This window comes from Nesoenas mayeri (assembly GCF_963082525.1).
Source record: "Nesoenas mayeri genome assembly, chromosome: Z".
NCBI classification, from domain to species: Eukaryota; Metazoa; Chordata; class Aves; order Columbiformes; family Columbidae; genus Nesoenas; species Nesoenas mayeri.
The window spans coordinates 42,539,206-42,794,150 of record NC_137542.1 but is presented as its reverse complement, the minus strand read 5'-3'; the positions used below and the strand labels follow the sequence as shown (position 1 = coordinate 42,794,150).

At 39.4% G+C, this 254,945-nt stretch overlaps 1 protein-coding gene and 1 long non-coding RNA gene across 2 annotated transcripts; one reads left to right on the top strand and one right to left on the bottom strand.

Moving 5' to 3' along the window:
• Nucleotides 1-16,026: 16,026 nt before the first annotated feature.
• EPB41L4A (erythrocyte membrane protein band 4.1 like 4A) lies at nucleotides 16,027-146,376 on the top strand (the record flags this gene model as incomplete). Its single annotated transcript, XM_080362823.1, has 23 exons — nucleotides 16,027-16,125; nucleotides 64,104-64,208; nucleotides 73,804-73,855; nucleotides 74,235-74,313; nucleotides 77,832-77,929; nucleotides 80,883-81,003; nucleotides 86,928-87,015; nucleotides 90,445-90,533; nucleotides 90,908-90,971; nucleotides 101,516-101,607; nucleotides 102,556-102,633; nucleotides 106,436-106,548; nucleotides 112,937-113,018; nucleotides 119,449-119,532; nucleotides 120,131-120,244; nucleotides 122,070-122,117; nucleotides 127,470-127,547; nucleotides 135,597-135,716; nucleotides 141,987-142,034; nucleotides 142,677-142,745; nucleotides 143,624-143,734; nucleotides 144,583-144,664; nucleotides 146,248-146,376. The coding sequence occupies 23 exons, from the start codon at nucleotides 16,027-16,029 to the stop codon at nucleotides 146,374-146,376; spliced, it is 2,043 nt and encodes a 680-aa protein (XP_080218949.1).
• A 5,936-nt stretch (nucleotides 146,377-152,312) lies between these two features.
• On the bottom strand, nucleotides 152,313-156,854 carry LOC308051665. Its single transcript, XR_013923517.1, has 4 exons — nucleotides 156,704-156,854; nucleotides 155,889-155,955; nucleotides 154,903-155,042; nucleotides 152,313-152,410 (listed from the first exon to the last, which is right to left on the bottom strand). It is a non-coding gene; the product is annotated as an uncharacterized lncRNA (long non-coding RNA).
• Nucleotides 156,855-254,945: the final 98,091 nt, after the last annotated feature.

Sequence of the window (254,945 nt, the reverse complement as noted above, 5' to 3'; positions counted from 1 at the left end):
GGTTGTTTAGGGGTAGGGTTAAGGTTAGGTTTAGGGTTTGCGTTAGTGTTAGGGTTAGGGTAAGTTACGGTTAGGGTTGGAATTATGTAGGGTTAGGTTTAGGGCTGGGGATAGGGTTAGGGTTTAGGATTAGTGTTAGTGTTTGGTTTAGGGTTAGGGTTAGCTTTAATTAGGGTTAGGGTTAGCTTTAGTTAGGGTTAGGGTTAGTGTTATGGTTAGTTAGGGTTAAGGTTAGGGTTGGGGTTAGGGTTAATTTTAGGGTTAGGGTTAGAGTTAGGTTTAGGCTTAGGGTTAGGGTTAAGGGTTAGCATTAGGGTTAGTGTTAGGGTTAGGGTCAGGGTTAGTGTTAAGGTTTAGGGTTAGTCTAAGGGTTAGGGTTAGGGTTATGGTTAGAGTTAGGGTAAGGGTTAGGGGTAGAATTATGGTTAGGGGTATTTAGGGTTAGTGTTAGGGTTAGGGTTAGGGTTAGGATTAGAGTTAGGGTTTAGGGTTAGCGTTAGTGTTAAGGTTAGGGTTAACGTTAGTTAAGGTTAGGGTTTGGGTTAGGTTTATGGTTACGTTTAGAGTTAGGGTTAGGGTTAGGGTTAGGGTTAGGGTTAGGGTTAGGGTTAGGGTTCAGATTAAACATTTGACAAATGTTACTAGAAAGCTATTTTAATGAAATCTTTTTCCAGAATTACTAACATAGTTTACTGGAATTTACCATTCAGTTATCTTATTCTAGACCTCTGACTTTGGTGTTGTTTTGAGGTATTTAAAAGCTTTTCACAGTAAAATTTATTATAATGAAACTTCATGAATATTTTTATGACAGGTTTTTCATTGCACAATATACCTGATAACCCAGTAGTGTTCACTTTTCTCCTGGTTTTGATAATTTTCTGCACCCGTATTTTGTTGCATCCAGAAACAAAAGCACAGGAAAACACATTGGCAGTATCATACCCAGACATGAGACTTGAGTTTTCATTGTGGATGTATAGCTTAACCACTACGGAGTGAAAAATGGCCTGTTCTTCAACAAAGAGGAGTAGCAGTATAATAATTTCAAACAATATGATTGATTGTATGAAGCCGTAATTCTCTGGTTGTTTTTCTGGTATCAGGGAGCATGCAAGACTTTGCCGTGCACTTCAATCTTCTCATGGTTTTATCAAACTAATGTCATTGCCAGGAGCAAATGGAAAAACACTGCCCAGTTCTTAAACAAGAAGTTATAATTAAGAATGTGGGTCCTGTGGCACAGCAAAACAGGTAGGTATGAGTTGTATTTGAAGAAGGCCGAGACCCATAAGAAGAAGCCATCTTCTTACTCCCAAGTGGTTTCTCATGACAACATCAGCAAAACTCTTAAATATGCTGCTTTGTTGCTGGCTATGCTGACTCAGTTCACATACCCTACCCTCACTCTGTAGCCTAATTAGTGTCATAGAAGATAATTTCCAGACACTTAGAGCATAAGTTATATAGTGTATATAAATTAGATACACTTTGTGCCCTGCTGATTGTCTTTATTCCAGTTGGCTTCTCTGAAGGAGAAAAACTGTGTTAATCCCAAGACTGTAGGTTAACACAACAAAGCAGGAACATTTTATTCTGTCTTTGAGTAAGATGACAAAAGAAAATGTTTGATTTCTTTACAGACACAGATTGACTCACACACAATTTCTGTACCATTTCTTTCACATTGAAGGAAACAAAATTCAAGACTGAATTCCAGATCTATAAGGATTCTTTCCTCAGGGAAAAACCATACTCATGTTATCCCTGTAAGCCTATAGGAAACTAAGTATTATCACAGGGCACACATAAGATTTTTTTTAATACAAAAAATAAAGTTAAAATAAAAATAATGGAACAAAAATATCAATAATGAACTTCAGCATACTGAGTTTTAACTGTTTCTGGTTTTGATGATCAGAGATTTGAAATCTGCCTTTCTTTTTTAAATATGGTTTATTACATATATATCCTTCTAATATTCTGGGCCTGTTAACACAACACTTATACTCTCTTCAGAATTAATGAATTACCGTGTTCACTAGTGGTTTAATCATTGGTATTTTTTATGGAGGAGAAGAGGAAAAATGGCATGTCAAAAGGCAAACCAAACTTCTTTACATGTAAGAGTCTGGCATTTGAGATGCAATTCTTACTCTTCCACTGACTCAGCATAACTCCCTGGTGAAATCACTGTCTATACCTCAGTTTTCTCAGCTATAGAAAAAGCATAGTAATGTTTGTCTTTCTTACTTGCTCCTCTTTTTGAGGATCTCTTTCTATGACAGGGTGACTCACTTAGTGGATGAGGGAAAGGCTGTGGATGTTGTCTCCCTGGACTTCAGTAAAGCCATTGACATTGTGTCCCACAACATTCTCCTGGAGAAGCTGGCAGCTCATGATCTGGATGGGTGTACTCTGTGATGGATAAAGAACTGGCTGGATGGTTGGGCCCAAAGATTTACACAAAAGGAGTCATATCCAGTTGGCAGCTGGTCACGAGTGGTGTTCCCCAGGGCTCAGTACTGGGGCCAGCTCTGTTTAATCTCCTTATCAGTGGTCTGGATGAGGTGATCAAGTGCACTCTCTGTAAGTTTGCAGATGACACCAAGTTGGGTGTTAGTGTTGATCTGCTGGAGGGTTGGGAGGCTCTACAGAGGGATTTGGACAGGCTGGGTGATTGGGTAGAGACCAAATATATGAGGTTCAACAAGGCCAAGTGCCAGGATCTGGGGATGTTGATCAACAGCCAGCTGAACATGAACCAGCAGTGTCCTCAGGTGGCCAAAAATGCCAACAGCATCCTGGCATGCATCAAGAATAGTGTGGCCAGTAGTACTAGGGAAGTGATCGTCCCCTTGCTTTCAATACTGGGTTCTGTTTGGAGCCCCTCACTACAAGAAAGACATTGCAGTGCTGGAGAGAGTTCAGAGAAGGGCAACAAAGCTGGTGAAGCATCTGGAGAACAAGTCTTATGAGGAGCAGCTGATGGAATTGAGGTTCTTTAGACTGGAGAAAAGGAGGCTGAGGGGAGACCTGAAAGGAGTTTGTAGATCTCTTCTCCCAAGTATTGATAGCAGGTGATAGGACAAGAGGAAATGGCCCAAAGTTGCACCAAGGGGCATTTTTTTTTGGATATCAGGAAAAAAAATCTTCCCCAAAAGGGCTCTCAGGCTTTGGAACAGGCTGCCCAGGGAAGTGATTGAGTCACCAGACCTGGAGGTGTTTAAAAGATGTATAGATGAGGGTCTTAGGATCACGGTTTGGAGGTGGACTTGACAGTGCTAGGTTAAAAAATAATTCCATGTTTTCACAGTGCTTTGAAATACTAAATTTTATAGTCTTTATTCCCTTAATGTTTTTTTAACCATGTTTGTTTTTGTTATAAGTAGATGTTAGAGTTTCCTACTACAGAGAATCAGAAATTGATGTCCTTTGATTTAATATTATAAGGAGAAATAATGGATAGTGAAGGCAAATTAGTGTACAGAAAATGCTGGTTCTTGAGGCAATGATAACCGAGGCTGGATGTCAGAAGAAAATGGCCCGGTGGGAAACTCATCCTGTGAAGAAGACAACTGTTTTGATGGGTCATGGCTTACAGACTTCGCTGTGTAAATCAGTCAGTTAATCACTTTTCTAACCATTCACACAAGTTGCTGGAGAGGGAAGAAGAGCAATAGGCACCTTGCTGCTCCTAGGGTCTTTTCTGACAGATGATTAACAACAATGCAGAAAAAGGGAAGTCTCTTTTCCAAATGCCAAATGAAAAACAAAAACTTTTGGTTCTCCTTCTAGGCTACTGATCAGTTAATACACCCAGAACACTGTTAATAAAGAATGTCCTTCATTCAGAATAGTTTTTGTTTGCAAGTAATTTTTATGTGTCCAGTTCAGATAAAGCAATGTGTGAGAGTGATCTGGAACAATATGTCATGCTCCAAGGTGGCATAGTTAGCAAAATACACTTTCACTGAACCTGCCTTTCTAAGAGGGAAAAGCATACGAATAGAAATTACCATTGTTCCTAATCAACCATGCTGCCACTGACGCTGTGTCGTAACGTACCCTCTGCAAAATGAACAATTAATGTCCTAACTGTAGTTAGGTATGGAGCACATGCTGCCCTACAGAAGACAGAGCAATGACATATAAGGAGGTATAACAGACGTTCATGCAAGATGAGCTGCAGGCATTAGAAATGACTATAGATGTTAAAAACCAGTTCCACAGATAAAGAAGTATTGCCTTCTCTGGCCGTGAGTTTAAACCCTGAAGTCATTATGGTTGGACCTGATGAGTGGCTATTGGTGTATTTAAAACCAAACATGCATGGCAGCGTTAGGCCGGCTTCAAGAATCGTGTCTTCTGGCTAGCTCTCATCTCAATCATAGTGGTCCTGCCAATGCATTCAGCCCCTGATGAAGAGCAAAACCAAAATGCTTCTTCATTAAAGCAAGCTGTTCTGAGTGAGCTGATACCATGAAGCAACATCCTAGGGAAAAAAACAACCAACCAAACAAATAAAAAACACAACCAAAACTTACATGGAGGAACATTTCTAAGTGTTGCTCCCAATGATCTGGAGATCCTGACTAACCAGCAGTCAAGCTCTTGACAAGGTTAATAATTTAATTATAACTGAATAGCTTCCCAGTATTCTTTTACTTACTGTGTCTCTCTGGCTATGAAGAAATATACAGCATAATCCCACACTGTGCAGAGTGTAGCTAACTCTGTAGGTGTTTGAAGAATCTCTAAACCCAGCAGCTCTTCAGTTGCTCAGATTTCCTCCATGAACTTAAAAGTCACTCTCTCATAGAAGGTAAAATGGAAGTTCACACTGTTAATGCATTTTCTTTGTGATTATGACCCAGTTATTAATCTTGTATGAGACTTGCCTGAAGGGCATCAGGCATATCTGTGTTGAAGAAGATGAAGAAGTGAATGCTCTATGGTCAGAGAACCCTGGTATGTTCAAACACTCATGCAAACTAACATGGTGCCTGATTTGATGGCTGTCTTGTGTGTGTTTATACAGATGCAGTTGATAGTCTGCCTTGATAGCTGTCATTTACTTGTGTGGGAGTATAAAGCTGTGTGTGTCTCCATCCTTTGAGATTTTAAAAACCAGGCTGAATAATGTCCTGAGGCAACCTTGTCTGGCCTGATAGCTGATTGTGTTTTGAGCAGGAGTTTGACCCAGAAACCTCCTGAGACCCCTTCCAAGTGTATCCTTTTGATACTTGATGCTAAGGGTTCACTTTGATGTCAGCTGAATTATCATCAGTTCTGTGGTGGGCCAACCTTGACTGAATGCCAGATGCCCACCGAGCTGCAATTTTACTCACCCTCCTCAACTGGATAGGCACAGAAAATAAGATGATAAGCTCATAGATCAAGATAAGAACAGAGAGACCTCTTACCAATTACTGTCATGGGCAAAACACACTTGACTAATGGAAAACTGATTTAATTCCTTGCCAATTAAAAATACAGTAGGATGGTGAGAAACATGGATGAAACCTAAAAGACCTCCCCCCCTTCTTCCTAGGCTCACCTCCTCTCCTTCACTCCCAGCTCTTCTATCTCCTTCTCTCCCCAACCCTCAGCTGTGCAGAGGGATGAGGAATGGGAGCTGGCATCAGTCCATAACAGTTCCTCTCTGCTGCTCCTTCCTCCTGGCACTTTTCTTGTGCTCCAATGCGAGCCCTTCCCATGGATTACAGTTCATCATGAACTGCTATAGTGGGTCCTTTCCATGGGGTGAAGTCCTTCAGAAATAGATTGATGCAATGTGGGTCCCCCATATAATCACAGATCCTGCCACAAAAGCTGCTCCTGAGTGGGCTTTTCTTCATGATTCACAGCTTCTCCAGAGTGTGCTCACTGTGGACTGCAGCTTCCTTCAGGGCACATCCACCTGCTGCAGTGTGGGGTCTTCCCCAGGCTGCAGGTGGGTATCTGCTACAACCTCCATGGGCTGCAGGGGGACAGCCAGCCCCACCATGGTCTGCACCACAGGCTGCAGGGGAATCTCTGCTCTGGTACCTGGAGCATCTCCTGCCCTCCTTCTTCAATGACCTGGGTGTCTGCAGGGCTGTTTCTCAGATTTTTCTCAGTCCTCCCTCATAGCTGCTGTGCAGCATTCTTTCTCTTTCTTAAATATGTTATTATGAAGTCACCACAATCTTGTCTGAAGGGCTCAGCTGTGCCCTGAAGTGGGTCCATTGGATCTGGCTGGAACAGTCTCTGTGTGAGCCAGACCCATCCTCTCCCCACAGAGGCCACCCTTGCAGGCCCCTCTGCACAGACCTGGGTACCTGCACCCATTACAACTTCTGCTCAACAGTATTCCACACTTGATTGCTCCATGGCTAGAACAGTTACATGGGATGGAACAAGAAGTGGGTGAGCTGCTTAAATTTGTTCCTGAAATGGGATCCTGGTCCTGAAACTCCAAGCTAAGTAGTGTTGTACTTTATTGAAAAACTTCAAAGTAGTAGTTGAAACAGCCACTTAAGAAGACCCAATTATTATTCTAAAAAGCTCAAAATTGTTTCAACCACATCTCTGCTAGTCCTGACACTTTTTTGCAAAAAAAAGTGAAGCATTACTAATGATTGGTATGCAGTCAATGTTGCCTTCTTGTTTTCTTCACACCTCTATAATGACAGTAGTATAAATAAAATACTTTTCTTAGTTTTTATTTTTTTATTATCTATTAATTAATTTTTGATGCTACAGACAAAAGCAAGGAGAAATACATCATAATTAGGCTTCAATTTTAATTGGTAAACTTAGTAACATTCTATTCTGTGCAAACATGTCTATAAATATGCAAAGAATGATATAGAACTTGGCTATAAGCATTGGTTGGGTTAGCAGACTTTAAGATATAAATAAGCAATCATTCAAAATGGTATTTCAGGTATGTCGTTCTGGCAATGAAGTAAGATGCTAGGAATCCAGACCCTAACAAAACAGCATGAACGTGAAATAAAATGCATGCACAAGGAAATTAAGAATTCATTGTGATCATTCAGTACTAGCAGCAACAGAAACATCATTGGTGAACTTGGTATTATGAATATGGAAGACTATAAGGTAGTAGAGAATAAGCTTTCTGTAGAAGTATTAGTAGGGAAGGAATGGCTTAATCTCATTAATCTTCTCTTCACAGATGCTGTGTACAGAGCTCTTACATTCTTGTAGCACTGCTATATCAGTTCCTGGCAATCTGTGCTATTCTGTAATGTGGTGGGTTTGAAAATATGCATATATTAGAATAGTGTTGTGTTAACTGAGGAACACTCTTACATTTGTGTCCTAGAAAATATATGAATGACCATCCTGTAGGCTATTTGTATATATTATATATAGTCTGCTATGCTTAGAGATGTACACTTCAACACTGAGATAGTCAGGATCATCTACCAACGTCTGATGTAGGATGCATTGTTCTCCAAGACCATGAAAAAAATCCATTTTTATTTTCAAGGTATAGAAACATATTTTGCTTCCTGTGCAACTGCTTCATTTTTTACATTCACCTGCTAAAAAAAGAGCCTCACACATGTTGAAAAGACTTTATGTGAGCAACTGGTATATACCTCGCTGCTTAACCCATGTGGTTAGGTGGAGTTACAGTGAGGTACATCATTAGCTCCCTGCCTGAAACACCAGAAGCACATGTTTAAAAATCATGTTACATCATGTAGCAAATGAAGAAGCCAGGCAAGGAGGTCAGCTTTGCATGGTGAGGACCACAGAAGGGCTGTGGAAGCGGAGCATGGGGAGGAACACACATGGTGCTCAGACCACACTCCAGTTGCCTCCAAGGCAAAGTATTGGAGGACAAGACCTCTGCAAGCAGTATTTGCACTTCAATTCCATCAAAGCTGTTTATATTTTCGTGACCCAGTCTGACCCTGTCTTTCTGTCTCTGTTTGGTAGGCTGATCTCCTACTGAAGCATTTCCTGCTTAAAGCATTTTTACTATATTTTTGTCCACTTCCTGTTTTTCAGTTTATATGCTTTTTTCCCTCCAGTTTTCTTCCTTCTGTTTCTCTCTTCTTCGATGGGCCTGTCCTTGTTTCTTTTGTTTTCCTAGCTTTCACCTCTGCATTGTATACTTTGCAGTTCCTGTCACCCAACAACAAATAGATCAGTTTGTTTCTCCTCTATCCTCTTCTCTTGCCCTTTCTTTGTATTTTCTTCTCTCCTCTCATGTACTGGAAATTGAGCTTCTTTTCAGTGAGATTAATGTTAGTATGACCAAGTAATTTGAACTCAGAAATGGAGTGACAAGAAGTTAAGACTGTTAGCTATACAGAATGATGAGGAACAGTAAGTGTTGCTATACTCTTAAAGTTAGACTTACACTATGACAACATGACATGCAGCAGTACTTGGACTTTAAAAATACTGTGAATCTCATATTTACCTCATCCAGTTTCTTAAATAACTTCAGTGGCTGAGGTCTTTAATTTCTTTGGTTTATTAAGGGACTTCCTGTCGCATGTGGTTCTCATTTGCATTTTTTTAATGTTATAAGGAAAGAATCAAAGCCTATCAAATAATGCACACACAAACATGTCAGTCCAGTGTAACCACTTACAAACAAACTCCCAGAAAAGGGGCAAACTTTCCAGATCTTCCTGTTATTCAGCCTAACTTGGTAATTCCAGAAAATACGCTTTATCAGTGTGAGTTTCTGGGCTATGCAGAACAAAATGTTCCCCATATTCAAGGGAAAAACAGGAAATCAATTAGGTGTTTAGTGGTCCACTCTGACTTTGACCTGCAGCAATCCCTCTGCAGGCTCAGCATCACTTAGATTCAGTGACGGGTGTAGAAACTTGAGAGAATCCTTCCCATCCTCCAACTACAGAAAAGAAACTGGGAAGGAAGTCACAGCAGGTCACATGCGACTGGCTTCAGTCTGTATTTTCACTTACTAAGTATCTGGGTCTACAAGATATGTGACAAGCTGTTTATTTGCTTGATCAGTTGCAGGTAGCTGCTGAAATCCTTTTCCTTGTGAAATCAACATAGATAAGCATAGTCACAAAGGAAATTACTTATTTCTCCCAATTACCTACAGCATCCTGCCAACATCCCATCTCATCATAGCTCATGATAGGTGATGTTCTCCAGATAGTTACTGCATTTTTTGCATTCAAGCTACAGCTAAAGAGAACAGCTTTTCCAAGAAGGGCAACCCTTTGTACAAACTCTATTAGGAAAATCTCTAAATTTTCAGATTAACCAAAACTTGAAATATTTCTGCATACTACAGCTGATATTATTTTAGCATAGATTTCACAATATTAGGAGTCAGGTTAGCTATACGAGGATGACAGCTTTAATTTAGAAACTATATTTTAGGTTAGCATTGAAGATCTCAATCACAAATGTGACTGTATTATTCAGACATCAGAAGGCAAGCAGAATAACGATGTAACATCTGTAAAAAAATTTGGATCTAACTTTTTAAAAATTAAGGTTCACAGAGATTAGTTTAATAAACTTCATAAAAGTAGTCAGTAGTTTTCTCTATCAGAGCTTCTTACTGATGGTTTGTCTACATAAACACTGTATTTTATGAGTGGGAGACACTCCCTGTTAAAATGCTCATCTTAATTGGCATCGATGTCACTTTAACTGGTTCTTGACTGGTTGCCTCCCTGAACTGCCTTGAAATTCTGGCTGGAGGAATCCTCTCAGCCTGTGTTTGGCTTGTGTAAGTCTTTGTTTAGGTCTGCCATGTCCCTGGGCTTATATATGTGGCATGTAGAGGTCTAATAACCCTCCGGAAAACTGAACGGAGGATCTCTTGGCAATGACACCCTCCAATCTTGCTTGCAGAGAGTGGGAGAGAAGAAAAGGAGAGGTGACGGTTACGGACATCGCTTCTGTTGTGTTTGAACAGTGTGAGGCTCAAACAACAGTGGGCTGACTGATTAGCTGAGTGCCTTGTAATTTGTCAGTCAGCATGGCCAGCTTAGCTTTGGGATAAAAGAGGCTTCACTACATGTATTCAGAACAACTGACTTTTACAGGAATATCAGAGTATATCTAGTGCCTTGGAAAAGATGTAGCACCACCTTCCTGGACATGAAGGTTTTGGCACATCGTTACTCATTGTCTTACCCCAAAGATATATTTCTGGAGTTCATCCAATGTGATAGGAAAGAGTGCAGCAGTTTGGAGATAACACTCTTCTATTTTCTGTGCTTGCGCATAGGTCTACTCAGTCCTGGTTTACTAAGGTAGGAAACAGTTTACCCATTAGGTAGTATTATTTGAAAAAGATGCTTTTCTCCACAGGAAGCTCACCTCCTAGATGTCCACAGATCTTCACAGCCTCTATTTTTCTGCCAGCTGGGGCCAGAAGGTACCAATGTAAATTGTCAGAGCACTATTTAAAGTCCTGGAGAGATTTTTTTTTTTTTCTCTTGGTAGGTTAGACTGTTACATCTTGCTACCCAATTATGTTTACTATCAAAACATATTTGAGTTCTGCTGAGGAAGCTGAGCATAAGCAAAATAAAACAGGATCATCTGGTTCTTCTTTGCATAGGAGTAACTTGTCCAAATCTTGCCAGAAACTTTGTAAAACCACATCACACAAAAAATTAGGTTCAATAAACAGTAGCTAAAGAGAGAAAAATTTCATGCTTTGATAGAAGCATACAGATATCGAAGCTTCTATTTTTAGCTCTATAGTTTACAACAAATATTCTGAAAGCTTTATTTTATATTTTTGTGTGGAGAAAGAACATTTAATGTCATATTTTCTTTATTAAAAAATCAGAAAGTGAGAGATGTTTATGATTTCCTTAATTATTGTGTCTTTGCAGTTCTGCAATCTTCTAGGGCATTGTTAAACAAGCGAACAAAAGGAACAATGGATTTTTACTCAGTATCATGTTGAGTCAGAGGTTCTCAAGGTGTTTATTGCAATAGAAGTACTAGTAAATTTAATCAGCTATTCAACTATACTTTGGTGCCTTTTTATCCCCTTCTGTTGTGACTGTGTTATAAATCTGAATATTGGCCTTAATTTACCATTTCTCACATTTAAGTGGTTTTGACTGGTATATCTTACTTTAAGGGCTCTCTAAGTGTATTCTGTACAGTATAATGTAAAGTTACTAAATTTCTGGAAGAAATACAAAGCTGATAAGTACAGGAATAATTTTTCTACAATGTTTTTGACCATGGATTGTTACTGTGCAGTGGATGCATATGTGTGTGGTGTGCAGTAGTAACACAGAGTCCAGAGAAATCATTAGATAACAGCATCCATGAGTGTATTTTAAGTAAGAACTTCATTAGTGAGGTGGGAAATGTGAACTCATGCACATTTGTAACACTTCAGCTGCTGAATGCTGTAAAATGTTATGTGGAAATGACACTTGTTCCAATATCTGCTTGGGTCCTCTTTTTGGGAGGAAGAGATACAAGCAAGCATAGCTCTCAATAGCATGTTGAACATCTGGAGAACCTCTTTGGAACAATGGCAGACACCTGGGGACAGTGACATATGGGCAGGTGGGCATGTGTTGAACCAGAACAGCACAGTGCTGCTGCAGGAGTTGTACTTTCTTTTGCCCATAAACACCCCAGAACCTACTGGACAGTAACTATTGGACAGAACTCTTGGCAGGATTTTTTTCTTTAATGGAAGATGCATTCAGGGTTGTACATTCAGTTGAGTGAGTATGTGGTGTTACTCTCTCTTTTTGTTTCGAACTTCTTGCATTCGACCACAGTGTTTTTCTTTGATCACTGTGTAAGCAGGGAGCTGAGTCCAGGAGGCTTGTCTTTACATGAGAAGGAAGAGGAAGAAGTTGCTCTGTGGCTTGCTTTAACTTTTCCCTTTGTGCTGGTTTGACTGAAAATAGGTTCATTTCCTTCATGTAGTTATAAACCTTTCTTATTCATAGCTAGCACGCTCATTATTTGGACTCAGTTTGAGAACAAGAGATAACACCCCAGCTCAGATCTAATGTTTTTAATTGCTCTGGTCTGAGAGCCAAGGACATTCTGAGCGCTCTGACCACAGGTGAGAGGCACTGAGGAAGGGGGGGCATGGATGGGGCAGAGCTTGACTGACATCCAGACTGATCAGTAAGAGTATTCCATCCCATTGGTGTCATGCTTCAGATATATAAGTGAGACCTTCCAGTTGGCTCTTCTGCTATCTCTCTGGCTTCTCAGGTGCTTTCTCTTCCTTGCTCTTGCTATCAAGCTGGGGGATTTTGGTTGGGATGTTTAGTCCAACCTTTCGCCATCCTGCAGAGGACTCTGGGCTTTTCTGCCTTTTTTCTCTCTTTTCTCTTTCTGGGATTTGCTTTAGGACCAGGTGTGGCTTGCTAGGACTGGCTGCTCGGTTGTGAATGGAGTTTGTGGGGAACTGCCTTGACTATTTTTTATTTCTATTTTATATATATATTTACTAGTAGTATATTAGTATTTTTTTATTTCATTAAACTGTGTTTATCTCAGTCCAAGTTTCTACCTTCCTGTTTCTCCCCTGCTGGGGGTGGGGAGGTGGGGGAGGGTGTGAGTGAGTGAGTGGGTGAGTGGGTGAGTGAGTGAGTGGCTATCGTGGTTGTATTGCTAGCTTGGGTTAAACCCTGACACACTTGTCCTGTGGAAGCCGACATGGACAAGATATAGAAATAGCATTTCTGCAGATTTGTAAATAACAGTGATAGGTACGTGATAGTGAAAATGGCTAAAACAGGTCATCATACCTCTTACTAACATTTTGAACTACTGGGAGCAAATGTGTAAAAATTAGTGAGAAATGAGATACGCTAATTTCTTTCCTTTGGGCAGTTAGTCTCATTGCTGGTATGTTAGAATACAGATAGACAATCACTTTGTGGTGTTCAGTGTCTTGTTTATATGACCTCATTGAAAATACTTCATGACATCTAAACTGTTCATTTTAATGACAGTGTACTGGATCACAGTGTCTGCAGTACGTTGCACTGGATACCTCATCAAACAGACAATGGACAAAAATGCCTTTATGCTCTGGTCCTGTACTAACATGCCTGAGTTGAACATGTCCATAAGTGTTTGTGTGATGAGTGCTTATGTCAGCAAGTTTTCCCTTGCAGTGCGTGACCTCTGTTTTTTCTTGCAGAAAGAATAAAAAGAAACTCAGTTTCCTAATGGATTTGGAAAACAGATCACTATCCTGTGTTTCTCACAAGTTGTGAGCTGGCCTGATACTTGAAATACTGAGGCAGGGCTGGTCTTATGTGGCAAAGAACTCCAAGCAAAGATTGGCCCCTATATGTTTGCCCCTATAAGTAATAGTTGTTTTGCATTCCTGAGCTCCTCGGGGCTCATATTGGTTCCTAGCGTATATCTCATCCACACTTCCTCTGCTCTCCTGGCTAATTTTCTCACATCTTCAATCCAGGACCCTCTCTCAGGTTTTTACCTGAAAAAGCAGGTTCTGGTATTGCTGCTGAATCAGCAGCTAGCTATTGCAGTAGCTGTTTAGGAGACAAGTTCATATGTCAATGGCTCTGTGCTCCAAACTCTAGCATAAGCTGAACATGAGTGTATAATTTATATATTCTCTGTGGACCAACCAGCTTATGTGCAGTAGTGTGACACGGATCTTCAAAAACAGTAGACAATAAACAATCCACTTGAACTACTTATAACCAAGACTAGTCTTGATTTAAACTGGTCAGCTGTGGGATTGTGATGCCATTTTAAAATTACACTTAAATGTTTTAAAACAGGTTTTGAGTTCACTGAGCCCTCCCTCTCACTTGATTAATCAGTGATTTATACATATATAATGACTTTAACTGATTTAGGGGGTAATTTATGTCATGATGTGCATGACATATGGATCTAAATAGACTAAAGAGAGGGGAAAAGGAACCATCTGTTCTCTAGAAAACTGTCCAGTGTCAGAAGGATTCAAGAACTGTGTTTGAAAAATGTGTTTAGAAAACTAGGAATAAATTTATCTAAATTTCTTACGCTGATTGGATGACATTCTCATCAGGTATATATTGCCCAGCAAAAAATGTTAGCAACCTGAATTTTTAAGCTTTTGCAAGGCTTTATATTCCATAAGTTGCTCAAAAGGCTGCATTTTATGAACATTTTTTTTTTTTTTGGTCCCGATCTTCACAGTGCTCATAGAACACTGTTTTTTCCATCTACAGGATGGATGTAGAGATCCCAGTGCCCCACTGCCTGAGTTTGAACACTACCTGCACCAAACAAGAAAATGGAAGTGATATTTCCTGAGAGTAGCAGAGTGTTATTTAGAACAAAGGTTTAAAAGCAGAGCTAACATTTTCTGTGCCACTTACCTACATACCTAGTAGGGTTTGTCAAGTGAGAAATCTCCTTATGCCTTTCTCTTCTGCAATGTGAGCATGTTAACTATCTTAAGAAAAATATATATGCATATTCTTAACTTTATATGATCTTCAATAAGGCAACACATGCATGAAAACTTAAGCAAATGCACAGGCATCTGTGGGATCAGGACTCAGCTTTCTGCCTGAGGGGGAAAAATCGTAGAATATAGATGCGTACAGCAACGAATTACAAAGGTGGACTGGTGTGTGCTCCAGAAACTACAGACAGCAACTGCAAAGGTGGTTGCAAGTTCTTCTGTGTTCTATATATATTTTTTTTTAATAACACAGGGCTGTTGGTTTCTAAATTAAATATATCTGTAGCAAGTTCAGTATTTAACAGCATATTGGAGGAAACATTTCGGGTCACGGCTGCTTTTAAAATCAGCCCCTCCATCGGTGTCTCCCGAAGCCGTTGCCGGGAAGCACCGGGACAAAACTCGCTCCCTCACCGGACACCCTTCGGGCAGCACCGCCGAGCCCGGCGGGGCACCACCCAGACCACCCCGCCGCCACGGGACAGCGCGGCCCCGCAGGGGTCAGTGTGGCTGCCGGGAAGGGCAGCGGGGGCAGGGGCCGGCGGAGGAAGCCCGAGGAGGGCGGACTGCACCAGGGCCAGGACCGGGACCACCGCCCCGCCCCACTGCCGGCAACCGGCACGGCTGAGTCCCGGGAAAGGGCAGCGAGGATCCGACTCCCGACCTGGGATGCCGGTGGGGTATCGTGAGATGCGGCACGGTGCCGCGGGCCGGTCCGCGTTCTGCGTCGCGAACGGTGTAGCTGTCGGGCGGGCGCGGAGCAGTCAGCCCATAGGCGGCGGAGGCTCCTCGCCGGGCAGGTGCTGTCTGCCGGCATCCGTCTCAAAGCCGCCCCCCTCCGCCGCCGCCCGCCCGGGGGGAGCCCAGTGCGGCGGCCGGCAGGAGGCGGCCGGCGGCTGCCCGGCGGCTGGGTCGCTCCCAGCGCCCCGCGGTTCTCCCGCCATCCCTCCGCCCCCGCCGGGGGAGGAGGCGAGAGGCTGCCGGCGCCCTCTCTACATGGCCGAGGGCAGCCGGGGGACGCCAGCCCCGCGTCCGCCGGGCACTGCCGCCGCCCCACTCCGCTAGCAGGGTCCGCGGCCAGGGGTAACGCGGTCACTGGGCGGGGAATCCCTCTCCGGCAGCGGCGGCGGAGAAAGCTCCCCGGCGCCCGCTCCTCCACACAAAGGGGAGGCGCGGAAACGTGCGCGGACGGGGCGGGGGACGGGACGGGGGCGGGTGAGAGGCTCGGTACCACCCCGAGGCGGCAGCAGCGGGGAGCTCTGTGACAGACCGCCGCGGGCGAGGGCTGCGCCCTGAGCTCCTTCCTAAAAAGCCGCCGGTCTTTTTCCTCCCCCTTTCCCACAGGGAGCGGCCGGCACCTTCCGTCCAGGCTCTTCCGCGGGATGGCGGCGGAGGGCCGCACCGTGGGGCTGAGTGCTGCGCCCTAGCACACGCCGCTTTGCAACGCTGCGGCGGGGCGCGGAACCGGGTGCGGAGCCGGGCGCGGCCCAGACCCGGCTGCGCCTCAGCCCCTCTCCGCCGCCGCTCGAGGCTCTTCCCGCCTCCTCGCCCCGTCCCCGGCTATCGCAGCAGGTATGGGCTGTTTCTGCGCGGTCCCGGAGGAATTTTACTGCGAAGTTTTGCTCCTGGACGAGTCCAAGCTCACCCTGACCACCCAACAGCAGGGCATCAAGGTAAAGGTGGTGGGGCTCTGGGATGCGCTGCGGGAGAGCCCCCGGGGGCCCGGCCCCTTGCTGTGCGGTGCGGTTGCTCGGCGGCGGCTGCCTCCCTACCGCATTTCAGTAGCCGGGAAGGGAGCGGCGGTAGAGAAAAAGGGTTTTCGGGATCCCACAGGAGGTGAAAAAATGATTCCTTAACTTTAGTTGCGGTCGCGCAAGGGACAGATGAATCGCGAAGACGCTTACCGGTGGGCTAGACGTGACTTTGGAGGCTTTAAGATACTCAATAAAATGAGCAGGTGCCCACCACGCCGCAGCACGGGACGCTTGGTACAAGTGCTTTTCTGTACATTATACCAGAAAAAAAAAAAAGTAAAAGGCGACTGTGTACACGGGCTGTTGCGCGTTCGTGTTGAGTCATTGCCCTCTCCCTCTGGCCGCCGCTCCCCGCCGTGCCCTCCCTGGGGTTGCTCGCTTCTCCGGGGGAAAGGGCACCGACACCGGGACAGAGCCGGGCGTCGCCCCCGGCCCCCGAGGGTGGCGAGGCTGCCGCTCCCGAGCGGAGGGGTGAAGATCCAGCCTCCCCTCCAGCCTTGCGGCCGGCAGCCTGATCGGTGGGAAAAGCTCTTGTGCTGCTGCTGCCCGCTCGGCGCGGATGAAACGCTAATGAGCCCTGACAGAGCATGTGAAAACTGAGATTTTTCTAAAGGCCCTTAACTTGGTCCTGTTTGGTTAACCCTGATGACAGCAAGTGGCATGTCTCAGACACTTAAAGCCCTTGTCCAAAAAGCCAGGGACGTGAATTTATTTGCAACATCAGAGCATGGTTTCAGTGTTCAATCAGGGAAAAAAAAAAAAAAGAGATAAAAAGAAAGACATCAGTTCTTCTAAAATTTATTGTTGGAAAGGGCTGATATATTGTACCTAAGACATTAAAAAGAAAAAAAAAACCCACAAACCAAAAAACCGGTATGCCTGTATGTTTCAGCTTGAATGATTAAAGTTTTGTGAAGCAACTGTGGAAATAAAAACTCAAAGCAGGGGGTGAGGAAGTCTAAATTTGACAATATAATTTAAACTATAATCTGTGGCATTACCAGCTCTACATGTATTGAGAATTGTCAAGCTTTGCTGAATCAACTGCCAGCAGATAGGCTCATAAATCCATGCTTAGCACCAAAAAGTAAGGAAATCACTGTGACACTGGAATTCGGTAGCTAAGTAGAATCATGAAGTCTGAGTTTAGATACTTATGAAAAACTTAACTTTGTGTCTGCAGATGTGGGTATGTATGTTTTGCACGCATATATGCTTTAGTTTCCTCTAAATGTGCAGTCGCAGAAGTATATTAAAAGAATAATCTGCAAAGTCAGCTTTGTGAATCCAGACCTTGAAAGGTGATGTGTTTGTGCAGTGTGTAATAAAAATTAGTGTTCCATGGGAAAGAAAGGCTCTGAACATGTAACTTCTTTTTTAAGAACGCATGACTTGCCCTGTTGAGAACCACCTAGTTTAAGACAAGGGTGTGGTTTCCTGCCATTTTTAGTGTGATCTGAATGTGGTAGGATGCTAAAGATTTCACCCCTTCCACCTGCCCCTTCTCTGCCTTGAATCTAACCAAGGAGCAGTCATAGACTCAGTTGGAGCAGTGTGCGAATCTGACAGAGAAGTAGTAGTTTGTGAACATTTTGAGGTAGACACTAACACTGCATGGCAGGAAACTTGAGGGAAAGGAGAAACTCCCTTTTTGTAGCAGCCTGTTGTTGTTGTTGGTGGTGGTGGTGGTGTTTTTTTAAGATTAAATTTATATAATAAGAAATCACACCCCAGTGATGTAACTCCATGAGCCTTTGAAAACCTACAGAGAACTGCATAGTTCTCCCCTAGTCAGTGACTTCCACCATTGTATCCTCATTTGTCTTTATACTTGCACAAGTGTTTGTGCAGCTGTGTGTGAAGAGCAGCGCATGTCCAGCTGAAGGGTAACCACTGGTTTTCCTTTTACTGGGTAAATCTTAATCTGGATCAGTGCCCTGATCTTTTTCACAGCTGGAAGGGGGTAGAACTGGCTCTTTCAACTGAGTTCTGGCTTATGCCATTTTAAAGCGCTCAGGGAGCATTTGTTTTTATTCTTACCGAATAACTGAAGTTATATGATTACTTCTTATTAAAACATGACTTAAAATGTGTTGTGTTCTGTCATTTGGCACTTTAACCTTGAAATAGGAATGTTTTGTTTTAATTCTATTGCTAACATGTTCACATCTGAAAATGCAGTCTTGTATTTGCTTTTATAAAATTTCAGCTTTGACACCAAGGTATAGATTATAAATATTATGTATTTTATTTGAAAACAAAGATTTTCTTAGAACTTCAGATCCTGGAACTGACCTTTCTTTTGTCTTCACGTTTTTAACTGGATTCACATCTATACAGGAAACTTATGTTTTTGGTAGTTGCACAAATCTTGAACTGTAACAAGCACAGAGATTCTAAGTGGTTATAGAAGCAACATTGTTCCCTTGTTTTTCCCCAAGCAGATGCATGTCTGCTAGAGATAAAAACCACAACTTATAGCTATTTACTGCCTATGTAGTTACTTGATATTAGTGAATTTAGTCTTATTTGCTTTGAAGGGTGGAAGACAGATCTGTGGCTGTAGGAGTCTCAGGCAACTTCATTTCTTCAGTGAATCTGAAATGAAGGCATGAAGCAGATACTTGTTTCTGAACTGATTTAGGGTTTTGAAGATGCATTGCTTATTTTGCATTGTAGTTATTTCTGGCTTGCTGTACTTGACAGCCGCTATATGCAGCAAAACATGACATTTTGAATTACCATTTTTATTAACACATTCTTGGTACTGCAGTGGGCTTTAAGTTGTACTTCAGATGAAAAAAAATAGCAGAATTGGCACAAGACTAAGACGTTGAGTGCAATTTACAGATACTTGTCTCTTTTGTGCGGATTTCAAAGATCTTGTTAGGGAAAGGATTGGGTTTTTTTCTGGTTCCAAGTGGGGAAGCTGAGGTGCAAAGAGGTCAAGTGACTTTTCCAAAGTTGTGCAACAGGTCAACATCATAGCCAGGAATAAAGTTCCTAGTCCTCTGCACTGGTAGCAGCTGACCAGCCTGCTGTGGCCCATGCTTTCTAGAGGGGTTTGTGATTATCTCTTCCTTGTAGTTGCTCAAATGGACTTTTGTTTCTCATAGCTTGTTTCTGTTTTGTCACTGTTGCCCGTGCGGTCCTGCTGTTCTTTGTGGTTTAAGGTCAGAGCACTGCTGTGTGAAAATGTGGAAGCTGGCTCTCCAGCATTCAGGTTTACAGCAAGCTAATAATAACTAGATAATCAGGAAAGGGCATCAAATATCTCATAATTTCAATTCTTATGTTTCCACCTAGTACATTAACAGTAAGAGATATTTTGGATACTACATGTTTTGTGATAATAAAGTAATGGCAGTTGCTAGCTCAAGTAATTTGGATTAAAAGATGCTGCTCAGCAGGTTCTGGTACAGCTTGTCTAATCAAAGTATATGGTCTCAGACTGGGGCAACTTTTCCTCTAAAAATGATGTTCAAGATGCCAATTAAGATGTGGGATTTTAACAGACTTTTGCTACAAATATGGTAAAGATCAGTTGTTAACTGAAAAATAATCACTTTTCCAGGACTGTTACTTTGACTAATCTTCACATAGATTAAAGAATATTTTAGGCATTTTTGTGGTACAGTGCTACCTTCTAAGAAAATGTAGCTTATTCATTGATGTCACAAGACATGATACCTGACTGGTGGGTTGTGTATTAAGAATTGGAGTAATTGCCCTCGCAGAAGAGGATTGTTGTGCCTTGTTGCATGAACTTGTTGCTGGGGGTCAAGGAATCCTCTGTGGGCCATTAGGAAATACTGCTACAAAGCCTATTTGTGACTAGCTGTTTCAGAAAGAATGGTCAAGCTGTAATGTGTACGTAACAGGAATTTAACAGCTCTTTTACTTATTTTTCTTGAAAACATTATTTAAGGTGAATGTTTGTTTTATTCTCCCTGAAGAAGTTAAAAATATTATGAAGCCCCCCTATGTTTTTTTATCTTCATTTGGAATGAAGTTATTAAAAAAATATTAGCTACTTGTCCAGTGAAGAAGTTCTCTGGTCTTAAGCCATCTCATCACTGCACTTTTTCAGTGTTTCTTGAAATTGCTCTCCGAGCACTATTTTTTTGCTAAATCCCATTTAATTTGACATATATGATGGGCCAACAGCAAAGTTTCATCGTAAGACAAGTGATGAATACGATAGATGCACTAATTCTTACTGTAAGACTCTGTGTGCAGTATATGTTATGTAACATTATTTAATTTGGAAGTGCCATCTCACAGTGATATTCTGGCCACCATACCACTTACTTGGTACGTTAAGGTGTTAATTGGTACTTCTGTGATGTACCAGGCTGTCTGGCCCTCCATATGTGGCCCTCCATACAGAGATGCATTTCATGATGTATAAGCTACATTTACAGATTGAATCTCTGTATAAGGTACTCGGTCTTCAAATAAAGTGTGTGGTTTTTATCTGTGAAATAAGCATACAGATTTTTCTTCATGATGATTTACTGAGATTTTAACAAAATGAGGTCAATCAGTCTAAAAACCACCTTCAAAATGTCATCATGCTTTAAAAAATAACCAAAAACTGTTCACACAAAAATACCTGAAATAGTGGGCAACTGAGGTTAGGAATTGAGTTAAATTACTTGGTATGTAAAAAACGTGAGTAGGTTCATCAAAATAGGATACATGTTATTAAGCTACTTAGGGAATAATTGGCAATATGATGTAGTATGATATGCAGAAATTGGGAAACATAAAATCTTTAGAAAGTTATCTGGGGATTATTCTGGCTTTCTTCTTTTTTCACTCCCCAGCTGAGTTTTGTTTTTTTTTTTTTTCTCCTTTTTTTTAGATGAGGGTGTGGAGCGTGTGTGTTGTGGGGTTTTTTTGTGTGGTCTTTTTTTTTTTTTTTTTGCTGTGTGTTTGTTTGTTTTTAATCTGAGTCATTAAAAATATTCCAAATGTCATGCTTTAGAAAATTAGTATATAGAGAAAGTGTGGGGTGCACTTGCAGATCAAGCTGGTTTAGCACTAGGGACTCCAAATGACAATATGGCTCCTGTTTTTTTCCCTCGTGAAGATGCTTGATGAATGCATGTCAGCAGGCAATAGAGCCCTATGAACAGAAAGATCTTACATTATGCTAATTATTCTGATTTAGAGTTGGAATTAAAAGTCAAAGTGGTAGTCATTTGCTGTGTGAATATAAAATATATTCTTTGAGACAGTGATTTCTGCTGTTTCATTCATCTACTTTTTTTTAAAAAACCGCATCTTTCTGTGATAAATTTTCTTCCTTATGCAGGTACTCTGTTTCAGAAATCCTAAAAATCTTTTTAATGGTAGATTGCAATTGCTTTCCACCTATGGTAATTTGCTTGCTACCTACAGTAATTACCAAACTGTAATATCAAAGCTCAAGCATATTAAATTGTATTTTTTCATTTGCCCTGTTTGATATTGATTAATAGATATTCTCAAGTCAGATTCCTCTAGATACTAAGAATATTGTTTTGAAAATAATAGTTAGTAAAAAGTTGATTGGTTAAAAGTACACAATCTTGAAATCCAGCTTTTTTATTTTAAAACAGTGAAAATGGTATTTAGAAAAAAAATGATACTATTATAAGTCTTGTTGACAACCTTGTAATTTCTTTTCTTTATAAAGCTACAGTTTTCTATGTATGCATATTTTGTAAAGTAGCAGAGAAACTAAATAGATAATACTGTCAAGCTCCAAGTGTAAATAAATATGTTTTCTTCTTTAATGTAGTAGATACAGTACATTTAAGGATTATTTGTAACAAAAGCAACAAAAACAAATTTAACAAAAATGTAATTTAATGATACTCCCGTCCATTTCCATATTAGAAAGACACTATTCCTTCTTAAATTTCTATTAGGAGTATAAAATAGTCATCTTATTGCACACTGAGTACAAGATGGTACCCGTGGAATTATGAACTATTTCAGTCCTCTAAAAATGGAGCAAAACAGTGCACAGTTCTAGTTAAAAAAGAATGAAAGGAACAAAAGGGCTCATGAACCTTGCTATTAACTACTTCTCGAAATTACTGTCACATATTTGAAACAGATTACTAATTTCACCAATATCTTTACAGATGAGACCAGCAATTTTGAATACTCCAGATAATAACCATAAAATAAGTGAACACTTAGATACATTTTCCCTAGGTGCATTTAACTAAATTAATGAAACCAGCATGACAGCAAGGAGGAAATCCATTAACTTTTAGATGAAGTTACCTCTTAGTCAGCCTGAGGTTTGAGGAATAATATTGTCAGAGGCATCTGTTTGGATGGTTTCAATGAACAATAATTTCTTAATATAACCAGGACAAATGTAAATCCATGTGAGGTGGCCTTTTTTTAAAACGCTTTTGGATTTCTGTAACTTGGATTGAGCATTTTTAATATTAGATTATTTAATAAAGTACCATCTGTTGATATTTTATTAATTTTAGTTTATTAAGATTCTGAACTAAAATTCAACTGCAGAATTGCAACCTTTCCCTTAGTAAAGAAAACTGCTAAAAATTACCACGTGATATGAGGGGAACTATTGAAGAGACTGGATAATTTGAAAGGTGCTTCAGAAGGATAATTTCATTAACAAACTATAGTTTTATGTCACTCCACACTGTAAAATATCTGTTGCCAAGTTAGTATTGGACATGTATTAGAAAACAAGAAGTTACCTATTGGTCATGTTGCATTACTAGTATGTGTATTCCTGATAGAAACATGAGAGATTATTGAAGTATTCTCCTTTATTAATTCTTGTCAGTGCTTCTTTCACTTAAACTCTTATTTTCCTCAAGAGGATTTTGTTTTCCTGATGATAGAGCAGCTATATTAGATGCATTTTATTCAAAAGAGAGATCTTTGCAGGTAAATAATCATATTTCAATATATGGGTAGAAATTTGAAGACTGCATTTTTAGTACACATTTTAGATACTGCTTTTTTGATCAGATCTTGTATTTGCTGCATACCAATTTAATTTCATAGTTTAAAATGAAGATTGTCATTTCAGTATTGATTGTGCTTTTGTTCCCTCTTCTTCCTTTGTGTCCTGTGTTGGGGATGGTTGAACACTGTAGGCAGTAAGGTCAAAGGGACATGCTTGAGGTCAACCCATGCTATTATTTAGAAGTGGAAAATCAATAGAAACATTGGAAAATGAGAGCTCTGCTCCCTTGCTTTTGCTGCAGCATTAAGAGGGGAACCTGCCTGTTTTGCCAAGTGGGAAATGTGCTTTTCTCTGATAGAAGGATGTATCGCTTTGTTTGTGAACATAAATATTGATTTTTTTAAAGCTAAAATTTCAATAAACATACCATACCTTGTTTTGCCTGTTGTTCCACTGATTAGAAGTAGAATGTGCTTAGTGAGTCTTTGGAAGGTAGGTGCTTACCTGTAAGAAAATGTAAAAAGGGACACAGGCAGCAGTAATCACACAACCAGTGGATTTGCATTCTTTATTTGAGGAAAGGAAAAGAAAAACAGTAGTATTGGGGAGGTTAGAAATTGAGAGAGAGAAAAACGGTTTGGAATATGAGTGAGAGAGAAAAATAAATGCTGCGATGACAAGGGAAGAGACCTTTTGTGTAATGTAATTCGAATACTACCTTTCCACAGCTGGAAAAAAGACACCTAAGTAGTTTCTTTGAATTGATAGTACAAATCATCATTATGGAAAATAACAACTAAAATTTAATATACCTATGTTAGGGATTTTTTGATCCTTCTTCATGGAAAACCAGTGAGTTGAATACATCATTAACCTATAGTACCAGGGGTGTTATGTTAAAGCTTGGTTGTTAGAAGTCTCAGAGGTATGTAAGGATTCCTTTTAAACATGCCCTTCTTTTTCATTGCCCCTGGTGAATTTTTTTATTCTGTCTTGGTGTGAAAGAAGTGCATACCAGTGGCAAACCCTCCTTCCTATCAGGTATTTTTATTAGTTAAGTTTAATAAGAGGAATCCTTTACCTTCTGCGAAGTCCAGCTGCTCCTTCTGACTACATTTAAAATGTATAATGAAGTAATTATAGTCATGGATAGTTACTGATGTGGAAGAAAAAGTGGGCTATATTTTGTTTGTTTCATGTACTTAAGTATTTGTCAGTGTTTACCTTTTAAAATTTGCAGGGTTACAAACAGCTCTCTATAAGCCACACAAGCAGACAATCTGTCTTCCTGTAGTTCTTGAAGTTTTGGGTATGTTGGTAAAATCTCTTTGTGATTGAGTGAGCCAGTTTGATAGTAAGTGGCTTAGCACATTACTGTCTTTCCTGTATTCTCAGGAAAATGAGAACTGAATGCACTGAGGGATACATGCTCGGCTGTGTGAGACAAAATGCCTTTTAGTAATGGAAAAGGAGGGTCTTTTATTTCTCAATTGAATGAAAAGTATTTGGAAGGCAGAAAATGGCAGTTTCTCTATGTAATAAGTGGTAAACTTTGGCCTGGCTGTTAATGTATGTAAGCACATGCTTTAACACTTTGCAGAACTAAGGGCCATTGAGCATCTAGCAGGACTGAGCCAGAAAAAAGATCATCCAGATAAAAAACACTGGACTTCACTCTTGTTTTCCGCATATATATATTTCACTGTAAATTCTCATTTATGTCTGAGAATAGGTTACTTGTTGTGTCACCAAAAATATTTTCAGCTTCCTTAAATACCTGGCAGATAAAACTAACACTAGAGGCAATGTAGGCCCACTGATGAATGGGGTGGGTGCCCTGGTGACAGAAGATACAGAGAAGACAGAGTCACTGAATGCCTTCTTTGTCTCTGTCTACACTGCTGAAGGCTGTCCTGAGGAGCCCCGTACACCTGGGGCCTCAGAAGAAGGCAGGACAATGGAGGAGTTTGCCTTGGTTGATGAGGACAGGGTTAGGGAGCAATTAAGCAATCTGGATATCCATAAATCCATGGGTCCAGATGGGATGCATCCATGGATGCTGAGGGAGCTGGTTGAAGTCTTTGCTAGGCCACTCTCCATCATCTTTGCTAAGTCTTGGGAAACAGGAGAGGTGCCTGAGGACTGGAGGAAAGCAAATGTCTCTCCAGTCTTCAAAAAGGGCAAGAAGGAGGACCCAGGACCGGTCAGCCTCAGCTCCATCCCTGGAAAGGTGATAGAACAGCTTATCTTTGGCACCATCTCAAGGCATATCAAGGGTAAGAGGGTAGTTAGGGGCAGTCAGCATGGCTTCACCAAGTGGAAGTCATGCTTAACCAGCCTCATAACCCTTTATGAGGACATAACAAGGTAGATAGATGATGGCAAAGCAGTGGATGTGGTCTATCTTGATTTCAGTAAAGCATTTGACACAGTCTCTGCCAGCATCCTCACAGTTAAACTAAGGAAGTGTGGATTGGATGAGCAGGTAGTGAGGTGGACTGTGAACCGGCTGAAGGAAGAAAGCCAGAGAGTTGTAGTCAATGGGCAGGGTCTAGTTGGAGGCCTGTATGTAGTGGAGTGCCTCAAAGGTTGGTACTGGGACCAGTACTATTCAATATATTCATCAATAACTTGGATGAGGGAATAGAGTGCACTGTCAGCAGTTTGCTGATGACACCAAGCTGGGAGGAGCAGCTGACATGTCAGAAGGCTGTGCTGCCATCCAGCGAGACCTGGACAGGCTGGATTGTTGAGCGGGGAGAAATTTAATGAAATATAGCAAGGGCAAGTGTAGAGTCTTGCATCTGGGTAGGAACAACCCCAGGCTCCAGCATAAGTCGGGGTATGACCTGTTGAAGAGCAGTGTAGGGGAAAGGGACCTGGGAGTCCTGGTGGACAGCAGGATGGCCATGAGCCAGCACTGTGCCCTTGTGGCCAGGAAGGCCAGTGGCATCCTGGGGTGTATTAGAAAGGGGGTGGTTAGTACGTAGAGAGAGGTTCTTCTCCCCCTCTACTCTGCCGTGGTGAGACCGCATCTGGAATATTATGTCCAGTTCTGGGCCGCTCAGTTCAAGGATGGGGAACTGCTGGATAGAGTCCAGCGCGGAGCCACAAAGATGATGGAATGGAGCATCTCCCTTATGAGGAAAGGCTGAGGGAGCTGGGTCTCTTTAGCTTGGAGGAGACTGAGGGGTGACCTCATTAATGTTTATAAATATGTAAAGGGTGAGTGTCACAAGGATGAAGCCAGGCTCTTCTCGGTGACAACCAATGATAGGACAAGTGGCAGTGGGTACAAACTGGAACACAGGAGGTTCCACTTAAATATAAGAAGAGACTTCTTCACAGTGAGGGTGACAGAACGCTGGAACAAGCTGCCCAGGGAGGTTGTGGAGTCTCCTTCTCTAGAGACATTCAAAACCCACCTGGACACATTCCTGTGTAACCTCATCTAGATGTTCCTGCTCTGGCGGGAGGATTGGACGAAATGATCTTTCGAGGTCCCTTCCAATCACTAATATTCTGTGATTTTCTTTTATGTATAGTAATACCTGCTTCTTAATTATTAGCTATTGGAGATCTCATTTATTATGACTCTTTTAAATAAATTAAGTATGGAAAAATTACAGGTCTGGTTTTGGTTCATCAGTTTAACTCAGATTCTTAGTGTCACCGTGTAAAAAAATTGTGAGAAACTTATTTCCTGTTTGGTGGATGAATGATGGCTAGAAGGAATGTACTGTTTAGTTCTTTTTCCCTTCAGAATACCAGAAGAAGTGTTGTTTTTATAAGCTGCTGCATTCAGAACCATAAGGGAAAAATATATATTTTTTAATGTAATGTGTGAGTACCACCAGAAACTGGTGAAACTAGTTACTAAGCGTTAAAAAATTGAAGAACACTTAGGTGAGTAATGAGGGGTGAGTTCAGCACTGACTTAAACCTTGAAGCAAATGGTTAGATATCTTTTATGAAAAGAGATAATCTCTGAATATTAATATGACATGTAATATGAAAGCAGTCTCTTCCTACTGGGGGCATCTTAAACTGTCCTTAAAAGTAGCTGGTGTTGGCCAACACCAAAGACAGAAAAATCCTGCATTTGGCCTTGCCTCTAATTCTGTTTCAGTAGCATTGCCTGTTTACCTGTGGTATAGAAGATGGCTATTGTTTATAAAGTAGTACAATCTTCTCATCAAGCTGTTGAAGTTAAAGGACATCATGTGTCAGAAACAGAGGGAACTGGAAAGTGAAAACTTTTTCAGTTTTGTTCATGCTGAGGAGCCATCAGATTTTCGTTTCCTGTGGTTTTCTGTGGCCGTGTCTGTACTACCTGGAAAGACAGTATAAGGGAGGGAAAGGAGCCTGTTGCATCCTGGGCTAAGTGGTACAGCTGTCCACATCTGCACTGTGTAGCACACAGCCCACACCTCCCCCTTTGGAGGTCCTTTGGGGTCTGCTTGATGCTGACAGACAATCTTTTCTCTGTTTGCTTGGTGTGTTTATTCAATATGTCAGAATAAAAGAAAGCTGAGTCTTGGACTATCATAGTTCTGATTGTCATAGCATGATTGTAAGGGGGCAGTGATGTGTATTGGGGTGCTTTGAAGGTGCATGCATTGCTGGGTGATGTTGAATGACTGAAATCAAGCTGTTTATATTGAGGACCATAGAGTAAATGATCCTGACAACTGTGCCCAGATATTTCTTCAGAGGAAATTAGGACACTTTAGAAGGTGTTACGGGAGAAAGATGGTATAAGGTCAGTAATGGTGATCAGGAGAAAAAGGCCCTGGGGAAATGAAGGAGAGAGGCAAACTGACAGCATGGTTACACTTGGAAAAACTTTTCTCTCTTTTTTTTTTTTTTTTTTTTTCTCCTCTGTGAAAGAAGGGAAGAAAGCTACAAGACCTTGTAGTGGAACCTTTTGAAGAGGTGTGTGAATGTCCTGACTTGCCCTCAGCTGTTTAGTTTTAATTTGCATTGGCTGCTTTGGGTAGGGAAGGAGGCAGTTGGCTTAGAAGTGTTTTTTAATAATATTTTCAGGATGGAATAAAGCTCTTGAGTTCAAAAGATCAAATATTTTGCCTCTGTTTTGAAGTGATATCAGATTCTTTAGCCATATTCTTCCCCCTATTCTTTTTTTTTCTCTCTAAAAGTCCCTCAGTAGGACCTGGATGTTCCAAAACATGTGCCCATGTGCCTGTTCTTTTTGTGTATAACATTTAAGTTGGCTGAACACTTAAGTTTTCGGTGCATATGTTCTTCACCTGGAACATAGCAAGCTCTAAAGCCATGGTACCGCATTTATTCTGCATTATTTTGAGTACATTTTTGTACTTCTGTGTTAAGACTTGAAAAGCTATAGTGCCTTTAAAATCACCTTACAAAATGCCTTTCTCCCAAAATGGGGCATATTCTTTGCTCTCCCAATGCTCCAGATAGGTATGGATGAGATTTACTACTAAGAAAATACCCTTGGCCTTGTGATTCTGTCAGCTGTTCCTTCAGTGTCCCTGGTTTGTTCCTGCAGAAGCCAATTCTCTTCCTCAGGCAACAATTCGATAATAATATTTATTTTCCTTGTGAAAGCAGTGGCATGTTACCAAAGCCTTTCCTTGATTTGGGAATACTTGAAATTGTGGACTGGTTTCAATTCCAATAAAGACAATAGGTGTTTTGGTGTGCCTTGACAGCAGACTCAGGAGGAGCCAAATTGGACCCAGTTTTTCTGTGAGCAGACTCAATTAGTAAATGATGATGCCGAAAATAAAATGTGTTAGATCTTGTATGAAGATGTCCCATATTCTTCACATAAAAGAAACGTATAAACTTTCTACCTCTTAAATAAAAGTTAAACCTTTTCTTAGTCGTCCTTGGCCTTTCATCAGTGTTCAGATCTTGCGTCTGACTGCTTAGAGCATGAAAGCTGTGTTTGTTGCTTTCATGACTGAATCTTTATTCCATGATCTTAGATCAGTTTTTTCCCATTTCCCACTTTCCTGAAAAAAATTTGGTCTAGGAGGAGGTTTCACAAACTCTCCTGAAGTCTTTGCTTAAAGACAAACTGCAGGGCAAACTATGTTTGTTTATGATGTCTGCTGCTTTGTGAACAGTGAACAAAATTCAGCATGGACGGTCAAAAAAATAATAGGTTTCTTTTTGATATTGTTGTGTGTCTGTCTGTACAGAAATTGGAGAGCTCAGGGTAAAATTAAGATGTTTGTAAGAGCTCAAAATTTTTTCTGTGTTATGCACAAACTCCAGAAGAAGGCAGAAGTCCTGCAGGAAAGCATGCTTCTGACTTGGTGTACTTCATTCAGAGGAAGGTTTCATTGGGAGGGAATTAAACCGCCTGCATTGACTTCACTGAAAATGAATCAAACCCAGCTTTTTTGTTACTGATGTGTTTTTTTCCTTGTTGCATAGTCTGTATCTGAGCCCATGATATTCTCTGTTTTCTTGATTTTATTTAATTTTTTTTGTCCCTGAGTATTACATAGGTAATATATAGGTTGATGCTTTGCAGTAGGGGAGAATACAGAAATACTTTTGTTGCTGTGTGTGACATACATGTAGTGTACTTATAGAACTCTTCCTCCAAGAATATTAATCAAGAACTTTTCATAAGCAAGTAATGCACCCAAGGAAACTTCAAAATCAAAGGGTAAGTTAAATTTTCTTCAGTATTATTTAATCCTACTATGTATCTTCTCTTGATGATGATTCATTATTTCATGCCTGCTCTACTGAAGTTTAAGTATGCACTTGAAAAGTCACAAAAGTACAGGCTGGTGTTCATTACTGCATTTACCTGTCTCTTGAAGTTATACAAATGTGTACAAAAATGTGAGTTTATGAAAAATGAAATGAAAGAATTTATTGAAGCAGTAAATTGCAGAAGCTAGCAGTGTACAGCACCCTTAAGAAGTAGGTTCCTTCTGTGGAGTTCATACAGTGTGTTTGCATTTTGAAGTCAGTTAGAAACAGCTATGGGGGAGCAGGAAACCTGAATGGCCCGATAGAGGCTTTTTCTATTCAGTACAGGCTTGCAAAAAGGGAAAAAAATAATGTAGGGAAAAGCATGATTCTTCTTAGTTCTTTTAATCTTGAAGCAGGAGGGAGGAACAGGAAGAACAATTTAAAAGAAATTGCAGTAGTGATTGTTTTAAGTATACACAAAGGAAGCCTTGTGCTATGTCAGGAGTGCTAGCCATTTTCAGTCTGGAAGAAAGGACTGAGCCTTTAATTAAACAATGCCTCTGACTCTGTTAGTTTATGCTCCAGCACTCATGATACATGTAGATTTAGGTTATTTTCCATGTGTTTGGCTGTTTCCTCCTGCACAAAGTTGGGGATGGAGCTTTTGTAGGGTGAGACATTGTTTTAGTCGTGGTAGCACTTGAGCACTCTGCTAAAACGTCGAAGTAGATTTCTAGGCAAGCCTTAAGATTTTAAGCATCTCTAACACAAAGCTACAAAGGTAGCTTGTCTGCCAAAGGCCTAGCAGATAGTTCCACAGTAAGTACTGCCCTTACCAAAACACAATCTATCAAACCTGTTTGATCACCCCGTTAGCCCTGCCAGCCTGTCAAACCCCCAAACCTCAAGATTTTATCTTCATGCAAAAATTGTCTTTCTGACTAACTGAATATGCTTTTGTGGAGAAAAAAAAAATACAATTCTCCTGTAACCTGTTTGGCTACACATTATGCTAGTGCTCACGTTATACAGGCTACTCACTTGTGAGAAAAGGAATATATTGGAGAAGGATGAAACACCTTGAAACATATTTATATCTACCTATGCTAAGGATTAGAGCACAAAAAATATTTTGGTGAAATATTTTGATCTGATGGAACAGATAATTTTAGGGATTTTCTTTTTTCCTTAAGCTAGTTCATTTAAATTGAAGGGTGGTTCTGCTTAAAAGGTTTGTTCTGGCCTTGTGCTCTTGCGTCAGCTGGGAATTATAATCTCCAGTGGCACCTCATTAAGCCAAAGTAAGTCAAGTCAGTGTTTAGGCATTAGTCAGCTCACACAGATTCTGACACAGGAAAAAAAATAATACTGTCCTTTGTTGGGTTATTTCAGATGTCATGTAAACAACAATGTATCGAAGCAAACAAAAATCAAATCAAAATAGAAAAGAAGATGCATATGAAAAATAAGAAATTGGAAGGGTCTGATCTTGGTGAGAAAGATCCTGTTGATTTCAGTGGGGGTTATCTGTTACCACATACTCGCAGGCGGGATTGGAATTGTACACAAAGGCACAGGCATGATATTTATTTTCAAAAGTGTTCAAGTGCTTGCACAAGAACATTTCAAAAGTCTTTTCTAAAGATCATTCTCGGCACTTAGGTAATTCTGAATAACTGTCTCAAGGCCTGCACTACCAGTTACAGAGTAAATGTCAGTACAACAGTATCACTTACATTGAGTTGTCTTTATGATGCCTGGTGTATGAGAGCAAGACTCATGAGCTGAAACTGGGAACCAGCATTTCAATGAGTTGGCATTTTCTTACTCAATGCCACAAACAGAAGGTAAAGGATTTTATGCTGTTGAATCTGTATTTTTGATAAACAAACAATCCTAGATAATTCAATGTGGATTTAACAGTTTTAAGGAACAGCTGCTGCTGACACAAAGAAATGTTTGACTCTAAGCAATACTGTAATTCTTCATATAGAAACATACTAAAACTGTATTTCCAAAGGCAGGTTTGGCTGTCACAGAATCATTTATGTAGTGACATGGACCTATCTAAAATAAAGTTCTGCAGTGAGTCTACTCTATCTAAATCTTTTACTTGCATGCAGTCTTTGTGGGCTTTGCTGATTCTCAGAAGTTTCTATTGAAAGGTTTGGGCACATGATCTGACTGGTAAGTGTTCAGCTACAGTAGCTATCCACATGCATGAACAGCAAATATTTAGCAATTCAGTTTAGTTTAGATTGCAATAAGAGGACTTAGTTGCATTACCTTTCATTTGCTGTTGCTAAGATGCTACACAGGTTGTGGTAGTTCAGCTTACATAGGTATCTGATTTCTCTGTGACACTTCAAATCTGCAGTGCTACAACCTGATTCTTATAGTGGATTTTACTTTGGTGTTTTTGTCAATGCAAAGTCTTGTAATTTCTTTCTTGCTCTCATTTAAAATAATTTAATTTTTTTGTTGTCATGGTTGCAGAGAGGAACTTAAAAGCATGAACCCTACTGACTCCCGAACCTGTAAACCTGTGTATTTCTATGAGGAAACTCAAAATTTAAACAAGTGTTATGATTTTTTTTTTTTTAGCTTGAAGGTAGAGTCATCATTTTTCCATGGCTAGGATTGCTTCCATGGAGCAGTAGTGGTAGAAGGGAATTCAATGAATGGGATATATAGTCAGTTTACAGTGAATAACATTACATGGGCATGGTCAAAAATGACAGTTACAGGTTCTTTTGGTCTGATCTGTTTTTGAAAACTTCAACTAAAGGAGCCTCCCAGGAGCTCAGCTGCAGTCCTTTGTTACTGTTCTAGTTAGAAAGCTTTCCTTGACATCTAGCCAGAGTCACTTTTGTTTTCAGTTAAGCTACTTTCATTTTTTTCTAACTTCAGTGGGTCTGTGCATAAAGTACCTTTGATTCTTATCCTTTTTAACATGTTTTTTTATAGAATGTTAGGAGATTTCATGCTAGGAAATGCTGGAAGGCTTGACTTCGGGCAGGAACGGGCACTCAGGCAGTTGTCTGGCATCCAAGATGAAGGATGTTGTGCATATATGGAGCATTAGGTTGTATCCATGTAACTTGTACTACCATCTCATATTCATGTAGCAAGGGAAAGTATCAGGACTGCTTTGCTTTACTTTGGCTGTTTCTCTTGCCCAGTGTTTTTGTGTACCCCGCAAAACTTAGTCTTTGTTTCTGCCGTGTGTCCTCACTGAAATCCTGCTTTGCAGTTCCCTTTTGTCTTTCTTGAATAGTTCTTGTTCTATTTTCTCTTTCCTGGATGATAAGGAGAGAAGACCAAATTAATCTAAATAATCTTCTTAAACTCTCCTCACCTCCTTTTTTTTTTTTTTTTTTTTTCCCCTAACCTAGTAAGGGAGAAGGAAACAGAAGCCTCCTAGTGAGTAGAAGACAGCATGTACCTTGCACTGCCAGTGGTGCAAAAGGAAAAAACTTTGAGCAGCAATTTTATGCAAGGGTAGATGGTTGTGGATAGATTCCCTTGCTTGCTGTGTGCAGGTAATCAACTGAGGTTGGTAGCACATTTTAAACAGCATATACGTTTATGCTTCTGTATGGATAATCTCATTTGAGAGGCTGGTCCTTAGGCTGCTGCCTCTAAGGATTATTGTTCTGCTGTATTTGTCTCAATTCAAAGAAGACTTAACCTTGTGACTCTGCAAAGGCTTTGGCAGCTTCTCCTTCCCTACTCCAAACCACAACACACTTTCCAAATGTGTGTAATTCTCTCTGTGCTTCATGTTGGCTGTCTCCGGAGCTGTTTGCTTGGCAGAATGCTGCCCATTCCAAGGCAGCTTTGAACTGAGCCAGGCTGGGATCCTACAGATATCCAGAAAATGTGATAACAAACAGTCTTCTGAAGAAGGTGATGAGGAGAATGAAAACCGTCTGCTGGCCAAAGCCTTGAGATGGTGTGTAAATGGGCAGAATACAGTTCTTGCTTCTGCCCATCTAACACCCTTGGGAGGGCCTGGACTTCAAGTCTTTGCACTAAAGAAAGGGGGAAATTATATATATAAATATATTTTTTATTTTTTTTTCCCTATTATTTTTACTTTAAACTTTGGGAGCTAGGGACTAGTAGATATATTTTTTACAACCTCTACCACAGGAAACGGCAGTATTTTGGCAGTCTCTTTGTGTTTCATCTCTGTAAATGATGGTGGAGTTAATAGAGCAGAAGCAGCAAGTGATGTGAGGGGAAATAAGCACTGTGGTGTGAAACAGCTACTTTATATTTTAATTAAGATTGGTCTTATCAGATATAAGTCCTCCTACCAGATAAAAGTTCTTATACAGTTCTTTGTTAGGAGATCTGAAGGGACCTTGAAGACTGGAAATGTGTTCAGGCAAAAACCTCAAAGAAGAGTAGTTGACTTAAAACAAACTCACAGAACAGAAGCAGAGCAAAAAAAATGCAAACAAACCTCAGCCATAGGCAGTTTTATTTCTCTCTGCAGACTTAATTTTTAAGTTTGTTGGGTTGGTTTTATGCATCTGATTTTTGACATCTCTATGACACTGTTGCATCCAGTGTCCATTCCTATTTGTAAAAGTTTGTATGAATTCAGTTCCAAACAGCAAACCTCATGATTTTATAAGACTCATCATGATTTCTAAAAGAGCCCTCTGCTTTCAGGAAATTCCTTGAAATGAATTCCTGTCATTCAAAGGCAAAGCTACTTGCAATTTGGTCTTAGGCTTTGAAGAACCTGAGCGTGGAATGGCTTTTTATTAAGCAGTTCTCATCTTTCATATTTGAAGAGCTCTCCAGTGTCTTTGTGGTCATGTTGTTCTTCTGACAGTGTAACTTTAACCATCTTTCTTGCCAACGGCTACGCATGAAGCAACGTTACAGAAGCAGGAAAACGGTGGTGGACCCATGTATTCGAGCATTGTTTCAGTTTGGGTTCAGTTTTACTGAAGTTCTTAAGAACAGTAATTTGTGTTTGTCTCCAGTTTGTCCTCAGGGACAGCCTATTTTGAGTTACCTACCTGGTGCATCTCCTGGGGAGGAGGCATATATTAATTCTCAGCACTGGCATTGCAGTAGATTTTTTGTCATCTGGCTGCTTCTTTTAGGATCCAAAAATAGTGAGTACAGTAGAAATAGAAATGATATGGCAGAGGTAATGTACCCTTCCATTCATGCTTCTTCCCACCTAGACTTGCTAGTAGTTTTGTCTGTGGCTGCAAAGATGGGAAGGACAGGAGGTATGCTACAAAAACCTTTGTAAAACTATTAATGCTCCACCAAATTGAGAGGAATAATGTTTTTGATTAAGAGAGTATGTGTTCCTTGAACTCTGTCCGAATTACGGCTTCATGTTTCTTCTCTCCTGACTTGGCCCAGCCCTATCTAAGGTAGCCTGAGGTCCGCTCTAATTTACTGCAAGTTGGCTGTGATTCCCCAGGAGTTGCATGCCACCTGGCTATGGCTGGAGTGGGGCTTATCCCAGCTGCTACCTGTCCCCACCTTGAGAAGGTGCTGTGACAGGAGTCTGTGGGGGCTGCATCTCCTGGATCACAGCCCACCATGTCACCCTGAAGTAGGGAGCCCCTGCTGGGAAACATGCCAAGAATTTCCACTGCAAGCTGTTTGGGGTGCAGAGAATGGAAGGGCTGCTGGCTTCCTTCAAATACTCCCATATCCCCACAATGAAAAGTGTGAATGCTGCTATCCAAAGCCTCGTAATTTTAAAGATAGGCGTTACACACTCTGCACTGAAGTCAATATGTTTTGGCAGGGACCTTCTTGACTTAAAATCCTTCTTTAAACAGCACTGTGGTTTGTAAGTCAAAGGTGCTAATATTTTGTCCCTGAAGCCTTTGCAAAACTGCTACTTGCACAATCAAAATAGGAATAACCCAATGAGAAGTTAGTTGCCACAGTTAAACGGTACTGACTTCCATCTTTGTTGATGATAGAATTAAGGCAACCACACCCGTAACGTAGTAGGAATTTGGATGTCATTACAGAGTTTACAAAAATAACCTGTTGCTTCAATGCATTGTAGCAGTTCTAAAATAACCTCGTTTTTTAATACATGGGAAATTATTCTCTGCAACCTTCTCAATAGGCTCATGATTCTAGAAGGTATGTCTTAAAATGTGTAATATTGTTTTGCCGTAATGTTACCACAAAAGCAGAGCAAAGTATGGTTTCTTCTTTTTCCCATCTTAACCTTTACCTTTTACTTCAACTTCATTTTGCAGTAGCCTGTTGTCAGTAAGAAGTTTCACTTTACAGTTCAGCAGATTAATTAGTGGTGAAAAAAATAAATTATCTGTGTGGTTTATAGAACCTGGGCTGGTTTAAGATTATATAGGATTTTAAGATGTGTAACTGGAAACCTGAAACTTTGAGTAAATATTATGAAAATGAATTTTCTGAATTTTCAAACACCTGGATGCTTTCTCTGCAAAATAGCTGCAGAGTTTTGTAATTGATTTAGTTTTATTGAGCAGTGAAAATATTACCCTGAAATTGAATAAAAAAATGTGAAGTGTAAAAATGCCCTTCAAAACTTTTCCCTGCCCTTTGTGTGATAGGAGATGTGGTGAAGACATGGGGGAAAAAAAATTCATAATCTCAAAAAGTCTACTAATAATAGTCATCAAACAAACCCATAATGTAACAGTTCTGACTGTTTATACTGTAGTGCCAGCTTGTTCACAATATTATCTTTCATTCTTTCCCCAGAACTTTACTTTTCATCAGTAAATTTGCTATGGATTAATAGTATAAAGTAAAAATGGACAAATTATGCTGATGAAGTTTTGTAAAGTGAAATAATTGTTTTAGTTGGTATTGTAGTGAAGCTCTGTGCTTGACTGTGCAGTATTTGGTGGAAAAAAAGTATAAAATATACATTTTCTGAGTTTGTGAAAGGACTGAGCTTTCACACAAAACAGAATCAAGCATTTTACTGTTATGCATAAAGTTGTTGAATTCTGTGTCCCTGTTTCTTTAATATTTCTTCCTTTGATCTGCAATTCAGTGGTTTGCTTGGTGGGCAGTTTAGAGTGGAGTTACAATAAAGTGTTGGCAGTTTGTAATTAAGGTTAGGCTTAATGGTCGCAGTTCACTCATGTTACATCATTTTTTCCTCATTTTACATTTTAAGAAATTAGTATCTGTGAAGTCTAGCAGTAGCTGTCGATAGTGTTATTTCCAAGTCATGTGTTAACAGTAGCAATTCTTGGTAGATAAACACATGGAACATGGGGGGGCTACTGGAGAGGAGGGAGAGTAGATTATACATACATGTGTTTGTACATATATATATATAAAATATCTGGAAGAGTTTATAATATATATCGAAGTATAAACCTATCTATCTGTCTGTCTGTCTGTCTGTCTGTCTGTCTATCTATCTATCTATCTATCTATCTATCTATCATCTATCTATCTATCAGAGTAATTGAAAGGCCAGAGCTCTTTTCCGGGAGACCAGTGGCTGAAGAGTGTGTGCTGAGGAAGTGGTGAGCTGCTGTAGCACATATGCCATTCCTAAAAGTCTGAGGAAGTTTTTTGAAAGGGACAGAGGGTGCTCAGTATTTTTGTGTGAGTTAGTTGATGATGTGTAAGTTACAGATGTTACCCATGTAACATGTGATATTAGTCATCTTCGCTGGCTAGAATGTTGTAAATGTAGATAATTGGAGCTGTATCTTTATATACGTAGCTTAGTTAAATGTTAGCATTGTGACAACAAAGTGAGTTACCAAAAAACTCCTAACTTCCAAAGCTTCTGGCTTTATTCCCCACTTCTCTGTTGTGTGCATGAGAGCGTGTTTGTGAATAGCCCTTTGTGTTGTTTTTTTTTTTTCCTCATACATTTAGTGATTAGATGCACAATTGTTTTGTCAATGGAAGTTTTTCCACTGATTTTTCAAAAGGATGAGCGTTGCACTGTTGTCAGTTTATCGTTTGTTGAAAAAGACTTTTGATAACATTGACAAGGGCCTGGAAAAAATGCGTGTGTGTGTTTCTCAAAATAAATTTAAAGAAATCTGTATTACAGAAATGTTATTCTATCAGAACTAGAATTGGTGGAAAAAGCTTCAAAACATCAGTATTCCCTGGGATCTTTTAGATGCAATTGTGCACACATGCATACCATAAAGATTGCTTCATGTGTTAATCACCTTTTTCAAGAGACTAATTTAATATGTAAAACCAGAATTTACATAAAAAACATTGTTTAATGTAATACTATGTGAGTGAATTTTTAGGCACTTTAATCCTAAAAGCAGTGTATTGTTTCACATTTGCCAGTATCTTTTTCAGAAAACGTAAGGCCAGGATTTTCAGGTATAGTTTTCAAGTATAGTGACATATTTGGAATCTCACATAACTTCATAGATTTCCACTGACTCTGCATTAACCTTCTAGGCTATGGAGTTTGTAAATGTTCCAGAACAGATCTTTCGTATGGTTTATGTTATTCGTATATGTTTTATCTGGGATTTTTCTATCAGTTTCTTATCCAGTGTTTTTTTCCTTGCAACCTTTTGTTTCTACCTACTGACCGTTTCAAAATATCGTGAATCAATCTCTTCTCATTGCTTGCATTGAACACGAGAGATGAATCTAGCTGTATACTGTTAACACTGATATGTATTTCCAGGTATTTCTGCCTATGACATGGTTAAACAAGGTATCAGAGAAATCAGTTCAGTGGAGACAGAATTGCTTGCCCCAGTGGCAATCCCTTCACAATAGCAGGGAGCATGAAAACTCCCTGGAAGCAAAGAGCTTATTTGGTTTTGGTTTTCTGAATGACATTTACAATGCATTGCCTGAGTAGGCCAGGTGTGGTTTTGTGCTTTGTTTGTGTGCGGCGGTGTGTTTCAAGTAGAAGAGGAGTCAGACTCGGTCGTCTTTGGGTATGATCTGAATAATTCTGAAGTTTCTGTTAGTATAATGTTTAGAAGTGGGTTTATAGCTGTTGTCTCTATTTTTGAATAGTTTGGGGGCTTGTGAAGAAAATAGCAGTATTACAGTTCCTGGTTCATGACAGGTTTTGTGGAGCATCATTGTGGAAGTAATCTGTCTTGACATGACTGCAGGGTGCCAGTCTTGGCTTGATAAAGTCAGGTATGCTTCTGATGGTGTCATGAACAAACACGGTCTTGGCCAGTTTTAAAGTAAATAAACAACAAATCTCAACAGATCTGGGTCTGTTTAAGAGAATTTTGTAGGTTATGTGTGGGGCTACCAACACTTCAGGAACGTTCTGGCAGAGCAATTAAAATGTTTCCTTCTTCCCTACTTGGACAAACAGAAACTGCCAAAAGGCCTGTTTCTAAAACACTTCTCACAAATTACTGCGTCCTGTATGTTGTTTGTGAAATAATATACCGGCTTATCCTTTCATCTGTGTAAGAGCAACAAACCATGGAGAAGGTAGGGATTGGAGAAGGCATGGGATTTTTGCCTTGTAGATGATCAATAGTATGATGGGAATATAAAGCACATCCAGGCTGTGTGCTGTATACTTCACCTGTATGGGAGTGCTCTGTGATTAGACTTACATGCAATACCCAAGGCGAAGTAAAAATTATGCTTTTAAAACCAGTTGCGAATAAACTGCACAATAAATTTATGCCTGACAGGCTCTTCTCTGTGCTTTTCATTGTGCAGTCCACTTTGGTTGCTGCTTGGTTCCTATTTTATCCCTGCTCTCTTCTTATCTTTTTTCTTCTAAGCTGTTTTTATTCAGTATTGTGAGTGTATGGGCTTTTTCTTTCTGTCTCCTTGGTTGCTTGCATGCGCTTGTTATGGTCTTTCTCACCTTTTCTGTGATCAGATGATGGTTCTGCAGAGCCAACAATTTCACAGCTGGGATCTGACAACAGTGTGAGAGTAGAAGCGTGGGGCACAGAGGACATGTAAAGCATGAGTCCTGCTCCCTGAAGGCAGCCATTTGTGCTGTCTCTCTGTTAGGCAGGAGAAGCAGAGCTGAACAAGGTGCTTGTTCTTTCACGTGTGGCGCAGTGTTACAGTGGGAAGAAAGAAGGAGCTGATCTCTCTCTGCCTCTCTGCTCTTTTGCTCAGCCTTCATTTAATGCATCTGTGACTTTTTCCTTCCTGATGGCAGCTCCAGGGACACCCACACTTCCAGTTGCTACCTATGTTCTTTCATGTCTCTAGCAGGAATAAAAAAAGACTTACTGTAAGAAAACAGACTGTGGGGTTGCCATCTTTATTTGTTGCCTAGCTGTGTTGAATGTAGACCTCAGCTGCTGTGTGTTATATTGCTTATCAGTACGTGAAGCCTAATGTGTGACTGCTTTCAGTACTGCTCAAGATCTTCTGGTCTCAGGCACATGGCTTTCAAGCAAGAGGCAAATTGTGTAAGGCCATGTTCTCATTTGCTCAGCCAAAGAGATCCCACAAGAGGGAACTCTTCATTTTAGTATTTTCAAAATACATCTGTGCCTGTTATTAAACTTCACATAAAAGAGTCATCGGTATAACCTGTTTGGTTGAAAACAGCTAATACAGGGTGCTTTGCTGGCATTGCTGGGGCTTTGCAGCTGAGCGTGGCTTTACCTGCCAGGCGTGTGTGAGCTGTTTGGTCAGGCCTGTGTCTGCAGTGTGAAAGGTAGGATTGGTTTGTTTCATACCAGTGGCCAGAATTGCTTGGAAGAGCTTAGAGCTGATGGCAATTAACAAAGCCACCCCTTTTAATAAATCAAATCAGCTTTTGTACAATTAGTTTCCATCAGTTTTTAAAACAAAATCCAGCCTCCTGGTTGTTTGCTTGTTTTTGAGGAGAGGCACTGACGGGTGGTTTTCAAGAATCCGTTATCTGTTTTTGGTGTATATCAAATCAGTCACAACAAGTTAAGTTGTGTGCGTCTTGCATATATGTGTGACACTAAAAGCTCGGAGTACTTTATGTCTGGTTTATGAAGATAACTGGGAACATGGAGTTTGTGCTGTATGGTATTACGTAGCTTGATAAATGTGAGTGAAATACAGATACAGAAACCTGACAGAGAGAGTGAAGCCTGAACAGATCTGCTCAGAAATTGCTTCTGTTTATTTCATTTAAAAATTTCGTAATTCTTTACATTCTTAATAAGGCAGGATCCATAAAAAAGAAATACAGTATGTTTTTTTTAATGGCAGATTGTGTCAAATTGAAGCAAAAAAACCCCATCACTATGAAAGAAAAGGATTGTGTTTCTGCTTTAAGTGCTAATTTCAATGCAGCCTCAAATTTGGAGCAATCAACTGTCCATCCTTTAGCTCATTTTTGCTGGCTTATGTATAAGCCTACAGAGCCAGAGCTGACAGAACAGGCTGTCTGATAAAAGAACCTCAAGAAAACTAAGTTCTTAAAAATTAGCATTCATCTTCTTTCAGACAAAATGGGTTATGATATTCCTTTATACCTGAAATGAAATTATTGTTTTCTTGAGCTACTGTCATGTTTGTTCGATTATTTTACCTTTCATAGAAGGAAACCCAGAGCCTCAGGATGTCTACCGACGCAGTAATTGCAAGAGAATATAGAAGTAATTTTTTCAGCCCTTTCACGTTATTCCTTTTTGTTTGAAGCACCTTTTATCCACCAGCATTTCACTGCAGTGCTGCTTTCTTGCTGAAAACGAAATGACTTTTCTGTGAATAGATCCTGAAGATTAGTGAAGGGATGTAGTCTGTTGGAAATATGGAATGATATCTGGTACTGAAGTGGGAGAGGGGTATGAAATGACCTAGTGTATTTACCGAGTAAGTATTCGTATTCTTTTTATGATATTATGTAACATAGCTGTGACATAAAGCACAATGGGTGGTATATGGGAGTGGTAAGAAACAGGTGAATTGAAATAATACTTCGTGCATGGTGAAAGCCATTTATCTTGGTATGTGTGGAGCATGATACCGGCTGATAGAAAATGTACCTTGGGAAATGCCCTCAAACAAAGAATGTTTTTTAGCTTGGTGTAGTTGATGTCCATTAGTAGAACAGGAATTCAGGAGGTTTATTGTTACTGGTGCTGGCAGCTGGTTAGGTAGATGAATGCAGCTGGCAATGCTCTGAGGAAACTGGAAAGATGAACTCATGAATCAAGTGTCCAGGCTTTGGAATATACATGCTTCTGATGTATTTGTTAAGAGCTACGCATCCTTCACTGGAGCCGCAATCAGTAACTACAGCAAAGTACATCCTTCGTTTCAGGGTGACGCCCTGTTAGCAATCCTGCCCCAGAAACCATTCGGTCTTCATTAGCTGGTGATAATTTAAATATATGCAATACTGCCTCTTCAGTAATTTGTGCTCAATTTTAAAAAGGCAGTGATGAGAATGTAAGGTTTCAAATTAAGAATTACCATATCACCTGCTAGGTTGTTTGACATATTTATTATGGTCACTATTGTTTTTTTAATGTTTAATGTAAATGTGTGTAGATATCTTTCAACCATTTGAAAGATCTGTCTTTTGTTGTTAAAAAGACATCTGTCAGGTATTGTCCTTATGTTGATACTAGGAGGCACTGGCCAGGTCACCCATTTAATCTCTTTCTGGTAGACTGAATATTTCAGGTCTCTTTCCCCTCTTCCCAAATGACAAGCTTTCCAGAGTTTCTCTCTATTTTTAAGCCCCAGTCTGAACCATTTTTAATTGCTTGAAGTATAGATGCAAAAACTCGCTATGTTTCCTCGATTACATGAAAGTATTGCCACCTTCCTCTTCATAGGGTTGTTTGTATTCTCCCTCTGTCCCCACGCAACAACTGCATCCCTGTGATCTCACGTTGACTCACTTATTCATGGTGATGCCCAAGACTCATTCAGAGCTGCACCTTCTCAGGATGCAAAGCTTACTTCATAAAATTGGCATTTTCTTGTTATAAATGATCTTGCCCTTTGCAGTTGTCAGAATACATGCTTTGAGAAGAGCTTGTCTTACCAAGTGACTCAGGTTATTTTTGCAAATAACTGGCTTGCCTTATTATTTGCCACTGTAGTTTCTGGGAGGTCTACAAATTTTACTAGGGTGGTTTTATATTATCTTACAGGTCACAGATAAACTGTTGCAAAACCCTGCCTGAAACTGGAAGGCAGTTCTCTATTAAAATCTATATTTTAGGGTTTATAATTCATCCCATTTTTAGTTAATTACTATTTTTTTTTTTGTGTTACTTTTTAACATTGTCTAGGGTAAATTTAATTCTTATAACTGCTAGAGCTCTCCAGTACAGTGTTGCAGTTGTAATAGGCTCCAATTTTGAGTGCTTCTGGGGGAAAACAGATGCTTCTCATAGTGCCCATTTCTTTTATATAAAAGAAATTGCTGATTTTTTTTTTTTCCTCTGACTGTGTTTAATTATAAGGCGATGTTACATATGAAATATTTCATCCTAGAGCTGAAATGTTGTGAAACCTCTATAAACAAAGCCTTCCCCTCTCCCGTCCTCCAGAATCAGATCATTAATGAACTATATCATTAGCCTCTCAGAGGCTAATCCTATTATGTATTTACACAATTGCACCGGGTTTACATGACAACGTTTTTGTAGCATGGGTCTGCAGGGGTGGCCTCTGTAAGGGGTGGAGGAGGACGGTGGAAAGGAATGAGCAGCAGAGAGAATCTGTTGTGGACTGGTCACATTCATGAATAACAGAATTGGACAAATGGAAATACAAAAATAAAATGCAAGTCATACATGCGCGTGACAGTAGTCTTGGTTCTCCCTCCCCTGATGCAGCATTGAGTTGATACCTTATTTTATTCTACAACTGTATGTAGTTCAAAAATACTTCACTGTACTTAAAAAATACTTTAAAAAATAAATGAATTAAAAGAGTTATTTATGCTTATTTTAATAATCTTTAATTTTATTTGGTGCATTTAATGCATTTTCAAATACAAATCACCTTAGTCTGACTGCAGAAGGAATAGCTTTTTGACACTTTCGCTAATTTCATTTTTTAGGGTTTTATATGGCATTATAGCCATGGTGTAAAATAACTACTCTCTTATGATTTTTAGTGCTGATTCATTCTATTACTATTCTTCCCTTAATGAAAATGTTAAAAAAAAAAATGAAGAAAGGAGGAAAAAATGCCAACATTTATTGTTTATGGAAGATCTTTGTAATTTTTTCTTACTACAAGCACCAGTCAGTGGAGTCTTCTCTAATTTCATGCCCCATATAGGCTTACCTCTTCACAGTAACTTTTATTTACTGTATTTGAATTAACAGACACAGATGTGTCATGGTGGGCTGTAAAGAGTATGCCTTCTGTCTGCTTCATTAGTCTGTCCATGGAAGCATGGGGGCTTTTTTCCAGTTATTTAATGTCATAGGAGTTGTGGGAACACAGAAGTCACCCATTCAGCTCTGTACCCTTTGCTGTCTTATGTTGAAGCTTTTTCCTATTACAATCAAATTTTTCATTGAGCTTAAAAGTAAAGTGCGCATGTTCGGATCTGTTCTGCTACCAAAGTGTTATTAATAATTTATGATGAAAAAGACTACTTTTATTATGACTGTATGGTTATATCTAGAGTAGTTGGCATGAAGACATCTTCAGGTCTTTCCACAAGGTTTGTGATACATGTACTTGTGAAACTTAAGTACTTGTTTCGTGCTCCACAGAGCATGTTTTCTTTATGTATCTTCTTTAGTACCGTGTATGTAATATCTCAGAGTGGAGGTTGTATTTTCAAATGCACTCCTAAAGACTGCGTTAGCAGAATGAGACCTGGTATTGTGACTTTGGTTTCATACACAGTCAAGATTTTGTTTCTGTTTGAGGTATTTTTGCACTGGTTGAAGGCCAGCAAATTAGGAATGAAGTTGGATTGGAGTTTAGGTTTTTTTCGTAAAAGCTGGAAGTTTCTAATTGGAATGATAAGAGGGTCCTGGAACCTCCTGTTGTATCTTTATTTCAAAGAGATAAAATGGCCTAGGATTGATTCACCTGTCCTTCTGGATGGATGATGCCAGCACGGGCTGAACTCAAACTTGACAAATTTTACATGTTAATCACGAGAATCAGTCTTTCCCTGCTTGTAAGACACTCCTCTGCTGGGATGCTCGCATCCCACACATTAACAGCTCTGCAGCTTCCCATGCCAGAGGCAGCTGTCAAGTGCTGGTGCCTGGCCACAGCCTTCTCAAGCCTGCAGTAAGTTTGCTGCATATTCCTCAGCCTCAGAGTAGCTCGGTGACCTGCTGGAATCGTATGGTCTGGATGGAGGACATGGAGGACTTGTGCATCCAAAGATGCCACCAAGATGTGTCTGTATCACAGATGTTGTGGGCTGGATTTCAAAGAACTTAAGAGGTCTGAATGGGACAATAGCATCTGAATAGTTAGGTGTGTTATCATATGGATGAATGAGCTAAAAATGTTAATAGTCCTTGTTAGTGCCAGTTTACTGTATGCTTAAACTAGGTCATTTGAAAGATTTGGAAATGTGTTTTCGTGTTTAAAATGTGTTCCTTTTGTGAAACCTGCCCATGGAAAATGGTGTGCTTCCAACCAACGGACCACGTCATCCATGGCATAATTTGTGAATTGTGAGACCCCATTCAATTCTCCTGTTTTATAGAGGAATTGGACCAATGCCTAATGCAACAACTTCAAATCAAGATTTGCTGGCATATCTGTGTGAGGTCCAATTATTCCAGTATTCCTTTCCAAAACACTGCCTGGGGCTGCGTACCACAGATTTGGGCTGAAATTTTTACTTAATTTATTTTCCTTCTAACAGCTTTATAAAGATAAGAAAATGAAGGACTGGTAAGATAAATATCTTTCCTTGTGCTTTATTAACATAAATGTCTTACATGCTAATTGATTTCAACTATTTAAACCAGTGTACAGGTGTAACCTGATGAAGGCATCAGTTAGCTGCCTGTATAGCAGAGGTTATGAAAGAGGTTATGAAATAGTATTTCACCCTGGGAGATCAGCTTGATGTTTTGGGTCATGAAATTACCTAAGTTCAGGATGTCTCCTTAGATTTTTCTACATAAAATTGTAAATGAAGAAGTATGATAAATGTTCCCTGAAAGGCATGTAAGTCTAAAGTTTTAAGGAGCACACTGGTTTGAAAGAAACTTTTCCTTTTAAATGTTAAACTTAGACAATTTTGATGATACCCGGCACATTATTAGCTGAGATGGGACTTAAAAATTATCTAGCCTGTTACAACCAAGAACAGCTAAGCCTATACAACAATCAGCTTTTAACAAATTCAGACTTAAAAAAATACTAATTACTCTCAAACATTGTTATGGAGATGACTTTTGAAGTGTGACGATTCTATATGGTCTGCCTGAGTTTTGCAGGCAGATGGCACTTGTTTCTCCCTTAGGAAAGAAAGAAAGAAAGAAAGAAAGAAACAAACAAACAAACAAACAAACAAACAAAACCATCAAAAAAAACCACACGGAAAAAAGGAAGAGAAAAGATCCAGATGAAGATACCTGGAATTTGATATTCAACTTAGTGTTTTTCAGTTACTGTCTTTCTCATTTCTCTGTATAAAGGAGGGATGAAGAATAATCTTAGCTTTAAGAAGAAAAATTGATGTATCCACAGATTGGGTTGTGAAATGTTTGAGCTATAAAGCTATAGTAAGACAGCTGTCTGTTAAACATGTAACATAAGTTACATGTAAGAGAGATGTTTTTATTTATCAACAGAATGTTTCCAAAACATAGCAGATTTGGCTTTGTGACACAGATGGCACAAATCACGCCATTAACAGCTGCAGTTCAGTGCTAAGTTCTGACATATCTGCTGTATATAATGGCATGGCTCTTTTTAATTTTTGCCAGTTCATGAGCAGTAATTACTGAAGAGTGAAAGATTGATCTCCAGTTTCTGTTGGGACTGGTTTGCTTTTCTCATCAAGTTAGCAAGTGTAAGCAAATTCAGTGTTGCACTGCCTTTCCCCGAGGAAAGTCAAAGCATTGTTCTGTTACAATAGAGGTGATTATAGCGAGCCCTGCTTAAGCTGTCCAGTTTTCTCTTTTCAACAGTAATAGCTCATAGTATTATGTATAGCTAAATTGGTTGAACAAAAACATGAAATAACAAAAGTAAATGTAAGAATTTCAAAATCAGTCATCTATGTTATAATTAATGCTAAGCTATCAGATCGTACCCTGCTTGAAATTGCTTCTGTGTGGGTCACTGAGATGCTTGTGCCATTGTTTGAAAGCGGACCTGTTAGCAGCAGGGTAATTTATTGAAAGCAGGCTGCTTGAACTAAGAGACCTCTGTTAACAAATATTTAAAGGAACTCATGACAAGTATTTCTGGCCTAGAGTTTTCTAACTATTCTCTTTAGAAACTCCTCAGAGGTAACATTTCTAGAAGTTGTGCTAAAGGTAAACAGAGATTAATGGTGTAATTGACTTTATGTATAACCTATTTTTTCATGTGTTTACTTTTAAAGTTAAGCAGACTTGATGGTTAACAGTGGATTATTACACAGTAAGTAAGAGTTGTAGTTAATATCTAAGAGCTTTGCATAACTTTTTGAACACCTACTCTCCTTTTATAAAAACACGAACAAAATAAAAATTAATGAAAAGTATTTTTGAAGAGGTAGTCTTTAAGTGTGTGAGTGCTGTGAATTAATTATATACTATCACACTTTAATAAAAATATTTTTCAGTTTGTATATTTATTCCTTCAAGATATTTTTTCAAACTTAAAATTTATAGAATTTGGCTAAACAGTATTTTATTGTCTTGGATAAAAAGTGTACTGTTTTTAAACTTTTCAGTAAAAAAGTACTGATGGTGCCTGTTGACTACATGTCTCTATAGGCTCTTTTAAGAGTTGGGAGTTTTGCAGACCACTTTCGGATTATTTTTTTCGCCCAGTGTTTATAGTGATATCTGTTAAATATACTTATTGTAATATTTTGTGTATGAGGAAGAGGTTTCTTACAACATCCCTTAGAGCCAAGGATAGGCCTTATCCCAAACTACTATTTCCATGAATTCATGTTCAAGTCTAATTTCAGCCAGATGCAAATAAAGTGATGCAGCATTACTCTCTTCGGCAAATTGTGTAATATATGGCTGTTATGTAATAGTGTCACTGAACCTGGAAGGAACTTTTGGAGGTCAGGTAGGCTAGCTGCCCACCAAGTTAGAGCAGATTGCTCAGGACCTTTCCCAGATCAGCTTTGACTATCTCTAATGGCAAAGGCTCCATAACCTGTGGGCAGTTTGTTCCTGCACTTACTCTCCAGTAAGGAATATCCGTTACTGCATCTTGTGATGATTTCCTCATCTCACTGTGCATCTTTGATGAGAGTCTGTCTCTATTGTTTCTTACTGCGACTACGTCCTCCATTGGCTTCTTCTCTGCAATGCAGACAAACAAGTTTTCCTAGACACTTCCATGTTTGTGTGCTGTAGCCCCCTAGCCACCTTTGTGGCCCTCTGCAGAACTTCATCCCAGTTTGTCTTTGTACAGAACTTGGGCAAACTTACTATTGTTTCCTTTTGTCTCTACCATACCAGGAGTCTTTGTTTAATTTATGCCTGTTAGACTGCAAACATTCCTTACTTTTACATTAACACTAGTGTAGTATAAAAGAAGCTGCAGGTTGAGTGGAAAACACAGAAAGTGTGCTGATCTCCTGTTGGTGTAGGGGTCTCTATGGCTGGGGTACCAGCACACTTTACAGCATCCTGCCCTTCAGCTAAATATCAAAAGGGTGGTGAACTGCACCTATGCTGAAGCTGCATTGGACCATTTTGTAAACTACTACCTTAGGGGGGTTCATGACAAGTGCTAGTGGTACTGTGTTTGATTAATACACCTTTGTCTTCTGTACCCCATTTATTTCTGCTTAGTGACGTTCCAGCTGTAACAGGAATGTACAATTTTGATCTGCAAGAGCATATCCTTGAAATGTTGGTCAAATTTAATCTCATTTCTATTGATCCTGTCTTCCAGGTAGTTTTCTTTCTGTAAGGTGTGTCTATCCTCTTCCTTTTTACTTCTTAATTTTAGACTGATATTTGTATTAATTGCAGAAATGCAAAAAAATGCTATGTGATGTATGTTCCACCTCCAACCTTAGAGTAACTTGTTTTGGTGATGTACCTTAAAAAAAAAAACAAAAAAACCTGATGTAATTTTTCTTTGGCCAGCCTGTTTTACAGTTCCTCTACTAAACTACACTTTGACCAATTTAATTAGTAACATCTCATGTGATACCACACCAGATATTTTACTGAAACTCAGACTGGTGAGACACTTTGTGTTTTCTAATATTGAAAAATAATTTCTCAGCAGTGAAACGTGGTTCCTTACTATACCAGAACAGCCTAAACCCAGCAGAAAAGTACCTTGTTGCATCCTGTTTGCCTCTGTGGCTTTAATAATTATTTTCTGCAAAATTATTCCAAATTTTGTATGGTAGAGAGGCCAGACTTAAAACTTGTTGTTACAAAGAGGACGCTTAATCAGTGTAATGTAACTCAGGCAGCCAGTACAGAGCAAGGAATAGATGTGAACTTTTTCATGACTGCCCATATGTAATATTCAAAAAGCTATTTAAATTATTATGAGAATAAATTCTCAAGACTTCTGGTATGTAACTTCTGATCCTAATGAGCCTAGAACTCTTTCACAATGGTAGAGGTGTGAATATGCCAGATTGACTGCAACCGATTTTAGCTATTTGAGGTCTGTCTTATGAAGGAAGGCAAAGATAGCTATATAATATCTATAAAATGACTTGGAGGAAAATATTTATCCTCTTCATACTTCTAGTGACAGTCTACTCTGCTTGTTATTTTTAATGAGACATCTGTTTCTCAAGTAAATTACTGCAAAAATTTGACAGCAAAACAGTGTTTTCCATAAAACAGAGATCTTTGACTTTCCAGTCTAAGGTCATTAGGTCCTAAATTAATGCTTAATTTGGTAAATGTTATCTGTTTAAATGCTTCTGTGAAATACAGGTTTTTTTAGCAGTATCTTGTTTGTGCAGTGAATGCAGCATTAGAACACAATGAGTTGAGTGTCTGCTGTCAGAGTGGCTGTGCTGCCAGCTGGCTTGTCAAACAGTGAAATATTTTGAAGCTTAGTTATGGCACTTGGTTTTGACAGCGCAGTTATGTACCTCTTCTCTTTCATGACAGATCTGAGAGCAAACATTGTATAGAAGAACACAGTAAGGCTTACAATATTCCTCTGTTTGGTATACAAACAATGTTTTTGACTTTTAAACAGCTGTGCATTTAAACTGTTCAAACATTTCCTTTAGATATGTCACCTGAACAGTGCAGCCAACTGCTTTGTAACAGTTGTTTGAACACTGGGTGTTTTCAGGTGTTGTGAATTGCTCTGTGGACCTAACTGGAGCTATTCTAATCTGTATCAGCTGAAAACACTGCAAAGTCTTGACTCTCTGAGGATTTGTTTCACTAAAAAAATTAAACTTTGTTCAGTTAACCTCTGGCAATGCATTTACAATGCTTAAGGAAAGAACTTGTAATTTGGTTTCATGATCAGGAGTATATTTTTTTTCTTCTAACCTAAAAGAAGCAATTGCAAAATAAATGTGAGGTTCACTTGTGTATATTTGAAGTGTAGACTTCCTTAGTATAATTTGGGTAATTAAACTATTTTAGCTACTTGGATTTTGGTATTGTGTGATTATATTATGTCTGGGAAGAAATGGCTGAATTCTCCTCTGACATAGCTCAGCTCTATTGACTTCAGTGGATTTATGCCAAAAAATAAGAAAGGGCCAGTGAAAACCCAAATAAGCATTTTGGTGAGAAGCATTTTGTTTCTTGTTACAGAAAGGATGAATGATCGTGCTTGTAAATGTGGAGGTGAAAGATGGAAAAAAAAAAATCTTACTGAGGGAAGAACTCCAGAGAAGGCTTTCCTGTCAGATCAGGAGGAGCTTTAATAATGATACTAAAAATACATGCGGACAAAATGAAGTCAATACAAACATGCAAACATCTCAGTCTTTGAATACTAACATACTCTTTCCTTCTTACCTGTTAGGTGTACTCCAGTTTCAGTAAGAACACAAAATGTTTTTGTTCTTCCTAGTTCTTTTTATTTTTTTTTCTTTTAAACCAAGATTTAGTCCTGTAATGACAGACTAAACCAGAGTGATATAAAGGGCATATGTTAAATCGTCACCTCAGGTACGTAGTGATGAGAAACGGTCCCTTTCACCTCCAGACAGTATTGTTAATCACATAATTTGGTCTAAGTGATAACTGTTGCCATGCCTAAGCTGAAAGGCCTAGTGTTTTTCCAGTTATTGCACCTCTGAACAGGAGAACAGATTTCATTTAGCAAGATGGTAGAATCAAATGTTATTTCTGCTTCAAAAATGTGAAGTCAAAACTAGCAACTCTGAATTCAGCAAAAGGTGAATCTTGGTCTCTGAGTACAGCAGCCTAGAAGGACCATTCCTATGTAGCTGTGCAAGTGGAGGTGAGGCTTCCTCTTATTTTACTTGTTTTCCATTGTTTGCACTTGATTATCATACTGTGCTGCTTCTGTGCCAAAATGTGACATCCCCAAATCCATCAATTCCCTTTCTTGAGGAAATGTCAGCAGCTTATTTGAGGCTTTGATGATGTCTTCAAAGCATGGTGTCAGTGCTGCCTTTACTCACAGTGTTCCCAAGAGAAGTTTTTGCTCTCAGGGCAGGGAATGACAGCCAGGTAATAGCTGAATTCATAAAAGCCTTCAGACAACACTGAAGTGCATAGATGTGAACAGTATGAATGTAAAAACGTGAGAATTTCTTCATTCTGGGAGAATGTCTGAGTGTACCTCGGACAAGGCAAGCCTTCAGTGCCCAACCTGTGTATTTTCCATATTTTGTTAGTTAACGTGTGTGATCTTTGATCATCCTTCTGTCAATGAGGGTTTTTATTTATTTGTTTATTAAAAAAAATTTACAGTACAGAGTAGACACTGGGACAGTGTTGTCCCCTCATTCCGGAAAGAGAGCAATCACTGCCTATTGTGTGGTGTTGCATGGCAGTAGATCCAGGATTGGCCTTAGAAGTGTCAAAGCCATTGATAGTAGTTAATTAATTCCTCATTAATAACTGAATGAATGACAAGTACATCACTGGCATAGTGTTGTACTCCTCCCAGGCCTAAGCTAGATATAAGTCTTGTTTTTAACAGCGTATCTATGTTTAGGGGTTGTCCAACTTTCTGTTAAAATCTCATGTGTTTTGCATAACTTGATATCCCTTGTGCCTTAGAGTCCTGTGCTGATAACTGATCACTGATAACTGATAGCTGATCACTACCCCCGTGTCATTCATACCATTTGGGGGACTTGTTCATTTTAGTACTGATTAGATACCTGTAGCCTAAAACTCCCAGCAGGTTTCTGACAGAGACATCATCCAGGCTATGGTAAGTCAAAATCCATTGGATTTGTGCAGTTTAACAGAGAGATCTGTGCTAGCCTGGTTTATTTTCAGTGAAATCAGATGAGATATGCTCCCAAGAGCAGCTCAGCGGAGTAAGAACAGCTGGGTAGGCTAGCATCCATCATCTTAGGAAGAGAAACTGAGAGAGCTGGGTCTATTCAGCCCAGAGAACAGCAGGCTGAGAGGGGATCTCATCAATGTTTATAAATATCTCAAGGGTGGGTGTCATAGGATGTGACCAGACTCTTTTCAGTGGTGCCCAACAATAGCATGAGGGGCAATGGGCACAGACTGAAGCACAGGATGTTCCATCTGAATATGAGGAGAAACTTCTTTACTTGGAGGGTTCCAGAGCACTGGAACAGGCTGCCCAGAGAGGTTGTGGAGTCTCCTTCTCTGGAAACATTCAAAGCCCACCTGGACACATTCCTGTGCAATCTGCTCTGGGTGAACCTGCTTTAGCAGGTGGGTTGGACTAGATGATCTGCAGAGGTCCCTTCCAACCTCAACCATTCTGTGATTTTGAGATCTCTTAAGCACAGAGAAGGGGATGTGCATCTGGGTGAGCAGCGACTGGATTTGTTACAACTGGCAAGTTGAGTGAGCCTCTCCTTAAGTATATTTGTTTTGTGGCATTTGCATTGCTGAAAATTGTTACAGGGCAAATAAATGAGTGCTTTGGTCCTTTTTTGTAGCTGAGGCATTGTGGCTCCACAGTGGCTTGGGAGCAGAGCCTGAGAGAGAGAGTGCTGGGATGAATGTTTCATGTGGTGTAGGTAGATAGTGGGCTAGCACCTGTTAGGAAGTAAAATGTTTGATTTAGGCTTCTATAGTGGAAAAATTTTACTGAAACTACCTACGAGGTTTTCACTCATGTAAAACTACACTTTTTAGTGGGAGGACAGTCTGCTTGCAGTCTTACTGTCTTTCCTCCTTTTATTAGCTACATGGAATGAAGTTTCATATTTCACTCTGGCTGGAAAGCATCAGTATTTTGGGCACTGCTGTAAATAATAAAACAGCTGCCTCAACTTTTAAACAAGAAGTTGTTTAAAACCAGTTTTAGGTATACATGGTAACTGTGTACAATGAGTGATACAGATATCCTAAAGTTCTGATTTTGCATGTTGTCTTACGTAACAGTCCTGATGTGGTTGTTGTCAGCAGTGAAGTTTTGTGAGTAAGAGTTTATATCAGCAGAATATATTTACAGAAGAATGAAAAATCTTTATTTAACAAGGAAGGGTGCTTAGTAATACTTCATTCTGGAATATCACTGTAACTGACTTCATAATAGCAGTTTAAGAAGCACAACCTGGGCATATCTCATTGGCCCATTGCCAAAATGATGGATCAAGATCTACATGAAGTGGCATGCCTTAAAAACTTGCAGCAAACGTGCCTCTTAACTACAATGCGAGGAGGAAACTAGAGGTTATTACCTTATTCGCTTGTTAGGAATATGCTGCTAGTTTTACTCTAAGTAAACCATATTATTTTATCATCAACCAATCAGATGAAAACTGAAGGGTGTGAGCCTCATTTGTCTTCAAACAAAAGGATTTTTTTTGCCTTTGGATTTTAGTGTGAATAGGATCATGCCCAAATCACACAGTAAGCTATATTTAATGTAAAAAAAAAAAAAAACAAAAAACAATGCTGCTAAAAGTCTTGTGTTCAGCACAGACCAGAGATGAATAATTTTAGCTTCGAAAACCAGATATAACCAAGTACATTTTAAGCAAGCTAGAAATGCAAGTAATGATTTTCTATTTGAAATTAATGGTCTAGTCTGCAGAACATGCTATGATTTGCCTGTAGTGAAAGAAATGCACTGGGTACATCCAGTACTTCAATTAACTTTAAAGCATGATTGTCTGAGTTTTATCTAGTGACCTGTGGCCAGGTACGGCTGCAACAGAACTGGAGATACTTTTATGGAGACTCCTGACAATGCACTAGTGGCTTACCTGCAAGCTTATGATTTGAACAGAAAAGTTGTTCCAATCAGTCTTCAGTTTCATAGTTTATTTTGCTTTAGTTACAATCATCAGTTATTACTCGTCAGTTTATTGGGAGGGAACTGAGCGCTGTTTATTGCTTGGGTCCAAACAAAGGTGTGTCCCCATTTAATGCAGGGCCACAATAAACCATGGCAGATGCTTTGTTCGCCCCCTCAGTGTCCCCCCCTCCACCTCCAGGGAAAGGCAATAGGAGGGCAAAAGATGCAAAGAGAGAGAGGACTTGCAAACTGGGAAAAGTTAAAAATGTTTTACTAATGCTACTAATAAAATAGAGAAAATAAAACAAAATATACAAAACCAAACTTGAAATTCCTCGCAGCTCAGCAGTGGCTGCTCTGGCAGCTGCAGGGCAGGCACCTGGAAGTCCTGGGTTGGACTCTGCAGCAAACCGGAACTGGATTTAGGGATGCAGTGTCTGTCACTACGCCTCAGATTTCAGGGATGGTAGACAGGGTCGTCTCCAGATGCCAGCCATAGTCAAAGAGAGTGAGACCCTTGTGATCTCCCACCTTTATATGATGTATGACGTGGATGGGATGGAATACTTTGTTGGTCAATTTTAGTCACCTGTTCAGTTCACTCCTTCTTGCAAAATACACGGTGTGCATTCTTATCAGTGACCTTGCAGTCCATTGCTATGTCTACCAAAACATGCAGCCAACTTCAGAAAAGTGCAGTTACTTAGAAGAATTTAGCTGAAAGGAAAATTCGGTAGAAGAGAAACTGGTATTGTTTTTAACAAAACCAGGAAAGGTGATAAAGCTCATGACTCCAGTAGTTCCGTTGTAAGCAACTGTTGGCCTTACACAGAGTTTAGGTTAAAGGCTTGAAATCTAGTATTAATCCAAAATCCTCTGCCTTGAAAGTCAGTAATAAAATTCGTATTGATTTATTGATTTCACCCTAACTATTGAAAATCCCTCTGCACGCAAAAGCTGAGTAAGTTATTTTCACATCATGAGTAGATTCTAAACAGACTCTTTTTTCTTCTGGTATTCATCAATATTTTTTGTAATGTGAAATATGTTTTCAATTTCATGTCTGTACTCAGAAAGCTGTTTTAAAAAATGTTTTCCTTCTTGCATGAGATGTGTGAGCAGACTCATGGAGTACAGCAGATAGCCACCGCCATTAGCAAAGGATATCATGCCTGAGGCATTTTATTAATTAACCTCTTGAGTCTGATACTGAAGATGCTGCAAAGATGCTTTTTTCATTAGAGTCACATAATTTAGACTACAAGCAATGAGGGGTTATCTACTCATATCTTTGTGAATGCTTTTGCTAATAAACAGACATATTCATTGGTTTTGCACTAAATGTAGAGAAATAAGGGTCTAGTTCTGCAAAATTCTGTGTGCTCAACTATATACAGATTTTTATGCTAAGCTTATCACTAATCTATCTGTCAGCTGTGAGTGAAGAAATTAATCCAATGTTGCACATGTATATAATATCTTTATTCACCTTCATGGAGTTGTATTATAGATGGGCTGATTAAGCAAGAGTTTTATTTTATTTTGTTTCTTCAGTATGTGGAAGATTTTCATTAGCACAAGTAGGCAGTCACCACATATATCTATATATATATATATATTATGTATCATACATATGATATTATGCCATGTATAAGATTATAAGTTTCTTGTAGGTTCCACATTAACCTTCTGTAGGAATAGATTTCAAAGCCAAGCTAGAACAGTTCTTTGGTTTGTATGCTCATGTTAAAAACAGCTTTCCTCAACAACCTTGATATATTAAACATTAATTAAACATAAGGAGATTATGGTAATTTTATTTTTGTTGATGAGTGTACAAGTTAATCATCACAGGTTGTACATACAGTTCTAGAAAAATAATTTTGAATAACATTAAAAGATACACAGTGCATATGAAATCTGATTTCCTGTGCATAATCAAAACTGTGATATATCTGAAATTTTTACAGGTCAATAAAAATATTTTTCAGAAGTCTGTCTATAATGTTATATGCTATAAACTTTCAAGACAAATTTGGTATTGATGGCCAAGTAGCTACTGTTGACTGGCTGAACTGGGAGTGACCTATTGTTCCTTTTATGTGAACGTACAGAATTATGTTATTATCTATATGCAGTTTTCACATAGCACATAAAGGCACTTCAAAATATACTACCCATTTAGGGAACAGTTGAAGACTAAGCATTGAGAAAGTACTGTCCTTGTCTGAATCACTGAGAGTGACATCAAGTTGCCACTTGAAAGGTTTGATTACTGAAAGGGGAAAGGAAAACAGGAAAAAAAAATACTGGCTAAAATATGCCATCGTTTCCCTTAAAATTACACAGAATATTTTGTGCATTACTTTTTCAGAGGAGGAAAGCTGGGTTATCACTACAGCTCCATGCCCAAGAACTAGTTCAGAATAATACTGGCTTTTAAATAAAATCTTTGACAAAATAGCTATAAATTCAGTCTGAAAAGCTGGTGGGATCTTCCTGAATAGAAGGTGCTAGGGAGGGAGAGGGTTGCTGCCACTACTGAGGTTGCTCGGTCTGTTTGTAGGTTTGCCAGTCATCAAGTTTTGAACTCTATTTCACAAAGTTTCGTTCAAAACAGTTTAGTTATTTGCAAGAGTGAAGCAAGGAAAAAAATAGGCTGTCAAACAAAAAGAAACTCAAGACAACTTCTGTCTGAGAAACTTTTGAAGCAAAGACTTGACAATTTCTATCAGCAGGTTCACCATGCCAGATGTGTTTTTCTTTGTTATTTTAAAGATATGCCCACAATAAGCCCATTTGTGATGCTGATGTATCTCACAGGAGAGATTTCCTCAAACTTTATCACTTCTGTCTTGTAAAGATGCTATATCAGGTCCTGCTGGCAGCTGCATCATCTGTGTGACTGGTGTTTCTGGTGCTTGAGTTCAGGCATCAGAACTGAAAAGAATTTTCTTGCATCTGTAGCTGTCGGATGTGTTTCTGTGTTATCTGTCCCACAATACAACATCATGGAGGTGTTTCCTGGCTTAATTCGTGGGGGAACAAGGGCCAAACTGTTGGGAGGCAGTGAAAAAGTAGATAGGAGAAGGGTTAGAGCAGAGGAGGGAGGAAGGGTCTGTGATTTAGTGCACAGGGAGTTCAAGGAATATGTGGAAACCAGTGGGAATGACAGGCTGAGGGAAGTGGCAATGTATGTGACAAGGGAGGATGAGGATTGAGGGTTCTGTCTGGAAAGAGGTGGTAGGAAAGGACAAGGAACTAGGAAGTGGTTGGGGAAAACAGGAAAAAAAAAACCCCAAACAACCAAAAAACCTGACATGGTAGGTAGATCTAATTAAGGAGCTCAGGATGGCAGCCAGAGATGAGTAATGATGCCAAGAAGACGACATTAGTCCTGTGTGAGTTCCATGCAGGGGGAACAATTAATGGTAATACTGACACTGTACATAAATGCAAGAGGACGAATTAGCAATTTGCAGATTGCTTTAATGCTTTTAATTTTTACTTTCTGTGTTGTTATCTGAACTTAACACTTGCCTTGTGTGTTTGCTTATGTGCAGGGGTGTCATTCTTCAAAAAACCCTGGCTCAGATCTGTTTTATCTGAATATACAGTGCTAAAATCTGCAGTGATCCAGGAATTGATTGACAGCTGAACGATTCAGCAATTGACTGACAGATGAATGAGGCACCCTTGCTGTGAGCATGGGGGTGAGAGAGCAGTCAGCATTACTTAGGGGGTGAAAGGCAGCTGGGAGCTGTGACAGTTAAGTCCTTTTCATCCCCTTCTGCTGCTCCCATGGCGGGGCACGTTTTTTTCTTTTTTTCCAGTCAAGGTTGTTAAAGTTGAATGCAGCCCAGTACCAGTAAAATGGTAATGTGACCCCATGCAGTGTGTGGCACTGGATAGCAGCTCTTGAGGGCAGCCAGAAACTCTAGAAGGGGCAGGAGACAGTACAGGTGTATAGAATTCCCCATTAACAGCCATTACAGGCAACTAATGGATAACTTATTCCTGTCCTGGTGCAAACATGTTGACTGGGTTTTTTGTGTGTAGGGTTTGCTAATGAGAATATGTAGAAAACTACTTTTAGAACAAAAATGCTCACAGTGTATCTTCCATTGCTCTCATGAGGAATGTCTATTAAGAAAAAGGCATTTAAAATAATTGAAATATTTAATTTTTTCAAATGAAATTCCATTTGGTTATGATGAGAAATTTTAATGGGAATTACATTTCCAGTAGAATTGTATCAGTTTTATGGGAAGCACTGGGGCAAGTGAGTTATCAAAACTGTACAGAAAAAGTGTGTACATTTTTTAGGATAACAAATGTGTCCCCTTGACTTCTGTCAATATTGCAGGAGCAAGTAATTTTCTAGCATCATTCAAAATGAGAAGTTAAACTGCATCAAACTGGAAATAAAACTAATATGATATAGCATTTCGGAAAAGTTTTTTGGGGATGCAGCAAATCATCATTACATAGACTGTAAAAGGACAGCATATGTTTCAGCAAGCATGTTTAAATGCAGTGAGTCTTAAACAGAAGATAAGCAGTCTCATATACAAAATACAAATTTATATATAAAATGTTATTGACTGATTGCAGTGTAGACTCCATTGAATTCAGTACCAAAATATCCAGTTTGCAGTTGACAGGTGGAAAGAAATAGCTTGACTAGCCTGTAGGAGAGCAGCAGCAAATGAAAATATAATGGTGCATCTTCTTGGCAGGAAGGGGCTCCAGAAACAGACCACAAGCTCCTGCTGAGGCAGAATACAAGTCCATGTGGATTTATAATGCATGCCCTTCTATTGCACTCTCACAGATTTATTTTAAATAGTTCCCCATGAACATGAAAGATGCATCCCTTTGGATGCACCAAAGGCCACGTAGCTACCAGACAGGAGGGGGCCCTTTTCTCTCAGAAGCTGTGAGCAGCTCCATGATCGAGCAGGGCTCTCACAGTTGCTTGGAGGAAGAGCAGAGCTTGGGTCCAGCACTGGGCTGCCGGGCAGCAGGCAGCGGGTGCCCGGCAGGGTGGGAGTGCACAGCTTGAGGCACCAGCTGCTCCACAGGAAGCCCCTGTGCGGGCAGCTGGCTGCAGAAGCCCTGCCCTGGGGCCAGGCCCGGCAAGGCTCACACTGCGCACCTGGCAGCAGCTCTGCAGTGGGAGCCCACTGAGCCTGCTGCACCCTGTCCTCATCCTCCCACCCCGCACAGGCACATCCCATCAGCAGGAACGGCAGTGGGGCTCTGCGGTTCTTCGCCGAGGACAGTGCACAAAAGCCTAGGGACACATGAAACCCTGCAAGTGTAGAGGTGGTGGGCTTTGGGTTGTTTCTGCAGAGCAAAGCTCAGTGAACCGCAAGCTCTTTTTTCTGACTTGCACCATCTCCAGAGCATATCTCTAGTTCACACTCTGCCTCAGCTGCCTTCAGATGTACTTGCTTGTGGCACATTCATTCCAAATAAAGGAAGCATTCCAAGTTTTAGAGTTAATTTTCTTGACATGGTTTCTGGAAACCCTTTTTCCATTCATCGAAGCCTTCTTCTGGCTGTGTGCTGCTTTTGTACATGATTTTAATCTCTCCTTTGTAACACTTAATGCTGTGTAAAGCTTATGTCAACTCAGTATACTAGTGCTATCTGGCCAGTCGGTGCAGATGCAGCGGTGCTGACATATGTGTCATGAGCTGTGCTTGGTCTCTGCCTTTCCCAGCACACCAGTGGGGTGGTACCAGTGCCCATGCTCCATCACATCAGGCACCACATGGGCACCAGCTGCTGTCAGGCACATGGGCAGCAGATCAAACGCGCTTCCCACTTGGACAACTTGTTAGCAGCATCACCCACGCAGCCCTGTGCTTGGCAGGGAAATGTGGGTATGTTGCACAGGTCTTTCTGAATGTCTCAACATGATTCTTTGTCATCCTCTGTAGCATCCTGCTGCTTGTTCTGTACTCGGATATATAAACTCCCTTGTTCAGCATTAGAAATCTGCTCTTGTTCTGTGTTGTTAGCTTTTGTCAGTATGTAAGCAGAATAAATGATTCAGCATCAGGTGTGACTTTCTGATGGACTTTCACAATGGTCATGATGGGAGGAGGCCTCTCAAAAAGCAACAGTTATGTTCAAACAAAGTTTCAAGCCTGTTTTTGTGTGAAGGCTCATGAATTCATCTGCATCTTCCTTAGCACTTACGAGGTTGTAAGAGGTAGTCTGTGGATTGAGTTGCTTCCAGGAGAAGGGTTTCATGATGAGTGCTTAAACTAGAAGAGGCAATGTGTTTTTTATTTTGTTTTAATAAAAAGGGGCTTCAGTACCTATACCACTCTCTTTTTTCAAGAGAGGAACTAGCATTCTACTGAGGCAGACATTGCTGCATGTCTTGTTTTGTGTTTAAATTCAGTTAACATCAGTCATGGATCTGATTTGGCTTGCACTGTTGTGTACAATACAAAAGAGAAAATTAAAAAATACCCAGCTAGAAAAACCATGCTGGAGCTAAAAGCAATAAGCAGTGCAGAAGATAAGAATCCTTGGTGACTAATTATTCAGTACTGTGAATATGTTAAAATATAGTACTGCATGTATGATTTTTAGGAGAAGTATTTATTTTCGATTTTAAAAGTACAATTAAATCAGATCTCTCTTGAATGTTCTGGCTTTAGCCAGTAGAAACCTGCCTTTCTGGTTTATGAAACCATGGTGCTAACATGTAAAGCAAGATGTTATGACTCATTCAAATGATTCTTTGTTCTCTCTTGAAAGCATTGTTGATGCTATTTTCAAATATACTTGTGTTTACCCCTAAGAATGCAAGCCTCTAGCACAGGGGTGTCAATCTCATTTTCAACGGCGGCCACATCAGCCTGATGGTTGCCTTCAAAGGGCCGAATGTAATTGTAGGACTGTACAAATGTGCTCTAGCAAGTCTGAGCTTAAAGCAAAGAAGATTATATAATTTTTACAGTGCTATAAGATGTGAGTGTAATCCTGCTAACACCTTTGGTAGTTTTAGTTTGCAGTTTTGCTCAATTTTGGTGTCATTTTATCAGGGGAAGTAAGGTTGCTTTTCTTAGTTTGCAAAACTTTCTTCAAATGCAGCGAAAATGTATTGCAGGACTGAGAAGTAGCCACTTAGACGTTAATCAACAAAAATGCTTCCTTAACTCCATTTGAGGAGCCAATTTACTTGCATGAAACCCTGAAATCATCTGCCTTAAAATGGGAACTTTAATTGAAAATGAGGTGGCAGTGGTTTCAGCAAGGGTCAGTGTTTTACCTGAAGAGTGCTCCTCAGTGCTGGGAAAACACGATGTTAAGGAAAGTGAGGTCAGAGGGGTGTGGGGATTCCTGCTGGTTCTCACCCCAACAGTTGCCTTGTGAAACACCAACTGGTGTACATAGAGGCATTGCTGGAGGGTGTGAAAGGTGTTGGTGAGGGTGGCTACAGAAACGGCTGCACACAATCTGTCTTGGCTGAGGATGACCCAAGTGTTGAGCATCTTGCTGCTGTAGAGGTGGAGAACCCCCTGCCATTGGAAACTGGATGGTTTTGCTCAGCATTTCCCCACAACTGGATCACTTGTTCCTGCAGTACCAGCAGCAATTAAAGTGTTAACTGAACTGCATGAAGAGAATAAATTAAGAGGCATTTATGTTTTCTCTGAGCACAGCAATATAGGTAAAAAGCAGTTTAAAAGCTTTTTATACATTGTTACCATTTATCTCTGAAAGGAAAGAAGGGAGTCTTTAATTTCAGCCACACCATGCGTGAAACGTGTGTGTTCCTGGGAATAACATGCTAGCTTTATTCTACAAGTGTCTCCATCATTTAACCAGGTGGTTCAATTGGAGTCAGGTCTGCCTGTTTATTTTGAGCTTTTCCTGTCCATTTCTAGGTTCCCAAGACAATATTGTGCTGTTTATATGGTAATGGAAATGGTTCCAATGGTGAAGGTAATTTGACATACACGATGGATGAAGATAATTATGTGCTTTTTAGTGGGACATCTCTCCTGCTTCCTTCAATAACAACTGATTTAAAGATAAAATGGGGCAGGACAATTACTGCTTCAGTCTTGAATGCCTTCTGTCTAAAAGTCTAACCTTTTTTAAAAAAATAAAGGAAGGGTTATTTGTTTTTGGTTTTGTTTTCCCTGTCTTTTTGCTGCAGTGCTCCTCATAGACACTCTACATCTAAGAGGGGCTGATTCTTGTCTTGAATTGTTCTTACAACCCAAGTTCAGTTTCTTGTTGAGGAATCTGATGATAAAATCACTGCATTGCTCTTTTTTATTCGAAATTCTAAAATGAGATCGAATGCATTTCTACTTACCTTAATAGTATTTTCCCCCAAAGTGTTTTCTGCCTTGTGACTGATCATTAAGTCTCACTCTACGTGCTGAGAGAATATGTAATTACAGTTGCTTTGTGTAAACAGCCTATATGATGGCATTAGACTGTTTAGCGCTGAGAACTTTTCAAGAACATCTCCTGGTTTAAGCAAATACATAGTAAATCTGAGGAACAGCATGGATACACCATCCCCAGCCGACCAAAGAAGTTTACCTTGTCGTGGCTTGCTTGGAGTGTGAGTGGCCACCTGAAGTTGTTGCACTGGCCCTGCCCATGTGACTATGTACAAATCCTGACCAAATGCATCCGCTAAAAAGACTGGATGCATCTTCAGTATTGTTATGTGATATATACTTCACCAGATAAATTAAATGATTTTTTAAGTCAACTTTATTTGCCGTTTTAATTTTGAAATTACTTGTTTGTAGACTAAAAAGTGAAATAGCACAAACAATATCTCACACCTTTCTCTTTCTGTTTTGCTTTCTCCCCAGTGATTTTAGTGCAATCTAGCAGTTTATACAATATGAAGTGTTAACCAAACCTAATTATGACTTCTGTTCATGTTTTCTTGTGGAATTCGAGACTGCCATAGTAAAATGCTATAACTGATTTTGAGGGGGGGATCATTCTGTGTAATGATTCTTGGTCTTCCTGGTCTGTACATTGTTGACTGCCAGGGGAACCAACAAATAAGAGGCATTCAGTTGGAAATGAGCTTTTTATAATTAATTCTCAACAGTACAATGTTGTTTGAAGTATTGTCCCCAGCATTGTTTGCAAATACTGGCATAGACTCTTAATTAAGTACTGTTCAAGAAAACAATGGGATTATTTCAATTCAAGGTGTTGGATTGCTCCTATTTCTACTACAAAAAATATTTTAAAAGAAAACAAATAAAACATAACCTTTATGAAGAATAGTACCAGAGCAGCTAATGATTTAGATCTGAAGGGCGAAGTTTTGTCTCCTGATCTTTGTTGTCAAAGTTTAAGTGACAGGCCCATCCTGGACAAGAGTATGATTTTAGAATTAAAATACGTCGTAGAGATTCAAATTTTGATGAGAGAACAAAAATTTTCTAGAAAAATCTAGGTTCACCACCATCATGCTTATGCAAGTACCCTTCAGTGTTTTGTTTTGTTTTGTTTTGTATTTTGTAGCTACTAACCTGCCACCTACCTAATAGTATTTACAGAATGATTAAATAAACTTGTAGTAGGACAACATATTTTCTTTTGTACAACGGAAATTTTTGTTAAAGGCACTGGGAACTGCTTCCCCTTTTTATTTTTTTTTTGACAAAGCTAACTGAATGCATGAATGCCACTGCACATAGCTGACAAAGGCAGAGCATTTTTGTGAAAAGGCTCTGTAAATTCTTTCCCACAGAAGTCAACGAAAGGGTCAGTTGTCCTGGGCTACGTATTTCGTCACTTAAACCTAGTGGAGATAGATTACTTTGGACTGCGCTACTGTGACCGAAGTCATCAAACGGTGAGTAAAAGATACAGCAGATTGGATTTTCCATATGTAAAATGTACCCTGTTTGTACCGTTTGCCTGTGGAGCATTGGATTGTCACACTTTCACTCGTTTTCACTAGTTCATGACTCAGGTTTACAGTAATAATTCCTTTGTGACTGTTTGCATTAAAATCTTGGAATAGCCCTTAGTATGTTTGGAATAGAATCAAATGCAAAATGTTCTTGAAAACTAAATAGAGGATAAATAGTACAAAATTATTATATGAAAGCAGGATTAATATTTTTTCCTTTTAAATACTGTTCCCCAAAGCCAGTGCTTGGTGTACTATGCTGTCTGGCTCTCCTTGGCCGTGTGGTGGCTGGGAAGCAATGTCCCTGAATGTGCCACAGGCTGCGTCACTTGGTCCATTTGCTGGACACCTGATTCAGACTGTATCTTGTGGTTGATGTGGTGGCTGCCAGTTCACTGGTGGAGCCTCAGGAGTCAGGGTGTGGCCGGTGACATTTTCATTCCACCTGAGCTATCTCTGTGTCCTGGAGCCCATGTTCTCTTGAGTCTTCTTAACAGGGACTCACCAAATGTCCAAGAGCTTTTTCCACCAGGAGATTACAGTCCTAAATAGGCATGAAAATGGAAACCAGGCTGAGATGTTTAAGCCAAAACAGGCAGTAGCTTGGGGCAGTGCTGTCTGGAGTCACCTCCAAAATGGTCTGTGCAGGGTTACTGCAGTCAGAGGTGAAGAGCAGGGGTTGCTCAGCAGGTGGGACCAGGAGGGTCGTCATTCGTAGGATGGTCTTCACTGAAAGAAATGAAGGCCTGAATGGTGGCCTGGGGTTAAATTAAGTCAAGCAGTTATGCTTTCCGTCACTGTTCTGTGCTGAGAGTACTGTACAAGACCCTGACCTCAAGAGATGTCATGTTTCGTCTAAAAATAAGTTGTTGGGTTGGCCATGCATTTGCCAATTTCTTCTGTTTAGTGAAGCTGACCATGTAGAGACTGAAGTCAGAACAGCATTAGCAGAAGATCATTGATTGCTGGTGAGGGCTACAGACTGCCTTGCTTAGTATGTAATTATTTTTGTGTCATAGTCTAGGGGTTTATGAATTCCATTTTTTGAAAAGCTTCTAACCAAGTTTTGTACCATGGGGTTGAAAGTAAAATTCAGCTGTGAACTAAGGTAGACTGTTAAAAATAGTATTTTTTATTTCCCGAGGAAACTGAAGTGTGAAGGAAGAGCAAGTAGGTATTTTTTCCTCTCTGAAGTGTTTCCTCTTTTTTCTGTAGAGTCAAATAAAATAGAAATGGCTATTACTGGGAACATTTCCAGAGGCGTACACACTTTGTATTTAATGGTGTATATGGCATTAGGAAAATAAGAGAAGATTACATCTCTTCTGTGAAGGCCTTAACACATAAAGGCACATTTTAGGACATGTCATGAGCTGCAGGCCATAACCCCATTTACTTAGCCTCTCTGAATACCAATACAGCCTTTCTGTCTTTTTGTCTCACATGATCCTCCAGTGGTGCAAATTTAATGTTGGCCTTTGTCTTAATTCTCTGGCCAGCCCAAGGTCAGGAAGCTGCTGTGCTCTTCGATTTTCCCATGGATTAGGAAAGCATTACTCCCACTCCCCTCATTTGCCTGCTCTTGCACCGGCACTGGTCACGTTGTGGGGATGCAGTCTGCACAAGCACAGACATGGAGCTCCATCCTCTCTGCGTGGAGGTCCACCGACCAGTGTTTTCCTTAGCTTCTGCGCCGGTGGCCAGGCATCTCTGCCATGTGCTTGTGTTTTGGTCCTTTGATGGGAGCACTGCATATGTGTGTGTGTTCCCTTGGCCTGCAGGTTTTCTTTGCAGGGAAGTCCCAGGTGTGTGGGGAGTGATGCACACACCAGCTCTGTCCTTACACTCAGATGAGAAGCAGCCAGGTGATGCAACCAGAGACCTCAACAGGGGCCACATTATGGAGCGCACCTGCCTGGCCATGTGGGTAGTGCCACAGTCACCAACTGAGACTGTGCTGCAGGCTTTGCACCTGGGCTGTGTGGTAGCAAAATATTGTGAAAATGCCTCTTCCTGTTGTTTGTCTGTGGATAGGTAATTAAAAGTTGATGCTGTTTTGTCTGGAAAATTCATAAATGAGCAAACCTGTGCTACTGTGCTTAGTTTTATGTGTTTTGTGACAATTGTTACTCTTGCTATTTTAGTGAAATCTTGTAAGCTCTTAAGAATGGGCAGTATGAAGGGAAAGCTTCCATGCTTCCATAGGACAAACAATACCTTATGCTTTAGCTGTAACTTAGGTGCAATTGCACACTGAATATGGCAAAAGCTCTCTAGGCTGTTGTGGGAATTAGTCCTGTGATGGCTAGCAAGAAGCCTAGATTTGAATGTTGGATTGGATATGTTTTGGATTGGCCACAGTAGATTTCCTAAGGGAAGGAGAAAAAGGTTACCTTGCTAATTAGTTTTAAAACTAGGCTTCTGAGTTAGTCTAAGACAAAGAAACATGTTCTGAGGTTTGGCTACTTATTAGGACATTGGTCATGGTGGGAAATATTTTATTATTTACTCTGTCAGATTTTTTGTCCCACTGTCCATTTAACTGAATGATGAATAAAGCAACCTAGTCAGGAAAGAAGTTTTTTTTTTTTTTTTATTAAGGGTTTGAAAGAACTTGTTTAGTTATTTTACCCATTACTTTTGCATGTCTCAGCACTTCAAAGTGGTCTTTCAAATGCTGTGTTGGTGTGCTACCTCTTATGTGGGTGGTTTCATAATTATTTTAGTAGTACCAGTAGGGCTCTAATCAGTGAACAGGGTTTCACTATGCTGTGTAGTGTGTGAACACATAATATTAAAATGGTCTCTTCCTGAACAGCTGACAAACTAATTAGCACGTGAGAGAGAATAGCTGGATGTGACAAACAGATTGACAGAACTGGATGGCGCTGGGAAGACCATGAACAGTAGAATGAAGCACAAATTGGATAAAACCAGGACACACTGTCTCTAGTGTAGTAATTTGGTCATATTACACAAATTTAGTGTTATTTGACATGCCATGTTCCCCCAAAGTCTCCGTGGTAAAAGGACAGTATTGGCAAAATTAAGCTCTCTAGTATTACGGGTTGCCAGAACAGCATAAACTGTATCTATTTTAGAACAGCATAAGCTATATCTGTTTTGTGCTTTGAACAAGACAGGACTCCTAAGGAAAAAAATAAAAAAGTGTGTTAGTACGTTGAAATATAACAATAGTTAATTAAAAATCTTCTAACATAAAACTACACCCAAATGAACAGATGGGTTGTAGGAGTTGTTGCATTTATACAGTCTTAAAATTACATTCAGCCCTTTGAAAGCAAGCACCAGGCTGATGTGGCCCCTGTTGAAAATGAGTTTGGCACCCCTGCTTTAAAAGGAAGATGAGTTTTCTTTGAGTGCCACTGGATATCTCAGTGTGCTCCATCATCAGCCCTTCACCTGAGTCTTTTGCATTGCTGCAGAGACCGCTGACAATCAAGTTAGGCTAAGCTGAGGCCAAATATAGTCTTCATGCTTCTTAATGTGAATGGTCAACTGGGTCCTGATTGACAGGGTATTTTTGTCTTCTGCCTCATCTATCTGAAGTGCAGGACATTGTGGCTCATGTGGTATTTTGAGGTGAAACATGACCACCAGAATCTGTGTTGCAGTAGCTGAAGATGGCTTAGGAAACTGTCCTGCCTTTGAGTCTCTCATTGCTTTAGGACATGGGGAAAACAGCAGTGCAGTGATGTATACCTTCATTAGTGCAGGAGAGGCCAAATGCTGGGTAAGCTGGTGCTGGAATGGCCACGCATGTCCCTTGCCCCTCTCACCTCTTGTTCCCACTGTGCTGCAGCTCCCAGGTGCTCCACACATCTTCCCTTTGCTTCTGCCTTTGTGGCATCTCCAGTATCCCTTAGGATAGTCATGCTAATTACTCTTCTGGCAGGAGGCAAATATTTTCTTGAGGCACACAAAAGAGAGAATGGAAATGGTAATTTTAATGCATAATACCTCAAGAAAAGCTGAGCAGAATTTGATGAGGGAAAGGGTACTTTTGAAGCCCAAAGGCATTCTCTTGTCAAATCACAAAAGCATGCTGAAAAGAGTCATGCTATTAGAGGTTTTCTTACAAGAAAGACTTTGAGACTCCCTTATTGCAGAAAACTAGACAACCAAAATAATTTTAAAGTCTGTTCATAATAAATACTTTTTTTTTTCTTTTTTTACTTCCAGAAACCTGGCTGCACTTCACAATTTCACATTGGTCAGGTCGCCCCCTCACCATCCCTAACTGAACTCTCATGCTAAAACTGCTTAACCTAAAGCTTCAGGACACGTGTCTGCATTGTACAGCAGGATGTGATGCAAATATCCTTCTTCTCTCATATAATGCTAATCTGAGGTATTATATTCACCCTGTACACAATACTGATGCTGTCTTAGGGCTTATTTCTCTTAGGGAAAATACAAAACCAGAAAGCTGTATCACCATGTTAATTCAGTATCACAGCTGAGCTCATTCCTCCAGCCCCGGCTACTTCAGGTGCAGTGCTGTGCAAACATGAGTGTCCTGCTCCAGGATCCAGAGATAACATGAGATGGGCAGCACCTTGTCTCTGTACCATGCCGCCATTCGGTAGCACAGATATGTTTTTTCTCTCCTGCTATGGGCAAGCTGTGTTTTGATCATACAGAGCTGGGAGAACAGCAGGTAGGAGGGAGCCCGTGGCAATATCTTTCACAGCTGTGTATCCCAGAGGTCTTATAGGGACAGAGGGGAGATGTAGGTCTCAGTTTCTGGTGAAGCTGAACTTTCTACTGCAAGTCGCTATGCTGCAGTGGTAGATCAGGTCAGCTGTGGCAAAGCTGAGCACAGAAGCCTGTGCCATGAATTGCACATCCCTGCCATACAAACTCATATATCAGAAAGTTGCTCCTTGATCCATCCAGTGTGATTAATAAAGTAAATGCAGTGTGCTCAGATTGCCAGGTTACTATATGAAATTGCTTAGGGTAACAGATTGAACAGGCTGTGTGTAGCTAAACTAGGGCATGATTTTAACAAAAGGTTTGTTTAAAAAAAAAAATGTCAGTTCTGTAGGGAATTACTGTCATATAATGTAGTGTGTATTTTGATCTTAAGATCTTAGAAAAACAGATGAACTGTACTTAGCTTATATTTTGTTTTTGGATGGAATTGACATTTGCCTACGGGCATGGTATACTAAATTATCCAGAAAGAAAAAGACTTGTTCTGCTTGTTAAAATAGTGGAAAGAAAATGGAGACTGATAATACTGATTAGAAGCTTGAAATTTTAGAAAAATGTTAATGGATTAAAACAACCTAGACATAGGTTATGGTCAGGTGAGTTAAAGGCTGTAAGAGTGAGCTCTTAGAGTGTAGTGGGATCAACAGGATACACACACTGGAGATCTAATACTAAATATAATCAATACAACTTTGGAGTCTACTAAAGAAAAGACAGAAGTATCAAATACATATTTGAATTTAGGAATTGCCTGATGATTTCTACATTTCTTATGTAATGAGGGAGTCTTGAGGGTGTGAATCAGTTTTAGACTCTTTGCACTGAACATTTGATGAAAAAAACTGACAAATTAATTCTAATCATTAATGTTGTCTTAAATTGTGGTTTATAATTGAAAAAAAATACTGGCTTTTCTCTTGAAAGTTGTTTTTTTTTTCCTGTTGTAAATTTGAACAAAAACTAGCATGTGTGTCATGATGGGTACAGCTTTGTAAGAATCTAGTTAAGACGGCCCAGGATTTAGTTTGAAGTTGATAGATTTTTCTCTACCAGACACTTCATTGATTGATACCATAGCAAACATTTCAACCTAGTTAATATTTTGTTTCAAACAGGTTCATGGAATTTGACCCAGGTTTAACCCTATGCAGATACAAGGAACGAAGAATCCAGATTTGTGGAAAAATGCTTGCAGTCATTTAAAAGGGCTAAATATGAAATACTGCATGGTGCTTTGGTGCATACTGCTCATACATCTGGCTTGTATGGGAGCCAGATTTGTAAAAGTGCAAAGGACAATATAGCCCATTTATTCTTAGAGAGGCTGTGCTTTAAAACTTTTTTTTTTCCTACCTAAAAATTAAAAGGGAATTATTTTCTTACGTAACATTGTACATTTATAATCAGTCTTAGTAAATTAAATGAACACTATATGTTCTTTGTAAATAACAATTGGTAAACTAGTAACCATCACTTTAGTAATTGTATAGTTGCATTGATTAGGACTATTTAGAAATTATTATTTTTTTTCCCATTTCTTCTGTAAATGTTAAATTCCCCCTTTAGATTCACAAAATTTATCTCAGGCAGTTGAGTGGGTATATGCAGGGCCCTCCACCTCTTTGCAGTAATGGTGAGCTGTTTACAAGTCAGATAACCCTTGTTGTCTGTGCAGGGAGATACAGGTGGGAAATCACTGAGAAGTGGTGTTCTGGCTGCCAAACAGATAAGAACAGTGGTGCTGTGTGTTGGAGCGACTTTGGCATTCACAAATGCAGGGTTTGATGTCAGCACCTGCTGTGCAAGTGTATTGGATTAATAAGACACTCTGCTTTTTTGTTCCATTTCTCTCGGTGCTTTAACATGTGAGCTGAAAACTGTAACTATACTCAACACTATTTATATGTATATGCAAACATTTAACAGCTATCTAATACACGTTATATATGCATGCGTATGTATGCTTAGAGAACTCTGTTCTAGGGGTTCTTGGTTTTGTAAATGTTCTCATCTTTATTGTCTAACGTTGGTTTGAAAAATGTCTTTTCATTATCCATGAAATTCCATTCATCTTTGGCTTACAAATAAAATGTTAGAATTCTCCCTCTCCTGCCCTCACCCTTTGCATTCTTCAGGAAAATTTTGGCATCCTTTGAAGTAATAAATAGCTATGCAATTATTTATAAGTGTGTGTTTACAGCATTGCCATGATGTTAAGTACTTACTGCAGAAACAAGAAGGCAGAGGAGATTCTTGCCCCTTCCCCACCACTCTCTGTCCCAGCAGTAAACTGATCTGAGCTAAAGCAATCTGTCTTACAGGGTTGAGGGCTGAGAGTGCAGTTCCTCCTGCTGGCTCAGCTTGGAGTAAGGAAAGGAAATATTTAGTGATATGAATAACCAGATTTGTTCCCTCTCCTCTCTTCAGATTCCCTCTGAATCTGAACTTGCAGTTTTCCCTCTGAATTTTGCCCCAAGCTTAGGAATTGCCTTCAGAAGACCATGCAAGGAGGATATTTGACTTTCCAGACAATTATAGCCTAATGAGAACTAAAGAGTTGCAATGCAACTTGGTTTTGATTGTATTGTCTACATGTGTCCTCACAGTCTTGTCCAGATCTTGATTTGTCTCATGGCAACCAGTGAACCACAAGATACAGAACGATACAACAGGTTGTGGTGTTCAGGTTGCAGAGACAACCACAAACCTAATTGTTCTGTGCTCGACTTGCAAACTTGAATGACAATCCATCATTATCCATTATTTTTTTTAAAAATAATCTACCTATGCATGCAAAGCTGAACTGTGAATAGGATTATAAGGCAACATATCTTGAAGCCAATTTCAGTTCAGCAGAACTTAATTCCGTGATAGATTTTGATCTGATTTTGAAACACAATCGTTTTGATCTCTTGCAGTGTAACAAAAAGCTGTCAATGATAAGGAAGTTAGCTTGACGACTTGTTGTTCATACTGTGATTTCAGTTTTGAGCAGAGTTCAGACCACATTCTGATCACATTGCATAGCCAGAATGTACACTGCAGAGTCATTTTGCCTTTTTTCTGCCTGTTAACTGTAAGATCTTCATATTGGCCTATTGTGCTAGCTCAGATTATTGCTCATTTGGAGTTCTAACATTGTTTGAACAAGAGTAACAGGTTTCATTCTTTCATTCTCACTTTCTGTTGAGGGTAAGAGGGTGTATATTTGAATTGCTACTGGATGTATTTGATACAAGCAAGTACTAAATATTTTTTTGTCCTTTGAAATTTCAGAATTTTTTTTAACAAACATTCCAGGATTTGAAATAGCAATGGCCAAGAACAAGTCATACAGCTGTTTCTATTGATCAGCAGCTAATGGAAGTAATTTGTTTTTTGTTTTAATAATAATAGTTGTTTACAAACACAAAATTATTTGCTTGAGATTTTTGACTGAAGTGTTTTGTAGTGTTTTTCCTTCTAATAGTGATTTTTTTTAGTTCAGGGAAGTTTCCTGCATAGAAAGGGGAAACGTGTTGGTTAGTCATTTTATCCTTATTCTCTGTAGGGTTAGTTCAGGATTGCAGGTGAGGAGTTTCCTTGTTCATTGGTCTCTGTAGTTTCTCAGTTAAAGAAGGTGTGGGTATTAAGGGAGCAGATTTGGTCTGCCTTAATTTGTTCTTTCTAGCAGCTGTGTTCAACAGCCTTTTTGTTTCCAGTATTTTAAGAAGGGGTGCCAACCTCAGCCGGTCCAAAAACTTTGTGTATGAGGGAAGAGAACTGAGGGAAGACAAGAATGGTTTTGGCAGCTCCCTCTGCACTTAATTCCAAAACTGAATCATAGAAAAGTCAAGCTAAGGAAGAAATAAGTAGCTGGAGGGATTACAAGAGCAGGATCCTGTTGACCTGTGTAGACATAATGTGAAGTGTGTAGCTAGTCTGTCTTCACCAGTAACATCAGGATAACTTTTGCTAGAAGTTTGATAAAGGCAGGTCAGAGTAATCAGTGAGAAATTATGCTGCAGATTGTCCTTTGGTCTAATAATATGGGAAACCATCTAACAGTTCATCCCTCTGCAGTGTACTAAGCACACCTTGATCATCTCTGACACTTTTTGCCAACTAGCCCTGTAAACTGAAGAGTCCGTGCCCTCATTACATTGGTGCCAGTTTACAGTCATCCTCTCCCCCTGCTTCTAGAAACTGTTTCTGAAAATCTATGGATTTTTTGCTTCTAGGTAAGCAAATTTATTCATGCTCAGTGAACATGAATTAAAATTGATCACTGTGTTCTCACAGCAATTTCTCAGGTGTTGGGAGAATGCTGTTATGCCTATTCCTCCCTACAATCTTTTGTTTTTCAGGAAGCGAGTGAAGGCCCTTCATTCTTTCCTTGTAGACCCTGTCTCACACGCTTTCATGTTGCTGTTAAATAGAATTATCCTGCTTAGATTAATCTCACAGGAAGAAAATAGCAAGGTTGCACATCCAGATACTAGCTGCAGCAGATGAGGTAGACACCAGCAGGTACTTAGTGTGATAATTCTGTAGAGCCAGCTTGTCATGAATCTGAGATGTGGTGGCTCTTACCAAGCAGATTTCCTTTTAGGAAGACGCTTACCCCCAGAGAAGATATGCAGCACTAGATTTGTACAGACAGTGTTTCTCTGATCAGAAGCTGACACGAGTTCGTCGTTAGCAGACTGGAGTGTGTCAGTCTGCTAATAAATATAGGAATAAATATAGAATTGCAATTGTTCTGTATTAATTTTCCATGTTAAGTGACTAATTTCCACAATTATCTGTCTCACAGTACTGGCTGGATCCTGCAAAGACCCTTGGTGAACATAAAGAATTGATAAACAGTATGTATTTAATTTGAACTTAAAGTACATATCTAAAGATGAATAGCAAGAAATAGCAAGTTAGCAATCAAATCTGAAGTTAAATCTTCAAAATAAAGAAAAACTCCAAGTGGGCAAACAGGCTGTGAATAAATAAACACAAGATTAGAAAAGTAATAATAAAAATACTTCTTTTTTTTTTTTTTTTCACCTCATGTAATAAGTGTAGATGTATATATAGGTCTGCTGTGTGGGTGTAAGATTTTTTCTGAAACTTTCAAGTTTCGTTAAGTGTTACGATAGCCATCTTAGTCGCTTTTTTGTACTCAGCTAGTAACAATTTGTAACAATTAACAGTTCATAACAACTAACTTTTACACCAAATATTTTTTTCCTTCAGCTGGACCACCATACACTCTGTATTTTGGCATTAAGTTTTATGCAGAGGATCCGTGTAAACTTAAAGAAGAAATAACAAGGTACAGTATTCAGTAAGAGTGTAGTTTGTTGATTTCAGGGTGGTAATCTGTTCCAGCCAGGTGCATATTGTTGTGATGTAACTGGGTTGTGGGATTTTTTTTCTCGAACAGCTGAATATTTTTTGCTTAAACATGTATGGGCAGGAAGAGAATTGTGACTAGCTTCATGGTGGTCAGTATAGACAACGAACTGGAAGCCCAAGATGAAAAGATGATCTCTGGTGCATCAAAAACCAAAGGGACTTTATTTGCATTTGTGGTGGTTTTTTTGTTTTTTGTTTTTTGTTTTTTTTTTTTTTAATTTTAAGGAATGCATTGTCACATTTGCATTTATATTGTGCTATAATCAAGTTTAGAGTTTACTTGGATATCAAATATAAATATAGGGGATTTTCTTCTTTATTTGCCATAGCTTAAATTCCAGAACTGTTTTTCAAGAGGATTTCTTTTGGTCTTTCTGAAAATATGTGAAGGAGATTGAAGAGTTGCATACTTTTGATTCTTTTAACTGAGCTTGGCCTCTACAAAAATGAAGGTGCACACACTGACACATGCACACACATGTGCACAGACACATACACACATGCTTGCTTGAACTCTCACGCTCAGGGTTTTCTTTTTGCTTTATTCATGAAAGGTCTCAGACAATTAGTTTTAGGTTCAAAAGGAAATTTGAGAATTTGCATAGGTAGGTGGACAAAACTGTTGTGCTGGCTTGCATTAATAAATGCTAAAATATTTCTTTTGATGTCCTAGGAACATGACACAAGAGAATTCATCAGAATGCACACAGGGTTTTTAATTTTCTTTAATCAAAGCTCACAGTTGTTGCGGCACAGGCAGAATGTTCTTGTAGCAGACTGAGAAAATTCTTTTGTTTCCATGCTGGCACAGCAGGAACGGAGGTGTCCAATACCACAAGATTTAGGCTGGCCTGGTAAAAATAATAAATACTTTGTAGGTAAAGGAGTGTAAGCTGGCCTCAATGGGATGGCCTTGTACCATGAATGTTTGAGGAAGTTTTCCTGTATTTTTCCAGAAGCACTTTCAACCCTGCTCACAGGGGAAGACAGGTGGCCTTGGGAATTGAGCTTTGGCCACCAAATGTGTTATGACCCGGGAGGCAGGGTGTATTACTGTCTGGGAAATTACTGGACAGGGGTGAAATTTTCAGGAACTGTTTCTCTTTGCCGTGTCATAAGGTCAGTCAGTCATTTGCACTGCTGATTAGGTGTGTGAACCTAGTCAAGAAGCATTTTAGTATAATTAGTAAGCCTCTGTTCATCTCTGTGCCGTGTTTGGTCAGGCAGAATTTGCACCTTAGAAGGTACAGAGGGAGGGCATAAGAATGTGATGTGCTTGTATTGACAGTCTTCAACTAAACAAATTGAATAATCAAATGCCATCAACATTTATGGGCATTTATTAATGTAGCCTCTTAAACCTTGAAAGGAAGGTATAGCTTTTCAGAAAAAAATACAGTAATAATAAAACCTTCTTCAGCTTAGGAGGGATTAGAGGCCTGATTTTTTTAAAGAATAATATTTTTTTGACCAAATGTAACAGTGACATGTAAACCAGTTTGTGCTAACCAATGTGTTTATTTGGAGCATGTGTTTGTTATTTTAATGGCTATGAAAGTGGAGTCTCTGCTTATTAGATGCTGATGATCTGTGGCATTACATAATTGCTATTTGCAAATTATGAAAACCTGTCAAATTTGTAATTGCTTCACAGCAAAATCTATCTGGCTTGTAGGCAGAAGCTAACACTGAGGTGATTCTCATTTACATTTTCTGAATGTATTGTGAGATTGTTCATGTTAAAGGAGTCACTTAAACACTTAACAGTTGGCTGTGACTGTTCTTTGCAGGAAGGTAGTGTTTTTCAGTTTCCTATCCTGTTTTATTTTGAGACTACAGTATAAGAATGCAGGAATATAGATACCTGCCACATGGAAAATACATTTGTAGCATCATCTGGTATGAAGCTCTGCACTGTAGAGATGGAGGAGTGCTCCCAGAAAGATGAGTACATATCAGAAATGCATTTCATGTTAAAAAGAAGATGCTATGTACTCCACAGTAGATGTGAAATCATCTTTGTCATTATCACCATTCATATAGAGAAGATTTATCTAGGTAGGACTGGCAAGCATAAGCTAGAAGCACTACTGAGATATTGCTTTGAGTGAAGAAACATTCAGTGTATGTGCTTTGTATTGCCTAATGACATTCCCAGAAAAATTACTCTGCAGTGCCATGGTTATCTAAGGCAGAGAATATTAGCCATTTCTTTAAAGTGTGGACATTCTTCCTAGAATGTCTGGCACAGCGTAAAATCTTTGAGATCATTAAGCAGGAACTCACTGGTATACTTATTCAGAGGCTCATCTGGGCTAATAAAGTCTCGTAAATTTGATTTGATCTTAAATAATTCGTGGATCGGCTATCATGTAACCTGCAGTTTGCAAACTTCCTTGAAATCAGTGTAGATGCACTTTGAACATGCAGATCATTCCAAGGTGCTTTCATAAGTAACTTGTACTAACACAAAATAAATTATTTGCAGTGTAGCTGAATGACTTTACATAAAGTTGAATTAATGGATAATGAAAAAACTGTGTGCTTGTATGGATGACTGTTTATTTTTTTTTAAAAGTTACCTTCTCCTTATTGTCATCTTCTTATGAACTTGGTGCAATAAACTTGTTTAGGATGATGTGAAACACTGCGTAGATCTGTTGTAATAAAACAGACAAAATCTAAACAGTGTTTAAAAGATTTCCTATAAATTAGTATGGGGAGTTGCAAAACCAAGCACATCCTGTGTATGATGGCTTGTTTTCTTTCTTTACTTTTCCATGTGTTTTGTCCATATTGTTTCACTGTAAGTGGCCTCAGTATGTGCTTCATCGAGAGTAGAAGCAGGTTATGACTTTGAAAATTACGTTTTTATCCCTGCTATCTCTATTCCAATAAGGAAAGTATCCTCCGCTATGACAGATACAGTTAGCTGCTAGTGGTATACCCATCCATCTTTTTCATGGGGGTATGGACTCCATCAAATCTGGTTGCTGCTCTCTGGTGTGTGGAAGGGAAGCCTTTGAGTAAAGAAGTATCCAATACTGAGTTATCCCTTATGTTGATCCACTTTGGCCCTTTGACAGGTTTCTTATTAAATTTTGAGATTCCTCACCTTTTCTCTGCTTCCTGACTGCCCTATGACAGTCAAGGGAGAGAAATCACATTTTTAGGAGAAAAATGAATTGCATCTGCACAACGTAAGCGGAAGGGAAAACTAGAGTGCTCCTCTACCTAGATTCTTTCACTAGATTAATCTTAGTTGTTACTTCAGTGTCAGCAGTGGAAAAGTCATTTAGAGAGAAATACAGTTTGTTACTGTCTCATAGTTACGGTACGTGTTATGTCTTCAGTAAAGTGGAAGATGATGGAACATTACTTGGTGCATCAGCCTCAATACTGAATTAATAAATTTGTTTTCTCTCTGTATTTTAGGTATCAGTTTTTCTTGCAGGTCAAGCAAGATGTTTTACAGGGCCGATTACCTTGTCCAATTGATACTGCAGCACAGTTGGGAGCATATATAATTCAGTGTAAGTTCTTCTGGCCAACTGAAAACTAATTTCTTTTAATATCCTGCATTATGATTAATTTTAAGTGATGACTGAAGAATTCACTAACACTTTACACATTCATTTCAAAACAGAACAAAACTAGTATGACTGATTAATCTAAAGAACTGTAAGTAGATGACAATTTCAAACAGATAATATAGAAGCAATATAGAAGTCAATGTAAAGGAGAAACTGAAAAGTCAATCTGAAGACTCTTTGCCTTGCTGAGAAATATCATATACTTAGGACTTCATGACTTTGGATTGCATGGAGAGTATGACAAAAACTTTATCAGGAGGTTTACAGATTTGATGAACTATTGGCAGCCTCCAGCCAACGAAGTCTGTCAAATAGAAGACTCTTTGAAAAATTACATTATGTCAATATGAATGTGCCTGTGCTTGAAGGGAGGATGTGTTTTGACTTGAAGTGAAGAATTTTAATTCTGTCTGTCATTTATCTGCATTTACCCACCAGTAGTTAGCTTTTCAGAAGGGGATGTTACATCCTGCATACTTGATAGAACTAGCAATCAATTAGAAAGGAGCTGTCTATAAGGTAGTTATTCCTTTCACCTGACAGCTCAAACTCTGTATTCAAACACACTTGGCAGTCAAAAATCATATGCTAAGCCATGCTGGGACCTGTATCCGTAATGTGTTCTATGTTAAATTTGGATTTCTCATAAGTGATATGTATTAAGCAAAGATTATTTGTATTAGTGGAGTTCCAAGTGTGACTCAACAACACAATACAACATTAAAAATAATCCGTTCATTTCCATTTTACACAAGGCAGCATGACTTGTCTATGAAATGGGAGTGGACATTATACAGAATTTCATGGCATGTTATATGTGTTTCTGGAAAGATAAAATTTCAGGCAGTTTTTATTTTTGTACAATTTTTTTTTAACTTCATTTTGGTGTCTAAGAAATACGACATCATACTCTGAAAAACTGTTTGCAATGTGCACTTCACTTCACTGACATACGTGCCTTCCCTGAAAAAATATGGCAAGTATGAATCAGGAAAATATGTAATGGTGGTGACATCTTCATTGTATTATGAGACATGAGTAAAAAGAATGAATTCTTGGCCTTCAGTCATTTTGTAACGTGGCTAGAGTATGGGGAGCTGATGTTTTGGTATAAAGCCCTGTTCCTGTGATTCTAATCTCAGATGTTCTGTTGAAAAACAATGAGGAGGCCCATGTGAGAGAGGAGACTTAAAGCACTGCAGAAATTTTATTCAGTGGGTTAAAGTTAGTCCTAGCACCAGCAAGCATACATTCCCCTTGACTCTATAAAATAAGCACAGTCCTTTTATTTAGGGCCTGCAGTTGTTCAACGTATATAAAGACACCTCAGCAATCTCTGTGCGGTTACTGAAAATATGAACCCAAAGCGTCAACACCGCCATCAACAGCCTTTCCAAGGGCGCTGTGCAGACTGTGCTTTTTTTCTTTTCCAAACTGAAATGAAATGTGCTTGTGGGAAATCAGTAATAGCCAAGAAGCTCTGCTTCTGTAGTAGTGTCAGTGGTATATTGTGGTGGAACTGGCAGCTGCCGAGATCTGGAGTAGCAGGCAAGGCCACCTGTTCTCCCGGAGCTTCTGCCCATGTCCTTCTCCAGCCACAGTCCCTGCTTTCGCCATTCAGATTGTGCCTGGGTGTCACCCGTCGTCTCCAGGCAGATCCTGTTGTGAATTATTTCCTCCTTTTTTGGTCAGTTCTGCAGACTATTATAGTGGTGATGGTGGAAAAATCAGTACCCACGGCACAGTTTACAGAATATACCAGTTTTCCTATTGGGAATGCTGGAATTGTTGCTGTTGTAGTTATTCATACTCTTATTTCTGCTGTGGGCATGAACCACATTGTTTTTATGGAGGTTTTCTACAAAAACTTCTGAACATCTCTACTGAGCAGATTGTTGTCTTGTTCTAGAAATGTAATTAAATTTTGGAAAGAAACATGAGTTACTTTATGAGTCTTTTTCTTCCTGGCTCTTGAAGCCTCCTTTAGCTATGTGTTTTGGCTTGTGCATTGGATAGAAACCATCCATGGAACTTTTCTCAGAGAAGCCTATGTAGGTTTTGTGTAGTGTTACTAAAAAATTGAAGTATTTTTGCAGAGTTTCTCAGATAGATGCAGTTATAGTTAAGATCAGTAGAAGTGAGCTCTGACCAAGGTGTGTATTTATTTTATAATTGGATTGTGACATGTAAACTGACATGACTAATGTATGCAAATTCATGGTTGTTTCAAATAAAATTATTTCAGCTATTCATTACATTATTTTATTTAAGAAATGATTTTTAAAAATTGTTTTGATTTTGATAGTGAATTTAATATTCAGGAAATATAACGATATTTTATTGAAAATGAAGTTTTGTGTTTCCTCAGAAGACACTTAGGAGGGCATACATCTAGATGTCTCAAGATATTTGTATCCATTTGCATTCCCACACTGACATTTATGTTAGGATTCTCAGCAAGAATGTGGATCAGCTCTATCTATAATATTACAACTTATTGTGAGGGCATAGATAATCTAAAAACTAGACTTTTCTTCTATACTTGTTATACATATGCTGCCAAAAAATATAGGTCATCAAATTTCAACTTTACTGTCTTGGAAAAAATTATATCTACCCCTTATAGAAGTGGTAGATTTTCTATCAAAACCTCTAGCTCTTTACACCTTCCATTTCTCTTTTAAAGTGACTGAAGACATTTTTTCTTGGTTTTATGTGTGCTAACATGAACAGTTCTGTACTGCCTTTGTGTTTTTTAACTGACTACATGGTAAATTGACAGTCAGTTGCAAAGAGGTGGCTTGGGACCAATAGGTGGATTACTTAAAATATTTTTTGTTTGAAATAAAGCATTGAAAATGGGTAACCTATCTTTTCTTCTTGTGTCCTGTAGCTGAGCTGGGGGACTATGACCCATATAAGCACACTGCAGGTTATGTCTCGGAGTACCGCTTTGTTCCAGACCAGAAGGAAGAGCTGGAGGATGCCATAGAGCGGATACACAAAACTCTGATGTAAGAATTCAGTACTATTGGGAACTTGGCAGGTAAAATCAAATTTGTAGGTGCTTGGTAGTAAGGGAGCAGCTCGTGGTGCAGAGTGGAGGTCTCTAGATCCAAGAGAAGAACACAGGGCATCCCGCATGTCCCACATAAACAGAAAACATTTTACATAATTGGAGTTGTTGGCTTAGGAACTGAGCAGGACAATAACTGGAAATACAATGTCTGTCATACCTAGGTATGGGTGTCTCAGAACCAGCAGTTTTAATTGTACTCCAGTTTCCTTTTGTTTTTTTAGTTAAAAAGAATGAAATAAAAATCTGTGATTTCAGTTCCCTGTTCCAGGACAGATGTTTTGCAAGTTGCTTTTTATGTTCATGCCTCAGTTTACTGTCTGTAAGACAAGATTAGTAACATTTCATTTCTTCATAATGCCCTGTGTATTCAAATGAACTGTTAGGACAAAACCACTTTTAATCTAATAATGTACAGCAGCACTTGGTACAGTGAAGCCTCTATTTTCTTGCAAGATCATTAGCTGTGGTAATGAGGAGTGCTTGTATCAACCTGCATGAATCTTTGTGGGAGCAGCTCACATCTCAGGAGGTACCAGGAAAGTAGTTTGTATGTCCATGGATTAAGTGATAACCTTAGTTGCGACATCTGCATGAATTAAAGAGAGAGTTTGGTTCTACAGGCATCAAGTTCTTTCATTTTATGAACAAACATATCTTACATAAGACGTATTGGCAGTGGTCAATACAAAGGATTCCACTGTAAGGAAGAACATGTGATTTGTAAGAAAAAAAGTGGCAGCTAGAAACAGGCAGCACTGACTAAAAGTGCTGGTCTCTGGACAAAAACCAAACAAATTCAAAAACTTTGCATTTAACCATAAAGCAGTGGAAACACAGGGTATCTTGTGGCCCTCAAAATAGTTTTGGTTTAAACTGAGCATGGCACTACAGAAGTTCACAGACACTGAAACTGTACCTGATAACATTTCTCATGTGTGAGAAGGCACTGAGAAGGTGCAAATAAGCAAGAGTTATGGTACTTGGCAAGGGCAACTGTTGAAGAGGTTGTGGGAGGAGAATATTGCACTGCAGAGAGGACAAAGGAGAACTGCAGAGATCCGAAACATGTCTGTTAGTAGACCTGGGAGATTCATGTACTACCAACTTAACCTTCATCAAAGTTGGAAAGGACAGATACACTTTATAATAGAGATTGCAAAACTGCAATTCTCCATCTTCCAGTTATTGGAATACTAATCACCTTGGACACAAAACATGTGACTTGTATATGTATCATTGACATTCTGGGTAATCTCTGCCTGATGGTGGATCTCAAGATGCTGCTTTTGGAGCCTGTTGGTTTTCTGTCATACTGCAATTTGTACATACATTGCCTTCCCTTGATTACTTGTCAAGAGAGTGAGAAGCAAAACTGCAACAAGGGTAGCCAGGAGACAAGAACTAGTAACCGCTGGCACAATTGATTCTGTCAGTATTTGAGAGAGGAACAACAGCAGGAACATAGAGAGGAAAAGCATATTAGTCTCATAGGGAAGTTGGAGCAAAGAACGTAATTTCCAGTAAAGAAGGCAGAGTCAGAAAGTGATCCTGTGTAAATATAGCTTAAATACTGGATGCATTTGCAGCAGCTGTTTATGTAGCCTTCTCAAAGGCTACATTTCTTCTTCTTAAAGGTGTTTTAACTCTAACGTGGCCATACAAAAAATATAAAAATCTCCCCAGCAATTCAGAGCCACTGTTTGTACCTCCTACTCATCTTTAGAAATGACCTTCTATGTATGAAATACTTGCAGTGAGATTAGTTTTAGACTGATGTACTCTTCATGTATGAATAACAGAGGCCAAAGTACCACTCACGATGTGAAAGCCCTGCAAATCAGAGATATTTGCTTCCCGATGTGCTGTTCCAAATATTAGACCGTAGTGCCTTCAAAAATGCAAAACATGAAATTGGTTTTGAAAATAAAATACATGCCAGAACTTCAACTGTATATAAAGCCAAAGTAAACATTTACTTGCTTATCTCCAAGTTCATGTTCCTGGTAAGTATAAAGAAGCTTGTTCTAACAAATCTAAGTTAGGTGCAATTGTGATATAACCATTTATTAAGATGAGAACAGTAAAGAACATTTTATGAGTAAGTTCATCATACACTTTGTCAAATTAATATAGAGATAATCAGAGCTAGCAATCTTGTATGTAGATCTAGATTTCTTGATTCTCTTGCTATAATGAAGCCACAGTCTGGATAGTTTTGCATGTTAGTGCTATTTGTGCCTTGTTTAATGAGAATAGGTAATAATCTGAGACACAGCTCTTCAATCTGTAATTGAACTCTGTGCCAGCGGCCACATTGACCTGAGCTTTCTCTTTCAGGGAAGAGAGTCTGTTGTTCAATAATTATTTCTGTGTGGTTGCCTGATGGCCTTATACTAATTGATGCGTTACAGAGAACCTTACTACAGGTCCTTTTATGAAGTAAAAAAGTGTTGGTTTCTTTTCTGTTCCAGAGATCGGAAACTTAGTCAAAGAGTGTTTGTTTGGTTCAACATCACAGAGATTGTGTTTGAGAAATGAAACTTGAGATGAAGTGCTATGTACCAGGGCACTGATACTAAGCAACCTTCATTCCTCTCTCTCAGGTTTCTGTTGTCTTTAGTGTAGTAAATCAGATTAAGACCCATTTGTCTCCAAAAGTTTATAACCTTGAAGATTAAATACAGAAGCCAGGGGAGCAGTGGTTGTGAAGAGGAGTGATAACTGTTGTAACACTGTCTCTAGTGTTTTTATACACTTATTGATCTAGAACTCTGATACTCTTTTGCTGCCTGGCTGCAGTTAGCTGTCAGGGATTTAGCAGCATCAGAAAAGATAGTGAAACTAAGGTGTACATATTGCTACTTCTGCCTGACAGTCATCAGTACTGCCAGCATTGACTTCTCCACACTTCAGTTAAGAAGTTTGAATCTAGAATGGCTGACAGCATATCCCAAATTATCTCACCTACCAGAGACATAGGGACAGGTTTGTGATATTGTTTTTGAAGAACTTTTTTATCCTTTCTGGAGTTCAGCATGGAAGTGCAGGGCTTTTTTTTGCAAGACAGCTGTGGCACTACATGTACCTTGCTTCTACTAGTTATGTCCAGATTAACTGTTTTGGGTTGCAGGTTATCTCTCAGACTTTTACATGGCACAACAGCTATTCAGAGATTCATTCAGGATCCAGTTTTTTGAGAAAGTTTCGAAATCAAGTAAAGTGAGTGAAGTCAGAGGTGGGGGCCAGTTTCTGATTACATAGATTCTCTGCAGCCTGCCTACTGTGATTGTTGTCCCATCTGGAAACCAGTATGACAGTTCCAAGGTCAGATATCAGGGTGCGGTGACCTCATGTTGTCATGCACATCTGGAGGTGCAAACAGTGGCTTCAGGACTTGCAAGTGAGGAAGCAGATGCTCATGATGCTGGAGGAGGGATGTGATTCCTCAATGCAAATGGAAGAGCTTGTCTTGGCCCTCTGACATTGCCTGTTCCAGTCTGCAGCAGATCTGGGACTAACTGGTGCTTGCCATGTCAGCTGTTCACATGTTTTGAATTGATATTGCATTCTGTCAGTGGGGCGTAAGGAAAGCTAAAGTACCCCTAAATAGTTAGTTTTCCGAGTAGTCTTCAATATTGTTTAAGGCCATCAGTGGCACTGATGTCCATCTAAATGAGTGGTGCATGTCAGCTGCATGGCTATTACATTGCCTGCTCTGTCATTACCAACTGCAAAAACTGTTGTAGTTTTGGAGTGTATTGTCAGACTGTATGATGCTAAGAAGAGTTTGTGTTTTCATACATGGTCAGAATGAAAAATGAAACACCCTTTGTAACAATGAGAATTGTTTCAGTCCCTGACATTCCCCTCTCTCCTTCGCGTTCTATCTTTTCCATCTGCATTTGGGAGGACCTCTTCCTCTAGCTTCCACCTGTTTCTCTCAGAAGACCTAGGTCACATCTTTACTTCTTTTAGTATTTTTGCAATTACACTTTCTTATAAAGTATGTACCATTATGAAAAGATTTATATGTGCACACGCACTTATTTGACATTTGGGCCTTTTGGTACTTTCAGAGGTAGGTGAGAGTAGGGATTAGCATATCAGCAGTTTTCTAAGCATGGTCAGTAAGGAAACACTAACAGCAGTATTTAAATTGATGTTGCATTCTAGCACTAATTCATTAAGGAGGTAATCCATTTAACTCAGGACTGAGACTTAGCCTGCCTGGGTACTCAGTAAGTCAATACTGCTCCAGTGAACATTTTGCTTATGTTTCTGAGAGCCACTACCAAGATTTAAACAAAAACAAAAACTCAAAAGCTGTGCAGTAAATTTTTATAGCAGAAGTGGATAAAAGATGTCACATGTGAGAGCACTGGCATGCTGAATAGCCAGTGTTCTGCATATTGTGAATACAGAGGTGAATCACAGATCTACTGGGAAATCCAGGTCTTGAAGAAAGGGATTTTTCTTATAGGCATTGGTTCTAGTGCTTTTCCAGGAATCTTTGGAAAGAAGGGCTAACACCTGAAACAGTACCAGTGCTGCTGTGTGGATAAGATGCGCTGAAGCAGCCCATCTCTCAGATACAAAGAAGGTATTTTAAATACCTGTACAACTGCATTCATGCTAGCACTGCTGTTTCACATCTTTCACATTGAATGTGTTTTTTGCCTCATCAGGCGTAACATAAAGTTGGGAAAACGTGGAAGGTAGCTTATAGGCTGGAGAGAATGGGGAGACAAGAAGCGAGAATGTGCATATGGTAGGACTTTTCCAGGCCTTGAGTCAAGATGTTGAGCTTTGTTTCACACCTTGAATTTGAAAGGCAGCAAATGCAGTGAAGTGTTTTCCCAAGAGAATAGTCAAAGGATGAAGCAGGAGATGCATCTTTTTGAGTTTATATTTTCACAAGATGTGCTGTACTTTCCTGATAAAAGTCCGGTAGCTTTCACAGAAGTATTAAAAAGGAGTAAAGATGAAAATGCAGCTTCAATTATTTCAGGCTTGCAGCAGAGGGTCTTACACTTGTATCAATGGCAGTTATGAAGGGAAGAACAAATTAAATTCTGAGGCTGTCTGTTGAAGTCTTTAAATTTATTTAGTCTTTTTGCTCTTTTTGAAAGTAAATCCTTCATCAGTGATGTCAGATATGTTCTTAATAGCCAGGGTGTTTTTCTCACCAGTTTTCCCCTATCGTTTCCTACCAGCGTGCAACTGATGGTAGTTTTTAACTCATGAATTGATACTTGCAGATAGGAAGGTAAACCGGATCTTTGAAACTGGTAATCTCATGAGACAGATTCCAGATACTGTTTTCACAGTAGCAGACTTGGGTGTTACCAGTTGGTGTGGCTTGCTGTAGGCACGATTTTATGAAGACAGGAATATTTTATCTGAAGTAATGAAATCTGCTTTCAAACAGACATCCTTTGTATCTTCGGCACTGCTATGGGTAAATAGTAGCCCAGTCAATCATTCCATTCCTGCTTTATTAATAATAATGTAGTCAGTGGGAAAAAAAGAAGGTTTTTTGCATATTCAAACCTAAAAATGGAATGTCTGAAGTGTGTTTCTGACAACAAGGAAAAGATTAACCACCATAGTGTCATACATTGTATATATGATAGAATATATCTGTGGTAGGATCTTACAGCAGGGGGGTTACTAAAAGTTTGTGCCTGCTGTCCAGTCTCAGTTGGAGTGAGTAGAAGTACAGTACTGAAAGAATAATAACAGTCTAAACAAATGGTAGGAAGGGTTGTATGCCTGTCCAGCAAACTTCATTTATTAGTATGATCTATTTTAGTATGTTGACTGGAAGTGCAAATTTCTTACACAGACTTTTGTTCACAGGGGTCAGGTTCCTGCTGAAGCAGAAGCAAACTTCTTAGGGGTGGCTAAATCCCTGGAAATGTATGGAGTGGATCTCCATCCTGTTTATGTAAGTATTGTTTGAATATTTTAAACTTGGTAACAACAGCAACAAAAAAATCTTGTACTAATATGGGGAAGGGTGTTTATACAGTTTAGTTGCTACAGGATAACTTGAAAGAAAACCCTGTACTTAAGAAAAGCAAAGGAAAATACATTTATAGACTAAGGGGATTCATTTAGTTATACATACAGAAGCCTAATGGTTTTCAAATGCAAGGCTGTGATTCTGTTTCACCTATAAAAGACAATCAGTTATACTCTGGAAGAAAAAAATTCACCTAAATAAGTAATCAGTCCAAGTGTCAGGAGAGATGAGAGAGGGTTATAACTTCTGTCTTTGGCACAAGAATTTGCACATTATTCTTGTGTAAATGACAGCAAGTGTGTCCTTAAACCTTTTCAATACTATTGCAAAACCTAGGGTGAAGTAGCAGCAGCATGTCTGGCTTCTTAAATATTTGTTGTGAAGGTTTTGCTAAAGATCCGGAATACCTTTCCACCTTTTCTATGCTGCATTGTGCAGCATTGGAAGTTGCCTCAGCAAAACCCTCCACTTCTTTTGTAGAACAGCATGGGTGTTGGGACTGGATCCAAGTCATCACCTGGAGGCTATGTGCTCCTGGTGGAAACATAGTTCTGTCTTGTTTGAATTATTGTGCTTGTGGCAGGTTTCTTTTGAATAAAAGAAAATCAGAAGTTCAAATGGGGAGATATAATGTAGATACTTCAGTGAGTTAGATGTCAGTAGTTTATAAAAGTCCTGACATCCTCAGTCAGACAGGAGAGGTGCCTGAGGACTGGAGGAAAGCATATGTCTCTCCAGTCTTCAAAAAGGGCAAGAAGGCAGACCCAGGTAACTGTAGACTGGTCAGCCTCACCTCCATCCCTCGAAAGGTGATGGAACAACTCATCTTTGGCACCATCTCAAGGCATATCAAGGATAAGAGGGTCATTAGGGGCAGTCAACATGGCTTCACCAAGGGGAAGCCATGCTTAAACAACCTCATAGCCTTTTATGAGGACATAACAAGGTAGATAGATGATGGCAAAGCAGTGGATGTGGTCTATCTTGATTTCAGTAAAGCCTTTGACACAGTTTCCCACAGCATCCACACAGCTAAACTGAGGAAGTGTGGACTGGACGATCGGGCAGTGAGGTGGACTGTGAACTGGCTGAAGGAAAGAAGCCAGAGAGTTGTGGTCAATGGGGCGGAGTCTATTTGGAGGCCTGTATCTAGTGGAGTGCCTCAAGGGTCAGTACTGGGACCAATATTATTCAATATATTCATCAATAACTTGGATGAGGGAATAGAGTGCACTGTCAGCAAGTTTGCTGATGACACCAAGCTGGGAGGAGTGGCTGACATGCCAGAAGGTTGTGCTGCCATCCAGCGAGACCTGGACAGGCTGGAGAGTTGGGCGGGGAGAAATTTAATCCAGTGTAACAAGGGGAAGTGCAGAGTCTTGCATCTGGGCAGGAACAACCCCAGGTTCTAGTATAAGTTGGGAAATGACCTATTAGAGAGCAGTGTAGGGGAAAGGGACCTGGGAGTCCTAGTGGACAGCAGGATGACCATGAGCCAGCACTGTGCCCTTGTGGCCAGGAAGGCCAATGGCATCCTGGGGTGTATTAGAAGGGGGGTGGTTAGTAGGTCGAGAGAAGTCCTCCTTCTCCTCTACTCTGCCCTGGTGAGGCCTCATCTGGAATATTGTGTCCAGTTCTGGGCCCCTCAGTTCAAGAAGGACAGGGAACTGCTGGAGAGAGTCCAGCGCAGAGCCATAAAGATGATGGAGTGGAGCATCTCCCATATGAGAAAAGCTGAGAGAGCTGGGTCACTTTAGCTTGGAGAAGACTCAGGGGTGACCTCATGAGTGTTAATAAATATGTAACGGGTGAGTGTCATGAGGATGGAGCCAGGCTCTCCTTGGTGACAACCAATGATAGGACAAGTGGCAATGGGTACAAACTGGAACACAGGAGGTCTTTTCTCTGGAGACATTCAAAACCCACCTGGACACATTCCTGTGTAACCTCATCTAGGTGTTCCTGCTCTGGCAAGGGGATTGCACTAGATGATCTTTTGAGGTCCCTTGCTATCCCTAACATTCTGTGATTCTGTGTGTGAAAGAAAATAAAGAAATCAAGATACTACCAGAAAGTTAAGTATGTATTTCCTGATGAAAATTGCAGAGCCTGCAATATGAAGTGTTTTTTTACTGCACCCTGTGGCTTAATTGTGTTAATGTACCATGCTCTGTGAGCCTCCCACTCACAAAAACTGGGGGAGTTACTGGAACAAGATTCAACATGATGCAACAAATTCATGTTAAATTAGCAGAGCCTGGAATTTTTTTTTTTTCTCATAGCTTTGTTTTGCTGTGCAATAAGAACCCTGCCTGAGTATTGAAGCAAGACTTGTAATATGCCCAAGTCTAACCCATTAATATAATCGCTTCTGTTTATATTACAACAGCAATAAAAGCCCTCATTTGAGACTGAAGCCGCACACATTAAGAGATGCAGTTCTTTTCCTCATTTGGTCGTATTAAAAGAAAAGTTGCTTTTAGCTCCTAGTTGACTGAGGAGCACAGGCAGAGCTCTCCAGTTATGCTGGAGCTTTGGCACATCAGTAGTCACGCAGAAGGACACTTTCTACAGTCAGTCCATCTCACAGTTTATATTTTTGCAGTTCCTATTCTGCTGTTTTAGAGCTTGCAGGGCTCCTTCTCCTTACCTCAAGTAGGCAGGTGGTTGAGCTTTTGCAGCTGACTTTCTTTTAAACTCATGCACAAAGGCTTTCACTCTTTCAAGTTTAGCATTCATCTGAGTTTGGTTACTGACTGTAAATGGGGTAGGCGGGGCCTTCTGCCACTTGGCGGTGGGGTTTTCACCCTGTTCTTTCCCAACACAGGCTGTGATTTGGATACTGACATGAGGAGCGGTTTCCTTTGGAGGAGATGATGCATGTGACTGTTCCTTGCATGTCAGTACCCATTCCGAACAAACAAATGTTCTGAATCTCTCAAAGGAGCTACGTCACTTGGTAGCAATATGCAGGTTATACTATTTTAAGAGGGAGAAGGCAGCTATGAGGTTATATTATAGCAGAACAGGTTGGAAAATCACTATTTGCCTTCAGCTTAAAAGTCATGATATCTATTGTATTTGTGTCTGAATAAAGAGTTTAGTTTCTGAGTTCTGGCTGTTTACTAAATAGCCAAAAGTAATTCCATAAAAAAAAATAGTTATTTTTCTTTTTCACCATGGCATGTGGAATCTCCCATACTTTCCCTCATTGCCATTTTTTCTTGCCCATTTGCACAGAGAGTGAAACAGTATGTTCAAAGTCAGTCATCAGACTGACTTCTTCACTAACTTACTGCTACAGTGATACAACTTTTAACTGTATAAATGTCATATATTTTTATTTTCTAGGGTGAAAACAAGTCTGAATATTTTTTAGGATTGACACCTACAGGAGTTGTTGTCTACAAGAATAAAAAACAAGTAGGAAAATATTTTTGGTATGTATAATCTAAATGTGCAGTTTGTGCTAAAACAGTAACAGTGGTGCTGTGATTTGTGATACCTATTTGAAAGGCTAATAGTATCAATTAAAAAAATGTATACTTAGAATTCCTAATATTTGTCTGGGCTATACAGATTATAAATTCTTTGATAATCCAAGTATTGAAATAAATAGTTCGCCTTTACCATATCATGCTGAAATGTTTAAATACTGCTAATTTTCTGCAGTTATCTGGTGCATATCTGAAAATAAAATCTACTTCTGAATTCCTTTTTGTCTTTGTTTGAAAGTATATAGAACTTCCTATTTTGTTATGCTTGAAATTAAAATCTGATGAAGTTCTATCTGTCTTTTTTTCCAATGTTACAGGCCTAGAATCACAAAAGTTCACTTCAAGGAAACACAGTTTGAACTTAGAGTCCTGGGAAAAGATGTAAGTTTTCATTTAAGCCTGAAAAAAAAAAAGGTAATCTCAGGTCTGATGAAGTGAGAAATTTGTGCGTCCATCAAAGTCTAATTTATTTTATTGACATTTACTACAAGAAATAATCAATGTGAAATTAATTTTGATAGTTACTGCAAGAAAATTGCCTTATCCTCAAATGTAGTATGTTCCTGATAGCGACTGCCGTTTTATTAAAGAATGAGGAACAAGAAAGATTTTCTATGTTTTGCAGGCAAGGAGAGAGAACTCCAGTAGAACAGTACTGAAGTAGGAATTCTGTAACAAACCTTTATCATTTTATATCATGCTCTGTAAATTAGAGTAGACTATTTCTGCGATGCCTTGTTTATGGTATTACAAAGTGCTTTTAAACTAGGCCAAATCCACAGTGAAGGATAATCTTAATCAAAATGTGAATGGAGGAAATCTCACAAAGATGTTACTCACAAGTAATTTTGTAGCTTGTAAACAGAAACAGCCATATAATGTAGCTCGAAATCCATTTGTCAGAGTTTAACTTCATTGTGCTATTAGAACATTTGAGAGAAAACAATATTGGTTCCAGTGGAGCAAGGATAGCAAGTTAATAGCAAGAGAAGAGGCTTTAAGATAGAGTAAATTGAAAAAAAAAAAAGATAAATCTGTTTATCATCTATGAAGCATGTGTGGCACAGGGAGGAAGAGTAGAGTGTTGAGGATATAGGTAAAATTATGAAGTGTAAAAAAAAATAGTTGCAGTCAGTCCATGATTTTTGGTATCTGATTGAGTTGTAACTTTAGTTTGCTGAGTTATTTTTTGGAAGTACTTTGTAGGTCTCTTTGGAATATCAAGATTGAAAGTTTATAGTATTAAATAAGTATTATCTTGCTGGCAATATTATCATTTGCTGATTATCTACCAATCTTCAGTCATCTATGTAGTGATTGTTATTCTCATCCATGACTTTTTCCAGGAGGCCATTTGGTACATTCTGGCAAATGTAAGTGTAGCCCTGACTAGTTGTCTTGCTCTTTTCATAGGCAGCATTTCTTGTGCATCTGCAGATGTATTGACAAGTTTTGCTTTAGTTATCCCAGTGATTTGTTTCTACTTGGTGTGGTGATCTATGAGAATTTTGTTTCTGTTGGTGTATTTGTTGAAATCAGAGAATTGTTTAAAGGCTGAGAGAATGTTGGGAAAACTTCTCTCTATGTTTCATGTGAGGGGTGAATGACTGTTCATGTATAAACAAGTCCAAGTTTGACTTAGAGTGAATTGCATAGAAGAGATTCTGTAGTTTCTGTTTGATGTCACATATGTATAGTGTTTGTCTGAATCATGTGGAATTGCAGAGATCTAACATGCTGAGCAGAAAACCTGAAAGCTTTGGAAAACATGCTGAAGTTGAGACTGTGAATGTTGATGGCTGGTGAACACTGTTGTGATCATAAAGCAAACACTTTGACAGCAACTTGGTAATTGCAAGTCTTGACAGGTACTTTTAGGAAATTGTTCAAGAGAATAGTAAGTACAAGGGTGTGTACCATCATTAAAATCTCCTTTGCAACTAATACTCATTGGAAGTGTTTCTACAGTGTTTCATATCCTAACAAGATCAGGAATGGTAAAAATGGCCCACAAAAATCTTCCTCTCTTTTTTTTTTTTTTTTTTTTTTTTAACATTCAGGTGGTGTTACCTTGAAGAAAATTATTTATTAGAATGAGTGAACACTAGCCTTAGTCTCTGAATTAAATCCAGTTTATGCTGTTCTGCACCCAGAGGAGGGAAAGCTCATCAGTTTATTTATCCAACTGCATGCTCTAATACTGGTCAAAAAATTCACAGATTTCTTCTGCCCCTCTGTTTTTTGGAATAAATGTTGTAACTTTGTCCTTCCATGTGGTACAGGAGCGTGCAGTATAGAATAGGAGAGTAAACATGCCATTTTCACTTCATCTTGCCTCCTGGCAAATCACTTTATGGCCCAGGGAGCTAATACTTTCCTTGTTTCAGATGTGGTCTACCAAGTCAGGAACATGTGATGTGTTTCCCGTTAGCTGGAGAGAAAAACAGAAAAGATTCAGGAGGAGAAGAAATAATGGAAAATTTCCTGTGCCTTAGATGGAGCTTTATGGCATATAATGAAGGAATTAACGTCATGTAGTAAGAAGAGCAGCTTATTTCTGAGTACATTGAGTGCTTTGTGTGAATCATGTTTTCCATATTGTAATGAAAGCTCTGTGCAGGCTGGATTTTGCTTTGTGTTTCCAGGCACTAGTTACTTTTATTCACACTTGGGGGTACACCTGCTCATCAAGAGGGACCTGTTGGTGTGTTCAGTCTGATGAAGTGTTGCTCTTCCCCTGCACGAGGTTACTTGTGGTAAATTCTTTGTTCTCTATTTCAATAACTTCATCTGAGATTTTTTCAAACCTACAAAAAGACTTTGAATGTATACTTCCCACTAAAGGGGCACAAGTAGACACACTGATTTTCTTGACAGATGGCTGACATGGCAGTCTAAATGTACAGGTCCATGTCCCTAGGCTACCTAAAAATACATTGCGGGGTGCCTGTGTCAGCCATATTTATGGCTGCTGAGTTTGTTTTATGGTGTTTTACTGAGGAAGAGACATTTGTGCTTACTGTCTTACAACAAAGTAAGGTGCTCTCACCTTACTGTTTTGTAGTGTAATCTCTTCATATCTCTTCCATTAGAACATTTCCTGTATATTTAACTGTTTTATATTTTTCCCGCTTACCTGTTGCTATTGTATGCAAGCGTGACCATCAGCATTTTGGTTTTATTTTTCAGTACTTTGCTTATATTATACGTTTTCTCCCTGAGGCTACTGCTATTGCCATTTCATAAACAAAATACTGTCCTTAATACTTGGCCATGACTTATTCTGACATGGGAGACTAATGACTTGGACCAGCTGACAGAAACTCTTTTTTTCAGTACTGTTAATAATTGAATCAGTATTTTGTCATCCCCTGAGTGGACCCACACTGTGAATTCTGAGCTTGAAATATAGTAGGCTTTTTGTGAAACCTCTAAGTAACAGCATAAAATTAGGAATCCTTCCACTGCCACGACTGCATAGAAGGCCTCCATGAACATGGCAAACAATCACAAAGAATTTTTGAAGATGCGGAAAGTGTATTTTTGTGCAGTTTCCTTTAAGAAGGAGAGATCCATCTGATGCCTGTGCACAGTTGCTGGTAGCATAGATGTCTGTTGAGCAACCTTTCTGGAAACGATCCAGCAATACAGGTGGCTGCCAAAAGCTGTCCCCCACCCCCGTCAAATGCAGTAAAACAGAGCCTAATCACAATGGAGGCACTGTGTGGAAGTGAGTAATCAGAGGGGTGTACAGCACCTCTCCTGTGCTTTCCCCGTGTGAGGAACACAACTTGCTTCCTAGATTTCTCTCTCAACTAAGGATGTGAAACAAAATAGAGAAAAACATGCTTTGATAGATCATGTAGGCTGGGAATGTAAATGTAACAATATGCAGGAGTGAGAGATGAGGAGCTTTTTTGCCTGTAGGTAGCAAGTACTTCTGTGCTCTTCCACACAACCCCTTACTGTTTTCTGTAACTGCACCTTTTACTTTGGCTGCACTGTCTGAACATGCAAGTGAATGATTTCACTCCTTTGCAGAGTTTATGCAAAGCTTCTGTACTTGTTACTTTTCATGTTTCTCTTTCACCAAACTAGAAACTGTCGAACGTGTAAAACACCTTTTTTTAATTTTTATTTTTATTCTGAGGGAAGGGTTTTTTGGAAGTCTGAAATTTGTATTTTGAGGGATTTTGAAATTGGGTTTCTTTCAAGTCAGAATAAACCCCCAAACAGCGCCATTAAAAATGGTTTACATATTTTCAGGACATGCCTTCCTCTGCAGTCTTGCTTAGTCAGATAATGGGGCCCAGCTTAGCTGAATTAATAAGGTGAAATTGGTAAAGACTGTATTCAGAAGCAATACCAACACTGACATGAGGCAATTCCAAAGCGCATAATGCTCCCTATCCTGTTGTCTAAAACTTATCTGAATACAATATTTTTGTATTCTTTTAAATAGCCTCAAAAAAACCCCTGGAAATTTACTTTATTTTTTTAATCTGCTTTGTATAAGTGTCAGAAGTTTGAAAAATAATTACATTAATAAGGTTGTTCAGCTGTAACCCTTCCTACCCTACCACATACTATATTCCATCTTGAGTTACAAGTTCTAGGCAAGAATTTTAAATTTTGTTTATTCCTCTCACAGTTTCTTGGGAAGTTTAAAAGATTTTGGAGAGATGTTCCTCCCATTCTACAGTCCAATTTAACTTAGATTTGAATGATTTAAGAAGTACAAATGACTTTTGTATAATTTGCATTTGCACCCATTTAAGGCAGAACGGTAGTGGAGGGTGGAGATGAGCAAACAGTGTTAATACATCATATAGAACAGTTTTGGATTGTTTTAGTTAGTTGGGGGTTTCCTTGGCTTTTCTTAACAACATTCTTAGCCATGTTAGAAGGATTCTAAGATTGGTTCAAGGCTTGATAGCAAAATCTTCAGTAATGAGTGTTTTTGAAGGAGAACTAGGATTAAGATTCCTGCATAAACTTAAATTAATTGCCACTGTGTTACTGTCAGCATTTTATAAGTTCTGTAGTCTTTTTTTAAATTGGATGAGGCTGAGACATACTTGTTTCAATCTTTACATGCTTCATGCAAACTGGCATAGCATTAGTAATTTTAATTCCTGACTTGTGTAATATTCTTAAAGATTGACCTTGTGTAACCAATGATAATACATTGTCTGTTACATAAGCTATGATTGGTATGCATTATGTAAATATATAAAGACAGGATATTTCCTACTGGAGTTAACAACTGGTAGTATCAAGGTATGTGCCTAACCTGGCAAAAAATAATGTTGGAAAGCAGTTGCTTCAAAGCTAGTGTTAATATTTCTGTTACATGTACATGCATGTGTATTACTTGTGCACTCAGTGTGTTCTGTAATGGGGGTAATGGGGCAAGATCTCTCCTTATGCTATATTAATATTCAGTGCAACTAGGAAGAGTGGTCTGTGTGCTGGCAGGCTTCCTACTGTGGTTTTGGGTTTTTCTTCTGAATTTTCTGAGCCCGGATTGATGGAAACATGTCTTGTCATGAATTACGGCAGCTAAAGCCTGCTCTGAATCATAGGTTTTCAAAACGTTTTTGATCTGTGGATGGGGGCAGTGCTCCATGGAACAGGTGTTAAGTCTACTGCCTGTGGCCCTCTTATCTTTGGAGAAATCCATTAACTTCACAAACAAGTGATCTTATGGCCCCCAGAGGGAAGAACTTTAATTTTAGATTTGTGTCTTCTCTTCTAGGTGGACCTGAGCTTGCCTTGCATAGGCACTGAGCTAGCTGGGCATAAAGCAGCTCTGAGCTTGAAAGCTGTGTAATTGTGCTGTCACGGCCAAGCAAGCTGGGAGCTGTTTGGAAGTGTAGTATGGGCCTCTGAGCTAGTACGTCAGCTCGGGCAGCTCCAGAGTCATTCTGTGGTTAGGCAGAGCAATGACCTCTCTGACTTGTCTCCTTTGAAGGCATTAATAACACCTTTTCAGTCTTTCAGTTAAGCGTGGGGGGGTTATGGTGAGTGTTGTACCAATTACCAGCTGTTTAGTGGAGATCTCAAAGGCCCTGCCAGATCAGTCTTCTGGCTGATTTGAGAGGCAACATAAAATAGAGAAGGGCTGTAGCTACCTGTTTGAATGTCCGTCTGTTTATAACCTGGTAGTATAGTCAAGCTATCTACATCTGACTGGAAGTTGGCTAACATGACACCCATCTACAAGAAGGGCTGGAAGGAGGATCCAGGGAACTACAGACCTGTCAGTCTGACCTTGGTGCTGGGGAAGGTCTTGGAGCAGATGATGTTAAATAAAATCACACGGCACATACAAGACAGCCAAGTGATCAGGCCCAGTCAACACGGGTTTATAGAAGGCAGGTCCTGCTTGACCAACCTGATCTCTTGTTATGACAAGTTGACCCAACTTGTAGATGAGGAAAAGGCTGTGGATGTTGTGTACTTAGACTTCAGTAAAGCCTTTGACACCGTATCCCACAGCATTCTCCTGGAGAAGCTGGCAGCTCGTGATCTGGATGGATGTACTCTGTGATGGATAAAGAACTGGCTGGATGGCCAGGCCCAAAGAGTTGTGGGGAATGGAGCCAAATCCAGTTGGTGGCTGGTCACAAGTGGTGTTCCCCAGGGCTTGGTATTGGGGCCAGTTCTGTTTAATCTCTTTATCAGTGATCTGGATGAAGGGATTGAGTGCACCCTCAGTAAGTTTGCAGATGACACCAAACTGGGTGTGAGTGTTGATCTACTGGGGGGCAGGAAGGCCATACAGAGGGATCTGGACAGGGTGCGTGAGGCCAATTGTCTGAGGTTCAACAAGGCCAAGTGCCAGGTCCTGCCCTTGGGTCACAACAACCCCAGGCAGTGCCACAGGCTCGGGGAAGAGTGGCTGGGAAGCTGCCTGGTGGAAGGGGATCTGGGTGTGTTGATTAACAGCCAGCTGAACATGAGCCAGCGGTGTAACCAGGTGGCCAAAAAGGCCAACAGCATCCTGGCTTGTGTCAGAAATAGTGTCACCAGCAGGACTACAGAAGTGATTGTGGCAGTCTACTTGGCACTGGTGAGGCCCCACCTTGGACACTGTGTTCAGTTTTGGGCCCCTCATGATAAGGACACTGAGGTACTAGATAGAGTGCAGAGGAGGGTGTTGAAGCTGGTGGAGGATCTGGAGCACAAGTCTTATGAGAGAACTGGGGCTGTTTAGCCTGAAGAAGGGGAGACTGACTGAAAGGAGGTCGTAGCATGGAGGGTCTTGGTCTCTTCTCCCAAGTAGCAAGTGATAGGATGAGAGGAAATGGTCTCAAGTTGTGCCGGGGAGGTTTAGATTGGATATTAGGAAAAAATTCTTAATGGAAAGGGTTGTCAGGCATTGGAACAGGCTGCCCGGGAAGTGGTAGAGTCACCATCCCTGGAGCTGTAGATGAGATTCTTAGGGACATGGTTTAGTGCTAGAGTTAGGTTAGGTTATGGTTGGACTTGATGATCCTGAGGGTCTCTACCAACTGAAATGATTCTGTGATTCTGTGCATCACTTGTGCTAGTCTTATACCTCCTCCCCTGGGTGAAAATGGTGATGAGGCTATGGCAATATGAGCTTTAGCATGTTTTGGAGGATGCAGGACAAGCTTTTAAAGCATTTGAAATGAGAGGAATATTTTATATTTGTCCTCATAGTTTTTTAGCGTCTTGCCTTTTCCCAGAGTAGGAGAAGATAATCCAGTAGCTCAACAATGAAGTACCACCACAATGGTTATGCCTGTCCTTTTGCAGCCCCTAGCTGTGTTGTCCTGCCCTGCCCTGGGCCTCGGTGGTGCAATTCATAGCTGTGATCAAAAGTCAGCACACAAATATGAGCAGTTTTCTGCTTGTTTGGTGAACACAACTGCCTTCCGAAAGGAACGAACACTAAAGCTGGTTGAAAGGAAAGGGGAGGTCTCCAGAGTGTGCAGAGGACCAGGACCGCTCTGGAAGCAGTAGTAAAACTACAATAGGTCTTTGTTTCTTTTGGTTCAGATATATAAGAATAATAATTTAAAAAAAACCCCTAACTGTCAGTACCTGTAAGAGAATAAAATTTTTCAAGATGCTAAAAATATTACTTTTTAATGGCAACAAAAGTTCATGGTGTTAACAGGTAAGGTCCTCTTTGCTTTACTTATAAAAATCAATTTATTCCTTTACAGCAAAAAGATTACATCTGGAAGATTATACTACCTCCAGTACTGCTTAATTTTTATATATGCATTTATAGATTGTGAGTTTAATCACAATGCTCTTGAAAGCCTTAAATAGTCTTAAAAAGTAAATGGAGGAAGTCCTAAACTTAGATGTGTTGTGTGCATTGTCATGTTGGACTTAGTTGCAGTAGTTACTGAATCCTTCACAAGAAAACATGAAAAATGGTAGAAGAATTATGAATTGTCTCGGTGTTGGTGAAGTATCTTCTAAATGAACGTTTTAGGCTTTATTTCTCCCTCTTATAGCTGCTATTTAACTTATTACAGGCATCCATTCTGAGGCAATACTTTTCAGACATGTGCTTTTCTTTCAAATTCAAATAGTCAAACCTCAGTGTGTAATCAGAAAGCTTGTTTATGCATCTGCTGATTTTTAGGCATCTGTTTCATTTTCCACATCTGAATTCCATAACTTGTTGATAAATTTGATCTATAGAGTTATTTCCTTAGTGCCTTTGATTGCTGCATACTAAGTATAGATGTTTCAGCACTTAGTTAATCATCAATATTTTTTCCTTACCAGCTGAGCTTTCTTCCACCTTAGAAAATAATGCCTTCAAATGATGGAATCAATAGTGATTGCTTTAATGTTAACTTAAAAATTAGAAAAAATGGACAAGTAGAACTTTTTCCGTGATGGGAATCTTTCCCTGAATTCCAGCGACATTCAAACTGGGCTAATAATAAGACACGATGTTATAGAAATACCTTATTTTAAAAAGACTCTTTCAAAAAAAGCTGAAACACCCCTGGCTTCTCTCCGCCCCTGTTACTGCTACATTTATAGAGTCCTAGATTTATACAGTCCTACAATTACATTCGACCATTTGAAGGCAAGCGCCAGGCTGATGTGGCCCCTGTTGAAAATGAGTTTGACAGCCCTGTACTGTATAATAATTTAATGCTATACATAGCAATCTCAGATAAATCCTAGTTTTCAGCATTCTCAGTGGCTGTTTATTGTACTGTACTCCTCTTTCTTTCTGTGATGCCATAGAGAGGAAAATGTGCTTTTTGGAGAAGGCTAGATGATGTTTACCTTTTCTTGGATATTTCATGGGGCTGTTCCAACCAGCCATTACATGAACTAAAATAATCCATGTGAGAAAATAAGCCCCGTGTGTATGTCCCTTATTTATCTATCTATCTATCTATCTATCTATCTATCTATCTATCTATCTATCTATCTATCATCTATCTATTTATTTATTTTTAAGGGAATGAAACCTCAATTGTTCTAATCACAGGTTCTGTCTTATTTACTGATATTTGTTTCAAGGTGGAGGAAAGGCTGCTTGAGCAGGTAATTTGTGATTTTGTGAGGCTGGCTGACAGCCGTTAATAGAAATATAACTGTTTGTTTTGTTTTTTTTTTTTTTGTTAGAGGTGAAATTTTGAATTCTGGAGAACATATTGAATTAGTTCATAGTTTGCAAGGTGCTTGCAGGTCACTATTCTTCATTAAATGATGAGTAGGAGGAACTTGCCAGAACTCTTTACCTATGTATGTGTGGCACTACGCAAGTATGACTAAAGCAAGGGCATCCATTTCCTAAAATCAGCTGCCGAAAGTGGTATGAATCATACTCCCTTTGTAACTGACATATTGGAGAAATGGTTTTAGGACTTGGTTTTCTTACAGATTGTATCCTACCACACCAAGGATTCACACGGGAGTCAGTGGGACTACTCATTCTTTGTGCAAATCACAGATACAAAACTGAGTACTGAAGTTTACTGACTGATAGATATATGAAATTGTATTTTATGTGAACATATTTGAGTGTTTAGATTATTGGATATAAGAACTGTTGTATAGCTGTTGCTTCATCTTGCCTGTTGCTAGTATTTTGTAATTTGTGTATGTCTGACTTCTCTTTCAACCTTCCTGCCTGTTTCTCACGTGTACTGTACTGACTGCCAGTTTCCAGTGATTAATTTTTAAGCTTTGAGTATTCTTTTTTTGTTGTCTCCTTGAAGAGATTTTAAGGTAGATTTTATGGTTTTTACCTTTGACCTTTTCCTAGTATTTTGAATTATTCTGAAATCAGCTAGTTTGTTTTTTTTTTTTTAATCTTCCCTTCCTCTCTTTCTTTTTTGTTGTTGTCGTTGCTGTTGTTGTTGTTTTTGTTGTTGTTTTATTTCCAGATTTACCTTGGTTCTTCTCTACATAAATGTTTGGTGAATTTTCTCTGTGTTGTTGCCTTATATTAGCTCATCACAAATGTTGAGTTTATTTCTTTCACTTATTCTTGCCTTTTTGCATAATATTAAATAGAGCCTTGGGAAAATATTTTTGCTTGACATCTGATGTGTGGTTTCAGAAAACATCAGAAACATTATTTGAAAAAAAACTTTATACTTTTAAAATAGGAAAAAGCTGATATCTGTGAACAAGAGTGAAGAAACAGAAGTATTTCAATAATCTCCTTTCTCTTCTGTTTTTCTCTGGCTAAGGAATTGATTCTTTAAATAATTATTTATTATTTTTCATGCAATGAGAAACCAAAAAGGAAACCTCTTTTAAATGAAGAATTCTACAGACTTATAGAACCTGCTTTTCTTCATACATCTTTTTTTTATATACATGCATATGAGATGATTCTTGAGTTCAGTACATCAAGATTCACTTCACTGGTGCAATCCTTCCTGACAATATTGATTTGTTTTCAGTGCAATGAAACTTCCTTCTTTTTTGAAGCACATGACAAGACTACGTGCAAACATCTCTGGAAATGCTGTGTAGAACATCATATGTTTTTCAGGTGAGTGATGCAGAAGTTGTGGTTTCATTACCAAAAGGAGGGAGACTATATTGAGAAAGAAACTCCTTTATATGTACAGAGTGGTGTAGCACAGGCTTGCTGCCTGTGCCTGTGCTCTTGGTTCTAGAATGTTTTAAAAAGACTTTGCCTTCCCCTTTCTTACAATGACATGAAATAATTTTAAAATTTAGTAGTCTGGTGATTTCTTTTGTTTTAGAATTCTTTTAAAAATAGCATCTCAGGTTGCATACAGTACGCTTTAACAGAAATAGCCACAAATGCATATGTCAGGATTTAAACTGCGATATACATTTTTACATATTTAACTGTCACATTTTCTGTAGCAGCATTGACTGGAGTGAGGCCTTTGGATTTCAGGTGTTACTATCTCCTACAATGCACAGAAATTTTCTTTTTTGATAGAAAGACTCCCTGAATTTCCATAATGTTTTACTTACTTATTGAAGTGTGTAAAATGTTTCCAATATTATACATCTCAAACCAGTTTATTTTAACTGTCACAAAAAACACTAGCAGTAATGTGCAAAGATATCTAGCTAGGAACTGGTCAATGGGTTGCTTGGGGCTGGCTTTAGCAGTGCTGTATTTAAGCTCAGAATCCCTCTTGCAGTCTCATTACTGTGGCATGATATTTTTGCCTGCTCCTGTGAAATAATAAGCAAACGGCTGCTGTTGCCAACAGTTTACAGTAGACCTTGAAATAAAGTTGTGTGTAGTCAAAAGAGGAGGGCATAAACATGTGGTTTTGTGGAGCTCCCAATTCCATAACAGTCTGCCTGGAGGTAGGGATGAAGAGGGACTAGCAGAAAGTTGGTTTTTTTGGAACCCGAAGTTTGTATTTCTCTTTAATTTTCTTGGGAAGGGGACTGTAGTTGTGTGACCTATCTATGTAACTTACTCTGTTGTTCTATTTTTCAAACTACATAGAGTGCCAGAGAATGAATCAAACTCTCTGTCAAGAAAATTCAGCAAGTTTGGGTCCATAGGTTATAAACATCGGTACAGGTGAGTTTATTTCATTGGTTAAACTTCAACTAATCCCTTCTTTATTCCTTCTTTTCTCTTGTAATGAAAGAAAAACCCCACCCAGACTGACTCAGAGCAGTTCTACTGACAAAGCATGAATAGAGACCATTTTAACAGATTCCCTTTGGGAGTCTGGCAGTTTTGGGACAAATGTGAGTTATTTCACATTCTCTAGATCCTCAGAGTTGGCTAGGGCCTGCTGTAGCCCGTAGTGAACGTGAGAGCAGCCTTGGCAATGCTTGAAGTCAAAATCTCCTTACAAGTCCTGAAATTATGTTAATGTCCTAAAGGGTTTTTCCTGGCAACTGAGGAATACCAAAGCAAGGAGGCATGTTGGTTGCTCGCTTTCTTCTGAGAATTAGCGAAGGATTGGTGCAAAGACTTCTATGAAGTCTGTAACTGTGATGCCCTTTATGGCTGCAAATGAGCCTTGGCAAGGGCTCTTCATCCAAATGGTTATGTCTAATCCTGTAGCAGTACTACTGGTACAGTGCTGTTGTTCAAGAATAACCATGAGGGCAGAACTAAAGGGAGAAGGGGAGCTGGCAAAATTAGGTATGTGTTAAAGGCTGCAAGCCTTGAAAGATGCAGTAAAATTCAGAGTAAGGGTGTATAGGAGGCACTTAGTCTTGATTTTAGCCTGAGTTAACCGAGCAGACAGTGTGATATGAAGGACAGTTAATACTGTGATACAGAGGAAGATGTGGCAGAGAGGGTGGATTTAAGATCCTCCGTCTGCTGTGCCACAAAGGACTAGCAGGATACAAGATGTAGTTAAAACTGTAAGGTGTCAAAAATCCAATAGTTTTAACTGAGTTTTATTGAGGCTTCATGTTTTTAAGTCTGTTGAAATGGCAGGGTCTTTGTCTAATGAGTAAGGCACTTGGTTTGGAAATTGGCAACCACTGTTATAAATCCAATTCTGTCACATTGGCTGAACAATTTTGAGCCAAATCATTTATGGTCTGATTTTTAGACTTGCATTAGAGTTGTGTATTCAGTGAACCTGAAAAGGAGGATGGAAAGCAGCAAATCAAAACCACATCTGAAAGCCAAGCCCGTTTCCATTTTCATTTTCCCTGTTGATCAACTGGGCATAAAAATAGTTTTAAATCTTTTGTAGTTATTTTGAAGCTGATGGGTGAAAAGTCCGTGTTTACTATTGAAGGAAAATTCTAGAGTTTTTTTTCATGGCCTGCAAGTATACCAGGTTTGTTTAGGTTTAGTTTTGGCCTGTCTATCTATCTCTTCTTCCTGTCTGTATTTCTACCATCACTCAGGAAATACACAGATCATAATGAGTAAGGCCAACAGTCATTAGGCAGTTCCTTGTCACTGCCTCTTTGGAACACTTTTCTAAAAGCAAGAAAACCATAATACCCAATTCCTTGAGCAGCTCTGGGATTAGAGTTAATATCTGTTGGAGGTACTAGCAGCTTTGTGTAAAAGTAGCACTTGTCCTCAGTCAGTCGCAATTCATAGTCAGCTGTCTGTTACCCTTGGATGCAAGATCTTGCTTGTAAGGAAGGAATTACTCATGGAGAGATGACTATGCCAGGTCTGAGCCTGAGCTCATGTGACTGAATCTGGATTGTCTGCAGCCAGGATCACTGGTGTGTTTCTATGTCATTTTTACCAAAGTATTCAATAATAACACAGATTATTTGGCTTATCACATTATCTGGCATGATCCAGCTTCTCCTTAGTGTATATGATAGGGGAATGATAGTACTGCCTTTTGAGTTTCTAGTTAGATCCTGATCCATGTTACCCGGTCTGCAAAAATGGAGAGGAGTTTGGTGGGTTCCTGCCAGAGTACTGGGGGTGAACGTTTCCTCTGTTGGACCATTTCAGCAGACTGGAACAGGGCACTGGTGCTGAGGAGGAGAAAGCTTTGTACTTAGCACGACCTTCCAATCAATTAAAAAAAATAGCACGAAGTAGTTAACTATGTTAGAGTTATTCCTGCTGGTGGTGCATTTATGTTCATCTTCCTTTTTAAATAAGTTTCAAGGGTGATCTGTGGTATGGCTTGCCTTATTAAGATGATGGTCACTGCAGACAGCTATGTTTATAATTTTAATTTTGTCTAGAAAACATGAAAGTATGTATTGCTCTTCTAGTATGAAGTGTTCCCTGTTTTGCTGTAGTGATACTTGAGGACTCCCCATGACCTGAGTGGATGTTCTTGTAAATGTAGGTTGTGATATGTAGTTGCACCATATTGATTATACAGTGCTAATGATAAATAGTGATAATAAATTGGTGATTGACATGCGAACTCTTCTTGGAATTCAGAAGAGCACTATCAGCATTTTCACGTGCTTCAAGAATCTTTGCTTTGCTTATCTATCAGCTTTGATTGTCTTCCCTCTTTGTTTTGTTCCCTGTTCTATCACCAAGAGCATTAACAGTGTCGTGTATCTATATATATTTTCAGCTCAAAACAGAATTAATAATCCCACCATTGACTGTATATGTGTAGGAACAATAATAATATCTTTTGGCTTTTTTTTTTTTTTTTCTTCTAGGTGCTTCTCATTAGGTGACAGGCAGTTTTCAGGAAAACAATTTTCTTGTCTTAAGCTCAGATGCTTTGGTTAATATGTGGAGGTGTTAATGTGCATGGAAGGTCTTATCCCCAGATGATTTGTTAAAACTACTTATAAAAGTTGCAAGACTGGCATGGTTGACAAACTTGAAAGTTGAGCTGAAATGTTTTCTGGTTTGCTTGGGAACAGAAAAACCATTGAACTGAATATCAAACCCCAGCATTACTGTGATGTAATGTTAGATTTACTTTTTTTTTTGTCCTTTAATTCTTTTAAAAATTTTGAGAAGATAAAAATTCTGTAGTGCTGACTACCCCTATGGGGTTATTGGTGAATATACAATTAGTATTTAGTGTATGCTATTAGCATAACTTAGAAAATCTACAAACGTGATGCCTGTGTAGTTGCTTGGCACTTGCTGGTATGATACCTGTTTACTTCTAAGTCATTGAACTGCAGGTGTTTAAGCAACTGGGATTTAAAGGTAACAATTACTTCTCCTGTGTAGTAAGTTTCCAGAAGCAAACATGGAGTTTTGGAGAGGAATATGAGGCCTGTTTTACATTTTGTTGTGAACACTATATTCTGCTTAGTCATATGGGGAGGAGTATTAAAATGAGCATAAAATAATTTATTTAAACTTCATTACTTATTTAAATTTCACAATTTAAATTGTGCCTTACTGTAAACGGTAATCAGGACTTCTGTTTATTATCATTTGTGCCTGTGTTAGTGAGAGCACTTTATTACGCTTTGCTCTTCACAGGCTTTTCCATGCCCCTAAGGTTGTCATTCTACATGGCTCCTTACTGACTGGAACTGAACAGTGTTAAAGATGTGTTTTCCTGAGATGAAAACGTGTAGAAAGAGTTCAGGAAGTAATCAAAATTACTTAGGAAAGTCATATGTTAGAATATTCGAGGTTACAAAATCTCACACTATCTTAGTCTATTGCAAATAAACTAGCATTGTGTTGTGTTTGCTTAGCTCCTCTTGAAAATGCCAAATACAGAAGAAGCTGGCACAATCCATTGGTGGTTCTGCCAGTGACTGATTCAAAACAAAAGTCAGGGTAGTGCTTCTTCACAGGAAAGCCAGAGTTGGGATGAGAAGTAAATAGCTAACAAAACACGCTGCCCAAACTCTAAGCATTTTTTTCAGTCTAAAGACCCTCCATTTCTTTCATCCTTTTTTGAAGTGTTTTCCAATGATTTTGTTGCATTTTCAAGTGGCAGGACATCTTTGCAAATGACCAGAGACCCTTCTGTGCAGCTTCCGCGGCCAAACCAGTGCATTGAAAGAAGTCGCAGCAAGACTTACCCCAAAAGAACACAACAGACAGGTAAGTCCTTCTTTGCTGGGCTTGTGGACAAATGTTTCTTTGGTTCATTTCACTTTCAAGAGGTGACTCAGAACTGCCACAGTGTCCTCAAACGATCTCTCAGAATGGATTTTTTCTTTTACCTCAGGTCAATATTTATACCTAACCTTAACTGGATCTAAAAACTCCAGCTTTGTGCATAAAAGAAAGAGATGGTGTGGATCAAATGCGATAAAATCACATGTTTGTAGGTCTATTGTATAATATGAAAAAGAAGTGAGAACATGTATTTTTGTCAAGAGTCTTGTCTCTTGCTAAAAATTTTATACCTGTATGTCTTGTTCCATTGTTCCAGCTGCTTGACCCTAGGTGCTTCTCTTTTACATCCTCTTCCCAGTTCAAGGGCAGCGTCCCTTTATTCTGATATTAAGTGGAAAAGAAGTTTATGCCATGCCCTCTTCAATTTTTAACATGCTCAGATGTGTGAACTGCAAATCTGTTCTACATGCTGAAGATGTCAGGGGAAGCTGCAAGTTTTTACAGCTGTTAGAGGAAACAAATAAGATTAATGAATCGCACGAGTTATGCCCAAAATAATGGATGTTTCCTGCAATTTAGTAATAGGAGCAAAAAGCTTTTCTAATGTCAGGCTCCGGTTCTACATGTGATTATGCGTGTATGGTTAGCTTCATCTATCACAGCAGTCACCTTGGGTTAAGTCGAACTCATGCATGAAGTATGCGATTATGTGTGTTAGCAGTTTGAGAAAAAACTTGTCTGGGCTTTAAAACGTAAGCAAGGTTATCTTTATCATGGGTTAGTAGGGCATTATAAACTTTTGAGAGTCACCATTTTTAACAAGAGAACAGGTATATGCCTCTGGAAACCTCCCATGTTTATTCTGGATGGTGACTTTTGACTCAGAAGTAAAACTGGTGTGTTCTGCCCTTTAGCTGCCACAGATTTTGAAGTGCAGTGTAATTAAAAGTATTGCCCCTGGAATATGCGAGCAGTTTACAACACATTTTTAAAAAATTTTATTTTATTTAGCTAAGTGTAAGAAGAGAAGGATCACTTTGCTTTCTAATTATGTTATCTTTTTGTTGTGTCTACAGTTGTCAGTGGGAGCCTAAGAGGACAAAAAGCTGTTCACTCTTGAACCTAGTGACTTAGACTTTTGTTTGGCTGGGCCAACCCATTTTTAGGGTGGTAGTTCCCACCTCATTAATCCCCAGTTCAATTATGCAGAAAATTGTGTGGGTATTCAGAGCTAAACTAGTTGAAACTTGGCCCATAGTTGAAAACAGTGTTTGCTGTAGCACAGGCAGTGAAAATCAGTCTATATTGCTGCAGGGTGTGTGTTGTACTTGTTAAACTTTTGATCTCTTTGACTGGAATTGTGAGGAAAACTGAAACCTCCCTGTGGCCTGTTCTGCTGATGTAACCTGATGCAGGATTCTCTGGGCAACATCTATTTGTTGTTTTGGTGGATTTAAATACTTTATTTTACTTTAAAAGGCTGCTTTTTCGCCATCTTACTGATATATATTTTTGTAATCTGTATCACCCATCTGGGTTGGTTTGCTGTTAATTAAATATAATTGATACCCATGTGTTCTCAGTGAGCAGTTATTTTACAGTGGGACAGGTGTATTACTTCAAATGATTTTTAAGTTAAATGAATTTGTTTTGTTTCCCACTTGAAATAAGGGCTAAAGGAAGAAAGCTGTGTCATTCAAATTCCATCTTACCATATAATGAGCATGTTTTTTGCTCTTTATTTTTTCATTTTGTATTTGGGTATTCACAATGATAAAAATCTAGTACTGTTTCTCCATTTAAATAGGCTTTCAGATGCTGAAGGCAGACTAACACTACTACATGTGTTAAACACTGCATGACAGTCTATTGCATGTCACTAGGAAAAATCCAACCCTTTTCACCTAAACTGATTCTTGGATATAGCAAAGTCCATTTCACACAATAAATCAAGTCTGTTTGATATATTTTATGCATCGCTTGTTTAAAAATACTAACCCAAGGTAGATTTTACTTTTAGGAAATAGTTTTTATCTCGGAAATGTGCCTGCTGGTGTAAACAGTTTTATGGGTTACTTAAAACTTTCCCTGACTGAAATGTTTGAGAGAACAATATGACATTTCTTCTTAAAATAAATATTTGTTTTGCATAGTTAGATTATGCTGCTGGTTGTAATTGATCACTACTCCTTTGTTCTTGCATTTGTGTTTCTAGTATGGTATAATAATATCAAATATGCCTTGTTCAGGATTTTAAATGGTGATTTCAGTTGTCATGTACTACATAATTCTTAAGGTGTTTTCTGCCAAATGCCACTTAAAGTGAGATCCAATTTAACTTTTTGGAATGAAAATTTGAGTTCCATTTACTCTCTCAAAACCTGAACTCTATAACAACTCTAAAATGGTTCTTATGCAGTAACTTCCTTCTGCTTTCTCAGAGGTCAGCGTCTTTCTTCACCTGCTTCTTTACTTTTTTCCTTTTCTTAAGAATGCAAAATTAAGTGTATGAAGGGCTTCTTTTCTACAGCCCGTTCAATTAGCCATTCTGGTTTTTGGGTTTTTTCTTTGTTCTATTTTCTTCCTTTTTTTTTTTCCTTTTTTCCTCTTCCTTTTTTTTTTTTTTTTTTAATCTGTTGGCATCAGTAATTGGAGCAGCCACAGGGTTTTGGGAGCAGTTAGTAGAACCAGTAACTACAATGCATGGCTGTAGCCTGTGGAGTCTGCACTGCCTCTATCACAGAGGTGTGTGTGAAGTGCTAAAGCCTCCAGCCTCTGACATCTCATTAAAATGTTTTCCTTCTTTTTTGTGTACATGTTCTGGTGTTATAAGGAGTTACACAGTATGTGGTTTTTATACACAGTATGTGTTTTAAATTTTTTTTTTTTTTTCTGTTACCTGAAGGTAGAGGTTAGCTATCATTTGCAGAGCTAAGTGACTAATAATGTTTCTTTGTCTCACTGGTCCCTTAAAGTATGCTGAAGTCATCAGGACTGCAGCCAGTTTGTAAACTCTTAGTTAAGAGCTTCAGTTGGTGCCAAGACAATGATAGAAAATATTTACTTTTTATGTTTTCAGTAAAAATATTTGTATTTTAAGAGAGAAATTGAAGGAGAAGATACTGTGAACAGAGAGAAACTAGGTTTCTTGTATAAAAGCCACTGCCATTGACTGATTCCCATGACAGAATGGACAGTGCAGACAATTTCACTTTAGCATGGCAGAATATTTTTCTTAGAATCTAGATTACAGTGGTTTAAAATGCGGTAACCCCCCTTTTGTCACTTGCTTAGTACGTTCCATACCTCAGTTGTTCTAGGGTTAGTGGAAAAATCAGACCAGGAAACTTCAATGGCTATGCAATTAGTGTTTTTATATTAGTGCATTTTGTGTGTGTGTGTGTTTAGGTTGGCATTCAAGTTGGTGTTCAGTTGGAGAAGGGCTTTTTCATTTTGTGCTGTAAAGTCTTAGGTCTATAAAGTCTTTGTGCTGTAAAGTCTTAGATATATGGAAGTCCATTTATTTTTATAGGCTCTTATTAGTACACAGTGCAAAGCATGAGCTCTTATCACGTGTTTTCTTTTTGATCACACTGTCTTCTGCTCTTATTATAATAGATTTAAATACAAATACTACTTCCAGATAAGGTCAGTAACATGGCTTTAGTTGATAAGAAACAGGCACAACAAGCTAATTAGCTTGCCAGGCTCCTGAGGTTTTGAACAGTTGAGTTTTTTAAATGTAATAGTCTACTTAAATTGAATGCACAAATCAGCATCAAGCTGGCTGTAAAAGGGAGTCAAAGTGTGTGCATATGCCTTGTTGGAAAAGTTCAGTGCAGTGAATGCTGACAATAGCTTATCTGACAAAAAGTAAACAACCAGGAGAACTTGCTATAAGTGAGATGTTTGAGATTTCCAGCTATCTAAGATATTTTTGAGAGGCCTGTTACCTTGGCATGTGAGAAACAGTGGTATAGATAAGTTAACGCAATGGGGTTCATGTTTGTACAGTTATTCTGGAGTCTGTTCTTTTATATTAGGGATACTGTATCATACAGAGGTGTATATTGATAGAACAGTACTGTAGTTAGTAGAAGTTCTTATGTGTTCTTATGTGCTCTCATCTCTATTTGTGATTTTTGACTGTGGAGGTCAGAGGAAGAATTTTTGTAGCAGTATTTTATGGCCTTAATGGAGATCGGTGATTATTTTTCTGATAATTTTCACATTAATTCAAGAAAATTTTTAATGCAGTAATTCTGTCTTTTTACCAAGCAGGTCATAGTGGCAGTGTAGCTATTGTTTCATTCTTCGAAACAGAAAATAACTGTATGGGCAAATATGCAGTGCTTCAGAGAGTTGTTTGTCTCTTATTGCATAAAATAGAGGATTTATTGAGAATGCCAAAAATTTACTTTCCTTTCTGTCTCTGAACCTGTGCCCATTTTGCATTTCCTTCTTCAAAACATTCCAAATTCTTCCTAGTGCTTATGCTTGCATAAACAACAAAAAGTAGCTTGAAGGAGCAAATATTGTACAAGACAGGACCCAGGCTGCTCCCATCCCCTGCCAAGCATTAGTCTGAAAAAATAAGTAGGAAAAGGAGTAAACTATGTCATTAAAAGTGGTGAAGTCAAACACATAAAGGGCTTGCCTGAGTTGCTTAAGCAAAGGTGACTAATGCCACTTGAGACCCTCTGCAGTGTATGAGGCATCTGCAGAAGACTAGCAGATTTAACCTGTAGGAGAGGCAATTGATGGGCAGACAAGATGTCTCAGGATATCTCAGATTTTTGTGTTGAAGTAGAGGAGAGTCCTGAGACTTTGTGTGTCAAAGGGGCAGCATAGAAAATTGAAGGAGATGGCAGAGGAATACTTTCTCTGAGACTGTGGAGAAAGCTTGTAATGCCAAATCTTGCCACAGCTTAATTTAAGATATGGCATTTTTGGTTTAGCCAAACAAAAAGGCTTTGAGTTTGTACCACTTGATTAACAACACAGATGCAGTTGCTTGTGGCCAGATGACACAGTATTATTATTTCCTTATAGACTTCAGTCAGTCTGTGTCATTATCTTCAATGAACATGCTCAGAATCCTGTCCAGATTCTGTCCTGTACATCATCAGTGATGTTGCTTTGTTGTTTTACTTAACATCTGTTTCTGGAGGAGGTAACAGTTTTTAAGAAATGACTTAAATTGCCAGGTAGGTGGAAAGAGAATATGTGAACTGAAGAAAAATTACTGATGAATATTAATAGCACAGCATGGAAACTAAAATTATAGTACCAGTAGGAACAAATGTGTCTTGATTAATATATAACTACATAACAACCTGAATAGGACATCCTTTTTTGTTCATGATACCGAGCTGTATACATCTGTGGAGCATAATCTTATCACTCCACTTTGACGTTAACCCTGTATGAAATATCCAGATTCCCTTGGTCCTCAGTGCTCCTAATCATGAATACACAAATCAGTTTCTTTGAAGCCTATTACATGGGAGCTCAGAAAGAAAGTGCATGTATCTTCTAATTCTTCAGGTTGCTTTTCATGGCTCAGGTGGGGACTTACGTGCCAACAGTGTGAAAAGTGCAAGATCAAAATGGAAAGACTATTGGGCATGAAATTGGAAACTAGGCAGATATCTTTCAAATATGGGCCAAAAGTTTCTGACTTACCAAAACTGATCCTTACCTGTCTCTGTCAGAGTATTACTCCTTATTGTCTCTATTTACATTATTATTTTTCTAATCCATTGATTTACAGTTATTATTTTCATGGTCATATCTTAGGTTATTTTAGTGTTGTGTTATACTGTGTTGCTACATCAGCTTGAAGTGGTTTCTTAGAACAAACAAATTAATCTTGCTTTACCATCTATTCTAATGATTGTTTTAGAGGCCATAGTTATTACATTGGAGATTCCCAAGCTTTTTCCTACCCTGTATTTTCTTCACACTTGTCTTCTCATTGGTAACTGATAAGGGCATTCCCTTCCGGTGCCAATGGCATAGTATCTCTCTGAGAACAACACCTTTGAACTCCTCTGTCTCATATGGAAGAGTAATGAATGTGCCTCATGTTAAATTTTCTTCTGATGTTGTATAACTAGAAATAAGGATAAGACAAAAAAAGTGTGATCCTTATACCCCCTTAAAAAGTAGAACATGCACCACATGTGTATAATTTTATTTCTCATGCTGCACTGTCTTCAGTGGGTGATTATGCTGAAAAGGTATGCAAGGATATATGCTACAGACCTGTTCTGTTTGAGTGTTTTGTGTGTGTTTTTTTTTTGTTTGGTTGGTTTTTTGTTTTGCTTTAATTGTTTTGTTTTGTTGTCGTTTTTTTTTTTTTCCCCAGGATCTAAGAACATGAACCAGATTACAAAAAATGGGGAAAATGAAGGAACTACAAAAATTATTGCACCTTCCCCTGTGAAAAGGTATGTAGACCAGTAGGTCTCTTCTAGCTTTTAAGAGATTGTGTATTGCATTGGACGGAGGAACATATTTAGTAATCATTAGTAATAGTTTATCTTGCCCTTAAGCTTAGGACTGTCTGATGTTCTGTGGACAAAGGTCAGAGAGTGTTGCCCAGTAATTAATTTTAACAAACCCATATCTTCTCGGCATGGAACCTGGAAACCCACAAATTGGGTCAAATTATTGGAAAGGTAAACAGTCTCAGTTTTAAATATGAAAAAACACGCATTGACCCAAGGAGAATTGGTCATGCTTAGTCCTGCGAAGTCTTATGTGTCTCTCCCCTGGGAGCTGTGGACTGACTGGCAGGCCCTCAGGGGAAGGTTCTTCTGCCTAAGCACAAGGCAAGCTCTGTGTGGGATGTATGGGCAGAGAAGAGCTGGGCGTGGCCTCTCTTCGAGCAGTGCTGTTAACCTTGCAGTCTGTTTACAGTGGTAAATCTAGAACAAAACTCATGAGTGTTTGTGTTGATCCTTCAGAGCAGTGAATTGCCAGGGCTCCTCTGGACTTGCATGGTCTGTTGTGTTTAATTATCAGTGCTGAAGTGCACATCTCTGGTTAGTAGGCATATTTGAGAGAAAGGGGTGAGGCTCAGATTTAGAAGGGGACTTATGTCCCCATCCTTAATTTTATGTGGAATTTCACAGAACATTGGCACCATCTTTTCACAGAATGGTTAGGGTTGGAAGGGACCTCTGCAGATTATCTAGTCCAACCCACCTGCTAACGCAGGTTAACCTAGAGTGTATTGCACAGGAATGTGTCCAGGCAGGTCTTGAAGGTCTCCAGAGAAGAAGACTCCACAACCTCTCTGGGCAGCCTGTTCCAGTGCTCTGGCACCCTCAAAGCAAAGAACTTTTTCTTCATATTCAGATGGAACCTCCTGTGCTTCAGTCTGTGCTCTTTGCCCCTCATCCTGTCATTGGGCATCGCTGAAACGAGTCTGGCCCCATCCTCTTGACATCCACCCTTGAGATATTTATAAACATTGATGAGATTCCCTCTCAGCCTGTGCTTCTCCAGCCTGAACAGACCCAGCTCTCTCACTCTCTTTTCATAAGAAAGGTACTCTAGGCCCCTAATAATCTTCATAGCCCCCTGCTGGATTTGGAATATGGATGCCTGAATCAAAAAGGAGTGATCTGACAGAACAATGGGTCAAAAATTCAGCACCTAACTTTTTTGCTTAGTTGCCTGAATGTTTGTCTCTGCATGCCCAGTAACCTTGACAGGTTTTTTTGAGCTAAGCATTTCTGGCATTATTTCTCCATTGAAGCTGTGGACTTCACATACTAGGTATATGGACTGACCTCTGAAGAAGGGTCCAAAATATATATTGTAAATACTTCATGGGTAGTATTTGTTATTGCTTAATATTTAGAACAGTTGCCCAGAAAAGAAGATCTGAGTTTATTTGCTTCCTCAGTTTAAGGGAAATTGAATCGATCAATTAGAAAACAGTGCTGTTAAAAGAGCATTTGTGGTTTTGCCACTACGTTATGCTGAAGCTAGACTATTGAGCAGAAAAAAAATACAAAAATATAGATATACTTGCAGGGAGGGTGCAAAGAGGATGGTGCCAGGCTCTTCTCAGTGGTGCGCAGCGACAGGACTAGTTTCCTTCCCTCTGAACATCAGGAAACACTTTTTCACTGTGAGAGTAGCTGAGCAGTGACACCAATTGCCCAGAGAAGTGGTGGAGTCTTGATCATTGGAGATACTCAAGATCTGTCTGGGAATGGTCCTGAGCAACTGGGTCTAGGTGGCCCTGCCTGAGTATGAGTTTGGACCAGGTGACCTCTAGAGATTCCTGCCAACCTCAACTCTTTTGTCATTCTGTGACTTGTTAGGAGAGGTACGAAGGTACCCTTATTCCATATTGCAGAGATTATTGTATTGGGAAGAGACAGGAGGCCTTCTATACAGCTTGTGCTCAAAATGCTGTCTATGAATTTTTAGCAATGAACTGCTAAAAAAAATATGGATAGGCAGGTCATAGAGCAAGAGACAAAGATAAGGGGCTCTCAACATGGCAGCTTCAACATTTCTGAGTTTAGTTTTGTACCCTGACAGTTTAAAAGCCATTCACAGGCAGATTCTCACTGAGTCACAATTTTAGAGTTAGTCACTTCCAGAAAAAAAGTGCTGGAAGTTGTTTTTCTTGCATGATTTCTATTTAGAAATTGATTTGTTTTTGTTTGTGTCTTTGTCTGCACATGTAAAACACCTTTCAGTTCTGCCAGGCTTAGTATGTGTGACAGGCAGCACACATACTTTGTGAAGCATTTACAGTTTGGCAGTTTACTCCATCCTACATAATTCTCACATTAATTGTCAGTCATGCTTGGAAAGCATCATTCAGCAGCTCTTATAAGCTGAGTTTTCATAGCTTAACATCTCATTCACTGTTGAGATGCATAGTTGGTCACATCTGTGTAAGCGGTATGAATTCAAGGTAAACTATAAAATCTTCTAACAATGGTAATCCCACATGAAATTCAGATCCTAACCTTTTAGAATCATAGAATCATTTCAGTTGGAAGAGACCCTCAGGATCATTTACTCCAACCATAACCTAACTCTAGCACTAAACCATGTCCCCAAGAACCTCATCTAAAGACCTTTTAAACACCTCCAGGGATGGTGACTCCACCACTTCCCTGGGCAGTCTGTTCCAATGCCTGACAACCCTTTCCATGAAGAATTTTTTCCTAATACCCAATCTGAACCTCCCCTGGTGCAGCGTGGGGCCATTTCCTCTTGTCCTATCCGTTGTTACCTGAGGGCAGAGACCAGTACCCTCCATGCTGCAACCTCCTTTCAGGTAGCTGTAGAGAGCAATAAGGTCTCCCCTCAGCCTCCTTTTCTCCAGGCTAAACAGCCTCAGCTCTCTCAACCACTCCTTATCAGACTTGTGCTCCAGACCTCTCACCACCTTCATCACCTTCCTCTGCACTCTCTCTTTGCAAATACTTTGAAATAACTCAGTCCATTTTGAAACTACATTCCTGAAGATAACACCAGGATCTGAAGAGCTGCCATGCTATACCTCTCTAGCTGTAAAATCATAGAATGGTTTTGGTTGGAAGGGACCTTAAAGACCATCTAGCCTAATCCTCCTTCCATGACCAGGGACCTTCCACTAGACCAGATTGCTTAAAGCCCTCTGGCCTTGAACAGTTTCAGGGATGAGGCAACCACAGCTTCTGTGGGCAGCCTGTTCCAGTGCCTCACCACCCTCATGGGGAAGAATTTCTTTGTTATATCTAATCTAAATCCACCTTCTCTCAGTTTAAATCCACTATCCCCTGTCCTATCAGTACAGGCCCTTGTAAAAAAGTCCCTGTCCAGCTTTCTTGTAAATCCCCTTTTGGTACAGGAAGGCTGCTATAAGGTCTCCCTGCAGCCTTGTCTTTCCCAGGGTGAACAACCCCAACTCTCTCAGGCTGTCTTCATAGGAGAGGTGCTCCAGCCCTCTGATCATCTTCATGGCTCTTCTCTGGACTCGATCCAACAGGTCCATGTCCTTCTTATGTTGGGGCCCGCAGAGCTGGACACATAACTCCAGGTGAGGTTTCACAAGAGCAGAGTAGAAAGGAACGATCACCTCCCTTGACCTACTGGTCACACTTCTTTTGATGCAGCCCAGGACACTGTTTGCTTTTTGAGCTGCACGTACACATTACCAGCTCATATGGAGCCTCTCATCAACTAACATCCCCAAGTCCTTTCCCTCAGGCTGCCCTCAATCCATTCTCCATCCAGCCTGTATATGTGCTTGGAATTGCTTTGACTCTTGTGCAGGACCTTATTTTTGGCCTTGTTGAACTTCATGAGGTTTGCATGGGCCCACAGCCTGTCTGTGGCCCTCTGGTTGGTGTCCCTTCCTTCCAGCGTGTTGACTGCATCACCCAGCTTGGTGTCATCAGCAAACTTGGTGAGGGTGCACTCAATCCCACTGTCCATGTCACCAACAAAGATGTTAAATACTTCCAGTCCCAATACCGACCCATGAGAAACACCTATCATCACTGGTCTCCATTTGGACATCAAGCCGTTGACCACAACTTTTTGAGTGCAAACATCCAGCCAGTTCCTTATCCACTGAGTGGTCCATCCATCAAAACCATGTCTCTCCGATTTAGAGACAAGGATATTGTGTGGGGCACCATCAAATGCTCTGAACAAATCCAGGAAGATGACATCAGTTGCTCCTTGCTTGTCTGCCAGTGCTGTAACTTCATTGTAGAAGGCCACCAAATTTGTCAGGCACTATTCACCCTTGGTGAAATCATGTCAACTGTCACCAATCACCTCCCTATTTTCCATGTGCCTTAGCATAGTTTACAGGAAGATCAGTTCCATGATCTTGCTAGGGACAGAGGTGAGGCTGACTGAGGCTCGGAATGAAAAATGACTTAGGGGTCTAATGCAGTGAATTTGCCTCCCAGGATCAATTCTCTCTCTCTTTATAAGATTTGAGAACCCTATTCAAATTTCTTTAAGCCCAACTTCAATCTAAATATTGTTCAGTAGTCTATGCTGTGCAAAAACAATTGCTTTTTGCAATACAGGACCGAAGCATATTTACCTGAGTTACTTAGTCTGTAGTAAGCACATATTTTTAAGCCTGGGAATAGATTGTATGCACTTGAGTCAATAATTAATGGGTACAATATCAAGAAAATTATTTACCTGATAAAGTCAATTTAATTTCTTTTCCTGCTGACTTACTGTAGCTTTTCATTTTGTTCACTCTACAAGAATTAAATTATTAACTCGGTGTCTTGTAGTAACCAAAGGCTGAGGTTAAAAGTGGATCAGTGAGTTAAGTAGCTACAATTCCTTCATAAAGCCAAGTCTGTCACCTCCTGCTCAGGGCAAAGAACTCTGGCCTAGGTCCTCCTCTCTGTAAGCAACTCTAAAGCTTTTCTTTTGCCACTAAAGTTGCACTTTGGAAAGATAGGTGGTATTAATGCTTGTAGTGGGTTGCTGTCAGGAATACTTCTTGAAGAGCTTAGTGGAAATCAATGTGGTTGTCTAGTTCTCTATCAGCTTCTTCATGCAGAAAGTGAGCTTTAGAGATGATGATACAGGAGAGGCATGATTAGCCATTGGCGAGATGACGGGTGCAAAAGCATTCTCCAGCTGGAAGCCACCTTCCAACACTCAGAGTGGCAATGAGCAGGCTATCTAGGAGCATTAATAGGTTGGAAGTTGTAAAATTTGACACTGTGAGAATGGTAGGAAAAGGAAGAATTGTAGTATCCTGCTATTTTTCATGCTGTGTCCTATAGGTACGATGGGAGACTGGTGACAAACACTGATGTATCTCTTAAGCCAAGCAACTATTTTGACTGTCCTGGTACTTGTCTTTGCAGCACTCAATGAAGACAGCTCTTTCACATTGTCAGATATGTGCTCGGTGTCCATCAAAAAGAAAACATAAGGAGTTACTGGGGAAGTAATTAAAAGAATATGTTAGTCTATGACCCTGTGGTCTGTCATGTTTTGAATAGTTTATCACCCATGCCTTTGCTCCTATCTTCAGGAAGGTACCATAGACCTAGAAAAATGATAGAGAAATACGATAAAGACACTCAGAGGTACCTGGTGAATCCTGTACTGGGAGAGATTAAATAGTCTGTGATTCTTTCACTAGGAAAAGACATGAGAAAGCTGTTAAAAATGTATTAAAAAAAAAAATAAAATTGATGGAGTTTGTGATCATAGAATCACCATTCATAGAGCTTTTTTTTCTTTCTATATGCACAGAACTAGTGAGGAACACAAGATGGAAGTTTTGAACCAGGTGGAAGTTTTGAAATGAAATAATTGTTTGTGCCATAGTTGAATACTGGAGCATACTGCTATTTATGCCAAAAATTCAAAAATGTTCAAGAAATGTTTAAATAAATCATGGAAGAAAGTTCCCTCAAGAGCTATGTAGAATAAAAAGCAGATAAAGCCTCCAGTTCAATAATTTGTTAACTGCGTATTATGGAAGACTATGAGAGCATATTGTATATTTGCCTTATTGTTAGATTTTTTTTTTTCCCTAAGTGTCTACTCTTATTTATTCTGAGACAAGACTGATCTTTTTTCTGACTCAGTGCAGCCATAATTGAGCTTGTAGAGCTGATTTTCAAGCCTTGGGTTTTTTTCCTTCCAATTGCTCTTTCTAGGAGAGATTCTTCAACACAGCAGCTGTTTGCCCTCTTTCACATAGCAGGCAAATAGCTGTATGCCCAGGTGTGTCTCTGTAATGACTATATGCCTTTAAAAGTAATTTTGTAAGAGATCAGGGTGCAAGAAAATGTGATCTGTACGCTATGGGTTTAAGTATAAATATATATATATATATATATATATATCTGTACTTTTTTTTAGCTTTAAAAAGATGAAAAATGAAAACAGTCCAGAAACCCAAAGAAGTAAGACAAACGCACCATGGGAGGAAGGTGGCCCACAGAGGTAAGGTGATGCATGATGTCCTAGGTATTGTGCAATGGCAAATACCATGTCGTGGCAATAGGCTGAAGGATATTGATATATGAATGTATTAACAGGGTCACAATAAATCCGTATTGCATGTAAGAATATAGGTCCTGTGATGGATAAATAATCATTTAAATATTAGGAAAGTAGGTGTAGGAGGAAGTGGTCAGTGAAGGAGAGTCACTGGTGGCTTTCCACAGAGATTGTTCATAGACCTCTGCTATTGGGTATATTAGGCAAGGACCTGGAAAAGGGATGATAAGGGTTAGTAACGGAACAGAATTTTGAGGATAGTGAGAGTGAGAGCTGTCTGTGGGGAGTGGCAGAGTTGTTGGCTTGGCAATGCTAAAAGGTCTCTCGTACATTTTCAGGCTTTGGTGTAAAATATTTATTGCTGGGTAACAGTACCATCTGTATTTATGTAGCATGCACACATACATACATGCACAGCTGAATATGTATATAAGTGTGTGTGTGTGTGTGTGCCTCCTTATTTTTGTAGGCTGAATCCTACCTGGCCTAACTCTCATCGAAGTTTTAAAGCTGACTGGTTGCTCTTCCCTTTTAACCCTAGTGGGCTGTATAATTCTCCCAGTGACCGCAATAGATCTCCGAAGTTTCCTTACTCTCGGCGACGGAACCCATCAGGCGGCAGTGAGAATGAGTCTGGGCAGCCAGTCCGGAGGAGGTAAAAGCCCCTGGGTTAATTATTGTTCGCTTCTCACAGTAGGAAGCTTGAGGTCCTTTATGCTCTGTTCAGTAAGGGCTCTTGGAAATGCAATGGGGTCCTCTGTAAAGGGATACTCTAGGGCCCAGCTGTTAGTCCAAAAAAAAAACCTGAACAAGAATACCAGATCTGCTTTTGGAAAGGAACCTTTGGTTAGGCTTAAGTGCAATGAAGATTAAACAAATGACCCATAAAGCTGCCTTCAGCAGACCCATGTGTGAATTCCTCTGCATTAGAGAATGTGAGCAAAAATACAAATATGAGATACTTAATGTGTTTTTAATGGGTACATGATGAATTGCGTAACTTAGACATGTTAAATTAAATGGATGGAGATTCTGTGCTGTGTGTCCTGGAGTATGTCCAAAATGCGAATTACAGGGAAAGTTCTGAAGTGATATTGTTTTGAGAGAGTACATGTTACCTTGGGTGGTTCGTCTTGCTGAGAAGCTGCTTTCATCTCTAAGTTGTCCTGGTGCTGTGGTCTGCTGTAAAATGTAGACAAGAATAGCTACTGTGCCATATTCATCATAGTCTTCTAGACTGCCTTATGAGCCAACACTTTGGAGTAATGTCTCCTTCTGACATCTCTGAAGTGATTACCCATTTCGTGTTCAAAGCCAGCATTTGCAAAGGAATTTCTGAAGATGCAGTTGTATCTGTGAAGAAATGTAGATATGGAGCTTTTTTATTTGTCAGACGACACCCTCAGACACATGGTGTGAACTGTGGGGTTGCTGTAAGCAGAGACATGAGTTGGACTTGATGATCCTTGTGGGTCCCTTCCAACTCAGGACATTCTATGATTCTAGGTTTCTGAGCTGCTGTAGACCTTTTGTCTGCAATTATCTTTCTAGAACAGGAGTGAAGAAACTCACCCAAGGCATATGCTTAGTGACCTTGTGCGTGGATTAAAGTAACACAGTGTAGCTCTAAGTACAGTTACGTCAATTTATCCTGTTAGCTAGAGCTCTTGTAATTGTTAACAGCAATGTTTTTCCTGAATGCGTTTTCTGGTTCATTGCTAGCTTAGTTGTCAGAAGGTCTTGTTTGGCTCCGAAAAAACAAAGGAATAGAGATGTGCAGTGCAGAACTGTCTTGTACCAAGAAAAGAACAGTGTTTGTGTATTATCCAGTGGGAAATTTTTCAAGATGCAAAGTATTTATCATCTGCAATTTGCATTTGGCTGATCTACCTGATGGACAAGTGGGCATGCCAATAGCAAGTTTACTTTTTGGCCACCACACCAACAAAATATTTTTAAAAGTCTTATCTCATATGTGACACTGTGAAGACTGACAATAGTAGGTAGATTTTAACCTAATTATGTCTTCCTTAATCTTGATTTTATTCATGCTCTTTCCTTTTAAAACCATTTATTAACAATAGCTGTGTTGTTCATGCATTCTTAACTCAAATTAAGAGGGAAACATCAGGCTTTGCTGGAAACAGTAGGAAATACTAAAGGCTAGGATACCATGCTTAACCTTGCAAGTCAGGGGGTTGCAATGAGAGTTTGAATGAGATAATGCCTTTGCAACTTATTGCAGAGGTGTCCTGAAAAGTTTAAAACAAGCACGTCATTTTTGCTCCGCCTTAAATCATATTGAAAAAAAAGACTTTATAAAGTGTAGGGGGTGGTGTTTGTTTTGGTTTGTTTGTTTTGTTGTTTTGGTTTGTTTGGTTTGGTTTTTTTTGTTTGTTTTTTAAGATAGGATTTTTTGTTTTGTTTTGTGTTAAGTGACCTCTTAATGGTATTTCATTAAAACTTTCTTAATGTCACAGGAAAAATCAGAACAGTGGCGAAGATTCAGATTTAAAGCACAGGAGAAGGTAAATACATAATGTATAGCAGCCATGAAATGATAGCAAAGGTACTGATCATATTTTAGTTCCCTGCATCCTCTCCTTTCCATCCTTCTTCCTCATCTTCTTAAATGTTTAAAAGACTTATTGTGTTCTGCCCATTCAATTTTTTTTCTTTCCTGTCTTACTTTTGCTAAAATGCTCTGTAGCGTAACCTTATTACATCACAGATGCCCAAAAGTTGCCTTGCACGTTGTTACTGCACCATGCTAGAAGCAGTTTGTTGAACTTTACTAAAGCCTTATCTGCAACTTGAAAGTCAGTTCCAGAAGTTTTAGGATTTTGATTTTGTATCTGCAGTTCTGTTTTGAGTTCTCCAGCCTCCTAGTCCACTTGTAATTAATCTGCCTTAAAACAAGTATGCTATCATTTGGGATGAATTTTCCTGCAAAACATAGGTGCAGAGGCATATGCAACTTCTTACCGTCTTCTTACTTTCTTGCACATTTTTTTGCTTTATTTTTTCTTAAGCTGCTTTGCTGCCTTTTTTTTTTTCTTCCCTCCACTGCACAGTCTTGACTAGTTGTTACATTTCCAAATAAACTGCTACTCTGAATTCAGGTGTGCCCATCAACAACTCCAGTTTTTGACAGATTTTTGTCTCTGGAGTTCTCTAGTGCCACATCTGCCTACCATGACTGTCACAGGTGAGTTATTTAGGGTTGTGCTTACTGCAGAAAAAGTTTAGATTTTTCAAAGACAAGTGCAACTTTAAAGAGTTCGGTGGCAGGTTCACTCTACTATTTACTGCATGGGGGAAATATGCCAAGCCGAATGCTGCTGACCTTCTCTCCAGGAGCCGGCACCCGTTCACAAAGCAAACTTTCAGGCGTCTTCCCTCCCTGATAACCATTCACTCTGGAGTCCATGTCTTGGAGCTCTGGAGGAAAACTTTCAGGTGAAACCTGATAACCATATGCAGAGCAAACTTTCAGGAAACAAAATTCTCATAAATAAATAAATTTTAAAAATTAATGGAGTAGAATATCAGGATGGCTGTCTCAAGCTGGGTACCTGTGCAGAGGTCCAACTGGTACATAGAAAACCACAGACTTTTATATCTTTAGAGACCATTCATACCATGATTCAGTCCAGTAGCAGTATTTCAGTCTAGGGTCTTCTTTCTTCTCAGTGGATCTTTTACACTGTTTTACGTGTTCCTTTGTTTTGTTTAGCTGCAGATACTGTTTATAGTCCATAGTCTTGCAGATGCTGTTTTGTCTGAATAAATCTTTTCTTTCTCAGCAAAGTGCAAAATAGGCCCCGTTCTGCAGATGTATGTAGTGTCTTCATGTTAGCCTTGAAGCTGTCATTTTTTTCCCAGTCAATTCTGTTCTTCCCAGCAAAGTGTGAACTAGACCTTATCTTGCAGGTGTTCAGTGTAGTTTGTAGCTGCTTTTGGTAAATATGAGCAGAACTTTTCAGCTTAACGTTTTAAAAAATCCAACTTACTAAGTAACATGAAGCAGACAGTATATTAAAAATCACACAACCTTATACTTTTAGATGATTCATTATATTTAGCGTGCATTCACTTAAGCTTAATGATTGATATGAAACTCAAATTGGGCTCATCCACTGACATGTGAGTGAAAGCCATTGCCAAGCAGCCAGCTTATTTAGCAGAGAGAGTTCAAAGTAGGCTCACCCAGGGTGTCATATTTATAGAATGAAGTGGCTGACTCGTAGTCAAATCGCATACAGTGGGAAAGGTATGCACGAGACTACCTGCACCCACAACTTATCGGTGTTCTGTTGCCGTTCTGCTTCCTTGTGGGTTTCCTAAAAAGAGCTCTGGTCCTGGTTGCAGCTCAGGCTTTTACCTCCTCTGGAACCTGGACCAAACTGCTGCTGGTTTGGCTGGGGGAGGTCAAGTGCATCTGCCACAATGACTGTGCTGTGCTTCTCCCTGCTTCTGTGCTTCTGCCCTGTCTGCTGGAAAAAGGAGACAGTGCATTGCATTTTGGTGTCAGAGTCTCTTGAAGCTTGCAAAGGAGAGGAGGCACACCCAGGACCTGATTCACTGCCACAGCACAGGAAAGGAGCTTTGGCAGAGATACATCTCAGGGACAATCACAGGAAGTCAGGGAAAGTGCTAACATACTTTGCACCTATTATAAGATAATGGATTGTTTTTCTGAAGGATTTTAGTGTTACAAGCTCCCAGTGTCAGTCCCATGGTGGATGTCCAGCACATAAACCAGAGGATTTATAGGCATCACAGGTGGAAAACGACAGTGCTCCAAAGCGATGTCTTCCTGAAATCTGTGCCTGCTGTATTATGTTACAAATGTACAGGTTTGTTATTGTATATTGGAAGAGATCTTCTCCACTTCGTCACAGTTTTGCTGCTTTTCTCTCATTTTAATAGGGAAATGACGGCATCAGAATATGAGCCATCTCTGTCAACTGTTTATCTAAAATACCAAATCCTGCAACTCAACCCACTGCCCTACCCCGCCCCCAAAGCTCCTTTCTGGCTTGTATTTCTTCGGTCTCTCTTACCAAACTGACTATGTCTTCTTTCTTGCTTCTTGTATCAGACCATATAGATACCACCTGCAAAATTTCAAATATATTTATTGACCAAGAAAACACGAGAAAAGGATGAAGGGTGCTTTGTAATTGTCAGAGATCGAAATTACCCCATGTGTTCTTGCACCCAACTTAGGAAACCATCTTTGTTTCAATTTTTGGTATTTTATTCAGTTCAATAAAAACTGATGTTTAATATTCAGTGAAAGATAATTTTCTGACAGTCAGCATGAGCAGCTGGCACTAAGCTGACAGGTCAGCAGCCCTGCTGTCTCCCTGCAAGTGCTTTCGTGACAGGGAACACAAGGTGATTTGATGTGCAATATCCAAAAGGTGGATTAGATTTCTATTCCTGAAAAGCTAGAGAAAGGCTTATTTTGAATTTTAGCAAATATGATGTTTTATCTTGCACTTCTGCTATAGTGTGATTTTTGCTGCCTTAGTACCTTATGGAATAAATTGTTTAGATCAGAGAAGGAAAATACTCAAGTGCTGAGAAATACAAAGGAACAGAGTCAGTCCAACGGAAGTGTGGAAGAACAGCATTGGTTGGATGACCTAGTAATGTGGAGATTCAATATCAGTGGGATATTTACTATACATCTGATAAGATTTTTGAGAAACAAGGGTATTATTTTCAGCACATAAAGCCTGCTTCAGTTCTGGAGCATTTATTGCTCTAAACTCTCTGAGTATGCTTGAGCCAATGTCTTGGACACCTTCTTTTAATCTTCCTTCAGGGTTACATTTTTCTGTACTAACATATATCTTTCTTATCCCCACTTTCAGCCTCACACTAAAATGTGTATTTTTATCTGGTAAACTGGCTATCCTGAGTCTCTCAATGGTCTAAATTATGAGCCATGAAATTTGGGGATGGGAAGAGATTTCTGTTTCTCCACTGGGGAAATTTAACCTGTCCAAGCTGAATCTCTGTAGACAAGATGGGTTGCACTGATTTTCCTAGGCTTTGGTTGTCCTATTATTCTAAAACTTTTCTGTTTAAATGGGAGCTATTTGAGTTAATGATTTCCTAATCTGGGAGAGAGGGGAGACCTGAGTCCATAGACTCTGAGGCATTTATTGACATAGCAATTTGATAAAACCAACCATAATGCACTGGTATTATGGGCAAATTTGTGACGCTCTCAGCTGTGTCAGAGGACATCTATAACAATGTCCCACTTTCAGAGACACAGGGTAGGGTGATGTGTCCCTGACCAGTCAGGACACTCAAAGGAGGTCCATGCTGCAGCTATTCTGTTCCCTAGGAAGTCTCTCTTGTCTGCTCTCTTTCTGTTTGGACTCTTCTCCCTGAATTGGATATTCAGTGAGTAGGTGCCTGTTAGTAGCCTTAAACCTTGTCATGAAATGCTTCTCCTTATACGTTACCTACACCTAGTGAATGGCATTCACTGTTCAGCTTGTTTGAGGTGTAGTTTAACAAATCTGTTATCTTATGAAACAGTCTCATCAAAGAGCAAAAGAAAAGCCAGGAGGCATGAGAAAATATGTGTCTCTGCCAGCAGCATCAGGAGTCAAAATATCTCCCATTTCATGACCAGAGACCTCAGAAAAAAAGTCTGGTTTCCATTGCAGAAAAATGGTCGCTGATTCTAACTCCTGATACCCTAAATGCTTCAAGGCCAGCTCGTGTTAATATTGGTCAACTTTTCCCATTAATCAGCTGGGCCATCAGTGCTGCAGAGAAATGTGTCTTTCTTTAGTGGCATTCAAAGACCATTATCACACTAAAAGAATGGTCCAAACCAGGCTTTGATCAGAATGCCATTTTTTAGAACCTAGCCCAGTGGTACAGTAACAAGAGTTCTGGTTTCTAGGACCAGAGCCCTGACAGTTGTTCTGTGTGGTCCAAAATATTGATCAGTGGCAATCACAGATTTAAGGGTCTCAAATAGTAGTGGCTAAGCACTTCCCTCTACTGAGAGAAGGTTGCATGTAGGTAGACATATGCCCATTTTCCTATTGAAGTTCAACATCAGCCTATTCCACTAGTCTTTTTCAGTCATAGTTAATCAGAGCCTTACCATTTGAAGCTTTGCCATCAGAGGTGATATTAAAGGAACTGCTTTATTTCTTTTTCCTCACATGATGTGCCATCTTTGTAGCTGTGCCTCACGTCATCCCAAAGCTGTGCTGATATACACACCTGCCAATCTGTGCCCTTCAACCTTTCTGTATTTGTAAAGATCAGCAGAATCACACTGTTAGTGTTTTTTCTTCCATACTGCCTGACACCTGCAAAAATAATATGAACTTAGTAGAAGCCATATGGAAATTGACGTGAATAGAAAAAGACAGATCTGGTGAGCATTTTGTTTTACCTGCAGAACCAGAATTACCATGTTGTTTCTGCTGGATGTCCCACAGTATGCAGTATGGAAAGAGCCAGAATATATACAGTTTAAAGATAAACCATTTCGCACCTCAAAGGAACATTTCACTGTGGCACATACACAAAGAACACTGAGAGATAAAATCAATCAAACAAACAAAAATGCAGTGAGATGGTTCAAAAGGAAAATGGCACTCACATGACACTGCACTCTGGGTACGCTGCCTTCAAAGCAGTTATTCCCAATCAATTAATGAGAAAAAGATAATATGACTTTCAAGTGTAGGCAAGTCCTCTAGAGTATTTTAATTCTCATTTTCCTAGTAATTTCTCTGCAGTCTTCTTCCTTCCTTGGTTAGCACTTCAGTACTTCTTACAAGATGGTAGTAGATAAATTCATCATGAGATGTTGTTTTTCTCCTCTCCAGATCAAGATCTCGCTGTAACACCAGCAGTGGCAGTGAATCAGAAAATTCCAACAGAGAGCATCGGAAGAAGAGAAACAGGTGACCATTATATATTTTAGCCATAGAGGCACAAAACACAAACAAGTGGAGATGAACTTTTCTGAGACAGACTCAGTAAGAAGGAATATAACATGTTTAATATGTACTCAGTCCTCATGAGGCAGCTTAAGGTCCTTTTTTTTAATAGGAAGAGAGATAATTGCAGAAACAAGTATACATCATAGCTGTATGTCATGAATGAACACCCTCCTATTACTCAGGAAGAACCCATTAATAAACTGCAAAATCAAATAAGGGGCACATTTACAAAAGACCTGCAATATTAATGCAAATAAAGTGGATGATGGTGTTGACAAGATATTCACAGTATACACTTAAATACCTCAAAAATTTCAAGTAAAAATAAATGTTTAAGGAGATTAGTCAAAATATTTAATGGATCTGAAACTCAGTGTTGTTTTTCAATGCAAATCTTTTTAATGGTATAAATATTTGGATTTTTCAAAAGATAAAGTATGGGCCTAAACACAAAATGTGTACAGTGTCGACTTTTAATAAGACAACAGCAGGTTATATTATGTGATGCTAACAAGTTTTGGATTTTGTATTCTATTTTTCTTGTTGCCGATAAGAAAAAGCTGGCATAACCACTCATTTAGTGTAGCAAAAAAAATTCCTTTAAACCTGCAACTTTTATGTTGCACTTGAGATAGTAACATTTGAGAGTTATTTATGAAAATGTATTTTTTAAAAGCACATGGAATTTATTCATCTTCCATAAACAGAGGGTAAAAGTACTGTCACTGGACAAAAGAGGAATTGTTTAAGGCAAATTTTCTACAAAGCTGTCTGCACAAGCTGCCATAGTGTATCCCGTTGTCTCACATGCAGGACTATAAGTGGTAAATGATTTTCAGATATTTTGAAGCTCTTAGAAATGATCATGTGCTACATAGTGCTGTGGAAGTAGGCTGTGTAATTGTATTTTAAGCATGATTTGCAACAGCTAGATAGATGCTAAAAAATCATTGTGACATTCAAATGGGTGGGTATAAAGTGTAGCTGAGCCATGAGATTTCTTTGGAGTTTATTTAAATCAGATCAAAGTCTTGTGGGATACTTTGCTGACAATAACCTAGTGTGCATGGAAGATTCATTTCCCAGGTGAGGTCTGAAGTTCAAATGAAGTGTTGAGTTTTCAGTGATGGTATTTTTGCATCCCTTTCTCTTAGAAGACTCTTGCCAGGATTTTTTCTTTTCTGAAACTTGTTGTTCAGGGAGCTCCACAAGCAAGTGAAGGAAATCAGAGAATGATCACAAGAATGTTTTTTTAAGAGCTTCTTGCAGTATAAAGATTGGATTGTAAGAAGGTTTAAGTGCTGCTTATGATTTTCTGAAGAATAAAATGGCCTTTACCTACCCTTCCTTACCTCATGAAAATGTTCATAAAGTTAAAAGGAAAAAAATTAGTTTATGCTGATCGTTTTTATATTTTTTACATTTTCAGAAATGTGAAACTTAAAACATGTTGATGTTGTAGTATCTCTTACTCGTAGGCGATAACCTGAAATCAGACCAGATCGAAAGTCATTACCAGTGTTAAACTAAACAAGCACTAAATGAGCTGGAGGTCTGAGACTTGTTTCTTATCATCAGGTGCAGGAAAACTGTCATTCATAATGAATTTCTGGATTTTGTTAGCAGCCACAGCAGGAATATAATAAGTTGAAAGGCTACAGTCACTGAGTAGCTTTCCCATTAGCAGAGGTGAGCCAGCCCTACCGGGGTTAAATGGAACAATATAGTGAGGTTTGCAGTTGCTGCTACTCAAGATTTACCTGTTGCATAGATTAATACTTATTTTTTTCCCAGTGATGAATCAGATCCCTGGTACAAGCAGGCACAAAGTTATATTGTTTTATTGGAATAAAATGACTGAATACTTACATTGCCCAAAAGAATCTGCTTATGCTCATAGAAGGGTGGAATACATTGTTCACATGAGAAGGGATCACTGTGAACTATTTATCAGATTAAAACAAATTATCAGAGAAAACAGAAATGTGAGTGAGAACTTCTGAAGGTGAAGTACTGCAAAAAGGTTAGGGAGAACCTCTTTACTTATGTCAATCAGTCTTTGAGGTTTCACTCCATCATGTGAATGTTTTATCCTAAGCAGATGTTCACAAAAATTGAGGAAGAACCTATTACAAGCATATTTTATTTCAGTCAAAGAATAAATGATTTTATTTTTTTTTTTTAATGCTGTGGTCAAAATTTATTGTGTGGATACACATATATTAAACTAGTGGATAATGCATACTAGAGCATAGTCTTCTACTTGATTATTCTTAGAAGATCTATCGGAATTGCAGAATGATTCAATGGTTGAGGTTGGAAGTGTCCTCTGAATGTCATCCCATCCAACACCCTCTGCTCAAGCAGGGCCACCAAGAGCCAGTTGCCCAGGACCATTCCCACATGGCTTTTGCATATCTCCAAGGATGCAGACTCCACCACTGCCCTGGACAACCTGTGCCAGTGTTTGGTCACTCAGACAAAAAAACCAAAACCCATGTATTTCCTGATGTTCGTGATGAACCTCTTGTGTTTCACTGTGTGCCCATTTCCTCCGGTCCTTTCACTAGGCACTAGTGGAAAAAGCCTGGCTCTGGCCTCTTTGCATCCTCCCTTGCAGTATGTATATACATTGATGAGATCCCCCTGGGCCTTCTTGAGGCTGACAATCCCAGCTCTCTCAGCCTTTCCTCCTAGGAGAGATGCTCTGGTCCCTTCATCATCTTGGTGGTCCTTTGCTGGACTCTCTCCTGTATGTCCATGTCTGTTGTGTACTGGGGAGCCCAGCACTGGAAACAGTACTCCAGTTGTGACCTTACCACTGTTGAGTAGAGAGGAAGGGATCACCTTCCCTGACCTGCTGGCAATACCTTGCCTAATGCAGCCCAGAATACTGTTAGCCCTTTTTGCAGCAAGGACGTGTTGCTGGTCATATTCAACTTGGTGTCTACTGGGATGCCCAAGTCCTTTTCTATAAAGCTACTTTCCAGCCAGGTGGTTTCCAGCGTGTGCCTGGTGTTATTCCTCCCCAAGTACAGGACTTTGCACTTCTTGGAGACATGGGTGACATTTGCTTTCCTTCAGTGTTTGGGCACTTCTGCCAATCACCATGATCACTAAAAGATCATTAAGGCCTTGCAATGACATCAGCCAGCTCCCTCAGCACTTGTAAATTACGTCAGAGACCATGGACTTACCTTTGCCCAGTTTGCTTAAGTCTTCCCTGACCTGATCCTCTTCCACCAAGGATACATCTTCCTTGTTCCAGCCTTTCCCTCTGGTCTCTGGGGCCTGGGATTCTTCAAGGCTGGTCCTGCTAGTAGGTGAAGAAGGCATTCAGTACTTAGGCTTTTCCATGTCCTGTGTCACCAGGTCCCCTGCCTCATTCAGCAGCAGGCCCTAGCCTTCCTTTTGTCACCTGTCCTCGTTGCCTTTAACATCCCTGGCCAGATTCAATTACATTGGAGCTTCGGCTTTCTTAACCTCATCCCTACATACTTGGACAATGTCTCTATTCCTCCTGCATTATCTGCCCCTGGCTTCCCCTTCTGTATGCTTCCTTTTCGGGTTCAAGTTTTGCCAGGAGTTCCTTATTCACCCACGCAGGCCTTCTAGCATTTTTACCTGACTTCCTACTCAGGGGATGGACTTCTCTTGAGCTTGGAGGAGGTGATTCTTGAATATTAACCAGCTTTCTTTGGCCTCTTTCCCTCCAGGGTCTTACACCACTGGACTTTTTCAAGGGGATCTTTGAAGAGACCAAAGTCTTCTCTGTTTAAATCCAGGGTTGTGATCCTGTCACTCTTCTCAGGATTCTGAATTCCACCCTCTCATGTCACTGCAACCAAGGCTACCTTCAACCTTTGCATCCCCAGTGAGCCCCTCATTGTTGTATATTGTACCTAAATAATAACTATTGCTCAAAATTTTCAATGACATTTCAGGGATCAAGTTTTCTGATTTTTTTTTTTTTTAAAGAATTTATCATGTCATAAACAAACATAGTGCTCTCTATCTTACAAGCTGAAATGGGGAAAAAATATCTCCGAGACAACAGATGAAAGAAGATAGTCTTATGACTTCCCATTTTACCATCAAGTCTTCCCGAAACAATGCCAAACTGTGGCAAACTGTTAATCTCAAATGGATGGCAGTAACAAGGATTTTTTTTTATAAGACATAAATCAACTTGTTCCCTTGTGGGAGCAAAAAGTGAAAAGAATGGAAGTTGTAATGGACTTAGAGTACAAGGGCAACACTCTTTAGTCAAAAGTATCTTTAAATAGAAACCAAGATTTTTTTTTTTTAGGTTTTTTTTTTTAGTTTTTGTTGCTATTATCACAATCTCTTGTGTCAAAGAGTCAAAGTTTTTGCTCCCAAATTGTTATGATTTGATCATTGCATCTAAATAATGTATTCTATATAGAGACTGTGTTATGTTGATCATCCTTTACATTGTTAAACATGAGCATAACACTTTTTTTTGCAGCTTCAAAATGAATGGTTTATTGCTTCATATCTCCATCTGGTAGATTCCTGCTGTGGTGAAGCAGTACTTTGGGTGTGCTGATGCTGCTTGGTTTAATAGCTGCCATCCTAATTTATATGTTTAGATTGTTGGTATTTTGCTTAAGTTAAAGTGATACATAACAGTGATGAACACTGCTGTATGTTACAAATAGAAGAAAGGAGGCACAGTAGAAGTATAAAGTACCTGGAAATAAATGAATGTGTTTCTAAGAACTGTGCTTGCCATGCAGCAGTAGATACATTAAAAAAGTCAAAAGTGTTATTAACAATGACAAACAAATAATAATTGAGTTTATTAGAAAGAATATATGAGGAAGAAAGTGTAAGTGATGGAAGATGGCTGAGCACGTGACTAAATGAGAATAGGAATGTGTGGAAACAAAAAAGTAAGGTGTAGATGGAAAATAAATAAATTGAATAAATATATAAGAAGGTAAATAAGACATCTTTCAGTGAGATATGTAGTGGAAGTCATTGTAGGGAACAGAGACGAATGACGGAGAAAATCTGGAAACTAAATGATTTTTTCACATCAGTTCTTTCAAATAAAACAAGTGAACATATGTGTAAAACTGAATTTATTTAGGAAGGAGAAGGAATGCTGAAGTGGAGTGGGAATACAGTGTGGGAATGTGATGAAAAATAAAGCATATTGATGCAGGAACAGAATCAATACCAGCAAGACTTATTTTGACAGTCAAAATTACATACAATTCCTGACTCCAACTTCTGCTTTCTCTTGACTAAAGTTAGGACATTATGCTCTTTTAATAAATCATATAAAAACTTTCCAGCGGCCTTTTACAGGAAGCAAAAGCTGTAGTGTCCAGAGTTGCAGACACTAACATTTAGTTTCAGTTTTTTTCTTCAGGTTGTGTAAAAGGTAATGCAAGGGAAATACATTGTAGTGTAACAGAATGGAGAAAATGTCAGGGAAATAAAATCTTATCTTACAGTGGTCTCAGATTTGGCAGAAGAGCTGCTTCCTTCTCTACGTTCCTATCAAAGAGCAGATCTGTGCTGTAGCATTGTTCTTCATCACTTATCTTCTGTATCTGTGGGGGAAAAGGTCTACATGTAGTCCTGTATGACATCTGTGTGCTGAAGTCACTCTTGGAAATGACTGAACCCAACTGTCCAAAGTGGACTAGAGTGCTTCTAGCATGCAAATATACATATCATCTAAGATTGTGACCACACCTTAGGAAAACAGGGACTACTGCAGTCATGCTGTTTGGCAAAAGAGTCGGTGAAGCACATTTTAAGAAGGAACCTAAGGAGGGCTTAAAACCTTTGCATGATGGAGTCAGTGTGGTCTAATCAGAGGCGTATCTCCTAAGGCACTTATTCCAGCATGAACAAACTAGGAGTTCTTTGCTGTGACCATGTCATAGTAATGCTGCTGAGGAATTAGGGTTTTTTTTTTCTATATTTTCTTTTAAAAATGGTCTTTGAGTGATGCTGAACAATGTTTGAATTTTTGTTGGAAATCATAAGTTATTGGCAACTATTATGTTATGTGAAGTCTTGAAATCTTCCATTCTTTAGTTTTGTCCTTCTTTACCTTTAAAACAGGGAGGCTTTTATTTGTGTAGAAGAACAATTTTCTGTTGTCACTGGAGTTTTATTCCATGTTAGGCCCAAGGATTTCCGTTAGTAGAATGGACCAGAGTGGAAATTATGTGTTTACTCATTTAATGAGAAGTCATTCATGGTCACTGTGGAAGTGTGGTTTCAAACACGGAGGTGCAGGATCTCATGTGCTCTGTGCTGGAGTACAGACCTCATGGTCCACTGTGTTGTGCGGGTTTCCCGAGAAGGATGGATGAGTAGCACTCGGTTATTTTATGGCAAGCCTCTGAATGCCTCCTTCAGAGCATAGTGTTCTACTTGATCTGTTAGGGGTTGCTGTTAGGGACAGATGGGGCGAGGTATTCGCAAGTGGGCGAACCAACCACTTACTGTAGCGGTGCTGGTCTGGCAGCTGCGTGTCATCCTTTTGTGCAACTGTCTACCTTCTGTGCAAGGCGGTTGATAGAGTTTATACTGTGTGGAGTGATTGCAGTTTCCACAAATTGGATTATTCAGGATGAAAGTCACAATTCGTTACTCATTGTCGAGTGAGTTCTTCTACTAAATCCTTAGATAGAAGTTTATTTTAATCCCTGTCGCCAGATTACAGGTTTAAAAAGACTTGCCTAGAAATCAAAACCTGATGTTACCATCTTCTTCAGATGCTCAGTGCCATTTGGTGGAGATGTGGCCGTTTACAGTAGCTGGAGATTCAGTTCAAAATTCATTACACATGTGAGAGAAGATCTGATTAAAGGAAAAGCAGCACCCTGTGTAGCCAGTTTAGCCTCATACAATTCAAAACTCAAGGAGAAAGCTGCATATGTAGTGAAGAGTAACAACAACAGCATGTTTTGCATTTCCTAGGCTGTCATGTCTCTAGTGTAATCCTTTTATCTCTGTTGGCTTGCTTGTTTGTTTTACCTGTCAGTCTTCATGTTTTTTATTAAGCTACTCTGGTTTCCTTAGTATGCCAGTGGTAACAGAGAACCCACTCTTGGAGTGGTATTTTCCAGGGTTGTTTCTGAACACCTGCTGAATTTTAAATTCACTGCTGTGACCAAGCACATCTGTTTGTTCCACCTTCGCAATTCATCACACCCCAATACTGTGAAGCATCTGTAGAACTTTGAATGGCTAAACACTGATGTGCTGGTTGGCCTGGCTGAATGTGTCACGGTGAAGTTACTTCAGCCTGTTAAGAAACATGCTGAATGTATAGTATCCTGACATTTGATTTAATCTGTACTACATTCCAATAATGGATTAATGGATTTTTTTTTTTAATTATTTTTAGAAAGAAGAAATAAAAGGCGTATTGTTTAGAAGCATACAAGCAGAGATAGGGGCTGCAGCCACAGGGGATGGTGTGGAAGGGGTGACGATGGCAGGATTATATGTGTCTGGGGCAGCCAGGGAGATCTGCCTGCATCCTTGGCAAGGTGAAGGGACTGCTTCCTCTGAGTTGGAACTCAGCAAGGGCATCCCTAGGGGCTTTTCCCTGGATCCTAGGAACACACATGCTGCAACAAAGGATTTGGAAAAGTTGTAGTAGTGGAGCCTTGTATCATGATGTGGGGTTTATGCTTGCTGCAGATGATGTGGGCTGGAATATGTAAACAGGAAAAAATTCTACATGTTTGGCTTGAGTTCAAGTTGTGTTCTTAAAGGCCTGGGTTGTTTCATTTTTGTCTCTTCTGTTTCTGTATAACAAAACAGCGAGTTTTCATTGACACATGTTCTTGCATTTTCATGTAGTTTGGGAATAATAATTAAAATTTAGCAAGATGAAAAGCTGAAGTATTGCATTCCAGGAGCTGGATTTTTATGAGGAAAAAATACCTCATAGCTTCTCAGAGCATCCTGCATCAGAAATCTCAGACTAAGCTCCCCATACTTCTTTTTCAGATTACGGCAGGAGAATGACATGGTTGACTCAGCTCCTCAGTGGGAAGCTGTGCTACGGCGACAAAAGGAGAAAAACCAGGCGGATCCAAACTACCGGAGATCCAGGCACAGATCTCGATCGTATGTAACCCTTGACCTCTTTGATGTGAAAATTGAAGCTGCTGTTTCATTTTAAAAAGCAGGAGGAGTATCTCCAGCCTGGTGTTGCCCCTCAGCTGTTGAGGAACACAGACTTTCCCACGGCATGTTCTCAACATTAGCAGATTTACCTTTGTGGTCAAACTCCCTTCCTGTAGTGGTCTGAATTTCAGGGCACAAATGACACAGGAAGGGCTTTGTAACAAAGCTGGTGAGGAACTCTCTCCATCACTTGGATGGGTTCCTGGGTGGTTTTGTGGCTTGTTGAACACTAGTTCTGTAATGAGGATCATGATTTCCCTCTTCTGGGCAGCGAGTCTGTGAAAACATTCGTATTTTCTGTGATAGGTGCAGGCATTTTTGTGAAATCCATGCAGACCTGTTTAATTGCATAATGTCTGCAGTGTTGTTCCAGATTAGACCAACTACTGATGTCTCCATGTCAAATTACTATTGTGAAGGAGAAGTCAGTGATGTATTGCATCCTGGTGGCAGGATTTCCATGATGGAGCCATGCTGCTAGGCAGTGCCATTCCTCCTGACAGCTGTTTTTGACATGGTGGAGTTATCAGCTTCTAAAATCAGTTTTCTCAAACTAACAAAAATGATGGTTTATTTTAATTCTTTTTTTCTTTTAATGGCTTATTTTTGAGGTATAGACACACTGTTCTGTATTGTGTTTGTGTCCAACCTAATCTACTATCCAAACAACCATCCGAAGCAGTGCCAGCAGCAGCAGGCCCAGAAGGCAGGGCAGGACAGAGCCGGGGGTGCTGGAGGATGCCAGGAAAGCACTGGGAGGCACTGGGAGAGAAGACACGGGAGACCAGTCTTTGAAACAGTATCCCCATCCTCACTGCCTGGCTTATCCAGGCCTGATGCTGATGGTGCAGCTCGTGAGCTCTGTACCACACTTACATAGCTACTTCCTGCTGATGTCTTTTTTTTTAAATTTACCTTTCATGTTTAGACTTACAAGTTAAACTGTATAATGCCTAAAGTGATTGTTTCATTCATACTGATTGAAATCATAACCTACACTGAAGTTTCCAGTATTAAAATGCACCTGAGCTCTGTTTTCATTTGTATGTGTTGCTAGAACTCGTTACTGTCTCCAGTTTCATAGTGTAGAGCTTTCATTCTTTTATGAGAAATAGAATTTGCCATTAAAATTCCAAATGTTGGAATTTCTACTTTAACTGGCTTTGTACAGACTTGCTCACTTTCAGCTGCATGAAAGTCATATGTTATTAGGTGAAATTATACAGTGATATATTACTAAAAATCAGGAATATTAACTTCTATGGAATGCACAAAATATAGATGATTAATTTTGATTTACATTTTTTTACTATATACAGAAAGTGCTGTAAACTTGGAAATGTGCTCAGTTGGTAATGGTTAGATTGAATTTATAGCCAACTTTTTTTTTCCCCATAGGCCAAGTAAATTTCATTGCTTGGGTAGCACGGGCTCCCCCTTGTGGCTAACTTAACTAATGAAATTGCTTTTATTTTCCAGCACAGTGCCATTCTGAGTTATGTTTTATTTAAACTGCTATTGGAAAAACCCGTAGATGTGTAGCATCTTACTTAACAAGGAAAGGTCCTAGAGGAAGCAAAGAAATGAGGAAATCCTGAAGATCTTGGATAGCTTGTCATTTATTTTGCCTATTGTGTTAGTGATTAATATATTCCTCCTTTTTTTCACACTTCAGTTTAATAAAACAAAAACCAAAATCAAAACAGCAAAATAAGCCCAAACCTCCCAAGTATGGCAGAGGTCCTTAATATATGCAAGTATGAACTAAAAAGGTGAAATTAGAATTCCTTTCAAGGTGCTTTAAAAAACATTTAGTAAAAGGCATTTGACTGTTAACATGCAGTAGGTTATAACAGCATTTATTTAATTTAGTTTGGCTGAGCTGTTTGCTTACATGACTGAATGCAGGTCAGAGGAAAGGGAGATGTGATTCTCTTGGGTATAGGGTATGGTTGGGTTTTATTTTGTTTTATTTTATTTGGTCGTATAGTAATTGCAATTTGCACATTTAACAATTGATACAAATTCTTCATTTTAGTAGATCTTTCACATTTAGTTCCTTATGGCAGTCAGTTTCACTAGAGGTTTACTTTGGAAGCATGAAGTAATTGCTGAAATATTTGTTACTGTGCCTGGCACAATGCATTTCTTTTGTTTGATAATGAGTCTTATTAATCATTCGTTGTGGTGGAGTGGTGTCTCCTTGGTCTCAGGAATAAAAATATTTGACAAGAATTTGACCTTTTTTACTCCTAAAGGAACGAAGAGTGCTCCGATTCTAGTTCTACAGGATTTATTTTCAAGAGTTCACGTAAAACATCTGTGTAGCCAAAGGGCTTTTTTTAATTAAGAAAAATGGCCATTAAAATTCCATGACTATTTAAATTTACTATTTGTGACTCAAACTGAAATATTAATAAGGGTGCAGATGCAGACACAAAAAATAATGTAGACCTTATTAATGTGTGCAGTTGTTTGAGCTTGTGAAAACGAAAGAAAAATAAACACGCCCTGGAGACCCATCACTTAGTGGGAATTCCCATTAGGTTTCTTGTGCATTAGAGAATCTGATTAGCATACAAATTGTCCAGAATCTATTGATTCAGATACTGCAATAGGACAATATGAGTGTGCATTGTATGTCAAAACTGTAAGTTCTAAACCAATTCACAATAAAAAGACAAAAACAGAGTGAAAGAGGGATTATGATCTGGCTTCAAAGATTTAATAGACGGATTACTTTGTTGTGGACTGTTAAGAGCTAAACAAACATGAATTTCCTATTCAGTGTATGCAATACCTACATTTCACCTTAACAAGACCTTTATTTTTGTAAGCTTTTCTTCATTTTACCTTCAAAGGAAGTACAGGAACAGGCCTTTGGAAGGAAAATGCATTTATTAACATACTTTTTCTATGTCATATTTCTGGATATTCTTTTGTGGGGAGTTGAATAAATGCTGTGATGTTATCCCAGTATGGTAACACTTCTTAAACAGATGGAACATAAATAACGTCAACATGGGAATTCATAAAAGCAGTTTCCTCTGAGGAATCACACTGTTTAGCTGTTCCCTCCCCCTCCCCCCTACCCCCACCCTGGGATGCCATATTGTTAAACCGGTATTTTACAGCAGTGGCTTCCTTGCTAGTATAGTTGCAGCAGTAGAAGGAGGGAGAATGACAGAGATCATAGAATTAAATGCCTGGAGTTGGCCACAGAAAGCAGAAGGCGCAGTTCCTACACAATGGAGAAATGAAGATGACTCCTTATTTAACCACTCTCTTTCCACACTGCCCCACAAATTAATATTTCTTACTGTAGGTGAGGCTTCACATGATGTTTGGTGATAGGTGAGATTTAAAGCCACATCCTGAACTGTTGTATTTTCATGGATAAGTAAAAGCCCTGAGCTGATTGGATGGGCTGAGGGTGTGCACAATACTCTGCTTTGTGGGGATCCAGGTTTGGGAGCGACCTTGAGGCTTTGCTTCCTCAGGCAAACTAAGGCTTGTAAGCATTACAAAGCCTCCCGGGAGAAGCTGGCATTTTTCAGGGAGCTTTCACATTCCCCACTGGCTGATTATTCAGCCTCAGAGGAGAATGCCTATCTTCCTAGCCCCAGGGTGATGCAGGGTTTGCAGCTGCTACGTTGTGAATAGGGGGTTGCATTAAAGGGGAAATCAATTCAAAACCGAGGGGTGAAAAAGGCTGTTAAATGCCACTGCATACCAAGGTACTGCATCAGGGAGTTAAAACCAGCATGGACAGATGTAGGAAGGAGAAGTAAATGCAAGAAGGGAGAAGAAGAAATAGGAGAAGTGAAAATCAGAGAAAATTAAATGCAACATAATAAAAAAAAAAAAACACATAGAGCCACAAAAAGCTCTGAACGCTGAGAACAGCCAGACTGCAAGCTACTTATGGCCTTTGCCGTTGGCATCATGAGGACCTGAGTAGCTGGAACTGGCAGCAGAGCAGTCTGTCAGGGACAGGAATAGTCTGGGCTGTTGTTGTCATGCTGCCTTTGCTGCCTGCGAAGCCATCGCCACCTTGGAGCCTGAGAAGGTTAGGGGTTACTTCATAATAGTCCCACTAGGGAATCACAAATGTGAGGTTGTTTCTTACCCTTCTGTCTCTCTCTAGTATTTATAAAGCCATAAACTAGTATCTCCCAGTACTTCTGCACCTGTGAAATAAAAACAAACACACAAACAAAAAAAAAAAGCCCAGAACATTGCCATCCCTAAGTAATCTGCCTTTACATCAACTGTAAAACATTTACTGCAATATAGCTGTCTCTGAACATTATTCCTGGGCTGAAGCATGGAAATGAGCCAAACACAGTAATGGTGAAATAAGTAAACAGCGAAAACAGTGCTAGAGAACAGTTTGGAATTATTTCTGATACAGCTCTGTCACTGGGCAAGGGAGAGTCAATGTAACAGATGCTAAAATGTAGAACTCTGCTGTGCTACTTGATCTTCATTTAAATGTTGATTATATCTATCCCAAAGCATTTTTGATTATAATAGGCCCTTTAGTTTAAGGAGAAAAAAAAAAAAAAGGCAAGCTGTATCTCTGATGTACAATCTTTGAGAAACTTTGGACTTCAGTGACACCATTTATGCATGTTGAATCTGCCTAAAAGTTGCATCCCTCACAAATCAGATGGTGTGGAACTGTCTAGCTGTAGACACTGAGTTTATATAATCCCCATGAAAAGAGTTACCTGATCTCTCCATGCAAATGTAGTCTGTACCACTGTGTAAAACACTGATTTATTAAACTGCATGAATTTTGGTGAATTCTAGGTGCAACTTTAGCAACACCTGGGGTTTTGCATTAATTCTGTGTCCTGGTTTCAGCTGGGATAGGGTTAATTTTCTTCATAGTAGCTGGTATAGTGCTGTGTTTTGGATATAGAATAAGGATAATGTTGATAACAGAGTGATGTTTCAGTTGTCGATAAGTGGTCAAGCACTTCTCAGCTTCTCCTACTGGCCTACCAGCAAGAAGGCAGAGGGTGTACTGGAAGCTGGGAGGGGACACAGCCAGGACAGCTGACCCAAACTGACCAAAGGGATATTCCATACCATACCATGTCATGTATATAAACTTGGGAGAAGCTGGCCGGGGCAGTCGCTGCCCGGGGATGGCCTGAACATCAGTCAGTGGGTGGTGAGCAATTGCATTGTGCATCACTTATTTTGTATATTCTATTATTTTATGACTTAATTTATTATTCTTTTAGTTGATAATTATTGCTTATTATTATTCTCTTTGCCTTTGCTATCCTATTGAACTGTGTTCATCTCAACTTGTGATATGTTTTTCAGTTCTCTCACTCATCACATTAATGGGGATGGGGTGAGTGAGCTTCTGTGTGGTGCTTGGTTGCCAGCTGGGGTTAAACCATGGCACTCTGCAATAGAATAGGATAAGAAAAATAAAAATAAAGGGGATCCAGTTTGGAGATGGTATCTTCTGTAATTCAGTAGAAAATGTGAGGCATGCTATTCAAGCTACATTTCTTGTGTCTGCAAAAGGGAAATTACCATTTTGGCTAAGTAGTTTCTCCGTGAATGGAATTCTTGCTGAAATATTTGTGTGCATGAGTATGCATTGTTACTGGTTTGGTTAGTTTGTTGGGTTTTTTTAATCCTGGACATCACAAAGGTAAATGAAGTGAGCGGAAAGCCTTCTTGGAAATGAACAGAAAGCAAGCGGCTGTACTGTGATCACAGATGAGCAACGATTGTATACTAGTTCTCACTGGGAATGGCCAGGGATTGGTGTGTCAGCCTGGTGTGTCCTGTCCCTCCTCCTTTCCACAAAGGGCTGTGTGGGCTCCAGGACATTTCTGAGGACCTTCTACAAAAGTGTTATTCCAAAACATATTGTACTCAGCCAGATAAGTGGTGGCAGTAGCTGGGCACCGCTTTGGCTTGCAATGGGAAGTTCTACTGTTGTTTATATTTTATGCATACTCTTGCTGAATTCTAGTGGAATAGGAATTGTGATTCAGAGCTTGTCATTCAAGAAATTACTTTTCAGTTGAAAAAAAGCCTTAAAATTGAAGTCACTGGTGGATTACATTTACCATTATTTCTGTACAGGGTCTGTCTTGTTAAAAGTTATCTGAACAACAGCATGTCAGACAATAGTTTTTACAGTTCTGCCTTTGTTGTCTTTATTGGTATTTATAGGAGAAGCCCAGATGTACAAGCTAAAGAAGAACTGTGGAAACATATTCAGTAAGTACAGACCTCACAGGGAGCTGCTCGGACTGCTCGGTTTTCCTCTAATGTAGTTATTCATATCCCCTACACTGTGACTATGAGGCATAATGTTCTGAGTTAGTTATGTGCTGCAGTATATTATACGAATATAAATGACCTGATATGTGTAGAAGATACTGCAGACCACTGAATGCACTGAATACAGGTTACTATTGTATGGTGGTGAATTATTGAAGAAGAATACAGCATTTTAGAGACTGATTCTTCTATGGCTTCCAAAATGTCCTTGTTTGTAATACTGAGACTTTTAGGATCATACCATGTATGCCACAAAACTACCAGTAAGGAAATTACTTAGCTATTCCACAGTATATTTTATGTTCAGCACAAACAATATTCATATATATTGTGAAGCAAGATGATCAGATTTACAGGAAGGTGAGAGGAGGGTGGAACAGGATGCGGCATGCAGTTGAAGCAGTCAAGGTAAATTTAGACACCCTAATAGGCTTTCTATTTTGATGTCAAGATAGCTTCAGGGCTGACAACAGCTTGTTTCAGTAAATCTTTTCAGCATAATATGATAAAAAAAAACAACTAACTGTTTTGCGCTTGGTAGCTACTGTTACATTTTTTACTTTGCCTAATCCTTTCTAGGAAGGAGCTTGTGGATCCATCTGGCCTGTCTGAGGAGCAATTGAAAGAAATCCCATACACTAAAATAGAGTGAGTTTATGTTGGGATTTTTCTTTGTGAATATAAAAGCCTGCTTTTCTTCTTTCACTGTGAACTCTGTCATACTGAAATAGGAGTAGTTTTTCACATAATCTCTCAGCTTTTATCTGTTATGAATGCTCGTCTATCATGGGTTTGGTGAGGATACTTAATAATTTTAAACCCTAATATTTTGTCCTTTCAAAATATGAAAAAAATCATCTTCATCTCTCCCTATCTCTCCCACACACTCACGAACCTGCCACATGTCTCTATGTTCTGTATCAGTCCCTATGCCATCCATCAGTCTATTTTATGTTGCATGCCACAGAATCAGGGAGAACTGAATGCAAATTTCCTAAACCTCTGTTTCCTTTTAGATTTTTATTGCAATCATCTAAGGCACCATCTGAGCTGTTCAGCCGACTTACCTTGCTTGTCATGGTCAACTGCCAGGGCATAGCTGTTTCCTTAAAAACAGACACTTATTTCACTGTGATAATTGCCCATTTGGGATGCCATGTGTCAGTGCAAGCAGCTGCATGTGGCAGAAATGGGATCCCGGTTTGCATTATAATGTGCTTCCCCAACACCACCAAACAGGAAAAGCTGATGTTAAAGCTGTATATATTAATGCATTCTTCATTAAATAGTTTCATCTTCAAATACGGGCATGCCAGCTAGTGACCTTTTTACTTTTAAAGCATTGAATTCCGAATACAGAATTCTAAGAAAAGCATCAACCTTTTAATTGCAGCCAGTGCAAGAAGTCATTTTCCATTTTTCATACTTTAATAAGAAATGGGAGGATCTCTCAGTCTGCAGTTGAATCTATTTTTTGTGCCAAAGGTCTGGTTTACTAACTATTGTGAATTCTGTGTCTCTCTTAGGACTCAAGGTGACCCGATCCGCATTAGACATTCCCATTCCCCTCGAAGTTACCGTCAGTACCGGCGGTCCCAGTGCTCTGATGGTGAAAGATCTGTCTTGTCTGAAGTGAAGTATGTGAATACGGTTATTAGTAATGAACTGGTTTAGTGTGGCTTAGAAGTTATTCAAAGATCATGGTTAGATTAGAAGTGACACAAAACATGGGTGGTTACTCGCACAGAATTCAGGCAACCCTAGCATAGTAGGTCTTCAGACCTAAATGACTCAAACAAATACAAAACCATTTGTGGTCTATTTTGGGCCACAGAGCCTTGCTTGATCCACTCCGAAGGGGAAAAACTGAAAAGTTGAAATAAACTTGTATTGCTTTTCATTAGTAAGTCACGAAGTTGCGTAACAGATAAGAACTCATGACTTGCTTTCCAGACACCTTCATACTTAATAGAGTTAAGATATCATTTCTATTAACTCCTTAATTTGTTTAATGAGAACTCCAGTACAACCGTCTTCAGCAACTGGTGGATCAGTCTTTCCTAGAAGACTGGTTTATAAAGGGTGTACTTATGAATGTAAAAGCGACAGTCCCATTCTCAGTTTTATTAAGGCCTTAATAGCAAAAGCAGATGATGTCACGCACCTGGGAGGCTAGTTCTAGCTGGGTGGCACCCTGAAGGAGGTGTGGCATACATATGATTTCAGGTGAGACTCATCTCCCATGAAGTTGGGCTGCCTCTGTAGACCAGGAGACAGGCACCTTTAGAAGGGGTGAGATTACGTGTATGCCACAGAGGCGCGCACTGACTATTGAGTATCCGTGTGATAAAGTCAGGTGATAAGCCTATCGGATTTTGCCTTTCAGATCTCTGTAGCTCTCTGGGTCAGTTTCATTATTCTTACTGTGCATAGTTACAGTCTACTTTGTTATAGCAATATCCATTCTGTAATGTTATAATTTCAGTGCAAAAACTGATCTGGTCCCTCCACTGCCTATTACACGATCTTCAGATCCTAGAGGTTCCAACATCCAATTGACTCAACAGGTTAGTAATTTTGCATCCTTTGCAATTATTCTTTTTTAGGAGGGAAGAGGAGGGGACTAGTGCTTTATTTAGATTAGATCTTTGTTTTTCAGTGAAAATGAAAGCTGGCTTAGATTTTTTTTTCAGCAGCAGTGTGACTTCAAATTTCACATTTTGCAGTCTGACTACTTCATTTATATTTCCAAATATATGTGGTTCTGTAGCATATGCCTCTGCAAACACTTGCTTATGCTACTGAAGGACTCTTTCCCGGTTTGAGTTTGATGCTTCCTTAAGATGATACCCTGTTCTCCACAAGAGGAGAATCAACTTTCACAGTTTCTTAAAATATGCAAGAGTGTTTAGGATGTAGTTGTAATCACAGCCTAGTATCATTTCTTCACCTCATTAGAGCTTTTCATAGAGTTTTGTTGCTTGGACTTGAAGCATTGCTTGCCTTTTTTTGTTTTTCCCAAGTTCTGCATAGTTTTTTACATTATTCACATCTTAAAAGGATAAAATTTGTCTTTTAAAATGTAATCACTTTCTTTCAACATAAATGATAGTACTATATCTCTCACCTTTCATAGTTGTATTAAGCTCAAAATGTGAGAAGCAAATTATATTCAAAAAGTACTTGCAGGTCTGTTGTACAAGCACATAAAAGTAAAATCAAAACGTGGAATAGAGAATTCCAGACACATTTCTACCTAACTTCCCACACCAGTCCTCATGTCTCTTAATTTGGCATGTGGATATACCAAAACTACAGGTTTACTGTGTATGTAGTATGGAAACTGCACAGAATACAAACAGCAAAACATGTCATATCTTACATTATCATATCTTAAGAAACTTAAGTAACTTAAGCTTTAACAATTTTAAAACAATAAACAGATATTTTTCACTTTGAGGCTAGCTAACACACCACCTGTTCTTTGATAGGCATTAAATTATAGGATATTTGTGTTCCTATATATGATGAAAATTTAAAAAGATCAGCTGTTCTTGATGTTTCTGTAAGGACTTGTTCCAACAGTGAAGTTGGTATCTTTATGGCTAAGCACATTTACATGTTTTGTAGAAGTAGGTAACTTGTGTGATTGAGTTCTGTTCAGAATTCACATTGTCTTATTTCCATTGTTATCCAATGTAATGTGGCTTAAATTCATGCCCTGGAGGAAATTATTGTTACAGCGTTAAGTGTCCACAAACACGTCTCCTTTCCTTCTGCCCCAGACCCAGTCACAACAGTAGCCATCAATTCCTTGTGAGCACTTGCTTGCAACATTTTGCTAAATATTAAATAATTAGTTCTGGCATTTTCTGAATATGGGATATGAACCCAGCTAGCACAGAGGGGCAGCAGCTGGCTGGAGAGAGGAGAGTCAAGATGGGGGGAAGAGTTCTGTTTGATCAAATAAATGTAGGGACTTCAATATTTCTGGTGTGTGTATGTGTGTGTATATATATATATATATATATATATAAAATATATAAAATGCTATATCCTTAGCCTAAGACTGTCATAACAGCAGTTATCAAAATACAGGTTTTAAATTCTGCTATACCTTTTCAATGACATTTTAATTTGTTCCCTTCAGAGACAAAATGGATCTAAAGACAGCCTAATAGAAGAAACATCTCAGCTATCCACTAATGACATCGATGGAAAATCCATCACTAAGATAATAAAAACTGTACAGGTGTCACGCTTCAAGGTGGAGACTTGACTGCCGTAACTGAAGATAGTGAATGGATTTTATCCTTTGGAAACTGAGATTTTATGTATGTGTGCAAGGGAAGGAGCTGAAGTCGATGTGGTAGCAATTTCTTCAGGACACTCTGAAGCGCAGCCTGATTGCTGGGAAGGCCAAGCAATGCTTTCATCACTGACACCATTCTAGTGGTGTGACTGATTGAAGAGAAGCTGCCTGATTAGACAACAAAAAAGAAAAGTCATGGTAAAACTGAATGATCAACAGTTACATTTCCAAAAAATGAGCAAAAAAAAATTTGCTGCAACAAGACAGGCTTTATGGTCTGCTCTGTAACTGAATAGCCTTTTTCCAAAAGATGACTGTTAACTGACATGATCAGGACCAGATGCTTCAAGAGAAGCAAAATAGTCATATTTTTGGCCAATTGTGCAATACAGTGTGATATGGGGAGAATTATCTTCACAATTTTATATGGGGATCAACTTGTGTCCTGAGACATAAGGACTGATAGCTCTTAAAAGGTTTATTTTAACCTAGCACAACAACAAATGCTCACATTGCTAATAAAAATGTTGACTCAACTTGTTTTATCTCAAAAAATAGTGGACTCTGTAACACCCTGTAGCAGAGAGTTCCAGAGGTGATTCAGATTTACTTTACCTTGGTTGTTTTAAGCATACTCAATTTTGAATGTACTTTTATGGAATGTTCAAATAAATAGTCCCTCTACATACCATAGAAATACATCTATCACCTTATTGTAAACCACACTGGAAAAAAAGAACTGGAGAATATGTACTGACCCACCACATTAACACTGCTTAGCAAGGCACTTAAGTACTGGTTAAATTAAACTTGTAGAGTAGGATTCTTTTTTTTTTTTTTTTGAGCTAGATTAGCAAAGTCTGCCTTAATCTCTTTCCATATGAAATAATCAATGCTAGTACCTTCTGATACTTTTCTCTGAGCCATTTCTATTATGATAAAACGACAAAGGCAGTATTTCAGGTATAATAATTGCAATTTTTTTATGTTGTCACAGTAGGAATAGTAAGATTTAATTATGCTGCACATTGAGTGGGTTATCTCCTAGTAGGTATCTGAAGTGATGCCTAGCTCTTCTGTCCTATTATTTTGTACAAATAGCTGAAGTTATTTCTCTGCCTCCCATTTGTCCACAGTCAGCACATGGATGAGCCTTCTGGTGTTGCCAATTTATTAAGCTTAGCAAAATCTTTGTATTGTGAAAGTAACTTGTGCTAAGTGTAATCCCCAAACTAAATATTGAATTTGTCAAACAGCATTGGAAATGGCTGTAGTAGCTCATGTGCCTTCTTACATCTGTCCTGTTTAAACTCAACCCCTACCACCTTCAGTGACTGGCAGTGATCCTGTGTCTTCTACCCTGAGCAACACCACACCAGGGGACTGCAGCCCTGACAGAAAAGCTATACCGTGTGAGGTACATAAGGCATCTGAGTTACAGGAGGCATACTAGTACACATTTTAAGTAACAAAACTGAGAAGTGAAACTTTGTATGATGTATTCTATTTTCCATTCTATTTTGAATCTTTCTTGTCTTAGCATCTGAGGTGGGCAACAGGATGCTACTGGCCTGGGTGGCAGCCATACAGTTTGTATATTCCTGTTACAGCATGGATTGGTCTGCAGGTTGGGAGATGCTGCATCGTGCTAGGGAAGGCAAATTTACTTCATAAATGTTTTTCTTTCATAACTTATTTTGGACAGTTCTGCTTCTTCAGTCTCAATGAACAAATCTAAGGGAAGGAAAGAGTTTCAAAGCCCTCTGTGGTAAGAAGTCTGTTTTCATGGAGCTTCTTCAGCATTTTCTGAATTTTCTATGTATTTCATCCTAGGACATTTTTGAGCTTGGCATAAAGTATTTGCTCAAACTGTTTTGTAAGTCTGTTAAATAGTTTCATTGTCATTGCTCTGATTTAAAATCATCCTTTAGGATGTATTTGTGACCTTGTGTAGTATACTCACAAGCACCAGTTAAACAAACAAAACCAAAAAAAGAAAAACAAGCAAAAAACCAACAACATTGAACACAATAAAAAAATCACTGGGGCAACGACAGTAGTGATACAGATTAATCTAGAGCACCAGTGTCTTTTCAAGACTACTGAAATACGACAAATCACGCAAGAATTGCTTACAGTGTCTGCAATGAAGCCACCCCTTACTTCTTCAAGATGTTCCATATGCATATGCACTTGCTTGCAGTTTGTTGCTTTCTAAGTCATTACCATTATTCTGCATTCCTTACTCAGGCACAGGCAAGTAGAACATATCTACCACGTTAGGAGGATTTGCGTTGTTACTGTTTGACAATTGTCTGTACATAGTGTCTGTATCTTGCCAATCCTTAAGTACTGATCAACTTGTAAAGTTTATATCCAACCTCATGTTTTCCTGTATGTTGTCATTTGCCTGTGGGCTTTTGTGTATTGTTGCTGGATGTCATCAGGCAAGTGTGTTGTGTTTTTCTTATCCCACTGCATCAGAAGATAGGCTTCTATCTTCTTCCTAGTGATAGCTTTCAAATCTTAATCACATAAAAGCCAACTTTTTTGCATTTAAATGAGAAATTTACAGAAAGAATCCTGAATTTGGGTTAGTGGTTTTATCTCCAATGAGACAATGTAGGAAGCAGGTTTTAGCAAGTGTAATGCTCAGTGTGGGGCACTACAATACAGTTCTGTAGCTACAAAAGACTAAGCTTAATGCCTGTATTACTTATCAAGTGTCAGTGCCAGAACAAGGCAAGACTTGGACAAGGATGTCACTGTCAGCTAATAGTACAGAAAAAGAAACTTCTACCATCATCTACTCCTTTCTCTTCAGGCTTCTTTTTCTCAGTCGTTTGAGGAAAGGCACCTTCTCTTGTGATCTTATTTTTTTTTCCAAGAGATACCTGCAAGTGGTCAATCACTGAAAGCACTTACTGTGCCACAGCAATGCTCTGTAGGCCTAAATCAGCCCTTCACCATCTGTAAGTAGCTAGTCTCTTACACCTCCGAGCTACACCTTGCCCTTTCCACAGTTCCACCCTCCTCAGACTTCTTGGGGTTTTCACTGCCCAGAGGCAGTTATGATTTCAGAAGTGGAATTCAGATGTCAGTCCAAAATGCCTGTACTTCCTGATGAGTCAGACAAAAGACTTGGAGATGTGCAACCACGTCAGGTGGTTCACCCTGCAGTTGCATAGCATACAGACCTGTCCTCCTGTGGACAAAGGACTGATATTTGAGACATTTTCATCCTAATTCTGCTTCTAGTCTGCTAAATTGATCTCAGACCAACAATTTTAACATTGTGCCACTGCATATACCTTTTCTGAGACTTCTGTAAGTGCTAAGAGGGATGAACTCACTCACTTATTAATTAGCAACACCTACAACATAGATATACCTCTTTGCAAAACATGTATTTTATACAATAAAGAGGGCTTGCTAACCACACCACAAAAGCATTTTTGTATATTCCATACTGATCCCCTTGCTTGTTAGCTGGTGTCTTTCATTAGGAGCTAGCCTTGACTTGCTGTTTTCTACTCTGCACTTCTTAACACTGTTCATAACCTTGCAACTCATATTCTGATCAGGCTCATTATATTGAAGATGCTGGAAAAAAAAAATCACTACCATTTAAGTTGCCAAATCAATCATCTTTATACAGGTGAATATTGAACTCAGTAGATAGCACAGTTTCTTTTGGGAAAGCCTATTTAATTCAAAGCTCCACAGAAAGATGTTTGAAAACATATATAAACATATCAATGTGATGCATATGTTCTATGTACATTAAGTATTCATGAAGCAACTGTGTGCTGTTTTAAATTGAGTTTGATAGATGGCTGTGTCAATACTTGTGTCCAAGTTATTGAAAAGTAAAGTAAAACTTGAATTTTTAGGACATTCCATGGTTGCCTCTGTGTCTTATTTACATTACACAAAGGAGCAAAGCCTTCAGAAACACAGATTCATTTGACAACACCATATGGTAAAAACAGGTGTAGTACCAATTAAAATCCACTTGAGGATACAGCTTCTCCAGATTAAGTACTTTTCCTGGTAGCAGAAAGTCACAGCAGACAAAATAAACTGTCAAACCAGGTACACAGATGCAGAGCCAGTGTGGAAGATGCTCTACACTTAATTTATCCTTTATATTTGTCTCCTTAATAAGAGTTAAGGTGGTTGACCTTGGCTGTATGCCAGGTACCCACCAAGCTACTTTATCAATCCCCTCATCAGCAGGACAGGGGGCAGAAAAAATAAGATGGAAACAAACGAACAACCTTATGGGTCAAGATAAAGGTGTTTTCCTAAAGCAAAGGCCATGTGCAGAAGCAAAGGGAAAACTAAAAGATTCACTCTCTTCTCCCCATCAGCAGGTGCTGTCCAGCCACTTCTCAGGAAATCAGGCTTCAGTACATGTAGTGGTTCCTCTGGAAGACAAATGTAATAACGTTTGTCCCTTTCTCTTTATTGCTGAGCAGACACCATATCGTATGGACTAACGCTTTGGTCAGTTTAGGTCAGCTGTCCCAGCTGTGTCCGCTCCCAAGATCTTGCCCACTCCCAGCCCACTAGGCATGGGAGGTGTTAGAGAGATAGCCCTGATGCTGTACCAGAGATGCTCAGCTGTAGCCCCACTGGTATGTTATCAACACCCTTAGAGCTGCCAGTACAAAGCACAGTGCTATGAGCGCTGCTGTTGGGAAAATTAACGCCATTCCAGCCAGACCCAATATAAGAGGGAAGAAAACCACTGCCCTCCCAGCTGGTCACAATTTAAATGATAAACTTTACTCCCTGTATCATTAAGATCTCAGAAATAGCTAAGAGTATGCACTTATTTCCTAAAAGAGGTTAGCAGAATGTTCTTGACGTTCTTCATAGATTATTACCATTACATTTAGTAAAAATGAGCACCTTTGCAAGGCAAGAGGTAGCAGATTTGAGTTCAAGAATTCCCCCACAAGTCACCAACTGATAGATCGTTTCCATTCAATAGAGCTAGCCTTAGTCAACTCAGATGCAGTGTGCTAAAAGGTCAAAGCCAGTTTTCTCTCTATAGACCTCTTGAGGGTTCTGATTTGCAGCCTTAATAGTGAGAGCCCTCTTCCGCACAGCACTGGAGGCAAGTATTATAGACAGCCATCATGAAAACTGTTTAAAAACAATTAAAATTGTTGCTTTCAAGAGTTTTTTTAATAAGTCTTAAAAGCTACTCCTGCCAGTCTTGCACTTTAAGAACAAAGACCCATGAGCAAAACTCCTGAACAGATGGTATCTTCAGGGAATATAATCCCTAACAGAAACCCTAGGCTTTCAAGTGCATCCAATAATTACATATTGGATCACTAAAAATTAATTACTCTTGTCTAAGCCTCCTTCCCTCTTGACAATCCAAACACCCAGACTTTGCATTAGTAATGGGCTTACACTTATTGCTGAAAAAGTATAGACATTGCAAGATATGTAATTTCAGCATTTGCTCTTCTGATAAAATTAATTTATGATAAGTCCTCTTGAAAAAAAGAAGCAGGACTTCCAGTTCTTATCCTTACGGTATTTAACCACTTCATGTTTAGTTGAAGTACCACATGATGCAGCTGACTGAGATAATAGACCAAGCTTGCAGTTTTCCATGTTGGAGAAATACCTTTTCTCCTATCTTGAAACCCAGGTTTGCTGAATTTGAATTTCTACTTTTCCTCATCACAAGACAAATCTCAGCTAACCCAAGCTCCAAGTACTACAGAAGACCATGGTTTCAGTGATCACCTCCCATCCACCTAATAGCTCCCAGGTTTTATTTAGTCCAAAAGGATGGATCACTATCCCCAAAACAACATAGAGGAGATGAGAACTGTCAAACAGAAGCAACTGCAGTTGCAGATTGGGAAAGGCAGACATTCTGAGAAAATAAATCTTTATTCCATCTTTTTAACAGTTTTTTGTTTCTTATGGAGCAGACTGCCACTGGTCTCCAGGTTGGTTCCAACAATTCTTCCTAGGGGAAAAAGTAAACATAATGGGAGATTAGTTCCATGTAGCACACAGCTGTTTTCAGTAGTAACATCCTCTAGATCCCTGAGACTCATACAACATTACAATGGACAGTTTCTCATTCCTTTGGAAAGAAGTCAAAAGCTAAAATCCACAAATCTTATTTTTAAAGAGCCTACATTTAAGATCAGGTCTTTGCCCTTCTAAGCAAGATTTCAGATCCTAACTACAAGTTGGTGACAGTTCTAACACATTCTAACTGGTGGGAATCAATAGAAAGATTTGTAGTAGTAACTCATGTACACGTATGCCTGTGCATTACACAACAGTTAAAAAGAATAGTAAGCCAGTAATAGACAGATGAGATTTAGTAATTTTATACTGAAAATCAAGTAGCAGCCCTGTTATTAGATACATTACTCATAGCGGATTACACATACACTTCTTTTCCCAGTGCCTACATAGGCTAACACGAAAAGAGTGCCTATCTTACTCTTTAGCCTTGCAAACATTCCCAGTGCCTATGGTCTGGGATAGATTTCACTAATTCATTTTCTGTATCAACTGTACTAGTAATGCATTAAGTCTGTGTTTTTCACGCTGCTCAAGTAGATTTTCACATTTCCATGCACAAAACTTTCTGATTCTAGTATTTTCGCAAGCATTGTGACAAACTTGAAGGGCTTATTTCATCACTGCACTGAAGACTTCTGTAACATTCTTTCCTGCAAGGAAACCAACAGTGATGTAGTGGATCTTCTATCTATTGGCTTTCATATGAACATCTGCATGCTCATGCAAAATACTGAATCACTTTCAGTTAATTTTTTTCCAAAAAGTTACTTGAGCAATTTATCATCAGAAAATAGCATATATTCTTTAAACAACTCAGGATTAACCAGTCGGGTAGCTGCTGGGAAATCACTTTCTGAGTATCTGTCTTCAGCATGGACAACTACTGGCTCACAAACTTCCTTCAGAACTTGACTCAGATCAGTTTGAACAGCTGGGCTAAAGAGCTTGTCATGTTGTCCAAATACTCAGTCTGCTTTCCCAGAGCTGCAATCACATTTTGAAAGCTGCTACTGCAAACATCACACAACTATACAATCTATACTCGTCTTCTGTAGTACTTTGTACAGTATTAACAATTTCTAGCACAGTGAAAAAAAATAAGAAAAAAAAGAAGGCAACATAAGTGCTTATCACTCAAAAGCCCAAATAATCCAAGAGACTCATTAATAGGTACCACATGCCACTCTGATCCTTCCTGAAATGTCTCCATAACTTTCATCACTTCCAAGATTTAATGAAAAATATATATAGTTCTTCCCTGTATATATCACTGTGCAGCAGCCTCCTGTTCACTATGTCTCTAGGACAGCAGGATGCATCAGTCCAAAAACAAAAACAAGAAGGCAAACAAATATGCAAAATATACTTTTGCTTCATTTCATGTCCTGAAACACAGCTCCTGTATGAGGTTTAAATAAGGCATAATTACACAAAATCTGTGAGGAGGACATCTTTTATTAGTTTTCTACTCCATTCAATCTACCTTTCATCACTGCTTTATCTTTATTCTTTGAGCAACTCTGCTCAGTCACACAAGTCAGCTGCCTCTAAGAAAACCTCGAGCATTTTTTTCTTTCACCAAGTACTGCACAAAGTATTCAACAGGAACACTCTCTAGCATATGGTGTAATATTGTAATGCTTTGTAATTTACAAGGCAACCAGTCATTTCTTCAGGTTGATCTGAAACTTAAGTTTGCACTATCTCACCTTTGATTTAGTTTCTATGAATTTAAAGTAGACCGTCTAATAGTTTACTCAGTATGGTTCACATCCCCTGAAATGCAGGTAAGTTATCATGATGATTTCTCAGTACTGCATCATTCTTCCATCACATTTCCAATACTGACCAAGAAGTTCCTCATTTCAAAGACTTGTTTTACTTGCCATGCCTTTGGGTATGTAGGTTACACAAAACATAGTTCCACCACTAAAGAAATCTTTTACAAGATATAAAATTTTTATAAGTGCCTTGTTTGTACCACTGAATTTCATGCTGACTTGTACTATTCAGCTTTTCAACAGTGTTGGCTCTTCCAAGACTTTACAGTGAAAGAGCATTTTGCATACAAGATTCTGAGCTTTCATGTTTCACTAGTCTTCAAATATTTTTGGTTCTTGTGTTCTGAACTGCTCCACAGTATCACCCCCAAAAACTAAACACTGGAAAAGCACCGACTTCTCTTGGAGACGCTGGTAGCCATGCACTATTTTTAATAAGACACATCAAAACCTTTCCTTTAGGGTTTCAACTTGGCTTTTGTTGATAACATAGTCATCAGGCTGATCTCACTCTCAATGTTGAGTTTTAACTTCTGACCTAACTCATTCTGACAAACTTCTTTCTCCAGAAAGAGAAAGTCTGTTTCATTGTAAGCCAAGGCTGAAGGACATAGCTGCATAAGACATTATAGTCACGCACCTCATGAAGGAAGTTGCAGGACAACTGGGCAATCAGTACTTTGTAACTTTTTCCTGCATGCGGTTCTCATGCTCAAAGGCTTCTACCAGATAGGACTATCTCTGTGAGCTTTTGAACTTCCAGCATAATAGGTTAGAACTCTGTAAGAAGCATTCATAGCATTAGCAATTCTGGTAGGAACAGACCCTCCAATGCCCAAGGTAGTAGCTGCTGCTAGAAATACTAAAGTACACTTTACATTTTCAAAAGTCCACCAAGGAAAGACTGTTCTACATTACACAGGAGAGAAGAAGACATTATTATCCAATACTGAACAGTCCTACAGAGGGATTCACTTTATACCTGACACCAGACATAAATAACGAAAAAGCAAATGCACAAAAGTTGCACATTTTTCCCCATTAAAGAATATTTTCATCTTTTCTGTGGCTGGGTATTCTGAAGCTATACATATCTTTTTGCAACAGAAAAACTAGAGGCTACTACAGGAGTCTGAACTGTTATGTACTAATTACTTGCAGAACAGATATCAGAAATTATCATGAGACAGGACAGCTACACAATGCTAGAAGTGGCCATTATCATTTTAGTTTTTCCTCTTTTAGTATCTGCCAGATTCTTCACTTTAAAAGACTGAAGCATAAAATCTACAATGTTAATTGCTCAACCATACAATTTCTACAGATTTATTTTTTGTCCTTGCAAAAACAGGGAGGAGAAAGGTAAGTAACCAGCTCCTTAAACAGTTTGAGCAAGAATTCCTGTTTGCCTTTTCTGACACCACATTCATTCTAGACAGGAATGAATGGGCAACACAAAGGCAAAAAATTAAGTATTAGTTATTATTTGTATTAATTATTATTTGCATCTCTGTAAAATTAACAGCATACAGAAAAATTAATTCATTAATAAGCAAATACTTAAAAATTCACAAGTAAATAATGTTTTAGACAGAGAAAGCATCTATTAAGAAAAGTCAAGCACACCATGGTCTTTGGACACCTTGTGGTCATGTTGGTGCTTAGGCCATCAATAGTCTTCCATCGCTTTCATCTGAAAGAAAATGGAGAGCAAACTTTCACTTGGAAGACTGACAGATACATGAACAGTGCAAGAAGTGTAACAACACTTGAAATAATTGCCAGATTTTAAAGGGCAGCAGACTGTGCTTCCCCACCCTCTATCAGCACCCGGTAAGATTAAGGTCTCCTCTGTTACACGAGTTCAAATGGCCTGCTACAGCAACCAGGAATTCTGTGGAAGCCCATCAACTTCTCAGAAATCCAGGGACAGGCCGAGTTACTGAAAAAGTATCGCTTGAAAATGGGCGGTCTTTCTACTGAGCGATACGGTGCAAAAACCTGCCCGAAAGAGTTCAGCATAAACCAACTATATAAAGGAACAAGAAAACTCGCTTTTCCAGAAGTGAACTTTTGGCGAGTTCTCCCAAAGAGCAGTGAGAAGCCTACACAGAAACCTTCCAACCAGAAATTCCCGAGTGTGAAAGGCCACCCGTTCACTCCATTGTCTGTTTCGTGGAGACAAGACAGCATGGAGGAAGGAAAGATCATTCCGTGCTGAAGTGGCATGTCTGCTTCCCTTACAGACCGGCACTCCAGTCCCGGCCTGGTCCTCCCAGCGCCGAGCCTTCCCAGCTCCCGTGCCCGCTGCACCTCCCGCACCGCGCCGGCCAGCACGGGGCTGTCGGGGAGGCTGTCTCAAGGCCGCCGCTGCCGCCGTCTCTTCCCCCCTGTACGGGCTCAACGCGGCCCGGCCGCCCGCCCGCTGCAGCGTGGCCTACCTCTTCAGCCAGCGCCCTGACCCTGCGGCCGCCGCCTGCAGGGCCCAGCCGGCTCGGGGCCGCTGAGGCGCCTCGGCTTCCCCCGCGCCCGACGACGGGCGGACTCGCCCCGCCCCATGGCCACCGCGTGCCAGCCCCGCGCCGCCAACGGCGGCCCGACCGCCTCCGCGCGCGACCAGGAAGAGAACAGGGTCCGCTGCTGCTCCCAACGTGCCTCAAGAGGGGTGAACCAATATTTCCGCAAGGGGGGGAAGCGCACGTAATGCGCAGCGCTCTCCTGCAGCGCAGGGGCCGCGTACTGGGTCTTCCGGAGAAGCGAGGCTACAGCCACCGTCTCTCAGCAGGCGGTGTCCCGAGCAGGCGAATCCGCCGCGAGCGAAGCAGCAAAGTCTGGGGCAACAACGCCCCTAACCACCTGCGCGAACACAGCGATGAAGGTGTCCTGGGGAGAAAGGACGGGGCGTCCCCACAACTCAACGGACTTGCGCCTGCGCAGTGGCGGGTCCCGGCCCAGCGTCGCGTTTCTTTGGGCGCCGCCCGCAGTGTGTGTTCGGTGCTCCGGGCGTGGGGTGGGCGATGCTCCAGCGCTGCGGCGCAGCTGGTGCGGGCTTTGGTGCGGGCTTTGGTGCGGAAGTGGCTGCGGTGGGAAATTTACCGATGTGGCCAAGGGCCGCCGTGTGCGCGGCGTACTTACGTCAGCGAGCGGGGCGCGTTGTGGGGTCTTCAACATGGCGGCTATCCGGGCTGGGCCCGCCATGGCGCAGTGATGCTGCCGCAGAAAACGCCACTTGTGCCTGAAGCTGCCGCTCCGTTAAGCTTCTCTGGTGCCGGTGCGGGGTACTGCTTTCTCCCATGGAGGGGCATGCTTCTTGGGCTCACAGGCCGCCTTAGGTTTCCCTCTGAGCTCGCTGGGTCTGTGTTCTGAGGTTCATTGTGAGACCACTGCACATAAACATGCTGATTTTACACATTAATCATTTGTGATCATATGAGTAATGCCCTGCTGTTTGCTTCTCAGCTGAAGGAGCACATGCAAAGTAACCAACCTCAGTTCAAGTAGGCAAAGTGTGCAGTAGCCTGTGACATTTAATGCCTGAATCATAGAATATCCTGGGTTGGAAGGGACCCACAAGGATCATTGAGTCCAACTCCTGTGCCTGCGTATAACAACCCCACAGTTAACACCATGTGTCTGAGGGCGCGTCCAGTCTCTTCGTGAACGCTGTCAGTGCTCATGAATTGTGCTTTGGCAGGTTAAGACATCTAGTGTCCCAGCAGTCTGCCTTTTTGTTCTGCCACAGATTACTATCCATGTTGTGTGTCTAGCAAAAGTGAATTAGCTGCTCTGATACAAAGCCATGTTGTAGCTTTTCAGGCCTCTTACAAGGAATCTGAGCTGAACCACTGGCCTGTGGCATGCGGTGGCTGAGGTATTCCACTTTGTCAATTTAGCCACAGGGCACAAAGGGAGAGCTTGACTGTGCAGGGATTATGACAGGAAAGTTTACCAAGCTAGTGAAAGACTGGAGACTTGAGACTTTCAGTGTTTTGGCTTTGAGGTTAATAGTGAGATATTATTTTGTTTGTTTTCCTAGAGATGTGATTAATCATTTAATCACTGAAATTATTTTACTTTGTCTGATATTTGGTGAAATTTTTAAGCTGGTTTGAGCCAAGTTTGTCAGTGGGCTAGAGAAATATTAAGTTCTTGAAGATTTTGTGAAAAACAATCATCTGGCTAGCCAGAAGACCTGTTAAATTTTGCATGCACTACTTGTCATCCCACCAAATGGAGAAAGCATGGGAGGAAGCGCCAGTAATGTCTACACTCACTGATGTATAGTTCTCCACAATTTTCTTTTAAATCCATATACCCAGCTTGTGAGTGGCACTGCAGTCTTCAGTGGCAAGATGCCTGTGTCTCTAAGTAGGTGTGGACAGGAATTGTGTTTCCCAGCTGCACTGAGCTAAAAACCCAGCACTGAAGTGAGTCTTACCAGCTACCTAAATGGAGGTATTCCATTTCTGTTTAAATATTTTTGAGCAATTCCTGGGCATACACAAAAGGCTTCATCTTATCACTAAAGTATTTTATCAGACCTGAGTATATTTCTGACAAGTTAGGACTGAAAGAGCCTGTTTAGACTTTCAATCACATTGACTTTAGTTCTAGAAAGTACTGCAAAGCAGCAATGATCACTTATCTTCCTATTTTCCAAGTATAATTCAACAGCTGGCAACTGTTCCCACCCCTCTCCTGGATATATCATGTCAGATTATGTTAGTTTCTTATAAATTTACCACTACGTGCAAGTGAGAATGAAGTTAATAATCTGACCCATTTCAGTTTTCAGTCTCACTCTGCAAGGACAGTGCAGTAGAAACAGTTTTGGCTCCTTGTCCCCTTTCAGTAGTGATTGGTTTCCTGGGGTAATAAGCAGTCAAAATCTGAATCTGTAATCAACGTCTTGTTTTGTTCCACTCTGTCTGGGTGTGTCCTTAGTTTTCCTGAGTGAATTCCAACACTAACTTGTAAGGGTTATGCTTGCTTCAGGAATAAAACCCAATTCCTGCCCTTCCTGGCTTGTGGCCTCTTGTTCCTGCTTCCAGCACCAATTAACTGCTCCATGAGTTTTGTCAGTGCCAGTATTTGTGGCAGCATGCCACAAAACAGATCTATGAAACTATCAGCACTCCTAAAAAAACCCCTGATTTGGCTTCAGGCACAACTAAAATGTGCAATGGAAGGGCATAAAATAAACAAAGGTAGTTAAATACAACCTTAGTAGAGCTAAGAAAGGTTAGAGTTTAATGTATGCACTCTAGTTTGGGATGTGTGTTGCATAGAAAGCTTGCAGATCCACCTATTCATGTCTTCCTTTTCTTCATGTAGAATAAGGAGCTGCTGTGTACGCAATATTTTAGTGATGTTATAGGAAATCCTAACATAGGCTAGTAAAGAGAATATCTCGCGGGAGCACTGTGAATAAAAACTGAAATATCTCTAGATTGCTTTGTGAGCAACGAGTCATTAGAGTGATATTGCTTCTGCCCTGTTGTCTTGTGTGATTTGGAGCACTTTCAATGCCAGGCTTTCTGCATGCCCTCGTTGTATTCCCACTAACGTTGCAGGGTGTGATTTACCTTTTATCTACTTTTTATCTACTTTTATCTACTTCATGTCTCTACTTTTTTCTTTTGCCCTGCAGTCCACCAGAGGTCAGTGTAATGCCGAGAATGCCAAGGAATATGTACATGTCAAAAATGCCAAGTTTCTGGTGGTAGTTGCTAGGATCATAGGAATTACTTGAGTGCAGCAGTGCTCCGTCTTGCAGTGTACCTTTTCTTTTTCATACCAGTTGAATTAGGGGAAGAGTATGAAGCTGGCAATAGGTCAATGCAAAGTCACTTGTAGATGGTGAGACTGTCAGAGGTTGACAAAACTCCGTAAGCATTTAGCTTCCTGTGTCTTTCAAAGGCTGTTAACATCAAATTAGCAGCATTCCAGATATTCTGAAGAGCCAAAGAAATGGCCAAGTCTTGCTAAGCTCTTGTCACAGTGGGTTCTTGTGCTAACACAGGTCACAGTGTATTTGCAGTTTGATTGAGAAAATACTTCATTTGATATTCAGTTCTATGTTCTTGTATTATGAGGCAGGATGAGCAAGTTCCCCTCATTATTTTACATGTTTTTACCAGTTTTCTGTGGCAGAAAGGCACTTTGTCTTTGAGGCTCTCTTTTTCATCTGGTTTTAGGTTGAGTGCCTGGTAATGGCATACAAAATTCTGCCTGAATTTGCACTACTGGTTTCTACAGAAGCACTGTATTATTTTTATTATTCAGTGTTTCCCTTTTCCAAACAGCATGTGTTCATTGAATAAAGGTCTTCAATGGGCTACAGTGACATGTCAGTTTCCCTCAGAACTGATAGTATTAATTGGAAACATTTTACTAGTCCTAGCCATTAAGATCTTTCACCAAAGTACTTTATTTTTTATTTATTGCTGCTGAATTTGTTTGCCATCGTGTTTGCCTATTCAGCTGACTGTGGAGGCTCTTCTGAGGTTCCTCTTGGCTTCTATTGGTAGACTGAATTAAAGTACGTTTAATTGTAAAACCCAGTAAAATACTGGTGCTTTAAAAATTCTGTTAAATGTGTGATACTTTTTCTCTCAGAAATTTCTGTAGCCACTCTGTATCACAAGTCTTCATCTGGCGGATTGCATTTGGAGCTTGTTTCCTCAGGGTGAAGGTTTTTTCTTGCTCTATGATTTCTTTCACTATGAACAAGGCAATAGACTATGTTATCCTGGAGGAAGAAAAGGTTTTGAGTGTTGAGTGATTGTCTTTCCCCCCACCCTGGTGATGTGAATCCACTGAAGAACTCTTGTGGCATTCCTGGGGCTGAAAGTTTGGTAGAAACAAATACAGGAAGTACCTAATTCAGACTCAGGCAAATCACATAGTAAAGCAGATTTTCAGACACTCTGAGCATCCCCAAGAAGGGGCTTGTTTACAAATGTGTGAACCTAGATGCCATGGCCAAATCACAGACTGCTACTTTAAATGTACTTTTAAGCTAACGTGTTTCCACAGGTAGATATAAATTCTTACACTTATTGAAATATGCCACAGGAAGTCAGTATGGGAATTGTGTGGTGCAGAGATCCCCACAGCACCCTATATCTATTTACTCTAGGGTTAAGAAGAAAACCTGAAACTAGTGCAGGAAAATGATGTGTTGTTAGTCCCTGGTGTGAAGTGTCCACAATTCTGCTCAGCAGCATGGTGTGCTCAGCTGCTTTTTGGAGCTGGTAGGTGAACATGTCCCAGCTTCTGCTTGTGAGAACATGGCCTTTGTGAAACCAAAGGATTGATAATTTCTGTGTAGGAGGGCTGATTCAGAGCAAGACATTTTGTGTGTATATTTGCTCTCTTTTGGTCTGTATATGGCATATACACTACACTTGTTTTGGAAAACTTAGCTCAAATTCCTCATGCATTCACACATTCTAGAAATAGCTTCTATTTTCAAAACATTAGTTAATGTAAACATACACACACTTATCCTTGCCAGCACTGTTTGTCTTTGAACTGTTTGTTGTTGAGAAGCTCAGTCAAGGTGGGCACCGAGTAAACATAGTAACTATTTGTCTAAGTTGCCGCTGTGTAGTAATGGTAGTGCTGGTAAATTTTCAGGGTGGTTTGTGAAAGTTCTTTTTTTCTTCCTACAGAAGTTCAGTTTTATTATGGCAATTTGCATGCTAGCCAGGAGTAAGGTGTTCAGTTCACCTGGCACTTAGCACATTTGAACTATGGCTGCTAAGTTTTACTTGACTCCTTTTCCCTGTTTTCTTGGAATAAGGTTCTTCTTCTTGCCCTGTAAAATAGGCGGGAAACCAGCAAGAAATATTACCTAATCTTGACTTTCCTTCAGGGGTTGTTCTGTTGGCAGAGTCCCTTGGACAGATCCAGGGTTACCTACATATTTTTTCCATGTTCTTCACTTCCTTGTGAAAAGCAGTGAAAGAGATCCTAGGTTTATTGTACAGAAAGTGGCTTGCTTATTCTTGTCCCCATAATCAGGAGAGGGCATCTGGGTACTCAAAATGCCACTAGGTTTTCTTGGCAAATGTGTCCCATAATCACTGCTCCTCTGGCTTTGTCAGAATGGAGCCCAAAGTTGTGTTGCAGAGTGATGCAACTGCCTTTTGGTTCTATGTAGGTTTAAGAGGTGGTCACTATTCTCTCTGCTCTTACTGCGCTGTCAGCATTTCTCACCCTGTGAAGTGTCCTGGCGTATCATTACTGTAAGAGCTGCTGTCTTTATACAAGTGACTTATAGCTCACTGTATCTCTGGGTCACTGGGAAGCAGGGGAAATGGAAGAATAGGGATGTGCAGAATAGACACACACAGTTTCTGGTGAGAGAAGTGTTTAAAAATGGCCACTGTGAAAAGGTTAACAAATTACCCTTGCATCTTGCCTTTCCTGTAGTGTTCTGACATTTTCATTGCTGGTCCTCCTGTAGACCTGCTAGATGTTCCTAGTCCTGGTGTGCTTAGGAATTGCCTAATTTGGACAAGTAAGGAAAGAAGTGGTGCCTTTTTAAATCCAGAAAATTTTGACACACACTTATGTTTGTCTGGTAGCCAGTTTTTCTAGTCAGTGAGCAGTGTTATTTTTCGTAGCGGTAGCAGTGACCCGTGCTTCTCAGCCCCTGACTATAAAAAAACAGTTATGCATATGGTACAGTTCTCTCTGCTAATATGGTAGATCTGATGCTTCTTGGAAATCTGGAAAAAATCAATGACAATTCTTGAGGGATCCTTCTAAAGGAGGCAGCTAGGTGCAGGCTGCAGCTGCCATAACAATTTGTGCATCTTATGACCTCCTTCCACTAAGCCCTCAGGAAAGAGGGCAGCTGGGAGGAAATTACAAGCTGGAGAGTGGTGCTGATGTTTAGTGCTGGGTTGGCAGCTAAACAGTGAAGCAGTTGTCCATTCACCTTTCCTTCTCTGGAAGGAAGGAAGAGAAGCAGGAGGAAAGACTCATGGGTTGAAATGGAAACAGATTAAATAAAATAGTAGTAAAAGAAAAATTATGCAAGGCAAATATTTAGCCATTAGAACACGTGCTCCCAACAATGAATGCCAGAAGGCAGACACTGCCAGCATAGTGAGTCCAGTAAAGGTGCAGAGAGCAGCAGCAGGGCACTGGGAAGGTTCTGGAACCAGGCCCCAAGAGCAGGAAGGAGAACAAGACCTCAGGGATGGCAGCCATTGAGGAAAGAGGCCATTCTCAGCACGTTCAAGGTATAGAATATTTCTGTTGGCCAGCTTAAGTCAGCTGTTCTAGATCCACTCCTCCCCACATCACACACCTGCTTACTTGCAAAACATGAGAAACCAAGGGACAACCTTGGCTTCCCTATTAGTAAGTGTCAATACCAGTGAGATCTTACATTCTTTCATGCTAAGTCCTGAACACTGGAGAGTTACTGGAAGAAAATATTAACTTTCTCTTGGGGTGCTATCTTATTATTCTCAAACTACATTCAAAACAAAGGACCATGCGAACTATCAACAAGAAAATTAACTAACCTCATGGAAAATTACCTCAGTTCAGCCAAACCAGCACAGTTGGCTTGCTGCAAATAGCCCATGGGACTGGAAATCAGTTTAATCCATGCATTTTTCTTCCTTCTTTCTCCCTTCCCTTCTTCTTCCATGCATCTCCATAATATTCTTTGATGACCATTGATCTTTGGTGTATTTAAGTCTATTTTAATATACTCTTTCAGAGTAGGATGTAAAATCCCAGATCATTTTCCTTGTTAATTGGCAGCAGCCTGTGGTTCAGAGAATGAAATATTCACTTGTGAGACTATGCAATAGTTGAGAAATAATGCTATCTCCTGGTGGTAAAATGCAGCATTAACATTATTTTACACTAACACTTCTCATTAACCCTCGCCATTCTGGTTTCGCTGGAAAAATGTTTTGTCCTTACACAGGCTAAGATAATGAGAGCTTTTCTTTCATCCTGTGATTGCACGTCCCGTTTAATTAGGAAATTGCAGACTAGAAGGTCCTTTCAGGCTGCAATAAGAAAAATGTCAGTATTAGTCTACAATATTTGTTCTATTCACTGAGAGCAATTATGAGCTATGAATTACAAATTACACATTATACACTGTGGTATTCATCTATACTGCAACATAAAGAGGTTTTCAGTTCTTGTCCTGTGTATATGAAAGGAAAAACTTTATTCACCAGGAAAGTGGGATACAAGTTTTCACTTGTCCTTGAGAGCTGTTGGATTTAACTACAACAGCCACTGGTCACGGGTGTCTGTTCCATAGAAAATGTTTGTGTTCAGGGCCTGTTAAGTACATACCCAGCTGCCATGCAGGCATACTCATTGATTTCATACCAAGCCAAAACAGCTGAGGGGCTAGATCTCTCAAATACCCATGCCTCCTTGCAAGTATACCTTCTTGCTGGGGTCAATACAATGCCAGAAATCCAAAAAGAGAACTCTAAGACTTTTGTTGTAGCCATTCTGTTGACCGTTATAGGTAGTATTTGTTCAAAATATTTCTGGTGCTCATTCTGAAGTATTTAACTCTTCCTTTGCAGGGTAGAGACAGATAGAGTTCAAAGCCAAGGGCTATGTGGTATCCATTCTGGAGCCTGCATTCCTCTGTGGACCTAACCCCTGGTCAGCCAAGTCCTGATTCTGCACTGGGAGGCACTGAGGTCTATGCATATAACTTGGTACAGGCATGAAAGTGGAAACCTTCAGAGCACCCTGATATCCATATGAAAACAATTTTCAAACATAGATGTCAGTATTTCACTGTGTTTGTTGGCCTATTTATCACTAGCGCTGGCTTTGCTTACCAATGTGTACTTTACTTCTCAATGAAGGACTCTGCTCTCCTGTTCAGGTTCAAGTTTGTCATTTAAATGTTTGGAATAAATGCAGATTTCCAGACTTGACATGTAATTCCCTACTGGTGTTGCATTAACCATCTCACCTGGTTAAAACCTAGAATATATGCAGCTGCTCTGTAAGTATGCCTCTAAACTGGCAACTAAATACGGCATTTTGAGATAGTATTTTGTCCAAAGTTACATTTACTTTGAACTGCTCCATCCCAGGAACTACCATAGGAAAGGCTTTTATTTCTCAGCAGATCTGGTCACTGGATTTAGGGTTGATAGGATAAACAAGCATTAACCAGCTTTTCCTCCTGTTAACCTTAGGGTCAGCTCATCTAAAAGGAATACATTGAATCCTCTTTGTGTACATTCTTCATGGAGTTGCTTATTGAATATCAACTTATGTAAGTCATTTGAAAACAATAGGTTTCCCTGTTCATGCACAAAGGCAAAATCTCTCTTGATGAATGTTTGTTATCATGATCATAGGCAAACAGGAATTAGCTCAGCTTGCCTTTCAAATCCCATGCTAAATTTGGGCTTGTCAGAAATTACTTCATTTTAATGTGGACATACTGACCTGAAGGTTCCAGGAGAATAATAAACACAGAATGCTCAAAACACCTGCCTAAGCCACACAAGTTAAAATATTGTTTTACATTATTATTTTAATATGGAGTTGGAGGAGACAAGTTGGAATATCTCAGTTACAATTGCTACACTTCAGAGATGAATGCTTTTACCAGCCACAGATACCAGTTGTGCTTCCTTGTGACATGTTTGGACACCACATGTTGTCTTAGTGTCCTTCTCAGATTTCCACTGCTATATACAGTCTGTCATCCTGGCAGTCTTCTTTTCTCCTTCCACTGAAGTTTGGCACAAGTGTCATACTAGGTGTTGTGTGAAAGAAGCATATGGTACTGCTGTGACTGAGGAGGGATTCCTTGTGGAAGTATGAGTGCTGGAAGTATTACGTCAGCTGGAAGCTGTTTTCTTTAATTAGTATTTTTGCTTTATTGAAACTAACATGTCAGTCTAGAAGCAGGCACCTTGCCACTCCAGCAGATGGACAGGAACATAAGTAGCCAAGAGAATGGATCTGTATGTGTCTCAAATGTCTGATGGTCTGATTATCAGAAAGAGCTGTAACTGTAGTTCTTCATAGGGAACTTCCTTGGCATATGGCTATAAGGGAGATATAATATTATCACTCAGTTACTTCCAAAAAACAAGCTGTCAAAAGTAGTGTGCAGTAAAGTTGCTGTGGTTTTCACTTTAATTAATAGTAGGCAGAATGTCAGGAATTAACTAGAACTCTTTGGGTTTATGTGTTTATGTGAAGGAAAGACAACCATGAAAAGCTTAAGATAGGTAGTGTGCCACGCCTGAAATGCAACTGAGTAGCTTAAATGAATGACATTTACTTCATCAGCACTGCTTTTAAACTTTTATTTAGTATTTCAAGCTAGTAATATTTCTAAGGACCAACAAGGCTTGAAAGCTCTGTTCAGTGTGCTGATACGTGGTAAGTGATAGTTTATAGTCGTGTTTCCCATGGCGTATTTACAAACCAGAAACAGACATTAGATAACTGCTGCTGGAGCAATCAAGCAGCTGGAAGACAAGCATAGTTAACACAGAGACTGACTATCACAAATATATGTAATAATATGTTTTCTTTAAACATGGTACTAGAGATTTTACATTCCAAATATATTTTTTAGAACTTTTCCCTTGCCAGAAATTCTTTAAACCTCGCAGCTGTTCTGGTCAGTGAAATAGAGTGTTAAAAAGTCTGCAGTTTATACCTTTGCTTAAGTGAAAGATCGAATCACTTCTCCAGTTTTTGTCCAGAAAGATGAACTTATAATAAGTTCTTTTTTATTATTATTACAATTGTTCTTTGTTAGCCTGTTTTCCTGAGGAATCTAAACCTTTGTGATCAGGCTTTCTGGCTGCCAGGCCTTTCCATAGTTACTAAGTCTTTCTGGACATTTTTAACTGATTTCAAGGGGAAGGAAAAAAAATCTTAGAATGAAGTGTACTCCTACACAGATCTAGTGAAAACTAGTGGCTTTGTAGAAGCAGAAGCCCTCACTGAGAAAAAAAGGCAGGGAACTCAGCTGTTAGATGTTCTATTTGGCAGCCCATTAACCAGCCAGCAGTCCACATACAGTTGCACGTTAGTGGCTGTGTGTTCTGTTTCTTGCCTTGTGAGGGTGTTGTCTGAGGGTGCAGAGAACAAAGGGCACAAGCCCATAGGAAGCCCTCTTGTTAATTCTACTACCCACAGAATACACTGTAATACTTACACTCTTACATGATGAGAAAATCAATATTTTCAAAATAGAAATTGATCCAATGTGAAATAGAAAATAATCTGTTTCTTCAGGACTGCTGATGTATTGGGCGGGCCAGATCTACATGGGTAACAGTAGAGAATATTAAATCAGAACAATTAATAATATTCAGCCAGAACAAGCAAAAACAGCCTTTAATGTTGTAGAAGGATAGGAGGTTGGGTCTAAGTCTTGACTTTATTCTTCCCTGCACATGTAGAGAAATGTATAACCTTGCAGACATCTGCAAGGTACTGTTAAATTGGGCCATTTGGGCATTAACAGTAACATAGACTTAGCAGTGTGCAGTGCTGCAGAAACTACCTGCACAAGTGTTTATTTGTAGGGTCAGATGGTACAGAATTTGCAATTGCAGTTACCTGTATGAGGTCTATTTTTGGAGCTGATCTCCTTTTTCATTCTTTATAGATAAAGCAAGAAACATGCAGGGTCCAAATTGAAATAACTTGTTAAATCTAGGCTGTTTTTTCATATATCTCTACCCATTACCTCTCAATTTTCAGTAGTGCTCAGTTAAGTCAGATAAGAATGCAGCCCTGCTGTCCTAGATGTGAATAAAATCTTTAAAAATGCTATTTCCAGCCTTGAGAACTTGTTGTCTGAAGGCCTTATCTGTGATGAAGAGCTAATGAAAACAGTGTCATTAGATTATCTGCATTCTTGCAGGGTAACAGCCCTTGATGTATGCTTAAGGTTAAATGTGCATAAATACAAGATGTGGGCCTAAGAAAGATAAGTGACGTGAAAATAAAAAGAGGAGGGATACAATTAAGTCTGCATATTAAAAGTAATCTTAAAACAGGTCCACATACTTTACATTCTTTACATTGCTACTACATAGTTACTTAAAAATTGAAAGTAAAAGCAGATACCAGTTAGCTTAGGTATGAAAAGCATTTGGATAAAAGACAACTTGGTTACTGAAGGAAAAACAAAATACACGTGATTTTTTTTTTAAATTTTAAATAAAGAGTACAGTAGCTTCTAAAGAAACAACATAATGCACCACATAACCAAGCCAGTTTCTGACCATCTCTAGAAAAATGCTCTTGAAAGCAGGTTGGACCGGGACATTGTTTTATTAGTTCTTAGGCTTTTTTTTTTTTTCTTTTCTTTTTTTTTTTTTTCTTTTTGGTAGAGCTTTCTACATGCCATGTATCTGAGCTAACATTAAAGCCATAACTTAGAATATTTTAGAGGGATAGGTGTATTTTAGTCCTAGGTTAAAACACTGTCAGAGAAAGCACCATTTCTAGTACAGGTGCACCCACAAACCTATCTCATTTTGCCCCTGGAATAACTCCACTGATATCAGATGCAAAGCTGCAGATTTACACAAATGTAACTGAGCTCAGAAACTAGGCATTTGTCTATTATCATTATCAGATCTTAGAAAGATAAACAGTTAAAAAGAGGCTGCAGCAGGTCAGGATTGCAGAAAGCTTAATTTATTTGACTCAAAAAAGCAAGGACTAGCCACATAAAGAACCATGTGATTAAGATGACTCACTCTTGGCAGCAGTATTGCACACTAGAAAGGAAAATAATTTTGACTCCAGTGCTGTAGTGCTAAACAGAAGCTCATGTATACCGTTAAGAAGATAAGGATGACTTAGGTGTATGGGTTCAAGTGAATTGAAAATTTGGCCATACCTTTGTGTTTTCTTTGAAGTGACCTTGGAGATGTTCCAAAAAGTTTGCTATGTTGCATCAAAAACCAAATTGTATTTTTGAATGACAGAATCATGTCCTTGCGTATTCTTTTTTATGCAAAGTCATTCCATTGTACTGTGTTGTGATTTAAGTGAAGCATAACACAGCTTTATAAAATGATTCTTGTTCTAAGAAGAAGACACAACTTCATTAACTTCCTTTTACAGAACAAGTACCTTCTTGGTCATATAATCTAACATGTGATGGAGATGCTTAAGATCATCTGGAAGGCTTGATACAACTTTGGGCAGGTTAAGGGTGTGGGGGAGTGATGGAGTTTCTTTCGTAAGTGGTAGAATCCTTAATATAATCATTATGATTCTACTCCTTTATTTTCTTTTTTATCTCTATGCAAGGGCTAACAGCTTTGAATATATTTTTAAGGTAGCTTGTGAAGTAGGTTTTTATGTCATTGTTGGTTTTATTTGTTTGTTTGTTTGATTTTTAATATAAGACTTACTGTATCTAGAGGGGAAGAAAATTAAAGATGTGCAGAGCCAGGCCTTGTCACTCTTATGCTGAATATAGCCTCTATTTAGGCAAAATTTCCAAGCAGTCATGGTGCCAAGGCTTGTTGTGTATAATTTGCAACCATATTAAGTCAACTGTTTCTGACCGGTTTAAATGCTGTATCTTCTTTTGAGGGTAGGAGAGGATTATAATTGTTTCCACCACTGCAGAACCAATCTTTAGTTTTCTAACTTTGGGCTTGATGCTTGAGTTGCCAAACACCTTCACAGTTATTTCCCTCTGAGTCAGAGAGAGGTGCAGTACTTCACCGTGAGAGAACATGCTCTGCACAGAGATTGAGCCCACCTCATCCCTAGACAGTTAACACAGTTACCTTCCAAAGATCAGGGCCAGCAGGCCGCACAACATGCACAGCTTGTGCAGCTCAACACATCAAGCCGTACGAGTGAGTAGCACAAAGCTCCATGTCAGCCGCTGCACATGGTATGCAGTGTTAAGTGGGAGCTGTGCAGGGTCCCCAGAGCCCCTCACTGAGGCCCTGGGCTGGGAAGCAGATGGAGAGGAGAGCGAGCAGATTTTTCTCCTGGCTGAAGTAAGACTTTCTAGTATGTGTATTCTTGTAGAGAACGACAGTTCAACATGGTTATGCAAGGCCCTTGATCTGCTCAGCAATCAGAATTGTACTTCACATGGCTGCCGTGAAAACATAAACTCTTTGTTTCCACTGAGTTTTGCTAGCCCCCTTTTGCAGACATATACACACCCAGAAATTCACCATGGGGTGAATACAGGCAATGCTATTTGATGCACTCTGTGAATTAACTCCCAAATCAAGGTACTGGGCTGAAAATATTTGCTGCTTCATTGCTGTTTCAGTATTGTTCACCAATCTATTTGCACAAAATAGAGCTAATGGAGCACTTATGACTTTTTACTGAAGTTTAGGTTTTTTTGTGTGCTTTGCTGCATGGATAACCTAATGCACCAAAATGAACCCTTTGTTTAGAGAAAGGTAGTCACCAGGTGTTTATTTCATTATGATGTTGATAGAAAAGGTCACTAGTAGGAAGTAAGTTTAGCTCTGAAAGATGGCACTTATAGGTTATGAAAATTAGGAATATTCTCTGGATTTTAAATATTCGTATGCACATAGAGGTTTGTTGTTGTTGTTAATTTGGGTTTTTGTGGTTTTTGTTTGGTTGTTTGTTTTTTTTTTCATAAACGTGTGCAATGTCATATAATTTAGACTGGCCATTACATTGTGCGAAAGAGAATATAATTCTGTGATTCTTTATCTTGGACCTGCCAAGTTTTGTGTGGTGTTGCAATACTGAAGTATTTTCCAGGTAAAACCTCAACAGAGACACTTATCCATGCTGCATTCAGTCTGCCCTACCTGTAAGTTTATATAAATGCAGAACTATTGATCTGATAGGCTAACCCCCTACAATTTATCTGGTGACTTCAATGCCCAGTAATGCCCAGTTCCCATTAATTTATCACTTATGAGATTTATTCCAACTTTTGAAACCTCTAAATAAAACAGATGACTAGGGGAAAAAAGGAGCATGACAAATAAATGTTTCCTTGTCTTTCTCAATAAGATATAATTATGTAGTTTTTTTATCCAACATAATCTCTATTAATGAGGCATTTTTAATATCATTTCATCCAGTATTTATTCTAGCTTTGGAATTTTAAGGGAAAATATGCTTTTGAACTGAATGTACAGTATTTTTGAAAACTATAATGTTTAAAAAGATTTAACACATCAAATCTGTATTTTTTTAATAAAAGCGAGCATATGTAATTTATTGATGGCTTTATGATTCCTCTGTAGCACAGTCATTTGGATACATGATACATAAGAAAAAAATGCTATAAGCAGAGAAAAAAATTGCAGATCCTATACAATATGGTCATATCTTACTATAGTGTTCATGGATTCTATTTGTATACATATGGTGTGTGTAGTGTATAGAAGTGAGATGGCATGGTATAGACCCTATAGGGAGTTACATAACACCTCACCAGGTGATTTTTAGTAATACGTAGTACTATTCTTAATTTTTTTTTTTTTTCAGAAATTACTGATAATGTAATTATGTATGTGATAAAAGACCAGCTAAGCTTGCCTTTAAAATACTGTTTGGGACTCAACTGTGCTCCATGTTTTCTTCATATTGTTTTCTTGTGTTGAGATCAATCAACATCATTCTAAATTGGGATATTATCTACCTGTTACTTGTGACTGACTCGTGTTAGTAAATCAGCCATTCTAAACATCACTTTAGAAGGCCTGTGTATAGACTATTTGGGAGAGAATTTATCTGGTAAAATGTGATGTGATAAACCTATTTTTTTATTTACAGAATTTGATTCCAGTGTCTTAACGTCTCTGGGAGAAGGACAAAAGATAACAGAAGGTGGTTAAGAGTGCCTAAAAATATGTTCTTTCACAAGTAAGTGGAAAGCAATGGGCAAATGAGTGCCTTAGGCAAGCACTCTGAAACACTTGAAATCACCATTTCTCTCTAACAGACTGAAGTAGTGCTTGGTGACAATCTTTGTGATGATTCATTAGCACAGGGTGACAGAAAACAGATGCCCTGTGCAGATAAAAACTGCTAAGTAACAATGCTATGTACAATACTTTAGTCATAGAGGAAAATGTTACTGACAAATAGAGGGCAGAAAAATTTCTGCACAGGAGCTGTGTTTTCAGCGACTCAGTGGGATGGGAAGTCTCAGTACAGTCTGTGGGAGATGAGGAGTGATGCTCCATGGCAGTGAGCAGTGTACCTTCCTGGCTAGTGCTGCTGGGATTTTTCACCTTGCAGATTCTCTAAAAAGCACTCTGGCAGATGCACCTTTTATTCTTAACCTGTTGAGAATAGGCCTGGTTTTCATGGTTAGAAATAATGCGTAAGGCCTCAGCTTGAAAATTGCTGACCACAGCCAGTCTTTTCAAATAAAGCCAGTAAACTGAGATGAACAGCTCTGTTCCTGGAGGTTAGCGTAGCAGATGCCTAAATGTGCACGGTGCTTAACATCTCTAAAATTCACTCTTTGTGTATGTCATGCTGAGCTTCTAATAATGGGGACAAGCAGAATGAATACCTGAAGCTCAAATATTGGCTGAGAGAACATTTTTATGGACAAATACGAAACCTGAATACAGTAGCTCTGACTGCGCTTGAAGTTGCCTGGAGGTGGGCCAGCTTTGGCCTGCAGATCATATAGCTTCATTACCACAGCTCTGAGCCCCTGTTAGTAAGCTATGCTGAGCAAGCTCATGTGTCTCTGCACCTGTTTCCAGAGCTACTTTGGAGACAGAAAAAAGGATGTGTCCTTTGTTGAAGACAGACACTATTTTTGTGATAATTGCAAATGCTTTCCCCTATTAATTCGAGGAAGTTTTCAAATTGATGAGCTCGGTTAGAGAATGGAGCTTGTGTAAGAAGAATTTATCCTGAAAAAGAAGTCCCGCTCATTTGTTTATATTGCAAAGCTCCTTGCCTCATGTTTTATCAACTTCATCTTTTTTAATCCTGTCATCCTCAAAAGTTTGGGTGTTTTTGGATGCAAAGGTAGTAAAGGCCCCCAAATCATATGTTTATTTAAAGTAATTTCCATGTGATGACACCATGGTCAGCTGAAGGACAAAAAAGCTAATTTTACCATAAACATTTTGCTTTTCATTTAAGAGTAATTTCATATAATGAGAATGGAATAGCCTGTTGTACTTTCTGGTACTTTATGTACTGCTGATCATTCACTTACTGATACTTTGAAGTTAACAGGAGTTTCAGTTCCTTTGCAGTTTTCAAGATTAGACCTACTACATATGGAGATAATTTAAGTCACAAGCAACACTTGGTGAGATTTGAAAGAAATTTGACTGGCCTCATTTATATTTTGTAATATATTTTGTAAATATAGGCTTGATTTGGAATGATGGCCCTCTACTAATAAAAAATTTTGCTTTTTCAGTATTTGTCACTATTGGCAGCAGTCAGGGGTTTAAATTGAAATAATTACTTTCACATCACAGTTGTATCTTTTGTAATGCATGCTGATGTACTTTGTAAAATGAATGTCGTAAGGATGTTATTTCTATTCTGACTGAGGCTCTTACTTTATAACTCAAATAAAATATAGAGTGCATCTGAATCATACTACTTCATAACCTAGTATTCATGAGCAAAAAAAGTTGTCATGGAAACTTGAACTGGGAGATGCAAGACAATAATTTGATTCAAATCCTTTATTCAATGAATATATTCTCTTTCTGTTAATTAATTGTGAAGGATTTGTAGTTTCCTTGTATTTGTCTATTATTTGAACTAAGTTGCTAAGCAATTTCTATTAATATAATTTGTGAGTACTTCTTTGCACATATTTAATATGTGACACTGAAAAGGCATATTAGTTTTCGTTGAAAAGAGTGGTCACATGATACCATGTCGTGCTTTTCCCTGTGCATCAGGTATGCTTCTCTTCCCTTAGGAAATTTCCTTCTTTCTTAGGTTCATGTTTTTGATGTGAATACTCCTAATTTTTGGATATTCACTAAATAGGTTATGTTCTGGTGGACATTCTTGTCTGCACACTCATTTATTATAGTATATGTTGAATAGAAGAAGACAAAAGGAATTAAATTTGCTACTTGAGCATATTGTAATAGGATTTCTTGGAGGATTTTTTTCACAAACTGATTGATTAATTAGGAAGCAATTTATTTGACAATAAATAACCTCAGTGTTTGAAAGAGGATCTATTCTGTGAAATGCATTTCTGTCATGAGTGTAATACTGTAAATTTGAGAAGACTCATTTGGTTAGGATTTGGTTTTTACATACTCTATTTAGGAATTGTAAGCAATTTTTACAGTATATTTTGTTGATTAGTTTCTTGTCAGGTGAGTGCAAAAGTTTCTCTAGTAGATGAATAAGTAACTGTTTTTATGAAGGCTAAAACTGAAGTACAGCTGGGTATTTTTCTGTGAATTAATCAAATGTGGACAATTCAGCCTACTTTACCTTGTATTCTAGCTTCTCTTAAATATCCCTCTTCATCATGATAACCATAGTTTTTTACTTAATATTATATTTTAAAAGTGAGTGTGGTTTTTTTTCACTAATGGTAAGCGAGCATTAAATATTCTGGTCTGACAGCCATGGAAGCTAAATTCCCCTGTGAATTCATGGTTTTAATCTAGGCTGCGCAGTTTCTCCATGTGATTTCTTTTAACTGAACTGTTCTCATGAGCAAATTATGTTTCAATGTGGAAAATGACTGTTTTAGCTCCATAGGCCTCTGTAGTCACTTCTGTGTTCTGACTTTTTATGTAACTTTGTGCTCTTTTTTCTCCCCAGTCATACTCGTTCTTCCCCTATATCTGCTGTGCTAATCTACATTAATTTTAAAAATGTGTTTTCCACCAGGGTTGTTCCCAGGGTGTGGGCAATGAGTGCATGCAGGCACTGGTGTTAAGCATGGTGTAATTTATTTCTACTCTGAAAAAGTATGGCTGGCACAGTAGCTGGGTTTTTTTTCCACCAGTAGCCTGACTGCCTTGTGAGCAGTTTCAGACTCCTTGGAGATGGGTTCACTTTAGTAGTTTCTATTCCTGTAAAAGGTATCCTGGAATAAGGACTCATGTCCAGTAGAAAGATTTTGCCATTATAGTGTTTGTGAGTTTAACTGAACCAAGAGATTTTCCTAACAGAGCTGCAATTTATATGACAATTTGCTAATGTAGACCAGCAAAAGCCTTTTTGTTTTTCTTTTTTTGTTCTGAATGAAATATGTGTTAGACTTTTTTTTGACACTATGACCCAAACCAACATTTCTAGACACATGGCTGCAGTATGCTAGCAGCAGAGGACTTCAAGAGTTAAATATCAAGAGATGGACACGGAGATGCTGATTGAGAAACGAGAAGTGAATGGTGGAGTCTGTCTTTGCTCTTCCTATGTGCCTTTCAGTAATACAGGCTTTATCTGCATAGGTGAACAGCTGCTCACTTTTTCCTTCCCCAAAGCTGAGACAATTAATCCTGTAGTTTCAGTGACACAAATGTAAATAGCATTTGCCTTCTTACGCAGACATTTTGCCTATCCTTCATTTTCTGATTCTGCTTTCTCACAACAGCAAGATCTGATTTGGCTTACAGGAATTGCATATTGATTCTCTCCATTCTTTTGGCAGGTGACCTGAGAAACTATTAGTTCAATCCCTACAGTATTGTAAGCTTTATCAAAATGACTGTTTATGCATAGATAGACTTTGAAAAATCATTGCATGGAAAAGATCTCATTCAGGCAGCATTTTAAATCCTTCCTGAAAACTGTCATAGCAAACAAAATAAATAATCTTCCTTTTTCTTACCTTTTGTTTGACAGACTTTGCTTAGCAGACAAGTAGTTCATGCTTAGGAAAGACAGTGTGAAGCAGGTTAAAGAAAATTATATTTTGCAATGCCATCACTTACTTAGAAGACTAGTAACTACATGTTTAAATAGACTGCACATAAAACACTCTAGGAAGCTCTGTTTAGTAGGAAGAATCCAGTGCAAATGTAAGAGAAGAAATGAAGAATTAGTTCGGCATTGCTTCTCAGTTACTTGTCCAACTTATTTGTGCAAACAAGTGAATAAGTTTAGGAAATATCTCCAAGTTTGTATACAGAGAAGTACTCAACATCACTCTAGCTCTTCTTATAAAGAAAATAAATTACTATGCTGACTGATATGTACACTTATCAGAATAAAACAGAAGAAATGTTCCATAGTGTGCCACACCTTTCGAATTGTTAGCAAAAATCTGTCTCCAGCTACTAGCAGTTGTTCAGAGTAAATAATTATTTCAGAATAACAGCATTGACAACAACATCACCATCAAAACAGTTTAAAATGCAATGCTTGGTTTAATTTCTAATTTCTGTTTTGGAACTGTACTAACCATTGCTTAGTGACTGGCAACTTGAGATTTGAAGAGCTTTCGAAATAATAGGACTTCCATGTTACATTGTCTAAGAGTTTCTGATCTCAGATTTTGACATCTAGATTTATCATTACATAATATTATGTTAAATATTTATTGAATAATTCCCTAAAGAAATAATATGATAGAATCATATAATCATAGAATAGTTTGGGTTGGAAGGAACCTTCAAAGGTCATCTAGTCCAGCTCCCCTGCAATAAGCAGGGACATCTTCAACCAGATTAGGTTGCCTTGATTGTTTCCAGAGATGGGGCATCTACCATCTTTCTGGGCAGTCTGTTCCAGATTTTATTTCACCTGGGCTTTACACAAGTATATTTTTTGGGCTCTTGAGATCCTGCGTGCCCGTAGAAATAAGTATTAAGTACTGGCAGCACTGTAAGATGGACACTGTTTATGAAAGATGGGCTGCATTAGCAAGAACGCAACCACCAGTGATTAATCCCTTCTGTTTATGCACTTATGAGGCCATGTCTGGAGTATCCAGTTTTTGGAATCCAGTAGAGGAAGGATACTGCCAAGATTGAGAAAGGTCAGCAGAAGATGCCTGGAGCACATAACATATTACAAGACTGAGGAAGATGGTTTTGTTTGGCTTAATTTTCAGAAGACTCAGGGGGGATCTTATTGCAGTCTTCAGCTGCAAAATGAGGGCTATTTAGGAGATGAAGCCATACTGCTCTGAGGGATGTATGTTTGAGGGACAAAAGACAACACTCCCAACTTGCAGCAAAAGACATTCAAACCTGTTCACTGCAGGAGTGATAAATGCTGGCATGGATGCCCCAAGAAGATGTTTAATATTTATCCCTGAAGATACCATGTCCTAGGCCAGGCCCTGAGCAACCTAATCCAACTTGGATGCTGGCCCTGCTTTGGATAAGAGGTTGTACCAAGTGACATCCAGGGACAACTTAAGTGACTCAACTTGAATAAAGAGTATACATAAACAAAACAAGGAGAAAGAAGAATCTATAAATTCCCAGTGAAATTTCCTCAGCAGTACTCCCTTTCTATGGGCTTTGTATTTTCATAATTCTTGCATTTATTAAGTGGTAAAAACAAAGTAATGTAAATAGTGTTTTGGATGAAGCTTAATTGCAGCTGTGATAGGTCTTTTTGAATAAAAGCTTGAATTTTTGAGATTTTAAGTGGGTTTGGTTTTGTTTTGGATTTTGTTTGTTTGTTTTAAATTTAAAAAAAAGGTAGGAGTTATTGAAGTAGAATTTTAAGTTCATTGGTGTAACATTTTCATGTCTTGTCTTTTATGGCATCTATTTCTTGCACTTCAGACCATCAATTGTAATTTTCACAACATCTGAGTCTTGGAACATTAGCAATAAACAATTAAATTTCTTATTAGCTAGCTAGTTAGCTCTAAAAATAGACTTTATTCTCTATCAGTCAACAACACCTGTGGTGGAATTTGAGTTTCTTTTCCCCCTTTACATGCAGAAACCATGAAATTACCCAGAAGAATAAGATACAGAAAGTCTACCGTGAAAAATAAATAAAAACTGGAAAGTATTAGAGTAGTGTGTTCCATGCACCATCCATAATGATGATTGTATCCTTGGCTCTTCCCATCTGTAAGAAAGGAAGAGGCTGTTTAACATGTGTTTTTGCTAATACTTGGTTGAAAATCTCCCTTCTCTTCTGTAAAAATTCCACTTGGCTCTAAACATATAGCCAACCCACCACATGTGGAGAAAAGAATGACAGGGAGGAATCAAGGCTTCATTTCAATAATGAGAATTATCTTTATTTTTAAACAAAGATGTTTAGTTTGATACAGGTCATGTATGAGCCAGTAATAGTTTAGAAAGCTAAGAAGGTTTTCAAGCTTTTTACTGTAAAGCTTTCTTAATTACGCTTGATTTATTTTTTCTTTGAATTTGGACCCTGACTTTATTTACAAAACCGGCTCATGGGAAGATGTATTGAAGAGAGAAAGTTTTTGATCTTCTGTGTGGGGTATAAAACATGGTTTCTCTTGCTCATTTTTTCTTCTGCATTTATTTTAGGAAAAGCTTCCAGCTGTCCCCAGGTAATGATTAGATGTTAGTTATAGTATGAGAAAGGGAAATGTCAGATAACTGGAAGAAAGGTATAACTGGGGTCAAGTTATGGAATACCAACTATCCTCCTGAGAGATGGGCGAAAGGGAAGAAGATAATGAGAGAAAAGTAAAATACCTGACTGAAAGTGTTCCATGGGCAGCTATATGGTTTCTTTTTTTTCTAGCTGTTTACAGATCTAGACCCTACAATTACTTAACAATTAAATAATTTAGCAATTATTTAAACAAGTAATTATGTAAAGTTTAATTAACCAGAATATATTAGTCAGAAACATGAACAAATGTAGAACAGCAGGGAATAGATCTACTCACACAAATTCTCCTTCTTCCCAAAAGGTATAACACAGATAATTGCTTTCCTTTTGGTCCAAGTACCTAGAAAACATATGGGGCATTTTTGGGTATTCCAGTGAGGAGAAGAGAGTGAGCATCAAACTGAGTTAGTTTGTGCTGGTTTGTTTATTTGCAATGACACAGAATATTTGGATTTTTTGAGCAAAAGAGGAATCCAGTAATTTCTTCTTCACAACTTTTTAGTTTGGGACCAAATCTGTCTTTGTACTACTTTCTGAGCCCCAAGAAAAATTTTTTTTTTGTCTTTTATCAGCATCTCACTTATTTTCTGCTTGAAGTACCCAGCATCAATTCAAGCTTTGAGTCAAAACGTATAAAATCCCTTTTACCTAGAGCTTGTTTTCAGCAGGAAAATGTACTCAATATTTGCTTCAGCTGGCTTCAGTGAGGGAAAATGGGTGAACTTCCCAGGCTCAACAATACCCTTTGCAGTGGTTTAAAAAATCCCAAGCAGTTTCAGTAGAAAGATTAACATATCCTGGACCTTAGGCCCTAGAATAAAACATCTGTCATTGTTCCTTTTCCTTTATTTTCTAGGGCTCCAGGTGGAGCAGCACCTTTGGCAGAAGCAGTAATAGTATATCATGAGAAAAGTAATTTTTTTCCAAACAGGCAGCTCTCCCTCTGTTCAGGTCAGGGATTACGCTGTTAAATGTCATCTAGAACCAAACAGATGACTAATTAAAGTCAAAGAATGCCAGTCCCATGCGCTATTAGGAAGTGATAGTGATTAGCAAGCAAATCCCTTGTCACCTTTTCAAGTTTAGAGGAAGAAACATCATTATGGCCATACTGCAGTACAATAAGGTAAGTAAAGAGTAAGGTGTGGATAATGTCAAATAGCTAAAAATCTTTGCTACAGGACCAGGAAATAGATAGGAAGGAGCTGCCGTGGTCATTGAAGTAATATGGTTATCTTAATCCACCAGGAATCTAGCAAAGGTCTTCTAAATAAGACAAAGAAGCATAAAAACAATTTGTTAATAAAATAACATTAAAATAATGAATAATAACAATAATAATAACAAAAGTAATTTGTTAATGTGTGATAAAGTATTTTTTTTTACTAAATTAGAGTAGACATTAAATGAACAGTTAACTTGTATGGACAATCATACAGTTTTACACGGAGGGCTGAAGCAGTAGGTGAAAGTTCCAGTGCTGAAGGCATACTGCCCCCAGCTGTTTCCCAGCCCCCTCCTGGGTATCACCACCTTTATAGCAACGAACATCTGGATGATGACCAGTGAAGCCACTTGGTCCCAGTTCAACTAGTATTCCAATTTGTGAACTGCAGTGATCCGAGAGTTGTTTCACTGAGAGTTCAGATGTCACTGTTGTGTGTTGGTGACCTCCAGGAGAGCCAGGCAGACAACTGGAAACCAAAACTGCTGTAGCCACCTAACAGCAGCATCCTCTCTTCAAGAATCCGCACAATAAAGTTGTTGTGCCAGAACTGTTACTTGTGTGGGCTGAAAAGAATAGTATCAGATTTGGAGACAGCACAGAATTCCTGTTGAAGCAGCTGCATCTGATCTTAAAATCCATACCCACATCAGACAGAGGATGGTTGAGCAGATAGAGGATGAAGCAGGGCTGCAGTGGAATAATAGCTCCCAGCAACACTGAGTTTAGCTGTCAAAAAGCCATGCAAAGTCTATCAAATTTTGGAAAGATGAAATAGATGCCTGCCAGGACATAACCTGTCAAGACACCTAGGGCCTGGAGTACTCAAATGATTTGTTTTTACAAACCTACATAGTCACTAGGCAAGTTTCTGTGAAATGCCCCCAAGCTGGAAGTGACTTTTCCATTACCTTCACCCATATATTTATGGAGATGGTATTTGTCATGATATCTACATCATGAGAAATGTTCTTTGAGAATGCTGCACTGATGGGACCAGGATTAAAAATGTGTTTTAAATCAAATAGAATGGAAAGCAAAAAGGCTGAAATACAGACTGTAAAGAAAGTAGATGGCATCTGATGCGATCTAGTTCAAACCTGTAGTTCCTTCACCTCTGTTCCCAGCTTAACAGAGGCCTTCAGGACTAATACCAACTCAAAGGCTGACATTTTTATTGTCTTAATAATCTTATTTTCAAATGATGGTCGAGACCCTCAGTATACATGAACAAAAATGTTTACATTGCGTTCTGTTGGTGTAAATACATTTATCTACTATTTTTGCACAGCTATGGTAACTGTGAGGGAAAATTGACTAAAACCACCTTTTTTTTTGTTGATGTTGTGCTTGGTGTGGTTTGGTTTTGTTGTTTGGTTGATTGGTTTGGGTTGGGTTTTTTGGTTTTGTTTTTAAGACGCTTGCTGTTTCACAGGTCAGATTTCAGTCTATGTACAGTAATAGTCCCACAGAAAATCCACACTGTGGGTTTGTGTTCAGTGTACTAGAAACAGAAGTTAGGAGCATATATGTTGGAAAGATGTGCTTAATTATGTGTACATTCCTTGCAGATGTTTTAAGGTGATACCTATGTGTTTGCCTGCAAACCAGACCGTGCAATACTCTCAAATGGGTCAGACAATAGAAATATGGCTATCTGAGCTCTTGCTTAGGCCCCTTTTGGTTTTAGCTGGGCTAGATGCAGCAGTTAGGCAAGGGCAAACAGCATTCCTGGAAAGAGAATAAGAATTTACAAAGATAAATACTTCTGTGTTCAGCCAAGCCTTATCTCTTTTCTCCAAGTGCATATGGATTTTATTGTAGGGAAAACAAGTGCCAATAAAGCAAGTGATTTCACACATTTCTGTAAGATATAAAAAAATGTTGTTTACAACAGGATGGACATGTATTTTTTTAGTGTGAATGTAAACCAGATCATTCATTTCAGACATGAAAATTCAATCCTGCTTGAGTTGCACCTGTAAAACAAGTCAAAACAGAGCAGGCAAAAAAAGAGGACTAAAAAACACAGCAAACTGGCTGTGACCAGCCCCTGAGTCTCCTCTCACACACACAGACACATGTGGATCTCTGTGGTTCTGCTGTGCTATGGAAGCTGGACAGGGCAAGTATCGTAACCCACAGCTTCAGACCACTCTTCGGGACAGGGCTCTTGACTGTAGGGTGGTGTGGGCAGAGTGCTGAGGACTGTGGAGCCTGAAGCATGACTGGGGCTTCATGGGGCTTTTATAATGTTAATAATGGTGATATGGACAAGGGTGTTGATGACAACACACCTCTAGCAGAGTCAGAGCTGCACTACCAACAAAAGTGCTGCAATGGACAAATTATCAAGCCTGGGTTGCTGGAGCTCTTTGCTTTTGCTGGGGCATTTTCATGCATACAGTCACTTTATCTGGCCTTCTTCATTCACTGTGTATGTGCAAGACGTTAGTTGGTCTAAGCAATGCCATCGTTGTGCTCTGAGGTGAGCTAAGCATATTGATTTAATTAGGCATTAGATCTAACTCCAAAAACAGGAGGATAAACATTTGCAATATACATATAAGGTATAGGACCTACCTGAGTAGTTCAGTGACAGTAGTCCAGGACTTGATCTGCCCACATTGTGACTTGGCAAGCCATAAGGCAAGTCCTCTCTAGAAGCCATAAGAACACACTGACACTGTGCTGCGCCTGTGCCCTGCTGAATACTCTGACTCATGTCTGTCATCCAAGTTAGATGGCATATGTCACAGATTAAAAATTGATCACTATCTATCACCTACCAAGCAGCATTGGCAAGAGAGGCAGTGTGTCCCCCTCCAGCAGCAGCAGTTCACAACCAGAATGTTGACTTGATCTGAGGTGAATATGGTGGAGCCAGCAGCTGGGGTACACCACAGTCTCTGACTGTGGCCTGGAGAAGTTGTTGGAATGTAAGAACTGCATGTTAACTTTGTACCTCTGCTTTCCTCAGTTTAAGACTGTTTCTGTGGCAGCAGGAAATTAATTTTTTGAGGAAAAGTATTTGGCTCTGAAGGTTTTTTTTGTAGATCTAGTATTGTTATCTTCAAGAAGAGGAAAACAAATAGAGTCAACTACATTGTTGAATATTTCTGTACTGTAAACCTGTTCATGTATGTGAATTTACTGTTTGATTGGATATGTACTTGTCCACCAGATAACTGGGGTCAGACAGGTCAAGCAATGCATGGCTATGTTCACAAATGAAGCATTATTTCATATCAGTTATGTGCATCAATAAGCAGCTAATCATATAAAGGTGTATTTAAAAATACAGAAATTAACTCTTTCCCAGATGTATTAGAAGAGGGGATGAAGTCTCCCAAGATCTCTGATAAATTGAGTTTAGCAGCAGCTAATACTGCAGCATAAATGTTAGAGTAAATTTCTCTGTCGCTGCAGTCCACCCTGCTCTAGATGAGACAGCATTGATCACAGAGCAGAAAACAGATCCCATAGTCTGTTTCTTAAGTACAGCTCTGCAGTGAATGATATAGGATTATTTGGCCATGGCTAATATGGATATTTGAGTAGCTGAAGTACTCATAGCACTGTCTATAATTCAGTGATAAATACTGTAACACAATACACATGAATGGCTGCTGTTCAAATATCAAACGTCCTCAGACTAGACCAGTGATATCAACAAATATTTTTGTCCTCATCTAACAGATTCTGAAATTTAAGGAATGGGTGACTATCTCACCTCAAATCACACAGCAAGTTAGAAACTACCCATGAGTATTTAACATATATCATATAATATTCCGCATAATTTAAAATATATATTTAATACATATACTAAATACTCATGCATACTTTCAAACTTGCTGTGTGAATCCCTCCTTCAGTTTCTGAACATATAAATAATAGACCCATCAGTCTTTAGACCCATCAGTCTTTATATTTTAATAATTTGTCCTTCTGTTATTTTTATCTCATTCTACCCTCTCGCTGTTCTTTCCTGGTTAGCAGTAGACATGCATGTGGTAGCTGCCATGTTTAAGAAGTGCTTTCTTTAGCTCTGTCAACTAATGTGTTGTGGGCACTCAGAAACCAGCAGTCTGCTAGGTGCATTTCTGAAAATCTTCTGTAAGTTGTACTTGAAACTGCCAGTAATTTTAGATTTGATCTATGAATTTAGTAAAACTTTTAAATCTGTAATTTAATTAAAAGCCTGTGGTCCCTGACAATTTTGTGTGTCTAATATTTTCTTTTGGGATATATAACCAGAAAGTCACTTTAACCAAACAGCTAGAAAATGATCTGGTACTCATTCTTTCTGCAAAAATTATACCATAAATGTAAGTAGATCAGAGGATATTTAATTATTTAGGTTCAGATTTCAGGTGGGACATATCCAAAACAATATATGAACGTAAGAATAAATTGCTTGATTCTGTGAAAACAAAGGCTGTGGAGTCAGACCTATACATTAATTTACCACGCAGAGAAAATATTTACTTCTAACTTATTTATAGACTTCTTCCCTTCCAGTGATATATAGCAGTTTTGTGGTCAGTGGGATCTGCTGAATGTCCTTTCCTAGTTCAAGTATTAGATATTGTACATGAGGCATGCAGTCCTGTGTATAATGTACTCCATCTGTTACAAGACTGAAAGGAACATTTGGTGCACACGCCTGCCAAATGAACTGCTGCGAGCTGCCAAAGAGTAACATGTTAAAAGGGAGAACAGGTTGAATTTCCCAATTCTCAGATGCCTGAGAATGTGGCAATTGGAAAATAATTTCTAGAGTGGCATATAACGGAAAAATACAAAATTATTTATATTCCCCTTCTTCTTGTGTTTCCAGTCATTTTCACACCTTCCACCCATGTCCACAGTTGTCTGTCTCAGCAGTGAGCGGAGGTTTGCTGCCACCCGGCATTACTCAGTCTCTCCCTGAGGTGCACAATCAGGCATCCTGTTTTTTCCCTTGGAATCTCCTTGCCTTCTATTTCAAAAATATCACTTCTCTGCTAGAAGTCATGGCTACCAGCAGAGCTGGGGTTTTTTAAGCCTAGGAACCAGACCAATGAGAACATTTTGGGCACATACTGCATTCAGTTGGTGTTTCATTAAAGAAACAGAGACTTGAAATAGTTCCCAAGGGGGAGCTCGAGACCCCTGTTAAGTTAGGAAGCATGCCCGCCGTCAAAGAAGAACGTGATATTCCACTACTTCCTTCTGCTCAGCGCAAGGGTGGCTTGAGGCAGACTGCAGGATGTGGCACTCAGACAACTGCAAGCTGCTGGTACATTTGCTAAGGTGTATTCTTCCTGCTCAGCTTAGAGCCCTCTTCTTGCTGCTCCTCAGATTTGCTTTGTGAGGGGTTAGTCCTTGGTCAGTGGAGAAATGAGGGGGAGGACAGAAGGATTTGGGGAGATGGCTTGGCCTCAACTTTTTCCTGTGGCAGAAAAAAGAAAGTCGTCCTCAGTGCATAGTAGTTCCCCTCTTCTGCTCCCCAGCAATCAAGAGAGAGAAGTGGAATTTTTTTAACCTCTGAAGTGCGCATGCTGGGCACTGCCTGCACCAGCACTGTGCGGGACTGACAACATCAGCTCAAATTCAACACAGATAGACTGACCCAAAGCCCCATGTTCCCATGGTTTGTGGAAAAGCCATCTAAAACTTGAGTGAAAATCTGCATCTATTTGGTTGTGAGGACACGCACCTAATGGGAGTGTGTGCTGTACAAGGGACAGACCATTTGGAAATCTGAATACCTGATAGTCAGCATATATTGCTGTTCGATTCCCTGAGGATCATGTGTGTGAACAGGGGACATATGGTGATGGATATAGATGCAAGAGGACAAAACACACTGATGTAAGCAAAAGAGAAACAATAAGTGGTTGAGTGGGTGTACAATGAAATCTGCAACAGCCAGATCATCTCTCTTTCTTGCTCTCCCCTTGTCTTCCATGAATAAAAGATAAACCTGTCAAGGCTACTGTCTAGACCATGTACTGAAGAAATTTCTGCAGAAACAATGGGACCACAAAGCAGATTGCATTGAAACTTTAAGGTTTCAACAGGTTTTAAATTCTGGTTTCTCTTTTGGGAGTGTTTGCTTTTAGAACATTCTGCTTGAGTAGGTACTTCTTGGTTGTTTTGAAAGGGTTGAGGTTTTCCTTTGCCTGTGCAAACAAAGCTGAAAGCTCTGATTTAGACAGAACTATTCTGTGCCTTAATTTAATTGAATAAACACAATCAGCTATAATGAAAACGAAGTATTTCTGTGCTGTACTGTGGGTGGGTGTTGCACTTCTCTGGGATGGATTACAAGGTTGACAGGATCTGCCCTAGCACAGTTTGGTATTGTCTTTCTTTTAACTGCTTCTAATGGGTCTTCATGTTGAAAAAACCCCACAAATATATATATATATATATACATATACACATCTATTACAAAAAACAGGGAAAGTAATTATGCATAAAATATAATAACAGCAGAATTGCATCTGGCACAGAACTCTTTCTAAATGGTCAGTGAGGTCACTGAATAATCATGGCAAAGCACAGCTATATGCTTACCAGACCAGGAATTGTTGTAGGTGGTCCAGTGCAAATTAAATTCTTGGTACCTGTTCTGTCCCTGACTCCCCAGTTTTCTGCTTGGCTAGTAGCACATAGTTTCCCCTGGGTCCTGTCTCCTGACTACTTCAGGATGGAAGGCACACCATGGGAAATGTGCATGGCTGCATCATTGCAGCAGTTCCCTGCTGCTTGCAAACCTGTGCAGCAGCCATTGAAATTGGATATAATTTAAGGTCAGCAGTAATGCTGACCTGTCTTGGGCAAACAACTAGCATGGCTCCAGGGTTAGGTGGCTCCACCTCTAACTCAGGTCCTGGGACATACTGAGTAAACCCAAGGATCCTGAGATAACTGTGGCCACTTGAAGATATAGGTAATTATTTTCAGGGTTTAGTGATGACTCAAACTTTTATGCCCTAACTAAGAAATTTAAGGTCATGGTGTTATTAGCTCCTCTTCCTATCATAGGTCTGTGCATGTGTGGGAGAAGCAAGATGACACATACATGTGTCTTACACAAGGACTCAACAGCAAAAATGACAGATAAAGCCAAGGAGGGATTTTACCAGTTGATAAAACAGGCTGTTATTCACCTAAGTTCAGACAGTAACTGAAGGCACAGCTACTTCCATAAAATCAGACAAAGTAAGAACTTGCCTAAACCCAAAGCCTTAGCAAAAGCCATGAAAAGCAAACCAACAGGAACAGTTTGAGAATTTGTCTACATTTCAGATTGTACAAGCACAAGGCATCACATCACTTGTTCCTTAGTCTCAACTCTTAAGAGATTTACCGAGGACTCCAAGGCGATTCAGTGGGAGCTAACCTCCTGGGTAGGCTACTAGAACTAGATGCCAAGCTTCGCACATTGAAATAACTGCAATTGCCTGGGCAACTATGTGGTCTGAGACAGATCTTTCATGGTATGCTGCCCTGGGACAAGAATGATTAATACTGCAGTAAGCAGTGGTACAATATTCTGCAGTGCATCACACACACACACACACACACACATACACACATACACACACACACACACAAAAGACTTTAAAGTGAAGTGGATTTCACTTTAAGCTGAAAGAAATTAGTTATGTTTGAGATTATTGGTGTAGTCAGTGATAGGTGAGTTGAACAAGCTGGAAGAGGAGACAACTGTACAAATGGAAAGGCTCCTCATTTGCAACACCTTGAAAACTGAAGCTTCTTTGCAGCTGCCTGGTATAAACAAAGAGATTGCTTATCTGTCTCATTGAAGTGTACATGCTGAGGTGTAGAGACGTGTACGTTTCTTCAGTTCAGAAAGCACTGAAAAGGGTGAAAAGAGAAAAGCCTCAGGCAATTAAGTGTTAGGTCCTCCAGAAGCACTTCTAGATGTTCTGAGATTAATAAAGAATCCATGATCATGGCCACTAAAACACAGTAGTGTGAAGGATGATTAAAGCACTGGATAGCCTCAGAAAAATTAATTCCAGAAAGAAAAACAGACATGAGTGAAAGAAAGCCAGAGGCAGAATGTGGTTGCAAACACTTTCATGAACACCTCTGTGTAGAAGTCACTGGAGAGAGCAGCAAATCCAAGACCACTGGGAGCCACTGGCTGAGCGAGAAAAAGGCTCAGCCGGTCAGCACAGGCTGTTCGTGCAGCTCGCTGCCTGCAGCCCACTCCCTCTCCCCCAGGACCATGAGCTCACAGCAGATACTCTTCCACTTGGCTGCGTCCACATGCTGAAGTGGATTTGGAATGTGATCTGTATTAGCAACGAGCTTGTGCTATATTGAGGCAATTCTTATTATATTGGTTTTGCTGTAATGCCCCTCATATAACTATGACTTAAAATGTGATACAGTCATTCAGGCTAACCTATGGCTGCATTATCTCATGCTTTTCTGTGGGCAGATTTTACTCAGCCTGTTTGGCAACTCTCAGCAACAGGCCGGGGAAGAATTCTTCTTCTGCTTGTGTATAAACATTATATTTCTGTTTGATAGTATAACATAACACAGGATTCTCTAAAGGTCACACTAGCCTTTTGGCCCTATAATTCCTGTAATTCTACCTGCTTTCATCTCAAGCAATGCTGAAGCACACTTACCTCCCTTGCAGCTAATCACATACCTCAGCGTGCCCAAAATCTCTAATAATTTCCTTCCCTGGTGGTAAATGCATTTTGTCTTTCAAAATGGTGTTGCAGGTACTGCAGATAAAATGCAAACTGAAAGAAAAACAGAGACGCAATGAAGAGGAAGAAAAGTGAAAAATTAATTAACTCCTTATTCCTTAGGAAGATGCTTTGCACATTTTAGAAGGCTACAGGTGTGATTGTCCTGGGGCCAGGGTGTGGACTGTTCTGGTACTTCAGTGGCCTGCAAACATCAACATAGTCTCACTCCTGTTTCCACACTTTGACTGCAGGAAGGACTGCAGAGAATCTCAAGGCAACAGATGCACATTAAAAAAAAAAAAAAAAAAAATTAAGAACAGCAATGTTTCCAAACCTCACCAATTTGAGATGAGCAGTAATCACTCCTGGTTACATTTGTAAGAGGGACATAGGACAGATCCTGTCCATGCCTGTGGTTACAGTTGTATAGGTATGCAAATATGTCTGCAGATGTTTGCTCTCAACTAGGAACGCTGTTGGCAAGAGCAGGACTTTTGAAAGTAGGCTGTGAGATGCATTTTGTGCAGAGATTGCTGCTGCCAACTTAGTGGAGTACATGCTGAGTGGTGCTTAAAATGCCTTCTGATCAATATTACAATATTTGGCCACATTTTTAAGTGTGTGTGAAATAAACTTCTGTACAGCCAGTGCGAACAAATGAGTAATGCAGGTGTAGATTAGACACTTTATTGAAGCAATAACCTATGACAATCTAGGCTGCATCAAACCCACAAATGGTAAGGTAGAAACCACTGGCTTTATATTGGCTGCAGTGGTAAGTAACAGGAGAAGTCTTCCTGCATTCTCTCCGCATTAGTTTCCATCCTAGATTAAATTTTGTCCTCTACTGTTCTGATTATTTAAATTATGATCCACCAGAAAGGTCATCTTACATATCTATGGATTTAGTATGTGCAATAAGGTCCAAGGACAGCCTGTGTGTGTCACAGCAGCATCTCATGCTGTAATCTCAGTACAATGGTGAACTGCAAATCTGGAAAAGGTAAACCAGAGGGAGATGTATTGTCATTTGCTATGGCCTAGTTAAGGGGTAAGGAAACAACAGCTTTTAGGAAAACTTGTCAAAAAAAAGTTCCAAGTACTTCTTTCATTTTCTAGGGCATTTTTTCAAATATTTTGCTTTCCTTCATCTCAAATGAAGCATCTTCGGAGAGAACATATCTTTGCCTCAAATCAGATAATGGGGGAAAACCAGATACATTTTCTATAATACTCTAAAAGCTAATCTGAAATGGTCTTTAAGTTCTGTTTCACTTATTCAAGGCCTAAGAAGATGAGCAGGAAGTATATTGCCATCAGGGGGACCTAAACTTTTGCAAGATTTTTTGTATTTTAACTAGAAAGCTGCTTCCACCAGTCTCCCTGAGTCAAATGTTAACAGTTAACATTTCAACACCTCAGCTTAAATCACTGTAATGGGTGCAGGGCTTTACTTTGAACTTTGAGAATATGCAAGATACTTGTTTAGTGAATGCAATAAGCAATGAGTCTTTGGTCACAGGAGATCTTGGATATGGCCACCAACTGGAAAGTGCACCTGATGCTTTCCTTCCCTCATTTGCTTTTTCAATTTATTAATTTATTCCTGATTTGGATTCCACAGCTTTCTCTTTGTATTGTCCCTCTGATTCTGCTTTTGTCATTTCTCAGACTTGCTACTGGAGGAGGTAGTTGTAACAAGAGAAAGAGTAGAAGAGGACTATCCACAGCTTGTCTTTTAATTTCTAATCAGCATTAGATAAACTAGCAATGTACTTGCAGACTGCAGTGAAACTGAATCTTATTACTTGTATTTATTCTCCTTTATTCAGAAGTCAATGTAAGTCAAAAGCAGTCCTGAAACCTAAGTACGCACAGCAGTAAATAAAACCAGAGTGTGTCAGGAACATCTCTCAGGACTTTACAACCATATTCAATCTACTCACATCAGGTGTATCCAACTGGAATTAAAAAGAACATGGCAAGGAAGAGGGTAAAGTCTTTATAGACGCAATGTTTTAATAACTGTTTGCGAGATGCACAGCACAAATTTCCTGACTTAGAAGAGCCAGATTTCAGAAGGTCATGACTTGCACGTGAAGGGACAGCTAGAACTGATGTGAAGAGAAAGAGAGAAACCTGATGCTCCAGCTACTTCTTAGGAATGTCAATGGACAGACTGAATGAGAAGAAGAAAGGTCAACATAAAAATGTGGTTGCATTAATTGCAGGGATCTAGGGCCAAGGGAGACATCTAGACACCATAGGTGACTTCTGAAAACATGTGAAATGTTATATGGAGAAGGAGGAAGAGAAGCATGAATATAGAAGTGAAGTTTGAGTGGGAAACCATGGAAAGGCAGAGGTGGTAATGAGGTGGGAAACAGTGCCAAGATTGAGCAAGACAAATGGCAAGGAGCAAGCAAGAAAGGCTGTCTTTGAACAGACAGGAAGAGCAGAAGAAATGGTGGAAACAGTGCTGTGGGAAGGAATTAGAGCAGGCATGAGGCTAGGAGGAAGAAGGGAAAGATAGAAGAAAAAAGTACAAGCTACAAGGAGGAAGAAGGAGGAGGCAAAGTGGCACAAGTATGGTGAGACAGTGGAGAAGTGACACCAAACAAGCACTGAATCACATGGGGAAGAATGAATCAGTAGCCCAGGGGAGTAATCACTGAAAACAGGTGGTGAGCAGTGTGCTGGTAGAACACCTAGGCACACAGCTCATGAGTGAGTCACTCATGAGGTGCATGTTCATGAACAAGACACAGTGGAGGAACGGCTAGTCTGCCTTCTCCCTGGTTGTCTTTGTGACTCTGACAAATGCTGGCCAAAAAGTGGGGTATCAGCAAGCCTCTCATCAGTGTTTCTATGAACAAGACAGAGTGTGGCTACGTGTTAACACTTTAGAGGATGTGAGCTAAAGTGGTCAGGAATGAGTAATGTGTGGACCAGGATCCTGGCCTGTCCAATGCTGTGGGGAAAATCAGGGAAGTGGAAGGGTGAACTGTCTATTCAGCTGTTGCTGAGTCTCTAAGTGTTGGAAGCTCCTGGTGTGCAAGGTGGGTATGTTGGTAGCAGAGGCTCATTGAGGACTGTTCTGCTAACCCTGATCACTAGAAGACAGCAGTCTTCAGCTATGTCGTCCTGTCCCCATTTGCCAGGTACCTCTCTTAGAAATGAAGAGCTCAGTGTGGGTACCACTTTACTTCTCTAAGGAATGACAGTCTTCATCTTCTTGCCTAGGGCAGCTCTCTTAGTATTTTGCTTGTGCAGAGATCCCACATTTCTGGTCTCATAAATGATTTAGCTTTCAGTGGCAGTGTGACCTGAGCAACAGATTCAGAAGAAGATTTAACTGAAGGAGACGTTATTTAGATATAACCCTAAATTTAAACTGACCTACAAACTATTTGCACTTACTTATCAGCACAAAACATCAAATTAGAGATTCATTTACCTTCATTATGATGTTTATGGAAACTTTATTAGAAAAGATAGCTGTAAAATGAAAATATTAATTTTGGAATTTCATAACATGAACCTAATATACTTCTGAATTATTCAGTGGGACACTGCAGTATTGGTAGATGATATTTGAATTATTAACAGCATAGCTTTCCATTTCATTGGCAAGACAGTTTTTACAGGAACCTTCTCATTTGATGTGATCAGACTGATTATGTTTGTTAAGAATTCCAATCAGTACACTGTAGTAGTGTGTACTGCTAACAACAATGAAGTAATATACAGAGGTTTTATTCCACAATTTATACAGGAAGTTCTATTTCCTGGGGTTTGTTTTCTTAAAAGAAATAAAACATCTTTTTTGTGTGATTTTTCTTTGTTTCAGTTAGTGGTTATTGCCTGAAGTGTGTTACTTACACAGTACCATAAATGCACATGGTGCTTTACAGATAAGCATGCCAGATCCTTCGCTGAAGGATGTGTCATTCAACCAAAACAGATAGGCATAATGTTTTGCATTTTAAAATCCACATATCTGTCTGCCTGCCTCTGTTTAATTACTTGATTTATCACACATTTTTAATACTTGTATGACTGTAGTATCTGGCCAGCCTACAAATGGATGAAATTCTACATTTCTTTGTCATTTTAGACCCAAAATAGATCAGGCCCTGTAGTGGTAGTGACAATCATTGTTGGACAACATGTCAGCTTGATTACAGCATGCAGAGATGGATACTTCATACTGCTTTTCACAGCAAATGTCAGTTCCAGCAGAAAATGTCCTGCCTCACCTTCCAGACACTTCTCCCAAGAGTCCTCAGCTGCAGCCAGTATTTGGCACCAGGATGGGCTTCAAAGGTGTGTCATCTGCTGGGTAAATTTTTCTGATACAGACCTGAAGTCTCAAATAGTTCACTGGTGTGAAGTACAGACTGGTATGATAATGTGCTCTGTCAGGCAGTGTTGGGACACCCACTCATGGCATCAGCAAGAAGCTTTATGTAGTTCACCCATCACTGACCAGTGAATGATACCTCATCTACCTGGATGCAGCCCAGGAGCATGCTGCGAGATGACTTCACCAGGTTGAAATTACAGCTTCAAATACAGTTGAGGTCGCCAGTGACAGAAAGCCCCACACAATCTGGCATCTACTGGGTAATCTGAAGAAAGCTGAATTTCAGCCCTTCACAGTGAGAAGTGTTTCATGCTATAAGATCCACATTTAGTGCTTCGTCAGCTGCCTACTTGGAAATGAGAGATGTGAGATCAAAAGTCACAGTCCTGGTCCTGAAAATGCTTCCTAGTCCAAATATGCCCACTGAGGTAATTCCTGTGGGGTTTTTCTGGTCAGGCATGTGTTGGCCCAGATCTTCAGATGCTAGAGATTGCCCTCCCAGCTAGAAGGCCAAGTTACATTTGAGAGAGGAAGGCTGAGCAACCTCTATGGCTTTTGCCCTTCTGGGTCTGAGCAATGGCTTTCAGCCACTAACATTAACAGCTGATTGTAATGAATTCATTTGAAAATCCTGATTTGTGCCCATTCACTGTGCCTTTAACAAAATCAAACCCATTGTGCCAAGTAGGATGGTGCATAAATAAATAAATAACTGATAGCAGCTGTGAAGCCAGTGCTTGCCAGAACTTTATATAGCAGTTCCCAGAGATCACTGGGAAGTTGTAGAGGAAAAACAGTTTTAAAATAACTTTTTAAAGTACAATTTTAAAGCCAACTAATAATTTAGAATGTAACTGCATCTGTGGATTTGTTTAAGTAGAATAAATGGAATATTGACATCAAGCAAATATTTAAAAGGATTTATCAGAAATATACTCTTCCTTCACACTACCCATCTTCTGAGCACTATGAATCTGGGGAAGTGATTCAGACATCATCCTGCATCTTGAAATTTGATAAAAATCTATTCCCACTCCATTCCTGATTTATAACCTGAAGGACTGTGAGTCAAAGGATCGTGAGTCTTCCTAAAGCAAGAGAAAATGCTGACTCCTAAGTATGATGTGTGTGATCTTTTGAAGAAAGTGAGATGTAATGCTAACTGTCTTCAATTCCTCTTGTAACTACCAGTTTAGGACTACCTTTTAATTTTTCTTCTTCTTTTTTAAAATGGTCATTGCTTAGCAGTTCCCATTGTAATACTAAGGACTGGACTGTCAAGAACTTTGTGCTTGATATATATAACTCTTCTGAAAATCTGGCCTCAATTATGGAAGCTAAAAAGTTTTGAAAATGAGTTCTTCTTAAACTCAGTCTATTTTTAAGCTCAGCTCATAACTGAATATGAAATTACGCAAGGGTTAGAGATCTCGTTAACAACACAATGAGAAACTGAAGAACTCTTACCCTGTACTCCCAGTCTGGCCTTGTGCACATGGAAGAATGTCCAGTTGGAAGTGTAAGCTTTGGAAAGGTTTCCTAACAGGTCACATTGCACAGATCAGATGTAGAATGACTTTTGTTTTTGAACACTTGAAGAGTTACAAGATGTACTGCCTTGTTCTCTGCCTACAGGGGTGCTTTGCACCCAAATGCCTGGTTTGAATCAATCTAGAACAGGCTTCTGGAGATTTGTTTTGCATTGCTATGTGATAAACATCCATTTAAACCATTCAGAATTGTGGATGTGCTTACTCCTGTATGTTAGTTTAAACTGAGTTTAATAGATTTTCTCAATAAATATGTATATTTCTTTGTTCTAGAGAAGAACAGTAATACTCTGTTGAATAAAGGTGATCCGACTTCCTCTGTATCAAGGGATGATCGGCTTCAAGATTCTTGTGAAGTCTTCACTGGGACAGGGCTTTGAAGCTGAAAGCTTCAACTTTAGTGGCTGGCATGAATGCAAAAACTTGCAGTGGGTATTGCTGGCTATTGGAAATACAGAACTGGATAGATAAGCACTAGTAGATCAACCAGTTTTTATCCAAAGGAAATTGATGAAAGACGAATTGATTTAAACTGTATCAAATAAGATGGTAGACATGGTTACAGAAAGAAGAAAATTTTATTTTCCAGAGCAACTGGTAGGTCTGAATTGTGGATTCAAACTCAGAGTGTCCAGCCTTGGATACTGTTAAAGATTTTTTTTAGGGATTGAGGTCCTCTTAATGCACCTAAACTCAATGCCCTAAAAATGTAGTTAAATTTGAAAATCTGTACCACCTCATTTGGTGGAGCAGTACCCAGAATGCTCATGAACTGGCAAAACATTTAAATACTCTGGACAAATTTCATTTAAGAGAAAAAGAAGTCTAAATTTTAGTGCTAATTCCATATAAATTTTCAATCCTTGGGGTACATAGCCATTAAAATGTTAATATGATATAGGATGCTTCTGAAGCTTAGAAAGAATATATTGTTGCAAAGAGACATATCTTTAGTATATGAAACCAGTGACTAAGCAGGGGACCTCAGGTTGTTATGTAAAGATACAAGAGTTCTTGAAAAGGACTAACAGTGACAGGTAAATGATCTCCTTTTTTCTTCTTTCCTTGGGACTGTACAAATTAATAAAAAAAATATTTTGACTCACTGGATCAAATTATACCATGAGTTATAATTTTGCTGTTCCTGATGATAATTATGCAGCTCCTCAGATTAGCTGATGTTATGGAAAACAGGACTGACCTGTCATTTCTGATTTAATGGTCCTGTTTTTAATATGAGTGAAGACTCAAGGTCTGTATTACTTGTTACATTAATCATGGGATAAGCTATAGATGTGCTTTTCATTAGCACTGTAGAACATTAGTTATTCAGTACACTCTGTTACGTATACTAGTCATTCCTTAGTGACTAATTGCATTGATGATTCCTGTGGTATTTCAAATGCTGATCACTTTGGTCTCTGTTGCCATGAAATGCAGATAACTTCATGTACAGGCTGTATGATGGCATTGCTTGCTATACAATGAAAACTTGTATTTGCCAGTAAACTTGTTGGGGATGGCTTCAAAGCTAAATTCATAAGATCACACCATAGCTAAGTTAATAAGATCACACCATAAATAGGTCACTCCAGACAGTAATATACACCCCATCGTTATTTATTTTGTATATGCTTCGTACATAAAACCGAGACAATTTAAAATTTATTGAAGATTTACAAAAATAACACTATAATTGATGATTTTCTTTTTTTTTGCATCAGTCAGGCAGCACTGTTGTCCTGTGCAAGAGGTCTTACTAGAAGAAAATTCTAATTACTGTTAGTAAAATAGCTATAGAATGATTTAAAAAAATTCTCTACGTAGCAACATTTCATTCTTTACTAGCCTCAAAGCAGGTGCTGAGGGTGTGATTTTTTTTTTTTTTTTTAATGCTTTTTATTCCAGTGGTTTTGGTATAATTGTCTGTAAATCTGTCCTTGATTATCAGTGGCTATTCCTCATCTCACTGTTTAGGTCACTGATTCATTTGTAGAATCTGTAGGTAGGGTCAGGGGAAGACAATACTTTTCCATGAACAGCTGCAATAACTGCTGAAAATTTGAGAGACAGGAACAAAGATTCAGATGGTGAGAAGTGTTAGAGAGCAGTTTTGGGGAAAGGGACCTGGGGTTCCTGGTGGACAGCAGGATGACCATGAGCCAGCACTGTGCCCTTGTGGCCAAGAAGGCCAATGACATCCTGGGGTGTATTTAGGTGGAGAGAGGTCCTCCTTCACCTCTATTCTGCCCTGGTGAGACCATATCTGGAATATTGTGTCCAGTTCTGGGCTCCTCAGTTCCAGAAGGACAGGGAACTGCTGGAGAGAGTCCAGCACGGAGCCATGAAGATGATGAAGGGAGTGGAGCATCTCCCTTATGAGGAAAAGCTGAGGGAGCTGGGTCTCTTTAGTTTGGAGAAGAGGAGACTGAGGAGTGACCTCATTAATGTTTATAAATATATAAAGTGTGAGTGTCATGAGGATGGAGCCAGGCTCTTCTCCGTGGCAACCAGTAATAGGACACAGGGCAATGGGTACAAACTGGAACACAGGAGGTTCCACTTAAATATGAGAAGAAACTTTTTCACAGTGAGGGTGACAGAGCGTGGTTGTGGAGTCTCCTTCTCTGGAGACATTCAAAACCCGCCTGGACACATTCCTGTGTAACCTCATCTAGGTGTTCCTGCTCCGTCAGGGGGATTGGACTAGATGATCTTTCAAGGTCCCTTCCAATTCCGAACATTCTGTGATTCTGTGAAGTCTACAGGTGAGAAAAACAGAACCTGATTTTTGAAGAACCAGATTTATGATTTCTTTCAGAATTTAATTTTGAAAGACAAAACTTCTGGCTGATCCTTCTGACACCAACCAAAATAATTTAGTGTATTGTAAAAGAGTGTTGTGAATTACTGTTTTTAGGAGGTACATATCCTAATCTTGGCACGTGGCATCAAAATATGCCAGCAGACCTAGTCAGTATGTTGTCATTAGATAGGCACACCATCACCGGCTTTCTCTTGGCTGACTGTAGTTTTGAACACAATCGTAATCATTGCTCTTGTGTCTGATGTAGAGCCTGATGCTGATGAGCTGTGTTGGGTGTGATTTGAGCATGCCCGCTAAGCTCTGTACCTCAGGACTGAGGCATGGAGCATCTGTGGGCTTTGATGGACATAACTGGTGGGGGCCAGACAGAGTACTCAGTAATGCCATTTCTGAGTCATGTCTGTAGAGATGCTGAGCTGAAGCAGAAGCATTCATTAAACTGCCTGTCTCCAGCCTTAGGTGTCTCTAAGATTTGCTTAGCCGTGAGTTTAGACAGAGAGCCTGAGGGCTGCATGTTCTGACTGAAGCTCTGCTTATGCCTTACTTCAGAGATCTAAATCCTATTATGTGTCTGAGTCACAGGCTTAGATCTCTAACATGAAAATTGTGAGCAGATAGCAGCATCTTTATGGGTACATGGTTCTGCAATGACAGTCATCAACAGATTCATGGATTTAGAGGAGTAGATGACTCGTCAGTCTCTGATGAGAAGGATTAAATATCAGCTTCGTGCTAGCTCCTGGTAGACCCTATTCCATGGACTAAAATGATGCATCAGTCTGGGGCAGATCCTTCTTTCCCCTCCTCCCCACCCCTGAAGATGAATTTCACCTACAGGGAGTGGGAACTCACAAGGATTGCAATACTGAGTATTGGCATTACTCATTTTCTAATGTGAGGTAAGACTAAGATCTCTTCTGTGTTAAAAAGAGGAAAGAAGGCTATTTCTAGTGAATGTGAGGGTGAATCAAATGCCATGAGTATAAATAAAATAAATAGTAATTTTAAAAGGCAAGAATTTTAACATTTGAAACAAGAAATATGGAGAAATTAGTCAGAGATTTGTGATCCACTCTGTATTCCGCAGATAATTTTGTTGTTGTTTAGGTGGTGAAGTTTACTCACAAGTTTATGCAGCTGGTCACACGGCATTCATGAGTCATTAGTCTTAATGTGGTATTAGGAGTGAAAACCTAATGCTTCTGGACACCTATCTTCAAGTAAGAAAAGGGAGTAGCCAAGGTAGATGGTTTTACTTATATTTGAGTAAGTGATAATAAGGAAACGATAATGCAGAACCTAATAGAGCAACTATGGGAAAAGATACACATGGAGAAACATGGATCATAGAATATCTGCTATGTTGGAATTGCTGTGTACCATCAAAGACCTAGCCAGTGGGCTGCAGGTCAGGCTATAGCATGAGCCCTATTTTGCAAAAAAACGTGATGGAATGACACAGGAAAAAGAGGAAAATCTCTTCTATCCAAATATAGCACAGTCTGTACAAAACAGAATGTTCACATGGCCCGTTGGGCTGGTCAGAAAGAAAGGGGCTTCTTTATCTACTATCTCATATGCCCATGGCAGTGTATTCTGTCTGTGATCGTGCCAGTCGCTTCCTTTCATCTCCATGGTGGTTGTCTCACTTGTGGATTCATTTGTAAGACCCTCTCTTTTCATAGTCCATTGCTCTGAACTAGTGTGCTTTGGGTAGAAGGAGGCAAAGTGGAAGGAAAAGGTGAAAATTTCTACATTTTGGTCCTCCCTGCTCAGTGGAATTGCAGTCACATTGATCTTGAATCCTAAGGCTTTTTCTATGTCATGCTTTGCGAGTGATGTCAGAAAAAAATATGAACACCCCCATTAGGATTGCCTTCTCTTCCTAATCCACATGACTGCTGTTCTGGCTGTGTACAGGCAGCACATGGCGGGGCTGTCTGCTAAACATGCATATTAAGACATCCAGTAACTTACCAAGGTATTGGACATGCCTGGACATGTCGTGTGCTTCATTAAGTGGCCTCTGGCTGCACCTGGGGCTATACTTTCTCTCTGTATGAACTGTGTGTTTGATCTTGAACCTTGCCTTGAGGCACCCTTTATGTATGCAAGACACATTCATCTTCTGTGCCTGTAGATGGAAGAGAAGAACCTTTGCCACAGAGCAGCAGAGGTTTGCTTTTTACATGGCTGTATTATAAATAATGTTTAAATATAGTTAGAATTTCATTTGAAACTAGAACATTCTTCATGAAGGATGCCTAAAGTCTTGTAGAGTTTTTTTCTGTCCTGTGAGTAATTTGGTGGAAGATATCAGAATCTACTATGAAAAGCCCTCATGATCACAAGTGCTTAAGATGATCTGCAGGACTGTTGTGGTATGGAAATATATTATTTATACTTCCTTTTTGGTTTTGCTCCTTTTTTTATTACAGTGTTTTTAACTGACTGTATCTTGGCCCAGGATCAGTGTTTCTAGTACATCCAGAATTACATATTTGTGGGACTTAAGTACTAAAGATGTACAATTTGTTCTTTACAATTTGGCTCCTCTTGTAACCTTCACTTATAAACCCAGATAAATAAAAGAACACATGCCTGGCTGAAATGCAGAACCGTTGCAGTTCTGCATAATTGCTTCCTCATTGCAGTTCTCTTTCAACCCTTACCCCCCCAGTTTTGTTTCAAGAATGTTGAAGACATTCCTGCTTGGCTTTGTGTTTGTCAGATGACTGAAGGCAATTGCTGATAAAACTTGGTGACCATTCAGGGGGCCTATAAGACAGTAGCTACACAGCCTTCTGCATGATGCCAAGCCAAAATTTGACCATGATAAATCTTGTTCCATTTAAGCCTAATATTTTATATGGAACATTTTTATAAGTCGGCAGAAAAAAAGTTTTTTGCATTTTAGATAACATGCTCGAAGTACCCTGACCAAGAGCCCAGGGAGTAATTTGTTTTAGCTCAAATGACAGGCTTGTGCAGGTAGGCTAGCATACTTACCAGAGGAGGAATATCCTTAACTACCAGTTTCAGGCAGCAGCAGAGTATGTCAGCACTGGGATTATTTTTATATGAAGATATATTGCAATTATCAGACTCTTCCAAGAGGTGGGAATCAGTCTTATTATAATAACTATGAGAGAACATGGTCAATTGGTTTCTTATAGTTTTCATTTGCTAACTTTTACTCTGAAGATTATGAACCTGAACAAGCAACAGGTTTAAGATGCTTATGTGTTAGCATTTCCTATGCAGTAAATGATATATATCCTACTTGCATCTGAAGAATGAAACAGATAAACTTTTTCTATAATATCACTTTCAAGATGTCATGCCTTGGCAGTGATGAAATAATTTCTTTGCATGACAGCTTCAGAAATTCTCAGAAACTACCCTATTTTATCTGAAAGGTGCATTTTAAAACATCAATGTCTAGAGAATTTAACAAGAAAAAGTTAACCTTTAACCTGTGTTTGCGTAAGGAGTGCTTTACTGGAATAAAAAGCTGTAAGTGTTATATATTAGCACTAGAGCTATAAGAACAAAAATTTGCAATTTATGCAGATAGCAAAGCCACTGTGGCCTTCCACTCACCTTCCCCCAGGGAAAACAAGCTATTTTTTAGAAAAAATATTGTTTTTCCTGAAAGGCCTTTTGTCAGTATAGCTGTGTTGGGTAGGACTTCATACTCTTCATACATTCATACTCTTCCCAAGCAAATTCCTGGTAGTGTAAACCTAGATGGACGCTGGATTTTTAATTCTAATATCTGCACTTGGAGGTCATTTGCTTGTGTCATACCTTCCTCCTAGTTTCCTAGCAAATACCCATCCTTGGGTAAGATACTTTGGCTCAAATTGCCTTCTGAAGTGTTCCATTCAAGATGATTCATCTTCTTAGTACCTTCATCTAGTCAATTCCAAATTTTCAGAAGCTACCTGACATAGATTAGATCATATTGTGAAGAGGAGCTGCCTACAATATTTCATCAAGATGATATGATTCATCATTTGTTTGCTACTGCATCTGTTGCTTATACAACTGCCTGTTAGAATGAACCCTTGGCCACTTCCAATAGTCTGTTTCATCACTTGCTAACCATGGTACTTATGTTAAATTTTACCTATATGCTGAGTTGTGCACCATGGCATGCTACAGGGAAAGAGAAACCCAGACTGGGAGATGAAACAAAGCTCTTTAGCAAACCTCTGAAGAACAGTAGAAGTGAAAGGTTAGATTTCTACAGAGAACATCATACCCAAGGTCCTGATAAATTATATATCCAAGAAAAGCTGGCTCTTTTTATACTAGCAAACAGTCCCAAGTCATTGTCTTAAGTGCTGGACTGTAGTTGCCCATGCTTCCTGTGTTAGGAGACACCTTGGCACAATTTTGGTAAACGTTGTCTTTTCTTGACAACTTCTGGAAGCACTTCAGGAGTGTGGTCTAGGAATTGTTCCAAGTACACAGTATGGTTGAGATCTGGCTTTTTAAAACGGAGGAGGAGGAGAAAGGGAGAGGAAGAGCTCTGCACTGACATATTTAGCAGTATAGAGGAAGTCAGTACAATATTTGTCTAGGGAAGACAGGAGAAAAGACCTTTTATTGCCTTAAGGACTCTGATTGCTAGTGATGTTTCATCTCTCCTGAGGAAGCTATTTGTATTCGGTGATGTTCCTCACCTGCAGCCTCATGGCATATGATCAATGTCTGTGCTAGCAGAACTGGGTAGACCTGGCCCAAGTGGCACTTCAACCTAGCACTTTTTGTTCAGTGAATGATATCTTGGATATATGTGCTGGTAGCATGAGCCGGTCAATTTGCTGAGTAACCATGAGTGGTGCCTGGCCAAACTGGTTTTGGGCAAAGCCACTGCTAGTGTGAGGGTGGCAACACCAGCTCACTGCTCCTTGTTCTCCTGGCCTGAACTACAAGTTCAGCAAAGTTGTCCTAGTCCTCAAGGCAACAAAATTTGTTTTGTCTAGCCAGCTGAAAAAATGTGAACTGGCTCTGGTCAGAAGAGAAGCTGGGTCTGGTAGATAGTGTAGTGTGCTTTGGGCATTATGAAGTTTCATGTTCTTTGCTGCCTGGTTCGTAAAATTTTGGTAAGGATAGATGTTAAAATCTAAGTGACATAGAAAAATTATTTTAAACATTTTTGAAGAATATTTATGTAGAAAATGTTAACTTCATTAAAAAAAATAATTTTGAGCATGACCTCTGGAGTTCATCTTGTCCAGCCTCATACTCAAGTTGGATAAGGTAGCTCAGGGCTTGGCCCGGCTGAGGACAAGACATCTCGAGGATGGATATTCTATATCTTCTTGGTGCACCTGTGTTGGTGCTTAACCACTCTCACAGTGAACATTTTCTCCTTATATCCAGTTAGAATTTCTTTTGATGCAAGCTGTGACAGTTACCTCTTGTCTCCTCACTGTACATCTGAGATGAACCTGTCTAAATATTTTCTGTAATCCCCTCTATTTCAATGACAAAAATTCTCTCTATACAACTACCCAGGTTTGATCTAGTTGTTCCCAGAATGCAGGTTATCAGTTATGTAGATCCAACTGTATATTTGCCCACTGTGGCTGTAGTTTTTCTACAGCTTTTTTCAATTGAATGGATGGCAAAATCAGAGCTCAGTAGAATGCAACTTAGCTCATGCTGTTCCCCAGCTTCTACAGACTCATATCCAGGCACTCTGATGATATGTAATTAGTGTTTCTATAAGGTAAATATACTTCTATTGCTTCAGTAGTGAGGTATCCTCTTCCAAGTGACTAAATTAATATTTTTAACTGATACTGCACTGTAGAAAAGTTACTACTTCAGCATCCATTTATTATCTGCCTTTATGCTGTTTCCAGTTCCATTCTCCATGCTGGTGGGGCTCAATAAGATCTCATGCATATGTCTGGATAGGAGTGGGGCAGGTCTAAGAACTAGCTGCTTTGTTCACCATTTTCCTTGCAAAACCTAGTGGAAGCCAATACAGTATGTCTGCAAGGCTTCTTATTATGGATTGTGTTTTGTGGTTTCCCTATTGAAAACATAAGGCTGGAAAGGAGAAGTTGGTCAGGCTTGTGCTGGTTTTGGCTGCGATAGAGTTAATTCTCATTGTAGTAGCTTGTATGGGGCTATGTTTTGGATTTGTGCTGGAAACACTGTTGGTAATACAGGGATGTTTTAATTATTGCTGAGCAGGGCTTACACAGAGTCAAGGCTGTTTCTGCTCCTCACACAACCTCACCAGTGAGTAGGCGGGGGGTACACAAGAAGTTGGGAGGAGATACAGCTGGAACAGTTGACCCCAACTGACCAGAGAGGTATTCCATACCATATGATGTCATGCTTAGTATATGAACTTGGGGGAAAAAGAATGAATAGGTAGTTATTCAGAGTTTGTCTTCCCAAGTAAACATGATGCATAATGGAGCCTGGCTTTCCTAGAAATGGCTGAACACCTGCCTGCCTGTGGGAAGTGGTGGATTAATCCCTTGGTTTGCTTTGCTGGCGTGTGCGGCTTTTGCTTTACGTATTAAACTGTCTTTATCTCAACCCCTGAGTTTTCTCAGTTTTACTCTTCTGATTCTCTCCCTGTTCCCACAGGGGAGTGTGAGCAAGTGGCTGCGTGGGGCTTAGTTGCTCGCTGGGGTTAAACCATGAAAAGGCTGCAGAATGTCTTGTGTCAAAGCTCTAGAATTAAAAGAATTTGGGAGTCTGGTTTTCTCACATAGCTGCATATGAACTCTTCAAAAGAAAAGCAGCAGAAAGGAGAGGCTGTTTGTCATGGCCTGGGGCTATTATCTCCTTTATCCACTATTTGCTGTGGAAAGTTATAACACAGCCTTAAGTTATTGTAAAGGTAATTTTAGTCATCTCACTGGAGGAGATGGAAGGAGAGGTGAGAAACAGGAGGGAGAGAAAGGCAGTGAGTCCTCCTACTAAGTGAAATTACTAGTCCATCAGCAATGCTGCCATCTTTCCACTAGATTCTACTGAAAGCAAAGCAAAGGATGGTATAGTTTTATCTTGTTTAATGGCATGGAATTTGTTAGCAACGTAACCATTCCACAGAAACCTTCAGCAGTGATAGGTGAATAGTGATGATGAGGAGAAATTTTGACTATAAGTGACACACTCCAGGCTTTCACATTGTAGTTCCTAATGGTACTCCTAGCAGACTTCAGTGACTCCCAGTACCTGCTGCTTTTGTTTGGGTTAGGAGATTATATCCCACTGTTGCAACCTTTTCTAGTATTCTTGGAGTTTTCAGTGCCTTTTCATGAGAAAGGAATTGCTATAGAGTGTGAATGTGATAATGAAAACTTCAATGGGAATGTATTCTATTTTGTAAATAAAATATTTTTTTAAATTGGGAAATCATGAAATTCAGGTCAGAAAATATGATATTTTCATTTTTTTATATGAATTGCTGTACATTGAGGTATCAAAGGATTGAAGAGAAAAACCTGGAAATAATTTATCCCACGATTAAATTACAATTGTTAATCTGATAATGTTTGAAAGCTGATGTGAACATTTGCACTTGGTCTATGAATTCTTCTGCAAATGCTGAATTCTATACTCTAGAAAACTCAAATTGTCTAAGAGCATGACTGACATTTACAAATAGCAAATACTAGGATTTCAAAATACAGTCTTCAAAGAGAAGCACATACTTGGATTAGCAGGACATCATGATTCTTTCACTGTGGTTCTGATCTTCGGCAAGATATCTCCTTGGGTGTTGGTAACCAGCAACTGCAGATGGGATGGAACAGCTGAAGATGGAAAGTCTGAAGTGACTTTTACACACAGATGTAAATTACTCTTTTGTTTTAAATTAGTAAGATCTAAAAAATCATGGTAGCAGATATTTATGTCTGAGGCTAAACATTTCAGAATGGAAATCGCTCTGCATACATGATATTAACAACACGCAAACATGTCTTGTTATTCTGAGAAATGATTTCACATACAATTATTTGCTGGCTTATTCAGAGGAATGTGAATAGTATTTACAGCATTAATAATCCTCTTGTGCCTGAGTGGTGTAAATACTAAGGGCCCACGAATATGTCTGACAAAGAATCATTCCTTATCTTTTTGGTTTGCTACCTAAAAATAGGGGGATATAGAGGATCATGACTTATCCTTTGCACAAAAGTTTTTCATTTTTTGTGTGAAAACCTATGTTACCCAAACCGTGGGCCATGCAGGGGAAGTGAATGATGGAAGATATACACATTAAAATAATTAGGATTTCAGCTTGAGGTCTATTGCAGAGAAGATATTTTCCCAAAGAGCTTTCAAAGGTTCAAAAGGTATTGATTTTTAGATTATTTGAGAAGATTACTTCTATTTCAACAGCACACTAGATTTCTTTTATAAATGAATTGTCTTTCTTCATTTATCATTGGCATTGAAAACAATCCCTTTCTCCCACTGCCAAATGTAACATGTTTTGTGTAGGATCAGATAAAAATACTTTGAGTTTCCATAAAATTTCTACTCCTCTCAGGTAAGGTAAGTTTAGAGTGGATATTTTTAAGGCCAGTGCCTAGTACTGGTGTTTAGTAGTAATTAAAAATGGTAAGTGATTAAACTTGTCACAAGATGAAGTTTCTCATTTTCCAATTTACAAATTAATCAGAAACATTAATCAGACTCATGATCTTAATTTTCTCAGTCTGTTCTGGAAACAGCACAGATCTTGTGTTTTCTAAAGATGGAGAAAGAACCCAGAAAACAGAATTCAGAACCATACATGGATTGCTTGCATTTTTAGCAAAATATATATTTTAAATATGGCAGTTTTATTATTTACTTTAGACAATACTAAAATTCAGGATACTTGAGAAAAATTACTCTCTTAGAACTGAAGCTCAGGAGAGTTAAGTTCAGACAGTAGCCTGAAAAACATATGTAAACTCACAGATCTGTATTTTTTATTTTCATTTGTAGGAGCGTTCATCAGTAAGATATGCCTAAGTGGAGTAAGCTATTTTTTAGGAGTCCTTATAGCTAGTATTAGTTTGCTGTTCCCATTCAAACCCAGGTGTTTAGTTGGTGGGTGGAATCCTGAGGGCTCCTGGTAGCAAAAGAGATGCCTTCAGTTAGTCACACAACTTGAGACTTTTTTTTCTTTTTTAAATTAGAACAAAGTGTTCCAGTTTTGTGTCTTCGTGTCTCTGTTCACAGAAGAAACAGAAGGAAGTCAGAAAAATTCATCCATGAAGAAGAATTCATTCTTGGGAGGTTGTATTATTTTTTTTTTCTCTCTCTCTGAATAACTTATTATACTTTTTTTTTTTTTTTTTTTCTTGACATTTTATCCACCTTTTTATCTCTTCTGGGACTAGAAGAATTGTACTGGAGACTGAGTCCCCCCATCTCTTTCCCAGTCCTCTGCAGTTTTGCGTAAGTGTCTTTGAGTCATTCCAGGAAGAGTATGGCAGTGTCATGCCTCCCATTGCCTTCTCTTCCACTTTTGTGATGTTCTCTTTCAGAGACATGCCCACATTTTTCATCCTGGCAGACAGCCCACTCTCCCATTCTCTGAATCTACTCTGGGAATGGCCAATCAATTTCTCCTAAGGAGTTATGTAAACCTACTTCTTCTGCCATTCATAAGAAATTCCTCCCCTGCATGTTCTTCCTTCTGTTTGCATATAATTCTGTATTTGGCCCTCTTTCTTGTGATTCTCTGTCTTTCATCCTCATGCCACCTTCTGTTTCATCCCTAGCTGATTTTTATTATTTCTTCTCTCCATCCTCTTTTGGGAAGAGCTACTTCATAGTGGTCATTTTCTGCTTCTCCTCATCAGTGATATCTTTCCTTTGGTAACTTCCGTCCTCCTTTTCTTCTGTCCTTATATTCTTTCAGAGGTAACCCATCTAAGCCAGTGTGTTCTTCTGCTTCTCTTTTCCAGCAGATACCTCTCAGTCTTGGGTTACCTACCAGTGTTCTGATCCATCATGATGACAAAAGTCTATAGAACTCTGTTATTCTCTCAAGGTGCATTTAAGTCTTGGGTCCCATCATGTGTTACCTTGGTTAGATCAAACTATTCACAGTAACGGTTTGTGTGAGATACCCCTGCAGAGACAATAGATATCCCTTTGCCTCTGCAACCTCTCATTATTGTCATGCTAAGCCTCAGGGCATCTCCACTTCTCTCTGTCTTTGTTTTATCACAGCCAACTTCTTCCTTTTCATTTGCCTTAAAAAAGGAAGAACAATATTCCCCAACCTTTCTTTTATACTCTTTGCTTTACTAGCTGCATTTCATAAAACAGAGAATGAATGTCATAATTATGAAAGTTGTGCTTCTTTCCTCATGCATAACAAAAGTGGATGAATTCCTGCTTTAAATGCAAAATTCAGCTCTATGTTAACTGTGGAAACTCGAGCTGTCTAATTAGTTGGCAACTTTTGCAAAATTAAAAGGAAATGTAGGGGATTGTATGCAAATGTCATTTATCAGCATCTGGTTTAATATTATACTGTAGGGGAACAAAAGGAGAAGGATGGATTCAGGAAGATCCTCACCTAGCTAGTACTGATCAATACAACTCCATTGCTATGGAAACTTTCCTTTACTCAGGACTTTGCCATTAGGATTGGAAAGACTTTTTGAGAAACAGTTTTGGTCATCAGCAATATCTGAACATTGCCAAATGCAAACACCTGTATCCATTAAATCAATGAGACTCAGAAGAGTATTAACTGGACAGTCTACAGCTTTTCAGGAGCTCCAATATCTGTCATTCAAACACCAAATAATGTTTAGATTTTGAGGAGGCACATGCATGCTCAGTATCCGACAGCCATGCATTGCCCCCAGTCACAGGACACTGTTCAGGCCCTACTGAATCTGCATTTCAGAAGCTGCATATCAGGCCAGACAAAAATCGGTGTTCCAGAAGTGATGCTTTCACCACAAGTTTGTATATCTGTCTGGTTTGGTGACATATAGTCCCCGTCATTTGAAAATAATCTCAAGATGGCAATTTCAAGAGTCAGTCCTCATAATGCTTATCCTAAATATTAAATCAGATAATCCAAAAAGATCACTCTTAGAAGGAAACTGAAATATCTGTTTTTTCCTGTTAAGTATTAGAATTGACCTGCTTGATTCATTTCAAATCACCAAATATACAAATGCTTAATAAAAGCAGCATTTGCAACAGATCAATTTGTTAAACTGCATTCTGCCTACCAACCAACACAAATTTTTGCACTCCTTTTATTGAAACTCATAGAGTTCATTGCTTTGAAAATTCTTTCATTTTGATTCTACTGCAGTGAAACGTGCAGATCTCTTTGTAGGAGATATAGAAATTGCACTTTTATGACTGACTATGAAAATTCTTATCACTCTCTATTTTGCCTTACTTTTGCCTTTTGTCTTACTGAGCAATCTGCTCCTGCTGCTGCAGGGAGAAATCTGAGGCAGCAAATTTGAATTTGACCTTTCTTATAGTGCAGGTTGTTCATGCCAATTAGGAGTGCTTCTAAGGATGGCACTTTGTGTGGCCATTTAAACTGTAAATTAGTTCTGCTTCTTGAAGCATCTTACAACGATTCCTCCATGCATGAGAGAGGGGGTGTACATTTGCTGGTGAGTAAGCAGAACAATAAGGCCTCTGACACAGTAGCGCTGCTCACAGGAAGGAGAAGTGGAGTTGCAGGATGAGGTGCTGACCTGGGTAACCAGGCATAATTTTCAGATCAGATCACATATTTGCTCCTTCCTTCCCTTTTCTATTGTAGCATTTCCACCCTCTTTGTCCAAGGAAGAAATTCAGATATTTTCTGGATTGCTACACAAGGAGTTTCATGTTTATTATCTTCTCATCCATGTGCTTCTTACTGTGCAATACAATTTTGAGGAAAATACAGAGGAGAGAGGGTTGCTGTGGAGCAAGCTGCCAAATGGCATGAGCACTGATGACAAAATGAGGTCTTTCAGTGAGATTTCTGGTTTGTTCAAACACAGAGTCTTAAACTTCATAACAGAGTAATAGGAACTTCTCTTGGATTCATGTGTGTTACAAATAGAAAAGTCATATTGCGTCATGTGGTTCATCCTCTGAGAGCACAGGGTTATTCAGCAGGACATACGTTTCTAATATTTTGTCTGACTGATTTTTACAGGCTAGGTGATGAGTCATGGGGCTTACATTATCCCCAAAGGAACAATATTCTACAAATAATCAAATTTCAATGTTTGGAAGATTTTTTTTTCCTGCTATAGATTTTCCATTTCTTAATTTTATTTCATTATACTTACTTATCTCTTCTAAGCACTTCCTCTCAGCTTTCATATTTAAGCTCTTTAGCTGTATCTTTGCTTCTATCACATCATCGTGTCTTTTAAACAGGGCAAGTTATTGAAGCCTGTCTTTATTTTTGCTTGGTGTGTTGCCCTATAAAACCCCCTGTTCATTAGTGTGTCATTTAATCTTCAGACTTAAACATTTTGGAAAGTTCAGTTGTATCTGAAAACTACCTGAGGCAAAAATACTCACGTTCTCCTTCATGTTAATATAAACAGCACAGTCATTCAGTTGAAGCTCTGCATGCCCATGCTTTGAAGCAAGGCTGTGAAATCTCGCAGGAAAGGTGGGTGCTTACCACCAAAATGTGCCTTTTGCCATCAATGCAAAATGTATTTTAGAGAAAAGATAAATATAAAACCACAAGCCAGCTCTCAGGAGTGCAGTGAGGATTAGTTTGGCCGTCGGCTATTGAGTGTGGAAGATGCTGTGTCCAGCTGTGGCTGCCGCGGGGTGAGTGGAGGGTGGCTGCTCCAGCTGTCTGCCCCGGCCGCGGGGCACGGAGCCCCCGGCACACAGCCACCCACCCTGACTGTGACACAGGGCACCCTGCTAGAGACTGGCACAGAGCAGGCACCAGAAAAGCAGGAGAGGAGAGGAAAGGAAGCAAAAAATGAGCAATGAGGGGGAGGGAAAATGAAGGTCAGAGGAAGGTGATCCAAAGCAGGGAGAAGGAATACATTGACAGAAAGAATAGCAGGCCAGAACTGAAAGAGAAGGAGAAAGAGAGGTCTTGGATGGAAAGGGGAGGAGATAAGAGCACTCAAGGAAAACAGAATAGGCTGGAAACAGGAATGAGTACAAAACTCGATGTTATATGGTCCCCTCCAGAACTGGGCATATGATAACCAATACAAAGGGATGTTCTTCTGTATCCAGTGGAGATGGGCACCTGTATTTTGCAGCTCTGGTTTCAGAGACCTAGTTTTTAGTTCCAGATTTTTCTTGCTTTTTCCTTATGTAGCTCCATTCCCAACTCCCACCTCCTGTCTCATGTTCTGCTGGACGTCTTTCTACCCAAAAGCAGTTCCCTGTTTCCCCCATCTCCTAGCTCCCCATCTGTATCTGCAACCTGTACATTTGTAAACTCTGCCACAGCTTATATTCCTCTTCCTTTCCACAGCAATAAATTGTGTATGTCAAAAAATTTAGGGCTGTATTCTTTTATTAGGTACTGTGAAGTACAGTGAAATGTCCAGAATGACTAATAAGTACATAGGGATAGGAATCATGACTACTACCATTTCAGTAACTATCAATGTGGCATGAAGAATCTCTCAACAAAAAACATTGTCTAACACTTCTCATTTCAAAGGCCATTTCAGTATTACATTTAGGAGTAGTTCTGTTTTTGGAAAAAAATCAAGTTTTTATCAAAATATATAAAGAAATAGTTCTCTTGACCAAGGTGAGATGAAGTCAAATTGAAATTGCTATTATGCTTTAAAGGGAAATACAATTTGCTGTAGTAATGCCCTATTTGTAAAAAAGGTAAGCAAGTTGGTGATGCATCTCCATGGATTTTCCTTCAGGAAAGGCTAAAAGGCTGCCAGATACCAAGAGTAAGGTTGTGTAATACTGGAGTATCTTTCACTGCTTCCAACATTACTATGCCAGTCATAAACCAATATAAAGTTGTTTTTATTAGTCTCCTTGCTGTCAGTATTAAAGCTACTTTTTAAGATCATGACTTGAGAACTGAGATCCCTGTAAATTGTGTCATAAAGATGTTTTTTATTGTTGAACTAGGGATGTTTATGCTACTGCAGTAGGAATGGCATGTACAGAAATGGATTTGATGCTTTTAGATTTCTTAATGGTTTATCATCTAATTCCTAGTGTATGCTTTTATTCTATTGTGATTTCTTTTGTAATACTTGTATTCTTTCATGCTTTTGCAAGCAGTCATTTCAAGGAACAAATATTGCTACATCATCACTGAAAGAAAAGATAAACCAGTTGCTATTGGTTTCCCAGTTCCCAAATCCAAGGCATACATCTCGTTGGGTATTACTCATTTTTGTTTTCTGAATATAATCCTGGATTTGGAGTCTTGTTAATGAATAGAGACCTCTCCTTCCCTGAAAGTATTGTATATAACCAGCTGTGTTTCAGGATTTAATGTGCCAGGATTTATTATGACCTACCACTAAGCTAGCTGGAATTGTATAAAATACAAAGAGTGCACTTAAAGAAAAACTGTGCACAGTGATCTGATGTTAAGGAATAATTTGAATCCTTTAAAATATCAGAGATCATTCTGTTCAAGATGTACTCATTAGTAAGAAAATATTAAAGAAGCCTTTTGTCACCAAGATGATAGTTTCTTTACATTGTCAACTTGAAAACAGTAAGTCTTTTAAATTAAACTCTCAAAATCACATTTGTTAAAAACAAGGCTATACTATCAGCTATCTTTGTGAATTTCTTTTGCTATTGTGATAGATAATTTAGCTACCGTTATATCAGTGTTGAAGAAGTAAATAAATATTAAAAGGGATTAATCTATTGTATGATATTTATGAGAACTATACAAACTTGTTCTTGCTGAAATTAAAAACAGATAAACTTCACCTCTGTTTACTCTTGACTGCATTGAAGTATTGCAGTTAATTGTCATCTCTATCACATGCACACCACTACACCTTATACTCTGTTATTTACTGAAACAATCTAATATTTGAGTGTATGCATAAATAAAAGAGAGACCTCTACAGGGAGCTGGAATTTAGACTGGCAATTCCTTCCTCCTCACACAGCCTAGCAATCTCTGTAGCACAGGGGTTCCAGCCCTTCATGCTTTGAGTCACTGCCATGGGAAGGTTGCTGAAAGCTGTCCACCAAGGAATAAACTGGGTGGAGTGCATGACTGAATCACTCATTCCTGTGGGCACAAAGATTCCCACGGAAGACTACAGCTTCTTTAAGCAAACTTTCCTTGGTGCTCCTCCTTACTCCTCCTTGCACAGGGTAATGAAATGAAAGCCACCATCTAATCCTAATCACATGGGCTGAGTCATTCCAACCACACAAACCTACCCATGCTTTCTTGTCTTCCATCCCAGTTCTCTCTGCTTGTGATTTGCTTGAAATACACAAACAGCATCTCTGGACAAAGACTGCTTGCTGCTCTGCATTATTACATTATCTAGTGCAATATGGTTCAGACTTGATTTGGGATACAGGTCAGCACTGGCAAAATAATATGCCACTGGCAATGTGACTGCATTACAGTGCAGTGTATGTTACCTGAGACAGGACCTGGTCACATTATAAACTTCTGTGTGGGAAAGTCTAATTTGGCTAACAAACTGGTGAGGGATTAATATACATGTGTAAACCTCAGTAAGTTTGCAGATGGCATCATATTTGGTGTGAGTGTTGATCTGCTGGAGTGTAGAAAGGCTCTACAGAGAGATGTGGACTTGCTGGATCGATGAGTGAGGCCAGTTGTATGAGGTTGAACAAGGCCAAGTGCCAGCTCCTGCACTTGGGTCACAACAACCCCAGGCAGCGCTACAGGCTCAGGAAAGAGTGGCTGGAAAGCTGCCTGGCAGAAAGGGATCTGGGGGTGTTGATTGACAGCCAGCTGAACATGAGCCAGCAGTGTGCCCAGGTGGCCAAAAAGGCCAACAGTACCCTGGCTTGTATCAGGAATAGTGCAGGCAGCAGGACTGGGGAAGTGATTGTGCCACTGTACTCAGTGCTGGTGATGCCGCACCATGAACACTGTGTTCAGTTTTAGGTCTGTCACTACAAGAAAGACATTGAGGTGCTGCAGAAAGTGCAGAAGAGGGTGAAGAAGTGCTGAGGGGCCTGGAGTACAAGTCTGATGAGGAGTAGCTGAGGGAACTGGGGCTGTTTAGCCTGGAGAAAAGGAGGCTGAGAGGAGACCTTATCGCTGTCTACAACTACCTGAAAGGAGGTTGTAAGATGGAGGGTGTTGGTCTCTTCTCCCAAGTAGCAAGTGACAGAACAAGAGGAAATGGCCTCAAGCTGCATCATGGGAAGTTTAAATTGGATATTAGAAAAAAAAATACATAAAGGGTTGTCAGGCATTGGAACAGGCTGCCCAGGGAAATGGTTGAGTTGCCATCCCTGGAGGTGTTTAAAAGATGTGTAGATGTGGTGCTTAGGAATGTGGTTTAGAGGTGGTCTTGGCAGTGTTAGGTTGGTTAACAGATTCAATTATCTAAAAGGTTTCTTCCAACCAAAATGATGCTATGATTCAACTATAGGTATATTTCTCTGGTGATATGTAGATACCTTTATATTTTGTATTTCCTTGCCTCTAAAACATTGTCCAGAATAAACTCTTTTTGTCACTATATCTTTCTTCTTGAACAGGGAGGAGAAACCACCAGGAAAAGTACTTCTTTCATCTAAGGGTTAAGCAGGGACAGCATCATGCCATTTTTGCTCTGGTGATCTCTCATTCCTGTGGAAGTGCAACAGAACTTTGTGCTGGCTGTAGTGCAAATAAATAAGTTTCCAACTCTGGATTTCAAGAGTGCAGTCTAAGAGTAGATGAACTGTTTAGATATTACTTGTCAGAGGGAATGAGAAAATCAGTCTAGAAATTAAGACTGGAGAAAACGAAGCAGAAGACCCTGGAAGGTCATTAAGAGACATTCACAGGAGAGGTCAGAGGTCAGGAAAGGGTTTGGTCACACTCAGGAAGCTTGAAAGCTGCTAGGTCCCAAGAGCGGGGACCAGAAAAGTACTTGATAGATTTTCTTGATGGGAAGGCCAGACTGTTCAGTTCAGTGTAACAAAACTGTTCAGTTCATTAGTTCCTCAGAACTTAAACCAAATCTTTAATAATGATTCTTCTGTCCAGATATCCTGCAAAAGATAACGTAACTCTAGTGCAACTAGGGAAAAATGTAGGCACTGAAGTCCAAAACTACACTTCTATAAACCCTCCTCTGTTGGTCTCTAACTGCTGTATGTACTGTAGTCTGCCACCTTGGAGGTCTATAAGCCCTTCGTAACAGTTGGTGGCTGTACACCTACACGGAAACTCAGGTTTTTTAGGGCAGAGAAACTTGGTGCTCAGCCCATAGTTTTGGATTTTTGAATGAACTAATGTGCCCAAATCTCCTGAAATCTTGGTCCCTGACATGTCTGAGAATACACTTCTGCACATACCAGTGCCCAAACATGATTACCTTAGACAGAGACAGTAACATACATCACAGCTGTCCTGTTGTAGTTTCTAATCAGAGCTGCCAAGAACATCACCCTGAACAGAGACAAAAGTGGGCACTTCTTGACCGAGATATTGCATTCACTGATAAGAATTTTTTTGGAAATGCCTACAGTTCAACTGAGTGTGGAAGAATATTAATTTTGAACCTGATATCTTTAATAGCAAAGGAAGAACAGATTGTGAAGGCATTTAGTGTCATAAGTACTGTGTCTCTGGACCGAGGAGGAACTGCATCCCAGCAGACTTTTAGGCTTTTTTATTAAAGGTGATAAATTATTGGCACAATACTAGTCAGCTTCTTTTGATGATCTGAACAAATGTGGCATTTAACACACCAGTTAGCAGGTAGTCAAGACATGGATAAAACAGATCACCAAGTAACTGACTAATATGCAGACAAGTAGTATTTTTGAAGTCTCTGTTACCTCAGGTTTCCTGACATATTCTCCAGCTGCTACTTAAAGATTTTGCTTGTGTTATTATCAAATAGCATATTTTAAAAAGTCATCATGTAACAGCTGGCTGATTGAAAGCAAGTTACTCATCAAACTCATTACAGCTTTCGTAAGTATCTAGTCTCATAGCTGCCGGAAGAGTTATTTTGCCATAGTGGCATTTTCGTTAAATCTATTTTAGTTTCTGTTTATCAAGCCTCATTTCTCTGATGGTTAGTTGTTTTACAAATGTATCCAGCATCTTTTTGATTTTGCCAGGCAATTTCCTTGAGCGAAGAAGTCTGGCTTGAAAACTGTATTCAAGACCATCAGCTTGTCCCTTTAAAACTTTCACTTCTTGCTGCATAGATTTGCTTTATTTCTGATCAATGAAACCTCACCTTTGTACCTGCTCTGATTATCCATTAATTCCTTAAGCAAAACTCAATTCGATCTGTTCCCGCTTACATTTGTATCTTCTAATGTCTTCAGAGCAAGCTGAATTTGATGCTTCCTTACCTGGGTCATTACTATTTTTTCAGCTTATAAACTATAGACCTGTTAAGATAATTTCACAGAGCTTGTATTGGAAGGCATTAATCTTCCTCCTGTTGAATTCAGGCTTTATCTTGAGCTTAGTGCTGAGGTGATAGTACAGCAATGATACATTTAGCCTCTGATTTCTGTTTTCAGCTTCTTTTCTTCACCATCTTCAGACAAATTCTCATGGGTTTCCTGCTTATGCAGTAGTGGAGAAAGGCATAATTTTTGCATATGAGAGCTATTAAAAATGTTCTAAACTGCTTTTTTGTTTGTTTGTTTGTTTGTTTTCTTCTGTGGCAATAATTTTAATGAAAAAAAAAAAAAAAAAAGAAAAGGCTTTGGTGTGAGAATGTTCTTTGTTCCCAGGTAACTTCAACTAAGTGGCTTGAGAAAGTGCCAAAGTTCACTTATCTGAAAAAAAAAAAAAAAGTATTAGCTTGTTTTTTCTACTGCAAGTGCTTAGCTGAAATGCTTGGACTAGATGACTTCTTGGACATATCTTGGAGGCAACATCAGAATTTCAGGAGACACTCGTTTTATCTCTTGGCAAGAGCTTCACCATCAGTGTGGGCAGCACTTCTGTTGAGGACTATCCTCTTTCACTTGCATTCACATTATGTTTGTGAGGACTTCTGGCAGCTTAGAAGTAGCTTTATTTATATGACTGACATCATCTAGGGCATGAGTGGTGACAGAACGATGAGAGCTTGCAGATGCTGAGCGTAGATAAACTTATAGTTTGGTGTCAGCTAGGGGGGAACGTAACCCTTAGTGCTGAAAATCTGGTAACTCTGAGCCACAAAGCTGTAGCAGTGACATAAGCATGAAGGGAAAAGAAAAAGAAGAAAAACATAGCTTAGAAGATCTGGATGCTGAAACTACCTCTGCTAGAGGAACTAAAACTTTTAAACAGGATAGTGAAGGTAAACCCATCTAAGTTTGCTTGATGAAAGACAAGAACAATTTGCTGTCAGTTACTTTCTTATAACAGCCCTGTCTTTAACCAGCCATGGGTGAAACAAGCAGCAACTTCACACACAGAAAAAGGGTTTTCCACAAAGTTTCAAGAAGTTTCATCATTCTGCTACTGTCAGAGAAGGATGAAAGGGGTGCTTTGGTAACACCAAAGTAAAGACCAAAGTTTGGCATGTGACAGGAAGCCAGAGCAATTCATTCTCTCTAAATGAATTGCTACTTCTCTTTTTTTCCTTTCTGTTCCACCTATCTATGCTTATGGAAAAGCCTTTAGTGGTTCAGGAGAAAAGAATAGTGTAGTGTTGTTTTGTGAAGCCAATGTTCAGAACTTCCATGCTTACTGTTCAGGATGAAATACAGCATATAGATCTCTGTCACCCCTGCTATGTGAATTGTGGAGGGTTCAATCCAGTCTGGGGACTTCAGAAGCCTTTTGAAAGCCCAGGTACTACTGACACTGCCCTTTTTTCCTGAGAATTCACCATCAATGAAACCCACAAACAGAAAATTGTCTTGCTACAGCTCCACAATAACATCTTCTTAGTATCAGTAATGTGAGATATTTTTAGATTTTTATAGCACCTATAAAATTAAACTCTTATCAACTCCAGTTGTCAGCCTAGTATTTTGAACAACAATGTGATAATTTTTGCAGAGAAGAATGGCACGATGGTGCCAAGACTTTATTAAATATCGAGGTGTGTAGTGTCTTCAGTATTGTGAAGATCAGAGACTCTATAAGTGATCACAATAAATGAAAATATTAGTTACCATTTAGTTTGTTATACAAGTCTTTGAGAAACAGATAAGAGGTTTATTAGCAAACAAGTCTAATCTGTATTTTAGCTCAGCTGCCTAGGACAGACTGTTTGAAGTGAGCTATGGATATAACTGCAATAATGTTGTTCTACCTGCCTTTTAAACTTTTTAAAATGAGAACTTTTTCTTTAAACCTAAACCCGTCTTAAAAAACTGTCAGTGAGTATTTTCAACTGGAAAATAGCATCTTGCACCTCTTGCATTCAGCAAAGTCCAAAAATAAAACACCCATCTCCCAAGAAGCAGGCATAGACACAACAAAAACTCTGATAGCAACTGGGGAATTATTTTCACTCCCAAATACTTTCATTTCCAGATTATTAGCAAAAGCAGTCAGCATCCAGTTCTCCTGTAGGAACTAGAAGCCCGTTGTCATGAAGGGAATCCACCTTTTCTCTTAAAACAAAATTATGAATAGAAGTGATGCAATGACATTTTGTGTTTTATGAACAAGCTAGCAAGAGGCTAAGAAAAGTGGTCTGCTACTACTGCATATCTGCTTGCCTTTTCGATCTGTTGCAGCTAGAGGCAATGAGACAAAGATATAGAAACAGCTCTTTAAGAAGATATTTTATTTCTATAGAAAAAAGAATGTTGATTCTTTTGGGTCTCTCTTATGTATGGCAAAATGGTTCCTCAGCCCTTTTCTGCTTCCAGCAGGCTGTGGGATACAGTGGAAGTGCTAGAATAGCATAGGTCTTCGCACTCAAACAGGGGCAAGAATAAGTAGACATGAAAAACTGTGCTATTTCCTTTCAACTTCGAATGCTGAGGCCTCAGTCATGCAGTCTTCTCTATTGTGGAGATCATGGTCACTACATATATGCTAGGAGAGCTACTGTGTCAACGTAGGTAAATGGTAATGCAAGTAATAAGCAGCTCCAGCAGGGATATCCTTTCCATTCAATTCAGTCCAAACAAAGGCAGTGGTGTCAGAAACGCTTCTGAATTTCTGGCACCAATAGTTTCTCACATTTTTAGTCATACCTGGACTCCAATTACTTAATAAAAACTTAATAAAAACTATACAAAATGAAAACAATGCCCACCTTCTATTCACTTGGTGGCTGACATGGTTCCTGTTACCACAAGATGTATCATCTCTAGAGCACTCGTTGAGGCTTCTCATTGACCCTGGTTGTCATCCCAGACCATAAATTCAAAGTATATTCCAGGGAGCATAGTGCAACTAATGCAAAACTGGTGGAAGAGAGAAGACAGTTGGCCTTTATATCCTGTAATAATGCTATGGACTTTCATAAAGCTCCAGCAAGTATGAAATGTAACAGCCTGTTTTCTTTGCAGTAAAAATACTGTGATTACATTATGCTGGTGTTTTATTTTCTGTTGGCTATTTTCTATTCACTTCATTTTGAAAACAATGGTTGTGTAGGGTAATGTTCCCAGTTGTTTCATGAGATTAACAATCAGAAATAGCCCTTGACAGTGGTGTTGCAGTATGCTTGATCAATAAAATAGGGGTAGGCTTAAAAGCAATGAAGGCAGAATTTGCATAGCAGCTGAACATGTATTAGATTACTCATTTCTCATACAAATAAATGTAAAAGCATTTATTTGACTTTTCCTTAAAATTATTTTTCAGATTCAAACCCTCAACTCAGACAAACATAGGCAATATGCTTAAGCATAGAGGGGAAAACAGGAGAGAGACTGAGAAAGAGACTGGTATGGTCATTTACATTTTTCATACTTTGAACATGTAGAAAGAGGTATCTAATGAAATACATTAGATCCTTTGAATAGATAAAACCAGCTATTGTTATTTAGCAGAAGGTAGAAAAACCAGATATGCTTGAAGAACTATTTTGTCCTGAAAATTGGTACTACAGGACCTTTGACAGTCAACCTGTTCTTATGTAATGCAAAAAATAAATACATTGTTAGTCATTAAATTGCACTAAAACCATTCAGAACAGGTCTGCCAGAGAATGCTGTCACTTCAGTTAGGCTCAGTTTGATAGAATTTTGGAGAATTTCTGAGTCTGTTCTGCAAAATCTTCTACGGCTTCTTCTTTTTTTTTTTTTTTTTAATTTTTCCCTTGGATTTTTATGTGCATGTGTGTGCAGTCACCCTGTGTCTATATAAAATGTAATAATTGCTGTCCATAAAGGGAAAAAGGAATCATAGATTCAAAGTCTGGGCTCCTTTTCTACACTGAAACAAGGTTATTGAGCTTAAGACTAATTAAATCATGTCTAATTTGACTCTTTCTTGCTGTTACACTGCTTTTATGCCTTTACTAAGATTGATCTCTTCAATTGAAGCATGCAACAGATTAAACATTTTTAGTCAATAAAGCTCCAGCATGAAGAAGATGTGGATGCTTTTCTCTAGCTTAATCTTTCCAAATGGGTCCCCAAATGCAGGTAACCAGCTTCTTAGAAGGAAATGATACGTGGTGTCCCAAGCCAATAAAATAAACAAAATTCTTCAGTCTGACAAGTGTACGTAAAATTTCTCCCATTCACAACTTCCTCATAATCTTTTTACAAGGACACTGGGACCATTCTATCTGGGGGAAAAAAAAAAAAAAAAAAAAAAAAAAGAGTTGCATGTGACTTAGAACTGTTTCTGGATTAAAATCTGTCCAGATCAGTCCAACAAGCTGCTGTGCCTATGGCATGTTCTGTTTCAGAGTCAGTTACAGGCATATGCAAAAAAAGCAGAGAATTTTCATGTGGAAGCTCAATGCCCAGGGATCTGCTGTGTAGCCTGTTCCGGGGCTCTGGAAGGGCTGGCCACCCCACTGCTGATGTGCAGGAGTGATGCTGCAGCCACTGTGGTGACTGCCAGCCCCGCTGAGACAAGTCAAGGCAACTGGAGAGTGCTTGGCTCTCACTTTCCCAATGTCTGTCCCAGACAGACACCTGCCCTGCCCCACAGTGAGCTGGCAAAATTCAGTTTTACCTACACTGCTGGGAATTCGTATGATCCTTTAGTCTTAATTTGATGTCAAATTTCTGTACAGAAGCACAGGAGATTTAGAAGGATCTATCTGCTCTTCTTAACTATGCTGAGTTAGAATGAATTAGTGTGAAACTAATTAGGTATATTTAGGTGGCATCACATTCACCTGTAGAAACACTTGGGCTATCTGAGCTACAGAAAAAAAAAAAAAACAGCAAGAAGGATATTTCATTATTAAATAATAGCTCACAAATAACTTTGTAAGAAAAAAAAAAAGTGAGAATGAAAAAGGAAGGAAGGTTAAACAATTATAAAAACATTGCTTGGAAGAGTAGTATTCCAGATAGAGAGTGTCTTTTCATACTAGCTTTTATGATTTTTAATATTAGTCTCACAATACTTCATATCTTCCTTACTGTGCCAGTTGCTGGGGTCAATGTAATATTTTTTTCATAAAGCATTTTTTAATGAAGTAGATATGGAGGGTGCATGACTGAGGTTTCAAAATTGTCTGTTAATGTCTTTACAGACTAAAAAAAATCAGTCTGTGGAACAGAATTTTGTTTTCTCAGGGAATCAAAGTCTTCAGTTTACAAGTCAAAACTGTCATACAGCTTTTCTTTTTTATTGGTTCAAAATGAAAACATTGCTATCTGTGTTTGGTGAGCCACTTAGAAGGCACTAACTAGAGAATAATGGAAAACCCTTTTATTCTGAATTCATCTTGACCAAACTAAGGTCCACAGACAGCTTGTCGTCCTAGGCCTCCTATGAGTATTTCATTCACACAGGATGTATGATCACATGCCAAAGTAATTTTACAACTGAAAAATACATAGAGAAAAATATAATTTCAGTTTATATTTCCTTGTTCCTTCAGTGAGATATTTAGCAAGTGCTTCTGGGGCACAGTGCCATGACACCATGTTACAGTTTTTCTAACTAATGGCTTTTCTTCCTTTAACAGCATAAATCACATAAATTTATTTGTCATGGACTGCATGACATTAGAATTTTGCCTTGTAACCAAAGCATCACAGTAACTGTGAGCTGAAGTGGTGTGACCTTTTTTATTTAAAAAAAATGCTGGCAGATTGCTGTAGTCGTAAGTAGAGGCTACAAAGGAATTACAGTATGTCTTGTTACAGTTATACCAAAGATGGCAAAAAAAAGGTGAATGGCTCGAGAGGACACCCTTTAGGGCTTGTAAAAGGGTGGTCTCTGTGCTGTCTGCTGTTTTTCAGCAAGTTGTCACCTTTTTCTTTTCTTTTATTTTTTTTTTTAATTTTTTTTTTTTTTTTTTTTGGCCACAGTACTGCTTGGACAACATGAAACACAGTTTAAAAGATTAAGTTAATTCATTTGCTACTTTATGCAGTGCTTATCTGTGCCTTTAGAACATTCATAAAACAGTAGTAAGCAATATGCTAGTATGATTTTCAGAAGTGTGTGCACTACACAAGTGCTTCAGTTCAGAGCCATGTTTCCTTTTCATGTTAGCAGGTACTTAATAAATGAAAATAAAATGATAAAATGAAAATAATATTACATTCTTTTATAGAACCAGATGGTGATATATCTCTCTGTGCCTTCACGAATAAGCATTCAGGATGTCACTAAAAAGGTTCTAATTATTCCATCTGCACTTACACTTATGTAACCTTCATTTGTAATTAAAATCTATTTCTGTCCTAATTGTGGACTTTTCTTAACTGGTGATATCAATATAAATGCCATTTTATGCACTCATAGCCACATGTTATTAAAACTGTACATGCGTACATGACTAAACACACATAGACACAAATCAGCAGAAGTTTGATGTGCTATTTTTTATTCTCATAATTTGAAGACAACATTATGCAAATGTCTCCATGAATCCATTTTATATATTCTGATAGTATACTTGCAATTACTGGCTTCCAAGATTCATTGGATGCCATGTTAGGGCAGCTTTTATTTAAATTCAGCAAAAATAGTTTACGATGGGAGAAAAAATGTTCCTTATATATTGAGCTGTATTTTCTTGTGTACCTTCAAAAATGTAGAACCTAATTTTGAGAACAACTGGTCAGAATGAAAATTAACTAGTAACCAGCCCCATCCAAAATTTTAATTATTTCAGTTCATCCATCACTTGACAAGATTACATTTAGGATAACTAACACCTGAACACAGAATATACCATTTAGCCAGTACATTTACCTTTCCGTGGTGGCTGTGTTGAATAAATGGGGTTTAACGTCATTGAGTACCTTGATGGACTAGATCAAGTGTCTGCTGAGAACACTTATAATTTATGTGTTGTAGGTCTGGGACAAAAGCTATTTTGAAAAAACTTGGGCTTTCAAAACTTCTTGCTGTCATGCACAGCTGCACAGCCATAGCTGATTCTTCAACTTGCTGTTTGGTCCATGGCAAAGTTTGGCACACATGTGCTCTTTTTGCACTTGTAATGATTATTTCTCTAGAGGCAGCTGATATGTAAAAAATTATTTTTCCATATTCTCCTGCTTATTTTAGAATCACTGCTGCTGTTTGCTTAGAATGTATGTCAGTACAGGCATTATTTAGATGGTTGAAAAAATCAGAAAGTAGCAGATTTTCTGAAACTGACTTCCTGAGACAACATGTGGGCATGGTGGAAAAGGAATCTCTTACCTGTTTTTCCCTTATCAGATATATAGTGCAGACATTTACTGAGCTTCCTTCAAACTAAGTATTTTGCCATCATCCCCTGCAGAAGATACCAGTTGTGCCACCCTGTTTTTGGTCACGCTGACACTGAGTAGGCAGAGGCACTAATGTTACAGAAGGAGAGGACTGTCCTTCAGTCTACCAAATGCAAGCTCAGTAGCCAGCCTGCCACTTCTAAGTGTGCTATTACACCTCTTCAAGGTGGTCTTTATTTGTTGCTACAGTTTCATGTGTTATTAGAAGGTACATGGTGTTTTCTAAAATGTGGGAGAGGGCAGATATCCCAGTGGGAACTGTGTTATGTGAAATAAATAAGAGCTTTACCTCTCCAAAGATGTAAACGGATAATCTCTGCCCTATCTTGATCCCTTGCATGTAGGTGAATCTATCTTTGCAATCAGTGGTCTGCAGGACATTGGACTTCTTTACATTGTGGTTCCTGTGTTTCGTGTGATAATAAGAATACAGACAAGTTCACTGATGCACCTGGTGGTCCACAGCAGTGGAGAAAGCCCATGCTCTTGAGCAGTTTTCATCTCAGCCGTGCTACTATTGCTCTTCACTGTTGAGTAGACCTCATAACTGACTGCCTGGTAGACCCCCACCACTGCTAGCACTAGCAGTTGATTTTCCAACAGCAAAGTGACAAGCTATAGGCATGTACTTACTTGGGTTGCCCAGTGTTGGAAAGCAGTTACAAACTGTGTCTGAAGGATTGTTACTTCTGTCATTTTCTTATCTTGGTACAGAAGGATCAGAGTGAGCTTTTCATATGTAAGTTTTTCAGCTATTGGTCATAGATTCAGATGTTTAGAGAGTATGATCTTCCTCCAAAGAACCAGTTATATTGGTTATATTAGTGTAAGTCATTCTGAAATGAGGAGGTGGATTTGCTGTACACCTGCGGACCAGCCTTACAAGACATACCACAGCATATGGCTGCCTTGTCATGTCAGCAGCCACTGTGTCTGACTGGGCAGAGGGTGGCCAGGTCATGTGTGGGAGTCCAGATTATGTCCCCTCTGTGCTATAGTAATAGGTTCAGACAAAGCTGACAGGTTGCCCTTTTAAAGAAAAGGTTGACTGATGTAATCAATGACTAATGCAACTGGGTTTGAATTCCAAACTGAGATGAGTGGAGCAGTGGGTATAAAACATTAAGTCATCCATGTTTCTTATGTCCACGCTTACGATGAAGAAAACATCTTCCCACAAAGTTTTCTTGACTGATATTGGTGATTGGAGGCATCCTGAGGTCATGCATGAAGAGGCTAATAGTTTTCCACTTGTTTCAGAACAATGTCCCTTTGCTCAGTCTGCAGGAAAACCCATGACTTGTTAGTGCAAAACAGCTCTGGGCTGATGCAGGTGTCAGCCTAGAGCTCTTGCAAGGAGTGACTGAATGTGCTGGTATTATGACTGTTGTGCTGAAAGATACAAAAAGGAATAATCCTGAACTGTTTGTGACTCATGGAAGCTGTAGTGTGAGCATCTTTTCCAAGCTATGTTGCTGAAATATTTTCTTCTGTTGCAATGCTGTGTGCTGGTCTGTGCTTTTTGGTCCCTGTTTACATCAAAGCATGACCCATGACTCAGCTCTGGAAGATCTATTTTTAGAGAAAAACTGAAAGACATCTAGCAACAAACTCCTCACAAATGAAAAAGTTTTCATTTTCAGTAGCCCAGTTGTGCAGATCCAAGGAAAAAGAAAACATCTAAAAGATGTATGACATGAGCCACTGTCTTTTCCATACTTACAGAAGCTTCCAGAGAAAACAAAAAGTACAAGGAGGGTGTCTAATTTGTAAACAAAACAAATATGTTTGAAAAGCCCTCCCAGCTGCTCTGGCACATTACTACAGATGCAGATATTAAGAAATCTCTTCAGAAACACAAATGCAATCATAGCTTTGAACTGAACATGAGAATAATGATGTAAAGGCACACAACTTCCTTTATTCACTGTAGAGCTCTCAAGAAACCAGTAAATAATTAGGTTCTAGCTTTTTTTTTTTCCCCAGAGATCTGCATACTTCGATACTATTACATAGTGTGTAGTGTGTCTTTGCTTCCTAGCAATTCTTCTCGTTTTTCAGTCTGGAGGCATTTGTGAAAAAACTCAGATATTGAAAAAAAGTATTAAGGGTTCACAACATTGCATTTGGAACAAGTACTTTTGAGAAGACAGGAAAAAAAAGAAAGAAACAGGATCAAAACTAGGTATTAATTTTCTGAGAGATCTTTGTTGTAAGTCTGTGCTCTTTCCATACCTACATATAAAGGAAACTGCACAGAAAACACAGGTACAATTGGTAATTTTTGGAAACATATCGAATTTTTCAGTGTCTCCTTCAAAAATGTGCTCTGCTTCTCCAATAATTAAAATATTTCAGAGGGGAAATCAACAGAGTTAAGAATAGAGTGAAAATCTCAGTGGGGGAAAAAAAAAAAAAAGGATCATTTTATCACTCTTTCTTTAACAGTGCTCTAGAGTTCTTTCATCAAGTTCTTTGTAATATCAGCCAACATTCTGACTTTATTTTTAGACTAGACTTGAAAAGCTACACAGTCTAAGGCAAAAACAAACACATAGCAAACGCGATTCAGTCTCCCATTCCTTCACCTTTGCTATAAGCTCAGTAAGCTTGTTCCTTGTCCTGTTTCAAGCAGGCAGTAAGGTGATAAAGAGGTTCTCTGTCCGATGTTGCAGATGAATCGGAGCACCACCACAGGCTGCTTGTGCTAAGCCCCTTGCGACAGCTTGGATTAGTCTTGCTTCTGGCAAAACTGAAAGTTTGTCTGGCTAAATGACAGGATAGAGATGATGGGATGGCTTGCAGGACAGAATCTTCTCAGCAAACTGTTACACCCAAGTGGGTCAGAAATTCAAAGTGCTGCAGCGTGTGCAGAAAAAAAAGCAAGCCTTGGCTGTCTTCCAATACTGGGGCCAAGCAGACAGGGGGCCACCTTCTCTCCACTAGCTCCTGCCACTTTGCTCATCTCAAGGACTTGATTTAAACTTCAGACTACTTATTGTCAAGCAGCATTGGCTGTTTTTATATCATGTCTTGCATTTTTTCTTCCTCAATATAAATGTTGTGCATTAAACCTTAATGACTATGTTTTCCTGGGAGAGGTTTCTGCTACTTCTGCCATCAAAAACACATGCATTTATTTTCCATGGCTCCCTCTACTATGAATTTTCACAGTTGCAGCTTCTTCATCTGCATCTGCCATATCCTCTTCTCTTGAATTTAAGTATTATTAGAGGGTGCTAACAACCAAATGGTGCAGATTACTAGAGGAGAAATGGAAGTCATATATGTATTTTTATTATCTTGTCTGCCACACTTAGCCAGCAAAAACAAACCTTAGGATAACAAACCAATTAACTGATTATCACAAGGCAACTACTTTACCTTATTTCAAGCTTAGGCACATTTGCTCATTTTAGAAATATCTCTGGGTGAGCCTTTTTTTCCCAAATAGCACATAGAGCCCAAGACGGTTCAGTAGCACCAAGAGGGAAGGATCGCTGCAGTCTCTTTCATCCCATCCAGTCTGTGACTAAGGGCTGAAGCTTGTGAAGGGGAAATCAGCTTCACCCATACCAGGCCTGAATGCTGGGGCTGTGGGTGGGCAGAGTGTGGAATGACTGATGAAGTGACATTTTCTACCCCAGCATTAAAGCACAGGATTGTTGGGTAGCTCCTTTGTGGCTTGTATTTTGGTCTATAGGAGGTATGGGACTCTGCAGTCTCTGCAGGAGTTGCCCATGATATCTGAAAAACAGTCATTGGATAAAAATGGTTCAGTGGCTCTTCTCTTGGCTGACTCCTGTATTCCTGTGTGGGTTTTGTCAGGACAAAGTGTTCACACCAGCACACTGGCTGTCCAGTACAGGTGGCTTCTGTTTTCTTTTTCCAGCATTAAAAAGGTGTTAGGAGACTCAGAAGAATTTAGAAGTTTTGTTCAGACAGAGCAGAAACTTAATCTCCCCATTGCAACCAGTTTCTCATTTGTCGATATTTTACACAGCAACAACTCCAGGCCTACAATGTGCCTCAAAGTACTCTGCTGAGGAGACTAGCAGCTAACTTCTAATCAGGCATATTTTACTGGCAGTAAAGGCAGATACATGCACATCTGGTTCTGAGCACATCACCCATCAGAGGCAGTCACTGGTGAAGGTGCATGGCCATATTTGGGGCCACACCTCTGATATTATGGTATATGTGTTTTTCTTTTACCTATCTTGTATGTTTGAAGTAAACAGTGTCATGTTACTCCCATCATCCTGGAGCACCTCATTATGAAGCTGAGTCAAATCCCTTCATGCTGCTGTCCGGCAGGATCAAATTTTGCAACAAATCAGCAGAAAAGCACCAACTGTGTCTGTTCAGCTGCAGTCTCAAATGTGTTGGGGAGGCAGAGCCAAGTTTTTACCCTGACCTTACACAACTGTTTTTGTGGGGAAAACAAGTGTTAAGCATACAGTGCACATTTCTTTTTGTATCTCTTAACCTAGCCTGTAGTAATTCAGGGATTTAAATGTGATTCATATTTCTATTGGCAAATACTCCAGTTGTATCTAATTGCTTAATTATACATACTCTCTGACTAATGCTTAGGTGTGTATGATTGGTGGGACAATAACACTGGGCTGCAGTAAAATATTCATTTGACTGGGAAGACCTGAAGTGAGATGGCTGTGACATGGCCTGTCAGACCCATGAAATGGTAGAATGACAGTTTTACTGATGGGAATGAAATGAGCAGTGCTATAGTAATGCCTTTTCATTATGAGCCATAAAACAGATTTTAAACGATGACCATAACTCAGTTCATTCAACCTGCTCAGGCTTGAAATGGCCAACATTTCCAGTGTTACCCATAGAACGTGCACATAACCACAAACAGAAGGACATATTTCAGGCAGCAGTAGACTTGGATTTCTTCAGTATGTGTAAGATTATTTTTTAAGCTCAGTTTCAGTCTTTCTATTGTCGGCAGTATATTCATCAGCTTTTCGGTGACCTAAATCAATTTGGGTCTAATATACACGGTGTCCCTCATATTGCCTGAGGCAAGCTGGCCTAGTAACTACTACAGTGAGGAAAGAAAGTAATTTTCTTCTGTGTGATAACTCACTGACAACCTGTTCCATATTGGCAGGGGAAAGTCAATGCTAAGAATGTCCAGTCAGAAAATCATCGCTCTTTCTTGGAAATTGACTTTCTACAAAAAGTTAAGCTGGAAGAATTTACCACTGGCAAGATATTTTCTGCTGAAATGTTTCTGTTTTAAAACTCAAATAAATAAATCCAGAGAAACAAAACCAGTTTATTCAACACACAGAACCTGAGCAAAATTTTTCATTTTCTATGGTTTCACTGGAATAAAAAACTCCAGGCAATGCTGACTAAATTAAAACTTTTGCACAAGCAATTCTCTCAACACCTCCCCACTCCCATCATTTGATGGATGCTTTGAATAGGTATGTTTTTGAGGACCTCCTTGAGCAAATAGAAGGAAAAAAAAAAAAAAAAAGAAGGAATGTAAATACTCCTTCCAGATATATAGTAGTTATATACTGTAATTTTTAAACTTTCTTTTATATTCATTTTGTTTAAAACTTTAGCTACTATTTTCCCCAGTTGCAGAAAAAAAAAAAATAAAAGCCTCATGCACCAGCGACTCAGAACAAAGGTATTCCTAAGACACATCTTTGTTTTCAGTAGGACACTAGAGCCTGTCTGTGGGAGATACATGTCGTCTCCACAACATAAAAACCTGAAAGTTGTGTAAAAGTTGAGTTTTGGGATAAGAATACTAATCAAAGTAAAGAAGCTTTAACACTTAAAGTTTTCAGGAATTTTGCTGTGTTAGAGATCACTCTCTGGGAAAATCTCCCATGCATACAGCTCTATGATCTGATTACCTCTCCTTACCTATCCTAACAGTTTCTCTAAATATTAATTTTATATTTAGATTGATAGGATATTTTCTCTCAGTATCATGAATCAAAATCAAAGATGTACAAAATTGCCTGTTTCCCAGCCTGCTACAAGGGGCAGAATCATAGTATCATAGTATCACAGTATCATAGAATCATAGAATCATTTCAGTTGGAAGAGACCTTCAGGATCATTGAGTCCAACCATAATGAAACCTAACTCTAGCACTAAACCATGTCCCCTGGAACCTTGTCCAAACGCTTTTTAAACACCTCCAGGGATGGTGATTCCACCACTTCCCCAGGCAGCCTGTTCCAATCCCTGACAACCTCTTCTGTGAATAATTTTTTCCTAATATCCAATCTGAACCTTCCCTGGTGCAACCTGAGGCCATTTCCTCTTGTCTTGTTACTTGCTACTTGCAAGTTTAGACTTTGTCCAGATGGCGCCTTCACCAGCCAGAAAAAGCAATGCCTTGTTCCTATGCCGAGGGAGGTGGTGTATCATCTGTTTAATGGTGAAACAATAGACGATGGACACCCTGTGTTGCAGTCGTAGTATTATGCACCAATGAAGGGACCTTTGAGCCTGGAATATTGTTCAGATAGATGATAACTGAGTATTCAGGAAAGGCTTGTTTGCCAAGGTAAAGAAGGGAGTAGCAATTGCCCCAAAATTTCTTTAAGGATGCCCTAGTAGACACCTTGCTTTAATACAGGTGCCTGGACAGTTCTTTGGAGGGGCAAGAAAGTGCCAAAAATGAGTCTGTTGTTGGTTTTCTTGTTTTGCTTTTTTATTTTCACTCAGCAACTATTGCAGGATTAAAATTACTCAGGCTGAAGGAAGCCTCAGTATCAGGACAGCAACCAGCTAATAAACTAACTTGTAAAGTAACCATTGCTCAAAGTATGCAAGCAAAGGTGCTTATTGTACATAGCCTGGATGGATATCTCACACCCACTATGCTCGTCTTGCTCATAATACAGCACGCTCATCTTAAAAAAAGGAGAGATTCACCATAGTAACAGAGAGGTCTCACCAGGATTTGCCATGGCCTCAGGGCCTCCTTACTACTCCTGTTCTTTATGGTTGATGTTCCCCCTATTTGATTGCCAGTACGGGCAGGGAAAAATATACCGTGAAACCCAGAATTCAGGCTAGCCAAGAAAAAGCCAAGAGGAAATAAGCTGAAGGTATTGGAGGCATGGTACTTCTCTGTTTAAAGAATATTGATTTTCTTTATAAAGATTATTAAAACAGCAGTACAGTTGGCCTCAATCCACAAGTACAGCCTGCAGGCTGTCAGAGAGCAGTGCTGGAGCTTGTGACCTGAAGCTTGTTTCTGGATTAGCTGTTTGAAAATGGGACATTGTATAAGAGTGTTTCACATACAAGAACGGGGGAAGAAAATGGGTAGAGTGAAGTCTGAGGAATGAATAACTGTGTTAGATCTTGGCTCTGAGCTGCACCAGCACATCAAAAGCTGCTTCTTCCATAAGACTCACCAAAGGAACTTTATAATACAGCCTTGTTGATATTTAGGTATCTTTCTTCTTAGTAGCAGTGAGGTAGTAGTGAGACAGCACTTTGGAAGATATCCACTGTTTTGCATAAAATTAGAAAGTCGTGATTAGAGGCTTGAGATTAGGTGCTTGATCCTTTTGTAAATTTATGTCAAGGTGTTCACCCTGTGGCTAGGGAGTTGAGTAGGAAGGAAAGTACTTATAAATTAGGTGTTAGACAATTAGTGCAGTGAGCTGGGGGCATACAACCCATTTTTAAAAAAAATGTCTAGGCATTTGGGAACCTAGACCTAGACTCAACACTTATGAAGATTTTACCCAAGGTCTGCCAGTAGTACGACTTGTTATTTTGATGTGAATTTAAGCTAGATTAAATACAGATTCCTTTCCTTCCTTCCTTCCTTCCTTCCTTCCTTCCTTCCTAAATAATTTTTCTTAACTGAATTTATTGTTTATGGGAAAAACGAGCACCTTAAGCTCTAAAGGCTACGTAAGCAATGCAGACTCCTTTGTATGAGATGAACAGATTTCTGTCTTTGACCTGTCTGCACTGTTCTCAATTGAATATCTAGACAATGGATGTAAACTTGAGAGTAATATTAAATACATTCACCCGTTCTGTGAATGAGTTGGTCACTGACATGAAAGACCCTTCCTTGACTTCTTCCATGATTCCATTATGACCTGCACAATAAAAATCGGCCAGGCTATTATCAAAACTTTGTTTGAAATGGTACTTTCAGTGTACCAGGATGAGTCTCACTCTGGTCTTATAGGCGAAGGCATTCTTCAGTCAGTATTCTCATGAACATGACTGTTTCTTCAGCTTTTTATTCTGCATCTGTGTAGCTGAAGGTGCAGTGGCTTGTACTAACCAAGCAGAGCTGAGTGTGAATCATAGTAGCAAGGCTCTGGTCCAAAAGGAAAGGACACAGATTTTTTGGCTTAAATATGGAAAACGCATTTCTTGCCACTGTTGCTATTGGTGTGTTCATGTGCTGTAGCTAGTCTGACACACACATGCTACTTATTGGCACATAAACTAGATAAAGGGCAAGTTCAGTTTCCTGGTTAGCTCCATGATGTTTCTTCTCTTCATACCAGCACCATTTCTGGCCTGTTTGAGTGAAGCCTGAGGCAGCTGCTTGATATGTACATGCAGTCACTCTAGCACTCTGGTGATGATTCTGACTGAGTCCACCGTGAAGAAGCTGTTACTACTGATGATGTTCCAGTCTAATGCTGAATTCCTGCTAGAGTGCACTATACTATGAAGTGCCTAGTGGATGATGTTTTGATGTAACTTATGGGTGTGAAGTAAGTCCTTCAGTCTGATTAAACATATATCACGAGTAATTTATGGGTTTTCAGTGTAAGAGAGATCACACTCTTTTCTTCACTGCAAATGTGGAATTACTAAATTATTTACTGGGCTCCCCCACAGAGACTGTTGGATGTGGAGAGTTCTGGGAACTAAACTTAGTGGTTGGAAAGAAAAATGATGTGCTGTAATTTCACCCTGGATAGCAGTTAAGAGAGTGCTTGCTGTGATTTCATAGATTTAAAGAATTTGATTCCATGTACGTGAAATCACAATCTGTTACATCATAGCACGATGGGCTTTTGTCTTATAACTACTACCTGCTGTAAATATTTTAGTGCAAACATTCTGAATAGTTTAGAAACACTGCTAATGTTAGGCAGAAATAAGAGTTATTCTTCTCCTATACAAAAAACAAACAAACAAACAAAATTGACAGTATTTTCTGCTATCATAAACTTTGGTTGCCACCGCATTACAAGAGGTGCTTCTAGCAATCTCAAGCCAGCCAAGAACTCTATGAGGAAAAGAAATACTTAATACAACAGCTGCCCTCTGATTTAATGCACTGGTTCTCATTTATTTCCCTCACAGTGTGACTCCTGGATGGCACATCACAGGAAAAATATAAGGAAGAAGATTTGAGTGACATTGCCTTTTATCACTCTTATATCACAGACACATAGAGAAGGGATGCTGGAGAGCTGTAAGGTGCAGATGGGAAGAAAGTGCTAAGTAAACTACTTTTAGTGACATAAAACAGCAGAGTCAATGCAGAACACTTGTGGGGTAGTTCCTGGACCATCTCACTTCTGTTTCATTTGTTGAAACTTCTCAGTACCAGGACATTGTGGTGGAGGATGGTAATTTTTCTCTGCAGGAAAGAGCTCTCAGTTTTCATGAAGCTCACAGAGCACAAAGATAAGCAAATATAAGTACTGGCCATTTGACATTTGTGGAATTATATGATAGCACATCTCTAACAAAGCTTTTGACAACACAGGAAGACAACCTCCATACCTATCTACCAGCTCCTTTAATCCTCTCCAGCATGCTGCAGAGAATGTACAGTACTTAATCTACTCTACAAATGATTCCTGTCCCTAAGGAACTGCAGTCACCCTCACCTTGCTGACAGTCTTTTGTGGATTACTGATGGCTGCAAATCAATGGAAAGAAAACAAACCAGGAATGAAAAATACTTAACATCCCATTCAGAGACCCAGTGCGCAGCTTCTGTCAGGGTATATTAGGGATGGCTCCATCCTAGCTCCAAGTAAGGGCAAAAATTCCAGTGATTTTGATGGAACTCTAAGATAGTCAATTAACTAAACAAGAGATTCTGTCCTGATTAAGGAACAACAGAAGGGAGAGGGTATCTACTGGACAGGAACTGCAGATTGCTTGTGGACTATGCTATTGTGTTAGCTTGAAGAAAAAGAGCAGAAAAGAGACAATCTTCATAGTGCTTCCTACATACTAAATTTGTAGTGTTTACTCTATTACTGTAAAATAGGTATCTCCTTGCACTATTGAAATTTAAAATGGCTTAAAATTGTTTTCAAAGGCTTGCGAAGAAAGGAATAATGAAAGAAAGATTGCTTGCTTGCGCTTTTCCAAAATCTGCTGTAATAGGACTTAACCGAGAGCAAATTTATCAGTTGAATAATAACAGCTTAAAAATGGGGGTTAAATGGGGAAGCTGACAGGCCATGAACTGCACAATCTGACTGAAACAGTCTGTAATTTTATATATTTTCTCAGTGTGTTGGGAGACTTGTTCTCTTTTCTCCCCAACCCAAAATGACAGGTCTGTTGTACATATGTATGCAAAGTGCCCTAATTGATTTGGAAAGCCTCTCCCTGATTTCTAAGATGCAGTCATTAGGTGGTTCTTGGAAGCAGGTGCTATTTATGAGTTGAGCTATAGTTCTCTGTCCCTCCCCTGCTAACCTTTTCATCTCTGCTAATGATTAACAATGATAGGGTTTGTGTGACACTAGGGCAGCAGCCTCAGACACATTGCCAGGGAGATTTGTTTCAAACTTGGTTATCTTTCCCCTGGGCTTTTGAAAAGAAGGGAGAAATATATGTTTATATAGACATTAATTCAATAAAGTCAACATAAGTCAATTAAGTCATGACGCTCCTGTGTTTCCCTCTGGTACGAAGGGACCAGTGGCTGAAGCAGGTGATCTGGAGAGTCCAAAAAGGTGCTGCACCAATCCACTACTGTCAGCCACTTTCTTTGCAGCTCAGGTCCTGATTATTCCTAAATTACCAAGAACAGACACTACTAGATAATTGCAACCCAGCATGCAAATGATTCTGCTACACCTGTAGTGTTTCCTAACAACTCTGGCTAAGGACTGGGAGAGGATGCCCAGCTGTGTGCTACCTTGTGGAGTGCTGCTTGGCTGGGCAAAGCATGCACTGATGCAGGGAGGAGTGAACCCTGAGAGGCAGCTGCTTTAGCATATCCCAAACCCCTGCCTATGCCAGCACCTTCTGAACAAACAATAGGAGACATGCCTGGTGGAGCAGGAGGTGTGTTTGCAGGTCTGTATTGGACAGGTGTTGATGTGAGGGCACCATATGTTACCTCACTGCCTACCAAATTGGATGCCTTGCAGCAGTCCTCCTGCACCTGACGTGTACAAGCAGATGGCCAGACTGTATTGCCAGGCAAGGTTGCCTGCATTTGTCCTTTCCTGGTGGTCAGGACCAGGGTAAGGACATGGTTTGATTCACAGCACTAGTTAGTCACTGCATGTTGCTGAGGGCCTTCTGCTTCTGTGTCCATTTGAGTCTGGTTTTGAGCTTTTGAGTGTATTTAAGGTGTTTTCCTCAGAAGTAGTTAAATCAGAAATTAATTTTGCTCCTCCTTTAAAATTTACTAATATTTTTGTAGGAAAACATTGGCCCCAGCACCAAGAAACTGATTTACACCTCTTAACCTTTTGTGATACTTAAAATAGACATGTTGACCACTCAGTCTTGTCATTCAATCTTTCTGAAGTAAAAATAGGTAGAAGTGAAAATATCCATGAGGGAAAATAAGTATGTTTACAATATTCTTACAAAAATAACTTACTTTACTTGTAGTACAGATAAAAAGTGAATTACTAAAGCAATGATTAGGGCCATATATGTAGTAAATGAGTAATCAAGGTATGTGAAAAATTTAGGATGTCATTAGCAGAGAAATAATAGAATAAAACCATCTTCCAACTACCTTAATTGGAAATCTTCTTGGTCAATAATTCTTTGCTTTTCATTTTTCATCAAGGACAATGAAGTAGCTGAGAAACATTAGGTAGTAAAGATGCAAAGTCCTAGTGGTAGTAGAGGGAAGACTTGCAGAATCTGTGGGTTGCATGATGAAGTTACCATATCACATGTTTTTATTTGGTGCATTTGTAAGACTGTTTGGGAGAACTCATATCAACCATCAAGCTAAGAGGATTCCAGTAAAATTTCAGATGGGGAGTGATATTATTTGGAGTGGTGTTTTATAAAGAATAGTATATAAAATTGACTCTTGAAGCAAGACTTATGGGGAGTACACATTTAAAACATTGTATGACACCACAGGAGAAAGATCATATGGTTTTGCCAGTATGTCCTCTGGTATAATAATCTGATACAGCTACTCTTACTGCTACTGTATTATAATAGCATAGTAATTTTAAGAAGATGCTAACATATCCTGTCATTTCCCCTCCGTATCCACCACTGGTCGGAGCATTTTCACCAGGAACAATAATGTAATCGCAACCAGGAAATTGAAAACACTTGGAGAAATATGTACTGTTTCTCAGTTTTGGCTAATAGCCATTTCACAGCAGCATTATTGGTGAGAACAGCCTTTAGAAGGAGAATATTAAAAAGAAACCAGAATTGAGAGCTATGGACACAGGACATTCCAAATAAAGTCTTTTAACACCTTCCCCCTGCCTCAGCTGTAGATATAAAACAACCTGGTTTTGTGTTAAAGCACCCTTTGAAATGTGCTGCACTCAAGGAGAGCTCAGAGTGAGAATATATTCAGCTCTGGTGGGTGATGAATTCTTTTTTCTAAAGCCCCCAAGAAAGAATGTGGAAAACAATATCTTCCATGTGCCTGTTGAGACAAGAAAAACAGAGGCATACCATATTAAAATGAATACTGTCATCTATATCCAAAACCTGTTGTTTTAGAAAAAACAGACTGGTGAGTGCAGCCATCTTTTTACACGCTCTGTGTCTTTCTGCAGGCTGGCTCATTTTTCTGTGGAGTAGCCAGTAATAATTTGGAAATGGAACATTTCTCCCTACAAAGTTCATTCTCGGTAAAGACATGATAAGAAAATTTGGCTTCCTGTTATTTTTATGAGCCTATCTTTTAGATTAAAAGTTTGCTGCTCTATGTAGTGAAAAGTGTTGTTATTTATATAGGTATACATATAATGAGCCAGGGCCCAGTTATACTATATGCTATTGAAAATAACATCCCTGACATTTATCATGGCCTGGAGACAGTTTGAACTCAAGATGATGTTCACTGGGAAGATCTTGCTGAACTTTTTGTTTGGCTAGAATGAGACCGTTCTAGGCTAAGGGTGTAAAATTATGATTTGTCTACAGCCCACAGTGATTCTTAGGCTTGCATTTGCAAGCAAGACAACTGGGAAACAGAGCAGTAAAGGAGGATAGAATAGGACCTGTGTCAGTGCCCTGTGAGTAATACGGAATGTCAGGCAAAGGAATCAGACTACAAGAATGTCAGAGAACCAGGAGAGCAAAGAGCTGCAAAAGTTAAGAGAAAACAAGATTTCTAGGAGAAGATCATGGCTGATTTTCACAAAGATTGCTGACAACTGAATGAAGATGAAATAAGCTCAAGTAGCAAAACCTTGAAGAGGGCACACGTCCTGCTTCATTTTAGATATCCTTGTTGTGTGTGTCTGCTTGGTCCATGGAGACCAGAATGATTCACCTGATCCTGAAGCACACATCTGTCATTGGTCAGCCTGATTGCTTGCTGCAGTCTACTGACTGAATTGAAATGGGTACCTAGACACCTTGCTCACAGGTAGATGCCTCTGTGAACAGCATTTAAAGATAGGGTCATGAATCCCACTCTGGTTATCTCTTGTGTACATGCTCTGTGCATAATAAGGTCTTGTCCTAAAATCAATTTCTAGAGGAATTCTGCAAACTCATTGTCATGTACCCTGCAAAGAGAGAGAACAGGCAATATATGCAAGATCCATGGGAATGAGCAAATGGAAATTTACTTGCACTAGAATACATTTAGATCTTTACTGCCCATGAGCCTAACAAAATATGGGTTATTCAGGGATCCAGATTATCATGTGTGTTATGTGAAGCTATAAATTCTGATCCTTCCTCTCCTGCCATTTATTGAGCTCCCGCTTTCTCTTGCATTTTCTCTGACACATCACTTCTGCTGAGTGAAGACAGGAAGAACAGAGAATGATGGGTATATGCATATACACATGTTCATCTGTATACCGCATGTGTAACTATATACAAATCAGCTGCTTGATTTTCTAGGATGCTTAATAGCAACAGCTGTATGAGAACTTTCAAACACCCAATTCATTTGAAAATCAAGGCACTCATTTGGGTTCCTAAGTATAATTTTAGGCCTTCTATTTTGAAATAGTCATACTTCTTTATAAGTGCCACTGAAAGAGAATGGTGTGACTATATTTTTACTGACATATAGCAGCATTACTGCTGTCCTCAATGGCACTACATCAGTGCAGAAATTAGCCTGACTGATTCAAAATGCACAGAAAAGGTACGTAGATCTCATGGTCATAATTCAGATGCATGGTTTCAGGTATCATAAATGTCACTCCGTTCATGCTTTTATGTTATGCCCATTACAATGGGCATCCAAGTAGATCATGCAATGAACTGAATTGGAATGTCACTGTCGAGGGTTTAGATTGTGGGGTGACAATAAAACCCTGGCAGATGTATTGTTAACCTCCTCTCCCCCCCACTTTCCCCTTTTTTCCCCTCCCTTTCCCCGCTTCCCACTAAGGACAGGTGATTGGGAGGGAAAGAAGGACAGACAGAAGAGAGTTGGAAAAATTAAAGATGTTTTACTAATGCTACTAATAAGAATAGAGAAAATAATACAAAATATACAAAACCAATCTTGAAAGTCTCAGCAACTGCAGAGCCGGCACCCAAAGTCCTGGATTGGACTCTGCAGCCAACCGGAGCTGGATTCAGTCTCTCACTAGGCCTCAGTTCGCAGGGACGACTAGCAAGGTCCTCTCCTAATGTCGGCCATAAGCAGAAGAAAAGAGGGAAAAAGGGCCGACATCCTCGTGATCTCCCACTTTTATATGAAGTATTCATGTGACTGGAATGTTATACACAGTTGGACAGTTTCTTGGTCACCGGTTTCTTGGTGTCCCTCTCGTGAGATGTCCATCCATGCTTATCAATAAGTTTGCATTCCATTGTCAGGTTTACCAAAACATGTGTCTGGTTCTCCGGGAAAATGCAGCTAATATGAAGGCTTTAGCTGACAGGCAAAATTCACTAAAAGAGAAACTTGTTTTTAATAAAACCAGGACAGTCACCAAGACAGCTGTTACATGAGTGAAATGGGAACTAAGTTCTCTCACAGCACTTAAACTGAGTTTTTTACATCCAAAACTCTTAGATATACTTTCTTTCATCATCTACTACTTCTATCACTCATATGGATCAGTAAAGTTGAAGTGTGTTAGGTTAATCTCAGCCAATTTATTTTTGTCTGGTTCTGCTCTGAGCAAATGGTGGCATTAGACATAAAAATAACACACAGTTCAGTGCCTCTGACAGAGGGTAAACACAATCTGTGTAATTCATTTGTGAGAAATAATAATGAGAATTTACCCAGAATCAGTAAAATCCAGGTCAGGACACTTTCAAGGTCCTGCACTGTTCCGAAACAATAAAGCTGATGCATGTATTGTTCAAACAGTGTTGGTAAGGAAGACCAGTAATTTGAAGACGCATGATAATACTCTTATTTATATTGTAGTACTTCATTGCAGGAGTAGACCCACAGAAAAGCTTCCTGTCAGAGGGCAAGTAAGAACATAAGAAACCTGCCTTTGTTCGTCAAATTAAAAAACAAAACAAAACAAAAAAGCACATAGACTACATATGTCCACACCTTTGGCACTTAAAAGGAAATAATAAAAAGGAAATAATAAAAGTTAGCAATGGTTTTCAGCTTTCTGATCCAGAAAATCTAAAGGGATGCCTCTAAGGGATCCATTAAAGGTAGTTAAGGAAAGCAAAGTTATTGTCAACCGTATTCTCTTTTTAGGAGAACCACAAGTCAAAAAAGGTCAATAGATTAAAAAAAAAAAAAATTGTATTTGTATTGTTACCTAGCACACAAATGATGGAAAATAATGATGCACAAACTAGAGGTGTCCAGAGGGCAAACACAAATTTGACTAGTGTACTGTATATATTGCAAATATTTGTTGACCAGTGAATTCCCAGGCTAAACAAATGGACCAACCTGTAAAAACGTAAAACCTCTGTGGCTTTTTCCACTTTGTTGGATTCAATGAGAACATGTAGCAATATCATGACAACAAGTCCTTCTGTGCCAGGCTCATAGGGTTAACTTCAAAAGACCTAATTCAGTGCTTCCTCAGGCAAAATTCCATTTGCTCAGAAGGAGTTTGCCTGCATAGAGTTCGGGATTTGACAGGCAATGTTTATGAGTTATACAGGAAAACTAGCAATCTTTGCAGCCCTCCCTAATGGGCTAATAGATTTTTTCAAGCAGCTGGAAGGTTTTCTAAAATCCCTCCAAGCCCTTAATTTCAGGTTTGCAATTATGGCTTCCAACAAATGATGGAAGTTTCTTTCAATTTGCCACCTCAACCAGGTGCCTTAATGAGTTCTTCAGGTGAGCTCACACAAGTTACAACAGGAACTGGAGGAACAACTGCCTGCTTTAGGCATAGAACAGCTGCTTACAGATGGTTTGTGGTGAAGAACCACTCCCAGAGACTCCCCCCAGCTAGAGGAGATTCTGCATGTTGAGGGCAAGGTTATGCTAGGTAGAACATTACACCTCTTCTTTCATGTCTCTCTCAATATTCCCTGCCTGCCTCTCCAGTAAGTATGGGAGGGTGGCATAGACGCTTCATCTGTTAAATCTGTTGGTGGGTCTGAGATGCATGAATATGTGATCCATACTAAAAAAATGTTTTAGGAGTGATAGACTGAGTACGAGACTTTCCGTTGCATAGTTTTGTATTGTCTATCACAAGGGGTGGAAGACAGTTTCATTCCTAGAATAGACCTCCATGTTTTCATGGCTTTATTTTTCTTTTTTTCTTTTTTTCTTTTTTTCTTTTTTTTTTTTTTTAACACAGGATTTAAGGATATTTTATTCTAGTAAATACTTATGTACATTTTTAACTCCAGTTTGATAAAGGCTCTTTTTTCCTTTCCCAGAAAAATCACGGTGTAATATTTTTACCATCCAACCTACAAAGTTCTGAGTGTCTTCTCCTCTCTGTGGCTACTGGGATAGATTGTGTCTTGCTAGTCTAAGGAGGTCATTGTTCTCTCAGTTCAATGCTTCATTTTCTTTGGTATGTGTATTCAAAAATTGAACCATGAACCGATATATGGTCTGTAATTTAGGTATTTCACATTTGGAAGCAGATACTAACAATATAGAAGAGAATGCTTAATGCACTTAATTTCTGTACTGCTTTATTCTAAAAAGTTATTGTGGGATAAAATGTCACTTTATATTTGGAGCAAGTTCCAACCCAGTGCAAGACATATTACTGCCCATGTGGCCATACGAACGGTGATGTAAGTACGTATCATGTCCAGTATCTGTTTGTCATGGAGCTTGGTGCTTTTGTCTATCTTGATGAAGAGACTGTGTGAGCTTATCTATTTTTTTTTAACTATATCAGCTAGCTAAAAAAAGATGCTATGTGTCTTGAAAAGCTTGACCTTTTAAAATAGATATACACAATGTAAGAGTTAAGATTGCATGTAAACTTGTCTTGATGAGTCCTTTATTTTATGGACAATAGCATGAGGCTTCATAAAAGCAAAAGATTTATACTCTACAGCTGCATTTTTATTTTAATCAATGGTGTTATAGCATAAACTTATATAAATTTTACGAAGTAAAGAAAAACAGAAGGAAAACAGGAGTTGTTTCAGCTGTATACTTGAACTGTGGGCATTAACAAAGTTATGACCACAAGAAGACAGGGAGCCCAATACACTGGCTCTTCCTCTTAAGGATCCCCACACCAATGGAACTACCTTGCAGGGAAATGCATATCCATATGCAAGACAGAAAGCATGATTTCCAGAGATGTCATCAGTTTTCCTTGCAGCAAGATGCTTTCAAGGCTGTCCCTGCACTATCATCTTCTCTGGTGGAGCAAGACTAAACATTATTACTGCTTGTTCTGTTCATAATAATTCTGTGAGGAACTGAGAGGAACAAAACATTTACAGGACTGCTTACTCTGACTCCTTGACATTACAGAGCTTTAGCTTTAAGGTGAAAAGTTACATAAATTCCTGGAACTAGGGGCTGCTCCATTAGCCCACTTTGCTGCTTTTACAAGTACTCTCTTTTTTCTTCATATTCTTATCTGGATCTCCTGAGAGAAACAGAAGGGACCTTTGCCTGGACTGTATGATTATTAAGGGAGTCTTGTTTGCAGCTGTATGCTTAGAGCTCACTTTTTCTGTCTGAAGGGTCCTTGAGAAATTTCTAGCTTTGATCCTGTTTGAACAATTAAGTTTTACTAAGATTTTATCTTTAGTTGACACTTCCCATCTCTAAGCATGTCTGGAGAATTAGTATGATAGAGCACAGTGATCGCATTATGTATTAATTTGGAAATGTGAAGATTATCTCAGAGATGAAAGCACAGAAACGTGATGCCTGTAGGTACATTCTGTACATCTGCTTTACTCCCAATAAACAGCTGCAACGATTCACATGTTAGTGTGATCTTGTGTAATTGCCTTTGAGTTGCTGGACTTTTAGAAAGTGCTTTTTCTTCACATTCTCCTCAAATCCACTTTCTTTGTATGTTTCCTGACTTTGATCCTGATCTTCACATAACAAATCTGAGAGGGAAAAAAAATCATGTGGGTATCACTGGAAATGACTGTGATTCATTATCTGCAGCTGTTGTGTTCTTGGACATCTGTGTTTGAGCAGGACTCAACATAAGACTTTCTGACAGCATCTGAATTCCCTGAATGCAATTATTCTCTCTGTAAAGCTGAATCAAGATTGTTCCCTAAGGCTGTATGCTGTCACACCCAGAATTCCCCTAGGAACCCTGCACTCCCTTTGGACCACGCAAGTCTGGTTGACACTAAACAAAGATCTGGCAGTAACTGAGAGTGTTGTTGGCAATATCAGTAGTAACATAATAAAAACTGAACACCTGGGAATGGTTTTGCTAAATCAGAGCTGAAGTCCATTGATGTGGAAGCTGTTGACTTGTGTTTCTGCCTGAGGAATGAGAGGTACAACACCCCTTCTGAAGGGATAGCTAGAAGACAGCACATTTCATGTTTGCTGTGTTTACCTGTTTAAATATTTAGGCTAGCTAGGCCCCAGTTCTGTCAAATTTAAACCAAGCTGAGACCGTTGCGCTCCAGTCACTTATTTTTCTCGACCAATATGCACATTTTGATTACCTGGGCTGTATTTGAATTATTGGCTGAATTGACAAGTTCTGACCTCTGTTTGCAGACTCAGGCAAAACACAAAGTCCTTCTACAAATAACTTTATTAGGTCAAGCTTTTGATAAAAAGCTTTATACAAAATGCATGGCTTCTGATGAGTTTAGGTTTCTGACCTGATCTGAGAGAGTGAAGACTGTTTTTTGTTTAGCAAAACCAGTGGTAGGCACTCTAACCTTCACCACTTCTTACTAGTCTTGTGCTCCTGAAAGCTACATTGGTTCTTGAGGTCCAAAGGGAAAAATTAAACCAATTGTTATGGAATCATGAGCTGATGTTTAATATAACTGTTCCACAGACGTTCAGACAGTGATTCTTCCTTTCTATGTAAGTTAATGGAAGGAAAGAAATATCATAATTAAAGCAAGAATGTAGATACTGGCAATTGTGTGTCACCATATGATGGAAGGTTGGCAAAAATGTACTCCAGATGGGCTCTTCTTCCCCTGACTATATCTTCAGTAATAATTAAATGATCCAGAACTCCTTTAGAGAAGATCTCATTGCCAGCTTCTTCTACACAGGGTTATAAAATTAACTTCAAGAGGAGAATGTGAGGGACTTTCCTATGGATGTGCGGAGTTGCTCATCGTTTTCTGACTGAGACCCATGATCAAAGAAGTGTGACATACAAAGTAAAGATGATTGAATCTCACTGAAGGTGAGTAAGAAAGAAATGGCTGTACTGCAGTGTTTCAAAATTTGAAGCGTAATGGGGCATCCTCTGGTGAAGATTCACGATAGCCATGCTGGATTGAAGGCTCTGTTGCCTAAGCTGACATTCTGCTCTGGCAGCAATCCCACTGCAATCTAAAACTCTTTGCAGTTAATTCGTTTTCCACTGAATAGTGGATCAGGTAGTGCCATGTTAGTATTGCAGATAAGAGCATGAACTGGCAATACATTTTACAGACCACTGCTCCCTTTCTCCTCAGATACCTTTTATGAACTGAGAGAAAAAAAAAGCCACCAACCTCAGTAGAGTAGTTCAAGCAAATAATTGATGTTGCATTCCTTGATCTGCCTACTTATACAGCTTACTATATGGTGCCACATACAGTAAGCTGTGTAAGTAGGTATTTGACAACAGCTCTGGTTCAATGGTCTTTGAAAGTTAGATGACGTCTTGTGATCTCCTGCTATTTCAGGGAAGTCATGTGTAATAATACGGTGAGGAGCAAGGGGCCTGGTGACAGGGAAAAACTCTAACCTCTTATTTGCAGCAAGTGGTGATAAAACACAACTGCCACATACAGAATAGTAAAAGATGTATTTGTATCTTCTGGAAGGCAAATTCAATGGCAAAAGCATGTTTATTTGACCACCATTCAAAGAAATAGTCTCCACACCAAAGAGAAGTTCTAAATCGACTGGTGTAATGTACGTCTTGATTGTGCTATGCAAGAGCCTCATACTCAGATCCTGTGTAAGGGTCTGGCATAGGTCTAACAAGATCAAAGGCATTTTCCTCTGTATCATATTGTCCATTCTTAGGACTTTCCATTGCCATCTATCACCAGAATGTAATTTTCCAGTTAAAACACATGGCCCAAAATTTGCAGGTAGTTTCACAATACTGGATGTCAGCAAAGTGTCCCTGATTACATGTAGAAATATTTAGACTGGGTGGAAGTCGTCTTTGTATATTTTCTTAGACACTCAGGTATTTTGGTAATGATGGGGTCTCTCTACGTGGATACATTTCTGTATTGGAAACAGTCCCAGCGGTTCCAAAGGTCATAGATACAGTATTTTTCCCTCCTGAACAAAAAGTACAGGGAGGGGAGCACACAAAGTGAGATCTACTTCCCAATGCAGCAGCTATCAGGTGTCTCCTGTGGTCTAACCCATATTTGAGCCCTCAACGAGAAAGGGGTTGGAGGTGCTGTTGTTAACTCCCTGTCAGCCACTCCATTTTGCCAAAAGACAGTGGGAGGTAGACGCCACAGAGAATATGATCCCCTGTCTGCTAGACTTCAGAGGGCAGACTTCCAAGGAGTGAATTAACACTCAGCTGAGGTTTCAGGTGAGCAAAACTGTTCCAATAGCAATTTTGGCTGCTTGAAGCCCTGCAATTACTCTTTTGAAAAAGTCATGTGAGACCTCCTCCATAGGCACAGTGTAAATCTGTCTGTGGAGTTTCAGGACTAGCTTTTTTTGCTGCTTCCAGGACAGAGACAGAGGTCTCCACCATAGCTGCCAACATGGCTGCTTGCTTATGGGAGCCTATCCCTTTTACTTTTTGTATGATTTGAGTTATGAATCCAGTTGTTTCTTTGACATGAGCAAATAAGGTGCAAACATACTTCAGTGTGCATTGTTGAGTTGTATTAATTTCATCCACTGATTCCTCCTTACCAAAAGGTCAGTGAAATTTGGCATATGCCCTTTCTGGAAATCAAATGCACAGAAGCCTTTTGCAGCAAAGGGAGAATGGGCTGGGAGAGTGGGATGCTGCCAGCCAAGCCTTGCATAAAGACCCTTATTTCCCAGCTCATTAGTCCTACCTCACTCCTTACACTGACATATTCAGGATTCCCTATGTGTTTCAGTGCAGCCTTTATACCAGTGGCTTTCACTAATATGCAAAAATATGTAAGCAGGTCTGAATGCTGGTGAAGTGGTGTTATTAGGAGTGCACAGTGGTGGTGTGCTAGGGAGCAGCATTTTACTTAGTAACACAGGCCACAGAAATGATCACAGAGATGGAACACCTCTGCTATGAAGAAAGGCTGAGAGAATTTGGATTGTTCAACCTGGAGGAGACTCTGGGAAGACATTATTGTGGTCTTTGAATACTTAAAAAGGGGCTCATAAGAAAGATGGAAATAAATGTTTTACCAGGGCCTGTAGTTAGCCACAAAGAGTGATGGTTTTAAACTGGAAGAGGACAGACTTACGTTAGATGTAAGGAAGAAATTTTTTATGATGAGGGTGGAAGTGTTCAAGGCCAGGCTGGATTTGGCTTATAGATGAAGCTAATAGATAAACCACATTCTCTGCGCCCTCGGGGCAGCTTAATAATCGCATTTTATGTCTTAAAAATATCTTTGCACCACACTTGGGCAAGGCACTCACTTTACACTTTTTTTTGCATGCAAATCTGCAAGTGATTTCATTCTATCGGTGTTAATCCTTTCGGGAACACAGAGATCCTGTTCATTGCATCTCTGTCTGGGTCTGGTAATAAATAGAGAAAGAAGGTCTCTGCTATCTTAATTTCTTCCCATTGCATTTGTTTTAGATGTTATTGAAATGACAAATCTGTCTGATATTTTATATACAATGTTCTGTGATAACTTGTTAAGGAGGTTCAGATCTAATTTGACAAAGATACTCAAATTCCTTCCTAGACAGAAAGGCTAAAGAGTAAAATATTTATATATTAAAACTAAAGCCAGTTGGGGGTTAATTACTAGATGGTCTGCAATAGCTCTACTCATTAGATCTTACTCCTCAGGAGCACATTTTCATCATTTTTGTTTTCAAGGATGCTTAATTTTCCCCCAAGGAAAATTAGCTTAGTGAACCAGGGCCTCAATCTTCATCTTTCTCAGGTAATGTCTTCAATTTCTCAGTGAACACTGAAAATAAAATGCTACTCTGCAACAGCACTGACCCAGGAGAAACTGGGAATGCTAATGATTCCATTTTTGAAAGCCAGTCAGATCCAGCAGCCATTATTAATGTTTTACTCCATCTATACTCAGGGTTCAGTGTTTCCTCCCTTTGGCATTTCTCCCTTCTTTCCATAAATACTACGGTGAAAGGCCAAACTGCTACTGATGCTGCAGAGATAAACCTATACAACTACAAAAAGACCTATCACACCAGATTTCAAATACTAATAAAAAAATCCTGTAAAAAGTCCAATATGTAATAACCAAATTCCACATTTTAGCTGTAACCTTCATGGTTTAAGTCAGTGTGAGATAAATTATCAGATTCTGTGTTGCAGTATGATTTTGTCTCCCAAACTGATAGCAAATGAAAGCTACTGTACAACAAAGTACAGTGTATAATAAGGCTGCCACTGAACTGGAACGAGGGCAAGCTGCCATACTTTATTAATGTTGCAGCTGAAACTAAAATAGAAGAATAAAAGCCAGATCCTACCCTGTGTGCTCAGTCCACCCTGGCAAGCAACACACCAAAAGTGTCATTCAGCCTATGGCTTCTGCTGCTGAAGGAGTATTTAAACTTCAGCACCTTCCTCCCCAGAGGAGATTGCAGCAGAAGCATGAGAAGATAGCAGAGTGGGAAGGCCTATTTTGGCTTTCCCACAGACCTGGAGGTTGAAGACTGCAGATGGCTTATGTGGCCTACATGGAACAGATTTACTTCTGTATGTGTGTTTCATGTATTTTATTTAATACAATTAAGGCTGAATCAGAATTTGGCTCACAGGTGAGAATGCCACACATCCCAGTTCTGGTGTACAACATCTATGGCGTTGTAGCACAGCCTGGAAGTGTGTTTGTCACAGCCCTTGGCAGCCCTCAGACTAGGCATAGACAGCTATAGCTGCTGTGCTCTTTCATATGTGTGAGATAAAATTCACCATGCAAATCCATAACATACTACAGTGACAGCTGTAGCTAAATAATGAGCAAAAACCAGTTTCTGCTTTCCATTACATTTGCACAGCACTCCTTCTGATTCTGAGGTTTTGTCAGGCTATGTCTGGAAAAAGAATCTGACCCCACGATCTGCCCTGTGGAAAATCTGCAGCTCTCTACATTAGAATAGAAATAGATAATACTTCTGTTGCTTCCTAGTTATAATCAGGCAGCGTCTATACCAAGTACTTTTTTACTACTTCATTTGGCAACTGTATTACATTTGATGTTTTAAGAGTTTGCATGACTGAGTTTCCAACTGAGAATTGTTTTTTCAAGCTAAGCACAACAGAGGAATAGATGAGCAACTGTAAAAAGTTTACAGAAATAAGACATTGTTCTTCAAAGAATATTTAAAATGCTTTGTGCATATGCTCAAGATTTTCAGTAAAAACATACAGATGGGCCAAATTTTTGTCCCACTGAAATAAACTCCTATTATGGTGGTAAAAGGTGGTGTAGCCTGTGACTTTTATCAGGACAACTGTAGCAATATTTACCTAATAAAGCTATACACCAGAGAAATTTTGAAAGCATCCAGAAGTCCCTTCTTCCTTCCATTAGGTCACTTAGTGTAGCTGTTGTTTTAGTGACTCTTCCTAGATAGGACTTGGCAAGATGAAAGCAGTAGTAAGTGCACCAAGAAGAATAAAAATAGCAAATGTAAAACAGTACACTAGAAAATTGCAAAGCCAAAAAAAGATGCTAGCTTGAAAATTCTTTGCAAATATAACAAAACTCTGGCCACCCAAGTGAGGACCTGGAAATGGAAATGATACTGCAAAACCAGAAATTATCACCTTTTTATAGACTGAAGAGTTAGAGCACAGTTGTGTGGTGTATGTCTTTTTTTTTTTTTTAAGTGTTGCCTGGTAATTTGTAAAATTTCGAGGACACTGACTTTTTTTGGCAATTACAACACTGAATCAAAGAAGAAAAATTATTTGCTGCAGAACTTTGCAATGCATTTGGTTTCCATGATTTTTAACAAGAAATTGTTAATAAGAGTTTGTTTTTCCTTTTATAATCTGTAAATTATTTGTCTGTTTACATCTTTTCATCAAATGTAATGGCTGTTTAAAAGAGTGCAGTGGTTGCAGTTGCATTACCTTATTATGCAATCAAATTTATATTACAGTGTTGGCTGTATTATGATTCATGAAGAACAGCAGCTATTTAAATTCACAATTCAGATTATACGAAATAAAAATATATGTATTAATTGCTATGAAATACAAACACTATTTAACGCTCCTTTATCAGTCCAGTTCAGCATTATGTGCCACTAATATTCTAGCAAATGCTGAAATCCAGTATGAATCTAGTACTTCCAGTGCACAGAGGATTTGGCCTCAGAGCATAGGCACCATCACCCACACGCGGCTTTCCTGCATGTCTGGCAGCCCCATGAGAGAAGTAGCTGCCAGTAGGACAAAAGTCACCTTTGGACGTGTGGACATAATTTCTGGTTAAAAACCCAATAAACTTCCTGGAGCATCAGGCGTCACTCTTCTGGTATTTGAACTGTTCCTCTACATCTGCACTTTTTGCCAGAGTGGGAAGTATCCTGACAGTTCACTTTGCCTCAGGAATGGAAATGATGCTGAGCTTTAAACTATGAGGTTTCATTCACACAAAAATCATATTCCATTGGTGAATTACATCCTTTAATAAACACAGATGGTAATTTTCCTAGGGGTAATACTAACACTGAGATTAAATCCTTACTCATATACAATCCCTTCTACATTATATCAGTTATTGGCAGTCTGGCTTCCTGACAGAGAATATTAAACTCTTACAAGTAATGCTTCAGCTTAGGCACTTGATGTCTTCGGAAGTTAATTTTTTTGCCCAAGAGTGTTTAAACAGAGGAAACTCAGGAAGTTTAAGCAGAAGGTAATGTACCAATTCTCTGTGGTAACTGTTGGGATGAAGTTCATAGGACCCTGCATACAGATTCCTAGCAACAGTACCCCTGTATATGCTACTGCTCTCATTAAGTTTGTCATGGACTTAATTGCAACCCCCAAAGAAAATAACATTGGGGTTCAGAGAATTCAAGCATTTTCAGACAGCTACAGGTAATTAATTTGGCTGCATTAGAATGACTTATACCAGGTGAACATTCTTATTTTCTGCAGCTTTGTTAGAGCATTAAGTAGATAACAGATTTTCCTAATGCCAAGCCATCAGATTTATTAGTACTGTGGGATAAACAGATGGTCAACGTCCACCCTACAGTGACACCTTGGTTGGCACAATGCTGTTGCGATATAAAAATAATGGGGATCTTTTTGGTGGGAAAGGCCGATACAATGTAGTCATACACATCAGTAAAAATAATTCCATGATGCATACTGTAGCATAGTGAATACAAGTGAAATGGACTTGTTTTTCAAGATAGTGAATTTAGCAAGAGAGACTGTAGTGATACTTTTCAACTGTAAAATACAATGTGTAGGTGTTTTCCTTACCCTTTCCTCATATTTGTGGAATGAATGAACGTGTTACAAGAATATTCCTTTTGGGAATGTTTAATTGCTTCAATGTGAATGATGCTAAGCCAAACACATAGAATGCTGGGGTGAGATACTGGCATGCAGCACATAAACATGATATGATCTTGTGAGCATGAGTTTGGGATAGCTGTAAAAGGCTACGTTGCAGTGGACTTAGCCAGATAACTGGACACATGATCACCTAATGCTGTTTTTGTTAAAAACTGACCCTTTTAGTCTTTGCTCTCAGCCTACCCAATCTGTTTCAGAAAATGCAAACTGCATCGCCTTGTCCTGTACAGATAGTGTGTCAAATAAGAAGGACCCAGTGATAGGCGCTAGTGGCGAATGTTTCCACCAGGAAAGTATTTTTTCATGGATTCAGTAACAGTCTGATGAGACAAGGTGACACTGGGAATGTGTTGAATATGTATCTCTACCGACAATCATCTTAACTGTGTTCTCTTCAAAGGGAGACACTTGTTTTTCCAACAGTTCTGGCAACCAGTCAGACCCACAACACACAAGCAGTGTGTTGGCATTGCAGGTAGCTCCAGCGTCCACCTCTGGCTTTTCCTGTGATGAGCCCGTTCACCAGCAGGTACCACCCCTGAATTGTTTCTGGACACTTCTGTATTTCTCTGCAGCCTAGTGCCAGCCAGAAAACTGATGCCTGCCAAGGTGCATCACAATTATTTTTCTCTTAGTAAAAAAAAAAAAAAAAGTAAATTTAAGTATTGGAGATAGTGTTTTTTATCTGCTGCTATACTCACTAATTGTGGCTGCAATACACAGTTTATCTGTTGGCCTGGGTTGTATGTACTCTTCTGCCAGCTGTAACTCACAATAGGGGTAGAATTAAGGTTTAAATATCACAAAAAATCTCTAATTGACAGATAATGATTAAAAACCCAGGTGTTAATTCCCACAGACACCTCTGCCTGGAAATTTGGCTTCACTTCATGAATATTTCCAATGATGATGCTAAGTCTATATGCAGCTCCTGGTGCCATACACCTTTTCATATTTTGAGTATTCATCATAAGAAGGCATGCATAGTAGGTGTCTATCATACGTAAGCAAAAAAATTATATCTCGTCCACCTAGGCGTACCAGGGTCATTGGCCAAGCAGTATTAATAATAAGGTACTTTTAAATTCAGCAAAATTAAGACTGACTCCTCCCACTTCATTTTTATTGCTGTTTTCCTGTGCCTTCTCACTCACTGTTCTCTCCTCCTAAGTTTGCTTAGTGTAGATTGTGTGTGTTATGTTTTTCAGCCTCTTAGAGAAAATAATAAACAGGAATGAAGGGTCAGAGTCATCCTGTTTCTTCCTAGTTCTGGTAGTGTGAATGGTACTTCTACTCTTGCCTCTGTCGGGGTTTTTTTACCTCTGTCTTCCAGGAGAACATCTCAACATTCATTTGTTATGGGTATTTGCTCTGTGGGTATTTGCTTGTTCCTCAGAGGGAACAGGAGAGGTGGAAGGATGCCTGCTTAGATGTTGGTTGTGAGGCTTAGGTTGGTCAATGTCTGGATGTCAGCTGGACCTCCTCTAGTCTGTGTTTACTTACTGAAGTAAGGACAGTTCTGAAAAATATACAGTGACCATTCAGCATGCCCAAACATGGCATAGCATGCTCCTTGAGACATTTTCTGGGAGGGAGAAGACCAGAAAATTAAGTCTGTGTCTGCCATATCCTAACTTGCTATCAGGCTGTGCCCTCTTTCACTGTGAAGTTAATGCTGAAAATATGAGTTTCTTTTATTACATGGAAAGCACTTACTGAAATGGGCACATATTTGTAGAAGTTTCAGGTGACTGAAATGCCATATTTTGGTGAATAAACTCTACTTACAGGGACTGAACGCAGCTGAAGTTGTGCAGCTCTCCTGGTCTACACAGGCTCAATTGCTCCACTGCCTGCAAGGACACAGTCCTCTTCCACAAGGCCATCCCATGATGAGGAGGTGGACTGTTGGTTTTCCTCAAGATCCAAACAGCAGATCTGAATCAGAATTAAGACCTTCCCTGAGTCCTTGCTAGGACCTCTGACCTTGATCAGTCCCAGACACACCATGTTTCTCCACAGTAACTGTGAAATGGACTTCTGCCCCTGAGAGAGACCTCTGCTCCCAGAAGAGCCCACAGACAGTGGTGGCCCTAACTCAGGTCAGTTAGAAAGCAGTTTGGCATTCTTTCAGGTACATCAATAAATCGGTGTGTCCCAAGTGAGGAACACATTTCAACACTGCATCCCAGGAAATGCCTCCAGAATTAAAAAGTCTTCTATTATGCCTGGTGACTTCTGAAATGCTTTTACTCTTCTTTTACTCATTCCATTTCTGTTGCCTCTCTTCCCTCCACTGCACCTTCTGCACACCTGGCTGTTAAAACCAGACACATATAAGTGCAGATATGCTTAATGCTGTCTAGACAAGCACACTATTAAGCTGGGTTGGGGCAGCAGTTGCTATAGTGATGAACAAACAAGGTCTTGTAGCTGCAAATGAGGTAGCGGGAGATTCATATTTTCTTCGCAGTATAGTGGTGACACCAGAGTGAATTTACAGTGCAAGAAACAGCAACTCTGTGTTAACTATTAGCAGAAGAGCCATAAATAGAAAGGGATACAGCTGGTTAAGGACTAGACCTTTCTATTTCACAATGAAAGTGAAAAATCTGAGTGTTGAAATAACAGCCCCAAAACTGCTCCTGAATGCAAAGAAAAAAACTAATTTTGCATTTTTTCAATTCCTGTTGGGTATAAAGCAAAACCTTATGTCATATACTGCTTTTACTTTAACATTTGAAGCTTACGCTGAAGTTTTGGCTTAACAGGTGGTAGCTTTTCACTGGGGGGGAGAGGAGGAGTGGGCAGAAAAGCCCTTTCCAGTTTTCACACCATTTCTGACTGAAACAGCAGTGCTGGGGAATTGCTGGGTCAGACTCCAAGAGAAAACATGAGATTTTTCTCACTGCAACAAGGATTCAAGTGAAAAGTTTTTCCCCTTTACACCATATTTCATAATACCAAGACAAAACAACTCTCACTTCTCATGGAAGAAGTGAAGCTTCAACAACCTGTTTACAGGTTACCAAGGGGAAGGGCAAGTGGTCCTGAAGCGGCAGCACATCATGGTAGCTCTTGCTCCTTTGCTGTCCCCACCATGGTGGTGCCCAGGACATGGCACCGCTGCAGCCTCTCCATGGCTCACACCCCCCTCTGCTCCACGCATGGTGGCATGGGGTCCATCATAAAACCATTTTGGTTATAAAGGAAACCAAGCACAATGCTCACATGGCAAATTTCCTAAACAAATTGGTTTTATTTTCATCTGAAGATCCTGAAATATACTTCACTGAAGAGAAACATATTGCAAAATAATTTTGCTCAGAGGTAATAAAGCAAGGAAGTACCATTTCAGGAACTTATAAGCTCATGCTTATGGGTTCCTTTTCTCTTTATTCCTTTTGCATAATGTTTGTATCAGGCTGCTAGATGTAGCTAAGCTGTATATTTTAATATACATATTAATGTACACAAGCCTATGAGCTGTATGACATAAAGGAAATATTTTTCTAATAGAACAAGTTGAAGCAAATATTAAATAGTCTTCGTCCCAAATTTTTTGTCTATTTCAGAAACAGGGAGATGTGGGCTTACAGATTTCAGGAGAAAAACCACGCATAGAAGCCCAGATGTCTCAAATTCGTCTTAGTGAGGTGTATGCTTGACCTCAATGCTGCTTGTTTACTTCAAAGTGGGGTGGATAAGCTGACTGTTTCTGGAAGCTTCATTTCAAAAGGAGAATCACAGGGGTTATAAATCACCTGTAAATTCTGGGGGCCAGAATGACAATTAGATGGGGCTAGAGCATTCAGTCATATTTACAAATACTTTAGTGTAAAAGATTAAAAATTAGCAAAAGTAGAGAAGCTTATTAGTACATGCAGATAAAATTCCAGTGTTTTTCCAGTCATAAATCTTGTTTTATTAATGCTTGATTGCTGACTGGTATGAAATACATACTATTGGAGATTACTGTTTCCACCCATTTCTCATGTCAACTTTTGACCAGTGTGAAAAGTCTGCTGGTTTTGGTGTACATTGGGAAAGGTTTGTAGGTAGCATGAGATGCGTAGAAAGCACTGTAGCTGATTGTAGCCAAGCAGTCTTTTTGCCAGTGTACCATGAACCAGGTCCATCAGTTGTACAACTTGTATCACTGAAAAAATGTTTGTGACAGGATAACTGAGTCTGTAAAATCTTTCTGTTGTGACAGCACAGTTGATGAGGTATGTATGCTTTCCTGGCTCCTTACTAAAGTAGTTACATGGCTAAAAGTGTGTGTGGCCCAAATCTCAAAACCAGATACATACGGAGAAGATTGAGACTTGTCATTCTTGCTTAGATACACTCCTACAGAGTTAGGCAAACTCAGAATTTAAGGACATTTTCCTTGGGAGTATGTTAAAAAAATTATTGCCAGTGTTCCTGCTATAAATACTCAGGTTAGCAACTTCATCATGTATGTGAGCATTTTGCTGTTACTGAGGAATTATCCATCTAGTCTGTAAGAATGAGTTCCTTAAACACTGCAATATCTACACTGCTATTTCCAATAAATGCCCCTGCTCAAGAATAAGCTCCATCATTATGAACAGTGAACACAGGGTGGGGGGAGGGGGATATTCTGGACTATTCCATTATGGTATATTTCAAAACATTCATTTCAAAGCCCCAGAG